The 288,358-nt window shown below is 39.5% G+C and overlaps 1 protein-coding gene across 2 annotated transcripts; it reads left to right on the forward strand.

Annotated features, from left to right (window-relative positions):
* The first annotated feature begins 5,339 nt into the window (after positions 1 to 5,339).
* Positions 5,340 to 219,086, forward strand: LOC149210280 (SAND family protein). Of its 2 annotated transcripts, none has more exons than XM_089396668.1 (14): positions 5,340 to 6,201; positions 63,539 to 63,618; positions 63,704 to 63,775; positions 63,914 to 63,953; positions 124,699 to 124,800; positions 124,917 to 125,038; positions 126,170 to 126,302; positions 161,931 to 162,022; positions 194,668 to 194,749; positions 194,946 to 195,010; positions 195,413 to 195,715; positions 195,849 to 195,940; positions 196,084 to 196,148; positions 218,725 to 219,086. In XM_089396668.1, the coding sequence occupies exons 1-14, from the start codon at positions 5,677 to 5,679 to the stop codon at positions 218,818 to 218,820; spliced, it is 1,869 nt and encodes a 622-aa protein (XP_089252794.1). In that variant the 5' UTR covers positions 5,340 to 5,676; the 3' UTR covers positions 218,821 to 219,086. The 2 variants fall into 2 exon arrangements, with proteins under 2 accessions (XP_089252794.1, XP_089252795.1); XM_089396669.1 differs by having other exon boundaries at positions 6,041 to 6,201; positions 63,472 to 63,618.
* Positions 219,087 to 288,358: the final 69,272 nt, after the last annotated feature.

The raw sequence follows: 288,358 nt of genomic DNA on the forward strand, positions 1-288,358 counted from the left end.
GAAATTCGGACCTGAGCTTCACCAAGATTTCAACTCAAATGGGTTTTAATTTCAGAGTCTGAACCTTCGTAGAAAAAAATTATAGTGAAAATTCCACGATGACCTGTTTGAGATGAAATTCTGGAGCTTGCAAAAACCCTAACTTCCTCAGATCATATCTCCGAAAATATAGCTAGACAAGATCTGAAATTCAGATCCGAGGTTCAGACCAATTTCTTCTCAAATGGGTTTTTTTTTAGCTTCTGAAACTTCGTAACGAAAAAGTTATAGCTAAAATTCCATGATGACCTATTTGGAGCAGCGAAACCATAGAATCCAAAGCTCTGATACCAAATGTTATGAAACCAACTCACAAAAATATAGAAAAGAAAGATCAACACCTTAGAAATCAACGTTTTCTAGGGGAGAACCTCCTTTACATTACACAAATGAACAATTCTTGGATGATACAAATGACGAGATCTCCTTTCTATATATAGGAGTCTAAGGGGTCATAATGTAATCAGAACCGACATAACAATAATAATGTAAGGGCACAACAATAACAATAGTGGGCTTCTATGGGGCACAATAATAACAATATGGGGACTACATGGGCACAATGATATAATAAGGGGGTTGCACTAATAAGAATAATGGGTTACACTAGTAGTATGGGGACCTAACAAAATAGAAGAAAGATAATAATCTTTCAAGCTGTAGCATACCTCCATACATAATTCTCTCTCTTTCATTTATAATTCCATTTGCCTTTATTCCAATAGAAATCAATTTATTGATTGAATCTCCTCTAACTAGTTTTATTTATTAATTTTTTGAAAATAAGAAATTATTTTAGGGAAAGGGATTAGATTACGATTCTTTTACTTAAATATAACTATAAGCATGTGGGTTCCTACTAGACTCTTTCTCCATTTGACAGATATTCACATTTCACCTTGTAACTCCCATTTTTTAATAAATAAATCAACAAACAAATATAATATTACAACATATGATATATCACATATAAAGTCATGATATGATCATTACATAATATTGTGTCTCCCAAAAAATATATATAATATCCATGTTATCAAAAAAATATGTCCATAAGTATCATCATGTCTAGAACAGTGTGCACCAAATGTATGGAAATAATAATAAAAGTCACCATGTCTCTAGGTGTAAGTCTCGAAATGACATCTCCCCTTTTCCCTCCACTTTATCTTTAACTATATAGGGCTTAGAAGTGGAGGTAGAATCCAATGGAGCCCGTGCTAGCTTTAAACATAGGTTTCTTTCCTTTGCCTCATGGGATTATAGGGATGGACTGCTTTGGAAGAGACCTGGCAAAAGAAGTAGCTAAAGGGATCACATGATTTGGAACAGAGATAGATTAAAGATGAATAGGAATGGCAGGCCATTGTACAATACTAGAGGCAGGTTGGGCAAGCTCAGGATTTCATCCATCATTTGTAGGTTGTCTAGGAGAGGCAGGGATGTCAACAGTACCAGGATGAGGCTGCAATACATCATCAGGATGAGCTAGTGGGTGAGGCAAGACAACTTGATTGCAAAGGTTGGTCTCACCAATTTGAAGGATCTAATTGAATTATGCCAAGTTCATATCAAAATGTATAGATAATTAAGCCCTTTTGTTTTAACCTTCCCGCCAAATAATATTGGGCCTTCTACCCCTTTCTCCTTTGTTTCTTCTATTGTTTTTGTTGAAAAAATCATCTAAAAATCTAAATCAAACATCAATAATAAAAAAGTATCATACACAAAACAATAAACTAATTGCAAATTTTGTTAAATATATTAAATATGGCCTAGATGATTGTGCAATTGTTCAAGCATAAACATGAATGTGATACAGGGAAATATGATGCGGAAAAACCTTCAAATGAAACCAGTCATCCATCAAAATTCCTTATCTCTCAAATCAAGCCATGACATATAATTCTTTTCACGACTATCCCATACAATTTCCAATAATTCCAAGAGTATTTCTATATTGCAATTTGATTTTCAAACCTTCATTATGTAAAGTGGAATCATGGAAGAGATTATGATTTTTTTAGGGAAATATGTAATAAAATGACAAATGGTAGAATGATAATAAAAAGTTGAAGTATTAATAATAGTAAACCTTTCATACTTGTCAACTAAAGAAGAGGAGGGGAACAAGCTCTGTATTGGAGGACCCATTACAACAATCTTATATATTTAAATCTTTAGCACCGATCCATCAAAGCTACAAGATAGACTTATGCTATAAATTTTTAACATTGAGTGACGTCCAATACATGTTCGATAATCAATGTAAGCATCACATTTTAGAAATGTTTGTAAGACCCTTGCATAGTTAGGGTTTTCTTCTTTTGCTCACATAATCTTTATACACATATTTTTTCTCCTTTAAACCTTTGTTTTTTCTCCAACCGTCCACATATATTTCTTGTAATTACTGTGAATAAGACTTATATGTTTATTAGAATTTACCATAGTAAATTGTAAACCTCTAGTTGTATCAAAACCAATATTGAGTATGAGTGAGCTATCATACTCACTGGCATACAACAATGACTTTTAATTAACATCAATTCATGATTTTTTTAAACAATGCATGGCTTTCCTGTTAAACAAAAAAACTTCCAATGATTTTCAATGCTAAGACTTCAACTGTATTGGCAGTCAAAACTAAATAACAATGTAATCTTCCCTCTACATAAAACCTTAAACATTTTATAATAACTCTAGTAGTATTTAGTTCAAACTAGACAAAACTAACACATCTTAACCAAAACCACATCACTATCTACAAGAAGCGAGATATAAGACTTGATAGTTCAAGGTTTCAAAATAGGGCTTATAGCCACAACCATTCTTCAAAGTCTGCACCCAAATAACTTCATAATGGAGCTCGACTAGTTATTTAAAAGAGTTTGCATGTACACAATTTTGTAACAATATTAAATTAGAGCCACAAATAGGTCATGTTTTGAACAAAGCCTCCCAGAGAGTATTAAAAAAATGTTTCTTCATACAAACCACAACAACCATTTCCAAAGTTTGTTAACCAAGAAGGACTCATAATGCAACCATTTTTGACATAACCTTCATATTAAAATAACTCAGAGGTAGAGAAAGTCGAAGACCAGTTTCATAAACCATAACCTTTTCTTCTTTTATCAAATGAAGTAGCATACAATTGTGGGGGAAGAGAGTTTGTGAAAAATATGAACATGTGGAAGTAACAATGAAAACCTAGCAACCAAGCCTCCAACCTTTTCTTTAACAACCAAGACTAGGGAAAGAGGGATACAAGACTTTAAAGCATGTAACAAATGGAGTCAATTTAATCCTTAATCACAAAATATTCAACCACTAGACTGAAATGGATACTAACCTCGTATAATGATGCAAAGTGGCTTTTAAAAACCCTTTTGAGCAACCATTAAGATTCCAGAGTTAAAACAATTCCACCACCATCTAGAACAGAGCCAAAGTTAACATTAAACTTACCAAATGACAACTTCTTGACAAGGCAGGGGTAACTTCCCAAGACCAACCAATTGCAAAGCCAACGCTTTTTTTTTCTCATAAATGCATGGGGCAATGTATTGACCATGTTAGGCCCAAGACACATTCTAAAATGTTTATCAAACATTAACAAATGGAACCAATTTAATCCTTAATCACAAAATATGCAATCACGAAGACTGCAATGGATATTAACCTCGTATAGTGATGCAAATTGGCTTTTAAAAACCCTTTTGAGCAACGGTTAAGATTCTAGAGCCAAAACAATTCCACCACCATCTAGAATAGAGCCAAAGATACCAATAAACTAATCGAATGACAACTTCTTGACAATGCAGGGGTAACTTCCCATGGCCAACCAACTGTAAAGCCAACACTTTCTTTTCTCATTAATGCAAGGGGAAATGTATTGACCATGTTAGGCCCAAGACATAATCTAAATTGTTGATCAAATGTCCAACCCTCATAAAAGACCATGTAAGTCATATTGAGCGCAGAGTGATAAATGCATGCAAGGCGATGGACAATATCCCATATTGCTTGTTGCAATGTCATTTAAATGTTATATGAATGCAAACACCATCATATTATACAAATAATTAACTCATGCACATCAACCATAAGTGTGTGCATTGTGTACCATGACACTATCATGTTATAAGTTAAAGTTAGTATTAAACCATGGTTGTATTCGTAGTGCCAAAACATATAAATGCACATCCTTTTAAATGTAATATCAAAACCATGTTATATAACATTAATCCCTTTTAGATGTCATAACATTATATTTCAACGATGATGGTGATGCAACGCTAGCATAAACCAATATAAAATTGATAAATGATCACTAATCCTTGTTACTCCCTTAATTTCCATGCCACAACTATACACAAAAAAAACTAGAATTACAATATGCTCAATTACATATGAATATGGTGCGAGGAGTAATCATAACAAAGATTCAAACTTTAGTTGATTTTCTTTCTAGGGTACCCTACTTATTTACATTAATTATCATTTTTTGCATAACAAATGAAGAGAATTCGCAGTGCTTTGCAAATTTTAAAGAATCACAGGAGTGTAGGTGTCAACACTTTCTAGATCTTCCAACTGCTAAAGTGTATGTAGGGGCTTGGATTGCCTTATTGCTATTTTGCTTATAACTTGCACAATGTTGCTAATAATTCTTCATGATGTACTCTTCCCTCATAGTTATTGAGCTTCCTCCATCTTGTGCCTTCACAAAAATTATCCCTAAAACTTACATACTAGTAAGACATACACCCTTGCTATCTTACCACCACTATAACTTAAACAAACTTGATATCATATAGAATTTATCACAATAAATATTTTTTGTTTTATAAAAATATTAAAATTAATTAATAATTTTTGTATATTTATACAATAAAAATATAACTCATATAAATCATTTTTTCCTATTAAGATATGTCACCTTAATATTAACTAAAAAAAATCATAATTTGAAAAAGACATTTATAAAAAATTTAAAATCTAGCTGATTATGAGATCATGTAATAAAAAATAAGTTTATAAATTTGAAAAAAAATATTACAAATACAATAAATATAAGGTAGAGGAATACAAAACAATCACGGATTTTCAAAGGTAGCAATATCTTAAAAAAAAATGACCAAATTGACGAAAAATTACGTATAAATCAGGGGCTGAAAACCACAGTGCCATTAAAGCCCACTCAAAGCTTCTAACCATTTCAAACCAATTACAGTACAAAAAAAACTGAAAATTTAACGCAAGGATGAAAATGACTGGCGTGACGTGACAGATATCGCAATGACGCAGAAAGTCCATTCGGATCTACGAATTTTCTTTTTGTCGCCGACTCGCCCCCCAAGTCCGATTTATCAGGCCAAGAGATTTTCATAAATTTCCTAACGCTAGGACAGTATTTGCTGCCCAAATCCAATACTGATTTCCATCACTCACGCGATTCAGAGGTTTCGGCCGATCGAACTAGGCGGTTTTGGCAGTCTCACAGAGCTCTGCGCTGGTTTGGAACTACCGGGTACAAGAGCTCTGAAGAATTGGATGGATCGAGTCTTTACCGGCTTCCGGAAACTGCAATGACCTTATGAATACTTTTCAAAATTCCCTGCCGTGAATTCCATGGCTCGAGAAAGTGATCTGAATCAAAAGGAATCTGTAAACCCCGAAGAATTTTACGAGTCTTACGAGGATTTATTCGAGGACGAGGACTTGGATTCCGGGCCTTGTTATCTTCCCGAGAAAGAGAATAATAATAGTAAGAAGGGCAGTGATAATGATGCTGCTGCTGCTTTAATTGAGCAAGGTGTTAGTCAGATCAAGGGATTGGCCATTTCTGCAGAGAAGAATGGAGACTGTAACCCTAGAATACCGCCTGATGAAAACGAAATTTCCCTTAATGACGGGCGGGGTGTCCTTAGAATTGGTGGAGGATCAGAGGATGGCGTAATTAAGGGCGAGGAGAATGAGGTTTTGGAAATTGGCAATGGAGGCAGTCCTAGCAGCAGTGGATATGACGGTGGGACTGGTAGCAGTGGCAGCAGTGCATCCAATTTCAGCTGTGCAGTTGCGGATAGGACCGTGGAGCAATTTGGCGAGCGTGGCAATGGAGCTGAATGGGTGGCGGGGAAGCGGCATGCAAATGAGGTTTGCTGTCTGAATATTCATCTTTCCCCACTTTTTTTGGAAGATGGTTCTATACATATATCACAATACATACAATGACATTAAAAATAAAAAAGTGGGCTGCTAGGGCAACAACCACGAGCACTGGCATCGCCCAAATTAACTACCTCAATATTTATATAACGAAACTACCATCAACCAAAATTTTGATAATACCTACCGCTTGGTGCGGGCGATTATTTTCAGAAAATCAAAACTACCATTTTGGTAATTACAAAGATCAAGATTATGATCATCAAAATCTTGAAAGTTGTATCGTCAAGCAGTTGCAGGGATCATACCTGTATCGAGAGGATCATCCATGTGACTGTTCTGCTGCCCTCCCCAGTCCTGAAATGGCAGTTTGGTGTCTGGTGCAGTTAAATTACGTAATCGTTCTCCTCCTTCGGGGGTTCAAAACTACCATCAACCAAAATTTTGATAATACCTACCGCTTGGTGCGGGCGATTATTTTCAGAAAATCAAAACTACCATTTTGGCAATTACAAAGATCAAGATTATGATCATCAAAATCTTGAAAGTTGTATCGTCAAGCAGTTGCAGGGATCATACCTGTATCGAGAGGATCATCCATGTGACTGTTCTGCTGCCCTCCCCAGTCCTGAAATGGCAGTTTGGTGTCTGGTGCAGTTAAATTACGTAATCGTTCTCCTCCTTCGGGGCTTCTGTTTCGGAGATCACAAATCCCAGCCCAGGAAATTGATCATTCTGAGGCCTAGGAGGAGGGCTCCAGCCTCCGAGGTCAGTAATGTCGTTGCTTCCTGTGCTTGCTCATAGCTGGGTCTGCTGTCTGCCAGGGCCGACCACCACTCCGTTGTTATTGCCGAGACCAGGCTGAGGGGTTTATTAGTTTGCAAGAAGCTCCAAACACAAGGTGCAAGGGACACCTCCTTAGTAGTCCAGAAGCTGACAGAGATGGGCTAGGTCCAGTTCAACCTTCTTGACTTGAATAATAATCTACATGGAAAGATTAGCACATACAACCGAACTGTCAGTACAAGTCAATTTTTTTTGCAGGGGTTTGATTCAATATCACATCATTTCTTTCTAACCAAATTAGAAATAAGATTTCAAACCTGTCAAACTGGCATGGAGATTGCAAGTGAACAGATTATGGATGCCTATATCCTAGCAATGTTGTTTTCCAAGAGATAGGATTCAGGGACAGATGACCAGAGAAGTTCGAGCCCCATTGCCACACTAATTTGGTAAAAGGGAAGAAACAAAAAATATGCTTAAGTGACTCAGGCCTGTTGTAAATGGGGCATTTGGGGAGAGGGGTACGCAGGTGAACAAGGCAATGGTCAACAACCAGGCCTCCTAGAATGAGGGACCAGGCAAAGAGGGCTTTCTTGGGCTGAATTAGAGATATCCAGAAGATCCTAATCCTGAAAGGCCAGGTAGTCTATTCATATTTAAGCTGCCATAGCTTATTTCAATGCGCATCAGGTATTGGCCTCCCAACAAGCCATTGAGAGCTATTTGAAGGTTTATATTAATGTTGATGTTTTTTCATTTCTTTTGTCAAAAAGAATGATTGAATTCACAATAAATGTCAACATTATCACCAAGTTCTGAAACTTGGAAATAGATGCACCTGTTTGAGGATCTCTATATAAATTCTTTTGCCTTAAGATGACAAATTGGTTTCAGATTGGAGGTCACTCAAAAGTTTCTAGTTTTCTTAGATGCCTTGATGAACCAAAGTGTCCAATTTCTAGATGGAATAAAATGCAATCTAGGCTTTGTGACTTGATCCTTGAGGCTTGTATGAACCTACTTCAGAGTGGCCTAAAACAAGGATGACTCTTTCAAAGTTGAGAACGTTTGATGTTTCAATGGGTCCATTTGGTACTTACTGTTGGCCTTTATTAAAAAAGTTCCAATAAAAAGTTAAGTAGGGATGTAATGTCCTCTCCAAATTGATGCCTTATGTAGGACGAAATAGCCTATCCGACCTTGTAGGCTATAGTCTTGTTAAAGAGGTAAAAACCCAATTTTTCCTATGTTGGGTTAACATTGGGCAAAAATTGGGTCAACTGGGGCTAAATTAGGTGTTGCACACTTGTTGGAGCCCATCTATAAATAGAAGAGGGTTGAGATCAAACGAGGCATCATTAATTGTGGATCAAACCATCTGATATTCTTGAGTTGGAGCTCTGAGGGTTTTAAGACCCCTTCCTTTCTACTAATTTCGGTGGTGAAAGATTCCACCCAAATTAGTTTATTTTCTTTTTCTTCTATTTGTTCTTGCATAGGAAAAATTCATCATCCTAGTACGACTAGGTATTTTAACGGAAATTTGGAGATTGGACGAATTCTTAGAAGATAATCTCTGATCAAATCATACTAGTGGTGGCTTGTTAAAATTGGCAACTAGGGCCAAATTCCACCTTGGGAGCTCATTTGATGGAGATGATGATTGTATTAAATTCCTCTTTTCGAGAGGACCAAAATTGACATAAAGATCATCTAATTTGGACAAGCAGAAGTGTGTTTTGAATTTATACCCACACATGTGCAAATGGTTCAGGTCCGCCACATCATCATGTAGGATCATCAAGCCCAATGGACGTGACTCTTCACCCTCAACAACTTGTATAAAAACAAGTGCCCTCTCACCGCGTTTGGCATCACCATCACACACATTTCTTCTCTCCTCTCATTGGTTCGTACAACTATTGGGTAGATCTTCTCTCTCTCACACATGTGGCAAAAGGACGAATTTTTTGGGAAAATTGCAGAGCCGAATTTCAGGATTGTTGCAAGAGTTTGACCAGCATTGATCGAGCACTTTGACTCATCCTTTGATTGCGATTTTTGTGGGAAAATTTCGTTTTTGGCAAGCCATGCAGTTCGACACAAGAACCGAGAAATTTCGGGCACTTTGACCGCAAGGCTAACTGTAGGGTTGACCGCAAAGTTGACCAAGTTTAACCATAATTTTCAAGACTGTTTTGGGTTGAATTTGACTTGGTTTGACCGAGCTTCAAGAGGACTATTTGACTATTGCATTGACCATCTTTGACTTTCTGGTTAGGGTTGAGTTTGACTACAGATTTGACAGGGTTGTTTTGACTTTGATTTGGCAAGTCAATTTTGACTTTTGTACTCTCTCTCTTTGTTGAACATTTGATATAATAATAAGAAGAATTGATCAAAGGGTTTTCCCCACATTGGGGTTTTTCCTTGGCATCCGCCAAATCTGGTGTCCTCTTGTCTTGGCTTGTCTTCTGCATTTTATTTTATGTTCTATCTACAATTATTGTCAATGTGATTGCTATTGGAAAACTAAATTGAAATTGTCATTGGGCTGCTAAAGGAACATTGAAGTAATTGTGCTAAGCATAGAACATACCATTGTTAACTAAAATTAACATGGTATCAAAGCCCAGGTGAAGACAAAGCCTAAGCAAGAGAGAGAAAAGCAGTCACATAAAAAAACATTTATTGGACAAGTTTCAATGGTTTCTTCATCTTACTTCAAGATTGGGGACAAGCTCAATGACAAATCTGACTATCATGCATGGCTTTGGACTTGACTTTGCAGGAGCATGAAGTATTGGACAATGTGCAGGGAAAAGTGGTGGAGCCTCCTTCAAATGCACCAACTACTGCTGAGACGAAGTATAGAAAAGGTGAGGTCAAAGCAAAGAAAATTTTGGTTGATTCTATTCAAAAGCATTTGATTGCCTATATTTTTGATTTGGGAACTTCTAAGGAAATATATGATAAGTTGGCTGGGATGTTCGAAGTGAACAATGCAAATCAAATCCTCTTTCTCAAAAACAAGCGAAGGACGTCAAGATGGATAAAGGGGAGTCCATCCAATCCTACTTCATGAGAATCACACAAATCAAGAATGACATTTTATCTATTGGAGAAGTTATTGCTGACAATGAGCTCACTTTCATTGCACTTGGGGGTCTTTCAAGAGCATGGGATGTGTTTAACACCACCATTCTCAACAATGACAAGATTCCTAGTTTCGATGAATTATTGGCTAGATGCACTCAAGAGGAGACAAGGATGATGGAGAGAGACAAGCCTTCAAATGGAAATGAACCCACTGCTTACTCCACTCATGCAAAGAAGAAAAATAATGCTGGTCCAAGGAGACAGGGTCAAGGGTTCAAGCAGGGATTCAAAGAAGGAAGAAAAGGAAGGTGTTTCAATTGTAACAGGTTCAACCACTATGCTAGAGAGTGTCCTCACAAGAAGAACTCTCCAAGGGATGATGACAACAACAACAACAAAGGCAATGGCAATCAAAGGAACAACAAGTTCAATAATAAAGGAAAAATGAATGCTCTTGCTGCTCAATATGGAAATGGTTGACCTCCCAAAAGATCAAGAAACTCCAAGAATGAGGAAAGTAATGTTGTAGAAAAAGAAAAGGAATTTTATTTTATTTCGCTCTATCTACTGCCTCTCCTTTGGACACTTTGGATCATTGGTTGATTGATAGTGGAGCCTCAAGGCACTTCACTAGGTGGTACAAGGAGACCCTCTCAAATTTGGTTGAAAAGAAGACTAATTTGGAGATCATACTTGGAGATAATGCTACCTATCCTGTGAAAGGAATAGGCACTGTCACTTTTCACTTAAATCAAGGTCAAACCATTCGTCTGCAAGAAGTATTGTATGCAGTGATTTGAAGAAGAACTTGGTGTCTATTTTTCCGATGGAAGATAAAGGCTTCAAGGTAGCATTCATTGATGGAAAGGTACGTATTTGGCAAAGAAACCCTAAAGATGCATTTACACTTGGATTTAGTGTTGAAGGTTTGTATCAAATTGAAGGAAGTACTTTGGGAGACTTGACTTGCGACGCTTCACTTCAATCTGAGCTATGGCACCGAAGGTTCGCCCACTTACATTACAAAGCCTTACCGGGGGTAAGGAAGATGGTCACAGGTATGCCCGATTTCAACATGAATCATGAAGGAGTTTGTCAGGGTTGTGCAACTAGGAAATTCACAAGGCGACCATTCCCCTCAAGTGAAAGCCAAACTACCAATATTCTTCAATTGGTCCATTCTGACTTATCTAGTATGTTGGCCATAACATCATTGGGAGGATACTTATACTATGCAATTTTTGTGGATGACTTCTCTTGTAAAACGTGAATCTATTTCTTGAAGAAGAAGGATGAAGTGTTCAAATGGTTCTATTCTTTCAAAACTTTGGTGGACAATCAAACAGGGAAGAAGATAAAGATATTGAGGACCAACGATGGAACCGAATATGAATTAAATGAATTCAGTGACTTTTGCAGAGAGGCTAGCATTAAGAGGGAGACAACTGTTCCATATGCTCCTGAGCAAAATGGATTTGTTGAAAGGAAGAACCGAACAATCATGGAAGCCACCTGTGCCATGCTCCATGATCAAGGTCTAACAAAGTCCTTATGGGGAGAAGTTGCCAACACTACTGTGTATGTTCAAAATAGGAGTCCGCATCAAGCACTAGATTTCAAGACACCCGAAGAAGTTTTCACTAGTAAGAAACTTGATGTTTCTCATTTTGGAATATTTGGTTGTGTTATGTATTTTCATGTGCTTAAAGAGAAAAGAAACAAGTTGGAAGCATCCGGAAAGAAAGGTATATTTGTGGGCTACAATGAAAATTCAAAGGCATATAGAATCTATGTGCCTAGTCAAAGAGACGTGGAAATAATCCACAATGTCACCTTCGATGAAGACACTGCAATTGGGAAGGCCAAAGATCTCTCCATTCTAAGGAAGGATAATGATGATTCTGTAGAAAAGTTGGATGAACCTCTAATAGATGAGCTTATGCCCGATGTTGAAGGATTGATGGATCCCATTGATCCACCTCTTGGTGATCCCTCTACCTCAAGGAAAAGACCTTTGTGTCTCAAAGATACGCTCGATGATGCTGAAAGACATATTGCTACAAGAGGGACATTCCGTGAAAGCAAGAAGCCGAACAAGTATCAAGGGTACTTAGCTGCTATGAGTACTGATGAGCCTAGGTATTGCAGCAAGAATGCTGCAACTCCCAGGGCTACCAACTTTACTTATCAACTCGGGCTTCGTATAAACTTTGGAGGTGACAGTGCTATATGCACAAGTAGAAGTGAAGGTACTGCCTGTTGTCATTGCTTATCTGGCATGAGACCTCAGGGGTTCCAAGCCAGACTTCTATAGGGTCAGAAGAAGCTTGATTTTGATGGAAGAAGAGCAAGCTACTCTATTGCAATAATGAAGGAACAACTTGTAATGCTAACTCACACCAGACCCTAGCTAACCAATTAAACAACTATGCTAAACAAAATTACTAGAACAACACTAATCTAATGCTAATTATCTAAGTTACAGAAGTAAAAGCATCAAAACTAGACTAAGGGGTAAGCAAAGGAAACTAAGCTAAGTCCGTTTTTAAGCGGAAGAGCAATCGGAGGACGAAATTGGCAAAAGAAGGACGTGAGGGAGCAACAACGCATGAGAACCGTTGGATCAAGCGGGTGAAAGGTAAATGAACGACTTAGATCGGAATACAGGAGGGTACATAGGTAGATGGGCGAACAGGGTTAACTGACACGATGGACGACTGAGATTATATTGCGGGGGCTAAGTCAAGAGATGGATAGACATGATTAATCGGCAAATGGACTACCGATATTAGATCGCGGGAAAAAGAAACGTGTGGAAATGGTAGCGGGTTGGCGGAGGTGGTAAGCTGTATTTCGCGTGCCCTCAAAACCATACGTTGTATTTTGAAATTTCACGTGATTAGCCTCCCCGAGGGACACGTAGCATGGAGAAGCCACTCCTTTCGCTTGCCCTTGGGCGGCTAATAATCGGATAGAAATCCACACAATATGGCGCGATAGCCGTTGGATCAGGCAGGGTTGATCAACGACGGAGATCAGCCAAGCTAGTTGGCGATCGGGTGAAGCGACAACCGTCGGATCAATGGATAGATCGATGGTGGAGGTTAAAGCGGGGGAAGAAAACGTACGGAAATGACGGAGCGGGTTTAGAGGGCGGTAAGCTGTTTATCGCGCGCCCTCAAAGCTGTAAGTGGTTTTCTATAATTTTATGCGATTAGCCTCACTGGGCGACATGTAGCACAGGGAAACCACTCTTATTACGTGCCTTCGGGCGGATAACGACCGGATAGAAATCCATGTGATATGGCGCGATAGCCGTCGGATCTATCTAGGCAGATCAACGGTGGAGACTTGACCGAGCTGGTTGGCGAGCGGGTGCGCGATAGCCGTCGGATCCGACAAGGCAGATCGACGGTTGGGATTTAAAGTGCACAAAGTCAAATGCTAAAAGCGAATTCAGGCGGTGATTGGTTAGTTTTGCTTGTGAAAGGCGATCTACCGGTAAAAATCGTTTAAACATGAATTATCAACTTCCGCTAAGCGTTTCGTGCTGAAGGAGAATGAAATGGGAATGTGAGGGAGATCAAATGACAGGAAGAGAGTGAAGGAACAGGTGACCATGAAATGACTGAATGACCATGAAATGAACCAAGTAACAATGTAATGAACCAGTGACTGCGTTAAACGACAAACTTCATGCAAAACTGAAACTCTATGTTTTTGGGGTTGCTGCAGGGTTTCTTCCTCACGTCATGGTCCTAGAGGGAGGAGGTGAGGTCGAGACACCTGTGGACAACCTTATGGATCTTTTCTTTGCTAACTTGCTAACTGAATGAAATCATAAATGATCTACTCTGCACTACTGTAATGAGACTGCAACTATTTAAGCAGATGAATAGTTAAACAATAAACCTCTAGAATGGAAATGAACTACTTAAGCAGATGAACAGAAAACAGGAAACTATGCTACTTAACAATACAATAAAGAGGAGCTTTGGCTGCTAGGGTCGGGCCCTAACCCAAGAGCTTTAGCCCTTTGAGCTAACGTAGTGCTGGCTCAAAACAAAACTCATCTTCATTATAAAAGAACACTGTATTACATCAAAACTGTTACAAGTTTGCACTTGGACACAAAGTAGAGTGAAAAGTCCGAATACTTCTAATGCTTGCTAACTGACTAAAAAAACTGAGGTCCTAAGCCCTTCTATTTATACATCTGAAGTCTCCAACGACTTCCTTCAAAATTAGGGAGGCACAACTCCCAACTCAATGATAAACTTGTGCTTTCCCTTTCACTAAGTCAACTGCCTTTTAGTATGGAGGTTGCTTGTACTTTCACTTGCTTGGTTGCCTTCTAGTACCCCTGATTTGGCTTGTTTGCACTTTCACTTGCTTGGCTGCCTTCTAGGAGGGGGGTTATTTGGACTTTAGCTAATGGAGGGATATTCGAATGGAGGGGCAGTAAATGAGGAGGATTTATCTCCTGTAATACCTCTCCCTTGTCTCCTCCGAGTTTTTACCAAGTTCCTTTACCATAGTTCCTTGCTTTTATCTTTTATTCCTGCATTACGTGCACATTAGATCACAAAGCAAAATATCCAACTCTAACTCATCTCATAAGCAAAATATAATCAAAAGTATGCAATAAGTTGTGAGAATAGTTGGTTTGACTAAGCTAGGAGGTGAATTAAGGCCAATTAAGGCCCATATAATTACTCAATGATGAGGCTCATCATCACCCCCTACTGAAAGTGTTGCTCATCCTCTGAGCAACTTAGTGGCTTTGGTAGCCTCTCTAACATCCTATGCTTTTGCTGTGGTCTCTTCTTCTTGTTCATAGAAGCTTGCTTTCCTTTCTACTTCTTCCCACTGATATTCTCTGATCTTCAAGCTATGTGGCAGTGTTTTCCATCTCCTTATGCAGGCATGTATATTATCATTTCTTAGTAGCCTAAACATGTCCTCAAAATGTGAAATTGCTTGCTCTTGGGCAACAAGATATCTAAGTGCTAGTTGAGGATCATTTGCAATTAGATTATTTGTGTGGATTAGGGCCATGGGATTTGATTGTTCAACTGCTTCTCTGTCCTTGAAGCCACTTAGCTCTTTTGTTTCTTGCTGTTTTTTTTTTTGTTTCAATGCCTTCTTCCTCTTCTGTTTCAACATCATGTTCCTTTGTATTAGTGTCTTCTTCATCATGTCCCTCTGTATTAGTTTCTTCCTTATCCACCTCATCCCTATCTAGCTCTGTATCTTCTTCTTCTTGTTTTGCCTCCTCCTCACTGACAGAAGGACTAACACCATAGATGAAGGTTCTGATGTCATCCTCTGCTGGTAAGTCATTGAAGACTGTCCATGTTATAGGGATCCTGGGGTTTAGGAGGGCATCCTCAATGAGGATTCTGATCAACCCATGGTGAGCCAACGGTTGGGAATTTCCTTTCTTTACTTTGCTGCTGGAGTCCATGAGTGATTGCATCAGAAAATAGGGTATGCTGAATCTTTGGTGAACTGGTGTTTCTACCCCAAATATTAGTTCTTCAAGCATTCTAAAATGGTAGCCATAAACAATATTGTATCTACCCTCACATGAGATATACTTGATGAGCATCTTGCTTGTGAGGCTTGAAGAGGAAATGAGCAAATTCTTGAGAAAACAGAGTTTCCTGTGTATGTAATCCACTAGCCCCTTTTTTTTTTAAAGGAAGCTGGCCACCTTTTTACTTACAAACCAACTACCTCTTAACCTTTACAACTTTTGATCAAATGATGCATATGAGTGAGTGAGCAAGATACTTACTTGTGGCCTTAATGCCACGTTGTAGTTGTCAAAGATCAGAGGTGCTGTTGATGGTCATTCTTCTTCCTCCTCTGTTGTTTGTTGATGGTTTCTTGATTGCAGATCTGATGCTGCAGCTGCTATTGCATGGTCATCTTTCTTCCTCTTCTGCTGTCTGCTGATGGTGTCTGTGATTGCAGATTTGATGCTGCTGAATGTATAGAGGGAGTAGGAGCGTGTGAAGGCAGGAATGATGGTAATAGATGAGGTGAGGGGTTAGATCATGTCTAGAATGAATTTTGGGGATCTAACCAATCTACCAGTCAGGGGATCCTGTAGAAAACTCAATTTTCTCCTGAATTGGAGCAATGAAGTGAAAAACAATGGAATTTATGGAGGCATGCATGGTAAGGAGTGGAGGAGATGAACATATTTGAGGCAAGGCTCCCTTTGGATCTTCTCTTTGCTCCCTGATTGTCTTTCCCATCCTCCTGCAAATAACAATTATGTTTTCTCTCTTATTATATATATATATATATATTTTTTTTTTTTTAAACACGCATTCTGACTCAGAGTGGTTTTCACCCTAGATATTTGCCCTGGGCGCCTCAAGGAAGGTTTTCACCTAGGGATTTTCTTTTTCTTTCCATTTTTCTCATTCTTGGGCCGCTTCATGGAGGTTTTCCAACCAAAGATGGGACTTAGGTGCCTCGTGGAGGTTTTCACCTAAATCCTTATTTTTTTTTCTTTCTCTTTCAGTGACCTGATGAGGGAGGAGCTGAAACTTGCTCCACCATCATCACTGTCTTATTGATACTGTTAATGAACTCTTGTTTAGATAAAGGCCTCTTGTACATTTTCAATCTGTGTCTATTAACTAGTAATGGAATGGCTTCTTCATCTATAGTTCTGATCTGTACTGAACCATTGTCATGGCATCTTTCCACCACATAAGGTTCGACCCATTTTGTCCTTAGCTTGCCCTTGAAGTCTTTATACCTAGAGTCATATAACAATGTCCAATCTCTTTCTTGAAATTGCTTCTCCTTAATATGTTTGTCATGCTAGATTTTTCTTTGAAGCTGGACTATCTCTGTATGGAGGAGGGCCTGCATTTTGAATTCATCCAAGCCATTCAAATGGAACAATCTTTCTTTCTGTGCCTGACTGAGATCCAAATCTAGTTGCGCTGTCATCCTCAATGTATTATATTCAAATTCAATGGACAACAAAGCCTTTTTCCCATAGACTAGCTCATAGGGTGTAAATTCAGTGGTCTTCCATGTTGTATTATAGGCCCAGGTGGCCTCAACTAGTCTTTCTGCCCAATCCTTTCTGCTGCTGTTCACTACCTTGGTTAGGATGTTCTCCAGTGCTCTGTTGGTCACCTCCACTTGCCCATTAGCTTGTGGATGATAAGGAGTGGAGGTCCTATGCTTGATTTTGTGATGCTTGAGCAGTTCTTCAATCATGCTGGAGGTAAACTGGCTGCCTTGGTCTGTGACTAGCTCTCTAGGGTACCCAAATTTGTAGAATATATTCTCCCTTAGGAACTCAGCCACCTTTTCTTCTGTTGCTGCCTTAATTGCCTTGGTTTCAGCCCACTTAGTCAAGTAATCAGTGCACACAATAATGTGTTGTTTTTGCTTTGAAGGATTGATAAGCCCAATGAAGTCCATGCCCTACTTGTCAAATGGCTCGAAATTCACTTGAGGTTGTAGGGGCATTTCATCTCTTGGAGTATGGCTTTCCCATCCTTTGACACCGATCACACTGACTAATGTACTTTCTCACATCTTGATGAAGAGTAGGCCAATAATAGCCAGCTTGCAACACTTTGAATGTTGTCCTCTTTGCTGCAAAGTGACCTCCACAAGGCCCATCATGACATATCAAAAGGATGTCAAAGACTTCCTCTTCCCTTACACATCTTCTCAAGATTTGATTTGGGCCAAGTTTGAACAGATTGCCCCCAATCTAGGTGAAGGGGGCACTTTTCCTGATTATCTTGCTCTTTTCTCTGGAGGGCAGGTTTGGTGGGAACTGTGCTGATACCAAATAGTTTGCTATATCAACAAACCATGGGGAGAGCACTGAAATAGCAAACAAATGCTCGTCTGGTAACTGATCATCCACCATTCCTTCTTCACCTGCAGGCAAATTCATCCTAGATAGAAAGTCAGCAACAACATTCTCCTTACCAGGCTTATCAACAATAGTTAGATCAAACTGCTGTAATAAAAGTAACCATCTTATGATTCTAGCATTTACATCTGGTTTGTTCATTAAATATTTAATTGCAGCATGATCAGTATGCACAAATGTCTGATAGCCTGTAATGTAATGCCTAAACTTGTTCAATGAATGCACAACAGCCAGGAGTTCTTTTTCGGTCACAGTATAATTTAACTCAGCCTTTGACAGGTTTTTACTGGTAAAATAGATGGCATAAGGCAATTTCTCCTCTACCTGACCTAAGGCTGCTCCTATGGCTTTATGTGAGGCATCAACATGGATATGAAAAGGGAGGGCCCAATTTGGGCCTCTAAGGATTGGTGCAGTGGTTAATTTACCTTTTAGAATATCTAGGGCCTCTTGACAGCTCTTTGACCATATAAATTCAGAATCTTTGGCCAACAATCCAAACAAAGGAGAGGCTAACTTGTTGAAGTCCTTTATGAACCTTCTGTAGTATTCAGCTAACCCCAAGAAACTCCTGACATCTCTATGCTTTTGTGGAGGTGGGACCCTTTGGATGATGGCTATTTTGTTTGGGTCCACCTGCAGTCCTTGCTGAGATATGGAATGACCTAGCATAGTCCCTTCAGTCATTAAGAATTCACATTTTTCTGGACTGAGAGACAGGTTCATTTCAATGCATTTGCGTAATACTTTGCCTAGGTTAGTCAGGGCTTCTTGGAAATCATAGCCATAAGGTGTAAAATCATCCATATAGATTTCCACAGCGTCATGCACTAGTTCAGCAAAAATACTCAAGACTACTCTCTGGAAAGTGGTAGGAGCATTGCATAAGCCAAAAGGAAGGACCCTATAGGCAAAAGTACCCTAAGGACAGGTGAATGTGGTTTTATCTTGGTCTTCTGGTCAGATTTGGATTTGGTTGTACCCTCTAAATCCATCTAGGAAAGAAAAGAACTTCTTCCCTGCCAGGCCATCTAGCACTTGGTCAATGAAGGGTAGGGGAAAATGACCTTTCTTTGTGGCTTTGTTCAACTCCCTATAATCGACACAAATCCTCCACTTATCATTCTTCTTGGGAACTAACACTAAATGAAAGATCCACTCATTGTCAGAGATAGGGTAAATGAACCCTACATCTAATAGTTTTTGCAGTTCTTCTTTGACGATGTCTTTAAGGGTTGGATTCACTCTCCTTTATGGTTGCCTAATTGGCTTGCAACCTTCCTTGATGTATATGTGGTGAGTACACACTGAGGGGTGTACTCCCATCATTTCCTTATAGCTCCAAGCGAAGGCTTCTAGGTTTTCTTTCAACAATTTGCATAGCTGTTCCTCTTCTAAAGTAGAAAGAGATGGATTGATCTTCAAGGTTTTCTCTGGGCCAAATTCTATGGCTTTGACTCAAAGTGGGTTGGAATTGGTTAAGCATAAGTCAATTTGATGATTGTTCAGTGTTTCCTTTACTTTTTCAAATGGTAATGAACTAGAAGTTGGACTTTGGAGCGGGTGTTCAATTAAGTCATCCTCCTTTTGTTGTCCTCCTCCTATGATCGCTTCCAAAGCATAAAGTTGGGCAGAATAAAGCTCATCTTCTTCCTCCTCCTCCAACCATAAAGGTAAATCATGTTCTAGGGAGGGTTGAGCAGGAGGGTATAAGACTAACTGTTTGGACATATGCCCATTCTTGATGGTCATATTCCTAGCTCTGCAGCTAATGTAGGCATCAACTGTGGCCAACCATGGCCTCCCAAGGATGAGAGGGTAACCAGTAAGTTTAGCCTTAGGTTGGAGAACTAGAAAATCTGTAGGGTACTCCTAAGAATGAATGGGTACCATCACATCCTCCACAATTCCCTCAGGGTTGACTGTGGAACGGTTTGCAAGCTGCAACACGGTTGTGGTCTTCCTTAACTGGAGGTTAAGCTTGAGCATGGTGTCCTTGGTCATCACATTAATGGCGGCCCCAAGATCAATCAGTTTGTGGGACAATGTTGCCATTGATGTGCATATCAACTACAAGGCTTCTAGGGTCTAAGTATTTTGGACATATTACCTGCCCCAACATTAAGTCAGATAACTGCCCAATGACATTAATGGCAGGGGCATCCCTTTTTCTTCTTTCTGAATGCTTAAAGCATTTCCCCTTAATCAATTTATTGTAAATAGGAACATCTTTGATTGCCTGGAGAAGGGGGATCTTTACACATAGGTTTTTCAATTCTCCTAGAAGTTCAGTTTCTTCTGGGGTAGGCTGGAGTGGTTGGGCTAATCTTTCAGGAAAGGGTGGATTTGCTTTAAGGTTGCTTTCCTCTCTTTCTTCCTCAACCTCCCTATGTGGAGAGGGAGGTTGGTTATCTAGGAGAATTCTCCCAGATCTTAGGTTGATCTCCTAGATTTCTATAGCATAAGCTGGGTATGATGTCTCTCCACCGTATCCTTGTTGAGCCTGCCTATTGTTTGGGTTTGGATTTGGCTGGGTAGGCATCTGGGGTTGCCTAGGTGGAGCAGAGTGTAGGAGTTGTGGTTGGGTAGGTGGTGGAGGCAATAGGGCTGGAACATTGTTGACTTGGGGCCTCCACCCCTGGGGTGGGGTATTCCACTGGTGTTGTGGCTGAATGTAAGGTTGAAATGACTGGCTGGCTGGCTGGGAATGATACTGAGGTGCATAGGACCAAGGAGGGGGTGTAGACCAGGAAGGTTGAGCAGGGGGTCCCCAAGAAGGTATAGCTGTGGTTTGGTTGGGTCTGTAATATGCATGGGATGATCCTTGCATACCCTGCTGGTATGGTCTAGGCCCAAGAGGTCTCCTTTGGTTGATGTAGCAAAGCTGCTTAATGACCCCTTCAGCTCCTTGATATACAACTTTGAGTCCAGGTAAAGAAGGGCACTTGTCTGTGGAGTGGTTTTCTTCACAGACTGAGCAAATCTCAATATAGTTCAATGGGCATTCATTCCTAGGATGCCTCCTGGTGCATCTAGGACAAAAGATGGCCAAGGCTCTCTCTGCTTCCTCTTACTTCCTTTTGATATTCATGGTATCCAATTGCAAGGCAAGGGTTTGCAGCATCTCACTTTTGAAGTCCTCCAGCATATTTCCAATTTCACCCTTGATGGATGTATTGGCCATAGGTTGACTACTCCTACCCTTTTTCTTGGTTGCCTTAGAATGGTTTCTAAAGACAGTCTTGATATCCTCATAGGGTAGTTCATAGATATCTTCTCTTGCTAACAAATGCAAGGTATCTAGGATATCCTCCCTTACTCCTCTAAGTAGTACCAGCTCCAGTGACTTAGGGTCAAGTGTGCACCTGGCCCTTTTGTAACTGAGCTGGAATCTTTCTTCATAGTCTTCTAAGGATTCATCCTAGCCTATGGTCATCCTAAAAATATCTTCTTTAGTGTCTTTTGACCTACAGTAGTCCCTATATTTGTTGTTAAAGGCCTGCTGCATCTGAGCCCAAGTTATGATGCTATCTCTAGGTAAACCCATGAACCAGCGCAACGTTGCATCCTTGAAGGTAGGTGGAAACAATTTTAAGTTCCCAAGTCACCTGACACGGGGGTTCAGGATTCGTAGGATACGGGGATTCAAGAGTCGGATTCAGACACATTGACCCCCCGGAACAGGACACGTAGGATTCGTTATATATCTATATATTTATTAAAAATTAGATATTTCTTACACAAATTTTCATTAATGATACAAATTCATACATTTCAAACATAGATCTTCATCTAGATGTTAGTTTTACAGTTTACAAAGTAAATTAGTAACATTATAGCATGCATAGTACATACAAAATTCAAATACATGTCACATAAATCATGATTCATAAATGAAAGACAACTTACAAGATAGTAAGATAAAGACACTAACAACTGTAGTTTTCTCATTAAACAATCAAATCAAAATGTGTTACATAGGTAGTGCAATGCCAATGGCAAATAGAAATAGAAAATATAAAACAACTATAGGTATACAAGTCTCAAGGCAATAGGTAGCCCATGACTCATGATTCAACAATCCTCATAGTCATCATTAGAATCAGCATCAATGTCCTCATCATCATGGTCACCAGACTCACCACTGCTCTCCTCTGCATCCTCCTCCTCCCCTGTATCCATAGTCGCCTTTGCATCTGTTGGTGTTGAGGATGACCCCTCTAAAATATCACTGTCATCAAATCTAACAGGCTCTAGCACTGGATCATTGAGATCCATGTTGGCCAATGCCAATTCGACACTGCTGTCTAGACCCATATCATCAGGAAAGACATCCCACATTTTTGTCTTTCCTCTCAACCACTCTTCCCTCTACCTGTAAATAAGAGGAAGGTTGGTGTGCACATACACCATTGTCTCTGCCTTGGACTGCTCAAGCTTGCTCTTCTTCACACTATAAAAATTCCCATATGTGCTCCAATTCCTATCGCAACAAGAGGATGAAGTCACCTGAGAGAGGAGCCTCATGGCTAACTGCTGAAGGGGAGGGTTGTTGCCCCATGATTTGCCCACCAAGAATAGGGCTTCTTAGCTCCCTTGTCTCTAATCACATCACATCCTGCAAATCGACTAGTGCCAGTGGAAAACTCTGCAAAGGCATCCTCCACCTCATCAAGAAAACTCTATCCTGAAAAACCCGCATGAATGCATCTTTCCTCCCCTGTGAGATTTCACCATCCATGTAAGGAGGGAATTTGCGAGAAGGTCCACCATTCAGCCACTCATGGTTGTATTATTTTGGGTTCAATGAGTGAACCAAACAATGTAAAGGTGTGCAATTCTTGTCCCATCTGCTGACAAGAATATCTTGTATCGTACCACATAAGGCCTCTGGTGATGTCTCATACTCAGGGCACTCACTTTGTAGAATAATGCTCCTCATAGACTCAATCATGGAATCCCATCCCTCATAAACCTTCCCTAAGATGGGTTTGTCTGTAACTGCAAATTGAAGCAAAGAAATGATAGGGTCCATGATCTGAATAATTAGATCTACCCTCTCCCACCAGGCATCATCTAGCACTGTGTCCTTCACACTTTTAGAGGCTACTCGATCTGTCTTTCTCCAAAAAGACCAAAACTCAGAAATAACCATGGCCCTAAGAGCGATATTGACCTCCCTCAACCTCTTCAACATCATGAATGAAGAGACAAACCGTGTATCAACAATCTTCAACAATGATAGATTGCTGTACTCCTTGTAGATAGTGAGGGCATTTTTATGATTTTGCACAAAGTTACGAATATCTCGTGCATCCTCAATAATGTTACCAATCCAAAGCACATCAGAAGCAATGGATTTCAATGCTAAGTTCAATGACTGGGCAATGCAAAGTGTCCAAAACACTTGTGGATATTTAGCTTCCACAATCATGCCAACAACCTTGCAAACAGGTGCATTATCTGTAATGATTTGCACACAAGAATCAACACCTACATCTTCAATAACTTTAATAAATAACTCACCCATAAATTGTGCATCCTTGTATTCTCCAAGTGTATCCACTGCTTTCAAGAAAACTGGACCATTCAAGGAAGACACCATGAAGTTGATGATTGGGTGTCGTGCTGGATCTGTCCATCCATCAGAAACAATGCTAACCCCAGATGTTGGCCATGATGCTTTAATAGGCTCAAGTATTTTTTGCACCTCTTTTTTTGCCTTTGTCAACAATGTGGTTCTAAGCTTCTCTAAACCAGGAGGCACATACCATGATGGAGACCCGTGAGTTAGAGCTCGACACATCTAAATAAATAGAGGTGAGCATGCAACATTAAATAATATGAAGTTTTGATAGAAAAAGAAGGCAATGATGAGATCAAGCTCTTTCTGTTTCTCTTTTTGAAAAATCTTGTCCATTGGACCAAGTGAAATTGCTTTTCCTTTTGCTGCTTGTCCCCCAATAGAACTCTCAAATGGAAATTTGGTGGTGCCTTTCCTCAAAAATGGAAGGGGGTCTTCATTCTTGGTTTTTCTTGATTTTGCAGCCACATTTGCCTACCAACAATGAACTCCTTTTCCATTTCTTTCCTCTTTTGTAAAGGAACAACTTTACAAGCTCCAATTCCACAATCTGGTAAAGCCAACAAATGGCCTTTCACATGGTAATATGTGCTTTTGAAAGAAATGTGGCAAAAGTTGCATTTCCATTGCACATTGCCTCCTCCCTTCCCCTTGGTGCTTGTCACATCCGCTCTTGTGATATATTTCCACAAGGGATATTTCTCAATGCTGTCTTTAAGTCCTTCTCTTCCCTCAACATTACTTGTAGCAGACTCTGATGGTATTGGGGGAAGAGGGGCATCTCCAATGGAGACATTCTTCTCCTTCCTTTGCCCCCTAACTGCTGTCCTTGATTGAGCCATGAATACTGTAAAAAAAATAAACAAAACATGTACAAATTTGTAAAAAAAATTCATATACAAACTGCTGTAATAGAAATGCAAAAAAAAAATAGAGATGAAATGCACTTACCTGGTGCTTGAATCTCCTTGCTGAACGCTCCACACCCTTAGCTCCTTGCTCCAAACCCTTAGCTTCTTGCCCACAACTCAATGTATGCAAAACTAAAAGAGAGAAATGGTAAATGACTGATAGAACAACGCGTTTTTATGCCCGCGGGTTTCCCTTTTTTGGGATTCAAATCCTAAAATTGTGACACGTTGTGTCCTAACGTGACACGTGCGGGATTCGATCGTGTCACGTTCTAGGATTTGAATCACCATTGAATCGTGTCAGATTCGTGGGATTCAGATGCAGGCCATTTCCAGCGAATCCGGTTTCTTGCTCATCCTCTGTATAGTCATAGGTTTGGGATATAACAACAAACTCAAACAGGAAAGTGTCAGGGTCCTGTGTGGTCAAGCCATGGAAATGAGGTAGAGCAGAGGGGATTATATTATTCATTTTAGTGTCCCCATTGGTTTCCCTAATGGGGAAGACACTCTCAATTCTCTTTCTATTTCCTCTGTCATCTTGGTTTTCAACCATTGTTTCAGTAGGAATAGGTTCTTCCTCTTCTTCCCCTATAGGTTCTTCAAATAGGTAAGGTTGCTCACCTAAAGGGTCTTCCAATTCACCGTCGGTGAAGAAGAAAGAAGGTTGACTGTGGGATGCAATGGGGGTATTTGACAAGAATTTTCCTGAATTATCCCTATTTCTAGGAGGCATGAAAGGAAATGTTTTTGGTTTTTTGTAAGATTTTTTTTTTAAAGTTGGAAAATACTCTGCAGAAAGGAAATCACTGATTGAACGAAAACCACTAACAAAAAGGAAACTACCTGTTGAATGAAAGACTACTGACAGAAAGAAAACTACTTGCAGAATAAAATTACTTAATTGAATGAAAAACCACTAATAAGAAGGAAACTACTTGCCGAATTGAAATTCTACTTGCAGAATGGAAAGGAACGCAGATAAATGCCAAATGAAAGAAAGAAACTAGTACTTTTGCAGAAATAAACTAATGGAAGAAAATTGAAGACTAGAAGTAGAAGAAAAGAAAGTTAGAGACTAGAAATAGAAGGAGCAGTAATCACTCCTACTCTGACACCTCCCTGGCAATGGTGCCAAAAGTGATGAGCCTAGGTATTGCAGCAAGAATGCTGCAACTCCCAGGGCTACCAGCTTTACTTATCAACTCGGGGTTCGTACAAACTTGGAGGTGATAGTGCTATATGCACAAGTAGAAGTGAAGGTATTGCCTGTTGTCACTGCTCATCTGGCAAGAGACCCCAGGGGTTCCAAGCTAGACTTCTATAGGGTCAGAAGAAGCTTGATTTTGATGGAAGAAGAGCAAATTTATTCTAAGGGGGAGCTACTCTACTGCAGTAATGAAGGAAACAACTTGTAATGCTAACTCACACCAGACCCTAGCTAACCAATTAAACAACTATGCTAAGCAGAATTACTAGAACAACACTAATCTAATGCTAATTATCTAAGTTACAAAAGTAAAAGCATCAAAACTAGACTAAGGGGTAAGCAAAGGAAACTAAGCTAAGTCTGTGTTTAAGTGGAAGAGTAGTCGAAGGACGAAATTGGCAAAAGAAGGACGTGAGGGAGCAACAACGCATGAGAACCGTTGGGTAAGGCGGGTGAAAGGTAAATGGACGACCGAGATTAGATCACAGGAGGGTACATAGGTAGATGGGCGAATGAGGTTAACTAACAGGATGGACAATTGAGATTATATCGCGGGGACTAAGTCAAGAGATGGACGGACATGATTAATCGGCAGATGGACGATGGAGATTAGATCGCGGACAAAAGAAACGTGCAGAAATGGTAGCGAGTTGGCGGAGGTGGTAAGCTATATTTCACGTGCCCTCAAAACCCTAAGCTGTATTTTGAAATTTCACGCGATTAGCCTCCCCGAGCGACACGTAGCACGGGGAAACCACTCTTTACGCGTGCTCTCAGGCAGATAATGATCAGACAGAAATCCGTGTGATATGGTGCGACAGCCGTTGGATCAGGTGAGGTTGATCAATAGTGGAGATCGGCCAAGCTAGCTGGCGATCGGGTGAAGTGATAACTGTCGGATCAAGGAACAGATCGACGGTGGAGGTTAAAGCAGGGTTAGAAAACGTGCGGAAATGACGGAGTGGGTTTAGAGGGTGCTGAGCTGTTTATCGTGCGCCCTCAAAGCTATAAGTGGTTTTCTAGAATTTTACGTGATTAGCCTCCCCGGGCGACACATAGCACAGGGAAACCGCTCTTATCGCGTGCCTGTGGGCGGATAATGACCGGACAGAAATCCATGCGATTTGGCGAGATAGCCGTTGGATCTGTCTAGGCAGATTAACAATGGAGATTTGACCGAGCTGGTTGGCGAGCGGGTGCGCGATACTCGTCAGATCCAATAAGGTAGATCGATGGTTGGGATTTAAAGTGCACAAAGTCAAACACTAAAAGCGAATTCGGGCGGTGATTGGTTAGTTTTGCTTGTGAAAGGCGATCTATCGACAAAAACCGTTTAAACATGAATTATCAGCTTTCGCTAAGCATTTCGTGCTGAAGGAGAATGAAATGGGAATGTGAGGGAGATCAACTGACAGGAAGAGGGTGAAGGAACGGGTGACCATGAAATGACTGAATGACCAAGAAATGAACCAGGTAACAATGTAATGAACCAATGACTGTGTTAAACAACAAACTTCATGCAAAACTGAAACTCTATGTTTTTGGGGTTACTGCAGGGTTTCTTCCTCACGTCATGGTCCCAAAGGGAGGAGGTGAGGCCGAGACACCTGTGGACAACCTTATGGATCTTTTCTTTGCTAACTTTCTAACTCAATGAAATCATAAATGATCTACTCTGCACTACTGTAATGAGACTGCAACTATTTAAGCAGATGAATAGTTAAACAATAAACCTTTGGAATGGAGATGAACTACTTAAGCAGATGAATAGAAAACAGGAAACAAGAAACTATGCTACTTAACAATACAATAAAGAGAAGCTTTCGCTGCTAGGGTCAGGCCCTAACCCAAGAGTTTCAGCCCTTTGAGCTAACTCAGTTCTGGCTCAAAACGAAACTCATATTCATTATAAAAGAACATGGCATTACATCAAAACTGTTACAAGTCTGCACTCGGACACAAAGTAGAGTGAAAAGTCCGAATACTTCTAATGCTTGCTAACTGACTAAAAAAACTGAGGTCCTAAGCCCTTCTATTTATACATCTGAAATCTCCAACAACTTCTTTCAAAATTAGGGAGGCACAACTCCCAACTCAATGATAAACTCATGCTTTTCCTCAGTGTGGAAAAAGTCGAAGTCGGGATTATTTCGGCAAGGGTCCAAAAGTTGAAAAACTCGTTAAAGTTGGGAGTTTTTTGAAAAAGTCGGCAAAATTAAAAAAACACAAAAATGTTCATTTTTTTAATTTTTTTTTAACATCTAGAGTATCCACAACATCAAATAAAGGCATTTCCACAATAAACATGTAAAGATAGCTAATATATAATATGTACATGAAGTCTAGTGCTACATCACATATCAAAATAATGAATCAACTCCTGAATCTTGAGTCTTCTTTGACTCTTAACTCTCAAGACAACAGAGTTTTTGGGTCGACTCCCGATAAAATCGGGCATATAACAAATAAATCGCGATTTTTTCGTTTCTGAAAAAGTCTGCAAAAAATCAGAGGATTAAATCGTTTTGTTGAAAAAATCACAATTTTAGGATTTAATCCCGATTTTTTTGCAGACTTTTTCCACACTGCTTTTCCTTTCACTAGCTCGGCTGCCTTCTAGTAGGGATGCTGCTTGTACTTTCACTTGCTTGGTTGCCTTCTAGTACTTTCACTTGCTTGGTTGCCTTCTAGTAGGGATGCTGCTTGTACTTTCACTTGCTTGGTTGCCTTCTAGTACTCCTGATTTGGATATTTTGCACTTTCACTTGCTTGGGTTGTTTATACTTTCAGTTGATGGAGGGATATTCGAATGGAGGGGCAGTAAATGAGGAGGATTTACCTCTTTAATTCCTCTCCCTTGTCTCCTCCGAGTTTTTACCAAGGTATTTTACCATAGTTCTTTGCTTTTATCTTTTATTCCTGCATTATGTGCACATTAGATCACAAAGAAAAATATCCAGCTTTAACTCATCTCATAAGCAAAATATAATCAAAAGTATGCAATAAGTTGTGAGAATAGTTGGTTTGACTAAGCTAGGAGGTGAATTAAGGCCAATTAAGACCCATATAATTACTCAATGATGAGGCTCATTAAGCACTATTGTTCAATCTTAGCCATGTACGTTCGAAGAAGCCGTAAAGCACCAAGTCTGGAAGGATGTGATGAATGAGGAATATGAATCTATCATGAAAAATGATGTGTGGGATGTGGTGCCTAGACTGAAGGATAAGTCTGTAGTTACTTGAAAATGACCATACAAAATTAAACATGGAGCTGATGGGACTTTTGAGAAATACAAGGCTAGGATCATTACTCGAGGCTTCTCTGAAATGGAAGGAGTGGACTATGACGAGATATTTGCATCGGTTGTTCAATAAACCACTATCTGATCGATTATTGCTCTTGCTGCCTCTTAAGGATGGAGCCTATATCAAATGGACGTTAAGACTGCTTTCTTGCATGGCTCGCTTAAGGAGAAAGTCTACTTGGAACAACCTCAGGGGTTCGAAGTACAAGATCAAAGAATACACCTATGCAGGTTGAAGAAAGCTCTCTTGTTAGGATATTCCGACACATAGGAAATAGTTAAGTATAACTTGGTCTAGTGTAGAGTTAGGTAAAGTGTGTTTCTTTACTATGTACATTTGTAATTTACAATCCGATGGTCACGATATGTTTTAGACATGAAGTGATCCGACGGTTCATTCTCTCCTCGGTATTACCGACACTTGATCCGTGGCTTAACACCCGATTGGTCCATGATCTCTATTTAAAGAGCATGGAGGATCATTTGTACGGTGACCGTTCATGAGAGAAGCTTATGTAAATTTTCATTCTTTTATTAATAAATTGCCTGAAGTGGCCGCGTTGGCTCAGTTTGTGGACTGTTTCCCTCTTTGAGGGTTTTAACCACGTCAAGAACACTGGTGTATTGATTTGTGATCTGTTTGTGAGCGGTGCCCTTTGGTGTTCTATCTGAGGAACTTACCCTGTAAATTCCTACATGGTATCAGAGCCATTTGAGGGCGCATCTGTTGGTGATCCAAATCCGAAGCCGATACAACTGCATTCGACTGTCGTTTCCTAGATCTACTGTTTCTGACCACTTGCGGGCTGAGAGAACTACTCTATTGTTCCAGTGAGGAACCCTTTTCGTTTCATGTGAAAAGTTTTCCTGCAGCCCTAGCGATGTCATATTTAAGGTTTGGAGATATACAGTCTTTATTTGCAGTTTTAGTTATTCATCTCTTCGTTTATTTCGGTTTATTTAGGTCTTTGTTTTTTATTACTGGATCTATACCTTTCATTTCTGCGTATGCTTTTTGCTCCGCGACTCTGTGCGATCTGGGAAAATTAGAGACAAAAATGAAGGATTTTTCTCATGCGTATGCTCTTTTCCGCCGCGCCTTAGTGTGATCTCAGAAAATTAGAAACTTTGAGGAAAATATTTAGTTTTCGGCGAAAGCTAACTTCAAGCCATAAGGTTTGGTTTTTTTTGCATGTTCGTGTTGCGTTGTGTTGTTTTTTGTTTTGTAGGCAAAAAGAGCTTTCTCAAGTAAACACGCACCCCAAAGCTTCAGTGACTAAAAAAAACCCTTCCTCTTTTCCAAAAATTACTAACCTTTTAAACTAGCTCACTTGGTTCAAAGTTACTTATGAGAATAGAGGTCTTTGGTTCAAGTCTTTTTTTTTGTTGAGTTACTTTTTCAAAAAGCACATGTAACTTATGTTTTAAAGTTACTTTACGTAAAAGTGTTCTCACCCATTATAAAAAGTGAGTCACTTATAATTCTAAAGTCTCTTTATCTTTTATTTAAGTTACAATTTAGCGAGTAATTCATAAAGTACCATTGTAAAAATGACTTTCACTTATTTGTAAAAGTGGGTCACATAAAATCTGTTTTAAAGTGAGCTAATTAGATTAAGTTTGGAAGGGGGGGGGGTTTTTTTTTTAAATATAATATTATCATTCACTTCCGCACATTCATGCACTTTGTCGGCATCTTCAACAACTTTTCTTCAAAAAGCCATAACTTCTTCATCTGGAAGCCTTTTTCAGAGAATCGGCTTAATTTTTCGAGATCTTTCCATTGGAACAGTTAGTTTCAGTATCTACAACTTCAGTTTCTGTTAAAATGGAAAGTTCATGCCAAGTTATTTTTGATAGCACCAACTACTTCCAATGGTGGTCCTACATTGTGGATTTACTTAGAAGTAAAGGTCTTTACACAATAGCTTCAGGCCAAGAAACTAAACCTAAAGATGAAGATAAGGCAACCAAATGGGAAAATAGGCAGTATCAAGCACGTGGGTTAATAGAGATGTCTATTTCTCTAGACCTTAGGTTCCATATCACAGAACTTGATACCCATAATGAAGCAATGAAACAACTCACTAAAGTTTTTGGAATTAAAAATGAGATTAGAACCCATCAACTCGAAAATGAGTTGCTTACATTAGACCCCAATAATTTTTCTATTACTAGAATGCATGGTGTTCAACAACATGATCTGGGATAAAGCTTGATTGAGGTTCTACCTCTAGACCGACTTTTGTCAGTGGAAAGTGGTAAGGCCTTGTGTCTCACTTTCAATTTATTCTTCTTCGTTATTCATATCAGTGTTCAACGGAGCAGAGATGAGATAAGATTTAGAGATGGTACATGGATGGCATGATGATCGATGATGCTGGATGGATTGGTAGGTGGAATTCTCCCTAGTTGAGAGGGAGTGTTAAAATTGGCAATGAGGGACAAATTCCACTTTGGGACAACTCATTTGATGGAGATGATGATTGCATTAAATTTCTCTTTTCGAGAAGACCAAATTTGATATAAAGATCATCAAATTTTGACGAGCAGAAGTGTGTTTCTGAATTTATGCCCACGCGTGCAAATTGTTCAGGTCGGCCACATCATCATGTAGGCTCATGAAGCCCAATGGACGTGGCTCTTCACCCTCAATGACTTGTTTAAATACAAGTGCCCTCTCACCTCATTTGGCATCATCATTACACACATTTCTTCTCTCTCCTCTCATTGGTTCATACAACTATTGGGCAGATCTTCTCTCTCACATGTGTGGCAGAAGGACGAATTTTCTGGGCAAATTGCAGGGCAGAATTTCAGGACTGTTGTAGGAGTTTGATTAGCGTTGATCGAGCACTTTGACTCATCCTTTGACTACGCTTTGTGGGAAAATTTTGTTTTTGGCAGGCTGTACAGTTTGGCATAGGAACCAAGAAGTTTTGGGAACTTTGGTTGTAGGGTTGACTGCAATTTTCAGGACTGTTTTGTGCTGAATTTGATTGCGTTTGATTGAGCTTCAAGAGGACTGTTTGACTATTGTGTTGACCATCTTTGAATTTCTGGTTAGGGCTGAGTTTGACTGCAGATTTGATAGGGCTGTTTTGACTTTGATTTGGCAAGTCAATTTTGATTTTTGTACTCTCTCTTTGCTGAACATTTGATATAATAATAAGAAGAATTGATCAAAGGGTTTTCCTCGCATTGCGGTTTTTCCCTGGCATCCGCTAAATCCGGTGTCATCTTGTCTTGTACATTTTATTTTATGTTCTATCTACAGTCACTGTCAATGTGATTGCTATTGGAAAACTAAATTGAAATTGTCATTGGGCCGCTAAAAGAACATTGAAGTAATTGTGCCAAGCATAGAACATACCATTGTTAACTAAAAATTGAAATTAACATGGCCTAATCTATGTGGAAACTCATCTAAAACTGGCTGAAATTTTTGAGTTTGAGAAGAGCGAAGAACTTTGAGCAAGACGAACTTCTTGTGACCAAGTTCTTTGCTAGATAGTGACATTTCTTGAGGCCGATTTTTGCTATTGGAAAACTAAATTGAAATTGTCATTGGGCCGCTAAATGAACATTGAAGTAATTGTGCCAAGCATAGAACATACCATTGTTAACTAAAAATTGAAATTAACATGGCCTAATCTATGTGGAAACTCATCTAAAATTGGCTGAAATTTTTGAGTTTGAGAAGAGCGAAGAACTTTGAGCAAGACAAACTTCTTGTGACCAAGTTCTTTGCTGGATAGTGACATTTCTTGAGGCTGATTTTTGTGCAAGGCCATACTTTAGTCAAAAGGCTGAAACCCTCTTGTAGGAGCCAAGCCCACTTGGAATCTGAGTCATTGAAAGTTTATATTTGAGGCAGGGTCCGAGTCATTAAAGCTGTGATCCGAATTCATTGAGAAGCAAAGAGATCCTTGGAATTGTTAGTTGAGCGAGTATTCAGAAGAATGCAATTATTGGCTATCCTGTGTTACTCCACAGATCCAAAGTCTGGAAATTAAGTGCGAGGCCTGTAACAAGAAGTGCGAGCCTTGAAATGAGATAGAAAGATTTCCTGAGGAAGTGGTCTTGATTTGAACGGACCCGAACTGTTGCAGTGATTAGGGCAAGGCACAAACTTGAGGCAAGCTAGGATATTTGAATTTTGTAGTATCAATCTGCTAAAAATCACATCTCTGTATATTGTTGAATTCTCTAAGATTTGTGTAATGACCTATGTTAATTATGCCCTAGCGTTTCTCCGGTAACTAGGGTTTACAAACCTTTTTCCTGCATCTACTATCATAAAAGTATTCTCTATTTGACAATACAATCTTCTCAATTATGTAGTAAATTATCAGAACTTCATATAATAAAACAATGTAATGAAGATGTCCAACAAACTCCAATTCGATCAAATAACAAGTTCAATCCTCAAAATGCAGTAAACCCATAGTATTGTGAACATCCACAAATATACAAGCAATACAATTTGTATGCAACAATGGAAACCAAAGTTAATTCGATACACAAAATATTCTAACTAGACAATTGATCATAGTTTGGAGTTCTTCTGCAATGTATGTATGAAATAGACTGCCCTGGATGCCACCCTCACAAGGAACTAATTCACTTATGTGATGATTATGGTCTTGTTGAGAGGGTTTCAAGACCTTTCTTGTGGCAGGACCGAGCTATAGAGTCACAAAGGGACTCTCACATATTCTCATAACTCGCACCAGAAGTCGTTCCACTGACCTACGTAAAGAGTTGTCCTTCACTTCGGATGGACTTTCTTGACCTCACTTTGACCTAGATATTATACGTCTCATCCACAGAACAATATCCGATCCTACATAATATGTCTTCTCCACTTCAGATGGCTCCTCAAACTTCATATTTGCTGTCACTATTGCCTCTATAGAAGCTGCGGATTCAAACCTTGACCCTTAAGAGACTTGATTGCCCTGAAATTTGATAGCATGCTACAAGCTTTAGATATCTTCCTTGCTGGTCTTTAGAATCCCAGAATCCGTTTGCTTCATGAAATAGGGCTTGGTTTGTTCAATAATTAGGCTGTAGATTTTGTTGAAATATGTAACTAGGTTTGATCTTCATAATGACATATGTAATCATGAATCTATGTATTTGATGTATTGAGAATAATAAATTTATTATTGTTGTTCTTAAGACGTGGGTTTCATTCTCAAGGAAATTTACTTTAGGTCAAGCTCCCATTGTGAGCTTCTTGTTGATTTGGGGTAGCATCAAATGTGCTCTAGCCACGATATTTGGTGGAGAGGTTGGGGCATATGAGATCTCCAATACCCAGAAAGGGTTTGGGCAGATTCTAAACAGATCAAGAGATATTAAAATAATTAATATTTTTAATGGAGTCCCCAAGTCTAAAATTAGGGAAAATAAAATATTAATGTGTATTAATATGAATCTGTGTTAGAGTGGTCCAAAAGACATGGATCAAGCTATGTCTAATCTTAGCCGTTGATTAGGGACTTAATCTCGGTCGTTGAGATGTCAACAGGAAAAGTATAAGAGGAGGCTTGAGGGTCACTTGGAGAGTATACCAGATGATCAATCATTCTATTCTCTAGAGCGGGGTTTGCTAAGAGAGATAGAATCAGTGATCGAGAGAGCAGCTGAGGGGCATTGAGTACAAAGAAACAGAGAAGGCAGAGATTGTGCTGGGAGAGTAGCGCAGCAGTCAAGGTGGGTGATGTAGAGCCAACAAGGGCTCACGCAGGGCCAAGCAAAGGCAGCCAAGTGCTGCGCAAAGCACCAGAGGGGCCAGTGTAGCTGACGCAGAGGCTCCCAAAGCTGACGCAGGGCCTTCTGGGACTGACGCAAGGCCAACGCTGGGCTAGGAGAGGCTGACGCAGTCCAGTTTGGCAAGACGTTGAGGTTGCAGAGCAGTTTTGTGTTGAGGAACTGCCGGAAGGATTTTCCGGGGTTTCAGCTAGGAGGTTTCTCTCAAACTGTGAGGTATAGCTGCTAAGGAAATTCTCTGTTGGGTAGGCCAATTTCGGTAACCAGATTGTACTCTGATATTGCTTAATAAGAAAACCCTCAGATAGCTGCACCGATTCTCCCGTGTTGGGTTTTACCGGGGATATTGGTCCAAAAATAATGGTGTCACGTGGTGTGTTTGTTCTTGTTTCTTTTAGTTTCTGATCTGTATATTGTTGAGCATGCATTGGTGTTTATTTTCAGTATTTACTTTGTAAATAAGCTGTTAAAGAAAAATAACAAGTAGGTAGGAATAAATAAAAAAAAAGTGCATGAAGGGTTTCTAAACTAAGTAAACTTAGAGACTTCAACATGGTATCAGAGCATGATTGCAGATCACAGGAGGACTAAACGACATCAGTCGAGAGGAGCAATAGCAGCAGAAAACAACTGTCCCGGGGTGACAGAAGTTGTTTCTAGCAGCGCAAAAGCCAAGGAAGTGTGATGCAAAGCTAACCAGAGCCACGCAGAGGAAGCTGGGAACTGTGCAGAGCCTCAGAGAGGTGAGCGTTGCTGATGCAGAGGGCCAGGGGGCTGATGCAGGGCATCCCAGGGTTGACGCAGACCCATCTGGGGTGACACAGAGCCAACGTGGGGCAGAGAGGGGCTGACACAGTTCACAGAGAGGCAATTGCTGGAGTCGAGAAGGCTGCAGAAATATTGCAGAGTGGAGCTGGTGAGGTATTGTAGTTAGAACAATACCTGACAGAGCAGGGCCAGAGGAGTTGTTACCGAGGGTTTCTATCCAAGGAACCTGGATCAGCAGTGCAGTTGCACAAGACGATCAGAGTAGGGGGCATCTCGACAAGCGGCAGGAGGATTTCCAGGAGGGAAATTAGGACTCAGAGAGAGTCCAGAAGAGAACTTCCAGACGGGAAGTAGAGACTTAGAGGAGTCGAACAGAGAAGTTCCAGGAGGTAAGTAGAGGAGCATCATGGCACTAAATGGGGCAAGAGACTAGGATAGACTGGACGGAGCATTGAACTTCGCAGTCTGGAAGACCAGAATCTTATCAGTGCTTGACAGGAATCATGTCAAGAATTTCGCTTTGAAGACAATAGCTATCCCAGTCGACCCAAATGATAATGACATGTAGGAAGAGGCGATGGCGAGGGCCCAGTGCATTATGTGGTACCACATATAGCCGAGAAGGAAACGACAGTTGAGATGTGGGAGGCTCCCAAGAACTTGTACCAGCATACTTCTGTGCAGAGAAGAACGCTGCTCGAGAACCAGATGCGGTCGTATCAAATGAAGAAGGGTCAAACGATTGACTCCTTCCTCAGAGGACTGAATGAGATTCGAGATCAGTTGACTGCTATAGGAGTGACACCGGATTAGTGGCTTATGGTGAGGACAACCCTGAATGCTGTTTCAGAAGAGTGGGAAGTGTTTGTCCAGAGCATGCTGGGCAGAGGGACTCTCCTACCTTGGGACGAGATGTGGGCAGCTCTTCGCCAGGAAGAGATCAGACGACAGTTAAAGACAGGTAGCAGCAACAAAGGGATCAAGGTCAAGCAGGAGGAGGAGGATGTGGCCCTAGCATCTGAGGGAAAGCAGGAGAAGCGGAAGAAGAAAGATCTCTCCAAGATCAAGTGCTTCCATTGTGGGGAGATGGGTCATTATACGACCCAGTGCCCAAGGAAGAAGATTAAGGGAGAGTCTTCCGAGACTAAGGCAGCGCCAACACGGGCAGAGAAGGAAGTTTTGACAGATGATGGTTGTGCCATGAGTGCACACGCGTCACTTGAGCGGAAGTGGGGAAACATCGAGCTGTAGTCAGATGGATTACAGGTGATGAGGGGAAGGATCCTTGAGGTACCCAGCCTCTTAGATTAGACCTTGCTACGGGAGTCTCGACGAGGAGTAGCAAGACTGGCTAGGTGGGTAGAGACGAATGCGAATGAGGCGGCAGAGAGAGCTACAGTGCAAGAGTCCTGAGATAGCGTAGATCTAGCACGGTATAACAGTGCGAGAGGCACATGAGTGTTGCACTAGTGCAGGAAGGCACAGGGAGGTGTGCAATGGTGCGAAATGCAGGGAGTTGTTGCAGCAGCGCAGAGGTCAGAGAGGGAGCACTTGTCAGCAGCAGAGGGAGCTTCAGCATCAGAGAGTGTTTCTAGCCCAACAATGAGGTCAGTTAGGAGATTAGTTACTTCTCAGTAACTGAGTTGCAGTGCAACAGTGGGCAGAACGATGCAGCATGATGAGAGGAGCTGCAGTGCGGATGCAGTGCTGGGAGAAAGGACCAGCAGCAACACGGATGCAGAGGGAGCTATCATACAGATGCAGCAGTGGCAGTGGCAGAAACATGGGCAACAATACATGAGGCAGTAGTGCAGAGGATGTTGCGCAGGAAGCCCTAGCATCAACACAGGTACTGATGCTGGATGATCAGAGTAATACTCAGTGAGCAGTATTGCTAGAGCACAGTGCTCGCTAAGAGGGAGTGTTGATTTGGGGTAGCATTGATGTGTTCTAGCCACGAAATTTGGTGGAGAGGTTGGGGCATATGAGATCTCCAATACCCAGAAAGGGTTTGGGTAGATTCTAAACAGATAAGGAGATATTAAAATAATTAATATTTTTAATGGAGTCCTTAGGTCTAAACTTAGGGAAAATAAAATATTAACGTGTATTAATATGAATCTATGTTAGAGTGGTCCAAAACATAGTTTTAAAACTCCAACTCCGACTCCGACTCGGCCAAGGGTCGACTCCGACTCCGACTCTGACTCGGTATCGACTCGGCCGGCTCGATTTCAATGACTCAGTCGTTGTAAAAAATACATTAAATATTTATTTTTTGTAAAAACACATAATTTTAAAGATTTTCCTTCATGTTTCCAAACACACAGCATTAGAATATAGATAGAAGACAACATATGATCAAAGTAGGCTCATGAATATATCCATTATATCAAAATGGCACCCAGTGCATTGTCCAATACATACACGATGATGATATAGAGATCAAAACAAAAACACATAACCAAGGAGGCTATAAATGGCCTCTACAACAAAAGTCTGTGACCAGTACTATTGGCTAGTGGCTACTGCTAGAGTTGCCAACATCATCTGGCTCAGTGTTACTTGGGAGCAGGAGCGAAAGTGGGGAGCGAGAGCGAAAACGGGAGCGGGAGCGACATTTTCAGAAGCTCCTGGTTTGGGAGCGAATCCCAGAGGAGTTCAACAACCAATGTCACTAACATCAAGGTACATAGAGGGATTGGTGCTCTTGATTAAATACGAGTTCCATACCCTAATACATGACAAAATTCAATGGAAACATTGCAATCCTCCAATCCTGAAATCCTGAAAAACTGACAAGTCTGCTGGATTTTGAATGAAATCTAAAATTCTACTTTCTCCATATGAAATCCAATGAGGCTGAAACCACTCTCAAACATCCTGAGTCATTTCATGGTAATGTTAAAAATTTAAGTAAAAGGATGAAAATGAAGATTAAAGAGAATGTCACTTTTACTTTAAGAATTTAACATTACCATGAAATTTGAATAGCATATCAATAGTACAGAGCATTTGAGTGTGTTAAATAGGGTTTGGGAGGGGGAAATGGACCCCAAATAACATTTAACTAATTCATAAAACACATTGGAGTCCAAACCAATCAGCGAACACCTTAAAAAATCATTAAAAAATTGTTAAATCGCTGTTTTACTGGGGTTACGGGCCGCTGTTTGTGACTCGGCCGAGTCAGTATGGAAACGGCCGAGTTGGCCGAGTCAGCCATGACTCGGCCAAACGAGCCGTTTCTTCTACCGAGTCACTTCTGAGGGCAACGGAACGGATCAACTCGGCCATTTCGGTTTCGAAACGACCGAATTTTAAAACTATGGTCCAAAAGACATGGATCAAGCCAGATCTAATCTTAGCTGTTGATTAGGGACTTAATCTCGGCAATTGAGATGTCAACAGGAAAAGTATAAGAGGAGGCTTGAGGGTCACTTGGAGAGTACACCAGATGATCAGTCATTCTATTCTCTAGAGCAAGGTTTGCTAAGAGAGATAGAATTAGTGATCGGGGGAGCAGTTGAGGGGTATTGAGTACAGAGAAACGGAGAAGGCAGAGATTGTGCCGGGAGAGCAGCACAACAGCCAAGGAGGGTGACGCAGAGCCAGCAAGGGCTCACGCAGGGCCACGCAGAGGCAGCCAAGTGTTGCGCAGAGCACCAGAGGGGCCAGCGTAGCTGACGCAGAGGCTCCCAGAGTTGACACAGGGCCTCCTCGGGTTGACGCAGGCCAAGGAAGGCTGATGCAGAGCCAACGCTGGGCTAGGAGAGGCTGACGCAGTCCAGTTTGGTTAGACGCTGGTGTTGTAGAGCAGTTTTGTGCTGAGGAACTGCTGGAAGGATTTTCCGGGGTTTCAACCAGGAGATTTCTCTCAAACTGTGAGGTATAACTACTAAGGAAATTCTCTGTTGGGTAGGCCAGTTTCGGCACCCAAATTGTACTCTGATATTGCTAAATAAGAAAGCCCTCAAATAGCTGCATCGGTTTTCCCACATTGGGTTTTACTGGGGACATTGGTCCAAAAATAATGGTGTCACGTGGTGTGTTTGTTTTTGTTTCTTTTAGTTTCTGATCTGTAATATGTTGAGCATGCACTGGTGTTTATTTTCAATATTTACTTTGTAAAGAAGTTGTTAACGAAAAATAACGAGTAGGTAGGAATAAATCAAAAAAAGTGCATGAAGGGTTTCTAAACTAAGTAAACTTAGGAACTTCAACATGGTATCAGAGCGTGATTGCAAATCACAAGAGGACTAAAAGACATCAGCTGAGCAGAGCAATAGCAGCAGAAAACAGCTGTCCCGGGGTGACATAAGCTATTTCTAGCAGCGCAGAAGCCAAGGAAGTGTGACACAGAGCCAACCAGAGCCATGCAGAGGAAGTCGGGAACTGTGCAGAGCCTCAGAGAGGTCAGCGTTGCTGACGCAGAGGGCCAGAGGGCTGACACAAGGCATCCTAGGGCTGATGCAGACCCATCTGGGGTGACGCAGAGCCAGCGTGGGGCAGAGAGGGCTGACGCAGTTCACAGAGAGGCAATTGCTGGAGTCTAGAAGGCTGCAGAAATATTGCAGAGTGGAGTTGGTGAGGTATTGTTGTCAGAACAACACCCGACAGAGCAAGGCCAGAGGAGTTGTTACCGAGGGTTTCTAGCTGAGGAACCTAGATCAACAGTGTAGTTGCACAAAATGATCAGAGTAGGGGGCATCTCGACAAGCGGCAGGAGGATTTCTAGGAGGCAAATCAGGACTCAGAGGGAGTCCAGAAGAGAAATTCCAGACGGGAAGTAGAGACTTAGAGGAGTCGAACAAAGAACTTCAAGGAGGGAATTAGAGGAGCATCATGGCACTACACGGGGTAAGAGACTACGATAGACTAGACGGAGCATCGAACTTTGCAATCTGGAAGGGCCAAAATCTTATCAGTGCTTGACAAGAATCGTGTCAAGAACTTCGCCTTGAAGACAATAGCTATCCCAGTCGAGCCAAATGATAATGACAAGTACGAAGAGGCGATGGCGAGGGCCAAGTGCATTATCCTTGATGGGGTCAAGGATCATGTGGTACCACATATAGCTGAGAAGGAAACGACAGTTGAGATGTGGGAGACTCTCAAGAACCTGTATTGGCATACCTTTGTGCAGAGAAGAATGCTGCTTAAGAACCAGATGTGGTCGTATCAAATGAGAAGGGTCAAACGATTGACTGCTTCCTCAGAGGACTGAATGAGATCCGAGATCAGTTGTCTGCTATAGGAGCGACATCGGATCAGGAGCTTATGGTGAGGACAAACTTGAATGTTGTCTCAGAAAAGTGGGAAGTGTTTGTCCAGAGCATCTTGGGCACAGGGACTCTCCTACCTTGGGACGAGATGTGGGCAGCTCTTTGCCAGGAAGAGATCAGGCGACAGTCAAAGACAGGTAGCAGCAGCAAAGGGATCAAGGTCAAGCAGGAGGAGGGGGATATGGCCCTAGCATCTGAGGGAAAGCAGGAGAAGTGAAAGAAGAAAGATCTCTCCAAGGTCAAGTGCTTCCACTGTGGGGAGATGGGTCATTATGCGACTCAGTGCCTGTTGTCGCGCAGATTGACACGACAACGCTCAGACCAGGGGCTGTCACTCTGATCCCCGATCCCTCCGTTTAAGCCTGTCTCCCGCGGCTAAGGGGGGTAGTCCCTGTGAGATGATGAGACCAACTGTCGACCAGTTGGTTGGGAGACACGAGATACGATGTAAAAGCACTCGATGGATTTGATTAATTTAGCAGACCAGTGCCTTAGGAGATTGTAGTTAAGATGATTACTTGTTAGATGATATTGAAACGTAAATCGTGAACAACAATCATTTGTCATCGAAAGGTATCAGCTAAATCACATGACCAAAACGATATCCAGTAACTGAAAATTTTGAAAGATGAATGCTTTAAACCACCACGAATCATAACCATTAACCAGATATCAATTTCGCTCTCGACTTGAAAATTTAGATCTCAGCATGAAAGATATAACATGAAAAAACACTGAGACTGGCAAAACTAATTTTCCACAAAATTTTAATATTTTTTTTAAATTTTTTTTTTTTAATCTTTTTTCAATGTTTTTTATTTTTATTTTTTCAGTATTATAAAAAAAATCTAAAAAAGGAAAAATCTAAAACTAAAATCTAACATAAATCTAAAACCTAACTAAGCTCTAAAAAAGAAAAATTTACAAATAAATCTTTTTATTTTTATTTTTCATAACGAAATCTAAAGATAAAAATCTACTCTAAATGCAAACCAAAATTACAAAAATTAAAAAAAAATTAAAATCAAAACTTTGAAAAGCTAATAAAACTAAAAAAAAATAAAAATTTTAAAGTAAAATATAAACATTAAATCTAAATCTAAAGATAAAACTAAGGCTTAAAAACTAACTAAAAATTTAATTTATATTTTATATTTTGTTTATTTACACCAAAAGCCCAAATAATAACTTAACCAAAATTTACTCCTAAATCAAACTAAACAAAAATATAAATCAAAATCGGGAAAAAAATCAAAATCGAAAATTCCTACGGGAACCCTAAACGTAAGTTAAACAAATTTGAACTATTTCGAATGGCATATGAGATGAAAAAAAAAAACACGTGACTGCCAAAAGGTAGGATTACGAAGGACTGAAGTTTGAACCACATCAAAACGCATCACAACAAAATAGCAAAACGCAACTGGGCATGAATATCATATGGAAACCCTAGTCATCACCATGAAATCGCAGGCAAATGTTGACCAAAACAAACGCATTACCAGACACATTACTTGGCACGCGATACCTCTCAGTGAATTCTCGTTATCACCATATCATGCCATACTCCTGAAGCATCCGACGTAGGCTTCAACTGATTTTTTCTGTAATGCAGGGCCACGAAATCTTCAGCAGCGGCAGTCACACGCAGTTTTGCAGTTGTTTTCAATGAGCAGAGGTGACTTCACAGGTTTTCCGCCTGTAGACAGCAAGGATTTGTGGAAGCGTTTCACTGATTAAAGCCACCCCGGAGAATGCTGCAGATGAGTTCGAATCACACGATGTATGATCCCGCCATTTTAAACCGTGGGAAGCTGGCGATCCAAGAATATGGGAAATTTCAGCTAGCTGGAACGATTCTGGATAAGAGAAATTTCATCGCCTGTTAGATCCACGTCTGGTTTTCGTGGTTATAGACACAGCTAGCGTATTTTCCAGGTGCTTGTTTTGAATCATCAGTCCTTATGCTGAAAGCCGGTGCGTGAATTCTTATAGGTGAGACGGAATCGAGGGACAGAGCATGCTGAGGAGTACACACCAGAACGCACCAGGTGGATTTTGCTTGAAAGATTTTTTGCGTTTAATGGAGGTCCATGGAATTTCCGGCAATGGCTTTATAATGCATGTTGCAGGTTCGATGAAAGGATGATGGGGTTTGACAGAAACGAGACCAGGCTGAGTTAAAAAATTGATGGGAGCAAAATAAAATTCTCTTCTTGTAAATAATGGAGCCCCAGCTTTGAAAAACAAATGATATCTGAAACTTCTGGACAGCAGAACAGCCTTGAGAAATTTATCAAAACCTTATACCTGCAAACACAAGAAAACAAAACCCTAATGAAAAATCTGTGTAAAGTAAATATACAAAACCCTAGAACAGAAAATTTGAAAACCCTAAGACAGTTGATTAATGTACAGATTTGGCCCCTTAACAGCCAGATTTAGCAGTAAGCACAGAAAATATTTTAAGAATAAAAATTTGAGGTTTTCACTGTGAAGAATTTCAGAAAAATATCTCATGCAAATCAGATAAATAAACCGAATGATAGACCCAAGATAAAATCCAACTGGGCTCAGCAAAAAATGCTTGCGGGAGTTGGCTGGTTCAGCCGAGAACTTCCCCGAACGCCCACAAAATTCCTTCAGAAAATGTTTTCTGCACGGCTCAAAACAACCATCAGTAAAGAGGGCAAAAATGCTGCTAGATCTCAAGAGATAATGGAGATACCTGCTATTACTCCAGAAACCCTAACAGCACCCAAACCCTAGCAAGTGAACAAGATACTTGTGCTCACAATACTCTACAGAAAAGCTATTATTAACGGCTGAAAATAACATATGCAGAAAATTAAACAATCTCACAGCATTTCAAGAGAGTAACACCAGCAAGATATGGACCCCAAAGTCTTCTTTTATTAACCAGAAACCGATTTACAAGAGAGCTTCTTCAGTATCAGACTCACAGATCCAATGATCTGAAATGACCACCTAAGACCCTATATAAAGGAAATGATCCCAACGGCTAGTTCGATTGATCCATGTAGAAATGATCTCGACCGTTGATGAGGATCAAGACATCTCTTGATCTCATCCGTCGATTTATCCAATTTTTTTTTTTTAAATTTTTTTTTTATTATTTATTATTTTATTTTATTTTTTAAATTTTAAAATTTTTTATTATTTTTTATTTATTTCATTTTTTAAATTTTTTATTATTTATTATTTTATTTCATTTTTAAAATTTTTAAATTTCTTAATTTTTATTTATTTTATTATTTTATTTCATTTTTTTTAAATGGATCATCGAACTAAGCCTTTGGAAGCATCACCTAGGACCTAGGACTTAGGACTCACGAGGGGATTTAAAACATTTTCAACCCTCAAGACACATTTCATGATGACTTTTACAACTTTACATCTTAAGGGGACAAACCCACTTAATACAGACCCTCACAAAACACCCAGTTCTGCGACATAACTATAATCTAGCAGATCAACACACTAGGATTCTCCTAAAGTTCTAATGACAAAATCCATCCCGGCTTTGGGGTCAAGTTTGAAGGAAAACTCTGCCAATCCATGGATCGGTGAGACGAAAAACCTTCCGGGACGTAGATTACCACTAGAAAGTTAGGTCCACCTAGGCAATTTTACATACACGACTCGCATCTGCTAAGATTATTTACATTTAATACATGCAGACTGGGTTTACAATCAAAATGATCAAGTTGCTGATGATGGCAGGATGGCACGGATACGCTGATCAGGTGCTGCCCTTTTCTTGCATAAGAAAAAGGGGGTGTACTGCATGGGTAGTTGACCGGTAGAGGTCAACATCTGGCTCTACTTGGGGACACGTTGCTGCACTGTAGGAATGTGAGAATCCAGAATCTGCACCCATACAACACACAGATAAAAATAAGTAGCGTCCATTCCAAAATCATCATATACATTAAGCACAGGAAAGATAAAAGCTCTTCATTTATTGACTAACTAACAACATGAAAAGAAAATGCGGAAAAAACAAGGAGTAGGGTTAGAAATACGATACAAAGGATGCCCTACGGCATCAGATGTGTTCAATATAGTGCATACTGAGCATTTGCCTGCTTTCAGGCAAATCTGTCGGCTGCTTGTCGGATGTGCCATGTCCAATTCTGCATATGGTAGGACTTTTTCCTATCCGAAAATCAAGCTGCTCACGGCCGTCTGATGCATCAAATCTTCGTCTCATTTTCTTTCTTTTGCGCTTCTTCCTTCTGGCAGGTTGACTTACTGATGACCTGGAACTTTCTGTTTCAAAACTATCAGATGAAGTATGCGTGATATGTCTTTCTTTATCCTGCATCTGATCTTTGTCGTTTTTAAGTCTATCTGGGTCACCTTCAATTAACCATCTTTCAATCGAATCAATAACCTCCTCATAATAAGACGGAGCTTGTTGCAGCACATGAGAAGGCTCCTGATCTATTGATGTCACCTGGTTTCTTTCATCCTCCAATTGCTGAAACCTTTGAACTTTTATTCTAATGGCATCCATCTGACTAGAGTGTTCATCCCTTATAGCACTGATTTGTCTGGCATGATGTTCTTCCATGTCTTTTATCACTTTATTGTTCTTTTCCTTTATGTCCATCAAGTAATGCTGCATGAAATTTATTTCTTCTTCATGATTCGCTTGCATGTCAGCCAATTGATTGTTATGATTGAACGTCATGATAGTCATTTCCTCATCCATAGTTAATAAACTGTTTTGCATAGAGTCAATTTCCCTATCATGATCAGCTTTCATGGTCACCATATTTTCCTCTAAGAATGACATCTTGCTTTGCATGCTTCTAATTTCTGTTTCATATTTAGTCTTCATGGCCTCAATTTCTTTAACATGCTGATTTTGCGTGACCTCAATCTCCCTATTACGTTTTTCCAGGTGGGTGCATAAAGTTTTCACATCATTGACATAATTAGTTTGATTGATTTCCATATTTCTCACCAGCATCATCAGATCTCGTAAAATTTGCTTTTGCTCTTCCCTTTCATCGTCATTTGTCCCTGATTTTTCACTATCATGAACTTGATCTGCAATATTTCCGGTGGATGACACATTCTGACATGATGAATCGTCTTGGGATCTTTCAGCTGGACTGCTTATCAAATTACTTTCATTCTGTTGCACAATTTTAGAGGCAGAAGGCAAGCTGTTTGGATAACCATATCTATTTTTAAAAGCATCGACAATGTCTTCTAAAGAAGTGAAAGATTCCTTTGGAAAATTGTTAAACCAATTCAAAGCATCATCTTCTAAAGAAAGGACAAATAGACGCATTTTGATATCTTCATGATTAAATTGAGGGGATCTACAGTATATGATCATGATGCGAGTAAACAAGACTAGATGCCTTCTAACAGCGATTGGATCACCACCCGAGAAAATAGGTAACTTAGGAATGGCATCTTCCGGAAAATCATGGAGACGTTCAGTAAAACGACATGGCTTAAATGAATAATCCATGATGAATGATAAGGGATTAAAAGGATGATAGAACTAGATATCTGCTCAAGAAAATCAAGAGATGAAAACAGTGGAGTCGCCACTTGAACAATAAATCTGATTCTAAGATCCAAAAAGGAATCACAAGCAGATATGCGGGAGGCTTCTTGTCTGGGAAAAAATGAGAAAATGGAGTCGCCACCCAAACAAGAAACACACCGAAGAGATACTGATGATGTGACAAAAAATAAGGCAATGAAAGATCGAAATGATAACCCCAAAGGTCGAATCTGCCAGCTCAAATGAGAGATGAGAAAGATGAGAAGATGAAAGTCGATGAAACTCCAGGAACAGAAAAACTCTGTCCCCGGCAACGGCGCCAAAAAATGTTGGCGTTGCCGGGCCAGATGAAGAGATAAGAAATGAGAAAAATGATTTGTCGTTTGAAACACCGAGAAAAAGTATTCCCCGGCAACGACGCCAAAAAATGTTGGCGTTGCCGGCTCAAACGAATGATAGACAGATGAACGATGAATGATGAAAAGATGTTGAAAAACCAAGGACAGAAAAACTCTATCCCCGGCAACGGCGCCAAAAAATGTTGTCGCGCAGATTGACACGACAACGCTCAGACCGGGGGCTGTCACTCTGATCCCCGATCCCTCCGTTTAAGCCTGTCTCCCGCGGCTAAGGGGGGTAGTCCCTGTGAGATGATGAGACCAACTGTCGATCAGTTGGTTGGGAGACACGAGATACGATGTAAAAAGCACTCGATGGATTTGATTAATTTAGCAGACCAGTGCCTTAGGAGATTGTAGTTAATATGATTACTTGTTAGATGATATAGAAACGTAAATCGTGAACAGCAATCATTTGTCATCGAAAGGTATCAGCTAAATCACATGACCAAAACGATATCTAGTAACTGAAAATTTTGAAAGATGAATGCTTTAAACCACCACGAATCATAACCATTAACCAGATATCAATTTCGCATCTCGACTTGAAAATTTAGATCTCAGCATGAAAGATATAACATGAAAAAACACTGAGACTGGCAAAACTAATTTTCCACAAAATTTTAATATTTTTTTTTTTAATTTTTTTTTTAAATCTTTTTTCAATGTTTTTTATTTTTATTTTTTCAATATTATAAAAAAAATCTAAAAAAGGAAAAATCTAAAACTAAAATCTAACATAAATCTAAAACCTAACTAAGCTCTAATAAAGAAAAATTTACAAATAAATCTTTTTATTTTTATTTTTCATAACAAAATCTAAAGATAAAAATCTACTCTAAATGCAAACCAAAATTACAAAAATTAAAAAAAAATTAAAATCAAAACTCTGAAAAGCTAATAAAACTAAAAAAAAATAAAAATTTTAAAGTAAAATATAAACATTAAATCTAAATCTAAAGATAAAACTAAGGCTTAAAAACTAACTAAAAATTTAACCTTTTTATATTTTATATTTTGTTTATTTACACCAAAAGCCCAAATAATAACTTAACCAAAATTTACTCCTAAATCAAACTAAACAAAAATATAAATCAAAATCGGGAAAAAAATCAAAATCGAAAATTCCTACGGGAACCCTAAACGTAAGTTACACAAATTTGAACTATTTCGAATGGCATATGAGATGAAAAAAAAAACACGTGACTGCCAAAAGGTAGGATTACGAAGGACTGAACCACATCAAAACGCATCACAACAAAATAGCAAAACGCAACTGGGCATGAATATCATATGGAAACCCTAGTCATCAACATGAAATCGCAGGCAAATGTTGACCAGAACAAACGCATTACCAGACACATTACCTGGCACGCGATACCTCTCAGTAAATTCTCGTTATCACCATATCATGCCATACTCCTGAAGCATCCGACGCAGGCTTCAACTGATTTTTTCTGTAATGCAGGGCCACGAAATCTTCAGCAGCGGCAGTCACACGCAGTTTTGCAGTTGTTTTCAATGAGCAGAGGTGACTTCACAGGTTTTCCGCCTGTAGACAGCAAGGATTTGTGGAAGCGTTTCACTGATTAAAGCCACCCCGGAGAATGCTGCAGATGAGTTCGAATCACACGATGTATGATCCCGCCATTTTAAACCGTGGGAAGCTGGCGATCCAAGAATATGGGAAATTTCAGCTAGCTGGAACGATTCTGGATAAGAGAAATTTCACCGCCTGTTAGATCCACGTCTGGTTTTCGTGGTTATAGACACAGCTAGCGTATTTTCCAGGTGCTTGTTTTGAATCATCAGTCCTTGTGCTGAAAGCCGGTGCGTGAATTCTTATAGGTGAGACGGAATCGAGGGACAAAGCATGCTGAGGAGTACACACCAGAACGCACCAGGTGGATTTTGCTTGAAAGATTTTTTGCGTTTAATGGAGGTCCATGGAATTTCCGGCAATGGATTTATAATGCATGTTGCAGGTTCGATGAAAGGATGATGGGGTTTGACAGAAACGAGACCAGGCTGAGTTAAAAAATTGATGGGAGCAAAATAAAATTCTCTTCTTGTAAATAATGGAGCCCCAGCTTTGAAAAACAAATGATATCTGAAACTTCTGGACAACAGAACAGCCCTGAGAAATTTATCAAAACCTTATACCTGCAAACACAAGAAAACAAAACCCTAATGAAAAATCTGTGTAAAGTAAATATACAAAACCCTAGAACAGAAAATTTGAAAACGCTAAGACAGTTGATTAATGTACAGATTTGGCCCCTTAACAGCCAGATTTAGAAGTAAGCACAGAAAATATTTTAAGAATAAAAATTTGAGGTTTTCACTGTGAAGAACTTCAGAAAAATATCTCATGCAAATCAGATAAATAAACCGAATGATAGACCCAGGATAAAATCCAACTGGGCTCAGCAAAAAATGCTTGCGGGAGTTGGCTGGTTCAGCCGAGAACTTCCCCGAACGCCCACAAAATTCCTTCAGAAAATGTTTTCTGCACGGCTCAAAACAACCATCAGTAAAGAGGGCAAAAATGCTGCTAGATCTCAAGAGATAATGGAGATACCTGCCATTACTCCAGAAACCCTAACAACACCCAAACCCTAGCAAGTGAACAAGATACCTGTGCTCACAATACTCTACAGAAAAGCTATTATTAACGGCTGAAAATAACATATGCAGAAAATCAAACAATCTCACAGCATTTCAAGAGAGTAACACCAGCAAGATATGGACCCCAAAGTCTTCTTTTATTAACCAGAAACCGATTTACAAGAGAGCTTCTTCAGTATCAGACTCACAGATCCAATGATCTGAAATGACCACCTAAGACCCTATATAAAGGAAATGATCCCAACGGCTAGTTCGATTGATCCATGTAGAAATGATCTCGACCGTTGATGAGGATCAAGACATCTCTTGATCTCATCCGTCGATTTATCCAATTTTTTTTAAATTTTTTTATTTTTTATTATTTATTATTTTATTTTATTTTTTAAATTTTTAATTTTTTTATTATTTATTTTTTTATTTCATTTTTAAAATTTTTAAATTTCTTAATTTTTATTTATTTATTATTTTATTTCATTTTTTTTAAATGGATCATCGAACTAAGCCTTTGGAAACATCACCTAGGACCTAGGACTTAGGACTCACGAGGGGATTTAAAACATTTTCAACCCTCAAGACACATTTCATGATGACTTTTACAACTTTACATCTTAAGGGGACAAACCCACTTAATACAGACCCTCACAAAACACCTAGTTCTGCGACACAACTATAATCTAGCAGATCAACACACTAGGATTCTCCTAAAGTTCTAATGACAAAATCCATCCCGGCTTTGGGGTCAGGTTTGAAGGAAAACTCTGCCGATCCATGGATCGGTGAGACGAAAAACCTTCCGGGACGTAGATTACCACTAGAAAGTTAGGTCCACCTAGGCAATTTTACATACACGACTCGCATCTGCTAAGATTATTTACATTTAATACATGCAGACTGGGTTTACAATCAAAATGATCAAGTTGCTGATGATGGCAGGATGGCACGGATACGCTGATCAGGTGCTGCCCTTTTCTTGCATAAGAAAAAGGGGGTGTACTGCATGGGTAGTTGACCGGTAGAGGTCAACAGTGCCCAAGGAAGAAGAGTAAGGGAGAGACTTCGGAGACTAAGGCAGCGCTAGCACGAGCAGAGAAGGAAGTTTTGACAGATGATGACTGTGCCATGAGTGCACACGTGCCACTTGAGTGGAAGTGGGGAGACATCGAGCTGTAGTTAGATGGACTACAGGCGATGAGGGGTAGGATCCTTGAGGTACCCAGCCTCTTGGATTAGACCTTGCTATGGGAGCCTCGACGAGGAGTAGCAAGACTGGTTGGGTGGGTAGAGACGGATGTGGATGGGGCGGCAGAGAGAGCTATAGTGTAGGAGTCCCGAGACAGCGTAGAGCTAGCTGGTTGCAGCAGTGCGAGAGGCACATGAGTGTTGCACCAGTGCAGGAAGGCACAAAGAGGTGTGCAACGATGCGAGATGTAGGGAGTTGTTGCAGCAGCGCAGAGTTCAGAGAGGGAGCACTTGTCAGCGGCAGAGGGAGCACTTGTCAGCGGCAGAGGGAGCTTCAGCATTAGAGGGTGTTTCTAGCGCAACAGGGAGGTCAGTTGGGAGATCAGTTACTCACTTCTCAGTAACTGAGTTGCAGTGCAGTAGTGGGCAACACGATGCAACATGATGAGAGGAGGTGCAATGCGGATGCAGTGCTGGGAGAAAGGACCAGCAGCAGCACGGATGCAGAGGTAGCTGTCGTACAGATGCAGCAGTGGCAGTGGTAGAACGATGGGAAATAGTGCAAAGGATGTTGGGCAGGAAGGCATAGCATCAACACAGTTACCGATGCCGGATGATCAGAGTAATACTCAGTGAGGAGTATTGCTAGAGCACAGTCCTCGCTAAGAGGAAGTGTTGATTTGGGGTAGCATCGGATGTGCTCTAGTCACGAAATTTGGTGGAGAGGTTGGGGCACATGAGATCTCCAATACCCAGAAAGGGTTTGGGCAGATTCTAAACAGATCAGGAGATATTAAAATAATTAATATTTTTATTTTAGTCCCTAAGTCTAAACTTAGGGAAAATAAAATATTAATGTGTATTAATATGAATTTGTGTTAGAGTGGTCCAAAAGACATGGATCAAGCCAGATCTAATCTTAGCTATTGCTTAGGGACTTAATCTCGTCCGTTGAGATGTCAACAGGAAAAGTATAAGAGGAGGCTTGAGGGTCACTTGGAGAGTACACCAGATGATCAGTCATTCTATTATCTAGAGCGAGGTTTGCTAAGAGAGATAGAATCATTGATCGGGAGAGCAGCTGAGGGTCATTGAGTACAGAGAAATAGAGAAGGCAGAGATTGTGCCGGGAGAGCAGCGCAACAGCCAAGGAGGGTGACACAGAGCCAGCAAGGGCTCACGCAGGGTGACACAGAGGCAACCAAGTGCTACGTAGAGCACTAGAGCGACCAACTTAGCTGACGTAGAGGCTTCCAGAGCTGACGTAGGGCCTTCTGCGGCTGACGCAGACCAAGGAAGGCTGATGCAGGGCCAACGCTGGGCTAGGAGAGGCTGACGCAGTCTAGTTTGGCTAGACGCTGGGGTTGCAGAGCAGTTTTGTGCTATGGAACTGCTGGAAGGATTTTCTAGGGTTTCAACCAGGAGATTTTTCTCAAACTGAGGTATAGCTGCTAAGGAAGTTCTCTGTTGGGTAGGCCAGTTTCGGCACCCAGATTGTACTTTGATATTGCTTAATAAGAAAACCCTCTGATAGCTGCATCGGTTTTCTTGCATTGGGTTTTATAGGGGACATTGGTCCAAAAATAATGGTGTCACGTGGTGTGTTTGTTCTTGTTTCTTTTAGTTTTTGATCTACAATATGTTGAGCATGCACTGGTGTTTATTTTCAGTATTTACTTTGTAAATAATTTGTTAAAGAAAAATAACAAGTAGGTAAGAATAAATCAGAAAAAGTGCATGAAGGGTTTTTAAACTAAGTAAACTTGGAAACTTCAACACTCCTAGCGCTTGTCATTGGGTCTACAAGTCATTAAGTCATTGTCATGTATGAAAGACCCATTTGGGGCATGTTACATATTGTAAAGAAAATTATTTGAGTCAAAATACCCTCCAAGACCTTGTCATAATGCAATGAACAAGTCAATCTAGAGACAGAGACAAGTCGGCCTAATTTGAAGTAAATGGAAGCCTATATATATAGGGCACTCAACCTCATCCAGGAACACATTCACAACTCACTCAAGTTCGATCAAGAAAGAGGAGAAGTGCAGGTAAGAGGAGGACGAAAGAAAGAGAAGAAAGATCAAGTTTCTAGCACTGTTGTTGGGTAGTCTTCTCACATGTGCGAAGTGGATTAGGGCATCTTTTTGCAGCAGCAAGTATGAAAATTGCAATCATCATCAAGGGCCGAATTCTGGGTCAAAGAAGGTCTCTATAGCAAGCCGAATTGTCATGGGAAGGAAGTCAGGTCATGCGAAGTGAAAAAGGAGAGAAATCTGTGCATTTTCAAGCCACATGTGTGACCTAGGGTTTATGCAGAAGAAGTCGAAATTGCAGGTCTGCAACAATGAGTTGAAGTTCTGATCTAGGGCCGAAATCTGAAGTTGTGAAGCGAGTTTGACCAATGTTGACTTTAAGGAAAAGAAGTTCATCAAGAAGAAGCTTTGACTTGGTCTTGGAGGGGTTTTTGGTCAAGAGTCTAGGTCGTGGAATTCTTTAATTGAAAATTCTATAAGAAGAAGAATTCTTGTGTGTTTTCCTCTCAGATTGGACATGTTTTGGACTTGGATGAGCGCCCATACCTTGTTTCCTTTGTCTTATTGTTCTTTATGTTTTGGTAGCTGTTTGATGAAGAAAGCATTAATAATAAACAAGTGATGAAGAAGCTAATTAAGTGAAGTAAAAAATACACCACAAACAATTATCAAAGGAAGATAAATCATCCTATATTGCTGTTGCCCCTAGATTTCTCAACATGGTAAGAGCTAAGGTAACAAGTCAAGAAAGGGTAACTTAATAAAAGGACACTCAAGGGCCGAAGCACTAGAAGATCATCAAGAGCATCGGTCATCAAGAAGGACCACTCATCTCAGAGGCACTATGAGGACAAGGATTACATCATCATCTTGAAGGAAGTTATTAAAGAAGACCTCAAAACCCTAGGTTTGTTCAAAGAAGGATTCTACACTTGAAGCATTTTTGGGAACCTCGCACAAATATCACCTTGAGAAGAAGGAGACCTCAAAGACCCTACCTCTACTCGAACAAAGGAGGACTACCAATTGGAGCATCGTGAAGCCTCTACATCAAAGAAAAAGAAGGAGAAGGCATTGTCATCATTCATCAATGAAGCAAGGTGATCTCCCTCTCTTTGAAGAATCACTTTTGAAAGAAGACATCTTCTATCATTATCATCATCATCAAAATCAAGAAAGCAATAAGTTGAAGATATTGTCATCAAGGAGTATCTTTATGTCCACATCTGAATCTATCAAAAATGACTTCATCTTGCAAGGAAAGCAACAAATTGGTTGGGTCATCAAACTTTATTGCATGAAGAAGAGGACAAATTTGATCCTCATAGAAAATGAAGTTGTTGATCATGTTAAGGGTTCAATCAGTAAACCTCCAAAGGAAGAAGCTCAAGCTCTTGCAAAGTACATGAAATCAGAAGGGTGGGCTCGAGTTTCTAGGACTGTTTTTGGGTAGTCTTCTCACACGTGCGAAGTGGATTAGGGCATCTTTTTGCAACAACAAGTATCAAAATTGAAGTTGCTGATTTGTGATAGCATTAGATGCACTCTAGCCATGAAAATTGGTGGAGAGGCTAAAGCACATGAAATCTCCAAAACCCAGAAATTGTTTGGAGAAATTCTACCCAGATGAGGAGATATTAAAATAATTAATATTTTTAATGGGTTCCAAAGTATAAACTTAGGAAAATTAAAATATTAATGTGTATTAATATAATTTTTGGTTAGAAAGTTCCAAGAGACAAGGATCAAGCCAAATCTAATCTTAGCCGTTGATTAGGGACTTAATCTTGGCCGTTGAAGACTCAATAGGAAAAGTATAAGAGGCTTGAGGGTCAGTTGGAGATACACCAAATTGATCAGTTTGTTCAATTTTTTGGAGCAGGGTTTGCTGAGAGAATCAAACCAGTGATCTGTTGCAGCGAGGGGCAGTTCAACACGAGGCTGAGAATACATAGCAAAGAGGCAGAGATAGTGCTAGAGAGATAGCGCAGAAGCAGCCTGGGCTGACGCAGGAGCTTGGAGGGCCAGTGCTGAGGATGCAAAGCTAACGCAAAGGCTAGTAGAGCTGATGCAGAGGGTTGAGGAGCTGTGCTGGGTGATTTTCGTGGGGCAAACTTAGTGTTGGTGAGCTGACACAAAGCTGTAGGAGGGTGACGCAGTTCCAGAGGGAAGATTGGAGCAACTTTCGCTGTCCAGCTAAGGAACAGTCACTGTGGGGCTCATCATTCGGTTGCTGATCAACTGAAATATCTATCTTCGAAGAGAGGTACTACTGTTGAGTGCATTCTTTGTTGGGTGAGCCATTTCTGGCACCCTAGTTGTATTCAAAAACTGCATAATAATAAAACCCTCACATCCGCTGCACCGGTTTTCCCGCATTGGGTTTTTCGGGGATGTTTGTCCAAAAATAACGGTGTCCCTTGTGTGTTTGTCTCAGTTATTTCAGTTGCTGATCTGTATATGTGTGAAGGCTGCATTTGTGTTTATTTCGGTATTTATATTTATAAATAACTTGTTAATGGAAAGAACAACTAGGAGATAATAAACCAGATAATGCAGTAGGAATTTCTGACGTGTCAGACTTTGAAATTCCAACAATAGTCATCATCAACGATTGAATTCTGGGTCAAAGAAGGTCTCTATAGCAAGCCAAATTGTCAAGGGAAGGAATTTAGGCCAAGCAAAGTAAAAAAAGAGAGAAATCTGTCCATTTTCAAGCCAAACATGTGACCTAGGGTATATGCAGAAGAACTCGAAATTGCAGGTCTACAACAGCGAGTCGAAGTTCTAATCTAGGGCCGAAATCTGAAGCTGCGGAGCGAGTGTGACTAACGTTGACTTGAAGAAAAAGAAGTTCATCAAGAAGAAACTTTGACTTGGTCTTGGAGGGGTTTTTGGTCAAGGGTATAGGTCTTGGAATTCGTCAATTGAAGATTCTATAAGAAGAAGAATTCTTGTGGGGTTTCCTCTTAGATTAGAGAGGGTTTGGCCCTGGCTGGTCGCCTATACCTTCTGTCCTTTGTTTTATTGTTCTTTATGGTTTCGTAGCTGTTTGATGAAGAAAACACTTATAATAAACAAGTGAAGAAGAAGCTAATTAAGTGAAGTAAAAAATACACCACAAACAATTATCAAAAGTAGATAACATCCTATATTGCTGCTTCCCTAGATTTCTCAACAGATAACGCTATCACTTTGTGAGCAAAATGCGAATGCTTTAGAAAGTATCTTGCTTGTTGATCCCATCAAGAACTCCCTTCTTAATACTTGTGCCCAGAACAAGCATTAAGATGCAAACCGAGACCTCGCTGCCTTCTCTAATGAAATTCCTGTGCCCAGAACAAGGATCAAAGTCAACATAGAATTTTGTTTTCCTTACAGTACTCTTATGCTAGACACAAAATCAACAAGAATTTCCCTACCTTCCAAATGTTTTTCCTGTACTAGAACAAAATGAGAGAAAATGGAAAATGTGTCAGCTAGGGTGAAATCCTTCACCATCGAAATTGACAAAAAAAGGGGTCTTAAAACACTTAGAGCTAATGCTCAGGAAACAAATAAGATGATCCACAATGATGATCCAAAATGAATTCAATCTTCTTATATTTATAGATTTCCTAGAGGGGTCTCTTCTTAATTGATTGAGTAAATTTTAGTCCAATCCCCAATTTTGTGTTTCTTTGCCCAACTGCCCCAAAACTTGCCCAGAATAGGAAAATTTGGTGTTTTCCCCTTTATTGAGGACCATAGCCTACGATGATCGATAGGCTATTTCATCCTTCATCCATCCTCAATTTGTAGAGGACATTACAATCCCCCCTGCTCGAAATTGCTTGCCCTCAAGCAATTGCATATCTGATGTTGCAAAATTCGTTCTCATTCCCATGTTGCATCCTCCTTTGGTAGATTCTTCCATCTAATAAGGTATTGTGGAACAACTCTCCCTCTTAACTTCTTTTCTCCCATGACTATGATCGTCTCTGGAATCAGTTCTAGTTGTCCTTCTTCGTCTAATGGTGGCAATTTGATAGAGGTGGTGACATGCTGCCCCACAACCTTCTTGAGGCATGATACATGAAATACAGTATGGATTCACGCCACTTCGCCAATCCTTCAGAGAACTTTATAAGGTCCATAAAACCTAGGCTTCATCTTTTCTGCGCTGCTTTTCTTGAGTGTGGACTTTTTGTAGGGTTGTTATCTTACAAAAACAAGGTCCTACCTCAAAGTTGTGTTCTATTTGAGGCTAGTATGCATACATCCTCTGTCGATTTTGAGCATCCTGGATGTTTTCCTTAAGTACCCCGAGGATGTCCTGACTCTCTTGTATATTGTCTTTAGTAATGGGTGCTTTGCTGTCTCCAAAGATCCTATCGATAAAGGAGGGTGCATCATATATATAGTGCTTTGAAGGGTGTCATCCCAATGGATAAATAGTAGGTTGTATTGTAGCAATGCTCCCAAGGTACAACCATTTGATCCATGCTTTTTGCTGACTTGTCACATAATTACGCAAGTATCCCTCAATCCACTTATTCACGTTTTCCAGTCTGCCCATTTGTTTGTGGGTGATAACTAGTGCTAGGGGTTAATTCTGTTGCCACTAGCCTGAAGAGCTCTTGCCAAAATGCACCCATAAACTCATTGACCCGATCCTTGACTATATTTTTAGGTAGTCCGTGGAGCTTGAAGACTTCTTTGAAGAAGAGTTTTGCTACTTGTTTGGCTGAATAGTCAGCTGAGATTGCAAAGAACTGTGCGAATTTCTTCAATTTGTCCACCATGATATTGACACAATCTTTTCCTTGCGTCTTGGGTAGCCCTGTGATGAAGTCCATTGAGATGCTCTCCCATTTTTGTTTTGGAATTGGTAGAGGTTGGAGAAGCCTTGCAAGATGTGTGTGCTCGACCTTATTCTGTTGGCATGTCATGCATTCCTTGACGTATTTTATCACATCTTCCTTGAGACCTTTCCATGAAAATCGTTCCCTAATCTGTCGGTACATTTTGAAGAACCCTTGATGTTCAACTAATGGAGTGTCATGCATAACCTTCAAAATCTTCTCCTTGAGCGCAAATTCAGGAACTAGGTATATCCTGTCTTTGTAGTAAATAATATCGACTATTTTGTACCTGTCATCTTGAATGAGTCTATCGGTTAGCACACATGCAAACTGGTTCTTGGCATATTTTGCTGAGAGATGAGCCTTCCAATCTTCTGCGAGTTCTATGAGGGAACATGTTATTGGTTTCCTAGAAAGTGCATCAGCCACAACATTCCTTTCCCCTTTACATGCTCAATATCAAAATCATAGGCTTGTACTTTACTTACCCACTTCTTGTGTCGTTCATTTGGGTCCTTTTGCTCCAAGAAATGACATAAGATGATGTGGTCTATCCTAACTACGAGTACGAACCTATTTCTCACCAGATATAGTCTAAACTTTGCCAAGGTGTGCATGATCGGGAGCATCTCTTTATCGTATATGGAATAAAGTTTCTCTGTATCCTAGAGCATTTGACTTTCGAATGCAATGGGGTGGCCCTTTTGCATTAAGACAACCCTTATTCCCTCTCCTAATGCATCATAGTCTAATACAAAGGGTTGACTAAAGTCGGGGGGGGGGGGCAAGACTCGACATGAGCTCATCACTTCTTTGAGCTTGTTGAATGTTTTGTCTGCTTCTTTCGTCCACCTAAGTGCTCCTTTCTTTGTTGAATATGTTAATGGTGCACTTAATTGAGAGAACCACTTGGCAAATTGCCGGTAATAGTTGCAAATCCCGAAAAATACTTGCAACTCAGTCAAATTCTTAGGTGTGGGCCAATCCAATATTGCTTGAATCTTCTCTTGATGAACCTGTACTCCCTTTGCATTGATTATATGTCCCAAGTAAAGAATCCCTGTCAATCCAAACTCACACTTTGATGCCTTGGCATAAAGTGACTGTTCTCGCACGATGCTCAAGATTTTATTTAAATGTTCCAAGTGATCATCCCTTGTCTTGCTGTAAATGAGAAGGTTGCCAAAAAATACTAATAAAAACTTCCTTACTTATTGAAGATGTTGTTCATGCAAGATTGGAAAGTGGTAGGAGCATTGGTTCACCCAAAGGGCATGACCAAAAATTCGAAGTGTCCGTAGTGGCACCGGAACACTGTTTTTGGCACGTCTTGCTCTCGAACTTGGATTTCATGATACTCTGATTGTAAGTCAATCTTCCACAAATACACTAGCCCATGAAGCTCATCTAGTAATTCATCGATCTTAGGAATAAGATACCTGTTTTTGATGTTTTTTTGTTGAGAGCTCGGTAATCAATACACATTTTCAACGTGCCATTCTTCTTCTTCACCAAAACCATGGATGAGGCGAACAGACTCGAGCTAGGTCTAATATGGCCCATTGCTAGTAATTCCTGAATGGTCTTCTCTATCTCGTCTTTGAATTTCTTTGGATGTCGATATGGTGTGGTGATTACGGGCTCAACCCCTTCTTCCAGTTCTATAGTATGCTCAAATCCTATTTTAGGAGGTAACCCTGGGGGGATATCACCAATACCTAGCCATGCTTGTCAAATACTCATTGAATGTCTGCTCTGTACTGTGGTTTGTCACTGCTGGGAGTCTTTTGGCTTGTAATCCTGCATTCTGTTGCATATGCTATATTTTTGTGCCTAAATATGGCTTCCATTGTTCTGACAGAAACGACTTGTGGGCCCCCATTAGTCATGCCCCTCAAAACTACCGTACTGCCATTAGGGGCTTTAAATTCCATTTCCATTGCTTGGTAGTCCTAGTGTGCTTCCCCAGCGAATATAACCATCTAAGTTGCACGAAACGGGGAAACGGGGAAGCGAAACAAAACGCGGAAGCGAAACGAAACGCGACCTCCCCAAATTTTGGAAACGGGGAAACGCGAATATATATAATAATATATATATATATATATATATATTAAAAACATTTAAAAATTATTAATATATATATGTGCAATGCTCAATGCTCAATGCTCAATGCTCAAAACACCAGCTACTGAAACAACTGCCAATCTCCAAGAGAAACTCCTTGCTGAATAGTGTGATGAGAGAATGAGAGGCACTGCTCTTTTATAACTTTAGAAATGGTTTCTAGAAGTGATTAGAAACCCTAAAATAAATTAAAAACTAATTAGAAAAAAAAAATTTAAAAAACAAGTATTTTTTTGTGGGAAACGGGGCCCGTACGGCGTGGAAATGCGTTTCCGTCCGTACGGGCGCGTTTCCATTTCGGGAAACGCGCCCGTACGGACGGAAACGCGTTTCCACGCCGTACGGTACGCGGAAACGCGTTTCCGTTTCGTTTCCGTACGGAAACGGACCCTCCCCCTGCGTTTCCTGCAACTTAGATAACCATTGAACTCCCAATACGATATTAATATTTGCAAGATCTATTACGTAAAAGTCACTAGTGAAAGTATAATTACCAAGTGTTACATTCAAACCTGGAATCATCTGTGTGTAATCCAAGTTGTATCCATTTGCTACTATCATGTCAAGGCCCTCGAATTCTTCGGTGAAAAGTCCTCTCCTTGCTACTAATGATGCATCAATTAGTGCTGTGATGCGTTGTCCTTTGATGACTCCCCTGATCCTGAAAGTGTAATACTTGGGCGTGCCTGAAAGGGTTGCAATTTTAACTTGTGGTCGTGTCTTCTTCTCTCTACTGGGCCTTTCCTCTCCTTTCTCTTCCTCTTGTGATGGTTCCTCCTTGGGGCTGCTAGGCTTTTCTATTTCCTTTGCTTCCTTTTGTGGTGGCTCTTCTTCAACATTAGAAGTGGGCTCCTCTCCTTCTTCCTCATCATCAGAGATTACTTCGATGTAGTGAATTTTTCCCTTACCTAAGCAGTGATGTCTTGGTTTCCTTGCAATTGAAGCATAGCTTCTTTCGCTCGAGTTCACTTCATGTTTCTTCATCTAGTCTGTCTTTTCTGGGCCAATCATGTTGAAAGGGCTTCTTCTCCTTATCTTTTGGAGGAATGAAAGGCTTGGATGGAGCCTTAGACTTAGTGGCTGCATTTCCCATATCTCAAGTCTTCTTGATAGCCTCCTGAAGGGTGGTGGGGTTGAATGCCTTGACCCAACCTTGTAGGGGTTTGGCTAATGCCTTAGTGAAAAGCATGACTAATTGCTCTTCAGATATATCTGTCATCATGACTGTGGTTCGTTCAAATTCTGCAATAAACTCTTGATGCGACCCCATCTGCTTGAGTAGAGTCAATTCTCTGAAGTGGATGTCTGGGTTCTTTTGATCAAATCTTTCTATCAGCCTTTGCATAAAATCTTCGTAAGACGTGATTTTTGCATGCCCCAATGTTACTAGACCATGATACCACCATTCATGTGCTTCTCCTTCTAGATGTAATGTGGCAAATTGTATCACATCTACTTCCACCATAGGGTTGAGCTTGAAATAGGTGTCCAATTTCTGCACCCAAACTCTTGCTGTACATTTAGATGATCCATCAATTGAGGGAAGGGAAAGTCTACTCACCTTGCATATTAGATCAGAGTTAGCCTGCCCCCTAGGTCTGTATCAGAATCTGAAATTACTGTATTCATTGAAGGTCATGGCTGCTCGCATGTTTTTTTCTAGCGCTGCATATTCCCGAAAGTAACTGTCTAGCAGTCTCTTCGGTTCAACAGCTTCTTGGTTTACTGCATCTTAATTATTTGTAAATTGAGGAAGTAACGGTTGGTGACTCCTTCTGTTGGTTTCCCTGGTGTTAGGGGGACCAAGGTTATGATTCCCACTACCTCCCGTGTTAGTTTTGTTGTTGCAAGCAACATTTTCATTTCCTATGAGAGGAGTCACCAGCTGAGCAAGTTGTTGCTGTCCTTGCGCCAATGTTTGCATTAACTGCTGTCCTTGCTGCTGCCCTTGTAATTTCAAGTTTGATATTTCCATTTGTCCTTTGCATCTGGAGCTCCTCGTTTATCCTTACCCTCCATGGCTGCCCTGCGATTAACCTATTCTTTCTGAGTTACTTGTATCTTCCAGAAACATACAAAGCTCACAGGCTCGCAGGATTCCAGCGCTCTGATACCAGTGTAATGACCTAGGTTAATTCTGCCCTAGGGTTTCTCCGGTCACTAGGGTTTACATACCTTTTTCCCTGATCTACTATCATAAAAGTATTCTCTATTTGACAGTACAATTTTATCAATAATGCAGTAAGCAATCAGAAATTCATATAATAAACAATGGAATGAAGATGTCCAACAAACTCCAATTCGATCACATAACAAGTTCAGTCCTCAAAAAGCAGTAAACCCACAGTATTGTGAACATCCACAGATATACAAGCAATACAGTTTGTACGTAGCAATGGAAACTAAAGTTAATTCGACACACAGAATATTCTAACCAGACAATTGATCACAGTTTGGAGTTCTTCTGCAATGTCTGCATGAAATTGACTGCCCTGGATGCTACCCTCACAAGGAACTGATTCACTTCTGTGATGATTATGGTCCTGTTGAGAGGGTTTCAGGACCTTTCTGGCAGGTCACGTCACCTCCCAAAACAAAACCTTTCAAAAGGGATTGAGATTGTCATAAATGAAACCATTTAGATTAAATCCTAAACAAGATGATAATGAATGCCCTTTCTTTGAAGTTTGTATTCATTATATACTTTTGGTTGAGTCCTTTAAGAAAGTGGTTGTTGCTCTTGAGTGGATGGTGTATGCATCTTGAAGCTAACTAGTTTTCAGTTTGCATTGCCTATCATTTAAGAGGTGGACTTGGCTACATGTCAAGTTGGATTCAGTGAGAGACCGGACCTCAGTAGTTACACAACTAGGCTATAAGCTGTCATGTTTTCATATAAGCAGGCAACAGTGGGGTTGCCAAGGAAGGTCTTTTCATCTGGGTCTTCCTGATGCATTTTGGTTATCTAAGATCTTCCGTCACTATATTATACTATAAATGTGTCTTGCAGCAGTTTGTAAATATCATAGCCTTTCTTCACTTTATTTATTTACCTGCAATCTTCATTTTTACTGAAGTTACGAGACAGAGATTTATACTTTTGAATTGATCAAGTTGCCCTCTAATCTAGTGAATACATTAAAATTAAGAATCCCGGAGGCTCAGGCTATCCTTTTCAGTTGTATTGGCTCATGTGGCTTGATGAATTAAAAGATGCCTTGCTGCATTTGGTTTTCCAATAGTAATGATTTGCAAGCTGCTCTGAATTAACTGAATGGAGTTGGTTGTTATGTTTGTAGAGACCTTTTTTCAATAGCCTTGGCCTCTGTGAGACCTGTCTTTCCAAACTACATTCCAATGTCTCATCTAGTGAGAGGAAGATTATTTCCTGTTTGAAGCAAGAATAGCTATTGTTTATGCTTGCTAGCAAGCTTAAGTTAAGTAGCTACTTAAAAACAAAGGGTCATTTATGCATCCTAAAAAATTTAGACCTATGATGCTAGCATAGTAGCTTTCTTCTAGTTCTGTAGAAAAGTCAATGCACGATTCTCGAGAATCCTTAAATATTTTCGTATTACTCCTATTCATCTCAACTTCTGGACTGGAAATGAATTTTTCCTTTCTAAGTATTGGTTGAACACTTAATTTTTCTGAGGATTTTCTTTTTTCGTTTTTGTTTCTTTGTTTGATTGTTTCTTTAGCATCAATGTTGTTTGAGTATGCTCCTACCTACTAGCCTCTTAGGCTATTAGTTTACCACAGCTGAGATGGATATTTCTGGATGTCATACATTCTTCTCACATAGCCCAGTATTGAGTCACTTTCTTTGTTGGGTCTGTCAGTTCCAGATGCACACATAGTCTTCATGGTCAAACCCATATGCAACTAAGTCTTCGCGGGCAAATGCAGGATGATATGTCGATAAAATGGAGAAAGAGGAAGAAGCATTTTTTTATAATCAGTCATGCTGGGAAGCCAATTTATTCCAGGTTTGCTGTTGGACTCTTTAGTCTTGATTGTGGTCAGTTAATATTGCTTGAATCAAAACATGAGCTGTGTTTGGATTTCTCACAGATATGGAGACGAGAATAAGCTGGCAGGATTCTCAGCAACCTTGCAAGCAATCATATCTTATGTGGAGAACAGGTATATGGCAATTGTGACATGTTTGCTGCCATGTTTTTGTCTCATCCATAACTGTAATATGTTAGAACTTGGGTGAGCTGAATAATATTGAGATCCTGACACTGTTTTTCTTCATTCTGTTTTGCCTGATTAACAAAGTGGGGACAGTGTGAGATTGGTACAAGCAGGTAACCATCAGGTATGCAATTTCAAGCAAAACACTGTATATCTAGACACTATATTTGCCTTGGTTTTAGATGGCATCTGTATTTTGTTGAGCCTTACTGGGAGATCTTTTGCTGAATGTTTAGAAATATTTCAGAGCATATTTTTATTCTACCATTAATAGACATGGCCATGAACAAGTCCTAGAGATTAAATAATACCATTCTGATTTTATTTGGTTAGAACGAATCCCTGAGTTAGTTAATTATAATTATTCAGTAAATTCTTTCAAATTATTTTAATTTCTGATGGCAGAGAACTCAGAATAAAAACTGGGTTTGTTTTGTCTTAAATTGTATATAAGGCAATTAAATGCATTGGAAAGGTCTCAAAATCTAGCGTCTTGATTTGTTGTGGAGCTTTTGCTACCTCTTGGTAGATTGGCTGTCCCTACTGGGAGTCGTTTTGAACAGTCATGCATTGAGTTCAGCACTCATCAACACTTGTGTTGGAAATTAAAGAAAGAAATTACAATGATGTTCATAAGTAGCCAGAAGATTATTAATGTGATTGGTAAATAAAAAATACGACATATACAGTGGAAGGAGTCTCTGTATAGTATCTAATAATAGATGATAGGAAAATCAAAATACTTTTATACATAGCAGTAGTGTGAAAGGCATTTTCAGCCATAGGAAAAATGATTCAAAGTTATGTTACCAGAAACAGGAAACAGGAAGATAATGAGAAATGTGGCTAGAGGGATTCAAAGATAAGAAAAGCGAACCCTCCAAAATCTGTGCATATTTATTATTATGTGTATAAAATTAATTAGTAATCTACTGATGTTGTGTCAAGGCAAGAATGGGAATGGAATGAGAAATTGGTATCATCCTGGTCAGGTTTCTGGAACAAGTTTGAGAATGTGGGCCATTGCTCCCATGTGTAAAAAAACTCAAAGCCTGGAAAACTGGTGTCCTTATGACCTCAATTAAACAAGTAAAATGCTGAATTTAATTAATGCAGAAATTAAATTTCAGACAATAGCATCAATCACACAATAGCTGGAAATTCAGTAGCAGAAGCATAGAAACAGTTTCACATACATAGGTAATCTCCTTCAAATTCAGCTTTTCATTCCTTCGAAACACTTACAAGGAAACTAGTCTGCTAAAACCAGCAGTTGCAGGGTCATAAATCACTCTGCTTGAGCTGTACAGCCTGCTGAGAAAGTATGGCATGTCCATATGACTTTCGGCACCTGTCATACGACTACACAGCACTGCATGTATGGCTGTATGGAACTATATAGATCCATACATATGCACGGATCTGGCCTGTATAGCCTCTCCCTGCTGTCCGGATTTGACTCTTTCTTGAATCTCTGTTCTCTCTCTCTCTCTTATAACCTATCTTTGTACTTTAGGGTAAAGCCAAAACCCTAATATATTTTTGAGATTAATTCTAGTATAAGTCATGCATGCATGAAATACACTTCTTTTTATACATAACAGCTAAATATGAGACTTCTCAAAGTGAATTACAAAATAGAATTGCTCTTTGAAAATAGGATGACTTTTCAAAAATAGAATTACTTTTCGAAATATCTTGAACTACTTCTCGCATGTTCACTCTGAACCTATGCGGAAATTCCTGCCTGAGCTATATTTCTCAACAACATCCTGCCCAACATCTCACTGCCTAAAATATCTTGCAATTTTCAATCATTGACAATGGGTTACATTGCTCAACAAGCTATTGAGTTTAATTGATGTCGCTGCCACTGTGGTATGTGGTGATCCCTAGGTGAACTCTGCAATGATAGACACTTCAATTTTTTCACTCAGAATTTTGTAAGATCTTAGATTTGTAATTATAACTGTGTAAATCTGACCAAAACTATTGTTTAGGAACTAGTCTAACTGTTAGACGTTTTTTCTCTTTTCCCGGCATTGTTTATGGTCAATTTTGGTTGAAATCAGCCATTGATTTCTTGGAATCTTAAGCTTCATCTTTGTAGTCTGCAGAAATCTAGTGCCCCAGGTGTTTTTCAGGGCGCTGAATCCATTTATACATTCAACAACGCATTTTAAACAACTGAAATTCATGATCTGGGCAAAGATTCGAATGCCATATTCAGGTGAAAAAGGCAAAAATGTCTAATTGTTAGACCGCTCCATTTTTTAGTAATCTGTCTCAGTTATAAATTTCAATTTTCACCCTTACAAAAGTTATATCCTTTCCTTCTGGCCTCTTTTTGGCGCAATTGCATAATACATGCAAATTGCTCTCCAGCAGCTTGATTTTTTCAGTGATGACTCTCGTGCCACAAACACTGGTTACAAAAAGTTCATCATCTTCATCCACTGTGCATGTCTTCAAACATGACTACCATTTGAAATTTTAACAAGAGGAAAGAAAAATGATTAAAGAATGTAATGTAATGCTTGAATGATTTTATTAACCATTAGTGCAGTAATGCGACTACATCACATCACTTTATGTAAACTAGAAACTGTTGAAGAATGTAACTAGGTTCGGTCTTCATAATTTGTACTTAAGTCAAAATGTAATATACTTGTCAAAAGAAAAGCAAAAAGAATTATTATTATTATTAAATTGACTTGTTAAAGCATGGGTTTCATGCTTGGGTCAATTGTCATGGGTCAAGCCTCCATTGTAGGCTTTAGGATTGAGTCAAAGTCTATATTGTCATCCTCCTCCATCAAAGTCTCCTTGTTGTCGGCCTCAAAAAGAATCTCCATCAAGTCAGCATACATAAAGTGATCACATGTCAGCCTATATGTAGACAACTGTTCTAATAACTCATGTTGGCTCATTTATATTGGACAACCACTATATAGAAAAGCTCAAGATCTTTGCATTGCATTATATCACAAGTTCGGATTTCAGAGAGCAAGTTTCAGTGCTATAATAGAGATAACAAGTTCAGATAAGGCAAATGTTTCGGTGTCATTACAGGGAGCTCGGATAGGGTATAAAGATGATCTCAGTGCTTCTACAGTTCGGTGTTATGCTCCCACAGTTCGGTGTTATCCTCCGACTGTTCGGTGCTATGCTTCCACAGTTCGGTGTTATTACGCTCCCACAAGATTCAGTGCTATTACAGTGACCTAAGTTCGGTGCTCTCACATCACCACAGTGACCTCATCTCGGTGCTAGTACAGTGACATCAGTTCGATGCTATTACAGTGATGTTTTCACAGTGACCCGGTGCTATTATAGTGATGCTATCACAGTGGATGAAGGAGCTCAGATTGGTTGCGGAGATGATCTCTTCAAGGCACAAGTGTAAAGAAGACTGAACTAAGGTTTGGCATGACAAGGTTGACTTGATGGATGGAGGTAGTCTCGAGTCTATGTTTGTAAGGGTCTTGGTCGTCTCATCTTGAATCTACTAAAGGAAGAATTTTGACTGGGTTTTCCCCTAGAGTGGGGTTTTTCCCTGACAGAATGCCTACATCTTGTGTTCTTTTATATTTACTACTTGGCATTAGTCTTGATAATAAGAAAATACAACTCTAAAGAACAAATAATAATAATGAAAAACATCACAAGATAATGTCATAATAAGAGAAATCGTTTAACAACGACTCTTTGGATTTCTCAACAGAAACACCTCACACCAATATATAAACTAGAAACGCCTCGCACCAACTGGACACTACTAATACAGATAACTGTTGATTTTTTAGTGCAATCAAGACTAGTACAAATTTTAAAACTGATAATTACTTCCAATGATACATTTAGACTTCTTTAGAGCATTCCAATCATTAAGCAGTTATATATGTAATGTTTCAACCATTAACTTCTTTAATTGAGCAATAGAGATCACAGTAAACAATGAGACAAGAGACACCAAAATTTTGGTCAATTACCAGGTCAAAACCCCAAAGGGGAAAACTCAGTAATCTTTCCTTATGAGAGAGAGAGTTCAATTCATCAAAATGTACATCAGAATATTCCAGTCAAAATGCCAATCTCTGACCTCAATAAATGCCAAGTCAAACCAGTGAAATGAGAGAGAAAAGTCATTGCACTTGCAAGTCAAAGTCTGCAACAGAGGACCGAATTTTGGCCTTAGGGAGCTAGTCAAAGGGACAGAAATTTGACCTGCAATTCCACAGTTAAAGTCTCAGTCAAATCACAGAAGTTGACCTGCGGTCAACTTGGTCAACAAGCCAGAACAGGAGCAGATCTTCGGTCAACCACGATCAATGACCCACAGATAATTTCAGCGTCCAAAATCAGTCAAAAGCTTGGTCTAACAACAGCAGATAATCCCAAGTCAACGCCTGTCAAACAGATGTCAAATAGATGGTCAACATAGAGACGTCTTCTTCTTCTTCTTCTTCTCGCACGTGTGAACAAATCTTCTTGTTTCAGATTGAATGGATGAGTCATGATGAGATGCCAAGTAAGGTCAACGAATGCCCAATATATATGTGTTCTAGGAGGTGGGTTTTGACCATAGGGTCAAACCTGTTGAAAGTTGTAACCAGTTTCGGTCTTCATTGTTAAAGTTTGGGTACCAGAGGACAAGTGGTTCCCAAAGGCTTTGATCTTTGGCCTAGGGAAAAGTGTCCAAATTTATTTTTTAGTTTTCTCCTAAAGTGACTTTATAAGTGGTAAAGTCAATTTAATTTAAAAGTGACTTTATAAGTGGTAAAGATACATTTTAATTTAAAAATGACTTTATAAGTGGTAAAGTTATATTCTAATTTAAAGGTGACTTTATTAAGGTGAATGAAGAATTGGAAAGTGAAAAAGTGACTATGGAAATAAAAGGCTAAGTGGGTCGTTATTTAAGTGGGTGAGTTAAAAAATAAAAAGCGAGAATTAAATGCACATTTATTCTCATTTCTAGATCTAAATGAACTGCAGCCATTAGATCTTAGGGTAACTCAAAAGGTCATTTAGAGAATAAAAGGAGAAGAGGAGGAAAAGATCCATTCATTCTTTCATGAGCATTTGAGAGAAAAAGAAGAGAGAGCAAGGAGAGAATTTCTGAGTAGTGAGGAAGTGAAGGAGAGCAACAAGAAGACATTTCAGCAAATCTGGGTAGCAGCGTTTATTGGCACGCATCCCAAGGAAAAACTGTACAGCAGGGAAAGGCACAGAAATTGAGGAAGAGGGACAACAAGTTCTGGGCACATTTTTCGAGGCTAGCCATACAACATTTAATGCTGTTTTATTGCTATAAAAATTTCTGTTTTGGTTGTTTGCTGATTGGCACGATTTTCGAGGTGGAGTTCAAGCACAAAAATCGAGATAAGTTGTAATTTGTGGTTGCTGGAATTTTTACTGTGTATTTCAGTTTCTCTGTAAAAGCATTTTTAGAAATAAAGAAGAGCTCTCAAACTGGTTTTCCCCAAGAGTTGTAGGGGGTTTTTCTAGGGTCACATTGACAAAAAATCACTATGTTATTTTCTGTGTGTGGCTGTCATAATTTTGCTGTGTTTATTTCTGCAATTTCAGAAGTTGTGAAATCTCTAAATTTGTGTTTTCAGAAAAATATTATCATTTCCAGATTTTAGAATTTTTATCATGCTTGGATTTAAAACTAAATGCATTGAGTGATAAGGAAAACTGATAACTGGAGTGGGGGTTGAAATTTCTTCGTTCATAATTGTATTTGGCTCAAGCCTCAAAAGAAAGAAAAAGAAAAATATTTTTGTAAAAAGAAATTACTTATTTTTAGAATGGATTTCTTGCCCATGGTCATTGGTTCTAGGTCCAACACCCATTTTGTGCTCTAGGGATTTTGTATTGAGTCAAAGACAATAATGTGACAAGACCCATTGGGCAGTTGTATCAAGAAAACAAAATATTATAAGTAAGTGTCTAGAAAAGATTAGGGCGGCCAACCCTTCAAGTCGGCTCAAAAGAGACCATTCCTGCCCAGCAAAAGCCTATACAAAGAAGGTGACTTCGACCTCTTAAAGTGCACTCACTCAGCATACATTCCTGTGGTGTTATCTGCGGCTAAAGAAGAGTGCAAGAATCCTAGAAGAGGACTAGAAGATCAGCAAAGAAAGGAGGAAGGATGGATAGTTTGATCTTTGAAGTTTTGCTCTCCCATGAGAATTTTCTATTGAACCTAGGGTTTCCATAGGCTTGCATTTTCTAGAAGACAGTGGTGGCAGATTTCGTTGAAGAAATTGATCTCTTGTTGGGTGGCTGACCTGATCTTGGTAAATTGGTCTTGTGTCTTGGGTCTTGGAAGTCTCCTTTGCAAAAGATTCTATAAGAAGAAGTTCTCTGGGTTTTCCCCTGTTGAGGGGTTTTTCTCTGGCTTGGAGCCTATCTCTGTTGTTCTCTTGTTGTTTTGATTGTCTTCATTTGACATTTATTTGATGATAAAAAGAACATAGTAATAATGATAATGAAGTAACGATATGTCACAAATAAATGTCATTGTTTAAGAGAAATCATCTTACCCTAATGATTGCCCTAGATTTTTCAACATGGTATTAGAGCTAGGGCTTTGGAAAATGGGCAGAAAGAAGATTAGTTTGACATTATTACACCTCAAGAAAGATCAAATTCCCTAGACTGAAATTGTGGAGGCAAAAAGAAGAAGTTCTAAGCAATCTTTTTTGAGCCCCAATTACAAAAATTAGGCCAATGGCCCTGTTGTCGCGCAGATTGACACGACAACGCTCAGACCGGGGGCTGTCACTCTGATCCCCGATCCCTCCGTTTAAGCCTGTCTCCCGCGGCTAAGGGGGGTAGTCCCTGTGAGATGATGAGACCAACTGTTGACTAGTTGGTTGGGAGACACGAGATACGATGTAAAAAGCACTCGATGGATTTGATTAATTTAGCAGACCAGTGCCTTAAGAGATTGTGGTTAAAACGATTACTTTTTAAATGATATAAAAATATGGACCATGAACAGCAAACATCTATCATCAGCTAAATCACAATGCTCTTAGAATGACCAAAACGATATCCAGCAACTGAAAGATTCAAAAAGATAAATGCTTTAAACCACCACGAGAATCCTAATCCAGATATCAATTTCACATCTCGGCTTGAAAATTTTAGATCTCAGCATGAAAGATGATAAATCTCGAAAATGACTAGATCTGATGAAGAAAATTTTCTACAAAGATTTTTTATCCTTTTTTCGATTTTTTTTTATTTATTTATTTTTATTTTTATTTTTATTTTTATTTTTTTATTTTTTATTTTTATATTAAAAAAAATCTAAAATTAAAATTTATACAAACTAAAGTCCTAAACTAAAATATAAAAGTTAAATAAAAAATTTAAATAACTAGAATCTAACTTTAATCCAAAAATTATATTTACATAAAGCTTTAAATCCTAAAATTAAAAAAAAGAAAAAGAAATCCTTTTTTTTTTTTTTTTTTTTTTATATTTTAAAGACCTAAACAAAACAAAATTTTAAAATCTAAATATTAACAAAATACTGATACATTAAAAACTAACTAAAACGAATCTAAATCAAAAGTCAAATAAATCCTAAACTAACCAAACTAAAAAAAACTAAGACTATCTAAAATCTACATTAAATATAAAACAATACATAAAACTAACACTGATAAACTGAAACAAAAATAAACGTAAGCCGTATAACAAAAATTCGAGCTGCCAGTTTCAGACGGAAGCCGTAACCCTGGCTCAAGGAAAATTACCAAATGCGCATTACATAACCACGAAGAAATTTCGATTACCTGCTATGAATCGTTGATTGCCCCTGCTGCCGGCGTGCACAAGTTTTTTGATACCCACGCAAATGTAACACGCATTATATTGACAGACGACGAAATTTTTTTTTTCGATTTTATATGCTCGGATGGTGGATTGCCCCTGCTGCCGGCGTACACAGGTCTTTGATACCCACGCAAATGTTTTTCAGGAGAATCGGAATGCGTTTAAAGATGTTACCTGCCCCGATGATGAAGACGATAGTCGAATGCAGTGATTTGAGGATCAAATCGAAGCTGACTTTCTTACCTGGTGCTCCCACTGCTAACGCTTTGATGCCTCCACGAACCACGCAGCAAATGGATCTGATAGCGGATTTTACCTGAGTATTTACGCAAACGTGCATCAAAATAAAGTTTCGATTTTTCAAGCTATTGACTGCGTTTGCAGTTTGAGGGGAGCGGCAGAGGCTTCTGACGGCGGAGAGTCAATAACAGAATGTTGATACGTGATGATACGTGACCCCAGCCATAGCAAAGACTGACGGCAGATCACTGAACACGCTGGGCCGAGGGTAAATACTGAATGTTTTCCACGTTTGCCTGAGCCGCAGATCAAATCGAAACCAGCTCTCTGTGTGTTCATTCAAATATAACTTACGCCATTGTTTTGGACAGATGAGCTGCCTGTGGATACAAGAAAACAGAAAACCCTAAATAAAAACTGCACAAAGCAAAAACTTGAAATTTGAGACCCTAGATCAGCTAATCTTGAAACCCTAGAACAGCTGATTAATGTACAGATTCAGCCCCTTAGCAGCCAGATTTAACAGTAAGCACAGAAATATTTCAAAGAGCAGAAATTTGAACTTTGCTGTGAACAGAAAGAAAGTCTCTCATGCAAAACAGGAAATAAACTTTAAATGATTAACCCAGGGCCCAAAATCAGCTGGGCTCTGCAAAGAAAAGCCTGTGGGAGTCGGCTGGTTCAGCCTAGAACTTCCCCAAATGCCCACCAATATCCTTCACCTAAAGATTTCCTGCACATCTCAAGCAACCATCAATAAAGAGAGCAAGAATGCTGCTAGATTTCAGGAAATAATGGAGATACCTGCCATTATTTCAGAAACCCTAACAGCACTCAAACCCTAGCAAGTGAACAAGATACCTGTGCTCACAATACTCTGAAAACAAGCTATTATTAAAGGCTGAAAACTGAAATATGCAGAAAAATAAACATCTCACAGCAATTCCAGAGAGTAACACCAGCAAGATTTTTGGACCCCAAAGTCTTTTTATTAACCAGAAAATCAGATTACAAGAGAGCTTTTTCAGTACAGACTCACAGATCAGATGATCTGAAAATGACCCCTAGCACCCTACTTAAAGGAAATGTCTCCAACGGCTAGTTCGAGTGATCCATGCTGAAATGATCTCGACCACTGATGAGGATCAAGACATCTCTTGATCTCATCCGTCGATTTATTATTAAAAAATGCATTCACTAAAAATATTATTATTTTATTAGTTAGGGTTTTTGCTCTATTTTTAAATTTTTTTATTATTTTTATTCATTTTTTAATTTTTTTAATTGATTTTATTATGGATCACCGAACTAAGCCTTCGGAAACATCACCTAGGACCTAGGACTTAGGACTCATGAGGGGATTTAAAACATTTTCAACCCTCAAGACACATTTCATGATGACTTTTACAAATTTACATCTTAAGGGGACAAACTCACTTAATACAGACCCTCACAAATCACCCAGTTCTGCGACACAACTATAATCTAGCAGATCAACACACTAGGATTCTCCTAAAGTTCTAATGACAAAATGCATCCCGGCTTTGGGGTCAGGTTTGAAGGAAAACTCTGCCGATCCGTGGATCGGTGAGACGAAAAACCTTCCGGGACGTAGATTATCATCAGAAAGTTAGGTCCACCTAGGCAAATTACATACATGACTCATGTCTGCTAAGATTATTTACAATTAATACATGCAGACTGGGTTTACAATCAAAAAGATCAAGTTGTTGATGATGGCAGGATGGCACGGACATGCTGATCAGGTGCTGCCCCTTTTTGCCAGCAAAAAGGGGGGGGTACTGCATGGGTAGTTGACCAGTAGAGGTCAACATCTGGCTCTACTTGGGGACACGTTGCTCCTTGCAGGAATGTGAGAATCCAGAATCTGCATCCATACAACACAAAAATAAGTAGCGTCCATCCAAAAAATCAGCATATACATTAAGCACAGGAAAGATAAAAGCTCTTCACTTATTAACTATCTAATAACATGAAAAGTAAATCTAATCCTAAAACAGAAATGAAATGCTGAAAAGACGAGGATTAGAGTTAGAAATACAATACAAAAAATGCCCCACGGCATCAGATGAGTTCAATATAGTGCATACTGAGCATTTGCCTGCTTTCAGGCAAATCTGTCGGCTGCTTGTCGGATGTGCCATGTCCAATTTTGCATATGGTGGGACTTTTTCCTATCCGAAAATCAAGCTGCTCGCGGCCGTCTGATGCGTCAAATCTTCTTCTCATTTTCTTTCTCTTGCGCTTTTTCTTTCTGGCAGGATGAATTACTGATGATCTGGAACTTTCTGTCTCAAAACTATCAGATGAAGTATGCGTGATATGTCTTTCTTTAGCCCGCATCTGATCTTTATCATTCTTAAGTCCATCTTCAATCAACCATCTTTCAACTGAACTAATAACCTCCTCATAATAAGATGGAGCTTGTTGCAACAAATGAGAAGGTTCCTGATCTATTGATGTCATCTGGTTTCTTTCATCTTCCAATTGCTGAAACTTTTGGACCTGTATTCTAATGGCATCCATCTGACTAGAGCATTCATCCCTTATAGCACTGATTTGCATGGCATGGTGTTCTTGCATGTGTTTTATTACTTTATCATTCTTTTCCTTTATGTCCATCAAGCAATGCTGCATGAAATTTATTTCTTTTTTATGATTCGCTTGCATGTTAGCCAACTGATTGTTATGATTGAACGTCATAGAGTCAATTTCCCTATCATGATCAGCTTTCATGGTCACCATATTTTCCTCTAAGACTGACATCTTGCTTTGCATGCTTCTAATTTCTGTTTCATATTTAATTTTCATGGCCTCAATTTCCTTAGCATGCTGATTTTGCGTGACCTCAATCTCCCTATTACGTTTTTCCAGGTGGGTGCATAAAGTTTTCACATCATTGACATAATTAGTTTGATTGATTTCCATATTTCTCACCAGCATCATTAGATCTCGTAAAATTTGCTTTTGCTCTTCTCTTTCATTGTCATTTGTCCCTGATTTTTCAATATCATGAACTTGATCTGCAATATTTCCGGTGGATGACACATTCTGACATGATGAATCGTCTTCAACAACTGGATTTTTTATAAGATTACTTTCTTTCGTTTGCACAATTTTAGAGGTAGAAGGCAAGCTGTTTGGACTATCATATCTATCTTTAAAAGCATTGAGAATGTTTTGTAAAGAAGTGAAAAAATCATTAGGAAAATTATTAAACCATTTCAAGGCATCACCCTCTAAAGAATGGACAAATAGGCGCATCTTGAAATCTTCATGATTATATTGAGGAAATCTACAATATAAGATCATTACACAAGTAAACCTGTTTAAATGCTGTCCAACAGTGACCGAATCACCACCCGAGAACTTAAATAATTTACCAACGGCCTCTTTCGGAAGATCATGGAGATTATCAGTAAAATGACATGGTTTAAATGAATAATCCATGATGAACAATAAGGGATCAACAGGATGATAGAAAAAGATTTCTGCTCAAGAAAATTAAGAGATGAGAGAAGTGGAGTCACCACTTGAGCAATGAATCTGATTCTAGGATCCAAAAAATAATCACAAGTAGATATGAGGGAAGGCTTCTTGTCTGGGAAAAATGAGAAAATGGAGTCGCCACCCAAACAAGAAACAACCCCAAGAGATGCTGCTGAAAAAGATGCCAAAAATATTGAATGTGCCAGCTCAACTGAGAGATGAGAGATGAGAAGATGAATGTTGATGAAACTCCAGGAACAGGAAAACTCTGTCCCCGGCAACGGCTCCAAAAAATGTTGGCGTTGCCGGCTCAAACGAATGATAGGCAGATGAACGATGAATGATGAAAAGATGTTGAAAAACCAAGGACAAAAAAACTCTATCCCCGGCAACGGCGCCAAAAAATGTTGTCGCGCAGATTGACACGACAACGCTCAGACCGAGGGCTGTCACTCTGATCCCCGATCCCTCTGTTTAAGCCTGTCTCCCGCGGCTAAGGGGGGTAGTCCCTGTGAGATGATGAGACCAACTGTTGACCAGTTGGTTGGGAGACACGAGATACGATGTAAAAAGCACTCGATGGATTTTAAAAAGCACTCGATGGATTTGATTAATTTAGCAGACCAGTGCCTTAAGAGATTGTGGTTAAAACGATTACTTTTTAAATGATATAAAAATATGGACCATGAACAGCAAACATCTATCATCAGCTAAATCACAATGCTCTTAGAATGACCAAAACGATATCCAGCAACTGAAAGATTCAAAAAGATAAATGCTTTAAACCACCACGAGAATCCTAATCCAGATATCAATTTCACATCTCGGCTTGAAAATTTTAGATCTCAGCATGAAAGATGATAAATCTCGAAAATGACTAGATCATCTGATGAAGAAAATTTTCTACAAAGATTTTTTATCCTTTTTTTTTTTGTTTATATTAAAAAAAATCTAAAATTAAAATTTATACAAACTAAAGTCCTAAACTAAAATATAAAAGTTAAATAAAAAATTTAAATAACTAGAATCTAACTTTAATCCAAAAATTATATTTACATAAAGCTTTAAATCCTAAAATTAAAAAAAAGAAAAAGAAATCCTTTTATTTTTTATTTATTTATTTTTTTTAATATTTTAAAGACCTAAACAAAACAAAATTTTAAAATCTAAATATTAACAAAATACTGATAGATTAAAAACTAACTAAAACGAATCTAAATCAAAAGTCAAATAAATCCTAAACTAACCAAACTAAAAAAAACTAAGACTATCTAAAATCTACATTAAATATAAAACAATACATAAAACTAACACTGATAAACTGAAACAAAAATAAACGTAAGCCGTATAACAAAAATTCGAGCTGCGAGTTTCAGACGGAAGCCGTAACCCTGGCTCAAGGAAAATCACCAAATGCGCATTACATAACCATGAAGAAATTTCGATTACCTGCTATGAATCGTTGATTGCCCCTGCTGCCGGCGTGCACAAGTTTTTTGATACCCACGCAAATGTAACACGCATTATATTGACAGACGACGAATTTTTTTTTTCGATTTTACCTGCTCGGATGGTGGATTGCCCCTGCTGCCGGCGTACACAGGTCTTTGATACCCACACAAATGTTTTTTCAGGAGAATCGGAATGCGTTTAAAGATGTTACCTGCCCCGATGATGAAGACGATAGACGAATGCAGTGATTTGAGGATCAAATCGAAGCTGACTTTCTTACCTGGTGCTCCCACTGCTAACGCTTTGATGCCTCCACGAACCACGCAGCAAATGGATCTGACAGCGGATTTTACCTGAGTATTTACGCAAACGTGCATCAAAATAAAGTTTTGATTTTTCAAGCTATTGACTGCATTTGCTGTTTGAGGGGAGCGGCAGAGGCTTCTGACGGCGGAGAGTCAATAACAGAATGTTGATACGTGATGATACGTGACCCCAGCCATAGCAAAGACTGACGACAGATCACTGAACACGCTGGGCCGAGGGTAAATACTGAATGTTTTCCACGTTTGCCTGAGCCGCAGATCAAATCGAAACCAGCTCTCTGTGTGTTCATTCAAATATAACTTACGCCATTGTTTTGGACAGATGAGCTGCCTGTGGATACAAGAAAACAGAAAACCCAAAATAAAAACTGCACAAAGCAAAAACTTGAAATTTGAGACCCTAAATCAGCTAATCTTGAAACCCTAGAACAGCTGATTAATGTACAGATTCAGCCCCTTAGCAGCCATATTTAACAGTAAGCACAGAAATATTTCAAAGAACAGAAATTTGAACTTTGCTGTGAACAGAAAGAAAGTCTCTCATGCAAAACAGGAAATAAACTTTAAATGATTAACCCAGGGCCCAAAATCAGCTGGGCTCTGCAAAGAAAAGCCTGTGGGAGTCGGCTGGTTCAGCCTAGAACTTCCCCAAACGCCCACCAATATCCTTCACCTAAAGATTTCCTGCACATCTCAAGCAACCATCAATAAAGAGAGCAAGAATGCTGCTAGATTTCAGGAAATAATGGAGATACCTGCCATTATTTCAGAAACCCTAACAACACTCAAACCCTAGCAAGTGAACAAGATACCTGTGCTCACAATACTCTGAAAACAAGCTATTATTAAAGGCTGAAAACTGAAATATGCAGAAAAATAAACATCTCACAGCAATTCCAGAGAGTAACACCAGCAAGATTTTTGGACCCCAAAGTCTTTTTATTAACCAGAAAATCAGATTACAAGAGAGCTTTTTCAGTACAGACTCACAGATCAGATGATCTGAAAATGACCCCTGGCACCCTACTTAAAGGAAATGTCTCCAACGGCTAGTTCGAGTGATCCATGCTGAAATGATCTCGACCGCTGATGAGGATCAAGACATCTCTTGATCTCATCCGTCGATTTATTATTAAAAAATGCATTCACTAAAAATATTATTATTTTATTAGTTAGGGTTTTTGCTCTATTTTTTAATTTTTTTTTTATTATTTTATTATTTTTATTCATTTTTTAATTTTTTTAATTGATTTTATTATGGATCACCGAACTAAGCCTTCGGAAACATCACCTAGGACCTAGGACTTAGGACTCATGAGGGGATTTAAAACATTTTCAACCCTCAAGACACATTTCATGATGACTTTTACAAATTTACATCTTAAGGGGACAAACTCACTTAATACAGACCCTCACAAATCACCCAGTTCTGCGACACAACTATAATCTAGCAGATCAACACACTAGGATTCTCCTAAAGTTCTAATGACAAAATGCATCCCGGCTTTGGGGTCAGGTTTGAAGGAAAACTCTGCTGATCCGTGGATCGGTGAGACGAAAAACCTTCCGGGACGTAGATTATCATCAGAAAGTTAGGTCCACCTAGGCAAATTACATACATGACTCATGTCTGCTAAGATTATTTACAATTAATACATGCAGACTGGGTTTACAATCAAAAAGATCAAGTTGTTGATGATGGCAGGATGGCACGGACATGCTGATCAGGTGCTGCCCCTTTTTGCCAGCAAAAAGGGGGGGGGGGTACTGCATGGGTAGTTGACCAGTAGAGGTCAACAGGCCCTATCAAGGATAGCGAAGGTACTTAGAGAGCATTTTTGCTTTGTTTCAAAAGAACGAGTTAGTAAGAGATTTTCCCTATCAAGGCCGCTTTCTCGAAGCAGATCAAAGAATTTTTGGACTTACATAAGCCCTTAATCTCTTCAGTATGGCCACATACAATCTTTAAAGGCTCATGGTAATCGTAGATTGTCAGATAGATATCATGCTCTTGTTATTATATACTTTGCTTGGGATACTTGTCAGTGAATATTACAAGTACATGAAGCAAAGAAAGATGGATGGGCTGACCCCTCGTTTTGAGAAGCATGATGGAAGGAGGGAACTAAACAAACCCTTGGATCCTTACTCACTAGGATATAACTATGGAAATGTGGAAGCCTGGTACATAGAAAGGAGAAGTAGAAGGTGAAAAGACCTCTACTATGGTTAAAATATTGTAGTTAAGCATTGTAATTATGGCAAGATGCATCACGTTGAAAAGATGGCATCATACTAGAAGCTTGAAAGGTAGTTGAAGTAGAAGAAGGAAGTAGCTCTTGGTAACCTCTCTTGAAGCATATGTAGTACTTATGCAGAAAGTCATCAAGTGTAGAGCTCATCATACATCATTCGAAAATGTTGGAAAATGTAACTAGGTTCGGTCTTCATTGAATGTATTTGAGTCATCATGTAGTGTACTTGTCAAAATAATAAAGAATTTATTATTATTATTGTTGTGACTTATTAAAGCATGGGTTTCATGCTTGGGTCACCATGTTTTAGGTCAAAGCCCCCATTGAGGACTTCTAGGATTTATTATGAGTCAAGAGAGTCATTGTACTTTCAAAGAGGCCTTCTTGGGCTTTTGAATCATGTAAAAAGGTTAAGTATAGAGTCAACTATAATTTGAATCATGTAAAAAGGTTAAGTATTGAGTCAAATATAATTTATGTATCCTCCACACCAAGTCGGCATAAGGAACTTAATTCGACCTCACATGGAGCCTATAAATACAAGCACATCGAATTCATTTGGAACACACTCTCTCACAAGAAGTTCGATATCTCTTGTAGCTAGGAAAAAGTTCTAAGTCTGTTGTCGGGAAGCCAAAGGAAGTGTGAGTTGGGTGGAGTCTAAGGAGAAGAAAAAAATCAAAATTTTGGTGGCTCTCTCTCTATGTTTCGTGCCCTAGATTGGAAGATCAAAGTCTTCCAAGTTTCACTGTCGTCGAAAGCTGTTGCCTAGTTGAAGTTGATGGAAAGGGGTCGAAATTTTGGGAAGCTGACTTGGCATGGAGGGTAGGTTTGGTCTTTGTCTAGGGTGAAGAGTCTCAAAGAATAATATTGAAAGGATGAATTTCTTGATTGGGTTTTCCCCTCGAGGGGGAGTTTGCCTTGGCATAATGCCTACATTTGGTGTTTATTGTTTTGTGCTGCTGCATTCGTAATTGCTTGATGAACTAAAAAAAGAAGATATAAAGAATTGTAATAACAAGAAACATCACAAGTAATTATCAAGAATAAGGAAATCTTTCTACCTTTTTGATTTTCTAACATGGTATCAGAGCTTTGGTGAAGAAGGAAGAAAAAGGCAGTCTCAAGCACTTGATCAAGGAACCATTGAAAAGGATTATCTCAGGGAAGAACTTACTTTATTTAAGGAAAATGTCTAAAACAATCAACACAGAGAACAAACTTGAAAGAGCCTCAAACTACAAGTCCTAGAAGAAGAGGATTGACCTCATCCTTGAAAAGAACAAGGTACTAGACTTGGTCAAAGGAAAAGTAAAGAAGCCGATAGAGGATTCCAGTGATACTGACAAAGTGAAATTCAGGGAACTAGAATTGGTGGCTTTGACTCTAGTGGTAGAAGGAATAAAGGACAACGTTGTCCCATTCATAGCTAACATGGATCATGCTCAGGAAATGTATGAAGCCTTGTTAAATTGATTTACTATTAAAAACATTGGTCAAGTAGCAAGTTTGAAGAATGAGCTAAGGACCATGAAGATGACTAAAGAAGACACAATGGTATCGTTATTTGTGAAAAGAGCAAGAATCAGGGATGATCTTTTGTCCATTGATGAAATTGTTCTAGACAGAGAACTCATGATCATTGCCCTATTAGGATTGCCACCTACTTGGGGTGCATTTACTGCAGGACTTAATCGTTGGAAGGTAGCTCCCACCTTTGAAGAACTATGGATTGCCCGCAGTCAGGAAGAATTAAGGATCTCATTAGTTGCCAATCCTGAAGGAGTGTCAAATGCCTACATTGCTCAACATAAAGGAAAGAAATCGAAAGAACCAAGGAAGAAAGTTGACATGTCTAAGGTAGAATGCTATTAATGTCATAAGAAGGGTCACTACAAGAGTGAATGTCCCAACAATCCAAGAAACAAGAAGAGAGAAAGAGATCAAGCCAACATTGCTGAAGTATGAGACCCAAAGAGAGTCAAGCGCGAAGAATCTGACGTTAGGGACTTACACTACTAAGTCCTTTGGTTGTAGCTTTAGATATCTTGTTTTATAATTTTGATGTTTTAGAATTTATAGGTTTTTAACATAATTTTGGAAAAGACATTTTTATTGTTTTTATAAGTTTGTAGGTATCCCTCAAGCTTTGGAGGGAGTCACCAACAACAACGAAAGATAAGTATCTCATTCCCTTTCAGTTTTTGGTTTCATGTACTTATTTAGTTTTGATTATATTAAATACTAGTCATCGTTCTCCCTCTATTGTCTTGATTAGGAGAACATTTGATATATTCTCAAGAAGTATGAAAGAGGACCTCTCAAGATAAGGTTTGTCAAGGAACAAAGGTATGCTTTAGAAAATTGATTTTCCTTATAATAAGTGTTTATTCATTTGACAATTTGTTACTAACATTGTTGTGTCTAGCTATATTGAATCATATTGATTCTTATTTTGGGTGATTCACACTTGATAAATCTACCCCACTCCTATTCTTAACTGATTTTATAGAACTTATTGTAGCAGCTACAACCACCCTCTAAAATTTTGCCTACGCTTCGATTTGGAGCCTCCCTCCTAAATCATCGCAACTCATCTCGCATTGACCAGGTACTTGTGCTTTGATTGAGCCTCATCCCTTGCATCATGGCTTGTGTTTGCTTACTTGATTTACTGTATAACCCACAAGCCGATCTCTTGACTTGGTTTTCATCTAGTTCCGAGCTTGCCTTAGAGAATTGCACAATCCTTAAGGGCAACCAACCTTTCTCTCGGGAATTGTGAAGTCCAAGGTGACAATGGACGTTAAGCTAGGAAATTGCATAGAGCATGAGAGGCAACCCAGAGCCACTCAACCCAGAAATTGTGTAGAAGCCTCTTGCTCAGAAGCTGCTCTGTGCATGAGCGAGTGAGTTGCCTAGTCCTTACCAGAACTGTGCAATCTCTCCGGGTAATGCATGACACTTTTTCTAGAAAAAGCAAAAAAGCATCCCTAAAAAATAGGGATATATGTTTAGCAGTCCGAAGGAGGCTCTTGATTTATTTTGGACACTGCCGCCAAGTGTCGCTTTTTCCTTGAGTTTTGGCCTTCATGTCATAAACCCTAAATTAACCAAATCTATTTAATTGACACTGCTAGAGCTCATTTGCACATTCGATTTGGGAGCTCTGGCATTCCCGAGGAGATCAAGGAATCTTCGGTGCGATCGCTGTCGCTTTTCCGGGTAAGTTTTGCTTTTCTAGTCTTTTGCCGCTTTTTTCTGTTGCTTTTGCTTGTTTAGCTTGTGCGAGTGCTGTTTCGCTCGTTTTGTTGAACGACTATTGACGTTTTGACTTATTTTAGCTTGTAGAAGTGTTGTTTTAAGTTTTGCATTGCCTTTCTTAAGTGTCACAAGCATTACCCCATTTTTGCACTAACGGGCGTCCTTGCGGCGACTCCCTCCACGTGCTTTGTTTTCCTTCAGTTTGATTAATTCCTGCACTTGTTTCACTTGCATGCATCATCATTCAGTTAGATCTACACTCAGCATCACGACATCCTTTAGATCTGTTCGATTTCACACTCCCCTTGGGCAGATCTAGGGTTCCCTTGCCCGAATCTTGCATTCATTTGCATGCACTATGCATTCTGGGAGCTTAAGGCCTCTGCCTTGGCTTTTGGAATTGCGCAAACGCTGCCTTGCCTTGGTTCCAACTGCGCACTGCGCAGTTTTAGGAGCCACCCTACAAGCCTTGGCCACTGAGACTGCGCAATGCATAGTTCCAAGAGCCAGCCTCCGAGCCTTGGCCACTGAGACTGCGCAATGCGCAGTGTCTCCTGGCCTATGCCTAAACTGAATTGCGCAGTTCCAGTCAGCAAGCCTCCCCACTGACTACTAGGACTGCGAAATGCGCAGTTCTAGCAGGCAGCCAGTCACCTCTGTGAACCAGAACTGCGCAATCTCTCCCAGTAGTAGCCAGTCACCTCTGTGAACCAGAACTGCGAAATCTCTCCCAGCAGTAGCTTGGTTTGTTGCTTGGTTTGGTCTTGAAGTTGCTTTTGGTTTTAAGCTAACATTTGCATGCCATGAGTGTCCTCTCTGTCTCCAAGTACAACAGTTGTTGAGCATCTCTCTAGCAGTTACAGTTAACATGGCTTCCAAGAGAGTTGAATCAAAGGATACTGTCGATAGTAGTATAGGGGAAGCAGCTGAGCAAGTGTCAGTTAACTTGCCAGTTTATGCAGACACCTAACTGTTCATTGAGGAGGGCATGAAGTTGACATGGTAGCAAATCAAGGATAATTTTGTAGAGGACATCAAGGAAGACTTAGAGGATTGGCAGGTTTATATCAGTATCCAGTGATTAGGCTTGTACACGGTTGCATGCAGATACCCGCGTTCCCATGTGCGGACATTATCAGCTAGATTGTCTCACACACAAATCCAAAGACTATGACTTTGAGCAGTGCCAGCGAAATAGAGCATGCCACCTTCAGGGCATAGAACTATCAACAGATGTATGATTTACCTCAGCCGGTGAGGCACATGGACACACTTTTCTATGCCACCCATAACTTTGTGAACACTAGAGATATTGTTAAGCGCTGGGTGAAAGAGCCGTCAAAGTTCAGGCGGACACCCAATCACATTTACAAGACAAAGGCTCTTAGGAAAGTTTCTTGATCATCTTTGCATGCAGAATATAGGTAAAGAGAGCATAAAGACCTTTCCTGAAGGGTGTTTGGTCTTGCTGGACTAGTTGGTGAGTGATGTAAGGCCTTTCAACTAGTCGGACTTGTAGGCTCATCAGTTCAAAGCCCATGTGACTAATGCCTGGAATCTGCCCAAAGATGAACAAGCGAGATTCTGCATGTGCGCATACTTACTGGATGCAATCTGTGCCGAATAGCAGTTTCCTAGCATGCGCTGGACATGGACATCGAAAGAGACTGCCATCAATATTTATTGCAAGTTGCTTTCCGAAACTTGCTTTCCGATTGTAGCTACCAAGGAGTAATGGCAAGGCCGACTGACCATTTCATCATCTTGTTGTACAAGTTGATCTTTGAGCAGGATTCACCTAGCATGTCCCAAGAAGCAATGGAGGCGATACTTAACATTACAGGTTGGTATGCCTCACCGAATGGCACCTTCATCAGAGTGTTTGGCGGAGAGAAGCCTCCGCATGTTCTACCAAGGTATGCAACAGACAAGTTGGTCATGCAACAAGTCTCATATCACCTCTCCACAAGGTTATCAGTAGAACTACACAGGAAGAAGAAGGCACCATGGCCCGCTCTTCCTTTTCGGATCGGGTTATACGAGATTAAGAGCTTGAAGGATGCAAACGCTGAAGCTAAGGAGATATTGAAGTTCGAGTTCACCACCAAATACTTTAATCCATATGATCCCTACGATATTTGCAAGAACCACTGTGCGAAGGTATATTATCCATGGATCCACGAGACATGTCATTACGCAGATGAGGACTCTTGGAGGTACTGTTACAATGACTCCAACCTCAATGAACTAGTCAATATAGCTCTATGACGGGTTTGTCACCGTGCATAAAGGAGTTGTTCATGGGTATGGCTTACAACAACGGAGCAAAGAGTTTGTTCAAACTCTCAGGAACATACATGCTGCGATCGCCCATGTGCAAGAGTGGACAATGCGGTACAAAGGGGCCCTGCTTCACTTGCCAAAGATGATGAAGCCATAGGCAGAGCTGGAGAAAGCAAAGGTTTGGATGTCGATCCATAATTATGAGTAGCTCGCCCCGTTCGTCAGCAACATACAGGGTTCATATGCACAGTTGTACAGAAGTTTGGATGTCATGGTGAGAACGCACAAGATCCCTTCAATTGGTTCCCAGAACCAAGTCTGTCTAGAGATCGACAGGTACATGGAGCAACGAAGGTGAGAGGTCACTAGGGATGACTTGGAGCTCAACACACATAACATGCAGAAGTACATTGGTGCTCCCGTCATGGGCAACACCATGCTGCACATGCTTCAGGACGAGTTGGACACAAGTTCCAAGACCATATACCCAGAAGCTATGGAGACAAGGGTCTGCTACTAGAAAGACACCATCAAGCAGTTTGGGGACATCATCACATAGTACCAAGCTTGGCATCAGTACGTCACCGAGAAGCATCAAGTGTAGGTTTCCTAGTTGGTCTTTCCCCAAACTTCGGAGTCATAGTGTTTTGTCTTGATAGGCTGTCTCTAGCCTATTTTGTCTCACACGGATACATGTGGAAAATGTAATATTATTTGTAAATATGTCGTAAGTGAAATTCCAAGTGTCCTTAGTGGAATGTGAAAGGTCATCATGTTATGTAATGAGTTATTTGTAAAGAAGTTGAAGAGTCATAAGGGTAGTCAAAGAGTCACAAAGGGGGAATGTCAAGGGTCACCATACCCTTTGTTATAAATAGAACCTCATAACTCATAGAAGGGTCTCTTGGGAGCTAAACTTTTGGCTAGGCTTAGGTGTAGAAAAGGCTTGGGAGTATTGTGATGAGCCTTGGCTTCTCCACAACGTAGAGTGAGTATACTTCTTTGGAGGAGGAGGTGTTCTTGACTGTAATGTTCCACTATTGGGGCTAGTCGCTGTCAATCGTGTATGTATGGCTGGAACATTCACTTATAATAATAATAACAGAACCAACATGCTTTCATGCATATGTTGTTATTATAGTTGTACTGTGAAAATTCTATCACTGCAGTAACTGATTTACTTTCCCTACTTATTCCACCATAAGTTATTCATGAAACATTGAGATCACTTCAGTAAACATTAAAATAAATACTACTACAGATATCACACCGTAATGTAGAAACAAACATATGCACAAGAATCAACACATTGACACATATATTTTGGCTAATGTCCTTGGAAAAACCCAATGTGGGAAAACTGGTGCAGCAAGGGAGGATTTTATTATTCAACAATTTTCTAGTACAATAGGGTGCCAAACTGGCTTACCCACAGATAGACAAATTCTCCAACACTTCTTCTGAACCCAGCGTCAACCTTGCTGGCCTCTACATGGCCTGAAACCCTCCGCGTTAGCCTGTTGAGACTCTGCGCAACCTCTCTGGCCTTCTGCGTCACTCCTGCAGCCTCTACGTGGATGACGCAGGCCCTGCTGGCTCTGCGCAGTCTCTGCTGCCTCTGCGTGGCTCCCTCTGGCCCTGTGTCTGCCTTTTCTGCCTCTACACTGATCTTGCGTTTCTCTGTTCCGTACTTGCCGCCTCTTGACTGCTCGCCAGACCACTAGTTCAATTTCTCAGTGAACCTCGCTCCAGAAATTGAACTGATTGGTCTCCCTCAGTATATTCTCCAAGTGACCCTCAAGCCTCCTCTTATACTTTTCTTGTTGACAAATCAACGGCCGAGATTAAGTCCCTAATCAATGGCTAAGATTAGATCTGGCTTGATCCATGACTTTTGGACCATTCTAACATAGTTTTATATTAATTCACATTAATATTTTATTTTCCCTAAGTTTAGACTTAGGGATTACATTAAAAATATTAATTATTTTAATATCTCCCAAACTGTTTAGAATCTGCCCAAACCCTTTCTAGGTATTGGAGATCTCATGTGCCTTAGCCTCTCCACCAAGTTTCGTGGCTAGAGCACATCCGATGCTACCCCAAATCAACACTCCCTCTTAGCGAGGATTGTGCTATGACAATACTCCTCACTGAGCATCACCCTGATCATCCGACATCGGTTCCTGTGCTGATGCTAAGCCTTCCTGCCCAACATTCTCTGCATTGCTGTATCCTGTACTGCTGCCCATGGCTTTGCCACTACCACTGCTGCTGCCACTGTTGCATCTGTACGACAACTCCCTTTGCATCTGTGCTGCTACTGGTCCTTTGTCCCAACACTGCATCTGCACTGCAACTCCTTCTTCATTCGTGTTGCTAACACACTCATTTCTACTTTTGAAAGGCGTTCTTTACCATCCCTATCTTTTCCTTGAAGTAGTCAAATTTTGACTTTCTAAGGGCCTTGGTGAGGATATCTGCCACCCGTTGTCCTGTAGGAGTGTAGCTCAACTGTACAGCACCTCGTTGGACACAGTCTCTGACAAAGTGAAACCGAATATCAATATGCTTCGCCCTATCATGAAACACTGGATTCTCAGAGAGTTTGATGCAACTCTGATTATCGCACATGATCCTGGTCGCCTCCATATTTCTTCCGAATAGGTTCACCAACAGTTTTCTAAGCCATATGGCCTCACACGAAGTTGTGCTTGCTGCTTGCTGCCATAAATTCTGCCTTAGATGAGCTCAGAGCCACGGACTTCTGTTTCCTACTGCACCAAGAGGTCATTCCTGATCCAATGTTGAAACAATACCCAAAGGTACTTTTCTGATCCACTGAACTTCTTGCCGAGTTTGCATCAGTAAATCCACTCAACCTGATATCCTTCCCCTTGGTGTATAAGAGCCCATAATCAACTGTTTCTTGTAAATACCTGAGAACGTGTTTGGCTGCTGCCCAATGTGCCCTCTTTGGTTCCACCATGAACTGACTGAGGGTGTTGACAGCGTAGCAAATATCTGGCCTGGTATTGACCAGATACATCAGGGACCCTATGAGCTGCCGGTATAGGGTGGGATCGACATCCTTGTCTTCTGATGCATCAATCTTCTTCTAGTTGGTGATCATTGGTGTAGCCATAGGTCTACAGTCTCCCATCCCGAATCTTTTCAGGATTTCTATAGCATACCTCCCTTGCCCAAGGAAGATTTCTCCTTTCTGCTGCCAAACTTCCAACCCTAGGAAGTAGTGCATTCGTCCCAGATCCTTCATATCTAACTTTGTGGCTAGGTTCTTCTTGCAGTCCTCAATGAGTCTGGATACTCCTGCCAGAAAGAGATCATCCACATATAATACTAAGATAAGTGGCGTTCTCTACAACCAGATAGTAGAGATTCAGATCCGCGTCACTCTTGACAAACCCCATCTTCTACAAGTAGCCATCTATTCGACCATACCATGCTCTCGGTGCTTGCTTTAGCCCATACAAGGCTTTCTTTAGTTTGCATACATGAGACTTCTTCTCATGAGTTTCAAAGCCCTCTGGTTGTTCAATGTATACCTCTTCTTCTATTACCCCGTTCAGGAATGCCATCTTGACATCCATCTGACGGATCTCCCATCCCATCTGGGCTGCAAGAGATATCACAGTCCTAATAAATGTATACCTGGCTACCGGGGCAAAGGTTTCCTCATAGTCAATCCCTTCCTTTTGAGCATACCCCTTAGCCACAAATTTGACCTTGTATTTCTCAACATTGCCATCTGCAGCATATTTGATCTTGTAGATCCATTTCGAACCTACGACAGATCTGTCTTGAGGTCTTGACACCACCTGCTAGAGCTTGTTCACCATTATGGAGTTATACTCCTCTACCATCGCATCTAGCCAGACCTAATCCTGAGTTGCCTCCTTGAAGTTGGCAGGCTCTCCATCCTGAGCTACTAACGCCTGATATTTGTCTGGTAGTTTTCGCTCCCTCTTACTGTTCCTTGGCTCACCGATGAAGTTCTCTGCATCACGCAGAATTTGACAAAGTTCCCTGCTAGTTCTTCCTCTACCAGCAGGTGCTTTTGTTTGCTCCTCCTCATCCTGAGGAAGAATTCTGCACTTTGTTGTTGCAGAGGCATGACCAACGGATCCTCTTTCAACTGGTCCTTGGACGACATTTTGCGAGATCTTCTGAAAGCTCTGTCCTCCATGAAATTTACATCTCGTCGTACCACTACCTTCCTGCTCCCTGGAAGATAGATTCTGTATGCCTTAGTGTTCTCGCTATATCCCACCAGATGTCCCTTTCCGCAGTCTAATCCAGCTTCTTCTGCTTTTCTTCGGGTATGCGACAATATGCTAAACTCCCAAATATCCTGAAATCACTGACTTCAGGCGTCTTCCCAGTGAAGACTTTCTCTGGAGTAATCTTGCCCAATGCCCGATGAGGAGTCCTATTTTGAACATAGATAGCTGTGTTGCATGCTTCCGCCCACAAGAATTTTGGCATATCCTAATCATACATCATGGCCCTAGCTGCTTCAACAATAGTCTTGTTCTTTCTTTCTGCTACCCCATTTTGCTCCGGATTGTAGGGAGCTATCCACTCTCTTCTGATGCCCTCCTTTGCACAATAATCAGTGAAGTCCTTATCGACATACTCTCCACCATTATCTGAGCACAAAACTTTTATTTTCTTCCTAGTTAGATTCTCCACTAGAGCCTTGAACTCCTTGAATCGACAGAAAACCTCATCCTTGGTTTTCAGAAAATAAATCCAAGTTTTCCTCGAGTGGTTATCAATGAAGGTAAGGAAATACTCGGCACCATTGAGAGCTTTGATGGATATAGGTTTGCAGATATCTGAGTGTACCAATCCTAGTACACTCTTGGCCCTGTGTTTGCTCCTAGGAAATGTCGCCTTGGCATACTTTCCTAGAGCGCAACCCCTGCATACATCATCTCGTTTCGTACTCAGATCCAGAACTCCTGTTACAGTGCTCCTGAGAATTCTCAGAGCTCCATGGTGCAAGTGACCCATCCTTCTGTGCCATAGTTCGTTCAAGTCCTTGTTCCCTTGGCTGCCTATTAGTGCCATTGGTGATTCTAGTTGTAATCTATTCAATTGATTACTTTTGATCCCAATCTGCACTTTCTTTGTCCAGCTTGGGTGTTTGACATATACCTTTTCCTTGATGAAGTAGACGTCATAGCCCTTGCCTTGTAGTTGTGACACAGAAAGTAAGTTCATCCCCAATCTTGGTACATTAGCACATTTGTGGCACAGAACTGCTCTCCTGATTTTGTCTGAAAAACTATGGTACCCTTCCCTACTGGAGTACACTTTGCCTTGTTCCCCATGGTGATTTGAAAGTTCATCTTCTCTTCTCGATATTCTGAAAAACACTCCCTGATTCCCATCATATGCCACGAGGCTCCACTGTCTATATACCATACTTCTGATGATGCAACACTAGTCATGCACGCCACTTCTTCTTCCAGCTTGGAAGCCAGCATAGAGAAATCGAAATTTCTTTCTCTTGTGCAGTCTTCTGAAAATCTGCATGAGTCCCTTGAGGTGGATGCCTCTGCATTGTGGTCTCGACCCAAAACTGATTTTCCCTTTCTGTCTTTGATTATTCGCTCCGATACCATGTGAAAATTCTATCACTGCAGTAATTGATTTACTTTCCCTACATATTCCACCATAAGTTATTCATGAAATCACTTCAGTAAACATTAAAAAAAATATTGCTGCAGATATGACACCATAGTACATAAACAAACTTAGGCACAAGAATCAACACATTGACACAGATATTTTGGACTAATGTCCCCGGAAAAATCCAATGTGGGAAAATTGATGCAACAAGGGAGGATTTTATTATTCAACAATTTTCTACTACAACAGGGTGCCAAACTGGCTTACCCACAGATAGACAAATTTCCAACACTTCCTCTGAACCCAGCGTCAGCCCTGCTGGTCTCTGCGTGGCTTGAAACCCTTTTTGTCAGCCTGTTGAGACTCTGTGTAGCCTCTGCGTGGATGACGCAGGCCCCGCTGGCTCTGCGCAGTCTCTGTTGCCTCTGTGCGGCTCTCTCTGGCCCTGCGTCTGCCTTTTCTGCCACTACACTGATCTCCTGTCTCTCTGTTCTATATTTGCTGCATCTTGACTGCTCACTAGATCACTGGTTCAATTTCTCAGCTAATCCCACTCGAGAAATTGAACTCACTAGTCTCCCTCAGTATATTCTCCAAGTGACCCTCAAGCCTCCTCTTATACTTTTCTTGTTGATAAATCAATAGTCGAGATTAAGTCTCTAATCAACGACTAAGATTAGATCTAGCTTGAACCATGACTTTTGGACCATTCTAACATAGTTTTATATTAATTCACATTAATATTTTATTTTCCCTAGTTTAGACTTAGGGATTACATTAAAAATATTAATTATTTTAATATCTCCCAAACTGTTTAGAATATTCCCAAACCCTTTCTAGGTATTGGAGATCTCATGTGCCTTAGCGTCTCCACTAAGTTTCATGGCTAGAGCACATCCGATGCTACCCCAAATCAACATGTACTATTCTGGTTGGTTTAGCAATGTATGTTGTTTAACTTACGCATTTGCTTATGAACTACTTTGTATGCAATTCTATGAATCTTGGTGAATGCGTGTTGTTGGATTAACCCATCATTGTGGACTATTCTGCATCTTAGCTTGTGATGTCATTCTGCTCGTGTGTTCCTTTCAGGCTGCTTACTATTGCAAGCTTTTAAGGGGTGCACTTCCTTTTCCGCTCCGTGTGTTAGAACCCCCATGCATTTCACTTGACTCGCCGCAAGGTCACACACTTGCTCTTACCCAAAGTTATCTTACTTATCTCTGCGTGGTACTGCGATCAAGGCATTACATTACCACCAACTATTGGGACTCCTACTCCAAACGGTCTGAGGTCTAGTTTGGGCTTATTACTGGGGAGATCCCTGAATGTTGGCGGGTCCAGCACCGTCAAGAGAACCCTAGACAGGGTCTCTGGAAAACCCTAACTTAAGGGTATGCTAATGTGAATGTCTGAAACCCTAAATTGCTTAGGGATATTGTGAAATGCTGTTTGAAGTTTTATTGATGATGTCATGTTTGGGATTTTGGTATGATCAGGGAAACCTAACTTAGGATTGAATGATAAGGTCTAAAATCTCGAACCTTTGAAGTATTGGTAATATTTGGGTTTGCTATGTTCCTATATTGAAACTCTAACTCATTAGGGTTTGGTGGAATGTGTAAGCAAGACCCTTATAATATCTTAGGATTGATTTCCTTGGAAGATGTGTGCTTGTCTGATCAACCCCTAGTCTAATCTAGCTTGGTGTATGTCTAACTCTTATTGATATTTGTGAAGTTGGGTTTGACTAACACATGATATGAAATGTCTTTGCATGATAATGAATTCCTAGATAGTAAGATACATGTGTTGGCCTAGTTATTGATGGTGATAGGTCGTAAGGATTTAATATAAGTCATTGTCTGCAATTCTAGGATGATGATATTTGGAAATCTAGGGTTTTGCAGCTAAACCCTAACAAGAATTCAATTCTCTAGTATGTGTGATATAACAATCAGAGATCTATTTATTTAATGATTATTGAGATTGTGAAAATGAAATTCTAGGGTTTTGGACTTAAACCTTAGTAGAATTAAAATCTCTGATGTATAATGATAATATGATGATTTGAGATTTGTGTAAGATTGTTGAAATTTGAGTTTTAGTTGGGATTGATGTTTGATTGAAAATCTAGGGTTTGCAACTAACCCTAGTGGAAGTTGGTCATGTTAATGACTAAGTTGTGATTAACTTTGATTGATTCTCTTGAAATCTTGGATTTGTATGAAACCCTAGTGGAAAATCTAACATGTGAATTCTGAAAGTTGTTAGATACCTTGTAGATCTATATTTGTTTGAATTGTTTCTAGTGTTTGCTATATGTTGTAGTAGGGTATGTTACACCTTTGAAAGAAACATTGAAACTGTAGATGGATTGAAAGTTTTTATGAAGTAGTCTAGGTTTTATGACAAAGTCCCTAGCAATATGTTGAAGAGTATATGTCTCTTGTTTGTAATTAAGTTTGGGTATCTGATATGTATAAAGTTGAAATGCTTCCGTAATTCTGATATGGCTAACTTCATGCTTCTATAGATTTGGTTGTACTTGCTATCTAAGTTGTGCAGGTACACAATCTTCAATATGGTGAAGATGTTCGTTGATGTGATAAGCATGATGAGGATGATGATAACTCTGATGAAATGGTTGGAAGCCACGAAAGATTCTCTGATGACGAAAAGAAGAATTTGATCTCCCTAAGGAAGCCTGAATAGAAGAGATCTCCCTAAGATTAAGAGGGAGTTTGGATAAAGAGATGCTCCCTAGTTGAGAGGGAGGGCATAGCTTGGTTTTGATTGAAGAATGAATTTCAGAGGATATGTTGCTGCATGAGAAGTAGGAAAGGAAAGTGTATGATTGAGGAATCTTTTGTCAGAGATTCAGTTGATAGTCCTACTATGAAAAGTTGAGAAGCAACATCAAGTTATCTGGAAGACCCCGGAGGTTTGTATTTGTTTATGTACATGTGAAAGTATATTATTGATTGAGGTTGTGTTTGTACAGGTAAATATCGAAGGATTTGATAGCATGATGGTTACCAATTAGCTTGATTGGGAGAGATTAGTCATTCTTGATCTGTTGGATCAAGGAGTGTTGATGTTTTGTGAGTGAAGCATTGCCTGGGAGGACATCTGGTCAACACTTTGTGTTGATGTCTAGGTCCCGAAGTTGGAAAGGTGGTGTTGATTATAGAGCTCTTTTTTGATACACACCTGAATCTTTGGGTTGGTAGTTAGCAAGTAATCTTGATGGTACCTAGAGGGGCTGAAAGCTTGAGTCCACCTTATTCCCACCTGGATAGATTGCCCTAGTTAGGAATCTAGTCTGTGGCATTGTGATGCCTGAATTGTTGAGAGACCAATGGATAGATTGCCTTGGTCAGGAATCTAGTCCATGGCATTGCAGCACCTAAAGTTCTTCATTGTTCATGTAGTTTGAGATCTTCCATTGTACTTGTATATATATGAATACCTCCCTAGTTAAGAGAGAGTGTTGGGAAATGTAACTCGGTTCAGTCTTCATTCAATGTATTTGAGTCATCATGTAAAGTACTTGTCAAAAGAATAAAGAAAATATTTATTATTATTATTGTTGTGACTTATTAAAGCATGGGTTTCATGCTTGAGTCACCAAGTTTTAGGTCAAAGTCCCCAATGAGGACTTCTAGGATTTATTCTGAGCCAATAGAGTCATTGTACTTTCAAAGATACCCTTCTTGGGCTTTTGAATCATGTAAAAAGGTTAAGTATTGAGTCAAATATAATTTATGTATCCTCCACACCAAGTCGGCCTAGAAGAGATCAAGTTGGACTAAGGACCTGTTGACCACTGGAGTGACACCTGATGACTAAATGAAATACTCCATGCCCAAGGATGATCCAATGGACACTTGTACCATCAGATATCATCAGTGAACAGAGTTTTTTAACTCTACTTCTATCTTCTCATCATCTTTCTTGTACCTAGATTCCACACCCTGCGGGGAATTGTAATAAGTGATATTAATGATGAGTTTTTGAGTCTATAATAGGCCTAGGCTGTTGGGACTCGATCAGCAAACAAGTACACCTTGAAGTGTTTTTTTATTTGGTTAATTATCCCTTCTTTTTCAAAGGCAAATAATTTCTGGGCTTTTTCACTCACTTTTTACCCCAAAGCCGGGGTGACAGTTTGAAGGTTGAGCCCGTAACACATCTTAGTGTCTATAGTTGATGTATATTACCATATTGGATCACACAAAAAATTTCGTGGAGTTTGGCTAGGTCTAAGTAGGATTTTTTAATAATTAAAAATTTTCTGCAAAACGGAAATTTTTAATTATTTTCTATGTAATGTTGTAAATAAGTGGCCTTAGGAAATGCCTGGGGTGTGTGACTACTCGAAATTCATCTTCAGAGGCCCAGAATTATCCAATGACCCACTTTGAGGGTCAAAAGGCGACTTATAGTCTCTCAAAAGACGATTTTCCTAGTGATAGTGGCAAAAATGAGAAAAAATGAAAAAAAAATCAATAATTGGAAAAATTTCTAATTTTTTCCAAAGTCAAAGAGAGTCAACGAAATGACGTGGCAGTTCCAAATGAAATTCAAAGATGATTTGGAAATTACGTGGGACCCAACATATGAAGCCACAACTTAAGTCAAAAGTTTCAAGTCAAAGTCAAAGGGGCCCACATTGAGCTCATCAGAAGTACGCACAAGCAAATGAAGTGACTTTGATTTAATTTAAATCAAATGTTAAAGTCTAAGGTGAAAAAGTTAAAAGAAGTTGGAGGGACCCCACATGTCTCCTCGTCTACGCATAAGTTGGGAAATATGCACATGTTAATTAAAGCATCCACACTGGCCTAGTCAAAGTGTCAACACTCCAGCTCCACACAAATCAGCCAACAACAGTTCAGTTCAGCTTGTATGCAGCAATTAGAGGCAGTTTAATTTTCATGATATTACACAACAGATTTTTAAGAGGATATTTACGCTGCCAATCAAGGAGACAGGTCCACGTATGGGCAAATTAGGTGCACGCTGGCAGTGAAAGATCAATGCTACAACAAGGCATCTCAACGGAAATTTGGAAAGATCATTTAAATGCATGAAATCAAGGACATATCTCCACCAAACTGTACACATGTACCAATCCGCCAACGTAAGGGAACCCGCAACAAATGAAGCTAGCCCATACACACAGTTAACAACAACTAATAAGCGACACATTTTGGCATATTGTGGGCACATATTATATGGATTAGATGTCAGTTATTGCTGCAGTTCTAATTGGAGTTTGTCTCCCACTTAAACTCATGCATTGGTGCTCCATCTACACTTGCCAGCAATCAAGGGAAGTGCACCAACGGTTAGAAGTACGCTGATCTTCACAAGGAATACACACAACAAATTTGAAGATATTCGATGGACAATCAAGGAGTCAAGGTTGCCACCTACAACTAGTTATATCAGCCACTTGTTTGATCATTGCTACACTTGTCATTGGAATTTTCCTTAGGATCATCTCCCATTTTCTTATTTATATGAGTCTTGAGCTCTCATTTTTTTTTGTTCAGAATGAGCTATTGGGCTTATAGAGACTCTGCAGGATTCTGTATTCATCTTTCAAATAATAATAGAGACTTTGGGGTACTATTGTGTTGGTGTTCTCCTTCCATTTCTTGAGGTGTTGTTATTTCAATTGTTGTGCTTTACATTCTACATGTATGTTGGATTATGCTAGTTATCATTTTGCCACTTGTTTGGATTAACATATGCAAGCTATCTCTTATGGTTTTTGGGTTAGAGAAATATTCTAGGAAGAGGAGCACTAGAAGATTTTTTGTGAAATCTCTAGCATTCTCCTCCATTGTATAATCTAATCCCTTATGATTGCTAACATTTTTTTTCAAGTGTAGAGATCTTTAGATTTGGTTGAAGGATTTACTTGGGCGTGGGGTAGCTCTCCAATATACAAACTAACTCCCAAGATCAAGAATAGAAGGACCCAATCAGTTTGCCTCAAGGATCTCATCAAACGATTTTGAAAGAGGGAGTTTTCTTTCCTCTACCCTACTAAGATCACATAAATTTAAATTAATTTTTTTTCGTGATCAATATCTTGTGTTTTCAATGATTTTATTTGCTACCTAGAGCATTGTTTTAACTAGACAAGTATGAAGTTCTACTTGCATGTCTTGATCTAGTTCTTGTACACTAATTGTAGATTATCATTTTGACTCTTTCATGTCATCTTCGTCTCCATTTCAAGATTGCTTTGCTTTCAATTTTTGAAGCATTCTACCTTTGTTTTAAGTAAAATACAATTTCATTTCTTAAAGAGCAAATACTTGGAAGGCATTGGTTGTTTATGTGTTTTGTTAGTGTCAGTCTTTCTAGCCTTCCTCCAGTGATCAAATATGCTCTTACAAAGTGGTCCCAGAGTGTCCAGGTCAAATTTTGTCGCTTCAGTGAGTCTTCAAGCAAAATTTGGTCACTAGGCATTAGGTCTAGGGTTTGCTTTCACTCCTAAAGTTGTCCAAATGTCGGTCCATGTCATCATTCAGCTGAGTCTATCATCATTCATAGGGTTGTCCTCATCATGATAGGTTCCATTGGGTCATTTTACACCTTGTTCATGTTTCAGTTGCGCCTAGGCAAGGTTCATTTGCCTCTCCTAGGGTTTTGAAGGCAATTTCTCTTGGATGGTCAAATCATTAGCAAAACTGGTATCCAGATGTTCATACACCTTCTCCTATCATTAAAGTACCTTATCAAACACTTCCCATCACTGAGATCCCCCAAATTCCTCATTTTCGCACAAACCCTAGTTTCTTGCTACAACCTGGCAATTTTCTAGGTTTGGCCTGTGTTTTGCCCTTTTGGACCCCTTCCCCTCACTCAATCTCTGAGATTCCACTTTACCCTGCTTCCTAACATCCCTCCCTACTTCCAAAAATTTTCTCAAGAATTTAGAAGCCCCTCATCCCCTTCATTTCGCTTCATTTCCACAAAATTCCTTGTTTCACACATCGGGATAAGTTTCACTCAAATGATGTTTCAGAGCAATAAAAGATGAATTTTGGAAAACTGAGAGAGGTTTTTGTTCACAACATGCCAAGGAAGAAAAACCTCCTTCACTTTTTACACAGGTGTCATGGTTTTAGAGAAATGTCAAAAATACCGTTGCCTCAGGAGAATTGAATGCACCTCTGAAGTGACATTGGGAAAATCAAGTTTTCTCCTAGCTTGGTTGGCCAAATAACTTTCTTGATGAGTCAAATGATAACTAGACACAAAGAGCTTTCCAATGAGCTATCATGAGCTCAATTTGGAGTTGAGGAAGGCATTCAAAAGTTGACTGCAACAGCACTCTGCCTTGAGGCAGCCTCATTTGGCACATTTTGACTAGTCTTGGGAGATTTGATTTTTGACAGGGCAAATGAAATCCAAATTGAAAAATTCTAGTTGTGTTGGAAAGTAGACTCAAAGACCTTTCCAACGAGCTATCTTGCGCCCGATTTCGACACCGGGAAGGCCTCCAAAAGCCTACTGCAAAATGCACTATTTGGCTGAGTGCGCGCTACGCATCAGGGTGGGTGCGCTACGCACCAGGGGCGCGCTACGCACCAGGGGCGTGCTACGCATCAACACACTTTTCTCAGTGTAAATTTACTCACGCGCTACGCACCTGGGGCGCGCTACGCGTTGGGTGAGGTGCGCTACGCGTTGGGAATTCTGCCCATAAATTTGCCAGCAAGTATTCAACTCCTCTCCTAACTCAAGCAAACCACAGGTAGGCTTCATTTCCATGGCTGGTTCTTGGTTTTGCAAGATTAATGAGAAAAAATTATGATAGATGTGCCATGAAAATTAAATGTAAAAACCCTAAAGTTGTTGTGAGGATTCAAATGCCAAGATTGCTGTAGGGTTTTCAAACGTAAATGTTGCCAAGGTTTTCCCATTTCTTGTGTTTCCCACCCTCTATATTCACTAATACTTTTCCCAATAATTCCTCATAAATCCCTACACTATTCTCTCTGAAATCCTAACCCCTCCCTTCTACTACAAACATATTTTCCTACCCTACCTCATCCCAAACCCCAAAACTTCAAGATTTCCATGCCCCTTCCCTTCCCTAAATTCCTTGTTTTATTTCCATGGCCCCCATTTCCCTAATGTTTCCCCTTTCCTAACAATTCCCTTGTATATTTGTGTCCCCTTGGTCACAGCATTTTGAGAAAAAGTAAAAGTCTACAGTCAATTTTGCACACAGTTGTATATCAGCATATATATATTCGAGCTACCTTGTTTTTAAAGAACATGTCAGAGACCAAGTCAGCTTATGAGCAGGATTATGATAGTGATTCTACACCAGAGGTAAGTGTGCCAAGGAGGTATCACAAAGGTGGCATAGGTGGTCGGCATGTCAGGGAGGAGCCTACTTCTTTGGCTCAATTGCAAGCTTGTCCACTTGCAATGGACTGTTTTCGGTGTCAATAGAAATCATGCATTATTGAAACACATGGTTATGCATTACAAGGTCCGGAACCTGGTTTGCAAGGCGCGAATTGGGAGTCTTAAGGCAAAATTGAGGAAAATGGTCAAGAAACAAAAACGGCAAAAGGAGCTTTATCGTCTTCGGATTTTGGCCGAAGTCTCTTTGATTGAGCATAGTACCTGATTGGGGACCCCCAGCCCAAATTTCAAGAAATTTGGGAAAAATTTTGTCAATTTTGAAATTTTTATGTAAAAACAGGTTTTTGGGCTCAACGTGTAGCGCGCCGCGCGCTACCCTGAAGATTGGGAGGTCCAAATCACGAAAGGTTTGCATTTTTGGATTTGTCATGATGAAATACATCTGCTCAGCCACTGCCAAGACATTTCATCAAGGTTTGGGTCCCCAAAAGGTCAAAAAACATGCAAAAAATGACCTCACTGCCCCTTTTTGGACACACAGGAAGCAATCTTGGGAGAATGAACTTTTGGAGGGGCAAATGGACACCAAATTGGAAAATTCCACTTGGGTTGGAAAGTAGACATCCAGACCTTTCCAACGAGCTATTGTGAGCTCAATTTGGATGCCGGGAAGTGCCCCAAAATCAGGTGGAAAGGCGCGCTACACATCAAGATTTTTTGCACATTTCTCACCTTCCAGCTCAGGAATTCGCCCAGTTTTGACTTGTGATGGGATTTTTCACCCTCTTTGATGTAATTAATGTAACTTTCTATTGACTTGACACTTATTTACCTATTCTAGATGATTCATTCATAAAATAGCAAAAATTTAATGAATGAATTGGTTTCCTAGCTTATAGAGGCAAGTTGTTTTGATTGCCTAGATTGTAGTGCTTAGTTTAGAATTGGTTGAAACAGCTCCTAGGATGATGAGCTCGACCCCTAGAGGCAAGGGAATGTGTTAGCTTGCCTATATTATGTATTTTCTTAGTCATTTTCATGGTTGGACTCTTGGGGGATAAGCTTAGACTGTATTACACATTGTATCTCAGCAATTTTGGCAAAGGAAAGACTAGGGTTTTGCAGCACTATTTGGGATTCCTGTGGTTATTTGTGTTGATGGTGTGTTTCTCTCATGTACTTGTAAGTTTGTTATGTGTATCATTTTCCTACTATTCTCTTCTGCAAATTAAACAAATGAAGTGTTAAGGTAGAATTCATAATCTTGTATGCTCTGCCTTTAAGTTTGTTTAATATCTATGTTTTCCTCTGTTTAAGGAGAACTCCTGAATTTTTTTCGCTCTCCTTAGCTCCTCACCAGTCATTTCTATCCATTCAATTCCTTTAAAGACATCAGGACGATTGCCTACCTTGCCCCAAAAAGACCTCTGCAAAGACTGTGTCACATCCCCGCACCCAAAATTGCCTTTCCCTGTTTTCCAACAAAACCCTAAAAATCTTAAATCAAACTATCTTATCAATTTACTAGCCTAAAATCAGTATTCATATCGGTCATCTCAACCCCTTTGAAGACCTCTTGTCGAGATAGACTCGGAGAGAGCCCTCTCCTGTCCTCGTAGGGCTAGCTACGAGGCTGAGCTTGGTTTGATGTTTCCTTGAGTTTCGCCTTCCTCAGCCTGAGGCAAATTCGAGCGCTAACATGTTTCATGCTTATCTTATGATGGTTATTGCTCATATCAGTTTTTGCTTATAAATCTTAAAAAAATAATCTATTTAACTCTAACAATTCTCCTAGAAATTCACATCTCGTTTTAACTTAACTTTTCATTAGGGACCACCCCCCTTAGCTAACCTAGGAGATAGCTCAAACGAAGAGAGTCGGGATTAGTGTGACATCCCCTTCTCTGAGTTCCCTGCCACCCACCACACCTTGTGTGGTTGAAGGCTTTTCCCACTGACTTGTAGGTAGGTGTAGACGGCAAGGTCAACAAGACCAACCATTTCCCATTTCTCCTTTTCAATGTGGAAATAATCTTCAATGTCATCTTTCAAGGGGCTAATGGGATCATCTCTCTCCAGGTTTTCGAAAGAGGATTCATCAGGAGTAATATACTTGAGAAGTGTAGCGTTGGCCTCAATTTCACTTTCCATAAATTTATCCTTCCTAGCATGTCTCCTCAAAATCATCATTTTCATCATGTGGACCTAATGAGGACTCATCTTCTTGCTTGTTAGCTAGATTTTCTAATGTCTTGATGATGCTCGATGAACGCTTCCTCTTGGATGCTTAATGCAGGGTGTTCTTGAAAATGTCTAAGAAAGTCCTCAACGAACTCTTCAATAGATGAAATGCCCCTAGGTTCGTGATCATGTAGCCATGAGTTATGACCACCAAGCGACCGCATGAACAACAACATGAGGACATCTTGGTGGACAACCTTCTCTCTTGAAGCATGTGCATTAAATCTTTCTACGTTGTTAATTGCGGAGAGTGGATCACCATCAAACATGGGCGTCCCATGTAGCATCATTCCCGCGACATGATCAGGATGTCCAGGGATGCTAGCAATGTCTAAAGCGGGAAATTTAAGAAAAAATGAAAACCTATTTGAGGTATACATGAAACATATGTAGGAGTTGCCAGGGTGAAATTAAAGATTCCTTGAAAAATGGTTGCCTCACCCTACAAGCATCGACCTTAAAGTTCAATGAAGGACTAGGGCTTCGTTCTTCCAATGGAGTTGCCAGTAATGATATGTCAATATGTCGTATGGGGAACAAAACACACGTCTTGTCCCCGGCAACGGCGCCAGAAATGTTACCACTCAAACTAGCTGGGGACCTAAAGGGGGTTCCTAAGAGGGCAACTGCGAGGTTAAGGGCAACGGTGGAGGCTTAGCCCACTGTCGCCACAACTAAGTCTCCCAATCTAGGGCACAAAACAGAGAGAGAGAGAGAGCCACCAAAATTTCAACTTTCTTCTTCCCCGTAGACTCCACCCAACTCGCACTTCTTTTGGCTTCCCGGCAAAAGACCGCACTTTTTCCCAGCTACAAGAGACATCAAACTTCTTGTGAGAGAGTGTGTTCCAAATGAATTCGATGTGCTTGTATTTATAGGCTCCATGTGAGGTCAAATTAGGGTGCTGTTGACCTTGCTGCCTACATCTACCTACAAGTCAGTGAGAAAAGCCTCCAACCCCACAAGGTGGGGTTGGTGGTAGGGAATTCAAAGAAGGGGCTGTCAAACTAAATCCCTTCTCTCTCCTTTTAAGCTATCTCCTAGGTTAGCTAAGGGGGGTGGTCCCTAATGAAAAGTTAAGTTAAAAAAGAGATGTGAGTTTCTAGGAGAATTGTTAAAGTTAAATAGATTATTTCTTTAAGACTTATAAGCAAAAACTGATATGAGAAATAACCATCAATACACAAGATAAGCCTGAAATACATAAACAACCAGTGCCTTCAAAGTATTGCTCTTTAAGAAATGAAATTGTATTTGCTTAAAATGAAGTGAAATGCTTTTAAATGGAAAGCCAAAATAATTTTGAAAAGTGAAACAATAAATTGTAAATGCTTTCAAGATGAATAAGTCTACAAATCAAAGCATGGAAACTAAGCATGGAAACTATCTTGCTCAAAAGGATACAAAAATAACTCAAATGTTAGACGATTGTCCAAAAATAACGGTGTCCCTTGTGTGTTTGTCTATTATTTAAGTTGATGATATGTATATGAGTTGAGATTGCATTTGTGTTTATTTTCAATATTTATATGGTTAAACAACTTGTTGAGTAATAAACAAGTAGGTGAAATAAACCAGATAATGCAAGAAGAATTTCTAACGTGTTAGACTTAGAAATTTCAACACTGGTCTCTAACTTAAAATCTTAAGAAATTTAATCAAAGTGTGCTTGATAATCATACTTGCTTCTTAATTCCATCCAAGTTGCTAGGCCATTCAGTTGTGTCTCCTTAACTTGTTGGCTCCCAACGGTTTGCTCATCTTCTTAGCCATAGGGATTACCCCCCTAAGTCTGTAGTTAGGAGACAAATTGAACAAAGAGGGCATGGATCAGAGTGACAATGCCTCCTTTGAGCGTTGTCGCAATCCAGTGTACAATTTGAGTGACAACAGGATCAATATCGTTCCATGCTGAATCAAATAGCCATCAATTTGAGAGAACAATGCACAAGGAGTCTATGTTCATATTCTTCTCCCTCTTACTGAGGTAATTCTTCGCTTGGCACTTCTAGCCATCTTCATCTTGGAAGTCACAACTGACTTCTTTTCAGCATAGATCAAAACAAGCTTTAATCTGGCTGATTTGTCTGCTACCTATGAGACCAGGGCTCAACTAATACAATATCTCTTGAGTCTCAACACGAGTCTTCTTGTCACAAGCTTTGCTGATTTGTCTGCTACCTATGAGACCAGGGCTCAACTAATACAATATCTCTCAACACGAGTCTTCTTGTCACAAGCTTTGTTCTTCCAATCTTTTCATCTATTGCCACAACCTTGGCATGCTTCATCATGTACCTGCAATCCTCACTAGGAGGCCAAGAAAGAACAAATACAACCAAGCAAGATATACAAGGTTAAGAAGAATAACAACAATAGTAAGAATTTAAAATAAGAGAGATATAAGATGCTTATCTTTTGAGAACATGTCGGTTCCCTCTTGGTATTTAGCCTTCTTGCAAATCAACCTCGTCCACAATGCACATCATGATGATGATGTCATTCCTTCCTTTATAGAGCTAGGGTTTCTTCTATTAATGGACGCAATCAATCCTAAGGTTTTGTCCATGAACCCTAGGGCTTTTCTTGTTCAAACCCCTTTGCATACTAAGGTTTATAAACTCTAAATATGACATGTTGTCTTTGACATAGATCAACCAGTTATCTTCAGTCACATAGCTTGACTTCTTCTTCACCTAAAAAAAATATTGTAGCAGCAGTTCTTGCAGTGTACAAGAAGTAAGCCTCATCATTATCTTCAACGTTCTATTCTGATTAGATCTTTAGCATTGCCAATTCAAATATTGAACTTGAGCATTTCAGCCTACGAAGCTTAAAAACACATACATCTCCCTTGAGATGACTTTAAATTCCAAAGAGGAGCTCGATCTCTTTTCTATTGTAACAGGCTTTCTACAAAGGCATCCTCTCTTCTTGATGTGCAACAGAGTTCATGACAACAAATGTTGATGCCTTTTAATCTTTGGTGCCTCAACATCCAAACTCATATTGTATTTTCAGAATTTCATGTCATGTAATGTCCTATATAACATTTCAGAAATTCTAAGAAACTTCTTTTCTATAATCAACTGGGGGTAGAGTCTTTTCCAATGAGGGAACACACGTCATAAAGAACTTTAATCACAAGAAATATATTTCAGACTCCTTTTGACCTCAAGGGTTTCTCACTGATACAATTAGTCCTTTCAATCTTCAAGAGATATAAGGCATGTCAAGACAGTGTTGTCAAAAAGATCACTGAGATTTGAAATTTAATACATACCTTATATTGCAATGTGGATCTCTGGCCAATATCAGTTGAGTCGGCTCTCATCTCAATCAGGTCAGCTCCCAGTAATGTATTTCGTCCTTCTTTTATGAATTGAACAAAGATCTTTCCATACTTCTTTTGGGTGACATCAGTTTGATTCCGTAAGGAATTTGAGTTATGAAGCAAAAGAGATTTCATTTCGGACTTGAGGCACAACTTAGCAAACATTACTGCTTGATATGCAAGAGTCAAGACTTCATTTAAACAAGGTATGTTTCAATGATGGGCATCCTCTATTCTAAGACCCTTCGGTCTTGCTGAGGAATATGATCAGATCATATTCGGTCTTCTTGACTATACCTCAGAGATATTTTCTTCTGATCACCTTTACTGAATTTCAAAACTCAGATTTCTGGTCTATATGAAGAGGTAACAACTCGTTCTAAATCATAGATACGAGACTTGATCTTCATGTATATGTTACAAAGATCTACTTATGGGCTTCCATAGGTGACTTAATATTGCCATAGAGAATAGGTTCAAAGTTTCTACCATCAGTATCAGACTTCACAAAGATATAGGTTTAGACTTTGTCATCTTTCCACAAGGATATTGAGCTCAGGCTTGTCTCTTGTAGGTTTGGACTAGATCACTTTTCCACAGAGATATATAGGTTTAGATTTCCTTCACAAAATTCGGATGACTCCTGTTCTTCAACCATAGGCTCAACACGATGTGCTTTCTTTAAGTGATCTCCTTTTATTACAACGGCTAAGTTCAGGACATATCATCCTTATTTCATATTTTCAAAATATATTTCATCCTTAATACTTAGACACTTTGCCATATCTTCTAGTGCATTTACTTGTCTTTGCAAGATATCAAAATTTGTAGTTTCAAAAGAATGATTGTCCTTTTTTCAAGCCAGGCTGTCAGACCAGGAGTAACTCCAATTCGGCAGAAAACTGATATGATTTATTTCATTAGGTAGCTATTGTTATATACAAAGAATGTGACTGCTCAGTTCATCTTTTGATCACTGTTCACATTCCAAATTCTCCCAATCGCAGAGGATTAGGTGTCAACATTCCCCACCTTAATCTGAAGGGATGTTGGTGAGTCCAAGCATTGTTCTGAATCTTTCAAGCTTTTCTCTTCCAAGCGCTTTGGTGAAGATGTCTGCAATTTGCTCATTTGTGGAACAATGACAGAGATGGATTGTTTTGGCCTCAACATGATGTCGGATCAGATGATATTTAGTATTGATGTGCTTTGTACGATCATGGAACTTTGGGTTCTTGGCCAACTTTATTGCAGGAGTGTTGTCAATCATGAGTGGAGTTGATTGTACTTGTTTTACCTGCAAATCTTCAAGAATTTTTCTGAGCCACACAATTTCTTTCGTTGCTTCAGCTGCTGTGACGTATTCTGATTCTGTTGTGGAATCTGTTGGAACTGATTGTTTGCGTGATCTCTAAGAGACAACTCCTGATCCAAGACTCATAGCATATCCAGAAGTAGATACCCCAGTTTCTTTGTCTCCATCGAAGTCTGAATCAGAGTATCCAATCAAGCTGAAGTCGTCCACCTGTGTATACTTGATTCCAAGGTCTTGAGTTCCCTTCAAGTACCTTAGAACTCTTTTTGCAGCAGACCAATGTCCCTCACAAGGCTTTTGCATAAACCTGGAGAGGATTCCAACAGCAAATGAAATGTCTGGTCTGGTAGTAGTGAGGTAGATGAGACTTCGTACAAGCTGTCTATACTTCGTTGCATCCTCAAATTCCTTTCCTTCAATAGATGTGAGCTTTAAGTTTTGTTCCATTGGAGTAGAAAGAGGATTGCACTCTGTCATGCCAAATCTGTTTAACAAATCTCCAATGTATTTCTTTTGAGAAAGAAATATGGATTTTGGATGTTGGGTTACTTCAATGCCAAGATGGTAATGAACATAGCCCAAATCAGTCATTTCAAAACTTTTCCCCAATTCCTTCTTTATGGATGCAATGTAGCTTTCATTGTTCCCTGTCATTAAAAGATCATCTACATATACCTCAAGATATACAACCGTTTTGCCAACTTTCTTGTCAAATAAAGTTGCATCATCAAGATCAAAATGATTGAAGTTGAGTTTCAGAAGATGCTCAGTTAGTTTTTCATACCAGGCTCGCGGTGCTTGTTTGAGGCCATACAAGGAATTCACAAGTTTGCATACTTTTTGTTCATGTCCTTTCACAGCAAATCCTTTAGGCTGGGACATAAAAACATTCTCTTTTAGATCTCCATTCAAGAAGGCAGTTTTTACATCCATTTGATGGACTTTCCAATCGTTCTGAGCTGCTAGTGCAAAGAGTGTCTGGATGGTGGCCCATTTTGCTGTGGGGGCAAAAGTTTCCTCATAATCGACCCCTTCCTTCTGTGCAAAACCTTTTGCCACAAGCCTAGCTTTGTGCTTGTCAAGTGAGCCATCAACTTTGTACTTGTTCTTGTAGACCCACTTGCAGCCAATTGGTTTGGTTCCGAATGGAGGATCAACCAGCTTCCAAGTGCCATTATTTATGAGGGCATCATACTCCTTTTGCATCGCTTCTTTCCATTCATCATGAGAAGCAGCTTCTTTGAAGGAAGTTGGTTCAAAATCTGTAGACAAGTTCAATTCACAATCATAAGAAACATCCATATCAACAGGTGAATTAGAGTCATCTACATCACCTCCATTTTGTCGGTTTGAATTTTTGGTTCCTGTTTTTCCAATTTCATCAGGATGAACACTTTCAAGTGTCTTTGTCAGCCACTTTGGGGGACCTTTCTGAGATGGTCCGGGCTGCTCTGTTGATTGAGTTGGGACTGAATCAAGATTGAGTCTCCCAATTCTATCAATTACATCACTTAAAGCATCATCCGTTGTTGGAGTTTCATGCAGGGGAGATTGTTCTTCAGAAGAAGATTCCACATGTTGATCTAGTATAGGAATCCCCCCTTCAAGATGTGGAATCTGATTTTCAAATTCTTGAAATGATTTTGTTTTTGCGAATCTATCCAAGCGATCAAGTTGCCGCTCAACAACATTGTCAGATTTGGATGATTCAAGAAAAATTACATTTCTAGATACAACAAATTTTTTATTTGCTTCATCATAAAGGCAGTATGCTTTGGAGGTGTTTGAATACCCCAGGAAGATACACTTACGATTTCTAGCACCAAGTTTGTTTCTATGTACCTTTGGTATCAAAGCATACCAGGTGGAACCAAAGATCCTGAGATGTTTTACCGAAGGAACATGTCCATACCACAATTCATAAGGAGTCTTGTTTCTTATAGCATTAGATGGACATCTATTCTTTATATATGCAGCACATAGAACAGCATCAGCCCAAAACATTATCTTCACATTTTTGAAGAAAAGCATGGATCGTACCATATTCAAGATTGTTCTATTCATTCTTTCAGCTACACCATTCTGTTGGGGATTATAAGGCACAGTTGTTTGAAGTTTGATCCCATGTTGGCGAAGATAGTTTTCAAATTCATTTGATGTATATTCTTTTCCATTATCAGTGCGAATAGACCCAATATGAGATTGTGCATCATTTTCAATCCATTTATGAAAATTCTTGAATGTTTGAAAGGCATCAGATTTGTTCTTCAATAAATAAACCCAACACATTATGGTGTAATCATCAATAAATGTCATGATATATTTATTTCCATTTGCAGAAGGAACAGGCATTGGACCACATAAATTTGAATGAATGAGTTCAAGCTTCATATGTGCTCTTGAATGTGAATCATGAAAAGACTGTTTGCTATGCTTTCCTAGAATGCAAGCATCACATTGCTTATGTTTCCTAGGAATTGTAGGCAAACCAGCAACACCATTTTTCTTCAATAAGCTGAGACTGTCATAGTTTAAATGTCCAAATCTAGCATGCCATAATAAACTTGATGGAAGTGTACCTTCTTTATGATGAGAAATATATGAGAAATGTTGTGCATGAGCAGAGGTTCCTTGCAGTTTGAGAAGCCTTTCTTCTTCTATTCCCCTCATGACAAGTGAGTGGTCAGATGCTTTTCTTACCTCAAGCTTGCCATCAAACATATGAATGGAGTGACCTTGCTGGCAGATGTGAACCAAGGACAGCAAGTTTCTCTTGAGCTGCAGGAGATATAGAACTTGATCCAGAAGAAAGTCTGGAAGACCAGGCAGTTTAAGCCTGATTGTGCCAAGCCCTGATGGCTTGATTTTTGACTGATCTGCAAAGTATACTGCTCCATCAACATTGTCAGTGAAATCTTCAAAAAAATCTTTTCTATGAGTCATATGACAGGTCGCTCCTGAATCAAGCAACCAATCATTTTTCAAAGAAGCAAGTGAAGCATTAAACAAATCTTCATTTACTCCAATGTTACATTGCGCCTCAATATAGTGAGCGGATTCAGGTGCTTTACCTTTGTCTGTATCATCAATTTTACCTTTATGTTGGTTTCTTTTTTGCTCAATTTTGTCCCATGGTAGCTTGCATGTAGAGGCATCATGTGATCCATTTCTTTTGCAGCGAATGCAATGTAAGTCTGCCTTTTCTCCTTGAGAATGTCTGCCCCCCCTGCCTCTGAAGTGTCTTCCTCTTCCTCTTCGTCCACCTCTTCCTCTTGTAGAATCTTGAGCAGGATGCTTTTCTTTATGAGCAAGGCACACAGTCTCTTCAGAAGATTCAGGGGCTGTCTTCTTTCCAAAGGCTTTCTCTCTTTCAGCAAACTTTTTCACAAGAGAGTCAAAGGTTATATCTTTAAGATTTCCATTTGCTTGTAATGACTCAAGATAATTGGAGTAAGTAGGATAGAGTGCCTTGAGAAAAGCAATAAGAGGGATATCCAGCTCAACCTTAGTGGATTTGATATCATGCATTATAGATTTTACTTCAGATGCAAGAGCAAGAGGATCATAATTTTTCAGTTCAAGAGTGAAGAGTTTAATCATGAGCTGAACAACTTCGAGTGCAGAATGTGAGTCAGAGAGTTCTTTCAGCTTTTGTAAAGCTTCAAAGGCAGTTGAATATGATGAAATATGGCGACTTACTTCTTCATTTACAGATGCTGCGATTAATGCATAGGCTTTGCTGTTCTTGTTTTCCCAAATGACGAGCTCTTTGTCTGATGTAGGTTGCACTGGGTCATTGTCTGCTTCTCCGACACACACTCCTTTCCACAACTCATTGAAGATGAGGGTGTGTTTTATCATCCGGGACCATTCAGGATAGTTCTCCTTGCCAGTGAGAACTATTCCTACCATAGAGATGATTGAATGCATTCTGTAAAAAATACTTCTGCTGATAAAAAAAACTTCTGCTGATGTACAGTGAAATTGTACTCAGATATATTAAAAATAGAGGTATTATTTTGTCATGGTATGTGGGGGATAACGTGGGAGCCAAACGCAAGAGCGTTAATAACATTCCAATACGACAACAATAATAACATTCCAATCGTACAACGTTAATAACATTCATATACAACATGGGAGCCATACGCCGGAGCCAAAAGCAACAACGAACTAATGTATATCAGCATTATATATGTATAGAACAATGTATTTAGGTAATATGGAACAACGTATTTAAGTAACCGTTGTGCGAGATATGAGAAATCGAAGCGGTGAGGGAGGTATGTTATGACAGTGGGATATGAGAAACTGGAGCGGGAGGGAGGTATGTTATGACAGTGTTATGGAGTGATGAATCAAATGGTTCACCGCAAGAGTGCACGGAGGTGGTTTAATACAATGCGACCGAAGGAGAGGGCGCACAATGAATACACTTGTGGGAGCTGAGGGGACCACATACACAGTTACTCCAGTGTATAGCATATGGAAACGGTAGAGCAGTGGATACAATCACTCCAACGTACATTGCCATTCAACTGACTAAAAACTTCATGCATTCACCATATATTCCATTGACCATCAATGTTCTGCAATTTATGAGCTTGATAACGAATTCCGATTATTGAAAGCACTTACCAAACACCGCAACACCTCCAAGTTTTGACCAGGCTCTCACACTAATTCTTCAATCGTTTTGAACTTTCCAAAACAAATGTCTCAACACAGCAATACGACCCCTTCAACAGTAATATTATTGTTGAATACAACATACAGTGACGCGCTTCAACGAATGTATTCAAGAATGAACGAGATTTGCAGGGTTTCGACAGAGATTTTAGCCTGCAAAAGATGTAGAATAGACAGACAGAATATGGCAGAGAAATCTGACAGGAGTTACACTACAGAAAACTAATTTTGGGACCTGTGCTCTGATACCATGTCAGACCAGGAGTAACTCCAGTTTGGTAGAAAACTGATACGATTTATTTCATTAGGTAGCTATTGTTATATACAAAGAATGTGACTGCTCAGTTCATCTTTTGATGACTGTTCACATTCCAAATTTTCCCAATCGCAGAGGATTAGGTGTCAAATAGTATGACTTCGATTTCATCAATTGAGAGAGATGCTCCTTTCTGAGGTCTGAATACACAATCCTATCACCAACAAGCTTGAAAGACTATAAATAACATATCTCAAACTTCTTCTAGAATTTGCCCTTCCAACAGAATTTTAGTAAGCCATCAACAAAACTTTTGATCTACATAGTGAGATGAATAAGTTTGGCCTTTCTCAATTTATTGTCCCTTGTCATTGCTTTAATATTATAATAGATCAGAATACCTTTTTACAGGCTCATTCAAACTCAGGATTCCTTCTAAGATTCTTCTTCCCGTGATTGATTCCAAGCCCTTTTTCTGGCCTCCTGTAACATGATAGTAATTTCGGACCTTCTGAGATCATCGATCCTTGTAACAAACCCTAGACAGAGGCTGAGATTTTTCGGATCTTCTCAGATTTTCTTCAGGCTCGGAACTGGTGTTATTTCAGCCTTTCCCTATGGTCTATCAAGGTAAGGCTCCTTGAACAAACTAGGTTTGTGACCTAATAAAAAATTCTCCTCCTGAAAATCAGCGGAGACATTTTTGGCCTACTGTGGCTCCTTCTTCCATGCTCTGAAGTTTGTAGCTCCTTTAAGCTTGTTCTCTGTCTTCATGAAGGAACTCATGATGAAGATGACCAACCAAAACAAAAGATGTAGGATCTCAATGCTCTTCAAGGTGCTCTCAATGCTCCTACCCTTCACCAAAGCTCTTATACCATGTTGATTTTCTAGTGAAATCATGACTAGTACAATTTTCAAACTGATAACTACTTCCAATGATACAATTAGACTTCTTTAGAGCATTCCAATCATTAAGCAGTTACACATGAAAAATTTCAACCATTAACTTTTTTAATAGAAAAATAGAGATCATAGTAAACAATGAGACAAGAGACACCAAAATTTCGGTCAATGAGCAGGGAAAAACCCCAAAGGGGAAAACCCAGTTATCTTTCCTTACGAGAGAGAGTTCAATTCATCAAAATTTACATTACCAGTCAAAATGCCAATCTTTGACCTAAATAAATGCCAAGCCAAACCAGTCAAATGAGAGAGAAAAATAAACGCACTATCCAAGTCAAAGTCTGCAACACGAACGAATTTCGGCCTGAGGCAGCTGGTCAAAGGGGCCAAAATTCGGCTTGCAATTCCACAGTGAAAGTCTAGGTCAAATCATAGAAGTGGATTTGTAGTCAACGAGCCAGAATAGGAGCACATCTTCGGTCAGCCACAGTCAATGAACCACATATAATTTCGGCCTCCAAGATCAGTCAAAAGCGTGGTCAAACAACAGATAATCCCAAGTCAAGACTCAACACTAGTCAAACAAAAGTCAAATAGCTGGTCAACATAGAGACAAATCTTCTTCTTCTTCTTCGCTCATGTGTGAACAAATCTTCTTGTTCAGATTGAATGGATGAGGGATTGTGAGATGCCAAATGAGGTCAATGAATGCCCAATATATATGTGTGCTAGGAGGTGGGTTTTGACCATAGGGTCAAACGACTTCATGTGGTGGGGCCTGTTACCACTCAAACTAGCAGGGGTCCTAGGATGGGATCCTAAAGAGCAACTAGTAGGTCAAGGAGAACAATGGAGTGATAACCCACTGTCACTTCGGCTAAGGCTCCCCTGCTCTTTACAGACTTTCACCGATGGGAAGAGACCCGATATGAAGGGAATCACTAGATAGATGAATCAATGAAGAGGTAAAGAGTGATCCTTAAGGCCTATTCATAAGAGAGACTCAATTGCATGATTTACTTTCTTGAGAAGCAAGGTGTAAGGTTCTCTAAGAAGGGCCAAGGGGATTTCGAGGGCTAAGGTTTGCAAATAAGACTTGTAAAGGAGGGACCTAGTCCTAGAAGCCCTTGTGAAAACTTTGTTTGCAAATGGTCTTTGTGAAATTATCTTTAGTAAGTTGTGGGACCACAAGGGACCAAGTGGACCCAAAATTAGGTCAAGGGGGTGGAGTTGATCAATCAAGGGTGTTCTTGACCTAATTGAGGGGGAGAAGGGGATCAAAGGGGAAATTTTCACTAATTTTGATGCAATGATCCCAATGAGGTCACTAGCCAAGGGAAACCGAGGGCAAGAATTAATCTCGGGGCTAGGGCTTGGAATATCTCAAGATCCCACAGTTGGATTTGCTTCAAATTTGGAGGGCTTCTAGGAGACACAACAACGCAGTAGGGGGCAAGGGATCAAATTTTTTGAGCGAGTGAATCATGAGAAATTTGATGTCCTAGGTCACCTATTGGGGTAGGCCTAGAAAGAAAGGGAAAAGGTGAGAAAGATATGCTTTACACTGATCACTAATGGAGGATCAACGCCTAATCCTTTGGGAGGGATGGAGTCAAGGAGATTCCAATGCTTGGGATGGATTCACTTAGTCAGTCAAGGAGGCCTCTAGAACAATTTCACATGGAAATTAGGGCATGTGAACAAGTGCTTCAAGGTCTTTACACTTCGATTTGGAATATATGATGACTTATCAAGATAAAATTTCGACAAGATATCTCTAGGAATATTCTCTCATTCATACATGGCCCATGACATGATGCAACGCTATAAAAAGACAAATTTCCACAATTTTGCACAAGAAAAGTAGTAAATTTAAGCCTAGTATAGCGAAAATCCCCAACAACATGCATGTGACATAAGAAAATAGCATTAAAAGAGTACTTACATGCAAGAAAGAGTATATCTAATCATCATTATATGCCAATAGTGAAGCTCCAAGACAAAAATGAATAGATCCAAACTTCAAAATTCATCCGTTCATTCAACTTTGTCCCCCAAGGAGAATAGCGAAAATCTCACAAGAGAGAAAGATCCAATCCTAGTGATGATGATGAAAATGAATCATCTCACTTCTATTTATACACTTTCTAATGAATTCGATTTAGCTAATTAGGCCTAATTTAGCCCCTCAAATAAAATAATGTGCACAATAACAAAACTTTTGGTGACAAGCCCACCAAACAGCTCAATAATGTAAAAATAAGCCTCTCAAGAGGGTTGAATGATCAACAAAGTGTGTCGCTGGGCCTTTGAGGATGCCTAATGAAGTCGAAGGGGTGCCATAATGAAGAAATGGACTCAGAGTCCAAACATAGTAGACAAGGTGTTGGCCCCTTGTTATCTAATCAAGAACCTATGGTGCTCCCAAGTGGGTGTGGGGGCACAAGAACATCCTCACAGGTCTCCAAATGGATCAAATATGCCTGTAGACCATCTGTAAGGGTTGGAGTAATGATATAAGCCCTCCCTTTGTAGCGGGAGGCATCCTGGAGCATCTACCAAGTGCCAAGTGCATCATCCTCATCCAAAAGGTGGAACACGAGCAATCAATGAACGTTGCTGGGGGTCCATGAAGTAATATCTACTATGGTGGAGTCCCATGGCTCTCAACACTCACCCTACAAGTGCCAATGTGGCCCTCTAGAGGCCTAGGACCCCATATAGGGAGATGAAACCCCAAATGAAGACCCACTTGCAATCCTGCATAAGATCCAATGCGCCCCCTTGCCCTCCAATACAACGAATCATTAGAATAATCAAGTATGCTTACAAATCATGGGATCAATGGGGCACTTAATGGTGGCATGCTCTTCCATAGTGGGCTTTGGCATGTACAAGTGTCTTCAAGCTCAATATGGGGTTAACCAAGGCTCCTATTAGGTGGTTTCAAACTTTAAAGGGGGTAGCATATCCATGGTACATCCTTTAAGAGGTATGTGGCAAATGATATAATAATGGAACGGAGTGGGGATCAGGGGAATCATCCAGACCACATGTGAAGGTGTGAGGGTAGCTATAATAAGGGAAGCCCACACCTGGGTATATGAGTGTAGGAGGGAGCAAATCATTGTACATGAGTTATCCTGACCTTTGTTGTTCCACCTTTCTTCATATGTTTTTTTCTTTTGATTGATTTTTCTTCATAACTTCTCAGGGCTCCAGGGGATGAAGAGCATGATGTTTAACATGTAGCAGTGGATACCCCCTTGAGGTGGGGCAGTTCATCGCCCACCAGGGGTTAGGGCAATCACGGGTTCCTTAATGATGGAGGGGGTTCATCTAGGGCCCATAGGTACCGGGTGATGGCCATGAATAAGGGGTATAGCTCATGTTTGGCTTTAGCCCACGTGCTAAATTTGTATGTCTCGACCATTTTTTGCATTTTGTGATACATTTCATGTCGAGAGTGGCCAAATTATGCTTTTTCTTTTCTTTTTAGCTGCATCAACCTCTAGGGCATCGTTTGAGGCTCGACCCAAGGTGTGGACAAGGGGAGGGGAGGATAACCTATGTGGATCTGCTGGACACATGTGGACCCGGATGGGAAAAGAGATGAATGGGGCTAAAATGAGTGGAAGGGGAGCAATGTAATGTTGAAAAGTGTAACTAGGTTCGGTCTTCATAATGACATGTAATTGTGACTTTTGTAAATGATGTAATGAAGGAAATAAAATTATTTTTCTAAGCTTTTGCTTCATGGGTTTCATGAGCAAGTGATTTTATTTTTAGATGGCTCCCATTAAGAGCCTTAGGATTTGTCATTAAGGTCAAAGAATTAATGTCATGTATGAAGAGCTCTTCTTGAGCATATGTAAATATATATGAGTCAATAAAATGTCTAAGAAAGCCCTCCAACGACAAGCACAAACTCTCCTCTTCAAGTCGGCCTTGAATCAGAGAAAATAACTCATGTCGGCTCACTCAAGGAGACACATCCATTTGGATGGTAAGGTCGGCTTAATATATGGTCGAACAACTATGTATAGGAGGCTAGGCTCCTCATAGAAGAACAATGAATAGATTTCGCTTCGCATTTGCATAACAATTACAGTGAGAAGTTCAGTGATTTCGGATGGGTAACAAAAGTTTGGAGTTCGGACTTCCTTCTGAAATTTCGGTGATAAAGGAGAGAAGACAATTCGGTGATATCTCTGTCTTCGTATGGTTAAGAAAGAGATAAGAAGGAATCATATCTTTGTCACAATTCAGATAGTTCAGATGTTTCTATAGTTTTGGTGGGTAGTCTCAATAAATCACAGTGCACACTTCGGATCATAGTGTAGACTCCGGATGGGTAAGAACAATGAAGGACAAAACTTCGTATATCCCTGTAGTCTTCAGATAAGTAGGAGCAAAATTAAGTCCTGAAACATATCACTGAGATTTTGGTATTAAGGCTACAAGGTCATACCTATCTAAAGTGCAGAGATCAGTTCGGATTGATAGTAAAGAAGGAAGAGTCTTGGTCTCACAACAAAGTCGATCACAAATTCTATCTCTCTTAGGAAACCCCACTCTAGAGAATAGACTCACTGATCACTCTGGTGTTTTCTCCAAGTGACCCTCAAGCCTCCTCTTATACTTTTCCTGTTGACATATCAACGGCCGAGATTAAGTCCCTAATCAACGACTAAGATTAGATCTGGCTTGATCCATGTCTTTTGGACCATTCTAACACAATTTCATATTAATACACATTAATATTTTGTTTTCCCTAAGTTTAGACTTAGGGACTCCATTAAAAATATTAATTATTTTAACATCTCCTGAACTGTTTAGAATCTGCCCAAACCCTTTCTGGGTATTGGAGATCTCATGTGCCCTAACCTCTCCACCAAATTTCGTGGCTAGAGCACATCCGATGCTACCCAAAATCAACACTCCCTCTTAGCAGGGACTGTGTTCTAACAATACTCCTCATAGAGTATTACTCTGATCATCTGGCATCTGTACCTGTGCTGATGCTAGGCCTTCCTGCCCAACATCCTCTGCACTGCTGTCCATGGTTCTACCACTGCCACTGCTGCATCTCTACGATAGCTCCCTCTGCATCCATGCTGCTGCTGGTCCTTTCTCCCAGGACTGCAATCACACTGCACCTCCTCTCATCATGTTGCATCGTGCTTCCCATTGCTGCACTGCAACTTAGTTATTGAGAAGTAAGTAATTGATCTCCCAACTCTGACCTCTCTGTTGAGCTAGAGACACGCGCTGATGCTGAAGCTCCCTCTGCCGCTGACAAGTGCTCCCTCTCTGACCTCTGTGCTGCTGCAACAACTCCCTGCATCTCGCATCGTTGCACACCTCCCTGTGCCATCCTGCATTGGTGCAACACTCCTGTGCCTCTCGCACTACTGCTGCCTGCTAGCCTCGCGCTGTCTCGGGACTCTTGCACTGTAGCTCTCTCTGTCGCTCCATTCGCATCCGTCTCTACCCACATCAGCCAGTCCTGCTACTCCTTGTCAGGGCTCTCGTAGCAAGGTCTAATACAAGAGGCTGGGTACCTCGAGGATCCTGCCCCTCATCGCCTGTAGTCTTCCTGACTACAGCTCGATGTCTCCCCACTTCTTTTCAAGTGGCGCATTTGCACTCATGGCACAGTCATCGTCTGTTAAAACTTCCTTCTCTGCCCGTGCTGGCGTTGCCTTAGTCTTAGACAATGTTGCACGAAGCGGGAGCGAAGCGGAAGCGTTTTTTGGAAGCGGGGACGTCGAAGCGTCATTTTCCAAAAATCTAGGAAGCGAAGCGTCCGCGGAAGCGTCTGCTATATATATATATATATTTTATATTTTTTTGCATTTATACTCAAAACAAACATCCCAAATACCAAATTAATTGTAGAAGACATCAAAACATGCATATTTTTGCATAAATCAAGATAGATATGGCATACATGATTCCATTGTAGTTACTAGTATGTACAACAATCATCTATATTCTAGCTATTACAAACATACATCAAATTTTTAAGCATATTATAAAACATAAAACATTTAAGCATATTATAAAACATAAAACATAGAGCATATTATGATTTATCTAGCAAGTGAGCAACTGTCAACATTTGTCATGTCCAAAATTCAAATAATAATGTTTACAAAATATGTCACTTGGTCACCGCCAAGCCAAAAAGGTTCAAAATTCAAATTCACAAGTCTACAAGTCTAATGAGTAATCTATGACAAAAAGTAGTAGATTGTGAATATATCTACTAATCTCTCCTCCTTCCACCACGAATAGAACGTGGTGGCGGGCCTCCACGTGGTGGCAATGAAGAAGATGGTGCCTGTGGAAGTCATGGCACTGAAACTGATGAAGAAGAACCCCCTGCTGTTGGTGTTGAACCATGGAACCTAGGAACCAAGGGACCAGATGGGGGTGGGGGTGGTGGCATATCAACACGGTCATCATCATCCTAGAATCGCTCAAAAAATTCATGCAAAAAAAAAAACACTAGTTAACAAAAAAATTAAAAACATGAATTAGAGAAATGCTTTATAAGGGAAAATTGGAAAATTCATACCACAATGGACATACCTGGATAAGAGCATCCTCTAATTGCTCTAGTCGCAACACTCCATCCTCCAAGTTGGGCTCCTCTGGATTCTTGTCCCAAATCAACAAGTCTTTATTAGACTTTGCATCTTCACAGTAATGGGACAACAATCGCAAGTTGTAATGAACATAAACCAAGCTCTCTGCCCGGTCTAAATTCAACCTGTTCCTTTTAACACTGTGGATGAAAGAATAAGAGCTCCAACACCTCTCTGCAGAAGAAGTGTTTACCACCTGTGATAGCACCCGCAATGCCAAACTCTGTAGAAGTGGAGTACCCCCTCCATGCATGTTCCACCACTCAAGAGCAGAAAAAGTCTCTCAATCTTTAATTGCATGCATGCTCCCAAATGGACCAGTGTTGAGCGTATAGTTGCTCACCTGTCTCCGTACCAATGCAGCCTCCTCCTCATCAGGGATTAATTTACTCAATGCAGCCATATATTTTTTGTGAACCTCTTGATCTTGGTGTGGTTTTCTCCTACTTCCCCCCCCAGGTGTTGGTGTTGAAAGCCATGATGGATGATAGTATTTAGGTGTCAAAACATATGCTAATGCATGCAATGGAACATTTAGCATTTCCCATCGGTTTTCCACCTCTACACGAATATAATTGTACAAGGTGATATCTCTAGGCTCAACAATGTCTTTAATCTGCCCCAACATGCTATCCATTTGCTCATACACCTCCCCAATTACTGGTCGATCTGAATTTGCAAACTTGATCATGTAATAAATTGGTTTGGTGAATTGCAAAACATATTTAACCTGTCCCCAAAAGTAACTGTCAAGAACAGTGTCCTTGACTGCATTAGCACCATCTATGTCAGTGTTAATTTCATCCCATTTTTCAGCACACACCAGATTAGTTAAAGCTTGTCTCACCTTCACTAGCCGCCTAAAGGTGAGGTAATAACTAGCAAATCTTGTCTTTGCAATTTTAAGCAATTGCAACTTGGAGTAAGTGCCATAGAAGTAGTTTACCCTTGTATGCCCTGTGATGAATTTAATGAGCTGCTTCCCTCTCCTGTAAACCTCAGCAATCCACCCACATTCTTTGTGTTTCACAATATCATGCATCAAAAGGTTCAATGTGTGAACCAGGCACCCAGACCAAAAGATGTGTGGATGAGTACGCTCAATAATTTTTCCTGCTGCCTTACAATTTGCTGCATTATCTGTGATCACTCGAACCACATTATTCGGACCAACATCTTTGATTGATTTCAATAGGAGATCTGCAATGTTTTGTGCAGATGCAGTGATGGAGGAGTCATGACATGCAATAAATACTGCACCACTAGAAGAAACACCAAGAACATTTATCAAATGTTGGTTTCTAATATTTGTCCACCCATATGATACAATGGATACCCTAGAATCTACCCACTCATTTGTAAAACGTGTCAAAGCTCTTTGAACCTTAGCTTTTTCTCTTTCTAATAACACTGTTCTAGCTTTCTCATAGTTGGGGGCCTTGTATCCTTTTGGGGCTTCATTGATGGCCTTTACCATTTCATGCCAATAGGGAGAGCGAAGCACATTGAATGGTACACCGCAAGCACAAAGAAAACAGACTATCTTTCCATCCACATCATCCCTCCCAGCAACATTAAGGAAATCCCCTATTGTTCTTCTACCTCCAGAGCTTGCAGAAGTACCATGAGGAGATGAGCAACTACCAAATTTAGAGGTTGCACTTGATTCAGAATGAGTTTTTTGTTTCTTGTTTTTTTGTTGTACAGCCATCTCTATTTGGATGTATTTTCTTCTTTCTTCAGTTGAAATGTTTGGGCAAATTTGTACCCCCACAGAACCCTTTTTTTCATCACTGTCCAGCACCCCACAAAGATGCCTCCTCAGACGGGTATATGAACCACAATATGGTTTTCCTCCATGACAACCATGAGGGCACACAAATTTGTAAGATCCACCACCCTTTCCCCCATCAAGTTTGGTCACATAGTTCCACAAGGGTGTTAATGTAGCTTTCCCATCTTGTGTTTCAGTGTCCCCTTCAGGTTCATCCCCTTCCTCTTCAAACTCTTCCTCCTCATCATACATTGGGTCACTCCTATTAGGACCATCACCAATGTCCTCTTATGTTTCTTCCCTTCTATTCCTTACCTTTGCCATCATTAAAACCAAGAGTGGAATGATACATAGAAGCCAAAAGAACACCATCTTGGAATATGGATATAGGTGGTGGACAACCTGTAAATAAAGGAGCAAGTAGAAACAATGGGAAAGAGTAGGAGAGGGAGGAGAAAAATACAAAAAAATTGTCAAAAAAACAAGGGAGTTTGGGGTTTGAATTTACCTCTTTAGCTCTTGTAGATGAAGTCCTCCAAGCTCTTGCTCCAAGCTCCTCCTCCTTCTCCTAGCTCCTTCTTCACTCCTCCAAGCTCTCCTCTCTTCTCCTCTCCTTTCCTCTCGTCTCTTCTCCTCTCCTCTCTTCTCTTCTCCAACTCTCATAAACTCAAAGTGAGAAAATGAGGAATGAATGGGGGCTTTATTCTTTTCATTCCTCACCTTAACCTCACTCTAACCTCACCCTAACCCACCCCCTTAATGTTGAGTGAACATAACTTTAAAAAAAAATTAAAAAAAGAGTGTTTTTTTTCCCTTGGGCGTGCCCCTTTTTGTCGAAGCGTAAGGAAGCGTGCGCGAAGCGGCCGCTTCCTGCTCCGAATCGCCGCGCTTCGGAGGCATGGAAGCGGTGCTTCCGGCCGGCGCTTCGGAAATTCCAGGAAGCGTCTTAAAATGCCGAAGCGCTGCTTCCGAATTCGGAAGCGCCGCTTCCGAGGAAGCTTCCTAGGCGCTTCCGTACGGGGCGCGCTTCGGAGCTTCGATCCGGGGGGGCGGGGGCGCTTCGTGCAACACTGGTCTCAGAAGACTCTTCCTTACTCCTCTTCCTTGGACACTGGGTCGCATAATGACCCAACTCTCCACAGTGGAAGCACTTGTTCTTGGAGAGATCTTTCTTCTTCCGCTTCTCCTGCTTTCCATCAGATGTTAGGGCCACATCTTCCTCCTCCTTCTTGACTTTGATCCCCTTGCTGCTGCTACCCGTCTTCGACTGCCGTCTCATCTCTTCTTGGCGAAGAGCTGCCCACATCTTGTCCCAAGGTGGGAGAGTCCCTCTGCCCAATATACTTTGGACAAATACCTCCCAGTCTTCTGAGACAACATTCAGGGCTGTCCTCACCATCAGCTCCTGATCCGGTGTCGCCTCTATAGCAGTCAACTGATCTCGGATCTCATTCAGTCCTCTGAGGAAGGTGTCAATCGATTCTCCCTTCTTCATCTGATACGACCTCAACTGATTCTCAAGCAACATTCTTCTCTGCATAGAAGTATGCTGGTACAACTTCTTGAGAGCTTCCCACATCTCAAATGTCGTTTCCTTCTTGGCTATCTGTGGTACTGCATGATCCTTGACCCCATCAAGGATATTGCTCTTGGTCCTCACCATCGCCTCCTCGTACCTGTCATTATCATTGGGGTCGACTCGGATAGCTATTACCTTCAAGGCGAAGTTCTTGACATGATTCTTGTCAAGTACGGATAAGATTCTGGCCTTCCAGACTGCGAATTTCGATGCTCCGTCCAGTCTATCTTGATCTCTTACTCCGTGTAGTGCCATGATGCTCCTCTACTTCCTTCCTTGAAGTTCTCTCTTCGACTCCTCTAAGTCTCTGCTTCATGTTTGGAACTTCTCTTCTGGACTCCCTCTGAGTCCTGATTTCCCTCCTGCAAATCCTTCTGCTTTTGTCGAGATGCCCCCTACTCTGATTGTCTTGTGCAACCACACCACTGATTCGGGTTCCTTGGCAAGAAACTCTCGGTAGCAACTCCTCTGGCCTTGCTCTGTCAGGTATTGTTTTGACTACAATACCTCACCAACTCCACTCTGCAATATTCCCGCAGCCTTCTAGACCCCAGCAACATGAAGGTGGGAGCTCCTAGGCTCTGCGCAATCCCGGCACTAGCAACCCGACCTCATCAGCCAACTGCGTCAGCCCTCCCAGGTATTGCATGGCTCTGTGTGAGGCTTCTTTTACCTTCCTTAACCTCTGCACTGCCTCTTCCCGGCTCACCCTTGATGATGCAGGCACTGCGTCACCCTTCCTTGTTGCTGCTCTGCTGGAAACAGCTTCTGTCACCTTAGGGCAACTGTTTTTTGCTACTATTGCTCCGCTCGGCTCATGTCCTTTAGTCCTCCTGTGATCTGTAATCACGCTTTGATACCATGTTGAAGTTTCTAAGTTTAATTAGTTAGAAACCCTCCATGCACTTTATCTGATTTATTCCTACCTACTTGTTATTTTCCTTAACAAGTTATTTACAATGTAAATATTGAAAATAAACACTAGTGCATGCTCAACATATTACAGATCAACAACTAAAAAAAACAGAAACAAACACACCATATGACACCATTATTTTTGGACTAATGTCCCCGGAAAAACCCAATGTGGGAAAACCGGTGTAGCTATCTGAGGGTTTTCTTATTAAGCAATATCAGAGTACAATCTGGGTGCCGAAACTGGCCTACCCAACAGAGAATTTCCTTGGCAGTAATACCTCTCAGTTTCTGACAAATCTCTTGGCTGAAACCTCGGATAATCCTTCTGGCAGCTACTCAACACAAATCTGCCCTAGAAACCCTAGCGTTAGCCTCTCTTTGGACTGCGTCAGCCCCTCTCTGCCTCACGCTGGCCCTGCGTCACCTCGGATGGGTCTGCGTCAGCCCTAGGAGGCTCTGTGTCAACCCTTTGGCCCTCTGTGTCAGCAACGCTGGCCTCTTTGAGGCTCTGCGCAGCTCCTGACTAGCTCTGCGTGGCCCTGCGTGAGCCCTGGCTAGCTCTGCGTCACTCTCCTTGGCTACTGCGCTGCTCTCCCGACACTATCTCTGCCTCTCTGTCTCTCTGTACTCAAGTGCCCCTCAGCTGCATCTCTCGATCACTAATTCTATCTCTCTTAGCAAACCCCGCTCTAGAGAATAGAATCACTGATCACTCTAGTGTTTTCTCCAAGTGACCCTCAAGCCTCCTTTTATACTTTTCCTGTTGACATATCAACGGCCGAGATTAAGTACTTAATCAACGACTAAGATTATATTTGGCTTGATCCATGTGTTTTGGACCATTCTAACACAATTTCATATTAATACACATTAATATTTTATTTTCCCTAAGTTTAGACTTAGGGACTCTATTAAAAATATTAATTATTTTAACATCTCCTGAACTATTTAGAATCTGCCCAAACCCTTTTTGGGTATTGGAGATCTCATGTGCCCCAACCTTTCCACCGAATTTCGTGGCTAGAGCACATCCGATGCTACCTAAAATCAACAGTGGGTAACATGGCTGACTTGGTCAACATAAAAATACATAATTTCTTCTTTGTTTTGCCATTGAAAATACTGACCAAAGCTACCAATTTTCAACAATAACGAGAACAATATGGTGACACTTTTTTTTTTAATTGATGTCTTGTTTAATTGGCATTTATGGGAAATTCTAGTTTCTTTCCTCTTGTCCATCTATATTGTCTTCAAAATTGACTATCATTTGAAATTCTAACGAGAGGAAAGAAAAATGATTAAAGAATGTAGTGTAATGCTTGAATGATTTTATTAATCGTTAGTACAGTAATACAACTACACATCACTGTGTAAACTAGAAACACCTAGTGCCAACTGGTCACTACTTCTAATACAGATAACAAGAACAAAATGGTGGCACTTTTTTTTAATTGATGTCTGGTTTAATTTGCATTTACGGGAAATTCTAGTTTTTTCCATCTTGTCCATCTATATTGGTAGATACCTGTGAAGTGGCACTTGAGGAATAAGAGTAATTGTATCATAGTACTCTCTATTTGGAATCTGTTAGCATACAGACCAATAGCCCTTACTTCAGATTTTATTGCAGTCTTCCTTAAAAACAGTATATTCTACCTAGAGTGCTTTAACTGCCACTCTAGACCCCATCCCTTTAATTTTTATTTTTGAAATGCTGTATGTGTTACTTCAAAGATCAAATCAGTATGTCATGGAACAGAAAAAATACATTGCATGAACAACAGGGGTCCTGGGAAAATCCATCCCTAAAAACACCAGAAAAGCAAGCATAGGAGCTTGTGCCCCACCTCTTCTTTTAGTTGAGAGCTATAGGATCTCTTTAGATGTTATTGCAATCTTCTTATATCTGATATTTGTTTGTGAGTAATGCATCTGTAGTCTGGTTTCCAGATTGCTTTTATGATGAAGGGTCCAATCTATCTGGTATGCATAAGTTGCACCGAAGAACCATTTCAAGCTTTGAAAATGCAGCTTGAACTTCTTTATGGCCAGGTATTTGCTTTCCTTTACCCTGCATAAGTAGGACATGAATGTTTTCTATCTCTATTTTGGTTATCATCTTCACATCATTTTTTATCTGAATTTTCTTTTCATTTGTTGTTATGTAGATGTTGCTTATTTTAACAAAGTCAGTAGAGAAGTACTTTGGAAAAAATGCCAAGTTTGATATGAGGCCATTGCTTGGTGGGACAGATGTGGTCTTTTCATCTCTTATACATTCTTTCAGTTGGTATGGCATTCTCAACTCTATAAAAACTGATTTAAGCTTTTACTTTCATGCGTCCTGATTGCCCTTGGAGGAACCCATGTTAAGACGTAATGTCCTATTGATAGGTATTTACAGTTTCTAAGTCAATTTTAGTTAATTTCCCAATTTTTCAAACTCCTCCTAGATGGATTCTTGAGATATCTACCTAAGCTAACTTTGGAAATGTTAGACTTGGAATTCAATTGATTGGAGATATGGACACATCTACTGAGACTAATTGAACATCCTCAGATGCTGCAAAAGTAAATGGAAAAAGAACAGTTTAGCTAATGGAGAGTGAAGTTGTAGTATATCCTAGTCTGTTCTCAAGTTTGAAGACTAGGTTGGTTTAGTTTTTCTGGTCATTAGAGTTAGTTTCTAAATATGTGCAATCTTAAATGTTGGTTATGGATTCTGCAATCTAATTTGGGATTTATTTGATATTGATACTTAAATCTAATTTTGGCTTTTACTGGATATCGATACTAAAATCTGTTTTTGGCTTATTGCTAGTTTTGTAGAAGTTTCTACTTGGTATAGCTGTAGTAACATATTTTTTTTCTTGGTAATGATTCAAAAGACAAGGATCAAATACTCATAGACTTTAATCCCTTTGGAGGCTTATGCAAGCAATTGATTACATGAGCCTAATGGGCTAGCTTGAGTGGCTGAGTTCTTTGAGCTTTATGCAGGTGGCCTTGGGGTTCATACCCCTGGGTGGCTATCTCTGTTGCATGCCTCTCTTGATGTCCCTATTTGATTAGGAGCCGTAATCAATGCCAAGGGTTTTACACTAGGCACCATCCCACAAGGTTTTCATATAAAAAAAACAATTGATTACATGAGTACACATGTATTGTAATTAGACAAACTCTAAAGCGTGCTTCTAAATTCTCAACCAACAGAGTTGTCAAGAAGTGTCTCCCATCTGGCATTGGTTTTAACAGACTCTATATCAAAAAATAACAACAAAAAGAGAACAAATGAATGAGGCATAGATTTGTGTATTTGATTGATTCAGGAAATTGTGTAGTCTTGTCTTTGATGAATATATCTTTCTTGGTAATAACCATGCAAAATCTTCACAAGTTTTACTGGTGATTTTTTTTGAAGGAATCCTGCAACATTCTTACATGCCTATACATGTGTACCTCTCTCATGTGCAACAAGACAAGCTGCCAGTGGTATACTGCAAGACGTTGTTGATTCTCGGGTTATATTTGCAATTCTCATGTGCAGGCATAAAGTAAGTTTCTCTTTTTGTATTCGTTTTTTACAGCGATTCTGAGGGTCTCTACCAAAATCCTTTTCTTGTTAGCATCTTAGAAATATAGTACTTTTGAATTTTACCTTCTAGTCAAACTTATCCTTCTGCATTGATATATGTATAGCTACAAATGTCATGAATAAAAAATAGCAATTTTACATATGCTGTGGGAGTTCTGTGCCATGTTTTTTTAGCAAAGATTTGAAAATCATTTCCCTGGTGCAAACTGACTCTCATAAATGATTCCTAAATCTCTAGGAGTTGTTTTCCGTAGAAAGCTTCCATTCTAGGACAACTATGGTCTTTGTAGAAACTTATGGCTGACATTTCATATGATGTTATGCATTTCCTCGTAACGAAATGCGAGTAAAAATAAATTATATTGATGTTTAGATATGACCAAAAATTGAACTACAATAAACACTAAATAAAGTGACTTGAGCATCTCCATCAACATATAGAAAAGAGAAGAGATACTCTAACAATTAATTCTTGAAAGTTGTTCAAAGGCAATCACTAGAGAAATGAGCTATGTTTTGGACATGTGCATGTATGCAAATATCCAGTTGAAGGATCAAATTACAACCCAAATTATGAAATTGCAAATATTTTTTTTGACTAAATACTTATATTAACAAAAAACAATATATAAAGAGAACAAGCTATGTATGAAGAAATATATACAATGATTACAGGGCAGGCATCTTTCTCAGCTCTATAAGGGCTGAGGTAAGAGCCCGATATTCAAGTACGCGAACGTTATTTGCTTCCGTAATCAGAAGAGAAACTTTGGCTAGTAGCTGAGAGTGTACGTTTTCTGTAATATCCCAAACATAGACATGTTCACGGAAGCACCAACAGTAAACAAATTTCAATGCACATCAAAATACACAAGAAATTGAGCCAAACAACTGGGCCATTTTATTAATCAATGGGAATCTGAGTACATAATGAGTAAGAACAATGGAACCTGGGCTTGCTATGCAAGCTATGCAAACCCCAGGTGAAATCTTGCTGACCCAACTGCTGAAATGGCTCCAAACTGATAATGCACACTGCCCAGAAAATATGCTAAAGGCTGCCAAATGGAACTGGAAGTTCTGCCCAAGATACTGCCCAAAATGCTTTGAAATTTCAAGTCTGAACTCCTCTCCCAAAACCCAGTAAAACCTAGAAATGGTTTGGGTTGAATCCAGATGATGAAGAAGCCCTCCAACATGGTGCAAATGGCTCTACTTGTAAATAAGACGAATTGCCTCCAAAACCCTTTGCTATTCGTTCCCACACACCCACAACAAGAGAGACAGAGAAAAGTGGGGGAGAAATGACCCAAAAACAACCTTTATGGGAGATCAAATCAAGGGACATGACTGGAGACAACCGGGACACGATCGAAGGACACGTGTCCCACTGAATCGTGTCCAATTCGGGATACACAGGGGGTTTAGGATGAATCCGGTTTCTTAGCAAATAACCCATCCGCGAATCAATATGATCTAGTAAACCAAGTGATTTGTAATAAAATAATTTAGCCAATTAGCTTAAATTATTCCCAAACCACTTATACATCAGATTCGACTAAAACACTAGGACTCACCTAATAATTCGACAATAAATTTCACACTAGCTTTTGGAGTTTAAGTTGGAGGGAAAAAACTCTTCTAATTAGCCATGTCAAAAAACACAGTGAATCAGTGAGGTTAAAAAACCTCCTAGGATGTAATTCGTCATCAAATTATAGGCTTACGTAGGTTGTTACATAGGCTCATAATATTACTAAGATCATTTACAATATAAAACTTGCAGAATGGGATGACAATGACACACAGACTGCTGATATGTGATCCCATCCTTGCTGAAAAAGTTGGCACTTCCGCTTTCTTTGAAATTTGACAATTTTAGTGCAACAAGCGTGTCTTCATCAATATATCAGTTGCTAGTCCTTCATGAAGATTCAATTAGTTGCATGGTTCCTCCTTTTCTTTGGATCTCATCAAATTGAGCTTTCATCTTCCTTGAAGCAAACTGTGACAGGATTCAAGCCATCAACCTTTCATATCACTTTCCTCTAGTCATCATCAACAAATGCATTATATTGAGCCAATCAAGGTAGAACTGATCATAACTCCCTCTAATCGTGAAATTGATCCTCAAAGTCATCAAAACATTGGGTTATCTTTTTGTACTGCTACCTTTCAATTCCAAGATGATGTGGATATCTTGAACATGTAATCCTTCAAGGATTACCAAAACCATCCACTCAATCCATGTATTCTTTGAATCGAGTCCTTATCGTTATGAATTTTTGCAACATTCTTCCAAGTAGCAAAACCATATATTGACCAGATAACCAATATCAAAACATAAATATCATGATTATCTCAACATGATGGCCTCTTGTCAAATTCTGCTTACTAGTTTCCTTTGATATCAACATCCTTCCGCATGGTCATTTTCGTATTTTACAAAGAAAAACTTTCTCTATGCTTTCACTTTTCAATCAAAGTGCCCATGAACTAATCAACAAGCTACAATATCTTCTTCCTTGGAGTTGTCATTGTCAACTCTTTCTTTCTTCAGGAGACCATATCTAATGTTGATAAATATCATCAAACAAACTCTCCTTCCAGCCTCTTCATGTGATTTTGCAATATGCTTTACCAGGGAGCCATGCCATATCCAATGAAAATTATCAATATCAGATTTTCCAAATTATAAGATCCTCTAGTCAGAGTGTCATGTTAAAATTGCTACTTGCTCCCTTTGAAGTCAGCATTCCTTTGCATGTTTTATCTTCATATTGCAACAAGGTTCTGCTTCATCTTTTAATCATCAATGTGTTATGGAATGAACTCATCAACTGGAAGCTTCAACATCATGTTCATCAAGGTCCTTACAGTTCCCTCTTTCCATCAGGCTCATCATCATCAAGGAGTCATCGTCTTGCTTTGCTTTGATCTTCCATCCTTCTCATCTTGCTTCTTTATTATGTACTTGCTGTTGAAGAATATACAACAAATGTAGTTAATGTGATTCTTCTTAGCATGATAACTATTTGTGAGGTATTTTAACTTTTGCTTATTAGCACAATCTTTTCTTGATATCATTAGTGTGTGTATTTCTTACTTCATCAAACAGTTACCAAAATACAAGAGACAAGAACACAAGATGTTGGCTTTCTGCCAGGGCCAAAACCTCTCACTCTTTGAGAGGAAAACCCACACAAAATTCTTCTTATAGAGATTCCAATTGATGAATACCAAGACCATGACCCTTGACCTATTATGCCACTCCAAGACCAAGACACCAATCCTCTTCTTTGTCATTGCTGAGATCATCATCATTGCTGCACCATTGAGGCCATTATTGTTGCACCACTGAGATCTTCATTCCTGCTACACCATGACTGCTCCTTCATCAAGATCTTCAGCATTGCTGCTAAAGTCATCACTGCTGATACACTGAAGTCATCATCATTGTATCACTGAGATCTCGCTGCACCTTCACCGAGAATACTGTTGCACTTTTACTGAGATCAGTGGCATTCCTTCATTGAGACCTTCACCATGACACTGAGATCTATACACTGTGATATTTAGAGAGTGAGATCATGACTGCTTCTAGAATAATTGTTGACACAGAGGTTGTCACTTCGAGATCCTTCTCTTCACCAATATGCTGAGATAGTGAGGTTGCTTCATTGTGGTTGTAGGCCGAGACTGTGACCATTATTGAGACCTTCATTATTACTGCTACATCGAGACAATCACTGCTTTCCTTGTACCGAGATCACGATTGCAGGTATGCTGAGATTGCCACTACCGTGGAGGATGAGACTGCAATTTTTCTCATTGTAATTGTCCATGAAATTGTAGAGGCATCCAAGAATGAACTTTTTTGTACCCATCCGAAGTTACAGTAATGTCTTGAGGTCTGTACTTATCCGAAATTTCAGTGATGTCCAAGTTCTTATCCTTCTCTTTTGCGCAGACCCTAATGGGGTATGTATAGTGGTTAGTCTCCCATATTTCGTTGACGTGTCAATGAACTGTTGTGTCTCCTTTTTGAGTCAAAATGAATGTGTTTTATCTTGCTTGAAGGCCGACTTCATTAAGAGTGACTGTGCTCGTCTTTGGAGGGCGTTTAGAATTTTCTATAGACTTGTATACATTACACGTAGGTTCAAGAAGAGCTCCTTCATATATGACATTGACTCTTTGACTTAAAATAAATCCAAAGACTCTCAATGGGAGCCAGTAATAAATAAGCTTCTTGCTTCATTAAATCCATGTAGCAAGGCATAATAATAAATTCATTTTCTTGTTTACAAAAATCATAATTACAATGTCATGAAGACCGAACGTATTTACACTCTCTTCAACACTCCCACTTAACTAGGGAGGTATTCATACTGGTACTTGGTCATTCTCAATCTGAAGAATTTCTCATAAGAAGAATTAGATTGGTAACCCATCTGTATAGCATCATAGTAACCAACATTGTTTCCACAGTGTTATGAATATAATTCATAACAAGTAAATGAATAAAATAAATGTAAATATTAAATAATCAAATATTGGTTATGTTAAGTAGTCATTAAGTTAAGTGAAAAGGCATGTCTAAAAGACATGCCCAGTCATGAAAGGACATTTGTTTAGGTATATATATGCGGTTCCTCATTGTAACATTCATCATATATATAATAAATTATTATTACAAAATACTTCTGTGTATTTTTACATTCAAGCCAACAAGCTATCACTTTTTATGCTTCAGTGGTATCAGAGCATTCCTCTAAGTATACAGGGTTTGTTCGTTACAGTGGTATCAGAGCCATGCCGCACAATATAATGATGCGAGTCTTTGAACGTTGTTCGCCGCACAATGTGTCATTACATTCACGTCTTGAATACTTTGAGCAATTTAGTAAAATTCAAGGAGCTTTTCAACGATTAGACAAATCATATGCCGAAGTTAAAACATGTTTAAAGGAAATCGATAATGAGGAAGATAATAGGGACAATGAAGAATCGAAACAAGGTGAAGTAGGAAAAGAAGATGAAGCATTAGATGATTATAATGTTGAAGATCAAGATGTTGCAGAAAATTATCAAGATGATGACATTGATGAAGCTGGTCTTGATATGGATGAGATAGATCAAGATGATGATCCAAATGAAGATGATGTGGACGAGGATTATCTTGAGAAACAAGGAGATGTACAATATCGTAACAATGAAGAAGATGTTGTCAATGAAAAACTACCATCTGTGGCTCTGGAGAAAAAGCAGGTTGTTGTAGATAGCAATGTAGCACTAATCGTTATCGGGATTAAATCGGTGTGGGGAAAAAATCGTAAAAATCGGGAAAAAATCGTAACATACAAAAATATTCATTTTTTTCAATTTTTTTAATATCTAAAGCATCTACAACATAAAATAATTACGTGACACATAAATATGATAAAAGAACTAATATATAAGATGTTTAATATCATTTCTAGTACCACATCACACATAATAGTGAATCATGTCCTGAATAGTAAGTCCTGACTCATAACTCCCAACTCAGCCTCAAAATATCAACAAAAAATATAATAATGTATCTCATATCATGAGTCATAATGTCATATACAATGAAATGAACCAAATAACTAAAGTCTAATGCTACTGATTTCCTTTGCCCCTCTAGATGTAGATGTTGGTGGAGTTGGCAGTAGACTTTGCTATGCTCTAGAAGCTGAAGAACTAGGAGCTACAGGAGGTAGACCACGTCCTCTACTGGTGACAGGGGTAGCTTGGGTCACCTCCTCAAATATATATATATATATATATATATATATATAGATATATATATATATATATATATATATATATATATATATATTATTTTATTTTATTTTGTGGGAAAAAATCGCGACAAAAAAAATCGTTTTTATCGGCCAATTATATCGCGAAATTTAAAAAATCGCGATTTTACGATTTTATTGCGATAAAATCGCGATCAGTGCAACACTGGTAGATAATGACAATGAAAGGATATTAGATTTATCCTTGTTGAAAGAAGATGTCAATGAAAAACTGCCATCGGTGGCTCTTGAGAAAAAGCAAGTTGTTGGAGATACTAAGAATGAAAAGTTATTAGATTTACCCCAACCAAAGGAAGATGATGTTGTCAATGAAAAACAGTCATCGGTGTTTCCGGTGTCCCTAGAGCAAAAGCAGGCTTTTGAAGATGTGGAGAATGTAAATGCCTTCGAGAAAACAACCATGGCTTGGACTCAAAATAATGTTCAACTAAGTTCAGAACTGATTGGGGATGGGCTCAAGGTGGATGAAAAATCACCCAATGCTTTATCTATGCTTGGCAACATGGAGTTAAAAGCAGATGCTTGGTTGAAAGCAAAGGAAACATTTAGAATTACACAAGATGTGACAGGGGGCAAGGATTCTTATGCCAATCTTTCAATTGGGAATTGGAATTATTTTGCAGCAGTTCATAATGAGAAGAAGAATTCAAAGTTGGAGGCCACACATCTTGAAAAATCTAGAGAACTTTATTGTAAAGTAGTGGCACAAAGGTCAGGCAATGTATATGTTGCGAATGGTGCAGCTGTTGTGCGGGCTAAAAAGGGTCTATTTGATGTTTCAAAGGACATTTTTACGCAGGTGCAAGAAATTGCAGCAACTAAAATTCTGAGAAATGTTTCACCAAAAGTAAAGGAGGCTTTGGAAGGTCGCCCTATTGCAGTGACTATGGAAGGCTTGACACTCATGTGAGGAAGTCCACAAAAATCCCATGTTTTATATGTTCGAGTTGAGGAAGTTGGTAGAGGTGAACGTTGGTGACATGCTTGTCAAATCATAATTGATGCTTTCGTAGACGCAAGGGTTATGTTGGAGAAGGATTTTAGGAGCCCCTTGAAGTTACATGCAATGGTAATAAACACCAGTCGTAGAAAAATGATAAAGTTCCAAAGAAACAAGGGGAATGTTTCCTTTGATGCTCGGCCTATATTAGAGCGTTATGGTCGCAAAGATTGGGGTGAATATGTGATTTCTGAAGCCCATTTGTCTCAGAAATTGTCGTACAATGAAAATGGGTACTATCAGTATTGTGCATCCATTCCATTTCCAGAAATTGGTAGGGAATATGTTGTGGAAATTGTTGAGGAAACTTCAAAGGAGAAAGCTGAGGTAACCATAATTGTTGAGTTGACCTCGAGGTAGCTGCTACGGAGGGGACAATTAATGAAAGTGCTGCGGAGGAAACTGTTGCAGCAGAACATAGTCAAATAGAAGAATTCATTGTAAAATACAAAACCCTTGTGTAGAGACCAAACCATGACATTCTGGGTCAGTGTTACAACGACCCTCCTTGCATCTATAGAAATTGTCTGAAGAATCTTAAGAAGGAAACGTACTTAAAATACGTTATCAACGTGATGATGATTGGTGATCATTTGAGCGTTGGTGTAATCATACGTGTTGAGAGTGATGGTTGTCAGGTTTTGAAAGGAGTTCCAGAGAGATCAGAACATGTCACAGTTAAGCTACGAGACATTAGAACAGAACTGTTTGACAAAAAATTTAAAGCTCAAGATCAATATATGAGTATAGTCACTCTGAAAAATGTTATGAGAATTCTTGAAGGCCCATTCTCCTGTCTGCTATCCCAAACACAATCTATCCGTCTTCCCATACCCGGCAGCCGAGCAACATCGCAGAAAGCAGTCAACAATCTGCTAACCCCCATCGTGCCTATCAGTCTACACAATCCACTCCGCTTGTCCATCTACGGATTCCACTATGTCAATGTAAATGTAAAAATTCTTTGTCTTATTCGTTCTTGCAAATGCACGAAGCCTGTGTCCTGACAGGCGTCCGTGCTCGATTGTTCCCTATCAGTTTTTATGCTTCAGTTGTTGACTGAGCAGGTGGCTGTGGCTGGTTCAGTGGCAAGTACCGTGACGGGTGCATGTGCCGACGACTATTTATTGAGGGTCGAGCTTGACTGGTGGTGTGCTGACAGTCTCTCTACATCGATACATCACTGGTGTGGAAGCCGTAGCGGGACAGTTACGCCACTGTCAAGCCATTGTGGTCAAGCTGTCGAGCGAACTAGTCGGTTATCAATCCAAACGACGGTGACTCCGAATCGTGGTGGTCAACAGTCGTGACCAATACCCAGCTAGCGTCGAATCGTCACGTCGTGAACATCTGCATTAAATCAATTCAATCACGTTAATTTAATTTAATTAAAGCTATATATATTCCAGCAAATTACATATGCCAAGATGATAAACACAAGATGAAGAAAAACAAATTACATATGCCGAGATGACAAACACAAAGATGAAGAAATTGTTAGCAATACAACTTTGAGGACATCACTTCTGAAGGAAGGGGCTATGTTATGAATATAATTCATAACACGTAAATAAATAAAATAAATGTAAATATTAAATAATCAAATTCTGGTTATGTTAAGTAGTCATTAAGTTAAGTGAAAAGGCATGTTTAAAAGACATGCCCAGTCATAAAAGGACACCTGCTTAGGTATATATATGCGGGTCCTTATTGTAACATTCATCACTTGTACATTTTTTAATATAATAAATTATTATTACAAAATACTTCTGTGTATTTTTACATTCAAGCCAACAAGGTATTAGTTTTTATGCTTTAGTGATATCAGAGCATTCCTCTGAGTATACAGGTTTTGTTCGTTACACACAACAAGGCCTTGATTGACAACTCTATCTCTCATCAGATCATAGCACAATGTTGGTGAGACCAATGAATATAGACACCTTCATCATTGCCTCTCAAGGTACATACCCACCCGGGTGTTCACTGAGTATGACCTTCTAGGACTTTTCTTATCTTGGGTTCCCAACTCTCAAAGAATATTAGTCCTTTTGCCTACTCTTATCTTGGATGCCCTACACATCCTCAAAGAGCATCGGATGCCAGATGATTACCCAATCCTCCATTCTTTCTTCCAAAGTGAAGACAAGAATGTTGTGTCTATCTCTCCCTCTCAGCTAGGGAGGTTACATTCATCATGTGTCTACATTTCTCTTTATGGCATTCACTAAGACTTACGACTGTTAGTCTTGGTCTAGTGCATGGCACATGAAATAGAAAAACACAACTGTCACTCCTTTTTAATCACGGGTGACCCAATCCAAGCTCCCTCTTAACGAGGGACTCTCTTTTTTCATCAACAACTTCTTCTGTGTGGGTCCTTCAGTTGATTGATCAACTTCTTTCCTTGATGTCATGAAATTCAGTTGAGCTTCTTCCTTGTAGGGCAACAACCATCTATCACTTTCCTCCTTAGTTGGTCATGTCATTCCTCTCTTCATGGAAAGTGGTCTTCTTCATATCTGGAACCTTTTTCATATGGCTACTTCTTCCTCATCATGTTTCTTTCAGGAGTTTCCATCCACCACATGCATGCTAGCTGTCCCTGTACTTACAATTCCAGTAGCCCTGCATGAACTCATCCAAATATTACTCAAGAAATCAAAACATAACATTAAATCAAATCGTACCTTACTAGATGGCTCTTCATTATGACATCTTCCTATGGGTATCAACATCTTGCATACATGTTGACACATCTCCCAAAGATATCCATTGTCAAGGGTCTTCATCTTTTCATTAGAGTCTTCATATCTTCTCGGGAGATTTCCTAGTCAAGTCTTCTCGGTCTTTTGGATTTTGATCGCCTTCATCAGGGTTTCAATAAGAGTTTATTAATTGTAGTCAGCCTCCTCATACTTCATATGAGGACATATTATGTTGATTTCATCTAGTGTGACTTTTATGCCTTCATTCATCCTTTCAGAGGAGATCTTTTCCCTTGATCATGCTTCTCAAGATAGAAGTAATGATCCATGCTACTTGCAACCATATGACATGACATTATAATATTAAACACAAGCATACATACCTTATTTTACCTTTAGGTCATCTAGGCTTCTTCCAACAACTTCCTTTATTGAAAAGATCTTCAATCCCTTGATCTTCTTCTTTTCTTATGTCATCATCCATGGATTCCACAAGTTGGTGTTTCTGATGAAACACTTGCTTCATCTCGAGATTAGTGAACCCTTTGATGATGATTCCATTAGAGAGTCTTGAGGATCTTGTATATCCCCATCTGGCAGATGCTTCCTTTCTGACTTGATGTATGATGAGCCTTGTCTTGGATGACTTCTTCTTGCAATGTCCGATGAGGTTCCCAAGAGCAACATTCTTCATGTTTGATCGCAATGGATTTTGTCCTTCATGATTCCCATGGTGATGTCATGAGTTATTGTTTCTAATGCTTCCATGATGCCATGATGCATCTTATTATCTTGGTCATATCTATAACACAAGATTTAGGAGCTTATGATAGGACCCTTTTATGAGGGATACCATCTTACTTGTAGATATTTGTTACTCCCTTCTTTCCTTGGCCCTTTTTCTTCAACTTCCTCCATCTATCTGGTGATATGAGCTTCTTTCTATCATCTTTCCATAACATTGAATCTTAGCTATACAATTCTGTCTTGTTTGAGGATCAACCTTCCCTTTCCTTTCTGCACATGTTTGAGTCTTTTAACTTTCAATACTTTTGTCATTAACATTTCTCTATCTAGCATAGAGACCACAAATTGTTGAATGAGGTAACCTTCTTGTTCATGGACATTTGTTACCTTGATTATCTGTTAGTGCATTATAGATCAATGATGGTTATCTTCCTTCTTAGATCTTGTAGATGAGATCTTATGAAGATATCCTACATTCTTTGATACCTTTACTTTCATGTAGATCAAATTTCATGTGACCTCTTCATTGTACTTGACATGTGAAGATGAAATCTTCACCTTAATTGCTTTGATGATGGTTGAAGAAGATACATTAGAGCTTTCTTCTTGGATGATCTTCTTTCAAATGGGAGAGCCTTTCCTTAATAGAAAAGGTTGCTTCTTTTGATGAGGATGATTTGCTGCTTCCTCGGATGATCTTCTTCTAGGGCAAGGAGATGATCCTTGCTTGATTTATAGACTTTAAGATAATGACAATACCTTCTTGCCTTTAATATGTTTTGCCTTCTTTTGTAGTGTCGATCAGGACTGCTTCTAGGATTTCGACCTTCTCCAAGATGATGTAATCTTCTTTGAGGTCCTATGAGCTACCTTACTTTGTAGAAAACTCGATGGGGGTCTTGGTGGCCTTTTGATGATGACTATGGAGATAAAAGTTCTTGTTGTTGTACACTGCTTCTTTGATCTAGTGTTAGATCCTTCAATGTATATCTTGATCCTTTTGATATCCTTCATCTTGCTTTGATGCCCTTCTTGAAACTTGATCCTTGAATGTCCCTTTTCTACCCTTCCTTTGATTTCAACACCTTAGCTTTGATACCATGTTGAAGAATCTATGACAAATGTAGTTAATGCGATTCTTCTTAGCATGATAACTATTTGTGAGGTATTTTAACTTTTGCTTATTAGCACAATCTTTTCTTGATATCATTAGTGTGTGTATTTCTTACTTCATCAAACAGTTACCAAAATACAAGAGACAATAGCACAAGTTGTTGGATTTTTGCCAGGGCCAGAACCTCTCATTCTTTGTGAGGAAAACCCGCACAAAATTCTTCTTATAGATATTCCAATTGACGAATACCAAGACCATGACCCTTGACCTATTATGCCACTCCAAGACCAAGACACCAATCCTCTTCTTTGTCACTGTTGAGATCATCATCATTGCTGCACCATTGAGGCCATTACTGCTGGACCATTGAGATCTTCATTCCTGCTGCACCATGACTGCTCCTTCATCAAGATCTTCATCACTGCTGCTACACTGAAGTCATCATCATTGTATCACTGAGATCTTGCTACACCTTCATCGAGAGTACTGCTGCACTTTTACTGAGATCAGTGCCATTCCTTCATTGAGACCTTCAACATGACACTACGATCTATATACTATGATATTTAGAGAGTGAGATCATGACTACTTGCATAATACTTCTTGAGACAGAGGTTGTCACATCAAGATCCTTCTCTTCACAAATATGCTGAGATAGTGAGGTTGCTTCACTGTGTTGGTAGGCCGAGACTGTGACCATTGTTGAGAACTTCATTATTACTGCTACACGGAGACAGTGATTGCTTTCCTTGTATCGAGATCATGATTGCAGGTATGCTGAGATTGCCACTACCGAGGAGGATGAGACTGCAATTTTTCTCATTGTAATTGTCCACAAAATTGTAGATGCATCCGAGAATGAACCTTCCTATACCCATCCAAAGTTACAGTAATGTCTTGAGGTTTGTACTTATTTGAAATTTCAGTGATGTCCGAGTTCTTCTCTTGCTCTTTTGCACAGACCCTAATGGGGTATATATAGTGGTTAGTCTCCCATATTTAGCCGACGTGTCAGTGAATCGTTGTGTCTCCTTTTTGAGCCGACATGACTGTGTTTTATCTTGTTTGAAGGCCAACTTCATTATGAGTGATTGTGCTTGTCTTTGGAGGGTGTTTAGACTTTTCTATAGACTTGTATACATTACACATAGGCTCAACAAGGGACTCTTTGACTTAAAATAAATACTAAGGCTCTCAATGAGAGCCACTAATAAATAAACTTCTTGCTTCATGAAACCCATGCAGCAAGACATAATAATAAATTAATTTTCTTGTTTACAAAAATCGTAAGTGCAATGTCATGAAGACGAACCTAGTTACACTTTCTTCAACACTTGCAATTTTCACCGACAAGTACAACCAAGCAAAAATATGCAAAGACAAGAGCATGATGTCAATTTTGTTAATCTAGGTTTTCCATGGTATCTCAAAGGGTGTATTTCTAGGATTCTAATTACAAACCCTATATTTCTTGATTTAACCCTTCTTAGGGTTTTTACGTTCAGTGGAAACATCAACCCGAGGGATTCGATTTCAAATCCTAGGTTTTGACCAATTCATCCCTTGCTAGGGTTTTACCATATACCTAGATTATCCTTTCAAAATTTTAAATCTACAAACTCTAGATGTTATTTCCAAAGAGCTAGGGCTTACTTAGAGGGAACAATCAGTTAGGGTTAGGGTTTTCACTTTTCTAGGGTTTTTCCAATCCAAGTCCCATCTAGGGTTTACGAACCAAAAATCTTAAAAATGTAAGATCTACAAACCCTAGATTCTTACCATGCAGAATGTGCTGAAAACCCTAATTACTTTTCAGACCCTTTTCAAAAGATCATTGCCATAGACTAGACACATATCATGAAAAACACATAAACATTGTACATACATTTGCGATATCACCATACCTTCAAAGATTCGATCCCTCTTCATGTGTCAACACTTCTTCACGAAGTGGTTATCTTCAATACATGCCCCTCAACTTCTCCTTTGTTGAGATGCTAGCTTCGTCTCTTGTCCTATTTCGTAGAAACCTGGTCTTGAATCATTTCCTTTAATAGCAACAAGTCGGCTTCATTGATATAACCCTTTCTAGAACTAGGTTATTTTAGAGATAGTTCAACTTACTATACAATGACCGTCGTTTTCAACCATACGATGCTGTCATTGTTTTATGATAGTCTTGGTTCCTTTAACTATGAGCCATACTAGGGTAACATTCCAGACATTAGGTCGGTTCCATGATGAAATACCTTCTTCTATTACGTATAGTTTGACTTCCATAACGCTTCATATTTCATCATCCACTTATCATTAGACCACATCGCTGTCTAAAGGCATAACCACACATTCGATCTCGCTGTCTAAGTCACTGTGAGTGCCAACCATCGTACGCTGCAAGGAGTACAAACCACCATACGCTGTTCACGAAGAATTCAGGTTACTATAATATAGATGTGATCTTAGAAAACGAGTTACTATATGTAGTGACACCACAGAGTCAAAAGAAAATCACATATCCGTAGAGCATTAGATGTGATGCCACAAATGCAAACCATGTCATACGAGTCATCGAGCATATTTTGTCTTTTTAAAAATGATCCAATCAGGTCATAAACAAGTCATCAAGACAAACCAACATTGATCTTTGTATTATAAAGGGCGACCTATGTAATGATTCGATGCTACTCAGAAATATAGTGATGTTACTCTCAGAATATTTTGATACCAATATACGAATTGATACCAAGTGACATCGTTATAGTAATTGCAATATAACTGCAACACTAGATTTAATGTCAATTAAAGAAGCTTGGCCACAATAGAACGATGTTATAAATGCGAACCAATGATCCCGAGCCAAATGCAGATTACACAAATACGGGTTCATATGAAACCACTATATGTTGTAGCGAACCGCAGTAGCATTACAAGTGTGATGCTCTTGAATTCAAGCGATGTCTCTATATATAATGCGAGCAAATCTCCGTCGAATTTCTTTATCGTTCGGACCTCGATAATATATATTGAGCCATATAATCATATGGAGATGCGAGAGTACTTTTCAAATCATTGTGGCATTCGAACCACGCATGATCCATCACTTAGGAAAATAGAGGTGCGAAACATCTATGTATGTGTGTTCACTCACATCTATGTATGCGTGTTAGTGAACAAGAGACGGGTTATTACAAAACAATATCTTTGAGCCGCTAACGAACCATGGAACAATATATTATGAGGATTTGAGTAGTGTGAGCCATCGAGGAATTTACTACATTATGAAGAATTTTAACAGATTCGTATCTCCACACATTGTAGTGTATCAGAGATATTATAGAAATTGCGAGTCACTAGTCAACGAATCATCAAATTATTGTGATGCGGATTCCAAAGAGAATTTTTTTGTTTAAGAAGTTAGGTCATTGAAACCACAGGAAGCCCAAAATCATTTCATATAAGCTACAATGAAATTCGTCCAGAAATCAACAGAGAGTGACCTTCAGACCACCATTCTCCAACTTTAGCTTTGAAACCATGTTGGAAGATTGGGATAACTGTAAACTAGACTTGATTTTCTTTCATGTCAATTACTTGTGATAATTAATGGCATTATTATTATTGTGTTTTTCTTCTTTCATCAAGCAATTACCATAATACAAGAAAATGAAGATCACAAAAAACAAAAGAACACAAGATATAGGCTCCAAGCCAGGGAAAAACCCCTCCAAGGTGAAAACCCAAAAAATTCTCTTCTTATAGGATCAGATCAAATGAGATATCCAAGACCCATGACCACATAAAACTTCCTCCTTTAGATGCCAAGTCAAGCCTTCTTTCCTTCCAACATATTCATCAACAAGATACCAACAACAAGAAATGTACCAAGGCAGATCTTCCACAAACCTTAACTCAAGAAGAACTTCTTTCTTTCAAACTTCGGCCCTCCACTCCTTCTCCACCCTTTCTATGATATTTCAGATCTCAAATCATCAAGTGTGTGTATTCAAATGAGCTCCATCTTCCCTGTATTTTTGTAGTTCAAAAGGGGTGCGAATAGACACGTCCATTGGGGCAGGGCCGACTTGACATGTAGGTCGACTTGGCACTGGAGGGGTTTTCGTCCCAAAATTACATTTAAAAATTTCTTTTTCTTTTTATTTTACAATAGGTCCAAAATAGGACTTTGACACTTGATTAAAACCTAGAAGCATGAAGACCATCCTTTTCTAGAATAATAATAATAATAATAATTTTTCTTTTTCTTTTCTTTTGATTTTAATGAAATAGTACAAATTATGGAGACCAAAACTAGTTACATTCTCCAACATAGACACTCCCATATCTCAATGAAAATTTACATGTTTTTTTTCTAATTTTAAGGTGTAAGTGAGACCTAGGATAGGTTTAGGTGAAAGTGAGGATGAAAATAAAAGATCCCTTCCCCCTCCCTTTTCCTCATTCTGTCATGTTTATTTACTTTTTCATTAGAGCAGAGAGAACAAATAGGAGCTTGGATGAAAGAGAAAAAGAGAGCTTGGAGCGTTGGAGGAGAGAACAAACCAAAGCTCAGAGGAGTGGACAAAGAGGAGCTTGGAGGAGAGAGCAAAGGGTGCCATCGTTTTCAACTTTCAAGAGCTAAAGATTGGTAAGCCCAAACCCTAATTCCCTCATTTCCTTGTGTTCTTTGTTTGCGTTTTTTCCCCTTCTCCTATTCTTTCCATTCCTTATTCTCCCTCATTTGATTAGACGTTGTGCATCTAAGAATTTGAGAAAAAATGGTATTCTTGTGGTTTATCATTCCATTTTTAGTTCTCATGGTGTTGGTGGGGCACAGGCATCAAAGGAAAGAAAGGGAAGAAGATGATAATAGTGGTCATACTCAAAGTGACATAATGCATGAAGGTGATGAACGGTTTGAAGGTTACAATGAAGAGGAAAATGAAGGTGTCAAAGCTTGTTTGCCACCCTTGTGGAGATGTGTGACAAAACTTGATGGAGGGAGAGGTGGTGGAACTACTAAAGTTTCATGTCATAATGATTGTTATCAAGGAAAGCCTTATACTAGCTCAGATGCTGGAAGCATTAAAGTTTTATGTCATTGTGATTGTCATCAAGGAAAACCTTATACTAGTTCAAATACCTATCTGATGTTGCATCTTTGTGGGTTAATGGAGAGTGATGACAATTTAGCCATTACATCCTTTGCAATTGTGCTTTTGGGATTGTTACCCACCATTTTGTGGGTGATATTCCTAGGCTAATTTTTTTCTCCAAGATGGTCCTCGGCCGGTAGCCAACAGCCCCTTGCAGCCACAAACTAGCTCGTTGTGCCATGTCTCTGCCATCTGAGCCGGGTGGTCCCTCACCCATCTGCCATGATCGTATGTTTGAAGGTGGGCCTCTCGAACATAAAGGTATGCCTTGTCATTTGGTAATTAGGTATTGTAGTTTGCTTATCATGGATACTTCTGGGCATGGATTAATGGGGGAATTCGACGGAAAGAATGGGCTAGGTTTGTGCTCTTGTCTCCTAGACCCCTTTTGGATATTAACCTTGGATTCTAGTCCCATGGGATCTCTTTTACTGACCATTTGACTTTAGGGATGGTATTCATGGGTAACCTTGATTTTGGTTGTGTGGTCCCGCTCCCTCATCCACATATATTGCCCCCTTCCCACTCATTATAACCCCATTCATCATTTCTCCCACCTAGGTTCACATTACTCCTCTGGGTCCACATAGGGCTAGCTCTCCCCTTCCTCTTGCCCACACCTTGGGTCGGACTTGGAATGATGCCCCAAAGCATAATTGGCCACACTCAACAAGAAATGTACCACTAAATGCAAAAGATGGTCGGGACAAACACATTTAGCACGTGCGCAAAAGCCAATAGATGAGCTCTACCCCATCATCATGGCCATCACCCTGGTTCTTACAGGTTCCATGAGCCTCCTTCATCGTATAGGAACCCATGATTGTCCAACACTTGGTGGGCAATGAACCGCCCTACCTTAAAAGGGGGTATCCATTGCTATGTCTTACACATCATGCTCTTACCCCGAGCAGTTAATTAAAGAAAAATCATAAAAGGAAAAATGTATATAGAGAAGGGTGGAAAAATCAAGACCAGGGCACCTCATGTACCATGATTGCTCCCTCCTATACATTATGTCCTCAAGTGTGGGTTTCCTAGAAAGCTTTGTACCTTGATTGAAGAGCAAGTAAGATCCATTTTTAACCTCTAGGAAAAGGATCATCAAGGTCACTTCACATCCATTGGTTGATTCATCCTTCACAAGTGACTTTACACATACTGGGTCTCCTCCCATCATTGAAAGTCCATAAAGAGTAGGGAGTCTTAGTGAGGTGACAGTGTGCTAAATCTCCATTGTTGCCCTTGGTCTAACAGTTGTCCCTTTAGGAGTCCCTTTCAGGCCTCTTGCTAGTTTGAGAGGTAACAGAGACCAACCATGCAATTAGAGATCAAGGGAATATGAGTGCTCTTGAGTGATGGAACATGCATGGCGGTGCTGTACCCCACAATTGCAAGGTTTGACAACACACGTGTTTTCATAGGTAGTGAATAATTCTTCTCCATAGAAGTGTTGGATTTCATCCATAGTGTCAATGTTGAAGAATGTAACTAGTTTCAATCTTCATAATTATCATTCAACTCATGTCATGGTGTAATTTCTATGTATCTATCAAAAGAAGAAAGGAAATGATGTAAAGATCAAAAGAAAAAATATTCTTGTAAAGCATGGGTTTCATGCTAAAGTCATTTGTTACTAGGTCAAGCATCCATTGAATGATCCTAGGGTTTACATGAGCCAAAGTGTCCTTGTCATATTGTAAAAGTCCCATTCGGCCACTTGTAAGTTGTATAAAAGAAAGAACAAATATTTTTATGTTTGGAAGTGTCTAGTAGGCTCCCAAGACCAAGTCGGCCAGCTCAACATATGTCGGCCTAGAGAGGTTTTATGGAGCCTCTTGGAAGGCTATAAAAAGGCAGGACTTCGACCTCATTTCAGAGATAATCACATCACACATATTACATTTGATTTGCGGCTAGAAGAAGGAATGTGAAGTTCTCAAGAAGCTAAAAGAACCTAGCGAAGAAGGATAAATGTTCTTAGATAACAGGAAGGTTTGAAATTATGCCTGGATAGCTCACATGTGCGAGTAGCCTAGGGTTTTTGGGCATGCAACAGGTCTGAATTGCAGGAAGGTGTTGCAGACTTGGTATGTGAGATCAAAAGGCTAGAAGAGCCCTCATCTTGAAGAGATATTGCTTTGCTACCCCTTGGAGACCTTGTCTTGCATTGGAGAAGGAAGATTAGCTGGTTGAATTGGTTCTTGGTGGTAGCCATGGTCTAGGTTTTGGTCTTGGAAGTCTCATTTGAATTGGTTCTATAAAAAGAGAAGTTCTTTCTGGGTTTTCCCCTTGGAAGGGTTTTGCCTGGCTTGGAGCATATATCTTGTGTTCTTCTTTGTATGGTTGTGATCTTCATTGTTTTGGCATTTGTTTGATGATGAGAACATAAGCATAATCAAGAAGAAGAACATAATGTCACAAAAACATGTCAAGTAAAGGAAAAAGTCAAATTCTAATGTTTTCCTAATCAATTTTCCAACATGGTATCAAAGCTAAGGTCAAAGGCATAGGCAGCTGGAAGATCACTAGTGTTTTAAAGGTTCCAAGTCTAACAAAAAGAGGCCTGCCTACATTACCGAGCCATCTAGAAGCAAATCCAATACTGTGCAAGTGACCGAAGGTTTCTGAAGTATTGTAAGAGGCCGAAAACATCTACAAGTAGTCCTAGGAGAGGCCTAACCTAGGCCACAAGTTCTGTTTCACTTATCAAGAAAAGTGGGTTCTAAAGTTTGAAGTTTGGAAGGCCTACAATGGACTAGTATGCCAATGAAGCAAGGTAGAAACATTTGAGGCCTATTTTGGAAAATTATTACAATGATAACTAGAAGCCTTAACCAGAGGGGTGAGGCTACATGATGAGAGCATAAGTTTGAACATAATTTGGTCCCAGATCTACTATTAAAGACAATGAAATAAGGAAACGTTTTTATCTATGTATTTCTTGAATCAAAGAAGCAGTAACAAAAATTGAGTTAGAAGGACTGTAATGGTAACTAAAGTATACTGTAATCAGAAAACGAAAGGAGCAACAACCTAGCATCTTGAATTAGCATAAAGTATCTTGGGATCATTTGAGGCAAACCTACAATTGAAATGAGTCTTGAAGGTGGTGCTAATAGGAAGATCATAACAACAATAAAAGTAACAATGCTTTGGATTGTAATCATGGAAGACAAAGGTATTCATAGTTGTTTTATGCATAGATGAATAAAGGGTTTGCATAAAATAGAGACATGAAATGCATTAGGGTTTTGTTGCTTGATTGCTAAGAATCTAGGGTTTGTACGCTTCACTTCATTGAAGGTTGTTGGTATCTAAGGACTGTAAACCTTAGATGGATCTTAAATTAGAAAACCCTAGTCAATGTGAAAACCCTAATCCTAACTGGTTTGTTCGCTCATAGAAACCCTAGCTCTTGATATCTTGGTATTACAAGAAGATTCTAGGACATGGTAAACCATAGCGAGGGTTGAATTGGATAGACCATAGGTTATGACATCTAAATCATATGGCTGATGTTTCCAAGGGAAATTTCAAGGAATTTAGGGTGTGAATTTAGGAACCCTAGGATTATACCCTCTAAGAAAACCATGGAAGCCCTAGATCGTCAAAAATGTGTTGGAAATACTGAGGGAGGGGGTTGAATCAGTATTTCGAAATGTGTTGGAGACAGTGAGAGGAGGGGTGGGTGAATTAGTATTTCTTAGCAATTAGCACTTTTTAATCCTTTTTAGAGCATTAGTTAATCTTTAGTTCTTCTTCACATAATCATAAACAATAATCAACATTAGACAACACCATACGACAATGAGGAAAGATAAAATAGTGCACATAGAGTTTTAGCATTAGTTAATCTTTAGTTCTTCTTCACATAATCATAAACAATAATCAACATTAGACAACACCATACGACAATGAGGAAAGATAAAATAGTGCACATAGAGTTTTAAGGTGGAAAACCCCCTCTAGGTCAAAAACCAACAAACGCTTCTTAGTAATCATCTTCTCCTCCTCTTTAAAAGAAAAGTAATTACATCAAGATTTCAGCTACAACTGAGGGAGACGTCAACCCCTTAATTCATAGGGTACAACCTGTAGGACGCTACTAAACCTTAATACTCTGCTGCAAGCGAAACAACGCCTGTTAAAACTGGCAGCTAGGGTCAAATTCCACCTTAGGACAACTCATATGATGGAGATGACTATTGCATTTTATTCCTCTTTTCGAGAGGTCCAATATAATGATCATCTCATTCTGACAAGCAGAAATGGAATTTTGAATTTATTCTCTCTCATGCACAAATTGTCAAGATTCGCCTCAGTCAAATGTAGGCTCATAAGCCCAACAGATGTGTCTCCTCACCCTCAACGAAGTGTATAAATAAGAGTGAACTCTCTCCTCATTTGGACATCACTCATCTCATCACACATCTCTCTCTCTCCTCTCTTGATTGGATCGTACAACTTGGAGGCAGCCTTCTCTAGTTCGCATGTGTGAAAGGAGGACGAATTTCTTGGTTTGTTCGCTGGCCGAATTTAAGGAAAACAAAACAACGTTGACTTGGGTGCTTTTGACCAGCGTTGACTTTGTTCTTGTGGGCAAAATTTTGAGTTTTGGAGGCCACATTTATTGGCATAGTTTTCGAGGAGTTTGGGATAGGTTGACCTAGTTGACTAAGATTTGACTGCAAAATTTATAGCAGGGTTTTCTCTCCTTTGACTGATCTGTTTTGGGCTGACTTTGATCCTCTTGGAAGGCCGAATTTATCTGCTATTGACTAGGTGCTTGGAGGACATTTTGGAGCTGTTTTGACCACTGTTGACTTTCTGGTTAGGGTTGCAGTTGATTGCTGTTCACTGTTGATTTGACATGACAGTTTTGGGCAAGTTAATTTGATATTTGTACTCTCTCTCTCTGTTGAACTATTGAAGAATAATAAGAAGATTTGATTAAAGGGTTTCCCCACATTGGGGTTTGTCCCTGGCATCCACCACATCTTGTGTCCTCTTGCCTTGGCTTGTCCTTTGCACATGTTTTTATGTTCTATCTGCATTTACTCTCAATATGTTCAAGTTAATGTGATTGCTACTGAATATAATTGGAAATTGTCATTGGCTGATAAGGAACATTGAAGTAAATTGTGCTAAAGAATAGAACATACCATTGTTATCTAAAATTAACAATGCTCGAATGCCTTGTAAGTCAAGCCACAACCTGACGAGTGCCCCAACACTCTGTTTACTAGCTGTTGTCAGAAAGGATGCTTCGTCGCCCTGCAGTTTATCAGACCCAACTGAAAGGATGCCACAGTGCCCTGTGCAGGCTACGACCTACCCTAGCACCACCTTGCCGCACTGAATTGTTCTTAGGCCACAACCTGAAGGCGACTCTAATCACCTCCGTTGCACCACCCTACCACCCTGAAGAGCTGACAGACACATTTAACAATTTTCAGATTGGATCCCCCTGCGCTCTAATACAATATAAGAAGGTCATAATGAAGATAATAATACTCTGCATGATATGTATATCCTGTCAAGAATTACTGCGCAAAAATATGCCACTGACCACTGTCAAGTCAACCCACTGAATATCATTGGACATCATCATTGATCATTGCACATCACTATCAACTGCACATCACTGAGAATTGTACATCATTGTTGCTGCTCAATTTGATACTTAGTCACTAAATGAGTAATTTTCATAGGCTCATAAGCAGACTGCCACATCACTGAACTAATCAACCTATACTGGTGCACTTGCCGAACACAAGTGTCTAATAATGGCACAATCCCAGATGCCACAGGTCATCCCTATGACATGCTACCACTGCTCTCAGGTTCATCCCACAGAGAGCTACTAGCACATGTTCTTTCACTACTGAGTGCTGCTCACACAATGCTATCCATTGTTACTTTAATAACCTATACAATAAGGTGATGTGTCCTCAGAAACCTGTTACCCTGTAAGGTCACAATTTTGTTACTCAAGTTATCCTAGGTTCAAGGTTCTACTAGTCAAAGTCAACATATCAATAACTTGTTATGTTAGCGAAACATCATGTTGCATGTAGAGTGTCAAGTCTAGTCAAAGTCAACATATGTGTTATGTCTATTAGATCTACTCTCACTAAGTCAAGGCAAAGTGTCATCATACAATTCAAACCCATTCTAAGTAAGTCAAGATCATAGTAGTTGTCATCATACATGTTATGACTTAGTGTTTCAAAGTCAACTCACTCTTAGGATGTCAAAGTCAAGGTGATTGCCATCTTGCATGTGAGATGTCAGATCTACTTACAATAAGTCAAAATGTCATATTGCGTAAGAGATGTCAATTCTGCTATCAATGAGTCAGGGTCAATAGTCAAGTTCCATGTACCGGGTCAGTTGTCACTCACTAAGAATATATCACTCATTAGGTCAAGCCAACACTAAGTCAATGGTTGAATGTTTACTTTTATGTCTAAAGACATACTGTTTGTGTCTAGATATCAAGTCCACTCATAGTCAACAGTCATTAGTCAAATTAATGTTATGTCCAAGTGTCATCAAATCAAGTCAAATCAATGATGAGTTATTAGGGCCTTTCATGTACAAGGTTACTGTCTAACTGTCATGTTGCATAAGATATCAGAATCATTCTTAATGTGTCAAGGTTACAGTAATTGTCATCACACTGTTATGTCAAACAAATGTCATCAAGGTAATTGAGATGTCGGGTTAGACTTAGAAATTTCAACATGGTATCAGAGCGTTGCAAATCACAGGAGAGATGAAGGCACCAGCTGAAATCAGAAAATTGGCAGCAGAAAACAGTTGTCCCGAGAGACAGAGTTGTTCCTAAGCAGAAGGCAACAAAGAAGAAGTGACGCAGAGGGCCTGTGTCATCATTTCGAACCAGAGAGAGGGCCAGCGCAGAAGCAATAAGAGGTAGAAGACGCTCACGTAAAGCCACGTCATCCTGCTCAGCTAGGTAGGAGTGACGCAATTGGCCAGAGGAGCGATTCAACCTTGTTGGGATTGCGCAGAACTAAGAGGCTCAGTTTCTTCAGCTGTTGGGGCTTAGGGAGTTGTGGGCAGACTGTGGATTGTGGAGTAGGTGGGGTGTTGTTGTCGAAGCATAACAATACCTAATGGGACAAGACCAAGGTAGAGGGAGTTGCTACCCAGGTGGATTTCTAGCCAATAAATCCAGATCAGTGTTGCAGGCACAAAGGAGATCGGAGAGACGCTGTTCGACAGCTAGAAAGAGGATTTCCAGAGGGAAATCAAGACTCAAAGGGAGTTGAGGGAGTCTAAGAGAGAACTTCTAGGAGGGATGTCGAGACTTAGAAGGAATCGAAGAGAAGAGCGGAGATGGCAATGAACGGATTGAGGGATTGGGACAAGTTGGACGGGGCATCCAACTTTGTCATCTGAAAGGTCAGGATCCTGTCTGTTCTTGATAGACATCGCATCAAGGGCTTCGCCTTGAGAACCGTGGCTATCCCAGTCGACCCAGCTGATAATGAAAGGTATGAGGATGCAATAATCAAGGCAAAGTGCATAATCCTTGATGGGGTCAAGAATCATGTAGTTCAACATATTTCCGAGAAGAACACGGCAAAGGAGATGTGGGATAGCTTGACGACATTGTATCAAGGCACTTCTGTGTAGAGGAAGATGCTACTGGAGAATCAGCTGCGGTCATATCAGATGTAGAAGCTGGAGAAGATAGATCTATACCTCAGCAGGTTGTAGGAGATTCGAGATCAACTTACTTCCGTAGGGGCCACGCCAGATCAGGGGTTCATGGTGAGGACCGCCTTGAATGTAGTCTTCGAGGAGTGGCAGACATTTGTCTAAAGCAATTTGGGTAGAGCTAATCTTCCAGGATGGGAAGATATGTGGGCAGCTCTTCGCCAAGAAGAGATCAAACGACTGACGAAGGTGGGAAGTAGCAACAAAGGAGGTCAGATCAAGAAAGAGGAGGAGGAGGATGCGGCTTTGGCATCTACAGGACAACAAGGGAAGAGAAAGAAGAAGGACATCTCCAAGGTAAAGTGCTTCTGTTGTGGGGAGCTGGGTTATTATGCAACCTAGTGTCCCAGGAAGAAGAATAAGGGAGAGGCTTCTGATTCCAAGGCAGCTCCAGCTAAGGTAGAGAAAGAAGTCGAGACGGATGACGACTGTGCCATGAGTGCTCATGCACCTCTAGAGAAGAGGTGGGGTGACATCGAGCTGTAGTCACGAGGACTATAGAAGATGTGGGACAAGATCCTTGAGGTACCCAAACTCTTGGATCATATCCGGCTACAGGAGCCTCGAGTGACAGTAGCAGGATGATGGATGTCGGTAGAAGCAAGATGCGGATGGAGTGGTAGAACAGTGCTAGAGTGCAGGGATTTGTAGCAGCGCGGTGAGGGTTGCAGCAGTGCGAGAGGCACAGAGGTGGTTGCAACAGTGCAGAAAGGCACAAAGGTGTTTGCAGCAGTGCGTGAGGCGCAAAGTTGCTGCATAGGATAAAAACAGAGGGAGCTTCAACATCAGGAGGGCTTCTAGCTTGACAAGGATGTTAGTAGTTGGGTAGATCAGTTACTTACTGCTTAGTAACTGAGTTGCAGTGCAACAATTAGCAGTGGTAGTGCTATGGGCAACACGATGCAGCATGATGAGAGAGCTGCAGCGTTGGGAGGAAGGACCAATAGCGGCACGGATGTAGAGGGAGCTGTAGTAAAGATGTAGCAGTGGTAGTGGCAGAGCCATGGGCAGCAATATAGGAGGCAACAGTGCAGAGGATGTTGGGCAGCAGGCCAAGCATCAACACAAGTACCGGTGCCGGATGATCAAAGTGATGTTCAGTGGTGGAGCATTACTAGAGCACATTCCTCGCTAAGAGGGAGTGTTGATTTGGGGTAGCATCGGATGTGCTCTAGCCATGAAAATTGGTGGAGAGGCTAAAGCACATGAGATCTCCAAGACCTAGAAATGGTTTGGGGAAATTCCACCCGATTAGAGAAATATTAAAATAATTAATATTTTTAATGGGTTCCGAAGTCTAAACTTAGGAAAATAAAAATATTAATGGGTATTAATATAAAACTGGGTGATAAGGTTCTAAATGACATGGATCAAGCCAAATCTAATCTTAGCCGTTGATTAGAGATTTCATCTCAGCCATTGAAGAATCAACAAAAAAAGTATAAAAGGAGGCTTGAGGGTTAGTTGGAGATACAACAAGATTGATCAGTCAGTTCGATTTTTTGGAGCGGGGTTTGTTGAGAGAAATCAAACAAGTGATCAGAGTTGCAGCGAGGGGCAGTGAGTGCATAGTAGAGAGGTGGAGATAGTGCCGAAGGACTAGCGCAAAAGAAGAGGAGGCTATGCAGAGCTAGCAGGAACCACGCAGAGGGCCAGAGTGACTGCGTAGAGGCTAGCAGGGCCTGTGTGGGTGACACAGAGGTCTAGAGAGCCAACACAAAGCAGCAAAAGGCTAACGTAGGGGGATTCTGAGTGACGCAGAGGCCAAGAGGGCTGACGCAGAGCTTCAGAGAAGTGTCAGAGAGATTTTCGTGGAATAGACTTGCTGAATATCTGCTTTTGAAGATAGGTATTACTGCTATATTGATTTCTATGTTGGGTGAGCCAATTTGGCACCCTAGTTGTATTCAAGAAAGCTGCTTAATAATAAAACCCTCAGAATTGCTGCATCGGTTTTTCCAAGTTGGGTTTTTCTGGGGACGTTTGTCCAAAAATAACGGTGTCCCTTGTGTGTTTGTCTTTTATTTCATTTGTTGATCTGTAGATGGTTGAGATTGCATTTGTGTTTATTTTCAATATTTATATGGATAAATAACTGGTTGAGTAATAAACAAGTAGGTGAAATAAACCAGATAATGCAATAGGAATTTCTGATGTGTTAGATTAAGAAAAATTCAACATTAGGTTAGTGGGAATCAACTGTCAATCACATCTTTTGGTCAACAAAATGTCATGTCAATGGTCAATTTGATCACCTGTCACTATACTGTAACCACACAATATTAGTCATAAAGTTGTGTCAATAGTAATACAACTGTTGCAAATATCATATTGATAATAAATATCACTTTCACTTCACTCTTAGGTTAATTTGACAGTCACAAGAGAGTGACTACAACAACTTGTTTCCTTAAGAAATTTACATAACTAATCAACACAAGTTCAATGTAATGTTAAGGTGTCATGTCAATTATCAAACATTAAGAGAGTCACTTAAGTCAATTTGACAGTCATCAAAAGAGAGTTTCTATAGGCATACACGTCACTGTCAAGTCATGTTGAACCATATCACTATATTTAGTCACAGTCACCTACAGGTCTGATAGGTTAATCATGTCAGTCAAGTCCAAAACCTTAGGAAAAGGACCTCACTGCCCTTAATACATGATCCACTGCCCCTTGAGGAGCCTTAGAGAGGAGGTCCGTACTTAAAGAGAGGCTTCAACTAAATTGTGTATTACTTGAAGTGATGCCCTAAATAGGGAAGCCCTAATGCAAAGATAAAAGGGCAAAAACATACAAAGACAAGCTTCAAAATATCTTGAATCTAACATTAGGACCCTCATTGTCCTAAGAAGGATACTTGCTGCCCTTGAGAAGCCTTGGACAACCCTTTGCTGCCCTAGTTTGGGCTTTGAAAAGGAGGCCGTAGGTGGCTTTCAAGATGCCCTAACTGTAGAAATCAACAAGCCAAAAACATACCAAAAACATGCCACAGAAACACCTTGAAACATCACAAGAACTCATTGTTACCAACACTTGTGGGTAGTATGCATAGGATAAATTTTTTCTCCTAGATGGTCCTCAACTGACAGCCCCTTGCAGCCCCCAGATAGCTCGATGTGCCAATTTTCTCTACCACTTGAGCCAACCATGTGGTCCCTCACCAATTTGTTATGAATGTATGTTTGAAGGTGGGCCACCTGACTCCAAAGTTATGGCTTTTCATTGGAATTGTTGAGTAATTTTTATTACTTGTCATGGGCACTTTTGGGCATGGATTGGTGGGTGGATTTGTCGGAAAGAGTGGGTTATGTCTGTATTCTTGTCTCCATTTCCCGATTGCATGGTTACCCTTTTATCCTAGTCTCGTGGGATTTCCTTTACTGGCCATTAGCTTTAGGGATGGCACTACATGGGAAATTCCACTTTTGAGTGCGTGGTCACACTTACCGATACCAACTATATTACTCCCCTTCCACTCATTTTAGCCCCCTTCATCTATTTTCCCATCCGGGTCCACATGTGTCCACTGGGTCCACATAGGGTTAGTCTTTCCTCCCTTTGTCCACACCTTGGGTCGGGCCTAGAATGATGCCTTGTAGATTGATGCAACTAAAAAGAAAAGAAAAAACATAATTTGGCCACTCTCAACAGGAAATGTACCACAAAATGCAAAATATGGTTGGGACATACAATTTTAGTGCGTGGGTAAAAGCCAAACATGAGCTCTACCCCTTATCCATTGCCATCACCCTGGTTCCTATGGGCCCTAGATGAGCCCCCCTCTATCATTAAGTAACTTGAGATTAAGTGTGATCCTTACCATCTATGGTAAGTGGTATCCTGCTCAAGTGATGGGATGCAGGTGTTCTACCACTTGACTCTTGAGGGGTCAATATGGGAAAATCAACAAACAATGAGATGTATGTGATCCTTACCTTTTATGGTAAGTGGTATCTTGCCTATTGTCACTAGACAATAAAGATGTGTGTGATCCTTACCTCTCACGATAAGTGGTATCTTGCCTATTTCCTAAAATGGACATTAGGATGTGTGTGATCCTTACCTCCCATGGTAAGTGGTATTTTGCCTATTGTCTCTGGATATAAGGTGGTAGCCGAAACTCCCCTAAGATGATTCTTCTTCTTTAGATTCGAGAATGATCAACAGATGAACAAAGATGAGTAGAGATGAGATTGATGACAAACTTATGATGCAAATGGAAATTTTTCCCTAGTTGAGAGGCAATGTTGATTTGGTAGCTCAGGGATAAATTCCCTCAGTTGGACAACATTCTTCATCAAGCAAGGCCCCTTCTAGCCCTTGGAAGAATTTAATTTGGTCAAGGAGGAATATAATTTTTGAGGTGAAGCCCACATGTGCACAAAAGTACAAGTTGGTCTGGGCAAAGAAATTCGTCCTCCTCCAACACATAACTATACCACATGTCAGATCACTTTGGAGCATCATCAACACATCACATCTCTCTCTTCTCTTGTTTGGTTCATATAGGTCTGCAATTGAGAGGACCAAGCTCACACGTGCGAAGGGAAGGACACAATTCTGATTTTCTGCATTGACTTTCTGATTGGGACAAGTTTGAACAACCATTGGCTAGTTTTGACTTGCTTTAACTTGGAAAATTTCGATCTTGGGAGGCCAAATTGATTTGCGGAGAAGCCGAATTTTTCTTGGCACTTTGACCCACCTTGACTGTAGGTTTGCACCTAGGGTTTCCATAGGTCAAAGGTTGACTTTGATTGAATTCTCATGGGCTATAATTTGACTGCATTGACTGTCTTTGACTGATTTTAGAAAGCCGAATTTAATGCTTGGTTTGACTGAGCTCTTTGGAGGACTGTTGACTTATTGCTGCTGCTGTTGACTTTGACCAGATTTGACTTTTTCACCATATTTGACTATTGGGCTCATTTTTTGGATATTGGTTGGTTGGTTTTGTTGGATAGTCAAAAGTTTAACTTTGACTTCTTGTTGATGAATATTAACATTGTATCTCTTTGTAGAACATTTGATGACAATCTAATAGAAGAAGGATTGGAAGGGGTTTTCTCCTTTGTGGGGTTTTTCCCTGGTCATTGACCAAATATTGTGTCTCTCTTGTTTCATGTTTTTGGCTGTGTTCTATTGCATTTGAAGTACTGTTCTATCTATAGTTGCTTATTGTCATTGAAAGATTGAACATTGGATAAAGTGATTGCTAATTGATTGAAGAAATTAGAATAAGTGATTGTTATAGCATATATGTTAAAATTGGCAACTAGAGCCAAACTCCATGTGGGTCATCTAGCTGATATTTTTCTTGGATCCCTCTCATCGAGAGGTGTAGGATTGATCTAAAGATCATCCAATTCTGATAAGTATTCAAGGAGATATGAATTTATTTGTTTTATGGGACAATTCGTCAAGGTCGGCCAACAACCAAATAAACCCCACTTGTGCTCAACGTTTTAGTATAAATAGAGGTGGCCTTCAAGTCATTTCAACACACTTGGGATCTCATCCTCTCTACTTGTCTTTGGGTTTTAGTAGGAGGAGAGATCCTAAGGGATAATGCTGCCCTAAGCCGGAACTGTCAGGAATTGTCGGGAAAAGCCAAAACTGCTGGGAAAAGCCGGAATTGCCAGAACTGTCGGGAATTGTCGGGAAAAGCCGGAACTGTCGGAACTGTCGGGAAAAGCCGGAACTGCTATGAAAAGCTGGAACTACCGGAAAAGCAGGAAAAGTCAGGAACTGCCGGAACTGTCGGGAACTATCAGGAAAAATTGGAACTGTGGGAACTGCCGAGAACTACTGGAACTACTGGGAAAACCTGGAACTGCCGAGAATAGCTAGAACTGCCGAGAAAAGCTAGAACTGCCTGAACTGCCAGGATAAGTCGGAACTGCTGGGAATAGCTGGAATTGCCGGAACTGCTAATCTGGAAAAGATATTGAGCTAATTGTGAAAATTGAAATAAATTGCTCTCAGCATAGAAGATACTTAAAATTTAACATGGTATCGGAGGTGAGGTGAAGACAATGCCCAAGCAAGAGTGAAAGAGCAATCACCGAAGACAGTTGGGAAAGGACAAAAGGATCAGTAGATTCCTCACCCCTCTTCAAATTCACCGAGGGTGAAGTCGAAGCAGAGAATATTATTAGAATGGTGCAGCGGAAGTTTCTGATGTTCGACCTAAATATCACTTCATTGTGAAGTCCGGATCTAAGGATGGAAGGAAAGGCAGATGCCTTGGTTGCAATAAGTTCGGCCATTATACGAAGGAGTGTCCGAATGGCAGAGACACATCTCTTGATGAAGATAACAATCATTCCAGGGACATCTTCAATGATCAAAGGAATGACAGGTAATGCAGGTCATCAAGGAAATGGCCGACTCTTCAAAGAAAGCAAGGAACCCCAGGTATGAAGAATCAAATGTTGTTTTTGATAAGATAAAGAAGCGTTATCTTGTATTGGCCCTCTACTTCAGATTCTTTGGCAATCTGGCTTATTGATCGTAGTGCTTCAAGGCACCTCATTGGATATAAGGGTGCTCTCTCGAATTTGGTAGAGACGGAAACAGCTGTGGGATTATACTTGGAGTTGATGCCACCTATCCCGGAAAGGGTGTAGGGAATGTTACCCGTAAATTGAATGAGGGTAACTCTATTCATTTACAAGAATCTCTTTTATGTACCTAATTGCAAAAAGAACCTGGTGTCCATCTCGGAAATGGAAGTCAAAGGTTTCAGGGTGGCATTCATCGATGGAAAGGTACGTGTTAAAAAATAGAATTTTCAAAGATGCTTTTTGTCATGGGTTCAGGGTTGGCAATTTGTATCAATTTGCAGGATGGTCCATTGGGGATCATGTCAATTGACATATCGCATCTATAACATCGGAGTTCTACCTATGGGGCCCTACCCGATGTGATTCAGATGGTGATAGGGATGCCTGAATTCAAGAAGAGCATGAAGGTACATGTCTGAGATGTACCGAAGGAAAATCTTATAAGGAGACCATTCCCCTCATGTAGCAGGTCAACAGGGTTGGAACAACCCAAGGAGTTTGAGATTCATGATCGGGAATCTCATGTATACAGGTGGAAGAAAGCCTTCTATGGCTTGAAGCAAAACACCTCGGGTGTAGTGTGAGAGGATTGATAGCTGTCTGATGAAGCTGAGATTCACTAGGAGTGAAGCCGATCCAAACCATTGTTTGAAGGTTGTGGATGATAGACCTCTCATACCAGCACCTTATGAGGACGACCTATTTCTGACAGGTGCAAACCCTCTCATTTGCAGAAGTAAGAGGGAGTTGGATTTTGGATGTGGAATGATAAACTGTAAGCCTGTGACTACCTCGAGGATCTTAACTTTCAGAAGTTATCTGGTAGTGATGTTGGACCAGATTTGGGAAATGCCTCTGAGTTTCATAAACTCATTTGCGTTGATGTTCTTAGTGAACTTTTGTCCAGACATATGTTTTGCAGTTAGCATGGTGAGCTCATATTTGGTTGAGCCTCACTGGATTGGTGCCAAGAATCTTCTGAGATATCTTAGGGGCACAATCTCTCATGGATTGACATACACTGCCGGAAATATGAAACTGCATGATTATTCGAATGCTGACTGGGCAGGCAGTGTGGAGGATCACTAGAGCACTTCTTAGCGCTGGTTCTCTTTGGGTACTGCTTCGATATCGTGGATGAACAAGAAGTAGAAGTCGGTTGCTATAAGCACCATCGAGACCGAATACATAGCTACGAGTATGATATCATATGAAGCTGCATGGTTGCAGAAGCTCTTAAGTGAGCTGTTTGTACACATGATGAATACCATTGTGATTCTCTGTGACAACTAGAGGGGGGATTCGATTATTGAGGAATCCCGTATTCAATGATTGCTCCAACAGATAGACATCAGGTACCGACTTATCTGGGATATGGTAAGTCGATGAGCGAGGAGGCTCCATCACATTGAGACTGATGTACAGGTCGCATACATTTTGTCGAAGCCCCGGGAAAGGTCAAATTTGTGACTTTCCCGAACAACTTGGAGTCGTTGAGAGACCTTCTTAGAAGGGTCCTGCATGTTGCATGCATTGAGTTCTGGGAGCTCTGGGGGGCTTGGAGTACTTACTAGAGCAACATACAACCACAGGGCGACTCACCCTTCCTTGGTGGTGCACTATGTACAGGATGATAGGTTCAACCTTCCCTTGTGATACCTCGTGGCGATTGTGGAACAGGATGATTAGTTCTCTTGTGGGATGGGATGATTAGTTCTCCCGTGGAAATTGTGAAACAAGATGATTAGTTCTCTTGTGGGCTGGGATGATTAGTTCTGCCGTGGCAACTATGGAACAGGATGATTAGTTCTCCTGTGGGCCGGGATGATTAGTTTTCTCGTGACAACTGTGGAACAAGATGATTAGTTCTCCTGTGGGCCGGAATGATTAGTTCTCTCGTGGCAACTATGAAACAGGATGATTAGTTCTCATGTGGCAACTATGGAACAAGATGATTAGTTCTCCTGTGGGCCGGGATGATTAGTTCTCCCATGGCAACTGTGAAACAGGATGATTAGTTCTCTTGTGTGCCGGGATGATTAGTTCTCCCGTGGCGACTGTGGGGCAGGATGATTCGTTCTCCTATGGACATGATGATTAGTTCCCCTGTTGAGGCATCCTACCCATGCAGTCTGGGACTCATGGGAAGTACCTCTCGTCTGATCAATGAGCAGCGAAATGGGGTTAGGGACCATAGTAGTACTATTGATGGACGCATCGATGTATCTACCGTACTCCCTATGCTAGGATGACCTCCATTGATCTGGGATCAATGAAACTGATCTGGGATCAGTATGAGTGGTTTGAGACACTCTCTTGTGATATTGATCTGGGATCAATAAAAATGATTTCGGGCCAGTGAGAGTGATGTGACACACTCTTCAGATGAAACTGACTTCGGGTCAGTAGAGAATGGTATGAGACATTCTCGATCAATTCTTCTTCTTCATGGTTCAACAGAGCAGAACAGAGCAGAGCAGAGCAAAGCAGAGCTCAACAGAGCAGAGCAGTGCAGGGCACTGATGGTAGAGATAGTACAGTTGGACATATGGATCAGCGGATGGAGTTCTCCCTAGTTGAGAGGGAGTGTTAAAATTGGCAACTAGGGCCAAAATCCATGTGGGTCATCTTATTAATGGAAGTTGATATTTTTCTTGGATCCCTCTCATCGAGAGGTGTAGGATTGATCTAAAGATCATCCGATTCCGATAAGTATTCATGGAGATATGAATTTATTTGTGTTATGGGACAATTCGTCAAGGTCGGCCAACAACCAAATAAACCCCACTTGTGCTCAATGTTTTAGTATAAATAGAGGTGGCCTTCAAGTCATTTCAACACACTTGGGATCTCTTCCTCTCTACTTGTCTTTGGGTTTTAGTAGGAGGAGAAATCCTAAGGGATAACGCTGCCCTAATCCAGAGGGTAGAAGCCGGAATTGCCGGAACTGTCGGGAATTGCTGGAACTGCCGGGAACTGCTGGAATTGCAGGAAGAACCCGAAACTGCCGAAAAAGCTGGGAAAAGCCGGAACAGCTGGGAACTGCCGGAATTGTCGGGAACTGCTGGAATTGCCGGTAACTGTCAGGAATTGCCGGAATTGCCAGAACTATCGGGAACTGCTGGAACTACCGAGAATAGACGGAATTGCTGGAACTGCCGGAACAACCTGAGCATCTGTCTCCGAAGGAGAGCAACATGCAAGGGACAACTAACTAACATTGGGACAGTTGTATGGTTTTTAGCAGCAAATACACCAAGCATACAATGTTATAGCTAGCATGCAAGGGACAACTAGCCTGCAACAACAAGCATGCAAAGGACAACAAGCATGTTAGGGACAACAAACAAGCTAGGGACAACAAGCAAGCAAGATGCAACCAACACATAGGTCAGTATGGCAACATGGTACAACAATGGCACATAATGCAGTACAATGATGGGTACAATCATGATTAATGAAATATGATGAGATGCAGCATAGTGATGATGGGTGCAGCACGGTGAGGTGCAACATGATGACGAAATGCAGCACAACGATAGGTGAAGGAGTCACCTTGGAGAATCAGTTGAAGTAGCATGTCTTCAACTGATCTCATGTATCATCTTCTTAGAGATGATCTATGCTCTTATCTAGATAAGTCAAAGTGTTGACTTTTGTTGTAAACGTACTCTCTCTCTGTGCTGAACTATTGAAGAAAATATAAGAAGAATTGATCAAGGGTTTCCCCACATTGGGGTTTGTCCCTAGCTAGTGCCACATCTTGTGTCCTCTTGTCTTGGCTTGTCTTCTGTGATTTATGTTTATGTTCTATCTGCAGTTTACTTTAATGCTGATGTAATTGCTAATCTGGAAAAAATATTGAGCTAACTGTGAAAATTGAAATAAATTGCTCTAAGCATAGAACATATCTAAAATTAACAATATAACATTGGAAAATTAACATAGTGATCACACATGAGAAACCATGTGATCATGGGGGGATGTATGAGTGAGGAATACTCCTAGCATCTGAGATCGAAAAGAAGAAACTCTGAATAGGTCTCTGGCCGGTCCTATGGGATTGGGAGGTAGTCGGATGTGTCAAAGTTGCCCTGCTCAGTGGACAGTAACATAATCTAACATCAACTCATTTGTAACCAGCTTTAATAACTGACATATTTATTCTTCTCAAAGCTTCTAATTAGTTCTAAATGGCATTTTAATTTCTGGGTTCTTTTTCTAATGAATCTCTATGAACCCAAAGACTTGAGGAAGCCTAGTATTATGGTTGCTTACTTTATTTATGGTCAAGTTGGAGGATTCAAGATTGTCGTCCCAAATATGATAAAAGACTTTTATTACGTTTTTTAATTGGGCAAAACATCGCTGTCTGGCTTAACAAGTGTAAGATGGTTTGTATACAGAAATATTTCCCTGAAATTATTATTGTGCTCTATTAGCAGTGCTTTCTTTGAGGTTTGATGTTGAAATTATCATTAGTACTGCACTCTGTTTCCTGTGCTAAGCTACGAATACCTGAAGTTTTCCTCTTTCTGAAATTCTCTAGATGACATACATTTGTTGCTTTGTTTTGATTATACGGTATTTGTTCTTTCTGTTTTAAAGTAGGTCTCAAGATTTCAGCAAGCTCCATATGAGCATATGTACAGATGACACTTAATCACAACATTTTCGTGTTATCTTTTAGTGCAGGTTATAAGCATTGCTGGGGCTGAAAAGGCAACTCTTCATCCAGATGATATCCTTTTACTTTCAAATTTCATAGTATCCTCAGAATCTTTCAGGTACACTGGAGGAAAACAATTCCTTCTTGTTGTGCAATACTAAGAGCTGTTTGCATCCCTTTTCATTGATCCCTTGTATTGCTGTTGGCTTTGCTCTTATTTTACACAACCTGAAACATACCTTGTCTTTATATGTGCCCCTGTTTTGAAGGTTCATTATGATGTTGCTCATTTTGGTTTTGTTTGTGGATTAAGGGTTTTGTCTACTGGAATTTGCAGTTGCTTATAAACTTTGGCCAGTTAACTTCTGGGAAAATTTAATTTGTCCACAAAATTGTTTCATTTATCAGTTCTTTAATGTGTATTATTTCTTGAGGAAGAGGGATTCTGTCAAAGCTACCTGATACTTTATTTTAGTCATTAGATATTATCAGTCATTCTGTATTCCATCAACATATCCAAGTATTAGGTTATAGTAGGTTTTAGCGTATGTTACACAAGTTTGCAGCATGTCGGAATGCCCAAAACATGGGTATGGATGCTGTTGTACCTTGGGAGGTACTCCAAGCCCTAGGGTTCACGTTTGGAGGTTGGAGCACCACAAAAGTGATTGTGAGCTTGGAACCCAAGGTGTGGGCTTTGCACCCAAATTTGTGGGTGTGAAACCATTAGTGGATTTTGACATGTGTTGGTTTGAGATGATAGAGGGCAATGAAATTCACTCAAATCCAAGCTCTAGAAGTGGAGATATTATTTTTTCATGTGGCTGGTGTGTTTGGTGGGTGACAAGTCATGTAGGATTGTGTTTTGTGGCAGTTGTACAAGCTCACTAAGATAGTTTGTTGAATCCCTTAATAAGGATATCAATTAAGGTGATTGAGGAGTCATTTGAAAACATCCTGTTGTCGCTCAAAATGTATAAGCACTGTGACAACGAATCAGGTCAGGGGCTGTCACCCTGATCCCCAACCTCTTGGTTTAAGATGTCTCCCAACATCAAACTATGGGGGTTAGAACCTATGTTAATGAGATGAAGAAGCACTAGTTGGGAACCAACTTATCGGGGAGACACAGTTGAGTGGCTTAGTACTTGCTTAGATTTAGTAAGATATTAAGGATTAGATTGGATATATAGATTTGAAACCAGTGCCTTATGGAGTCGACACTCTTGCTTTACACATTTTAAGACCAAGTACCGGATGGACAACTGCTACTTTGATGAGTAACTATCCTATATGAAATGCAATTCCTAATACTTGTGTGAAATGTAGGAATATTGGTTGATTAGACGTAAATGCCTAGTCTAAGTATGTCCTTTGATCTTTGTTTGTATTGAGCCTAAAATTTATAGCAAATGGCAGAGATAAGTCAAGGTGAAGCACACGAGGGTGTGATTAACGATCCTTCTCCTTGAAATCTAACGTACCCATTGCCTCTGGCACTGTAGAGGCTGTGGCTCTGACGACTGCAAGGTTACCATTTTAAACACTAAAAAGGCTAGACTTCTCAAGAGAAGAAGCAAAGGTGTTTCTATCTCTCTATCAACCAAACTTATGCTTGGAGGTAAATTTTAATTGGATGACTATCTTAAGATGCAAATGCAAGGTGGAATTAAAAGATGATTGCTGAAGCGAGATCATTATGCCTTGGAGTACTTAGATTACGATTTAATCTGAGTTATATTGCTAAGTACTTATTTAAAAGATTAAATGGATGATCCCAATCACAAGGATAAATACCAACTTTGAAAGGGCCAACAAGATATAATAGATGACTTATTACCCACCATTTTGTGGGTAATATCCCTAGGAGGTTTTTTTTCTCCAAGATGGTCCTGAACCGGCAGCAAGCAACCCCTAGAAGCCACCAGCTAGTTCATTGTGCCATTTCTCCACCACCTGAGCCAACCTTGTGGTCTCTTGCCGATCTGCCATGATCGTATGTTTGAAGGTGGGCCTCCCGAATCTAAAGGCATGCTTTGTCATTTGGTAATTGAGTATTGTAATTTTCTTATCATGGACACTTTTGGGCATGGATTAATGGGGGATTCGAGGGAAAGAATGGGTTAGGTCTATGCCCTTGTCCCCTAGACCCCTTTTGGATATTAACCTTGTATTCTAGTCCCGTGGGATCTCTTTTACTGACCATTTGGCTCTAGGGATGGTATTTCATGGGAAACCCTGATTTTGGTTGCATTGTCCCGCTCTCTTATTTGCTTATATTACCCTCTTTCCACTCATTATTAGCCCATTCATCATTTCTCCCACCTGGGTCCACATTCCTTCACTGGGTCCACATTCCTCCACTGGGATGTTGACCAAGGGTCAAACTTTATCTTTTGATTGCGTTTTTCAAGTAGGTAATTCGTTTTCCTGAGGCTGCACTCCTGGCACAGAAATCGAGGTTTTTTCAGCTGTTTGACCAGAGTTGACTATGCGTTGACCAGGTTTGACCAAGAATTTGAGGACTGTTTTGTGCTGATTTGGATTGCCTTTGGAGGCCGAGTTGATTGGGTTTGACCGAGCTGAATTGGAGGAGAATTTTTGCTAGTTTGACCAACGTTGACTTTCTGGTTAGGGCATCCTGTTGACTGCAATTTGACTGGACTGTTTTGACAGTGTTTGGGAAAGTAAATTTTGTATATTATACTCTCTCTTTGCTAAAATTTTAAAGAATAATAAGAAGATTTGATCAAAGGGTTTTCCCCACATTGGGGTTTTTCCCTGGCATCTGCCAAATATTGTGTCCGCTTGTCTTGGTTTGTCTTCTGCTTATTGTTTACATTCTATCTGCATTTACTATCAATGTTAATGTGATTGCTAATCTGAAAATTGATATTGGGCAAACAAGAAAAATTGAAGTAAATTGCTCTCAAGCATAGAACATACCATTGTTATCTAAAATTAACAATGACGCTTCCGAAAAACATCCCCATTTCAAAGCAGCTTGGTGCAACGTTGGTTCTAATTATATGTGATCTAACTGGTAAAAATAGCAATTGAGAAGAAATACTGATTCACCACCCCTCTCAGTATTTCCAACAATTGGTATCAGAGCCAGTGCCTTCATTCAAAGCTTAACAATTTGAAGGTAGATCCTTAGAACACAAATGGAAAAGCCAAGGAAGAAAGCCTCCAATCCTTCTAAAGATGTCTCTTCTTCAACTGTGAAAACTGAAGACAATCAAATTGGGAAAGCCCCATTGTTCAATGGAAACTTTGATATATGGAAGGCAAGAATGAAGAATTTTTTAATGGCTTAAGGTTTTGAAGTTTGGGACTCAGTGATTACTGAAACCACAATAGAAGAAGAATCCAAGGAATATAATGCAAGAGTGATAAAAACAATCTTGAGTGGGCTATCGGATCCGATAAAGACCAAGATGGAAAAATGTTCTTCAGCAAAAGATATGTGGGACAAACTTCAAGATCTTCACTCAAAAGGAGCATTGACCATAACCTCCAATCAAGAAAATGATGGAAAGCAGGAGGGAAATCTAGAACCCATAAAGGAAGCTAAAAACAAGAGTGAAGACATCAAGACCAAGGAGGTCCTAGAAGATGAAGAAAATGAAGAAGATCTCAAAGAAGATCTCAAGGCAAAACTTGTAGTTGCGCTAGAAGAGATGAGCAGTTTGAAAAAGGAAAATGAGGAGCTCAAGAGGCAATCACAAAATGATGACCATAACATTGAAAAAACAAGGAAGGAAGTTGACCTATTCAAGCTTCAGGTATAAGAAAGAGATGAGGAGCTCACCAAGCTAAAGGAGGAATTTCATCAAATCAAGAAAAGGCATCATGAAGAAGTCATATCCATGACAAATCAATTGGATAAAGCAAAGAAAAGGGAAGACACTTTGTCAAGCCATCTTGAACAAAGATAGGAGGACTTGAACAAACTTGAAGCGAAAATTGGTCAATATAATGAAGAGGTCTCCTCCCTTAAATCTCAACTAGAAGCAAAGAAACAAGCATAAGGAGCTTACAAGGTAATGGAAGTTTTGACCCTCCTAGAAGGACAAGTTGATGAAGCAGTAAAAGAAAGAAATGTCATGACATGCCAACTAGAAGAAAATGATGAAGACATTGTTGATTTCTGGTAGCATCGGATGTGCTCTAAGCCTCAAATTTTGCAGGAAGGCTTGGGTACATGTATTTCAAAGAACCCAGAAAACGTTTTGGGAAATTCCACCCAGAGACAATTCTATTAAAATAGTTAATTATTTTTAATGGGTCCTGTTGTCGCACAGATTGACACAACAACACTCAGACCGGGGGTTGTCACTCTGATCCCCGATCCCTCCGTTTAAGCCTGTCTCCCGCGGCTAAGGGGGGTAGACCCTGCGAGATGATGATGACCAACTGTCGATCAGTTGGTTGGGAGACACGAGACACGATAAGCACTAGATGGATGTGATTAATTTAGTAGACCAGTGCCTTAAGAGATTGTTGTTAAAACGATTACTTGTTAGATGATATAGAAACATAAACCGTGAACAGCAATCATTTGTCATCAAAAGGTATTAGCTAAATCACAATGCTCTTAGAATGACCAAAACGATATCCAGCAACTGAGAATTTTGAAGAGATGAATGCTTTAAACCACCACGAGAATCATAAATCATCAACCCGATATCATATTCGTGCCCAGACTTGAAAATTTAAATCTCAGCATAAAGATATAACATGATAATAACCGAGAAGAACAGGATCTGGCAAAAAGGAAAATTTTCCACAAATTTTTTTTATACTTTTTCTTTTTTTATTCTTTATTTTTATTTAAATTAAAATCTAAAATCAAACAAAACCTAAGTCTAAAACATAAACATTTTTTTTTTTTTTTTTTTTTTTTTTTTATTATTATTTTTATAAAATCTAACTATAAAATCAAATTAAACTAATTAGATTTCTAAACCAAACTTTAAAATCCTAAATTAAAAGCCCAAAAAAAACTAACACATACATTTATATATATATAACCTAAATAATAAAAAAAAAAGAAAATTTAAAAAAAATCTAAGCAAACATTTGCAAGGAAATGAAAATATACACAAAACCTAAATCTAAAGAAACTAACGCATACAACCATAGACGGATATTCACGCAGAGAAGAATGAAATATACGCAGGCAGAGGAATTACCTGGCACGATAGCGAATGTGGCGGATAACTTACCATACGACAAGAATAAATTCGATTCCCTTCTCGACGGCAGATGATAACAATTTGAGAGTCTGCAGCTTCCAGTGCTCAGACGGCGGGGTGATTTACCTGAGCAGCAACGACAAAAACGATTCCTCGCAGGCCGAGAAGATCCTTGCGAATGATGACGTGTTGATGGCTTAGCAGATCGATTTTGAGACCACGCCTTTGCTTTCAATCAAATTCATGAATCGTTTGATCTAAACGCTTGTAAATGGAACGATCAAATCTGGAGATGATGAATACGAATGTCCAGGCTTAAGCGTAGTTGATGGCGACCAAAAATCGTAACTCTTTCTGCGGGTTGGATATTCTCAACAGCGGCGCATTGATAAGCTGGATTTGTGACGGCGGATCTTTCTGCGGCAACGTTTTAGATAGAAAGCTTATGCCGGATTTGTGACTGTGCTGAATGCTTTTAATTCTCAACCCGCAGATTAACTGTATCTATTTGCTGCCGCTGCAGAGTACTTGGTAAGACCAATGCAGTGATCTGGAGGAATTGACGCGGGTTTCTAACACCAGACAGCAGCAAAAACGCCTTTGCAGTCACGTTTCTCCAGCGGTGATTAATAAAACGCGTCGATATTTTTCTTTCTTCATTAGTTTGTAAATGATTTTGACCCGTATATGAGTTTTCTCACTGTCTTTATACAAGATCTGGCAGCTGGATGCTATGTAGTGCAGGCTTAAACAGTGTATAACCCCAGAAAGGAGTTCTCGTTTTATTAGTCGCTCACCAAATAATAGATCAGCACAATATGTAATGCCCTAGGGCATCTGAAACCTCGAGCTGAGTGTGGAAGGACTGCTGGCGAAATAAGGTGCGGGTGAGGGCCTTAGAAATTTTTAACAATCCTGCAACCTGAAAAGGACAGATCATCCAAAAATGATATATGCCTAAAACCAAAACTGAAAACCCTAATTAAACCTGTATATAAAGCAAAACTTGAAACCCCAAAACAGCTGATTAATTTACAGATTTTGGCCCCTTAACAGCCAGATTCAGCAATAAGAACAGAAATATTTTAAAGAATAAAAATTTCAGGTTTTCACTGTGAAGAACTTCAGAAAATCTCTCATGCAAATTAGAAAAATAAACTGAATGATAGACCCAGGATCAAATCCAACTGGGCTCAGCAAAAAATGCTTGCGGGAGTTGGCTGGTTCAGCCGAGAACTTCCCCAAACGCCCGCTAATCTTCTTTAGTAAGGGTTTTCTGCACAGCTCAAAACAACCATCAGTAAAGAGGGCAAAAATGCTGCTAGATCTCAGAAAGTAATGGAGATACCTGCCATTACTTCAGAAACCCTAACAACACTCAAACCCTAGCAAGTGAACAAGATACCTGTGCTCACAATACTCTACAATTAGCTATTATTAATGGCTGAAAATAAAATATGCAGAAAATTAAACAATCTCACAGCATTTACAGAGAGTAACACCAGCTAAATTTGGACCCCAAAGTCTTCTTTTATTAACCAGAAACAGTTTACAAGAGAGCTTCTTAAGTACCAGACTCACAGATCCTCTTTCTCTGAAATGACCCCTAGCACCCTATAAAAAGGAAATGATCCCAACGGCTAGTTCGAGTGATCGATGTCGAAATGATCTCGACCGTCGATGAGGATCAAGACATCTCTTAATCTCATCTGTCGAAAATGATAACTTATTATTAAAAATAATATTTTGCATGCATTCACTTAAAATGTTATTATTTTATTATTTTTAGGGTTTTTGCTCTATTTTTTAATTTTTTATTATTTATTTCATTTTTTAATTTTTATTTATTTTATTATTATTTTATTATTTTTATTTATTTTCTCACATGGATCATCGAACTAAGCCTTCGGAAACATCACCTAGGACCTAGGACTTAGGACTCCTGAGGGGATTTACAACATTTTTCAACCCTCAAGACACATTACATCATGACTTTTACAATTTACATCTTAAGGGGACAAACCCACTTAACATAGACCCTCATAAACCACCCAGTTCTGCGACACAACTATAATCTAGCAGATTAACACGCTAGGATTCTCCTAAAGTTCTAATAACAAAATGCATCCCGGCTTTGGGGTCAGGCTGAAGGAAAACTCTGCCGATCGTAGATCGGTGAGACGAAAAACCTTCCGGGACGTAGATTATCATTAGAAAGTTAGGTCCACCTAGGCAATTTTACATACATGACTCTGATCTGCTAAGATTATTTACATTTCATACATGCACACTGGGTTTACAATTAAACTGATCAAGTTGCTGATGACTGCAGGATGGCACGGACACGTCGATCAAGTGCAACCCCTTTCTGCCAAGAAAATAGGGGGTGTACTGCATGGGGAGTTGGCCGGTAGTGGTCAACAGGTCCCTAAGTCTAAACTTAGGAAATTAAAATAATTAATGGGTATTAATCTAATTGTGGGTGTAACTTCTAGAAGAAGATGAGGATCAAGTAGAAATGATCATAACATTGATTAGATTCTAATCTAGGCTATTGAATGTCAACGAGAAAATTATTCAAGAAGGCTTGAGGGTCATTTGGAAAACATACCGAGAGTTGATCAGCGAGATCGAATTGCTGAGGCTAGAGCAGCGCAGTGATTTCGTGGTGATCAACCAGAGAGGGGCAAAGATAGTTTTGGCTGGAGAATCTTCTCTGGAGCCAAGAAGCCAAGAATATGCAGCAGAGAGGCAGAGAAAGACGCAGAGGAGGCAACACAGTGCCCAGTGAGGGTGACGCAGAGTTAGGAAGGGCTCACGCAGAATAGTGCAGTGCTTCCAAGTAGATGTCTGAGATTTTGCTGGGGGTTTGACGTTTTGAGCCAGGACAACTGAAGTCGAAGCTCCTGAGAGTAAATCGATCTAGCAGAGAGGTGACACAGTGCCTCAAAGGTAGGGACACAAGCCAATGCAGTGACTACATAGGGGCAGCGCAGAGGTAGCCGGGGACTCGTTGGTTCAGCTGCCGGATCAGTCGGGACTTGCAGTGTAGAGTGAGGTAATGTCACTAATTTCTTCAGCCTAGTGATATTCTCTGTACTGGTTTGCCAACAAGGCATATAGAGTTTGTATTCATAAATAACTAGTACTTATTAATAAAAACCCTCAGAACTGCTGCACTGGTTTCCCACATTGGGTTTTTCCTGGGACATTTATCCAAAAATAATGGTGTCATTGTGTTGATTTTCTTTCTTGCTCGGTTTCTTGTTCCTGCATTATATTTAATTAAGTGAAGGCTGCAATGTATATATTTGGATATTTGCTATAGGAAATTGCAAGTAATTTGTTTAAAGGAATTTAATAAATAGGAGAAATATCATCAGTTTCTACAGTAGGGATACCGGGTTTACGAATTTTCACAGACATCACCAAATTAAAATCAGAAATCGCCTCACTTAAGGTCCAATCGTGTGAAGCAAAGAAGGATGAAGAATGCAAGATAATGGAGGATGAAATGGAGAATCATCTAGCAAAGAAGGATGAAGAATGCAAGATAATGAAGGAAGAAAATGATCTCCTAAAGAAAGAAGTTGATCATTTGAACAAGAGTCTAAAGAGCTCTCAAACCGTAGATGACATCCTAAGATCATCAAAGATCTCCTCTTTAAATCAGGTCTTAGTTATGCAGGTGAATCCTCAAATAGTAATGATGCAAACCTTAATGCTTCAAACAACAAGGATGTGGAGAAGCTTGAATGAAATATCGATGCCCCCAGTTCTAGCAAAAGCAAGGAGAAGAGTCAATATGACATTGGAAGAAACCCTACTCCAAGAAGATATGAATATGGTGTCAAGAATGCAAGAGACAATAAATTTGATCAAAGGATCCCAAGACAGAATGACTTTAGAAGTACATCAAGGCAATCTCCATCCTCTAGGTACCAAAGTATATTTTTTGGTTATTGCTATTCTTGTACAAATTTTGGACATATGGCAAAGGATTGTAGGGCATACCACAAGGACAAAAATAATGGTCCACATCAACATCTTAGAAGAACTTTGCAAGAAGTCATGATTCCTCGTTAGTGAACAAGATGGAATGCTTCAAATGTCATAACATTGGACATATGGCTCGTGATTGTAACTTGACTTGGGTCCCTAAACAAGCTAAAAACATGACTACCAAGCAAGAAAAGAAAGTTACACAAGTATGGAGAAGGAAGCAAATTGGATCAGAAAGCCTCTTGAACACTCAAGATATCAACTCATGCTGTTGATCTATTGAGTACATCTTTGGTAGATGTGATATTCCAAGTTTTTGATGATAAAATTTTTCCAAGAAAGAGATCATGCATACTATTAGCGGGAGTTTGTGATTTTTGACTACTCTTGTAGAAGCTATACGAGAAGAGCCCTATGAGACCCTTGATGAGTCACACATGGACAATCTTGATAGATCATCTCTCGGGAGTAACTTCATTGAAGAAAATCATGATATTATTGAAGATGTATTCCACTTGTTCACAAGACAACAATATTTCTTATCTTGAGCAATAAAGAAAGAGCTAGAAGAGTTTATGCAGCCAGGGGGAGTTGGTTGATCATCTACCTCATCCATTTCCATGAAGGCATGCAAAGGCTTAGGGGGAGCAAGTTCATTAAAGAAGAGCACCATGACAGGGGGAGCAACATATCTATCATGGAGAACTATCATTGATGAAGAAAATACGATGGAGCAACATATCGAGAAGCAACTTGATAGGGGGAGTACTTGTGCACCCCATTTGCCGTTGATGTCTGAAGCAACAAAACTTATAGCTTGTTGAATTTAATGTAAAAATACATGAAAGGTATTTTGTAATAATAATTTATTATATATAAAAGTGATGTCGAATATTACAATGAAGACCCACATATATACCTAAGTAGGTGTCATTTCGTGACTGGGATGTCTTTTTATACATGCCTTTTTCACTTAACTAATGACTACTTAACATAATCATTACTTGATTTTTTAGTATTTACATTTATTTACATTTATTTATGTTTATGTTTATTTTATATAATTTATGTTCGTAACATTGCCCCTTCCTTCAAACACTTTGTCCTTAAAGCTTATTGTTGGCAGTTTCCTTCACTTTAACCTCAAATAATTGTCTTTGCTTGGCTCATGTCATTTTTGATAAACTCGAATAATTGTCTTCACTTGGCTCACGTCATTTTTGATAATTGGTCACTAGTACCTCTGTCTGTGTAATTCGATGGTAACACTGTCTTGAATCAAGGGTTATCGATCAATTTTTTTTTAATAATAATAATATATATTTTTTAAATACTATATTATTATTATTTTTAGTTAAGATATATAATTGATTTAATATAATATATCACACTGTAACTATATAGTATTATGATTAACCATATAGTATTATGGTTATATAATAATTACGAAATTTAATGTCTAAAAAAAAAATCGAATCGTGACTATACCATTTCACTGGAAGTCACATTGTTTTACGACGACATTATTGCGTTGAGGGGGTCGATGATATGTGCAAAGGAAGGGTAGTCGATCGACAACCAACGAAGACTGGTGGCATCATGCGACGTGTGAGGGTCAACAGTTGACCAGTAACTGCGGTTCGAACGAAATGAAGAACTTTGCTGTTTGTGGATAATTGAGGTGGGCAGAATTTGCAGCGGTCAGACTTTGCAGTGGTCCGAGGAATTTTGCAGTGTTCGGAGGGTGTTGGGCTGTTGGGTGAAGGGTGGTAGTGGACGATGGAGGGACAAAGAGGGGTAGCGGCGTGGTTGTGCAACGATGGCGTCTTGTCTAATTTTTTTTTCTAATTTTTTGTAATAATATATATATATATATATATATATTTTTTTTTTTTTTAAATACTATATTATTAATATTTTTAATTTAAATATATAATTGATTTATAATATATCACACTATAACTATATAGTATTATGATTAACCATATAGTATTATGATTATATAATTATTACTAGATGTAATGTTTTAAATAAAATCGAATTGTGACTATATCGTTTGACTAGAAGTCATGTTGTTTGACAACAACATTATCGTGTTGAGAGGGTCGATGATATGTGCAGCGGAAGGGCAGTCGGTCGATAGCCAACGCAAACCGGTGGCATCGTTTGACGTGTGAGGGTCAACAATTGACCAATAACTGTGGTTCGAACAAAATGAAGAACCATGCTGTCTGCGGATAATTGAGGTGGGTAGAATTTGCAACGGCCAGACTTTGCAGTGCTCCGAGGAATTCTGTAGTGTTTGGAAGGTGTTGGGCTGTCGGGTGAAGGGTGGCGGTGGACGATGGAGGGATAGAGAGTGGTAGCGATGTGGTCGTGCAATGGTGGCGTCTGTACGTACTTGAGTCTCTAACTTTGATAGTCAAGAAAATTTAGTGGGAAGGTTCTGCAAACCACTGTAGAGTGAAATATCGAGATATTCTAGTTTATGTTCTGCACCAACTGCCAAAAGCAAGGATGCTTCCCCCCATGTGTTACCAATACAAGGAGTAAAAATTGGTGGCTTTACATACCACATTGTATCATAAACTGCAAAAGATTTAGTTTCGTACCCTAGCTTCTCCCCATCCTTTGCAGTACCTATTGAATTGATATACATGTAGATTGGTTTCTTAGGGTCATTATACTGCTGATAGATTAATTCTGCCATAATTAATTTTGTTATGGCTAGAATGAGTGACATTCCCAAATAGACAATTCGACTTTTAAACAAGTAATGCTAGATTTGGAGGCGGCTGCTCCCATGCAAATCCTATTTGGAAGGGTATAACCATGGTAACAATGCCACGGGTGCGAAGAGAACGGGGAGATGCCAAATGGAACTTTTTGCAGAAAGAAAAGAGCCCTTGCCCAACCAATTGACTGTGCTCACTTCCTCCAACAAAAGGTTTCCCTACAACAATTGTTGTTGTCTCATTCGTCATATGAGTTCTACATGTCTTATGTAGCCCTTGCCCACTCTCACATGAAGCTTCAAGGATGGTCGGAGGTGACACTTCCTCCAACACTTCCTTTATTAATTTATTCTTTTTAATCAACGACTTGTTCCAAATGTCAAATCTCTCCTTGCACTGGGAGTAGACCATTCGAGCGATCGACATAATTTGTTTTTGCTTCCAAAGATTTTGAGCAGTTCCGACAATAGGTTGATAGTTTGTTTTTCTAGCTATAAGCCTTTTCTTGAGTTTTGCTAGCATGTCTAACCAATGCACGTCTTCGGGTTTGATAAACACTTCATTGTTGGCTTCATCTTCATGTTCATTTCGTGAGGGCTCCTCCTCCATCTCAGAGTCATAGTTAGGTACTGGGATTTCTCTTTCATTTTTATTTTCTCTGTGGAAGTGTGATTGTTGTAGCTGTCATAGGAAGTGTGAGTGTTGCAGCTACTTGCAGGGAAATTAGAATTTGCAGATGATTGCAATGTGGTCATTTCAGATTGATTAGAATTAGAGTGCTCCCCTTCTCCTTCACTTTCAATATCAACTTCATTTGGATCATACAAATCAACCATTATAGAGTCATTGCGAGCTCTATGATTTTCCCAATATTCCTCTTCGTCATCATCAATATCTTCTTCTGCATCTTCCTCATAGTTATGATACTGTTCATCTTCTCGTTTTTAAATATGGTCCTCATCCACATCATCTTCATCTGGATCATCATCTTGATCTATATCATTCCCATCCACATCAAAATCAACTTCATCTGGATCCTCATCATGATCGATATCATTTTCATATTCATCATTATCTTTTACATCTTTATTTTCATTATCATCATTCTGATCAAATTCTTCTTCTCTCGCTTCACCTTGTTTTGTTTCTTCACTATCGCTATTATCTTCCTTATAATCGATTTCCCTTCGACATGCTTTAAATTCTGCAAATGTTTTTTCTAAACGCTAAAATGCTTCTTGAATTTTACTAAATTGCTCCATGAATTCAAAACGTGAACGTAATGGAAATTTGTGTGGCGAGCAACATTAAAAGACTCGCATGATTATATTTTCCTCCATGGCTCTGATACCATTGAAGCAACAAAACTTATAGCTTGTTGACTTTAATGTAAAAATACACACAAGATATTTTGTAATAATAATTTATTATATATAAAAATGTACAAGTGATGTTGAATGTTACAATGAAGACCCGAATATATACTTAAGCATGTGTCCTTTTGTGACTGGGCATGTATTTTTAGACATGCCTTTTCACTTAACTAATGACTACTTAACATAATCATTACTTGATTAGTTTTTTTTTTTCTAAGTAGTATTGATCTATTGATATGATACAAAAAGTTACAGAGAGACTTGAACTTAGAGATGTTAAACATCAGTCATCATCACAAAATGAAACTGTTTGTAATGGACTGCCCCAATAGAGGGGAAACCAGTCCAAGAAGTTTTAAAGACTGCCCCTGTTATGGGGGAAACCAGCGATTGAACCAGAAAAACTATTTCAAAGTAGACCTTGGTTTTCCAAAATGAAAAAAAAGGAGTGCAATTCTAGAACCAAAAAACAGGGACATAACCAAGAAACAGTGTGACATGTCCACTTGGCGGAGATTCAACCAGAGGATCCAAGACACATGGCATAGAAACAGAACACACCCAGTCCACAAAACCACGAAACAATGAAACATATCCACCTGGAGGTCGGACACCTTTGCATGAGACCAAGAAACCACAAAACAGTGAGACGTATCCACCTGGGAGCCGGAGACCTTTGCATGAGGCCACGTGTTAGGCCGGTGGTTCCTCCGGAGCTGGCTCCTCCTCAATCGGGCAGGCAAACTGATACCAATCGTCATCTGCTTCAGACGCGCCTCGACCCTGAGCAGGTGGAGCTTCCACAGTGCCTTCTGCATCCATCTGTCGCTTACCAGAGTCGTTCTGCCTGCTGCTTGAAGCTTTTGTGCCATTATGCTTGTCCTCCTCACCAGAAGTGTCACCAGCATTGGCTTTGCCATGTAGAACCTTGCTGCTTTCACCTTGCTGCTTGTTGTTGATCCCATAACTACCAGGCATTTCCTTGCTCTGCTTGTTCCCGCGACTTGACAGAGGAGCTTGCGTCGCAGACTCTTCCTCGAAGGAAATTGTGATGGTTGCAGTGATTGTAGGCCTATTTAAGGCACTGCGGAAGCGAAATTGGGTGCTGTGAGGGGCAGAAAAAGGAGGAAGTGGGAGATCCACAGTGTGGACAACATTGTCCCTCCTACCTCTACCACTTCTGGTATTCGGGTAGCGATGAGTGGGGTAAATGAGCGGGTTGGGCATTTCAGTAGTTGAGTCCGGGGAATCAGAGGCGGAGCTGGTTGAAGCTTGCGAGCAGATAAAACCTCCACGCGTTCCTCCACGTCTACTGCGCATGCGGTGCCTGAGGCGAGCCATGGCATAGATGTAAGCTAAATTGACAGCGGAGGAATTGGAAGAAAGGCGACGCTGAGCGTGAGCAGGGGTGGGCGAGCCACAATCTAGGAGGCAATGACGGGAATGCGAGTAATGGAAACCATTACCAAAATCCTGACAAGGGAGAATCAGGCAGCGACTGCTTGTTGCAATTTTGATACACGGTTCAGCCGCTTGCGGAGAACAAACGCCATGGAGAAGAGGAGGATTGACAGAACGATTTGCAGGGGTCATGATGTTGAAGGAGGTGAGCTCGTCACAGCTTTCAGAGTCAATAAATGTCGCTTGCAAGGTGTTGTTAATCCCTCTACGGTGGGCTATCAGGACGAAGCAAGCAGCCAGATCACTTCCCAACCCGCCGACGATCCGTCTTGTCATTTAAATGCTATTGTTGACACCCGCATCCGGGTAATCATTACTTGATTAGTTAGTATCTACATTTGTTTATGTTTATTTTATTTTATATAATTTATGTTCGTAACAGGGAGACATTGTTGAAAGGGCAAGAATATTGCCATCAATGACAAAGGGGGAGATTGTTGGTCAAAGTTCTCATTGATGTCAATATGGCAATGTTGGAAATGGAAAATATTCTTGTGATGCATGAATAACCCCTTTTTGGTGTCGCCATAACCTCATGCAAACCCTAGGAGAAAACCCTAAATATGAAGATGATGCACATTCCCTAGCTACATGATAAAATCCTAAAGCCCTAGGTTCATGATGCCCATGGAACCTAACTCTGGATAGATCTTGCTTATTGATCATGAAGCCCTAGTCCTAAATTCTTGATGCAAGCCCTATAACTAATGCTTGCTATATGATGTTCTTGCCTAGGTGAAAATTCCATAACATTAACCTTATACATTGATGAAACCCTAGCATTTGACCTTATAAAATAATGATGCATGGATGCTTGTTGGATGGCAAATAAGATGAAGCCATAGCCTTCCTAATTGATGCTCACGATATCCAATCCTTCAACATTATTTCTCTGTCACTTGAAGAAGAGAATGCATATGTGATGTCCATCATCACTTCCTCTCAACCAGAGAGGATATCCCTATTCTCCTTCTAACTTGAGAATAAAACCTTTATCCTATTCAAGGAGACTCCTTTTACTCCCTCTCAAAGCTAGAGGAGATCCAAACTTCCCTTTTATTTTGGAAAGTCAATACTACAAGCCTTATAGCTTGTCCTTGTAAGAGTACAGACTACCTGTTCTCTTTCACTGCATGGCTCCCTCTTTCCTTTGCATCTCATCATATCGAGTCTACTTCCTTTCGAGGTATCATGGAGCCATCTTCACTCTTCAATCTTGTGACAGGTTCCAGGTCATTCTTCTTGCCCATCACTTCCATCTTCATCATCATATATCAAGGCATTGTATTGAGTCTTCCTAAGATTTAAGCTTCTCCATGAAGGTGATCTTCCCTTTGACCTTCAGGTTATCTTCTCGCATTGCTACCTTTCAATCCCAAGATGGACACATCTTGACTTCACAATTGCCATGTACAGTATATTGAGCTTCCCTCAACATTCTTTATATAATTGAACTTGCCTCAACTGTCATCATGTATTCCTGCAACATTCTTCCAGGTAGCAAAATAATATGTTAACCAGATAACCAACAATAATTAAAATTAGACTTATGTCGTCATGATGACCTTCTTGTTCCATCAACATTCTCATGGTCCATCTTCACTTGAATCTTCTTTCATGCATTAAAGTGCCTAAGTATCGATCTTGATTACCAAGTTTGAATTTTTCTTCCAGAGATGATACTAGATGTTAATCATTATTTTCCATATTCTAGAGAAGGTCTTAATCTTTTGCACGTCCTTAAGTAAGTCAAATTTTTCCTTTTAAACATCATACTAAGCATGATACAAGATTCTACACAAATCTTATCCAAGAGTCACTTTTAATGTGCATTCCAATGCTTCTTATTCCATCATCTAGCTATATGTCTCATACTGAGCCTGCGTCCTGACCCATTGCATTCCTTCATCCCTTTACCAGTATTGTTTCCACATTACATGGAATGTATACTAACTTGGTAATAATGCTTCTCCTACGAACCTTCCATAAGTATAGTTCTTCTAGGATCATGGTGACCCCCCTAAGCAAGATGACTACCTCTAGATAATGCCTGGATGACCAATATGAAAATGGGTCTATCTATCTATTTTTAAAGACTAGATGATCTCTACAATGCAATTTTAACTAGGTAGACTTTACAAATGCTTCCCGCTATGATGTTATGCCAAATCAAGACTTTTCTAAAGTAAACAACAATGCATGCTATCCTAAAGGAAAGACCAATTTTACCAATACCCTGACAAACAAGATGCCTTCTTTAATAATAAAGATCTTTCACTTCTTTCTTCGGCTTCTTCTCAGGTTCAACTGTTTCCTTAGGCTAGGTTAGGACAACCCCTCTTATAATGTCCATACTCATTGCACTTGGAACTTTGAACCTTTGGACATATCTTTCTTCTTGGACATTCCAAGCTTCCCTTTCTTCATTTTCTTGATTCGAGTTAGATAGGCTTGAGACTGTTCATTTGATCCAGTATCATCTTTCACCTTGATCTTGAATTCTTCCAAAATGCATTGACCCCACAACTCATCAAAGGGATTTGAATCTTTCTTAGAGTAGATGCTTGTTACAAAGCTGCTCCATTCTGGTGGTAATGCATTTAACACACAGATAGTCATTTATGAATCAAAGATTGTCTCTCTAAGTCCCTGCAAGTGATCTCTCAATTGAGAGATCCTCATTAGAAAGGACATCTTATAAGTCATCATCCTTTAACTTCTTCATCTTATATAGCTTACTCTGTAAAGACATATTTTGTCCTGATGTACTCACAGACTACAAGTTCACTAGCTTATCATACATAGCCTTGGAAGTTTTCAAGTTTGAAACAAATGGAACAAGAGGACCCTTTATGGATTCAACTATGATCCTTTGTGCCCTTACTTCCCCCTTTTTTGTATTTTGCTAGATCTTGAGTGTTGTCTTTGCTTGATTCAATAATTTCCCTAGTAACATATTCCATTACCTCATGTTCAGTAAGTGCTAGGTCAATCCTTTTCTTCCATGCTTGGTAATTTGATGCTCCCACGAGCTTATTAGTTTCCTTGTAGAAAGAACCCATATGACCAATAGATTCAAACACGTAGTAAATATATGATAGATACTTGACAACCAGGGTTCTCCTTTTCCTTGATTTTGTCTTCAACCTTTCTTGATGCCCTCAAGATCTTTGAAGAACTCTTAACAATTTCCTTGAAAGACGTTCCCTAAGATTTCTCCAATAACAACTTTCAAGAGTGGTGAATGATAACAAGAGGTATACCAATGAGTCTTCAACTAGATCCCTTCAAGAGACAATCCTTCTTGAAGTCTTCTTCTTCAATCTTTCCTTGAGAGTTTCTTTTTCCCTTCCCCTTGACAAGTAATTCCTTCTAGTGTCCTTCCAGCTACCTTCCTTGTTCATGTTAGCTCTGATACCATGTTGGAAAATGGAAAGTGGCAACTATTAGTTCTTATTTTCCTTAACCTTAATATTTGCTTGTGAACTTAGTTAATCTTCTTTTGTTCTTTAGTTAAATCTTTTTCATCAAGCAAAAATCAAGAACGGAACAATAACATTAGAGGACACAAAAATTAGACTCTCAGCCAGGGAAAAACCCATCCAAGGGAAAACCAGGAAAACTCTTCTCTTCTAATACAATTTTCTTTAAGTGAGACATAAAGACCCAAACCCTAGAGGAAGTCCTTCTCCAAGTACCAAGTCAGCCCTTCCAACAAGTCCTTTCTTGATCTTGCTCCAACCAGCTTCAATACTGCAACTTCAACTTGCTAGCTTCAATACAACAACTTGGCCTGTGATTTCGTCTTGCAACTTCGGCCCTTGTCGCTACTTCAGAAACCCAAGTTGAACTTCCTCTTGAGACCTTCCTAGAGAAAGACAACTCCTCCCAAGGTCAATGAGGTCAAGATAAAGTATTCTTCCTCCAAACAAGATACTGCACTTCGTCTTACTGCAACATAGTCTTGCGATTGTGGCCCTTCTTGGACGCTGCAAAGACTCTAATCCTTCACACTTGTGAGAGAGATTGAGCCCAAAACCAAGATCTTTTGAGCCCAAAACCAAGATCTTCGTCCTTCCTTTCTTCTTTTGCTTCCTAGCTACAAATCAAACTTCCTTCTTGTGATCGAACTTGTGAGTGAGTGGGTACCAAATGAGGTCAAACTACTTCTTTATATAACCTTCCCAAGGGGTCAAATTCCCTTCTTTAAGATGACTTGACGCTGCTAAGGCCGACATGTACTTTTGGAGTTTCCAAGATTTTCTAGACTTAAAATAAATTCTTTTTCCAATTACATTTTTCTCGGAAAGGTCTTATGAACAAGATGTTGGCTCCTTTGACTCATGACAATAAATCCCAAGACCTAACAAACGTTAAGGAAACCATGATTGTCCCAACCCCTGGTGGGAATGAGCTGCCCCATCTTAAAGGGGGTATGTACTGCTATATCCTACACTTCATGCTCTCATCTCTTAGAGCCCTGAGCAGTTATAAAGAAAAATTAATCACAGGAAAAAAGCATATGAAGAGGGGTGGAAAAACAAAGGTCGGGGTAACTCATGTACCACGATTTGCTCCCTCCCACACTGATATACCCAAGTGTGGGCTTCCCTCATCATAGCTACCCTTGTACAATGACATGTGGCCTGAAGCCATCCCCAGATCCCCACTTCGTTCCATCAATATATCACATGCCACCTACCCATTGATGGATGTACCATGGACATGTCACCCCCTTTAAAGGTTGAAACCACCTAATAGGGTCCTTGGTTAACCCCTTATTGAGCTTGAAGATACTTGTACATCTTAAAACCCAATCTGGAAGGGCATGCCACCATGAAGTGTCTAATTGATTACATGATTTGTAAGCTCTTTTACTTGATTACTCTCATGATTTGTTGTATTGGAGGGCAAGGGGACACATTAGATCTTATTAAGGATTGCAGGTGGGTATCCATTTAGGTTTGGTCTCCCTATATGGGGTCCAAGCCCTCTTGAGAGCCACATTGGCACTTGTAGGGTGAGCGTTGAGAGCCATGGGCCTCCACCATCGCAGATAGTGCTTCATGGATCCCCAACACCTTTCAATGATTGATCGTGTTCCACCTTTTGGATGAGGATGATGCACCTGGTTCACCATTCCCAACCGGCTCTACACTTATACCATATGCTTGATAGATGTTCCAAGGTCCAGATGAGGATGCGTCTCACTTTAGGATACAAAGGGAGGGTGATTGTTGGGTGTGGAGCATGATTATTTAGAGGTCTTTGTTTCAGCCAGATGTATACCCCAGGAAGTTTGTACACCCTTCCACACGAGGGGGTGTGGGGGGGGACTTGTCCCCCCCCCGCGAGGGTTCGGGGGGGCCAATCCCCCCCGGCTGGGGGGTCCTAGGGCCAGCAGTCCCCCGGCGGGGGTTTCGAGGGCAACGCCCTCGAAGCTAAAAACACATGTAAAATTGCCTTGTAAAAGTATAGTAATTTCTAGTCAATCTGGGCTGTTCATTAGGCGGATGATCTGACGGTAGAACTTATGTTTAGTTTAGGGTTTTTTTCCCTAGAAGGCAACCCCTCTCTTGGTATGAGGCCATTGTATTGAGGCTGTGATATAGATGTGTATTCTTTGAGCGAGAAACAGAGAGGTGAGACTGTGAGAGAAAACAGAGGATATTACAGTGGATATGTTGTAGGTTGTGTCTTTTCATTTCGCTAGATAATAGAAAGAAAAGACTGGCTGTTCGGGCTGGACGTAGACCAAACTGGGTGAACCACGTATATCTGTGTCTCTCTGGTTTTATGCGTTTTCTGTGTTTATATTTAAGCAATACTCTATGTGTTCCATTGCTCTGTAATATATAATTTTCTAACAACTGGTATCAGAGCCGAAGGTCTATTTTGCTGATAAACTCGCAGGAAAGAAGGGTTCCTCGTTCGAGTGGGAGCAATCGCGGAAGATGGTAAGTTTAGGGTCGAGAAATTTAACGGTCAAAACTTCTCGCTGTGGAAGATGTAGATGGAAGATTATCTGTATCAGAAAGATCTATACCTACCATTGGGTGGAAAAACAAAGATGCCGACGGGTATGGCAGATGAAGAATGGAACCTTCTCGATAGAAAGGCACTCGGAACAGTAAGATTGTGCCTCGTAGCGTCGGTCGCCTTCAACATTTCGAAGGAAACAATGACAAAGGGTTTGATTAAGGCGTTGGCGAAACTATATGAAAAACCCTCGGCCTCAAACAAGGTCTTTCTTATGAAACAATTATTTAATATGAAGATGTCGAAAGGTGGATCTGTTGCAGACCATTTAAATGATTTTAATACTGTTACAAGTCAGTTAAGTTCTGTAGGGGTAAACTTTGATGATCAAGTTAGAGCTTTGTTATTCTTGTGCTCATTGCCAAAAAGTTGGAATGGTTTAGTAGTGGCCATTAGTAACTCTGTTTCTGGGTCAAGTACTTTAAAGTTTGATGATGTTTTCGGTGCCATCCTTAGCGAGGAAATGTGACGGAAAAGCTCCGGTGAGACATCGGGTAATGCTTTAAGTGCAAAGTCTAGGGGAAGAAAAATGGAAAGAGGAAAGAGCTCAGGATATCGCAGTAAATCAAGGAAAGACAGATCCAAGTCCAAATTGGGGATTGTGTGCTGGAAATGCGGAAATAAATGACACCTAAAGAAACATTGTAGATCTCGGAAGGGAAAAGAAGGAGATGCACAACAAGAAAACAATCATGAAGCAAATGACAGGTGAGGTGTTACAAGATGTTTTGATTCTTTCTTTCGAAAATATTATTGATTCATTGGTGGTATATTCAGGGGCCTCATTTCATGCCACACCTGATAAGAAATATTTTCATGACTATGTTCAAGGAGATGTTGGACAAGTCTGTTTGGGTGATGATAAACCTTGTAAAATTGTTGGAATGGGTAAGGTTCTTGTAAAACAGCAGAATGGAAACCAATGGCTACTAAATGAGGTAAGGCATGTTCCAGATTTGAAGAAAAATCTGATTTCGACAGAGCAGTTAGGTGGTGAAGGTTGTGTGACAACTTTCACAGATAAAGCTTGGAAGGTCATCAAAGGAGCCCTGGTAATAGCAAAAGGCGAAAAGGTTGGTACATTGTATTTATGCAATGGTATTTCTAACTCTGTTAATGCTTTAACTTCCAAAGGAGCACATGCAACATTATGGCATCATAGGCTCGGACACATGAGTGAAAAGGGGATGAAGATTCTTCACTCAAAGAATTTGTTGCTGGGTTTGAAGAATGTTGATTTGGACTTCTGTGAGAATTGCATTTATGGAAAACAAAAGAGAGTCAGATTTCTCAGAGTTGGGAAAGAAAAGAAAAGCGAAAAATTAGAGCTTGTGCATACAAATGTATGGGGACTTTCTCAGGTATCATCTCTCGGTGACTCTCGTAATTATGTTATTTTTATTGATGATGCAACTAAAAAAACTTGGATTTATTGCATTAAGAATAAATCTGATGCATTTGATACTTTCAAGAAATGGAAAGCTTTGGTTGAGATTGAGACAGGAAGGAAATTGAAGTGTCTCAGATCAGACAATGGAGGTGAATATTGCAGCAAAGAGTTTGATAAATACTGTTCAGAGCATGGAATTCACAGAGAGAAGATAGTTCTGAGAACACCACAAGAAAATGGCGTGTCAGAAAGGATGAACAGAACAATCATGGAGCGTGCAAGGTGCATGAGATTGCATGCAGGATTGCCTTTACAGTTTTAGGCAGATGCTGTAGATACTGTTGTTTATCTAATAAACAGAGGGCCTTCAGATTCCTTGGATGGTGGTGTTCCAGAGGAAGCATGGACAGGTAAAAAGGTAAACTACTCTTTTTTAAAGCCTTTTGGTTGTGAGGCCTTTGTCCATATTAATAAAGAAAATAGAACAAAGCTTGAGGCAAAGTCAAAGAAATGTACTTTTATTGGATATGGTGTTAATGATTTTGGTTATCGCTTATATGATTAGGAAAATCACAAAATCATTAGAGCAGAGATGTAATATTCAATGAAAAGGTCTTGTATAAGAATCAGTTGCAGGAAAAGAAACAAGAAAAAGAAAACAGGGAATACGTAGTCCTTGATGAGATCACTGAAAAAGTAAAGGTGCCTAAAAATAATAATAATCAGCAACCACCACAACAACAACAGGCACCCAAAACACCTGAAAGTGGTGTTAGAAGATCTACCAGGATAAGTATACCCCCTGAACGATACTCTCCTTCATTATATTATTTATTGTTGACTGATTCTGGTGAACCGGAATGTTATGAAGAAGCAATGCATGTTGAAAGCAAGAAGAAGTGGGATGTAGCCATGGAAGAAGAGATGGACTCCTTAATGCATAACTAGACTTGGGACTTAGTCAGGTTGCCTACAGGAAAAACTGCATTGCAGAATAAATGGTTTTACAGGTTGAAGGAAGAAGATGGAGGAAAACAGAGGTACAAAGCTAGACTTGTGATGAAGGGGTTTGCACAAAAGAAAGGTATTGATTTTGATGAAATATTTTCTCGTTGTTAAAATGACTTCAATCAGAACTATTTTAAGTTTAGTAGCAGTTGAAGATTTGCATCTTGAGCAGTTAGATGTAAAGACAACCTTTCTCCATGGGGATTTGGAGGAAGAGATATATATGCAGCAGCCACAAGGATATGAGGTAAAAGGGAAGGAGAAACTAGTGTGCAGGTTGAAGAAGAGCTTGTATGGCTTAAGACAGGCTCCAAGGCAGTGGTATCTAAAATTTGACAAGTTTATGTTTGAATAAGGTTATACTAGATGTCACTCTGATCATTGTGTTTATTTGAAAAAGCAAAATGATGGCAACTATATTATATTGTTATTGTATGTAGATGACATGCTTGTTGCAGGGTCTAACATGCAGGAAATAAATATGCTCAAAAGAAAATTGGCAAATTCATTTGCAATGAAGGATTTGGGAGCTGCAAAACAAATCCTTGGTATGAGAATAACTAGAGACAGGAAAAATCGCAAATTAACATTGTCTCAGAATAAGTACATACAAAAGGTGTTGAAAAGATTTAATATGCACAATGCAAAACCAGTTAGTACATCTTTTGCTAGCCATGTCAAACTTAGTAAGGAAATGTGCCCAAAGACCCAAGAAGACATGGATTATATGTCTAAAGTTCCATATGCATCAGTAGTTGGAAACTTAATATATGCAATGGTCTGCACAAGACCTGATATTGCACATGCAGTGGGAGTTGTAACCAGGTACATGAACAATCTAGGAAAGGAACATTGGATGGCAGTGAAATGGATTCTCAGATATTTGAAAGGTACCACAAATCAAGCATTATGCTTTGGTGGTTCAAACACTTCTCTATAGGGATATGTTGATGCACATATGGTAGGTGACAAAGATAACAGGAGGAGCACTACAGGATATGTATTTACTGTAGGTGGAACAACTGTCAGTTGGGTTTAAAAAATCTAAAGTGTTGTTGCACTTTCAACAACAGAAGTAGAGTATGTTGCTGCTACAGAGGCTATTAAAGAAATGATTTGGTTACAAAGGTTTATGGGTGAATTAGGTAAGGAGCATGATATGGGCACGTTATACAGTGATAGCCAAAGTGCCATTCATCTTGCAAAGAATTCAGCATTTCATTCCAGGACTAAACACATACAACGCAAGTACCATTTCATACGATCAGTGTTGGAATATGGAGAGTTGAAGTTGGAAAAGATACACACTAGCCAGAATCCTGCAGATATGCTAACAAAAGTTGTAACCAGGGAGAAACTGAGAATATGCTCAGTTTCAATTAGCCTTCAAGTATGACGATGAAGATTAGAAACAGCCAGGTCCAAAGAGGAGTCATTGTCCAGCAAATGAAGCAGCGGTGGAGTTGCTACAATCATTCTCCAAGTGGAAGATTGTTGGGTGTGGAGCATGATTATTTAGTGGCCTTTGTTTCAGCCGGATGTATACCCCAGGAAGTTTGTACACCGCTCCATGCAGGGGGGTGCGAGGGGGACTTGTCCTGCCCGCGGGGGTTCGGGGGGGCCGATCCCCCCTGGTTGGGGGGTCCGGGGGCCAGCGGTCCCCCGGCGGGGGTTTCGGGGGCAATGCCCCCGAAGCTAAAAATAGATGTATAATTGCCTTGTAAAAGTATAGTAATTTCTAGTCAATCTGGGCCGTTGATTAGGCGAATGATTTGACGGTAGAACTTATGTTTAGTTTAGGGTTTTTTGCCCTGGAAGGCAACCCCTCTCTTGGTATGAGGGCATTGTATTGAAGCTGTGATATAGATGTGTATTCTCCGAGCGAGAAACAGAGAGGTGAGACTGTGAGAGAAAACAGACGATATTACAACAGATATGCTGTAGGTTGTGTCTCTTCATTTTGCTGGATAATAGAAAGGAAGGATTGGCTGTTCGGGGTGGACGTAGCCCAAATTGGGTGAACCACATATATCTGTGTCTCTCTGGTTTTATGCGTTTTCTATGTTTATATTTATGTAATATTCTATGTGTTCCATTGCTTTGTAATATATAATTTTCTAACACTTATGTCGTCATCCTAGCCCTTACAGATGGTTTACAGGCGTTATCGATCCACTTGGAGACCCATGAGGATGTCATTGTGCCCCCACACCCACTTGGGAGCACTGTTGATTTGGGGTAGCATCGAATGTGCTCTAGCCACGAAATTTGGTGGAGAGGCTAGGGCACATGAGATTTCCAATACCCAGAAAGGGTTTGGGCAGATTCTAAACAGTTCAGGAGATATTAAAATAATTAATATTTTTAATGGAGTCAATAAGTCTAAACTTAGTGAAAATAAAACATCAATGTGTATCAATATAAAACTGTGTTAGAATGGTCCAAAAGGCATGGATCAAGCCAGATCTAATCGTAGCCTTTGATTAGGGACTTAATCTCGGCTGTTGATATGTCAATAGGAAAAGTATAAGAGGAGGTTTGAGGGTCATTTGGAGAACATACCAGAGTGATCAGTCTTTCTATTCTCTAGAGCGGGGTTTGCTAAGAGAGATAGAATTAGTGATTGTGAGATGCATCTGAGGGCCATTTGAGTACAGAGAGACAGAGAGGCAGAGATAGTGCCGGGAGAGCAGTGCAGTAGCCAAGGAGAGTGACGCAGAGCTAGTCAGTGCTCACACAGGGCCACACAGAGGCAACCGGGAGCTGTGCAGAGCCTCAGAGAGGCTAGCGTTGCTGATGCAGAGGGCCAGAGGGTTGATGCAAGGCATCCCAAGGTTGACGCAGAACCATCCGGGGTGACGCAGGGCCAACGTGGGAAAAAGAGAGGCTGATGCTGGGGTTTCTGGGGAAGATTTGTGTTGAGTAGCTACCGAAAGGATTATCTGGGGTTTCAGCAGTAGATTTGTCAGAAACTGAGAGGTATTACTGCCAAGGAAATTCTCTGTTGGGTAGGCCAGTTTCGGCACCTAGACTGTACTCTGATATTGCTTAATAAGAAAACCCTCAGATAGCTGCACCGATTTTCCCACATTGGGTTTTTTCAGGGACATCAGTCCAAAAATAATGCTGTCATATGGCGTGTTTATTTCTGTTTCTTTTAGTTGCTGATCTGTAATATGTTGAGCATGCACTAGTGTTTATTTTCAGTATTTACATTGTAAATAACTTGTTAAGTAAAATAACAAGTAGGTAGGTATTAATCAGATAAAGTGAATGGAGGGTTTCTAACTAAGTAAACTTAGAAACTTCAACAAGCACCACATGTGGCTTGCTTGGAAAACAAGGGGCCAACCCCTTGGCCACTATGTTTGGAGCCTTTTCACTCAACTTGCCACATTTGGACTCCATTAGGCCTCTTCAATGGCCCAACGACTCATCATATTCATTATTTTTCCCTCTTGAGAGGCTATTCCTTGTGATATTGAGCTATCTTGGTGTGCTTGTCACCAAGTCATGTCATTATTAAACATTATTTTATTATTTGGGGCTAAATAAGACAAATTAGGCTATTTGAATCCCCTATTGAATTGTATAAATAGATGAGAGGATGATTCATTTCTCTCATCACTACTTGGATTTGATTAGTATCTCTTGAGAGATTTTCACACTTTTTGCTGGGATAAAATTTTTGGAGTTTCTTGATGCACTATGATGTTTGGATTTTCGCTATTGCCTTGGAGCTTCTTTCTAATGCAAAGTGGATGAATGGATATACTCTCTCTCTCTAGAGTGAACTTTTAGTGCTATTCTTGCCATCTTACTTGTCAAATGCATGTATATTGTTATCATTATTCTTGTATGGGTCAATGTAATGCAAAATTTTTTCGAGACCTTGAATAAGTGATACAATGCATGCGTTTCTCTTTGAGGGATTGGGTGAATGTTCCTAGAGGCACCTCTTAGGTTGAAAGACCTTGAAACTTCATCTCTTTGGAAAATTTGAAGTATAAATCCCTATTGGCCTAGTTGCCGCCCTTGGAGAGGCTAGCAAAGATCAATTATGGCTCCTTAGCTCACGAAAATTCTCGATCTGTGTATCTTGACTCCATTAACACCAAGCAATAAGGCACTGATCCTCATATCCCGTTGGTGGTCAAATTTGCCTCTCTTTTCTTTACTTTTCTAAATTCTACGCCTAACCCTAGAGGGTCACCTAGGGTATCAAACGAAATCTTTTGCAGCCATCCAAACACCTTGAAAATTGGTTCACAACTGCACTGGGATCTTCTCAAGGGATCTTCCAAATTTGAGCGCAATCCGATGGTGGAATCCCGAGATATCGCAATCCCTAGCTCAAGGATCATTTCTCTCCCTAGGCTGATTTGGGTAGTGTCCTGATTTGGATCATTACATTCAAATTTCAAAAGAAAAATAGTCCTTTGATCCAATTCCTCTTCCCTAATTATGTCAAGCCCCTCTTTGGTCGATCAACTACATACCCTTGACCTAGTTTGGGTCTACTTGGGTTCTCTGTGGTCCCACAACTTTATAATTCAAATTCCACAAGGATTACATAGAATCCATTTCTCCATAAGGATCCTTAAGTCTAGGAAGCCCCTTGTCAAAGTATATCCTCTAAACCTAGGCTCAAGTGTGCTCTTAGCCCTTCCTAGAGAGCCTATCAACTTGCTTTACAAACAAGTAAACTATTCAATTGAGTCTCTCTTCTGAATAGGCTTTAGGAATCACCCCATATCTTACCATTGATCCATCTATTCTTGTGGTTCCTCTCATATCGAGACTCCTCCTATTGGTGAAAGTCCATAAAGAGTAGGGAGCTTTAGTTGAGGTGATAGTGGGCTATCGCTCTGTTGTTGCCCCTTGAACTAGTAATTGTTCGATAGGATCCCCTCTTAGTTTGAGCAGTAACAAAACTGTTATAGTGGGAGCCCAAGCAAGTTCATAATTTCAATGAAGCACTGTTGATTGGGCATAATCTATTTGTGTCATTCTAAGAAACTGGGTTCGTTGCCCAGGCCTCACGTGTCTCGAATCGGGCGAATCAGACATGATTCGGTGGGACACGTGTCCTCTAGATCGTTTCTGAGCATGTCCCATTAGGACACCTCGTGTCCTGATTCTAGGACACTTGTCACACTTTCTTGACATTTGCGCGGCCATAAAAGGCCAATTTGGGCCATTCTAACTTGACAATACTCATTCTCTCTTGTTGTGGGTGTGTGAGAGCGAAGATCAAAGGGTGTGGGAGCATTTTTGAGGTGATTCAAGCAACAAGTAAGTACATTTTCTTTCTATTTTTTTGCATTTTTATTACAACAATTTTCATGTGCATTTGTTTTACAAATTGTGCATTTTTTCTTTTTTTTTACAACATTTATGGTTCAATTAAGGGCAGTAGGGAAGGGGAAAAGGAAGGGGATATAGAGGAGGAGGACACAACAAATGCAAAGATGACATTGGATACAGAGGAGGAGGATGCAACAGAGGAGAGCAATGGTGACCATGATGATGAGTACAATGATGCTGATTTTCATGATGAGGATTGATGACTCATGAACTACCTATTGCCTTGAGGCTTGTAGTTGTTTTGTATTTGCTATTTCTATATGCCATTGGCATTGCTACTACCTATGTAAGACATTTTGATGACTTAATGAGAAAACTACAGTATCTTGTCTTTCTCCTATTGGATCATTGATGAATATTGAACATGTATTGTCACAATTGTATTTGTATCAATGTTGCGAACATCACGATCGGGATTAAATCAACGAGGGGAAAAAATCGAAAAACTCTGGAAAAAATCGATAAAAATCGGGAAAAATCGTCAAATACAAAAATATTCATATTTTTTCAATTTTTTTAATATCTAAAGCATCTACAACATAAAATAAATGCATTGACACATAAATATGATAAAAGAACTAATATATAAGATGTGTAATATCATTTACAGTGCTACATCACACATAACAGTGAATCATGTCTTGAATATTAAGTCTTGAGTCCCAACACAACCTCAAAATATCAACAAAAAATATAATAATGTATCTCATATCATGAGTCATAATGTCATATACAATGAAATGAACCGAATAACTAATACTACTGATTTCCTCTACCCCTCTTGCGAGAAAATGCAATAGCTTTCCCTTTAGATGTAGATGGCGGTGGAGTTGGCAGTGGACTCTGCTGTACTCTAGAAGCTGAAGAACTAGAAGCTACAGGAAATAGACCACGACATCTACTAGTGACAGGGGTAGCCTAGGTAGGTGGTGTCACTTCCTCCTCCTGTTGCTCTTGCTCCTCCTCCTCTACCCCCTCCACTACCTCCTGTTCTAACCAATCAACGATTGACTCCATGAGAGGCCTCTCGTCCTCAACCCTCCATGCAACAGTGGTGTCAGTCCCATCCAATGAGATGGCCTCCACATTAGGTGTCCTCTCAAGTTGCCTCACCCACAATCGAAGATTGTAGTAGACGTAGACAATTTCATTAAGTCGCTGGTACTCCAACTTGTACAAGGATCATAAATTAATAAATTATAAATATTAAAATAATAATTATAAAAAATAATTATTTAATGAATTCTAAAATTTAATTGGAAATTTGGAATATTTTAAGTTTCAACCTGTTGCGCTTCTTGGTGTGTATTTTTTCACATACACTGTAGTTGCGCTCACATCCTGGGGAGCTACATGTTTGGCTGAGCACTCGAACGACGAACCTTCGCAGATTGGGTACTCTGCCACCGTGCATCTACAACAAAATTACAAATAAGATAAACATAAGAAAAAAATGAAATTTGAAAGTTGAAGCAAAGTATGAAGTTATGAACTGGAAGAGACAATGAAATTTGAAGCAAACTAAAACGTACTTGGCATTTTAGTCTTCCTATCAACCATAGCCATGTCAATGCTAAATGTGCCGCCTGCCATCCTGTATATTTCCATTTCTTTGGATATTTTTGCACGTTCTATTGGAGATGACACCATCCTTTGAACACAAGTGAAGAATCCATCCATGACCTCATCATCAAATAAGAACCCACCGAAGTAAGCAAATGCGGGGTTCAGGTAGATTTCTGCAGCATGAATGGGACGATGAAGTGTATTGTTTCATCGTTCATCAATCAATTCCCATAGGAGGAGTTGTTTTCGAAACCCCTTATGCCCCTTATAATCATAGTAGGTCTGAATGGATTCTTTGGCCCTATCCATGGCCTTATACAAGTAGCCCATTGCGGGCTTGTCTCCATCAACTAATCGAAAAACCTTTACCAAAGGTTCGGTAATGTTGCACACCTGTTGATTTGGGGTAGCATTGGATGTGCTCTAGCCACGAAATTTGGTGGAGAGGTTGGGGCACATGAGATCTCCAATACCCAGAAAGTGTTTGGGCAAATTCTAAACAGATTAGGAGATATTAAAATAATCAATATTTTTAATGGAGTCCCTAAGTCTAAACTTAGGGAAAATATATTAATGTGTATTAATATGAATCTGTGTTAGAATGGTCCAAAAGACATGGATCAAGCCAGATCTAGTCTTAGCCGTTGATTAGGGACTTAATCTTGGCCGTTGAGATGTCAACATGAAAAGTATAAGAGGAGGCTTGAGTGTCACTTGGAGAAGACACCAGAGTGATCAGTCATTCTATTCTCAAGAACGAGGTTTGCTAACAGAGATAGAATCAGTGATCAGAAAGTAGTTGAGGGGCATTGAGTACAGAGAAACAGAGAAACCCAAGGAAAAACAAGAAAAAAACAAAAAAAAGGGCCAAATTTGATGCCCATACCTGGAAACCACGCTTCGCTGAAGAAACTTGGTCCAAACTTGAATTTTTCTTGTTTGGGATGCTAAATTCCTTCACTTTTCTCTTATCTTGCCCTTGTAGATGACTTCTCCTCCTTAGCTCTCACTCTTACCCTTTGTCTGAAAAAAATGACAAAAAAAACTCAAAATCACACTTTAAAACTCGCTGTTTCCGCTCGTCACGATTATTACCGATTGGATCGCAATTATTTCGAAAAAATCGCGATTTTTTTGCGATTTTTTGAAAATAAAAAAATCCAAAAAATTGGCGATTATGTCGGCTCAGCAAAAAAATCGCAATGTTCGCAACACTGATTTGTATGCGTAATGTTTGTAAAATTTACATCTTATGAAGATCTATGTTTGAACCAATGAATTTGTATCATGAATGAGAATTTGTGTAAGAAATATCTATTTTTTTAATATATATATATATATATATATATATAATAAAATATTATATAACGTATCTGAACGTGTTTCCAGGGGGTCAACGTGTCTGTGTCCGACACTCGAATCCTGTGTCCATCATGTCCCCGTGTCAGGGGACTTAGGTGTTTGTGATTCAGATTGGTTATTTGTAATTTTGCTTCTGCTAATTAAGTTAAGAATCTACCTATGCATTTATTTGGTGGATCTGCAATCTGCTACGTTAATAAGTTTTCGGGTTCTAGGTTCAAGGAAAAATTTACAGCAATTAGGGTTCCTAAAGCAAGATAGAGTATGTCTAAGGTTACCTATGTTACTAAATTAAAACCAACTTTGAATGACAAGGGGCCTAATGGTCAAGTTGATTAATTAAGATAATTTCCAAATTTGAATTAATGGTCCAATGAAGCAAGTTTGGGTTTTTTATGATGTAAATCTTGTGTTTATCAAACTCCACAAATTCAAGATCTGGAAATTAGTCAAGGCTGCCATAAAACCTGTCTAAAAAGTGAATTGAATTGAATGATAAACAAGTAAATTGCAGTCAGCCTTTACAATGATATGAAATTAATAAATTATAATTTTTGTTCGGTTAAAAGCAGAAAGAAATCTGAAAATTAAGGTAACTTACTGATCTGAAAATTAATTGCATAGAAAGCCACCAGATATAACTCTATCTACCCTATTTAATGCAGAAATCTGGGGCAGCAAGGTAGATTTTCCAAAAAAATGATTTCCATCATAAAATCATGAAAAATACAACAAGACATCCCAGAGTTCTGGGGCGGAAAGCTAAAGTGTATGCTACAGAAATTTCAGATTTACTCTTAACCAAAAAAGAAGAAAAGGATCTCAGCTTTCTATACCCTTTGGAAGATCTGATTTAGGTCTTTTTTTGACCATGTGGTCAGTTCCTTTTTCCCGCTTTCTGTTCCATATGGAGGGATGTGGTATGCATGTAGTTGTCAGCAAAAGTTGTCTTGCTGATAAGGGTTGTAAAATCCCTAGATGTAGTAGCATATTCTGATTTGATTTTTGATCTAGTAGTTTTGAAGAAGAGGATGTAAATTCCATTGTATACACCCTTACTGCTTTTAGCTTTGCTGATGTCAATATTCTTTTTTTGTATATATAAGACATTTTTCAAAAAAGATGTTTAGCATGTTGTGGATGTCCTTTTTCATAAGATTACTTGATTGTGCAAAATGATATGTAGTATCTCTTTCAAGCTTTATAATTTGTTTATGTAAGATTCTTAGAATGCCACATTTATTTCATTGGTGCAGGACTTCTGAGGCATTCTCTCCAATATGTATTCCGAGATACAATTCGATGGCGTTCCTTTATGCCTATGTACACTATCTTAAAGTAAGCTGTCGTTTTCTGGACTATGTTTTTTTTAGTTGTTTTTAAATTACAGTTGCCTCGAGGCATTCCTATAAGACCATTCATATTCTTTTGTGGTTTACATGTCTAACAGATGCACGCAATCTCCTATTTTGTATGGAGTGAATTTATTAAATATTCATATTGCTCAAATTTTGTTGAACACTTTTGGTGACAGGACAACAGTGTCTTAGTGCTCCTTACCACGGATCACAATGGTTTCTACCATCTAAAGGATTGCAGGTACTGTATTGCTTGTAGGAAATATAGAATGTTCCCTTTCAAACAAGTATCAAGGATAACTAAACATAGGTACGTGCAGATGGATTGACATTTTGATCAGACTAACAAACTGGAAGTTGTCTAAAGTTTCTACTATTTGGACCTATATGTGACCAAAAATGGTCAAATTATGACGAAAAAAAGGCTGATGTATGACCAAAATTGGGCCAAATTGTAAAACGTTTAGATAATTCCAATAACTTGTGTCTGAAAGTTTAGCTATTAACTATTGTATAGTGCCTTCTATTGGTGAATCCAGTTTAGACATTGTAACTTTATGAATTTTATGAGGATTGAACACTGTACAAGGTACATATTTTTAAAAATGAACTAATAACAAAATCTTTATTTCATTCATTTTAGGATTCGAATTGAAACAGTGCTGAATAAGTCAAATGTACTGAATGAGGTGAAAACATCAATGTTAAATGGTGGTTTGCATGTGGAGGACTTGCCCAGTGACCCTATAGTGCAATCTTCTTATGGGCATCAACAGCATGACAAAGATCACAAGCTGGCTGTGGCTGCAAGAGAAACCAAAAAAGACATTGCAGGAGTTGGAGGTCCAGGTGGTCTCTGGCACTTTATGTACAAAAGCATTTACCTCGATCAATTTGTAGCTTCAGAATTCTCTCCACCTTTGACCAGTCACCGCGCTCAGAAAAGGTTAGTTGTTATCAAAGTTCACTCAGCCAATTTAATTTGAAAAATAAGTTGGTTGATATTGACTTAGGTTTCCACCTGATAAATGTGATAGTCAGTGTTTAGCAAACTAAATTACTATTTTTATTGTCACCAGTTTGCTCAGAGCCTATCAGAACTTGTACTCTTCAATGCACATTGAGGCTCTAGGTCCTCATAAGATGCAGTACAGGAGAGACAGAAACTACAGTAAGTTCTTTAAAACTCTCTTTCATGATCATTTTCCTAAATCAGATATATGTCTTTTTTCAGATCGTTTCAAAAGTACGAGCATAGGCAATAAAGTTAAGTTGTATAACATTTAAACATGATATGTGTTTATTGTTATGCAGTTTTATTGTGCTGGATAACCCAAGATTTTGAGCTATATGCAGCTTTTGATCCACTGGCTGAAAAGGTATGTATTTAACATCAGAGTTGTCTTGGGTAACTATTCAACAATCCTCATTATTGGCTGATGGCATGCTAACTTGATCAAGAGATTCATCTACCTGGAAACTAGAAGTATTTAAAACACTTCTATAAGATATGCTCTGTATTGTATTTTTTGCATGATTGGTCCTATTTTAACAATGAAAGCGGCATGGAAAAGTTAAAACCATTGGGGTGGCATTTCGAACATTGACATTAATTGGGTATGTATCTAATGACAATTATTTTGTGTAACAATGTGACAATGATGGCATGCTAACAGACTTGATCAAGAGATCCATATACCTGGGAATTATGAGTATTTAGAAGTCTTAATCTCTATAAGATATTCTCTGTATTGTAGTTTTTGCATGATTGTTCTTTGTTGATGTTTGTAGCTTGGACATGTACTTCTGCACAGGGTTAGGTGTCTAGGCATGTAGAAGTCACTCAAAGATCTCCTTAGACACTTGCTCTAGTGTGAACAAGTTGCATTTGTAACTTAGCCTAACTCTAACTTAGGGAAAAAAAACATAATTATTATGTTGAATTGAGCTAAAGAAACATCAGGAAAAGTAAAGTACTTACTTTAGTAATTATGTTTTAATCTCATCCCTTGATCTCAAGTGAGGCAAAATCTAATCTTGCCTCTCAATCACTTTGGAGATTAGGATTAGAGATTTAGTCAACGAAAAGTTATAAGAGCAAGGCTAAGGAGAGGGTGAAGACACCCTGCAAGAAAACAAGATCGAGAGAGGCATCTTAGTGAGGTGTGTGATACTCTAGTGTGTTGGGTCCTGTTGCCGGCTGACTTACATAAGTTAATGTAGGAAAAATCCTCAACCTCACTAGGTGTGGCCTTGGTGGCAAAGCTTAGATAAGGGGCTGTCACCTAATCCCAACTCTTTCCCTCTAGGCTCTCTCTTGTTGAAAAGTGTAACTAGGTTCAGTCTTCATAATGACATATAATTGTTATTTTATGTAATTGATGAAAAGAAGAAAAATAAAATTATTATTGTAATGCTTGTCTCATGGGTTTCATGAGCAAGGAATTTTATTTTTAGTAATGGCTCCCATTGTGAGCCTTTAGGTTTTGTCATCTAGTCATAAAAGTCAAATTGATTCAATGTCATGTATGAAGGACCCTTCTTGGGCATGTTACATTTTGTATGAGTCATTAAATAAAGTATGAAAGCCCTCCAAGACAAGCACAAGACCTCTCCTTCAAGTCGGCTTCAAGAAGGATAATAATATCTTCACCAAATGACACGTCGACTCACCTACATGTCATGTTGACTAATTAGCATGGGCAACAACTATAAATAGGGCAACTTGGCGTTATTTCAGAGACACAATTGCAGTGATGAATTTCGGTCAAGGTCTGAAATAGGAGTGCAAAGCTCACAAGAAGACAACTTACTAACCAGTGAGTAAGGGAAGAGGAAGATCGAGCTTATTTGGGATTGTTTCTTGGGTAAACTTCTTCACACGTGTGGCAGAAACTAGGGTTTCTGCAGTGGGTACATCTGCTGTAGTAAAGGACAAGAAAAGGGTCTCCAAATCAGTCATCTTGCTAGCTAAGTTCATCTAGGAAAGCCTCCAAGTATAGCGAAGAAAGGAAACACCCCTATTCTTGTTCCTGCTCCTCCCACGTGTGGGATGACAACAATACGAATTGCACATCTATGGAAAAGAGGCCAAAGTTTCAAGGTAGCCAAGAAGTGCAGAAGAAAGAAGTTTGGATTGGTATTGACTTGGTCAAGAAGAAGGTAGAAAAATAAGGAAGGATCTTTTGTCTTGGTCTTGGAGTGGCAAATAGGTCTAGGGTCTTGGTCTCGGTATTCGCTAATTGGAGTCTCTATAAGAAGAATTTGTTCAGGTTTTCCTCTCAAGTGGGGGAGGTTTTGGCCTTGGCTGATAGCCTATATTTTGTGTCTCTTGTCCCTTTATGGTTTATGCATTGGTAGTTGCTTGATGAAGAATAACACTATAATAACATAATTAAAAGCAAATCCTAATCTAAGAAGTAAAAAGCATTCACAAGCAGTTATCCAACAAAGAGAAATCACCTAATCTCGATACCCTAGATTTCTCAACATGGTATCAGAGCTAAGGTGACTAAATCAAGGAAGGGCATCTTATCAAGGGACACTCAAGGATCAAATCTCGAGGAAGGCATCAAAAGTGAAGATTATCTTGAAGTCAAGATCTACAAAGGAAGCATCACAACCCTAGATCAAAGAAGTATACAAAGAAGTATTGTGATCATCATCAAGAAAATAAGGCCAAAACCCTACATCTACTCAAGTTGAAGAGATCTACGAATCAAGGTAAGCTTGAAGTTTATTCATCTAAGAAAAGCTCTTCAAGATCTAGATCATATTATCATCATCAAAGAAGCATTCTTGGGATCCGTTCTCAATCACCTTGAAGTTGAAGTGTTTTTAAAGACTATTCATCCAAAGGAAGCTAGATTGAAAGGTGTTGTCATCAAAACAAGACAATCTCTCTCTCAAATAAGATTCCTACCTTTGAATACATCATCAAGAAGTCATCATTAATCTTCAACAATAAGACTTCACCATCAAAGGATCCTAAGGGATCTCCCTTTCTTGAGATCAAGGATCATTATTGAAAAAAACTATCTTAATCAAGGAGAAGTTTTCTATTCTCTATATCATCATCAACATCAAGGAAGCAGCAAGGAGGAGCATCCTATCAAGTAAGTATATTTATGTCCACATCTGAATCTGTAAAAATGTATTTTTTCAAGGAAAACAACAAATTGGTTGGGGCTTCAAACTATCTTGCATGGATAGAAAAAGACAGATCTGAATCGCGTTGAAAATGAGGTTGTGGAACATGTCAAAGGATCAATATCCAAACTAGGAAAGGAAGATGGTCAAGCTCTTGCAAAGTATATGACAGGGTACGTTAGGGCTCAAAGGATTCTTATAGAATCCATCAAGGATCCCCTCATCCCATATGTATGAAAACTCGAAACTTCAAAAGAAATCTATGACAAACTGGTAGAGTTGTATTTTGTAAGTATTGTTGGAGAAGTCATCTCATTAAGGCAAGAACTCTACAAGCTGAAGATGTCAAGGGAAGATGGAATAGCCTCATACTTTATGAGGATATCTGAGATCCAGGATCAACTCCAAGATCTAGGAGAAGTCATGTCTGATAGAAAAAGACTACAGTTGTACTAAGTGCACTACCATAGGAGTGGGGTAACTTTACTTCAAGCATTTATTGGAAGAAAGAATATTAGAATAATACTATTTAGTGTTTAATGCTCATTTTTATTAGCTGTTGCTATTTTTATCATTTCAGTAGTTTCTTAGATGAAACTGGTTGTTTCTATTTTCTAATAGAAACTTGATGTTTCTATTACTGTAAATATCTCTGTATTACTTATTGAGCTACATTCTGCTCATGTAATTAATTCAATTCATTCATTGGAAATCCATATGCGTGTTTCGCACTGTTTTATGGTATCAGAGCACAGGGAATTTTTTTTTTTCGAAATAATTTTTCATAGTTTGAAAAATTCAGTACTTCATTTCGAAATTGCTCTTCTGTGGAGAATTTTTTTTTCTCTCTTCGTCAGTTTCTATTAGGGTCACTGTGCGTGTCTTCGGATCTGGGCAATTTCGTGGAAACTACGTGCCTGCAATCGATTGATTGTGGATTGCATTAAACGATTCAGCGTGATTTTCTTCGTTGGTTTTTGCATCAGCGGCAAAGAAAGTGACAGAAATTCGAGACGAAGGGCGAGGGGTCCGGCAATTCTCAGGGTACGCGTGGTCACGACAGAAACAACAAACAACATATCGATAAGAAAGCGGACGCATTGATCCTTATATCTCAGATCTGGCAGTGGCTACTGATCTGTAGCTTCCATTGGTAACGCGGATCTTGCTTCAGATCGGCAGCTATTCACAGCATTTCCGTGCGATCCACATCACAGGAAGGACAACTATTTGTTACTGTAATATAAGAATACAGTGTCCCTCGTGCATATGCGACACTCGACGCCATATTATCCCTTGAATTACACGACGTAGTGTTTAAGGGAACATCGCCACCTTCTGAAGTCTGAGCTGAGTGCGCTACACTATTCCCAAAGAAAAGATGAAGTACGCAGCAAGCAAATTGAAGTGCAGGTTGAGATCTCATTTTGTCAAACTGCAAATTCCATCATGGTTCGATCTCATCCCCGGTGCCCTGAACCGTGACCGAGAAGGCATCGCGGAAGTATTTGGAACCGCGCGCGCTTAGAAACAAATCCGGAGGTTATTGCCCGTCTTCTTGTCGGCGGTCGGAATGCTGTTGAGACAGCCATCGATAAAGGCGTAAAGAAACAACAGAATTTTTTTCTGATTTTTTTTTATATATTTCTTCTACGCAGACGTGTGAGAGTCTGCAGCGTGGTGGAGCATTTACGGCAGATAACGTAACACATATCAGGTGTGAGTATCTTCGTTTGTTGTGTTTCGGGTAGCGCTGAAAGCCTGTGGGGATTTTTGCCGAGTAAGTTATTTTAGTAAAAGATCATGCTATATATATAATTTCTTGAACCCGCTCCTCAGACCGATTTCTGGTTATATTTTCTATTACACCAGCACCTGTCAGATTTTTGTCCAAAATCAGCCGGCATCTGCATTAAAATCCGTGCCAGATTTCTTTGGTATTTTTTGTGTCTTGGGAAACGTGCAGATGGCTTCGCTAACCAATCTGATGTTGGAAGGCAGTCAGCGCTTTAATGGCACAAATTATAACATCTGGAAACAGAGAATGTTGACCATTTTTGAATATAGGCGTCTTGATCAGCTTGTTTTGGCCAAAGAGCTCCGTCCTGGTACAGCTGGTAACGATCAAGATAAGTTTGATGATCGAAATCGAGAGGCTGTTATGCTTCTCAAACTTTCTGTAACTGATGATCAATTACCGCAGATTCCTTCCGGCAAAATAGCTCCTGAAATTTGGCAACATCTTAAGGAATTGCACGAGACATCCGGCAAGAGCAGAGCCTTCTTTCTCAAAAATCAGTTGTTCTCCATCATGATGGACGAACATATGTCGTTACAGGAACATCTTAACATGATTAAAGATATTCGAGATCAACTCGAAGCCATTGGTCAGACCATGGAGGAAGAATATATGGTAGTCATTACTCTGAAAAGTCTACCGAAATCTTATGAACACTTCATAGAACACTCAACATTACCACCACAAATGTTGATTTGAAGTTTCCAGAGTTTTGCACCAAACTCCTGCAGCAAGATCGGTGGAAACAGCAGTTTAGTAGTGGTGCTTCATCAGTGTCCTCGGAAAATGATTTTGCTGCCAAATATCAGTCCTCTCAGTCCTTTCAGCAGAAAGGTTCTTCGCAGCCGTTTGATCCGGCTAGAAAGAAAAGTGTGCAGTGTAATTACTGTCACAAGTTTGGGCACATGAAGAAAGATTGCCGACAGAGGATTGCTTCTGAACAAAAGAAACAGGGAGGGCCCCATCAGACAGCAAATGTTGCAGAACATTCCGAGCAGACAGATTCTGCCTTTTATGCCTTTATGGCTAAAATGTCTTCAGATCATGTCCCGTCTTATACCTGGTACATTGACTCTCGTGCATCACGCCATTTCTCTCACAGGCGTGACTGGTTTATTGACTTCTCACCTTTCAGTGATTCTGTGGTATTTGGCGGAGGTGAAAAGTACGCAGTGGTTGGCAGAGGTACAGTTCAGATTCAGTCTGGTGGGCGCACACTCATCTTCCTGAATGTGTACTATGTTCCTGGTATGGAAATTAATCTGCTATCTATCAGCCAGATTATGAGGAACTCTCCTTAGCTTGATGTAGTGTTCAGTACGCACAAGTGCTCTATTATCGACAGGGAGACTAGTCTTACGGTTGCTGTTGGTCTCGAAGATCATGGTCTATCCAGGCTTCTTGACACTGGTGATTCTCTAGAAGTGGCTCTAGTGGCTCGTGCTTCTCCAATCAGCACTCTGTGGCATCAGCGATATGGGCATCTAAACATGCAGTATCTCTCTCAACTTTCTTGGGAGGGACTTGTGTCAGGGTTGCCTGATATTCAGACTCAGCAGTTGAGCGTATGCGGCGCCTGTCAAGCTGGTAGGCAACATCGGTCTTCATTCAAGGATGGAGAATCTTGGCGCGCATCTAAGGTACTCCAGTTAATTCATGCTGATATTTGTGGTCCGATGAATACATCTTCTATCACTGCTTGCAAATATTTTTTGCTTATTGTAGATGATTTTAGTAGAAAAATGGATGTATTTTCTAAAATATAAATCTGATGCATTTAGTACCTTTCAGAAGTTTAAAACCTTAGTTGAAAAAGAGTCTGGCTGTAATATCATGACTCTTAGGACAGATAACGGGGGGGGGGATTTTGTTCTTCTGCTTTTTCCAACTTCTGTGATACTCATGGCATCAAACACCCGTTAACTACACCCTACACTCCTCAGCAGAACAGTGTTGTCGAACACCACAACCACACGGTTGTTGAAATGGCTCGTTCCATGTTACAACACAGGAGTGTTCCGAACAAATTCTGGGCTGAAGCAGTATTTATTGCTGTTTATCTTCTTAACCGATCACCCACTCAGGCTGTTAAAGGGAAGACCCTCGAAGAGGTTTGGTCTGGCCGTAAGCCTACGATCAGTCACCTCAAAGTATTTGGCTCAGTTGCATATGTTTGGATTCCAGCTGCTAAGCGTTCTAACTTGGATTCCAAAAGCCAGAAACTCATGATGACAGGGTACAGTGATCATCACAAGGCCTATAGACTAATAGATATAGCCACTGGTCGTCTTAGCTTTAGTCGGATGTAGTATTTGATGAAGACAGAGGATTCTTTCAGTCTTCTTCTTCTGAGCAGTGTTCTGAGGATCAGCCTCACAGTGTTCTTCTTCCGGTAGGTCCACCTGATGGGAGGGATGATGCAGCATCAGTGTTTGATAATACACTATCTGAGCTTCCTCCGGAAAATAACCCTCCTCTTGCTGCACCTATTGTTCTTGAGCCTTCTCCACCTCCTCCCGATATTGGTTCCTCTACTCTTTGGCCAAAATGGTGGGCTAAAACCATTGGTGATCTCCGGGATGATGAGCTCCTTGAAGGTAGAACTTCTAGACATAAGAGCAAACAACAATCTACAGTAAATTTTGCTCTTATGGCTAACCTTCACAATGTTTTTGAGCCTCAAACCTATTCAGAGGCTAAGGGTACATCTGAGTGGGAACGGGCTATGGAAGCTGAATTCCAGAGTCTTCATAAGAATCACACGTGGACCCTTTCTGATCTTCCTGCAGGGAAAAAGCCCATCAGCTACAAATGGGTGTATAAAGTGAAATACAAAGCTGACGGAACCCTAGACAAGTATAAAGCTCGTCTTGTGGCTCGAGGGTTCTCACAGAAGGAAGGCATCGACTATGAGGAGACCTTTGCTCCTACATCCAAGATGAGTACCGTACGGCTTGTCCTTGCTCTAGCAGCTCAGTTCAATTGGAAAGTTCATCAGATGGATGTAAAGAGTGCTTTCCTAAATGGTGACTTACAGGAAGAAGTCTACATGATGCAGCCTCCAGGATTCAAGATTGTCAGTCAAGAACAAAAAGTGTGTAGATTAGCTAAAGCACTCTATGGATTGAAACAAGCTCCTTGGGCTTGGTACATGAAAATTTATCAGTACCTGACAGATCATGGCTTTCAGCGGAGCCCATCTGATGCAAACCTGTATATCAAGCATACTGGTGATGATATTTTGTTTGTAGTTGTCTATGTGGATGACCTTATCATTACTGGCAGCTCTGCACATTTGATCCATGGGATCAAACAAGACTTATGCAGCACCTTTGATATGACAGACTTGGGACTTCTTCATTACTGTCTGGGGGTTGAAGTCTGGCAGACTGAGAACAACATCTTTCTCTCTCAGTCCAAGTATGCAAAAAATCTTGTGGACAGGTTCAGAATGCAGGATTGCAAACCGGCCACGACTCCTATGGAACCAGGACTCAAACTTTCAACTCAGTCATCCTCCCCCCTTGTGGATGAAACTTTATTCAGGCAATTAGTAGGCAGCCTCATCTACCTTACTGCCACTAGACCTGACATCAGTTTTGCAGTGAGCTACATTTCCCGCTTCATGTTAGCTCCTAAGGCTGATCATTGGATAGTAGCAAAGCGTGTGCTACGATATGTGCGTGGCACTCCTGATTATGGACTCCTATACACTCGAAGTTCCGATCCTATACTCAATGGTTACACAGATTCTGACTGGGCCGGTTCAGTTGATGACCGAAAATCTACAGCTGGGTATGTGTTTAGTCTAGGGTCCAGTGTTGTCACTTGGACTAGTAAGAAGCAGCAGGCAGTGGCTCTCTCCTCAACAAAAGCAGAGTATCGCGGAGTAGTTAAGGCATCTTGTGAGGCAGTTTGGCTTCGACGTATGCTTGCGGATATGCATGTTTCCCAGACAGGTCCTACTCCCTTGTTTTGTGATAATCAGGGAGTGCTCAAACTTGCCAAGAATCCAGTCTTTCATGAACGAACAAAGCATGTGGAAACCCATTGCCACTACATTCGCCATCTTGTTGAAAACGGATCTGTTCAATTGCGATATGTTCCCACAATGGAGCAGCCCGCAGACATCTTCACCAAGCCTCTTGGTCCTGATAAATTTGTAAAATTCAGAGGGTCTATTGGCATTGTAAATAGATTGAGCATTAAGGGAGGGTATTAGAATAATACTATTTAGTGTTTAATGCTCATTCTTATTAGCTGTTGCTATTTTTATCATTTTAGTAGTTTCTTAGATGAAACTGGTTGTTTCTATTTTCTAATAGAAACTTGATGTTTCTATTACTGTAATATCTCTGTATTACTTATTGAGCTACATTTTGCTCATGTAATTAATTCAATTCATTCATTGGAAATCCATATGCATGTTTCGCACTGTTTTAAAGAAGCTACTCCATTCCAGGATCTATGGTCACTATGCAAGATTGAAGAATCTAAACTAAAGGCCAAATCTGATGTGGGAGCAGGTGAGCAAAATCAAGCTTATGCTACAATGACAAGAAGAAAAGGAAATTTCGGAAAGTCTAGTTCTCGGAAAAAGAAAAGGGACATGGCCAAGATTCAATGCTATGGGACATGGGCACTACAAAAGAGATTGTCCTAAGATCAAGAAGGACAATACCAAAAGATGAAGAGAAGAAGCCCATATCACCGAAGAAGTGGAGGACGCTGAAAAGAAGAAGTCCAAGAAAGAGGAGGTAAGAGATCTCTATTATGATTGAGATAGTCTTCCTCACCTAAATTCTTTTCAAGTTCCTAAGTCTTATGTTGTAAGATATGGCTATCATGGTTCAATAAGAAGAATTGATGGGATGCATCATGGCATCATAGAAGCATTGAAAGCAAGAGCTCGTAACATCATCATAGAGAGGTATGAAAGCTGGTTGAAATTGGAATCTATGGCAGTCAACTATGGAAAGATATAGCTCTTGGGAACCTCACTGGAAATATAAGTGGCACTTATGGAAAGGAAAAAGGTCATCCAGGTCAAAGCTCATCATATATCAGTCAAAAGGAAACATATGCTAGGTGGGGATACTCTAGATCCTCAAGATTCTCTAATGGAATCTTCATCGAAAGGTTCACCGATCAAGAGGGGAAGCAAGTGTTTCATCAAGAATTCCAAACTTGTGGAATTCATGGGATGATGGTATGATGACATAAATGGTGAAGCAGATCAAGGGATTGAAGCTCTCTTCAATCAAGGAAGCTACTGAAGAAAGTCTCGATGACATAAAAGAAATGAGTTATGTATCCTTACATTCGATATTTTAGAGTAATGTCATATGGTTGCAGGTAACATGGATCAATGCTCTATCTTGAGAGCATAATCAAAAGAAAGGATCTCCTCCTTCGAAGGGATGCAAAAATGCATGGGTCACACATTCACTAGATGAAATCAACATAATATGTCCTCATATGTAATATGAGGTGGTTGACATTAATTGGAGGAATTCTGATTGGAAATTCCTGGGAATAAAATGTGTGAGAAAAGGAAGGAAGAGATTGTGGGATATGCAACCATGGAAAAGGTAATCAACATCCAAAGACCAAGAAGATTTGACTAGGATATCTCCATGAAAGATATGAAGACTCTGGTGGAGTCAGAAAAAGGAAGAGACCCTTGACAATATATATGTATGCAGGATGCTGATCCAAATTAGAAGATGTCATGATAAAAGACCATCACAAAGATAACTTTAATTTTTAATGTTCATTCCTTTATTTTTGAACAAATATCGAGATGGGCTTATGCAGGGCTGCTGAGGGAAGACTTATGGATGTCTTCCACCACTAATGCCCATGTAGGAGGATGAAAGATCCTTAAGGAAACATGGCATGACAGAAGGCCAAATATGAACTGATGGATCACTTTTCAATGATGACATGACTAATTCATGGATAATTGTGATGGATGGTCTGTGCCCTATGTAGAAGTCCCAAACATTAAGACTCCTGAATAACGAAAAGAAGTTCATGACATCGTGAGGAGGAGTTATTTAGGCAATTGGTTGTCCCAGCATCTCCACCTGAGGGGCTGTTGTAGGTCCCTAATTAAGAGGGACCCTGGAAACAAGTTTCTTACTTGGAAGAAACTTGGAAGCAAAATTTCTAAGCCAAGAGGGAGCTTAGGAACATTCCTTCCGTAGGAATGAGTACATTCCTTTATTGGAATAGATATGTCCTCCATAATTAAGAGGTAGAGATAGACACATCATTTTGTCTTCACTTGGGAAGACAGAATGGAGGATTGGGTAAACATTTGGCTTCTGATGCTCTTTGAGTTAGGGCATCCAATTTAAGAGTAGTCATAGAGGACCAATATTCTCTGAGGATTGGGAATCCAAGATAAGAATAGTCCTGGTGGAACACACCCTGAGAACACAGGTGGAGTATGATTCGACAGAGACAATGATGAGTGTCTATACATCATCGATGTTGCCAACATTAAGCTCAGATCTCGTAGAGAGATAGAGTTGTTAGTCAAGGCCTTGCTATGTTACGATGCTGGTTGATATGATGCTAAATAGATGGGTTACCAATTTGACTCTTCTTATGAGAAATTCATCAGATTGAGAATGACCAAGTACCATTATGAATACCTCCCTAGTTAAGAGGGAGTGTTGAAAAGTGTAACTAGGTTTGGTTTTCATAATGACATGTATAATTGTGATTTTATGTAATTGATGAAAAGAAGAAAAACATAGTTATTATTGTAATGCTTGTCTCATGGGTTTCATGAGCAAGGAGTTTTATTTTTAGTAATGGCTCCCATTGTGAGCCTTAGGTTTTGTCATCTAGTCATAAAAGTCAAATTGATTCAATGTCATGTATGAAGGACCCTTCTTGGGCATGCTACATTTTGTATGAGTCATTAAATAAAGCATGAAAGCCCTCCAAGACAAGCACAAGACCTCTCCTACAAGTTAACTTCAAGAAGGATAATCATATCTTCACCAAAGGACACGTCGACTCACCTACATGTCATGTGGGCTAATTAGCATGGGAAACAACTATAAATGGGGCAACTCAACCTTATTTCAGAGAGACAATTTCGGTGATGAATTTTAGTTAAGATCTGAAATAGGAGTGCGAAGTTCACAAGAAGGCAACCTACTAACCAACGAGTAAGGGAAGAGGAAGATTGAGCTTATTTGGGACTACTTCTTGTTTAAACACCTTCACACGTGTGGCATAAACTAGGGTTTTTGCAGTGGGTACATCTGCTATAGTAAAGGATGAGAAAAGGGTCTCAAAGTCAATCATCTTGCTAGCCGAGTTCATCTAGAGAAGCCTCCAAGTATAGAGAAAAAGGAAACACCTCTAATTTTGTTCCTACTCCTCACACGTGTGGAATCACAACAGTATGAATTGCAGATCTATGGAAAAGAGGCTGAAGTTTCAGGGTAGCCAAGAAGTGCAGAAGAAAGAAGAAGTTTGGACTAGTATTGACTTGGTCAAGAAGAAAGCAGAAAAAGAAGGAAGGATCTTATGTATTGGTCTTGGAGTGGAAATAGTTCAAGGGTCTTGGTCTTGGTATTCATTAATTGGAGTCTCTATAAGAAGAAGAATTTGTTCGAGTTTTCCTCTTGAATGGGAGGAGTTTTGGCCTTAGCTGATAGCCTATATTCTGTGTCTCTTGTCTCTTTATGGTTTATGCATTGGTAGCTGTTTGATGAAGAATAAAACTATAATAACATAAGTAAAAGAAGATCCTAATCTAAGAAGTAAAAATCATTCACAATTAGTTATCTAACGAAGAGAAATCACCTAATCTCGATGCCCTAGATTTCTCAACATCTCCTAGCTAAAGCCAAGGGGGGTGGACCCTCAAGATGGATTCTAAAGGAAGGTTTGTTAAGGTAACAAATTCTAGGAGATAGTTAGTACATTAGAACATTCACCATTCAACAACTTGGAAGATAACTTGAAAGCAAATAAATGATAAGCAAGTTTCAAATAACCATGGGCATATAAATATTAACAATGTAGATCAAACAAATGATTTCAACAAGATAAATCTTGCAATAAAATTGCATGTGAGTTATACCAGTGGCAATATGCTTGCAAGAAATAATATGCTCAAAGTGAAATCACAATACTTGCATGTAAGATATGTCTTTCAAGATACAATGAATTGCTAGAATGAGAAAACTGCCAAACAAAGTTAGTACAAGGGATTTGATCAACAAGATGAAAGATATAACTTTCAAGAAAGGAAAACTTGTACTTAAAATGAAATGCTCAAATAAATATAATAACATCAAGTAGCCATGAGCAAAAACGTAGATAACTTAGTATTTCAAGTAAGATAGGATGCCCACAAATCAAGTTGATGTAAAATGAGATGATGCAAGTCTAGACTATGTGAGATGCAAGTTATCTTGGTTAATTTTAACTAGATGCCTAGTCTAGGATGAGAAATTTCCCTTTCAAATTCTTACAACAAGGTAAAGATTGGGGTGAGTTGCAAGGAAGATGGGCTGAGGAGGCACTAGTCCTTCGTTAACTATACTCTTCCAAAGATCCTTGCGATCCACATGCATTCGTTCCTTCAAGGGCTTGGCCACAAGAGAACTGTGAGGTCATGCGTTTTAATCTTATTTCGTACCAAGTGAAAGAAAAATCAGAAAAGAAATTGTCCTAAAATGTCTATTCATCCAAACTTATGCTTGGAGGTAGATTTTTTAAATGCAAATTCTAATTCTAATGTGCAAATGCCTAAATGGTTAATGCAATTTGTTTCAAATAAGAGAATGGTAACAAGATGCTCCAAAATATCAAGTGAACAATATGATCAATATGATACTTCGAGCACAAATAGACATATAAAAGGAAATAATGAAGCATGTACCAATAAGCATGTGAAACAAATGCCAACTAAAGAAATTAGATCAAAGAACAACTCAAGTTTTCCAATGAAATGAAAGCGCTATGCCTTGCTTGTAGCATGTTGTAGCTTAAACAAATGAATTACACAATACAAGGTACAAATAAAATAGATTGGCAAGTTTGATTGCAAAATAGGAAAATGTGAGTGTTATGTGTTTGAAGTTATGAGTTAACCATGCATAGCTAGGTTAGATTAGCAAATAAAATAATGCATGCAAGTAAATTAGTTGAGGAAATTTAGAAAATAGACTAAAGAAAGTTAACCACCCAAGAAGATTTTCTCTCTCTAAATGAGGAGGTGGGATACCATGGGAAAACTTGTCAAGCTCCTTCAAGAAAAAAACAGCTCTTTATTAACTTGTTATAAAGAAGTGAAACCTTCAAAAAGCGTCAAATAAACTCAAGGCGGGTCTTTACAGTAGCTGCTGCACTTAAACATTAGATCTCCTCCTTGAAAAACAAAACTAATAGCCTATGAAGTACAAGGAGAAAGGCTCTCAAATCTGAAAAGTTGAAGGATTTGTTGCATCCAAAAATCAGCCTCCCGAAGAGATAAAGGTCTGTGCAAGAGGAGAGAGGCTAGGCCTCTTTAGTCCACGACCTTGTTAAAAGAGAAAGGGTGCCTCAAATGAGCTCTCGGTCAAGACCAAAAGGCCATTTTTCCAATGCTCTCGGCCTAGTAGATTCAACTTCCTAATAGCGCTAAGGTCCTGCAAGAAAAGGTAAGTGGTTTTAACCCGTTCGCTCCCTCAAGCCTGCCAACAGAAAGGGCGAGAAAAATCCTCAAAATAAATTTGATCTTTTTGCAAAACAACCCTCAGAGTTAGTGGAAAATGCATTAGAAAAGGAAATGAATATCTACAAGCAATATACAAAGGCTAAACCAAGGAATGCAAGTAGGACTCTCCTCCTTGTCTAGCTATCGACATGCTCTTAATAACAAATAAAATCAATATAAGCATATGTGTTTAAGATAAATCATTTAAATGAAGTAGACTTGACTGTTGAAGAATCAAGGGAAATTAGCTGTAGTGTGATTCTTCTTGACTTGATAACAATTTGTGGAGTCTTTTTACTTTTTCTTGTTAGCTTAATCTTCTTCTTCTTCTTATTAATGCATGTGTGTGTACTTCATCAAACTGTTACCAAAAAACATAAGAACAAGAACACAAAATGTTGGCTCTTTTCCAGGGCCAAAACCTCTCTTCTCTTGAGTGGAAAACCCTTCGGTAAATTTCTCTTATTGAAGCTTTTATTGATCAATGCTAAACCCTAGACCCTTGACTAGAATGTCCTCCAAGCACAAGTCAAGTCCTTTCTCCTTTCTGCACTTTGTTCCCCGACAATTCGTCCTCCTCCTTTTGGCACTTCAATCTTCTTTTAATTGTTGGTAGACCTTGTTAATAAGATCACTAGAGAGGGCCGATATAGGACAATACTCTTTTTTCTTATTCTTAACAACATTGGATTCATCATACCTGGAGTTCCTTGATTTCTTGGAGGGTCGACCATTTCCTTGATGTCCCGCATTCCTTTTTCCTTTGCCATTGGACCTGCCATTCCTTTGATCGTTGTTGTTGAAGTTGCCCCTGGAGTTGTTATGATAGTCATCATCTCGAGGTGTATCCCTTCTATTAGGACACTCCCTTGCATAGTGGCCAAACTTATTGCAAACAAAGCATCTTCCCTTCCTTCCATTTTTGAATCCTGGTCTTCCTTGACTTTGCTTCTTTGACCCTGCATTGTTCTTCCTCTGAGCATGAGCGGAGAATGCAGTGGGGTTGCTTTTATTAGAAGACATTTCTTGCTCCACTATTCTTATTTCTTCTTGAATGCATCTCGACATCAATTCTTGAAACCTTAGAATACATACCACTCAGGTGGGAGTCCTCCAAGGGTGGTGAGAGTGAGTTCCCTATCAGTAATGATTTCTCCAATCGAGAATATATCATTCTTGATCTCAGTAATCCTCAAGAAATAGGATTGAATGTCCTCGTGCTTGCCCTTCTTAATATCCTTCAACTTATTCTTGAGAAAGAGAATTTGATTAGCATTAGTAACCTTGAACATGCCAACCAACCTGTCGTATATCTCCTTAGAGGTCTTAAATTCAGAGATATAGGCCACCAGATGCTTGTCAATGGAATCCCTGATAATCTTCTTCACTTTGACTTTAGCCTTATTGTACTTGGTCTTCGCAGCAGCCGATGCATTTGAAGGAGGCTCAGGGATTTTACCTTGCGCATAATCCATCACTTCCTTCTCTTCCAAGGTCAAATCAAAGAGACATTTTCCATCCATGATAGTCAGATTTGTGATGGAGCTTGTCTTCAGCTGGGAAGTAGGATGAGGAATCCATAGAGTCTTTTGTCCTTGTTCAACTGTCTTTGGTGATTGCTCTTTCACTCTTGCTTGGGCTTTGTCTTCACCTTAGCTCTGATACCAAGTTAATTTTAGGCAACAATGGTATGTGTTATGCTTTAGAGCAATTATACTTCAATTTCTTTATGAGCCCAATATCAATTTCAGTTTAGCAATCACATAAACATGAATAGTAGAAGACAAGCCAAGACAAGAGGACACAGGATGTGGCACTAGCCAGGGACAAACCCTAATGTGGGGAAACCCTTTATCAAATCTTATTTTAGTCTTCAATAGTTCAGTAGAGAGAGATAGTACAATTTACAAATTTTGATAATTTATAACCGCAGCAAAAGAGCCCTAACCAGAAAAGTCAACGCTGGTCAATAGGGAATATTTGACCCTCAGAGATTCGGTCAACTTCATTCAACTTTGGCCTCCAAATAGCAAGATGAAACAACCCTCAAAATAGTCGAATTTTGCCTAGTCAAAGTCTGGTCAAATAGTCAACTTGCGGTCAACCCTAACCACAATCAGCACTAGTCAAACCAATGTTGCAGGAAGCGGTCCCCCCCGGTTCTAAGGCGCGACGCGCGTCCTGTGCGGATTCGTACAGAAAGCATCCTCGGAAGCGTGCTTCCGCCTGTTTTGGACGCTTCTTGGAAATTTCCGAAGCTTGCCTCCGAAGCGCGCTTCGGAGGGCGAAGCGTACGCTTTCGTACGATTCCGGAAAAGCGCCACGCGAAGGGAAGAAATGCAATTTTTTTTTTTTTTGGTTAAATTTTGGCTGACTTGGCATAAAGGGGGTGGGTCTACCTTGGGTTAGGGTGAGGAATGAAGGGAATAAAGCCCCCATTCATTCCTCATTTGCTCACTTTGAGTTTATGAGAGTTGGAGAAGAGAAGAGAGGAGAGGAGAAGAGAAGAAAGGAAAGGAGAGGATAAGAGAGGAGAAGAGAGGAGAGCTTGGAGGAGTGAATGAGGAGGAGCTAGGAGGAGGAGGAGCTTGGAGCAAGAGCTTGGAAGAATTCATCTACAAGAGCTAAAGAGGTAAGTTAAAACCCCGAACTCCCTTATTTTTTTGACATTTTTTTTGTATTTTTCTCCTCCCTCTCCTACTATTTCCCATTGTTTCTACTTTCTCCTTTACTTGCAGGTTGTCCACCACCTATATCCATATTCCAAGATGGTGTTCTTTTGGCTTCTATGTATCATTCCACTCTTGGTTTTAATGATGGCAAGGGTGGGTCCACCTTGGGTTAGGGTGAGGTTAGGGTGAGGAATGAAGGGAATAAAGCCCCCATTCATTCCTCATTAGCTCACTTTGAGTTTATGAGAGTTGGAGAAGAGAAGAGAGGAGAGGAGAAGAGAAGAGAGGAAAGGAGAGGAGAAGAGAGGAGAGCTTGGAGGAGTGAAGGAGGAGGAGCTTGGAGCAAGAGCTTGGAGGACTTCATCTACAAGAGCTAAAGAGGTAAGTTCAAACCCCAAACTCCCTTATTTTATTGACATTTTTTTGTATTTTTCTCCTCCCTCTCCTACTCTTTCCCATTGTTTCTACTTGCTCCTTTACTTGCAGGTTGTCCACCACCTATATCCATATTTCAAGATGGTGTTCTTTTGGCTTCTATGTATCATTCCACTCTTGGTTTTAATGATGGCAAGGGGGAGTAAGAATAGAAGGGAAGAAGCACAAGAGGACAGTGGTCCCAATATGAGTGACCCAATGTATGATGAGGAGGAAGGGTTTGAAGAGGAAGGGGATGAACCTGAAGGGGAAACTTAAACACTAGATGGGAAAGCTGCATTAACACCCTTGTGGAACTATGTGACCAAACTTGATGGGGGAAAGGGTGGTGGAACTTACAAATTTGTGTGCCCTCATGGTTGTCATGGAGGAAAACCATATTGTGGTTCATATACCCGTGTGAGGAGGTATCTTTGTGGGGTGCTAGACAGTGATGATAAAAAGGGTCCTGTGGGGGTAATAATTTGCCCAAACATTTCATCTGAACAAAGAAGAAAATACATCCAAATAGAGGAGGTTGCACAACAAAAAAATAAGAAACAAAAAACTCATTCTGAATCAAGTGCAACCTCTAAATTTGGTAGCTCATCTCCTCATGGTACTTCTGCAAGTTCTGGAGGTAGAAGAACAATAGGGGATTTCTTTAATGTTGCTGGGAGGGATGATGTGGATGGAAAGATAGTCCGTTTTCTTTGTGCTTGCGGTGTACCATTCAATGTGCTTCGCTCTCCCTATTGGCATGAAATGGTAAAGGCCATCAATGAAGCCCCAAAAGGATACAAGGCCCCCAATTAAGTGCTTAGGTTTTATAATCACTGGCATTGGGTTTTTGTGCTTAACATCTATTGAGATTGGTCGTCATTTAATTAACTCTAATCGTGGTTTAATTACTTGAATTATTGAATATTTATTGCATATTATTTTTTTTTGAGAAATTTTCAAGTAACTGTTAAGTACTCTTTCATGGAATTATGGTAAATTTTATATCTTTTGTTTCCTAAATTGAGTATTTTTGAGCATCTACATAATTGGCATTGATATTAAAAGATAGTGAAGAATTTTTTTTTGTTCTATTTGAGCTATAATTGCATTAAAAATATTTATAGTGATAAGCTTGTGGTTTAATTGGGCATTAATTTGCGATATTTTTAGCATATCTCTGAGAAGTTTATCTTTTAGTCTAGTGAAGTGAATATTTATTTGGGCGATTAAAGGTTTTGGCTTATAGCTCAGAAATAGATCGTGGCATAAGCGCTTTCAATCCCTTATCTAGCTTCATCTTGCTGCATCTTTTAATCATCTTGTGCATTTGCATATTAGGTTAGCCTTGCATAATTAAAATTTACTTCCAAGCATAAGCTTGGTTGATAGAAAAATAGGTACCATCCATCTTTGCTTGAGAAACCTGCTTTTAATAGTACTTAAAACAGTGACCTTGCAGTCGTCAGAGCCACAACTCTCTGCAGCATCGGAGGCACAGGGTATGTTAGATTTTTAGAAGATGTATTATTAATCACACCTTAGTGTGCTTCACCTTATCTTCTCTTTGCCACTTTCTACAAAATGAGGATAAATATAGAAATGATCGAAGGGCTAAAACTTAGATAGGCATTTAAATAAAATTAACTAAGATTCCTGCACCTCACATCAATTTTGGGATCTGCATTTCATATAAGATAGTTATCCATCCAAGTAACAGTTGCTAATCAATTACTTGATACTAAATTTTCTAGCAAGATAGTGTACTCCATAAGGCACTTGTATCAATTGTTTAAATCTAATCGAATGCTATAACTCTTGCTAAATCTAAAACAAGTACTTGCTCGCTTGACTGTGTCTCTCGCACTGGTTGGTTCCCAACTAGTTCTTCTCCATTAGATTTCCGTAGGGTCCACCCCCTTTAGTCTACTGTTGGGAGACAACTGAAATGGAGAGATTGAGGATTAGAGTGACAACCCCCGATTTGAGCTGTTGTCATGGTGCCTAGACATTCTGTGCGACAACACTATCATCATTGATGCTTATCAATTTGGATCCTTTCTTCTATGAATTTTTCAACTTGAGATTATGCTGTTGAGTCATTTTGAATATCTCTCTAGTTAAGAGGGAGTGTTGAAGTTGTAACTAGAGCCAATCTTCATAATATAAAATTATCATTGATGTATTTATTATATTTATTTATATTTTGTTAAAGCATGTTTTTCATGCTTAGAGTCAAAATAGTCAAAAATAATTTAATTTTGAGTCAAAAGAAAATTTATTTGAGTCATATCCCATTTGGACATTTGTAAGAAAAATAATTTAAATTTTATTTGTGTCATAAGCTCACAAGATGACCAAGTCGACCCTCTTTGGACAAGTCGGCATAGTGGCACCTATTTGACCCTCCTGAACAACTATATATAAGAGACAATTCGACCTCTTGGAGAGCTCATTCATTCATCACACAAACAAGTATCTTCTGCACCTGTACAACAGAGAAGAAGGCCGAAGTCAAAGGAGAGATAACGCAGTCAAAGAAAAAAGTTGAAGTTTCTATCCTATTGCAGTTCACACGTGTAAAGTTTTGTGTGGAATAAGGCTGAAAATTTGAGGTAATTGCAGGGCTATAATTCGGCCTCTACTGCAGGGCCGAAATTATGAGTTTGACCAGATTTGAAGTAGTTTGAAACTTTGACCAGCGTTGAATTTGACTATTGGACGAGGCTTGGAGGAGGGTTTGACTTGGTATCTTTGTGGCAGTTTGGTCTTGGTCTTGGATATCTCTCATTTTGATCTGATTCTACAAGAGAAGGATCGTGGGGTTTTCCCCTTATTGGTTTTGCCCTAGCCTCTGGCCCAATTTTTGGTGTCCTTTGTCTCATTTTGATCTTTATGTTTTGAACATTTGTATAATTGATTGATGAAGAAGACATAAAAAGTAATAATAAAACATGTAATATTCATAAGTAATTATCAAGAAAAAGAATCAAACATTAAACTACACTACACTTGGTTTCTCAACATAAGGGAAAGACAATCAGGACTCCATGCCTCCTACAACCATTAGCTATAGTAAGTCAACGTCAAGGAGTTTCAATGGATTTTATTACAAGTTTTCCCAAATCTAAAGGAAGGATTTCCATTATAGTAGTAGATCGATTAACAAAGTATGCCCATTTTTGTTGCCTTTTTCATTATTTTAAGGCAAGTATATTGGCAACAACATTCATGGAAACTGTCCAAAAGCTGCATGGAATCCCACAGATTATTGCAAGTGACAGAGATCCAATTTCATTGTAAATTTTTGGATTGAGTTTTTTTCTTGTTTGGGTATTTAGTTGGCTCCTAGCTCATCTTGTGATCCTTAATCTGATGGGAAATCTAGGATTGTGAATAAATGCTTAGAAGGATATCTTCGTTGCTTGGCATTTGATAAACATACACAATGAGTCAAATGTTCAAGCAGTGGAGGACCACATGAGGGCACCAAGAAGAGGTTATCATGCTATTGTAGTACAACTTGGTTATAGCACAAAATATGATGAAACAAGAAGCAGATCAACATTGAAGTGAAGGGGAATTTGAAATAGGTGATTAGGTATTTTTGAGGCTACAACCATATAAACATGTCTTTCAAGCAACAAAAGGACGAGAAATTAGCACCTAGGTATTATGGTCCCTATAAGGTGTTGTAGAGGATTAAGTATGGCTTACGAATTGGAGCTACCTCCATCTTGATGTGTACATCCAGCTTAAAGAAGGTAATCAGTGACAAGATTCCAGTACAAACTATTTTACTAGAGATTAATGGAGGAGGGAAAATCATACTAGAACCAGAAACAATTTTTGAAACAAGGATAAGCAACTATGAAATCGAGCAATTATTGAGTACCTTATCAAATGGAAGAACCTACTGGCGGAAAAGGTGACATGTGAAGATGAGTTATTCATGCATAAACAACCACAATTAGTCAAATGTTGAGGACAAGAATTGTTTGAAGTAGCAGGGCATGTTAAGCGTAAAACCTCTCATTAAGCCCTGGATATTGAGTTATTACATTTCTAGTGTTATATTATTAGGTTGGCTCGAACTTTTGATTGTACCCTTATATTATAATTTTGTCATTTGTTTCCTATATGTATACCAAGGAGAACTAGTCTTAGGATCATATCATCTTGTCTTTCGCATTGGATTCATTGTGAAAAAGGTTTCTCCATCAAAGTGGATTGTATTCATTGATCATTTTTAAGGCATTTGGATCATTACATAATACGGGGTCTTAATATCAAATGCTATTGTTTTAAATTAACAGTTTGTAAGTTGTAGCGAATATTAAGTAGATCGATTACTGTTTTTTTGTTCATTTTCTGGTCTACAATTTACTAATCTTTTTTAACATAAATAGAATGAAAACAATTTTATGTACAAATAGCAATGCTTAGAGCATTCTTCAAAGTCTCCATATTATGCTAATATTATAATATTTTTTCCATTTTGTGAAGGTAAGGAAGTCTACTTCCATTGTATCTTTTACTTGCTACTTACCTGTTGAACTCACAGATCGTTTTTCCCTGATTTTTAATCATATTTGATTAAGCCAACAAAATATCTAATCAAGCGTGATAGTTTTAGGTTTATATACTTTAAATTTTTTAGAACCATATTAAGGTCGTACAACTTTTAAAACACAAACAAGAAAAAACTCTAGAGCCTATAATTGCTTTGTAACAACCTGCAAATGGTAGGAACACCATATGACGCTTGAAAGTGACTGCTTTTTCAAGGATGTTTCCCTCTTGGAGGAATGGTTCCCAGCTTAAAATTTTTTCATGTCTGCTAAGAAAACACGTCCATATGTTAAAATATGTAAACATAAAACTTGAATGTCAATGGTTGGAGTCGATTCTATGCGAATATGGATGTGTGTTTACATTATGTACATGAGCTAAGGTGTCTGGGAACAAGAAAAACCATTTCGTTAGAATATTTAAGATTTTCATTTTAGGAATTGTAATTGTTGAAAGGATATTCCCTTGGCATTTAGGCACCAAAAACTCGAAGCGAGTATTACTTGATCGTAATGCTGCTGCCTTTTTGGAAACAAGTTTGACTATTTAATTAGCCCCAGAAGAAGTTTCTTGGTGAGTTATTTCTCCTTTCTAACTTTTCATTGTGGAATACAATGCAGAGCGTGGCTGTCGCAACTTCTAATCGTGTTTGTCAATGGATAAGAGATCTGGAGAATGAGATTTTCTTCCTTGGGGCAACCCCATTTTCATGGTGAAGATAATACATGTATCCTTAATTTCATAATGATTAGTACAAAGAGAGAAAAAAAGGTTCTGTCATTCTTTTCATTTGAAATGGTATTTTTTGTATTCATTTGTATTTGTTTCAGGGTAGAAGATATTATTACCCATTTTTATTCAGCAAACCTTTTATTGGTAAAAGAGATGGTCTGTTTAAAGGGCTGGAGTTTATTGAATTGAAGTGTATTTTATAATTTATTCTTTAATCAATCATAGTTAATATTGGAAAATTTATGCTTCATGATTATCTACTTGCAAGTAGCTACGAATCTGGAAATTTTGAAAAAAAGTACATCTACTTCTGAAATTTAATAGCAATAATTACACAAACAAGAATTCTCTAACACAATCACTTCAAACATAGGCAACTTGCGGAATAATAGCTCCGTACTTTCAGGTGATTGGACTATAAATATTCCTTGGAAAATGATAGATGCAGCGAAAAATTAAATAAATGTTATACTAACTCGCAGGCTAATGCGCAGAAGAAGTTCATTCAAAGTTCTTTTTCATATTGAGTTCGTGAGATTCTGTGCTCAATCTTCATTTATTAGGTGCACATTTTCCATGTAACTTGGAATATCTGCATGGGTTGATTCGGAGCATGTGCTAAATCAGATTTTCTTGCCAGAAAATGAAATTTTGTGTATACTAAGGAGATGGAAAACTCTACAAAAATGGATGCCTCTGATTTCACAAAGTCTACGTAGTGAGATCACTTTTAAAAGATGTTTGATGCTTGCATAGATTGTTTTACAATCAATCTATGCAATGAAACAAAAGTAGAGACTGGGCATTATGATTTAAAATGAAACAAATATATTAATCAAATGTTTATTTAATTTCATAGAAATTGTAACAATAATATATTTATTTGATTTTACTGGTCAAATTAATATATTTCTATAAGTAAAATTATAAGTAAAATTTGGTAATTTAAGGGTGAAAATATTGAATTTTCTTTCAATCTTTAGGGTTCAATCATTTTGATTTATACTGAAAAATATATTAATCAAATATTATAATATAAATTATTTATTTAATTTCATAACAAATATATATATGTTTTATTGGTAAAATCAAGATCTTTACTTGATCTTTGTATAAGTAAAATTTAGTATTCTACGCGTGAAAGCATTAAATTGTCTTTTAATATATTCTTAATTAATTTATAAACATGTTAGTAAATAATTTTTTAAAAACATTTAATTTTAAATAAAATATATAAATGTAAACAATATAATGACAAACTTTAGAGCAACCCAACAAATGATAAGGAGACCAGAAGAATGATGTCATCATGTTTGTTAAGTCATCGATATCTAGTGTTCACATGCAATGGGCTGTCTTGCCCTCATATGAACATTTATGACCTTGAATATGGGTGCTTTAGTGCCAATGAATAGTTCAATCATTTGCATGTTGAGATCTAAGATATATATGTAATTTTATGAAATTGTTTTCTTAGTCTTTTAGCCTGTCCAAGAGAAAGAGGTAATGACTTAAATATATATGTGAGAAGTGTAGTGTCCAAGCTACTATGAGCCAATGGATGCCAACTTTATCTAAAATTGATATGTGAATTACCTTAGATGTCTCAATGGATAGTTAATCATAATAAATACAGTGAGATTATAATCCACAACATAGTGAATACATATGATTGAGTTATGTCATTTCAATTTGGCATGGGGGGTTGGGAGCAATGGTTGTTAGCCCCTCCATCCAGGTTCAAATTCGATAAAGTGACATGTTAAGTTCTTGAAAGGAGTAATATATACTGCAATCTTAAATGAGTAGATAATGTGGTGTTGACATGGTACCAACAACCTCATTCTTTCCTTTGGGCTGAGAAGGAGGTTGATTTCTTTCCCTTGGTATCCCTCATTGCCTAAAATTTACTCTTGAAAGAACATATGAAAAAATAACAAAATTGTATGAGTGACACAAAGATCAAAAGATAGTTTTAGTCCCCATTAATAACATATGGAATAGAATATGACACTATCCATGATTTTCCTAGGTGGTGGTAGATGTGTGTGCCTACTATTTTTATGGGATAGAGGGTGTTACTATGTTGATATCTCCTCAACTTGCCAACTCTATCAAATGGGGTTAGACATAACACAAAGCTTGGTGTGGTTTGTCAACGTTTAGGATTTTCCAACATTTATGTTTCAAATGATGTGGTTGAACAAGTAGTCTTTTGGCACTAGATAGCCATTGAGCTTTCGAACACTTTATGGTTGATCTAAGAAGACCTTAATGTTGGGGAATGCCAGGAAGCCAACAAGGGGTGGTACTTGTGAATTTTTGTGTGGGGAAAAAGAAACATTGTTTGTTTTTATGGCCCAAAATAAGATTTAAGATTTAAATCAAAATTGTCATCAAGACTCCATTAATCTATGGCTTAGTTGGATGAAATTGAGGTTGGGACCTGTTATCGCTCCAGGAAACTCTCCTAGGTTGTAGCTCGAAGATGCCTAGTAACATAGAATCGTCAATGTTGTTCTAGGAACTATTGGAATGGATGATGGTTTGGTTCAAGCCAGATAACCATTTCAACTCTGTTTTCACTCTAGACATGCATGAACACCCTCAGCTTACAAGGCTTTAGACCACTAATGCTCAATAGTTTGCAGATTAAGTGAATGAATGGAGAATACTAGCCACGCCAACAGATGCATACATAACATATGATGGCAAGCTGCAGCTAGTAAATGAAGCTTGCAAATCTAATCTATCAACGCAGAAATAAGATGGAAGTTATCTAGCGTTAGATAAAGAAGAAACATGGATGACCTGTTCAATAGCAAATCCAATTTACCAATGCAGAGATAAGATGACAGTTATCTAACATTAGACATAGGAGAAAACATGAATAAACTAATCTAGGTGCAAGTTTAGAATAGAAGGGAAATGGACATTGAACATGTAACATCAAAAGAAGCTTGTATTACTAAAAATGAAGATGAGACACTGCAAGGAACAGAGTATCTACAATCTCCAGAAGTTGAACCTTGATTACATCTTGCTTTCAGTTATTTATAGCTCTTTACAATGCTCTTTAGACCTTTAGGGTTGGAGCTGTCTTAATCTATCCCCTACTGTCTTTAATTGCCTGATTGCATATAAGGACAATTCTTCTTCCATCACGAAAACGGTAATTAATTATGGTGTAGCGCTTCCCTGTTAGGTGGCCGGTTTGATTATGCCAATGGAGCTCCATGACTGTTTAATTCTGTTTGTTGGATCGTGCCGTGTCCTTCTTCCTTCAGCCATGCTTTCTGTTAATTCGGTTCAGTGGTCCGACTGTCACCATACTGTTAGAGTTGACCACCTTCTTCCTCAGGTGACTGATAGGAAGTGGAGTACGAGGTGCATGGGCAGAAGGACATGCCAAATCGGACGGATGGAGAAACGACAGAGTGGAGGACAGGTGGGAGCGATCATGAACGAGGGACGTTGGATCGAGGGGAATGCACGGTGGAGATCAAGCACAGGAGGCCTGAGGTCGAGGTGGGAGCGGAACATGTCCGAGCCGTTAGATCACGGGTGAGCAGATCAGACGGCTATCAGGCAGAGGAGATGCGCGGATGATAACGCCCAGGGGTGCGGATGATAACGCCCGGGGGTAGTTTGTTTTGGGCGGTTATGGTTCATATCGGGCACTCATTGGGCAGTAAGTGGTAAATGGTGGAGTCCGTCTGATTCCATTCAGCGGATGACACGTTGCAGCGGAAGAGAGAGAAACCACCACCATCAGGCGGGTACTCTTCTCGCTAGTTGGTCATGCGATATGAGCGATAGCTGTCAGATCTGGTGGTGGTGATCTAACGGTGGAGAACGATCGGGCAGGTTTCATTGATCGGGTGAGACATGGGCCATTACATCGGCAGGGGAAAGATCGATGGTAGAGGGACACGGAGGTACGAGATGTCCTCGGGAAATGTGCGGTATGCGCATATGGGCAGAACAGTAAGGCTTGTTTTTTTTTTGGGGGGGGGTTTGGGTTAATTTATTTAGGCTTAAGGTGAAAAGGGGATTTCATCGAGATGTGAGGGTTGGGTTAGGAAACAGGTGGAATGAAAGGTAAGTGGCAGAGTGAGGAAAGTGGGGTAATGGCCTGTGTGGGGCCCTCTTTAGGACATCAAAGCAGATCATCTCCTTCTTTTAGCCTTCAATATGGCAGTGCTGCACTTCAGGGATAACACTGGCTCCTTCTGGGGATGAAAGCCGCCCTGTGAGGTTTCAAGAACTGTAGACCACTGCCTTTCCAGTAAACAACAAAATTTAATCTACTACATAGTGTTCCATTGGGCATGGAGTCTAATTAGTATGAAATAAAACTGAAAAACATATTTACAATACCAAGGCTCTAAAGCTTTAAACGAAATAAAGTTTCAGAAGCCGCCCATTGACTGAGTCATCAAAAACACCTTCCCCCTCTAAATTTTGCAAAGTGAAAGTATTGTTCATCTGAGCTTGAGCAATGATAAACGGTCTTGTCCATAAGGTATCAAATTTACCATGGTTTCCCTTCTTTTCCTTCAATGCATCCCATTTGAGAACCCAGTCACCAACCTGAAAACTGTCCATCTTTGCTTTTTTATCAAAGGCCTCCTTGATCTTCTTTTGATGCACTACTGACTTCTCAATCAGTTGATCTCTGATCTGGTGAACTTCAACTAAGTCACTCATCCTCCTTGCCATGTCACTTTCCTCATCCTGCTCCTTTTGCAAGAATTTGGCCACAGGGAGGGTCAATTGGATTGGAAAAACAATGTTAGTACCATACACCAGCTTAAATGGAGAGTATCCTATGGACTTTTTAGTGGTAACTTTGTCAGCCCACAATGCAAACTTCAGCTTGGAATCCCAGTTCCGTTTGTTGTCTTCCAGCAGTTTTTTGATTATCCCTACCTGGCTTTTATTGGATGATTCTACTAAGCCATTGCCTTGAGAATAATATGAGGTAGAATGCACTAATTTAATGCCTATTGATTCACACATGTCCACCAATTTCTTTTCTCTGAAAGCTGTTGCATTATAAGTAAATAGTTTGGTCGGGCATCCAAACCTAGTGAAAATATTCTTAGTTAAGAACTTCATGACACCCTGGTGATCAACCTTCTTAGTGGGCATGGCTTCAATCCATTTGATAAAATAGTCAGTGGCTACCAAAATCCACCTATATTGGCCACTGGAATGTGGATTAATCTCCCCTATGAAATCTAAACCCCACTGCTGAAAGGGGCCATTGGTGTGTATTGGCTTCACGGGCAAAGATTTCAATTGTTGTCTTCCTGTAAACCTCTGGCATTTTTCACAAGACTTCACAAATGAAAACACATCAGAGAATAGAGTAGGCCAATAATACCCAACCCTTAGGATCTTGTGGGATGTTTCCAATAATGATGCCCTCCACAGATCTTAGAATGAAACTGGTGTATGACTTCCATAGATTGTTCTTTGTCTAGACATCTCAAGAGGATTCCATATGGGTCTCTCCAATAAAGCAGGTTCTTATTAATACAAAACTTGGCTGCTCTGAGCTTGATGGTCCTAGCCTGACTTGAGCTGAGCCCTGAAGGGACTCCTAGCTTCAACAAGAAATGAGATATACTGGAATACCACTCACAAGTAACCAAATTCTCAGCCAATGATTGGTTTTGCCCTTGTTCTTTTGTTTCTTCCTCTGCCTGTTCAACACCTGAATCTGCACCTATGCAATTTATGTCTAGTAGACTGCAATTTTCCTCAACCATAAGCTGAGCTAGGACTTGGCCTTTGACAAGCTTAGTGGGCTTTAGATCTATGTTGAACTCTATGAGTTTTGCAATCTACTTGGCCCTTCTTCCGTCAACATCTGGCTGTGTTAGGACATCCTTTACTGAAGCTGAAGGTACGTAGGCAACCACTTTGGAATGTAGGATGTAGATTCAAAATGCTTTTAAAGACTTTATGAGGGCATATGCTTGTTTTTCAATGAGGTCATACCTTAATTCAACATCCCTCAAACTTTTGCTAAAGAAGGCCATTGGATGTTCTATACCTTCATCTTTTTTCTGCAACAACACTGTTGCAAGTGTATCATAAGAAGCAAAAGAGAAAATATAAAACTCCTTGGTGTAGTCTGGGCTGACTAAGGTGGGAGCCTCCATGATAGCTCTTTTGATGGCTTCGAAAAATCTTCTTGCAACGTCTGTCCATTTTATCTTTGACCCCTTCTTTAGCATGGAGGTGATGTGCTTCACTAGTTCTGCAAAATTTGGAATAAACCTCCTCACAAAGTTAATCTTACCCAGAAAAGATTGAATGTCCTTTTTTGACCTTGGGACGGACAATGTCTGTATTGCTTGAGCTCTTTCTGGATCAATCTTGACACCTGCAGTAGAAACAATATGTCCTAAAAGTTTGCCTTCTTCTAGAGAAAACTGTGACTTCTTGGGATTTACTGAGATTCCAAACCTTCTGCATTTCAGAAACACCACCTTCAAATGCTGCAAGTGTTCCATGTGACTGCTGGAAAAGAATGTTATGTCATCAAGGTAAATAAGGACGAACTTTTCCTCTTCTCCCACAAAGGCTATGTCCATGGCCCTCTGAGAAGTAGCCCCAATATTCATCAGTCCAAAAGTCATCTTGGAGTACATGAAAGTGCCCCAAGGAGTAGTGAAGGCAGTGTTCTCTTGATCCTCTGGGTGTACAACAATCTGATTGTAACCTGAGAAACTGTCTAAGAAAGACATGTCTCTAGCTCTTGAAACTTTTTGTAGCAAGTGTTCCATCTTGGGCATGGGGTAGTTGTCTTTCTTAGAGCACTTGTTCAGATTTCTGAAGTCAACACAAAGCTTGATTTCTCCATTTTTCTTCCTTACTATCACCAAGTTAGCTATCCATTTTGAATACCTTAGGGGGACTATGATCTTGGAAGTGAATAATTTTTTAATTTCTTTTTCAATCAAAGGTAGTAATAGAAAGTTGAGAGGTCTCAACTTTTGCTTAAAGGGGTTGATGTCTTTCTCCATTGGAATCTTATGCTGGATGATGTTTTTGTCATAAGTCTTAAGGTCACTATACTCCCAGGCAAAGACATCAACAAATTGCTTCATCAGAGTGCAATATTCAGGACTTTGGGCAGTTGACAAGTGGGTGGACAGGTTTATGTACTTTGGATGATCTGGACTCCCTATATTGTGTCTATGGACTGCAGACTCATTCTCTTTGTGGGCAGGCTTATAAGGTACATCATTATGATCGAACAACTTCTCTAGAGGTACCAGCTCTTTGGGTATATGGTTACTAGGCAGTGGTACAATGCTGTCTTGACCAATTTTGTTTCTCAGCTGGGACTAATGGCATTCCTCCACGGTTTCATTATCTTGATCAATTTGCATATCAGAGAACTCATCAATGACTTGTAGAAACCTATTGACTTCATCATCATCTTCAAAGACTTTCCAATACTTGACATTGTTAGGCAATGACGGTCTATATTTCACTTGAACTTCATAAGTCAATCTAGGAGGCAAAGGAGGGACAAAAATACTAGTAGACACAACAAGGGAATCAACAAGCTGATTCTTAGCCCTAGGGATGTACGAAATACTAAAGCTATTGAAAGAATCCTTGAGCTTCCATACCTCATCTTTATATGCTCTCAGCCTAGGATGCCTCGCCTGGAATGTCTTATTCACCTGTTGAATGACAAGGTCTGCATCTCCAAACACCTTCAACTATTTGATGCCCATTCCTTTAGCAGCGTTCAAGCCTAAGATCAAAGCCTCGTATTCTGCTATATTATTTGTGACTTGAAAATTCAGCTTGAAAGATAAATGTATACATTCTTGTGTGGGGGATACTAGAACTACACCCGCTCCTGCAGCTTCCCTAGAGCAAGCTCCATCACAGAACATGTCCCAAGTTTGTGGGCCTTCTTACTCTGTGATTTGACAAACTGGTTTCCTGAGCTGCATGGAGGCCAACTGGGATTCTTTGATTTGGAGAATACAGGGTCCAAAATCGATGTCAATAGCATAGATGGGATGATTAGTGGGATTCTTCTTATCACTGATGATATGAGCTAATTGAACTTCCCTGTATAATCTCCTACTCTCACCTCCAAAAATTGGGACAGTAGCATAGGACAGATCATTTTGTAACGTTCCACCCAATCTTTTGATCCATCCCCTGGAAAGAAGCATGCCAAACTTAGGGGGAACATCTGCTACTACTATATCTATCATCATGCTCTTCATGAGCAGCTGAGCCAAGGTGATGGCTAGGTCTTTGATTAACCCCATACATTTCACCTTTCTAGAATCAAAAGAAAACAAATCATGACAAAGCCTAGTGATGTTAAGGCCTAACTCATCCATGATGGCCTTGGGCATTAGATTATGGCTGGCACCTGTATCTAGCAGACAATTTTGAAGGATCTTGTCATGAATAGTCAAGGAGACGTAGAATGATGGGGAATTGTCATCAGAAGGTTCCGTCATTGGGCTAAGAACAACTGCAGGTCTATCATCTTGTAAATTCACATAGTCGTTTGATGCTTGTGTGGCCTTAAGCTCAAGGGCCTCAAAGATGGGTCTCTTAAAGGCTTCATTCTTCACTAGTTCAACTAGAGGTATAGATATTTTCAGCTTCTGGATTTCTGATTCAAAACTGAAGGGAGAAGGGGACTTGTTAGGGCCTCTTACCTCTTGAGCTGGAGCCTTGAGAATGATGGGATCAACTACTAGTCGTTTTTGCTTGTTAGTCTGCTGCATTGCAAGGACATTAGCTCTTTGAACATGGGTTTCCTCGACATTATTCATCTTTGACCTCAGATTATGTCTTTGCTGATCTTTGGTTTGCAGAAGGGCCCCACCATCCCATTCTTGGTTGGTCTGGTCCTTGAATAACGACTCTTAGGAAGCCAAGGTAAAAAAGGAAGCACTGCCTTTGTCTTCCATACAATGGATCTCATCATCTTGTTCAAACTATTCCTCTTCCATGACTACATTTTGGAAAGGGGTCTTCACCCTTTGGTCTTCATTGGCCTCTTTGCTCCTTTGCATAATTTGCAACTGCTGATTGGATTTTCTATATGGATTCGAATTCCTAGGAACAAAGGTATTAGGAACTCTTCCTTTCCCTGGGTGTTGCTCAACCTTTAATTTGGAAATTTCAGAGGCTAGTGACTCGATCATCTTGGTCATTTTATCTATCTTTGGGTCTGAAGATGAGGAAGGTTCACCCCTCTGTCTCCTTTGGTTAACATATCCCTTGAGTTTCTTTGCAAACATGATGTTGGACTCTACCTCCAAGGCTGCATCTTGCATTTCAGCCAAAGAAGCACATCTTCTCTCCCTCAATAGTAGATAGAAATCAGAATCGAAGGCATTGGCATAGGTGAGCTTAGCAGAGGTAGGAGTGGGTTTAACTTCAGCTGGTATATTGCTGTACATGTAGTTAAACCTTTTATTGAAATCAGAAAATGACTCCCCATTTTCCCTTTTCAGGTTCCCAAACTCAGTATGATAGTAGAGCAAATCTTTCTTATCCCCCAAATGCTTTAGGAATACATCATTTAAGGACTCAATATTTGTTATAGATTTAAGGGTCAATTCTCTGAACCATTTTCTGGCCTCTCCATCTAGGCTTTAGACAAATACTCTCATCCACACATCATCTTCACTAATTCCTAGATTATCAGCATAGCTATAAAAGGACTTGAGATGTTCTTCTGCTATAACCCCTTCAGTGCCAGTGAACTTAGGCATGTATTTATGATATTCTCCAGTAGGCATGGAATTCAAAGGAGTGGGTAGTACTAGAGGTCCATAACTAGCGGCTATGATTCTTTCCATTTTGGTGAGTGCTTGTGGACCTGCCATGGCTGTGGTGGATAAAAGAGTACTAGCAGTCTGAATGGTAGGGAATTGAGGAGTGACTGACAGGACTAAAGGAGTATGATGGATGGGGGGAGGTTTCCTTTGGGCTTAAAGCAAAAGGAGAACCTAAAGAGTAAGGAGCTTTATGAATCTCTAAAAGTTTTTCTTTACTGTTGGTGTTAGAGGCTATACTCTCAACATGTATTTGCTCTGTTACAAGCCTTTCTTGCAGAGATATAGAAGATTGTTTAGGCTTACCTGATCCTGATGCTCCTTTTTGTGATACCTTCCTTCCTTTGATGATCTTTTCAGGGTCAGGTATTGGGTCAATTGGTGACTTCTGAGGATTTCTCCGAGTATGCCTCACAAACTGAGCCAGAACTATGACGTGGAGTCGCCAAAAGGTTCGACCTCCAGTAGAGTCGCCATATAAATGAGTAAAACCAAAAATGTGCCTAGACTTTGTCTATCATCAAAGCTGGATCCATGTCGTCTCTCAGGGAAGCTGAGCTTCAATCTCCTGTCCCCGGCAACGACGCGAACTATGTTATCTCTCCAGTGAACTCTCTTAGGTTGTAGCTCGGAGATGCCTAGTAACATATAATCGTCAATATTGTTCTAGGAACTATTGGAATGGATGATGGTTTGGTTCAAGCCAGATAACCATTTCAACTCTGTTTTCACTCCAGACATGCATGAACACCCTCAGCCTACAAGGCTTTAGACCACTAATGCTCAATAATTTGCAGAGTAAGTGAATGAATGGAGAATACTAGCCACACCAGCAGATGCATACATAACATATGATGGCAACCAACAGCCAGTAAATGAAGCCTGCAAATCTAATCTATCAACGTAGAAATAAGATGACAATTATCTAGCGTTAGATACAAAAGAAACATGGATGACATGTTCAATAGCAAATCCAATTTACCAATGCAAAGATAAGATGACAGTTATCTAGCATTAGACATAGGAAAATACATGAATAAATCAATCTAGGTGCAAGTTTAGAACAGAAGGGAAATGGACATTGAACATGTAACATCAAAAGAAGCTTGTATTACTGAAAATGAAGATGAGATGCTGCAAGGAACATAGTATCTACAGTCTCCAAAAGTTGAACCCTAATTACATCTCGTTTTCAGCTATTTATAACTCTTTACAATGCTCTCTGGACCTTTAGGATTGGAGCTGTCTTTAACTGCTTGATTGCGTATAAGGACAATTCTCCTTCCATCATGAAAACAATAATTAATTTTGGTACAACGCTGCCCTGTTAAGTGGCCGGTTTGATTGTGCCAGTGGAGCTCCATGATTGTTTAATTCTGTTTGCTGGATCGTGCCATGTCCTTCTTCCTTTGGCCATGCTTTCTATTAATTCGGTTCAGCGGTCCGACTGTTACCATACTGTTAGAGTCGACGACCTTCTTCCTCGGGTGACTGATAAGAAGTGGAGTACGAGGTGCATGGGCAGAAAGATGTGCCAAATCGGACGGATGGAGAAACGACAAAGTGGAGGACAGGTGTGAGCAATCATGAACGAGGGCCGTTGGATCGAGGGGAATGCACAGTGGAGATCGAGCACAAGAGGCCTGAGGTCGAGGTGGGAGTAGAACATGTCCGGGCCATTAGATCATGGGTGCGTAGATCGGACGACTATCAGGTGGAGGAGATGTGCGGATGATAACGCTCGGGGGTGGTTTGGTTTGGGCGGTTATGGTTCATATCGTGCTCTCATCGGGCGGTAAGTGGTAAATGGTGGAGTTCGCCCGATTCCATTCAACGGATGACACGTTGCAGTGGAAGAGAGAGAAAAACCGCCTTCATCGGGCGGGTACTCTTCTCTCTAGTTGCCCGTGTGATATGAGCAATAACCGTCAGATCTGGTGAGGGTTATTTGACGGTGGAGAACGGTCGGGAAGGTTTCATTGATCGGGTGAGATGTGGGCCGTTAGATTGGCGGGGGAAAGATCGACGACGGAGGGACATAGAGGTATGAGATGTCCTCGGGAAATGTGTGGTATGCGTGTATGGGCGAAACAGTAAGGGTTTTTTTTTTAGGGGGGGGGGGTTGGGTTAATTTATTTAGGCTTAAGGTGAAAAGGGGATTTCATTGGGATGTGAGGGTTGGGTTAGGAAACGGGCGAAATGAAAAGTAAGTGGAAGAGTGAGGAAAGTGGGGTAATGGCCTGTGTGGGGCCCTCTTTGGGACATCAAAGCAGATCATCTCCTTCCTTTAGCCTTCAATATGGCAGCGCTGCACTTCAGGGTTAATAGGACCAAAGAAAAAATTCACTAAAAATGAATTTCATGGAGGCAATGTAGTGTATGTTGTTAACATATCAACTCCTTAGATCACTTAAAAATCTGATTCTTAATATCATGGTGAACTTTAAAGCAAATGTGTCTCACAACTTCAAAGCCCATGTTGGATGGTATGTGTCAAAACCACATGGAACGACATGCCCATACCTAAGTCAGGTGTTGGATGGATAATTTGCTTGGAATATGTCATTTATGAAATTATGCCTTTCTATGAGCCCATGGATAAAATATTGTGAATCTAAATGTAGATGCAACCATATAGTTTATGAAGAACTGGAGAAAACCATGCAGGGCTTGCAATGGAACCCATACGATGAGGAGAAAGAAACCTATGCGGGGAAGGTACACCATCTATCTAATTGGTGATATTTATTAACTAAAAGGCGCTTAACTATTAGAGATTACATTGGATAAATCTTAGGGTTAGGTCTACCAAGGCCTTTATTAGATCATTGGCCAATAAAGAGGGCATCAAGAGCATCTCTTCCTTCACACTTGTTATGGGTTAAGTTAGAAATAAATATGTCATTGAGAACAAGTTTATTGTGCATAACAAAGTTGTATTCGATCTCAAGGACTCATTAAGGAGAGACATGAGGTCTCTTAGAGGTGTTTGTGTGTGTTATGGACCATTGTCTCTAAAGAGTAAAGGAATGCTTGTGAGCATGTCCTTTCCCTTAATGAATATTTTATAACACTTAACAAGACAACTGAAAATAAGGTTTATGGCCTTGATAGTTTTTTATATGAGTTTAAGGCCATGAGGGAGTTTATTTAGCAAGACCTTTTGCAACATTATAAAAAAGATATCAAGTGTGAATGCTTAGGAGAAGAATCCATCAAGGCATCATTAGGGTCATCCCAAGAGTAGAAGACCATAATTAATAAAAAAAATTAGTGGTGCATAACCCTATGAAACACATCTGATAAGATTTTGGCAAAGTCGATTTCCTTGCATCTTAAGCATATAAGATGCAATATTTTACTAAATATCATTTACTCATAATGGACACGATTTATTTGTAGGGGATGCATTATGGGAAGCCCCATTTGAATATGGAAAGTCATGGAAGGGGCCATGCTCTACTACCCTCAATGCCTTATTTGCCAAATTTAACATTAAAAAATCTGATGATTGGCTAGAACGACATTTTACTATGATGTTTTTCAAAGCTTTTGGGCTCTAGTCCCACATTGATTGTAGTACCCAATCCATTTTTGCAATTGTCGTGGCTTTCCTTTCAATTGATAGAAGAAAATATGAATAATTTTGTATTGCTTTCCCTTGGCCCTAACACTATATGTATTGCTTCTTGAAGCCCTATGGTATTTGTTATATGCAAAAGTTGATCTGGGGTTGATTCAAGGCACTACCCTTCTTGATTTTGAATCAAAACAATTGGTTAATGGCCACCTTATTAATGGCTCATTTCTTATAGTTCTAAAGGACTAGAGATCTCATGTTTATACCATGGAGTGCCTAGACATTTTTTATGTTGCATCACAATCTAATATCTAGTGGGTGAAAAGAGAATGCTATAGACAACGCTCTCACAAAAGAGCTCCGGGAGGTTGTGGTGCATAAGATGGGTAAAAAGGATTTAGAAAACACCTATACTTTGCTTCAAAGTTTCAAAACTACATGAAGGTGTTAGTTATGATGCATGTATAGAAATTATCTTGATGGGTTCTCTAAAGCAAGCTATGCAAGGTGAAAGAAATCCCTCAATTTTTCTATAGGATAAAAGTGATAAAATAAAGGGTTTCCATAAGATCAATTAGGATCTATCTTTCACCCTATCGGGGTTTGGAGGGTTGGATATTGTGAAAATCCACTTAGAAGCCCAAGGTCTTGTGCAAATGGGTGATTCAAACTGTGTGTTGTCGCTTTTTCTAACACCTATAGCACAAGTGCTTCAGGAGATATGAAAGCTTCCTAGATACAACCTCTGGGTTGATTGTAGATCAGTGCCTAAGACATCTTAAAGAGTGCTTGACATATTTCTTAGTAAAGACTTTCAACACTTCAGTTTGTCACATAAATATAAATGAGATTGATTTAGAACCATTTATAAAGATACCAAATAGAAAAGAATTTGTACACAGGAGTACTTAGGAAATAATCTTCGACTTAAGGTGGCCAAATTAGACTCGGAATTTGCAGCGATTTAGTTGTTGAGGCATATGTAATGGGGGAAGATAGTAGATGAGGAATCCATCTTATAGAGCTTAAGACATAAGAATTCTATATATCAAGACTTAGAGAGAAATGAGAAAGAGGGAATGCTATGAATTGCTAAGATGCATGGAGCGCTTTTTAAGGACTCGATTTCCACCTTGAAACAAAAATTATCCATCAATATTTTGATTGAAATGAATTTTCATATGAAGGGAAATAGAACTATTTGCTACTTTGACATGCAATTTGTGAAGAATTATAAACATATATGAAAGAAAAAGGGAGAAGAACATACTGCAATCCAAATCAGTTGGAATCATTAGAAACTTTGTATTAATCTCTCGAGGAGAACCATCATACAACAAGCTTCAAGCAGGGCTTTCGGAAAACAAGAAAGGTCCTGTAGAAGAGAAGTATTTCCTAAAATTCTGAACCATTGTTAAGTGTTTCTTCCTCCCTTTTATAAGGAGAGAGAGAGAGCTTGAAAATCAGTTACAAAAATATCTCAGGCCTGCGCATCCAACTGTCTACATGATTAGCCGTCTCAGCGTGCAGGGTCTATTGCCTCCAATTATTACAACAAAAAGATGATGTTCTTTAAAATAAAACATGCTAACAAAACAATTGAATAACAAAAAATGTGAACTGAAATGATGGTTTTGTGACAATATCTCCACGCCACTTCCTTTGATGGCCTCTAGTCCAACCACATTTATGCCACATTACACTTCATGCTCTCTCGGCTAGTTCCCTACTGCTTTCAGTCTTAACAATTTTAATCCTTCCTTTTATATAAGTCGGGAGTGATCACCCACGATGAGCATCACATGTCCTTAGCACAATTGCCAACTCATCTGTCACCATTTTCCTATTGGCATTATGACACAGGTTTGGCACAGGTTTGGCTCGATGACATAAGTGTTGTCCTTGATGGAAACTCATTCAAATAGCAGATCACAAGTTCAGGCTCTCAAAATAGTAGAAAATGAGATACCCGTAGGTTCTTGTTCACAAAGCCGCAGACATACGTAGGTGCGCCGAACAAAAGGTGCGGACATATACGCAGGTTCACCGAACAAAAAGTGCGTACGTAAAGTACACGCATTTTCATGCAGAGAAAAACACGCGCACGTGAGAAATCTTATGGTTGGTCCATGGTATTTAGTCCGACATTTTGATCCTATGGTTTTGGTCCGTGGTTTTGCATCTAAAGTATTGATCCCAGGTTTTGGGTCCCTAGTATTAGATCTTTATGGTTTTGGACCATGGTTTAAGTAAGGCCTAGACTATAAAAAGGAAAGGAGATCATTTGGTTGGTTTGACTGATGTGTTGAATATCTTGAGAAGAGCAAGATATGAAATACTGGTGATTGGTTGGTGAGTTATAGCTAGACCTGAATCAAGGAGAAACCTGAGCATTACAAGACGGATCTACTGATGGGTCGAGATCTCTTTGGCGCATGATCAAATTTGTAAATCTGATAATCTGGGGTATAATTGAAGTCTGATAAATTATCTATACCTGCAGGTTTGACACAGTACAGGCGCGAATACCTGCAGGTTCGACAAAATGCAGGCGCAGATATACGCAGGTTTGACACACCGCAGGCACGGACACCCGCAGGTTTGACACAGCGCAGGCGAGGATACCTGCAGTCTCGACATAGCGCAGGCGAGGATACCTGCAGTCTCGACACAACACAGGCGTGGATTGCTTGCAGGTTTGACACAGCGCAGGTGCGGATACCCGCAGGCTCGACACAGCACAAATGCGGATACCCGCAGGTTAAGGAAGTCAATATTGCGTATGTACGCAGGTTTCTAGTGGTGAAGTTGCAGACTTTTCTTGAAATATGTTTTAGCTGCTTTTGTCTATTACTGCAGTGTTCAGGGTTCTGAATTGGTGTCTAGTTACTGGTACTGTGTTCTGAGAAGTTATTGATTCAGTGTTTGTACAAGGAAGTTGGTTGATTGCAGATCTATTTGATGTTTGATTGATATTCATGGATCCAGTCTGAAAATTTATGAAATGTGGTCCCTGGAAGAAAAGAGAAGTCTTTTGTAGGTTAGCACCTACGTACTAGTAGCTCAGCTAGTACAAGAGCTAAGGGGGTTGTAGCTCCCTTTCAGAAGAGTCTGGAGAACGAGAGAAGGTTGTAGGCTTCTGCAGGTTGAAGCCTGCGTACTGGTACAAGACTGCACCAGTACATAATCATTGTAAAAAGAAGTTTCTAATTGAAAGAAGATAGAGACATATTGCAGCACGTGGTTTTCACCCACATTGGGTTTCCACCTTATATCTTGTGTTCTTTTGTGTGACTGTCTACTCTACTTTTCTATTCCTGCTTACTGTTATATGATTCTGACACACAGATTAATGATCAAAATTTGAAGAATAAATTAAATTATAAGTCTGGGAGGTATACGCAAGTTTCATTAGTCAGATCTGCAAATCTTTGTATAAATAGAAAAAGAATTTGATAACACTGATTCACCCCCCTCTCAGTATTATTTTCAACAATTGGTATCAGAGCAGGTCCTTCAGTAAAAGCTTGATCGCTTGAAGGAAGATCTATCATCATGAACAACTACGAAAAGGAAGCATCTATCAAGCCACCGATTTTTGATGGGAGCAACTTCGTCTATTGGAAGGTAAGAATCATTGCCTATCTTCAATCTCTTGGTACAGAAGTTTGGGATATTGTGGAAACAGGATACACATTTCCATCAGCAACTCCTACAAATGCAGCTGGTAAGAAGCAATATGAAACAAATGCAAAAGCTGTCAATACTCTATTAGGAAGTCTATCTCAATTAGAATTCGTCAAGGTTATGCAGCTCAAAAGCGTAAAAGAAATATGGGACAAGATTGTTCTGAGCTATGAAGGAGATGAACAGGTAAAACGAGCAAAATTACAAACTCTTAGAATTCAATATGAAAGTCTTAGAATGCATAATGATGAAAGTGTCGCTAGCTATTTCCTACGTATAGATGAGATCGTAAATTGTATGAAAAACTTGGGTGAAGAAATAAAAGTTGTTTTGGTTGAAAAGGTTCTAAGATCTTTGTCTCCTAAGTTTGATTCAAAAGTTTCTTCCATAGAAGAAAAGCAGAATCTACAGAGCCTTACCATGTCATACTGCACGAATTCTAATTGCTTATGAAATGAGAAAAGAAGGACCATCAGACAGGAGAGAAGCTGCATTCAAGGCTTTAGGAAAAGGAGATTACTATGAGCCAGGACATATGTCAGAAGAAGAGGAAGAATCAAATTCTGTCAAGAACCTTCAACGGGGAACTGGAAGATTCAAAGGTAAGATGCCTTTCAAATGCTTTGCTTGTGGTAGAGTCGGTCATTATGCTACAAAATGTCCTCATAAAGATAAACTAGACAAAGGTAAGGAACCTGTTAGATGGAACATAAAACATAATGTAAATAAGAAGAGCTATTACACGCATGAAGACAGTGATGGATTCTCAAATAGTGATGGAGATGAACAAAGTAATGATGATAGACTTTTGATGGATTTTGAAGATGATGATTTCTTGGATGCTATAAATGAAGGTGGTCTTTATGAAGAAATTTCTAAACTTAAAGTTTGTTTAGAGGAAAAGAATATGATTATAGATACTCTAACATTCCAACTTGTTGAAAAAGATAAACACAATGAAGAGTTAGAATGTGAAATTGTGGGACTTAGAAAAGAAATTGAGAAAACAAAAGCCCTTAATCTCAGATTTTCTAAAGGATCTGAAACTCTAGATGAGATTATCAAAGTGAAGTGTTCTCCTCCAATCAAGACTAGTCTCAGATATTCCAAAGAAGCATCTCAAGCTCAGAAGCAAGCGCAAAAGCCATCCACCTCCAAAAGTTATCTTGATGCAGCAAGGAGAAGTGAACAAGTTGACAATTGACGGCAAACACATAATTTAGATCACCAGGTAAATTAGGGACAATTTGCTTCAAGAATGATCAAAGATTATCAAGTAAATCGGGGGCAATCTCCGTTAAGGATGAACAGAAGCCTCAACCGACCACATGCAAATCATTCTCAATTTGGCTCAAGAATGGATGGAAACTACAATCATATGGTTGGTAGATTTGAGAATCGCAGGAATTTCTTCAATGGCCAATGTTTCTCTTGTCATAACTTTGGTCATAAAGCTGCTCAATGTGTTACCTACAAGACCATCATGACTAGGGAAGCTCAAAAACAAAGGAGTATGACAGGAATCATGAAAAGAACCTACAATAACTTCTCTGCTCTTAAAAATGAAATAGAATTTTTTATCTGTAACAACTTCGGTCATGAAGATTTTGAATGCAGAAGTAGGTTTCGGCAAACAACTCAGAAGGAGCAAGCTTCATTGAGTTCCAAAACTTGGAAAAAGAAAGAAACACAACCAAAAAGATGTGGGATTGCCTTATATGCGGAAGGACAGGAAAATCAATGGTACATCGACAGTGGATGCTCGAAACATATGACAGGTAATAAAGAAAAAATTCAGTCATATTGTGCTTTAGAAAAGGAAAAGAAGGTTTCATTTGGAAATGACACCCCTGCATTCATAAAAGGTAAAGGCTCTGTTCGTTTGAAAGAAAAGGTCAAGGCTGGTAATATTATGTATGTTGATGGCTTAAAGCATAATCTATTGAGTGTCAGTCAGATGTGTGATCAAGGAGCTGAGGTAATATTTCGATCAAGTGGATGTATTGTTCATGAGCTTGATACAGGAAAGACAATGATCAGAGGCATAAGAACTCCAAATAACTTATACGTACTCAAGGGAGAACAACAACAATGCTATTTAAGCAAGAATGATGAACACTAGCTATGGCACAAAAGACTGGGGCATATTAACTTCTCTCAGATAAGGAAAGCATGAAAATATCAGGAAGTTCGTGATCTTCCTGACATCAGAATTCCAGATAATATAATATGCAAATCATGTCAATTTTGTAAGCAAACCAGAACTAATTTCCCTGAGAAGGAAGGATCAGCTAGCAGGCTACTTGAACTTGTCCACACCGATATATGTGGTCCAACTAGGAAAAAGTCACCTCGAGGAGAATCATTGACGACTTTTCAAGGATGTGTTGGACAGGACTCATGAAGTATAAAGATGAAGCTTTCAAAAAGTTCAAGTCATTCAAAGCTTTGGTTGAAAACGAATATGATCGTAGAATCAAATGCCTCAGATTTGATCGAGGAGGGGAATTTACCTCAGATGAATTTTTCGATTTTTGTGAAGAACATGGAATAAGAAGGGAATTTTCTGCTACAAGGACTCCTCAACAAAATGGAGTAGTGGAAAGGATGAACATAACTGTTCAACAAATGGCTCGTGCTATGCTTGATGAGTCTAGAACTCCCGCAACCTTCTGGGGTGAAGCCGCATTTTCCGCTGTTACTATTCTCAACAAGACAAATGTTCGGGTAAACAGCACTCAGACTCCTCATGAACTTTGGTACGATAAGACTCCCACGGTAAAATACTTCAAAATTTTTGGAAGCAAATGCTACATTAAAAGGACTGATGAAAATCTTGGCAAGTTTGAACCTAGAGTAGATGAAGGCATTTTACTTGGCTACTCTCCCCACAGCAAAGCTTACAAATGTTACAATAAAAGACTTGGTAAAATTGTTGAAAGTATTGATGTAGTGGTTGATGAAGAAGGAAACACTCCTAGGCAGGTAAAATCTGAAGATTTTGAAGATGGCGAAGACTATCCGTCAACATCAAATCAGATTCATGACGAAGAAGAAACCCATGAGGCACCAGAAGAACAGATAAGGATAGAAGAAAAGACTCCATCCAAATACGTTCAGAAGAATCATCCAGAATCTCAAATTTTGGGGCAGAAAGAGGCAGGTGTACAAACAAGAAGAACCATTTCAGAAGCTTCAAGCTATCTAGCATTGCTCTCCTCCACTGAACTGCAGAATGTAAGAGAGGCTTGCAAAGATGAATGCTGGGTCAAGGCCATGGAAGAAGAACTCGAGCAGATTGAAAAGAATAACACTTGGGAATTGGTTCCTAGACCAAAAGATAAGAATGTCATAGGGATAAAATGGATTTTCAAAAATAAGCTGAATGAAAATGGGGATGTGGTTAGTAACAAGGCAAGACTTGTTTGTAAAGGATATGCGCAACAAGAAGGAATAGACTTTGAAGAAACTTTTTCTCTAGTTGCCAGACTTGAGGCCATAAGAATGTTCCTTGCTCTCTCTAGCTTTCAGAAGTTCAAAGTATTTTAGATGGACGTAAAATCTTCCTTTCTGAATGGAGACTTAATTGAAGAAGTATATATTGAACAACTAGATGGGTTTATTCTTGGAAATGATCCAAAACTTGTATGCAGACTCAAAAAGGCTCTCTATGGCCTTAAACAGGCTCCAAGGGCATGGTATTATCGGTTGGATAAGTACCTCCATCAACAGAGTTTTATAAAAGGATCAACTGATAGCAATCTATATATAGAAATTGACAATGATAAGTTGCTAATACTTGTTGTGTATGTTGATGATATCATCTTTGGTAGCAATGAAGAAGACATGAGTCAAAATTTTGCCTTGGTGATGCAGAAAGAGTTTGAAATGTCCATGCTTGGTGAGCTCACATATTTTCTTGGTTTACAAGTCCAACAAAACAAAGATGGCATTTTTCTATCACAAACCAAATATCTTAAGCAGATCTTGAAGAAATATGGGATGGAGGATTCAAAACCAGTATGTACCCCTATGGTGACAGGATGCAGCCTCAGCGCAAATGATGATTCCGAAGCTGTACATCAACCAACCTATAGATCCATGATTGGTAGTCTGCACTATCTAACAGCTACTCGACCAGACATTATGCATGCAGTGGGAATAGTTGGAAGGTTTCAGGCAAATCCAAAGGAAACTCATCTTCAGGCAGTTAAGAGAATCTTCAAGTATCTTCAAGGAACTCAAAACTATGGCTTATGGTATCCTAGAGGTACAGATCTCACACTTCATGCATACACTGATGCGGATTGGGCAGGAAGCATGGATGACAAGAAAAGCACTAGTGGTGGTGCATTCTTCATAGGTCCTAGATTAATATCTTGGTTCAGCAAGAAACAAAACTCTATTGCATTATCTACAGCTGAACCAGAATATGTAGTTGCTGCATCTTGCTGTACACAACTCCTTTGGATGATGCAAACATTGGAAGATCTTCAAATCACTTGTACTCCACCTATCTCCATTTTCTGCGATAATACAAGTGCAATCAGTATTTCAAAGAATCCTGTCATGCATTCAAAGACTAAGCACATACCGATCAAGTATCATTTTCTCCGAGAACAAGTGCTTGAACAAAAGGTCAAATTGGAGTATGTTCCCTCTAAGGAATAAGTTGCTGATATTCTCACCAAACTACTGCCCAGGGAGACCTTTGAATACCTCAGATAAAAGCTGGGGGTAATTGATGCATCATCTTGCTGTTGAATCTTTTCTGTTTCAGAGATTGTTGGTTGTACGCGAGTTTCATATGGGGTATACGCGTACATACGTTGGTTTATGTGGGTACAGTTGACTTGAAGAAAAGAAAGGATGAGAAGAGTCCGATATGGGTCTGTCAGAGACCATCTGGCATAGGTTCAGGGGGAGCATATATTCTTCTAATAATGCATTGTTGGCATTATCATAGAAGATCTTGGTTCAATTCTTCAGTTGTTTTGATTTCAAGAGGAGCAAGTGCAGAAGGAGAACATGGATACTGATCTGAATAATGATTGACAAACGCTGCTGATATTTTGTCTCTATATTTCTTTTGTCAAGGTCATATAACAACCTATCTTGGTTGCTCCACTATGCCTGGGATGGATAATGTAATATGCTTATTATATCATGTATCCCCACTTGGTTGGGAGTTGTATGTATGAGTCTTTGGTGATAGGAAGGTCAGTTATGATGTATAAAGTCATATTTCTTTTGTAGAACATCTTCTTGCAGATCTTGCCTATATGTTAGGGGGAGCTTGGATAACACAACAGAGCAGAGATTTCAGCATGTACTCAGGGGGAGCATAACCCTTTGCCCTTGATGTCAAAGGGGGAGAAAAGACTTTGAGTGACTTTGGGTTGCCATCAAGTCCAAAGGGGGAGATTGTTGGCATTATGACACAGGTTTGGCACAGGTTTGGCTTGATGAAATAAGTGTTGTCCTTGATGGCAACTCACTCAAATAGCAGATCACAAGTTCAGGCTCTCAAAATAGTAGAAAATGAGATCCCCGCAGGTTCCTGTTCATAAAACCGCGGACATACGCAGGTGCGCCGAACAAAAGGTGCGGACATACACGCATGTTCACCAAACAAAAAGTGCGTACGTAAAGTACACACACTTTCATGCAGAGAAAAACGCGTGCACGTGGGAAATCTTATGGTTGGTCCATGGTATTTAGTCCGAATTTTTGATCCTATGGTTTTGGTCCGTGGTTTTGCATCTAAAGTATTGATCCAGGGTTTTGGGTCCCTAGTATTGGATCTTTATGGTTTTGGACCATGGTTTGAGTAAGGCCTAGACTATAAAAAGGAAAGGAGATCATTTGGCTGGTGTGACTGATGTGTTGAATATCTTGAGAAGAGCAAGATCTGAAATACTGGTGATTGGTTGGTGAGTTATAGCTGGACCTGAATCAAGGAGAAACCTGAGCATTACAAGATGGATCTACTGATGGGTTGAGATCTCTTTGGCGCATGATCCGATCTGTAAATCTGATAATCTAGGGTATAATTGAAGTCTGATAAATTATCTATACCCGCAGGTTTGACACAACGCAGGCGCGGATACCCGTAGGCTCGACACAGTGCAGGTGCAGATATATGCAGGTTTGACACAGCACAGGCGTGGACACCCGCAGGTTTGACATAGCGCAGGCGAGGATACCCGCAGTCTTGACACAGTGCAGGCGCAGATATCCGCAGGTTTGACACAGCGCAAGTGCGGATACCCGCAAACTCGACACAGCGCAGGCGCGGATACCCGCAGGTTAAGGAAGTCAATACTGCGTATGTACGCAGGTTTCTAGTGGTGAAGTTGCGGACTTTTCTTGAAATATGTTTTAGCTGCTTTTGTCTATTACTGCAGTTTTCAGGGTTCTGAATTGATGTCTGGTTATTGGTACTGTGTTCTGAGAAGTTATTGATTCAGTATTTGTACAAGGAAGTTGGTTGATTGCAGATCTATTTGATGTTTGATTGATATTCATGGATCCAGTCTGAAAATTTATGAAACGTGGTCCTTGGAAGAAAAGAGAAGTCTTCTGTAGGTCAGCACCTACGTACTAGTACCTCAGCTAGTACAAGAGCTAAGGGGGTTGTAGCTCCCTTCCAGAAGAGTCTGGAGAACGAGAGAAGGTTGTAGCCTTCTGTAGGTTGAAGCCTGCGTACTGGTATAAGACTGCACCAGCACAGAATCATTGTAAAAATAAGTTTCCAATTGAAAGAAGATAGAGACATATTGCAGCACGTGGTTTTCACCCACATTGGGTTTCCACCTTATATCTTGTGTTATTTTGTGTGACTGTCTGCTCTACTTTTTTGTTCCTGCTTACTGTTATATGATTCTGACACACAGATTAATGATCAACATCTAAAGAATAAATTAAATTATAAGTCTGGGAGGTATACGCAAGTTTCATTAGTCAGATTTGCAAATCTTTTTATAAATTGAAAAAGAATTTGATAATACTGGTTCACCCCCCCCTCTTAGTATTATTTTCAACATACTAAAACATGCTAACAAAACAAAACATGATTAGTTGTCTCGGCGTGCAGGGTCTATCGCCTCCAATTATTACAACAAAAGGATGATGTTCTTTAAAATAAAACATGCTAACAAAACAATTGAATAACAAAACATGTGAACTGAAATGATGGTTTTGTGACAATATCTCCAGCCACTTCCTCTGATGGCCTCTAGTCCAACCACATTTATGCCACATTACACTTCATGCTCTCTCGGCCAGTTCCCTATCGCTTTCAGTCTTAACAATTTTAATCCTTCCCTTTTATAGAAGTCGGGAGCGATCACCCACGATGAGCATCACATGTCCTTAGCACAATTGCCAACTCATCTGTCACCATTTTCCTTCCTTTATCAGCCTACTGGAACCTACCATGCATGTGTATCTGAGCTTAGGCAGTTCAGGGACTTTACACTGAACAAGCTCTATAAAACTGTGAATGCCGATCTCTGATTTGGCCCACTCCTGCCTTAGCCAAGAGGCTTAGATGGAAACTATATGATAGGAGCCTCGAAGGAGGGTCGATTCTTTGGAGTATTGCATCACTAATGGTCCCCATGTGCAACACAAGGACCACACACTTGAGCACTTGGGCCCATTTGAAATATCGTAACTCGACACATTCAAGATTTCTAATCCTTGCCTTTGGTGCATCCTCCCAAAACTTGCAACATGCAACATACAACGTGGTCTGTCCCACTTGGAAAGAGGATAAGGGAGGGCCCGTGCCAAAGCTTGAACACATAAAATCCTTTGATAAAATCTATTCGCTTTATAAAAGCTTTGAATAATTTTTCCACTCCACCATTAATTTTGATATATAAGGCACATATATTCATGTGACCCGTCTTTTGTTTCCTGTCCACTCTACTTTGGGTCCACGATATCGAAGGCTTCCCCAGTGTGTTCCTTTGTAAAACGCTGATCACATCCTGCTCCATTATTGCGATCGCTGATGTGTGATCACCCCTTAACTCTTGGCCCCGTCTTTGGTTCTTCAAATCGTTTGTGACCGTAGGCCAGTCCCCACCTCAGAGCCCCCTAATCGAAAGTCTTCAAGTGTGCATTGCATTACAAAGTGCCAATAAGCCTCAACCTTCAATTTGTGATTGCCGATGTGACGTCATCACAGGTGACATGGCACTTCTGGATTAGTGACATGTTTCACCCATATATGCCCCCATAAGCCCCTCAAAACACTGAATGTGTATGCCATGTGTCACCTGTACTGCCACGTCATGATGACATCAGACACCATGTGGCTTTTTCGGGACCAATAATATTTAGCCACATGGCCCTCCAAGGAGAGAGAAAATGCCTGCCCTCTTCTGGTTTTGCGACTAAATTCCTTTGTAAATGCTTCTAGGCGTTCCCTCGTGTTAATTTTAGGATAACAATGGTATTTTCTATGCTTAGAGCAATTTTACTTCAATTTTATTTATTAGCCCAATATCATATACAGTATAGCAATCACATCAACATGATAGTAAAATGCAGATAGAACATAAACAATAACAGTAGAAGACAAGCCAACACAAGAGGACATAACATATAGCACCAGCTAGGGACAAACCGCAATGTGGGGAAACCCTTGATAAATTCTTTTTATAATTCTTCAAAGGTTCAGGAGAGAGAGAGTACAATTTACAATATTCACTTGCCCAAACTGATCAGTTAAAACAACAGAAACAGAAAACCCTAACCAAAAATTCAACACTGGTCAACAAGGCTAAAATTGAGCTCTAAAACAGGTCAGACAACCTTGGTCAGCTTGACCTCCAACAACAATATAATGCAACCCAAAACAATCCGAAAATAACCAGTCAAATTTGGTCAACAAAAGTCAACGCAACAACCTGAATTAAGGCAGTCAATGATGGTCAACGTAGGGGACAATCTACCTTGATTTTTGTGCCCAGAACAATGACCTTCCCAAACAAAAGTCTCCCTCACAATACCAAAGTCAAACGGGGTCAATGCTGGTCAAAGTCAGCCTCTTGAAATTTTAGTCAAATCTGGTCAACGCAGCAGCTAGAAAAGATAATCTTCCTTTCACATGTGTGGAGAGAGAGAGGCCCAAAAATACGTACCCAATCAAGATGAGAGAGAGAAAGATGAATGAGATGAGATGCCAAAATGAGGAGGAGGCATCTTGTATTTATATGCAATGTTGAAGGCTGGAGGAGGTTAATTTGATGGCAGGCTGACCTTGACAATTTATCCATAATCAAAGTAAATTCATAATTTCATTTGTACATGTCAGAATGGGATGATCTTTAGATCAATCCTACACCTCTCGGAAAGAGGAATCCAAGAAAAATATCAACTGCCTCATAAGAGCTATCCAAAGTGATGTTTGGCCCTAGTTGCCAAATTTAACACTCCCTCTCAAGTAGGGAGAACATCACTTGCTAAACTGTTTGACAATCTGTACCATCCCTTTCACTGCAATGCTCTGCTAAACCATGAAGAAAGAAGAAATGATTGAGAATGTATCATACCATTCTCCACTGACCCAAAGTTAGTCTCCAACAAAAGAGAGTGTCATACCACTCTTAACTGACCCGTAGTCAGTTTCCATTGATCCCAGATCAATATTAACATCCTAGCATAAGGAGTACGGTAGTACATGGTGCGCCCATTGGTAGTACTATGGTCCCTATCCTCATTTCCCTACTCATTGGCTAGATGAGAGGTACTTCCCATGAGTCCCGGATTGCATGGGTAGGATGTGTCGGCAGGAGAAGGTGAACCATTCATACTGCTCATATGCCATAGGGGACGGTGAACCACTCAACCTATGCATATGCCACCATGGGGTATCATAGGGGAAGGTGACCATTCACCTTGTATACAACACACCACTAGGAGAGGGTGAGTCACCTTATGGTCGCTCATTGTTCCAAGAAGTACCCCAAGCCCCCCGGAGGTCCCAGAGCTCACTATCCATCTCATACAGGACCCTCATAAGAGGGTCTCTCCATGACTCCAAGTCGATCATGGAAGGTTAAGAATTTTTCCTTCCTGAGGGGCTTCGTAAGAATATCAACGACCTGCTCATCGGTCCCAATATGATGGAGTCTTATTTCTACCCGCTGTACCATATCCCGGTTAAAGTGGTACATGATATCAATATGCTTGGAACGATCATGAAACATGGGATTCTCAAAAAGACGAATCCCATTTTGGTTGTCAAAAAAGATCACAGTGGTATTCAACACATGTCCAAACAACTCACTAAAGAGATTCCTCAACTAGACAACTTCATAGGATGCTAAACTAGCAGTAATGTATTCAGCCTTAGTGGTGCTTAAGGCAACCGATTTTTGCTTCCTGCTTATCCATGATATTGAAGCAAAACCTAGAGAGAATCAACACCCTGATGTGCTTTTGCGATCCACCCCACTGCCAGCCCAATCTGCATTAGAGTAACCATGGAGGCTCATATTCTGGTAGTGTATCTCAGTCCATAAGTGATTATGCCTCGAAGATATCTCAAGATATTCTTGGAAGCAATCCAATGTATATGATGAGGCTCGACCATAAACTGAGTCAATGTGTTCATTGCAAAACATATGTCCGGACGAGTGTTCACCAAGAACATCAGGGGCCCTATGAATTGACGATACTCAAAAGGATCTCCCAATTTGGGCCCGACAACACTTCCACATAACTTCTTGAAGTTAAGTTCCACCGGGGTAGTCACGAACTTGCAGTCCACCATCCCAAATCTTTCAAGTAGCTTCACAACATATTTTCCTTGAGGAAGGAAAATCTCCCCTGGATTTTGCCAGACCTCCAGCCCTAGGAAGTAATGCATCGGTCCTAGGTCCTTCATATCAAATTCAGAAGCCAACTCTCTCTTACATTGATGAATAAGAGGGTCTGCACCTGTCAGAAAGAGATCGTCCACATAGAGTACCAAGATGAGAGGTCTATCATTCTCAACCTTAAAGTAAAGGTTCAGATCAACTTCACTTCTTGTAAATCCCATCTTCATGAGATAGTTATCAATCCTTTCAAACCAAGCCTGGGGTGCTTGCTTCAACCCATAGAGGGTTTTCTTCAACCTACATACATGTGTCTGACGATCTTGAACTTCAAACCACTTAGGTTGTTCCACATAGAATTCCTCCTTAAGTGAACCATGCAAGAAGGAAGTCTTGACATCCATCTGGTGTAGATTCCATCCTTGTGAGGCAACAAGGGCTATAATCGAACGTATGGTGGTGTAGCGAGCAACGGGTGCAAATATCTCATCATAATCTACACCTTCCTTTTGAGAGAAGCCTCGAGCAACAAATCTAGCCTTGAACTTCTCAACACTTCCATCAACACCATGCTTGATCTTATAGAGCCATTTAGAGGTGACAACATATTTGTCTTGGGGTCTAGGGACCACATCCCAGATATCATTCTTCATAATTGACTCGTGCTCTTCATTCATAGCATCCTTCCATACTTGTTGCTTCACAACTTCTTCGAATGAGCAAGGTTCGCACTGAATAATGGTCTTTTCTCATAGCAGTTAATTACCCTTGGTACCTAGTAGGCTTCTTGCGTTCACTAAATGTCCCCCTCGGTGCAACATGTCTCTCGGCATCTTCGAGAGTTTCCATCAGCCATGAGGGTCTCCTTTTAGAGGAGGAGGGCTCATGAGGAGGAGGATCAATGGGATCCACCGGTTCTTCAACATCAGGCATCGACTCATCTTGCGAATCTCCCTGATTTCCTACATCTAATTCTTTGTCCTTCCTTGGAATAGGAAGGTTGCTAAGCTTCCTTAGGGAAACATCCCCATCGAAGGTGACATCATGACTCAACTCTACTTCTCTTTTACCAGGGACATAGATTCTATATGCCTTTAAAGTTTCACTGTATCCCACAAAAGTTCCTTTCTTTCCAAATGCCTCTGATTTACTTCTCTTTTCTTTCAACGCATGAAAGTATACGGGTCCACCAAAAATTCTAAAATGAGAAACATCATGTTTCTTACCGGTGAAAACTTCTTCAGGAGTTTGGAGTCCAATGCTTGATGAGGGCATTGATTTTGAATGTACACAACAGTGTTGGCAGCTTCTCCCCATAGGAACTTTGGAAGTCCTTGATCGTGAAGCATGGTACGAGTGGCATCTATAATGGAACAATTTTTTCTTTTAGCAACACCATTTTTCTAAGGAGTATATGCAGTAGTAGTCTCCCTCTTAATGTAAGCTTCCCTACAATAGTCATTGAATTCATTTGACTTATACTCGGTTCCATTATCGGTCCTCAATATCTTGATCTTCTTCCCTGTTTGACTTTCCACCAAGGCTTTGAAGGCACATAACCATGAGAATATTTCATCCTTCTTCTTCAAGAAATATATCCAAGTTTTGTGAGAGAAGTCATCCACAAAAACAACATAATATAAATATCCTAGTAATGATGTCACAGGAAACATACCTGATAGATTAGAATGAACAAATTGCAAAATCTCTGTGGTCTTGCTATCACTTGAGGGGAATGGTCCCCTTGTATGTTTTCCCTTGGCACATCCCTGACATACACCTTCATGCTCTATTTTGAATTCGGGCATACTTGTAACCATCTTCTTTCCGTCAGGTAGAGCCTTATAGTGAAAATGAGCGAACCTCCGTTGCCATAATTCAGATTGAAGAGATGTGTCACAAGACATGGCTCCTAGTGGACTTCCTCCAACTTGATATAAACTGTCAACCCTGAATCCAAGAGTAAATGCTTCTTTGAAATTTCTTTTCCACACACGTACCTTTCCATCAATGAATGCCACCTTGAATCCTTTGTCTTTCATCGTCGAGATAGACACTAGATTCTTCTTTAGATCAGGTACATATAGTACTTCTTGAAGATGAACAATGTTACCTTGATTCAATTGAAGGGTAACATTCCCAACTCCCTTCACGGGATAGGTGGCATTATCTCCAAGGATAATTTCAAAATTTGTATCTTTCTCTATCAGATTTGAAAGAGCTTCCTTGTACTCGGTGAAGTTCCTTGAGGCATCACTATCAATCAACCAATTTCCCAAAGCATCTGGAGGGGAGGCAGTAGAGAGGGAAGATATAAGATTAAATTCCTTTTGCTTAGAATTTACAACCATTTCCAAGTTGAGTAACAGAAGCATTCCTTTTCCATTTGTTGTTGACCCTGCCATTCCTTTTATTGTTGTTGTTTCCCCTGGAATGATTATGATCATCATCATGAGATGCGTCCCTTCTATTTGGACACTCCATAGCATAGTGACAAAACTTGTTGCAAACAAAACATCTTCCCTTCCTTCCATTTTTGAATCCCGGTCTTCCTTTACTTTGGCTTCACCCTTCTTGTACTTTGTCTTAGTAGCAACCGGTGAATTTGAAGGAGGTTCTAGAATCTTTCCTTGCACATAATCCATGACATCTTGCTCTTCTAAAGTAAAATCAAGAGACATCTTCCATGCATGACAATAAGACTTATCATGAAGCTTATCATCAGACTTGAAGTAGGATGTGAAGGCCATTGAGACTTGTTCTTGATCAGTGATTACTCCTCTTAGTGATTGCTCTTCACCCTTGCTTGGGATTTGTCTTCACCTCAACTCCGATAGCATGTTAATTTTAGGATAAAAATGGTATGTTCTATGCTTAGAACAATTTTACTTCAATTTTCTTTATTAGCCCAATATCATATCCAGTATAGCAATCAAATCAACATGATAGTAAAATGCAGATAGAACATAAACAATAATAGTAGCAGACAAGCCAACATAAGAGGACACAAGATATGGCACCAGCCAGGGACAAACCCCAATGTGGGGAAACCCTTGATGAATTCTTCTTATAATTATTCAAAAGTTTAGCAGAGAGAGAGTACAATTTACAAGATTCACTTGCCTAAATTGATCAGTCAAAACAACAGAAACAGAAAATCCTAATGAGAAAGTCAATGCTGGTCAACAAGGTTGAAATTGACCTCCAAAATAGGTCGGTCAACCTTGGTCAACTCGGCCTCCAACAACGAGATAATGCAACCCAAAACAGTCCGAAAATAACCAGGCAAATTTGGTTAACAAAAGTCAACGCGACAACTTGAATTAGGGTAGTCAACACTGGTCAACGCAGGGGACAAACTACCTCGATTTTTGTGCCTAGAAAAACGACTTGTCCAAACAAAAGTCTCCCTCACAAAACGAAAGTCAATCAGGGTCAACGCTGGTCACAGTCAAACTCTTGAAATTTCGGTCTCCAGAAATTTCGGCCTCCTGAAATTTCAGTCAAATCTGGTCAACACAGCAACTAGAAAAGATAGTCTTCCTTTCGCATGTGTGGAGAGAGAGAGGCCTAGAAATCTGTACCCAATCAAGATGAGAGAGAGAAAGATGAATGAGATGAGATATCAAAATGAGGAGGAGGCACCTTGTATTTATATGCAACGTTGAAGGCTGAAGGAGGCTAATTTGATGGCAGGTCGACCTTGACAATTTATCCATAATCAAAATAAATTCATAACTTCATTTGTATATGTCAGAATGGGATGATCTTTAGATCAATCCTACACCTCTCGAAAAGAGGAATCCAAGAAAAATATAAGTTGTCTCATAAGAGATGTCCAAAGTTATGTTTGGCCCTAGTTGCCAAATTTAACACCCTGACAATTTACACTATTGACACTTTTTCCCCGCATTTCCTTTATAGTGGTCACTTAAAGATCACCGAATGCTGATTTGTGACATGTTTTGCATTGTTGTGATCACCAATCACTGATGTGCGCTTGCTCTGATCGCTGATTTACCAATTCACATGTTTGCTCCGATCTGCCTTATCATTGCCAGAGACCTCTGATCTTCGATATATCATATGCTTTCGCTTCTGATTACCGATATCTCTCTAGACCTCCTGATGTGTGGGACCTTTGATATGCCAGGACTTCTGATTTGCGAGATCACCAATATGCCGGGACCCGAGATTTTACACTTAGGCATTTTCTCCTTGTTTTCTGGTTTTCAAAGGGCGACTTCAATCTGCTCTAACTTTTGATTCTGTAGTCCATTTGGGGAGTTCCATATACCGTTGGAAAGATAATTCTGAGCACTATCCAATAGAGGGGGTACAATTTAGCTTCGAGTGCCTCTGTGGCTTGGAAGATGGCTGCAAACTTTTCCATTATTTTGTACTTTGGTTAGTTGAAAACAAATTTTTCACTGAGTGACAACACTGTGGAAGGAAATAAGGCATGTGTTAGGTGTCCAAATTGGCACGTGCTCAACACCCACCCACAATATTTTCGATGTCATCCTTCCACTTTCCATTCCTTATGCATTTTTCATCCATTATTACCCTATTTCCGGTGTAGGTATGTATACTTTCCTTTTTTCCACTTTACACTTATTCTTATGTATCATGTTGTGAAATTGTCATCTTTCACACTAACACTATTAGACAGGAGAGAAATTTAGTGGTTGCATCTCCTTTGTGTTGCTGAAACACTCACTACAACCAACAACAAGTGCTACTAGCCAACGCACGGGTGTTGCAACTCCTCAGACCAAGACATGAAAGTGTAGTGACTCTCCTCCATGACATTGCTACAACTCCTTTGTGTTGTTGCAATTATAGCATGGCCACTTACAAAGGAGAACATTGCAACTCGCCCATGACCAATGAAGCTGCTGTAACTCATGAATGCCACGGTGTGAACAAAATCCTTGGATTTTGCGTTGTTGCAACTCCTAGCATTGCAACTCAACTTCGACATACTACGCTAGCTTTTTGGTCAACACTCTAGTCGTATGCAAAGTATGAGTATCTCATGATGGATGAAGCCAAGTGGGTGATTGATTAAGGACAACAAATTTTCCAAAGTTTCCCAACTGATTTGAGTAAGCTATTGTTTAATTAATACCAATTTCTGAATAGATTGTTATAATAGGATAAGCCACTTGATTCTCTCAAGCTGATCATTTGATCTTTCACTTAGTATAAATAGCAAGGATTTTGTATAAATTCCTGGCTTCCTTTGAAGCCCAGGCAGAAAAAGAAAGGAATAATTTATTATTAAACTATTTTGTATTGCTCTGTTCTCTATAATAGAAAATCTCTTTTGTTTCAATTGCTTGATTGTATTTTTGTGGCTGTGTGAACTAGAGATTTCATAGTACCTCATATAAGGTGGTAGGGCCCCATTCTGAGCTTGGTATTGCTAGGTAGAGTTAGCAGCTAGTTAATATTTATAATTTTGTTAATTTAAAATTATTTCCTATTGTTGTAATTCCATTCATTTTCTTTTGTTGCAAGTCTGTTAGTTTTATTTTGTTGCAATTATGATATTTTCTTGTGTTGTAGTCACATTACTTGTTGCTACAACTCCTAGTTACATAATTGAAGAATTAATTCTAGAGTTAACAATTGGCTAACAATTTTCATGTAGATTTATGTATTTTTTGGAAATCTTGGTTGTTGTTGCAACTCGCATGTAGTTTAATTTTACTTTGTTTTCAATAGAATTTTATGGTTGAGAATTGTTATGTTTGCATATTGTTCATAGGTTATTTTTGTTGGACACGTAATCCACTAAGGGTTGGTGTGGAATGTGAATAGTCAATGGAGTCCAAGAGACCACTTGGAATATGGAAACCAAGGGTCATTATAATGTGTTATAAAGTTATGTCCCGTGAATAATAAATGTAACTAAAAATTATCTTTCATATCTTGTCTCTGTTTGTGAGTGAGTTTAACATGGTATCAGAGCGGGTGAATTCTGACCTTGCTCCAATTTGAACCACTAGTTTTGTCACGAGAAAAATTTGAAAATTTATGTGAGCAACAAATAAAGTTTATCTCACTAGGGTAAGTTACACCACCTAATGCTATGCTATCTTGGTTTACAGTTTTATTAATGCTCCGTGTCAGCCCTATCCTAAAATTCATTACTCTCTCACAACATCTCATTACTGTACTACCAGTTTATCATATTCTCCGTTTTCGTTGGTGCATTTTATTGGTTGCCAGCTGGACATAGGTTTCATATTTTTCTAATCTGCGTTTCTTCGTTTCTTCATATTCTCCTTATCAAGGCCCTCAACTTGCTGTGATGATTATTCCTGTGCCCATTTCATCTAAGTGACATTCTGAGAGGATCTATGCATGTTTGTGAGGCCACTCTGCTCATGTGCTCATTTCTTCACTTTGGGACCAAAAATCATTTAGAATAGTCTCTATAAATCGCATCAGTAGTCTCTAGCTTGCATAGTCATTGACAGCGTGTTGAAGGAAATGTAACTAGGTGTTGAAGGCCCAAAAATCGGGTCTACAACAAGGGGGATAACCACCCGGTCCGGACCTTGAAAGCAACTCCTTTTCCATTTGGAATAGTGGCTCTGACTGGGGATGATGGGACCAGTGTCCAAATCTATTTATGATGATGAACTAACGAGATGATGTTTTTCTTTTTGGGTTTATGGAGTGAATGCTTATTCTAAATTTAACCTATCTTTAACTAACATATGCAATTTATTCTACTGAAAGAAAACATCTAACTTTAAACTATACGGGCAGTAACGCTTCACTTATGCGATCCAAAGTAATTTCCAACAACAATCAATAATAAAGATCATTCAATTACTACGAGAAAGGAATCATTAAAAATGATTGTTTCATATAATAAATTAGCCGAAACAATTATGATAAACATATCGCATAAGAGTTATTCATATCCTCAACATAAAAAGAATAATTATCACCGTACAAAAGTGCAACAATGACAACTGAACATTCAAACTTTCATATATCAATAACTGAAAATAATTTATCACTTGGCACATAAGTAAAATGTATTAGGAGAGAAAAGTACCATTGGTAATAGGTTCTACGCATGAGCTTCAACAATATAGATTTATCTTCACATAATTCAATATCCACTAAGAGTACAAAAGTGCATTTCAGTAGCAAACATCAAATTCAGATATAAATAAATCGCGTTCCATTTATTTATCAAAAGCTCCTAAGTTGGGAGCAAACTGCACATTCTGAAGAATTGTTTTTGATAAAATTTTGGACCCTTCTCTAATGAAATGAGAAGGGTTAAAATACTACTATCCTCATTTTAAGCAAAAATGAACTAAAATAAAACTAGAACTGTATCTATACTAAATCATGCATCTGTTCTTTTAAGTTGCAAATATCTAGCATGGGCTTCAAGAGCGTCGATTGGCCGACCTCAAATTTTAATTGTCCTGCAAATACGGAATTGGCAAGAGCTGGTGGTATCTTCTTGGCAGATGTTATGAGGCATTTCACAGTCATCCATTGGCTATGTGGCTTTACCAGATACTACTAGTAAGTGTCCCAGTTTAACCTACTTATCTGTTTAATCGATTTTTCCTTTTCCTCCGCCGTTTGTTTCCACCTTGTTTGAAGCTACTGTGCTTTTGGGAGGAATCTTGGAGTGGTCTCTGATATTGAATTTGCTTTATGTAGATTTTTGTTGATGTAGTCGATGATATTGTTTGCTGCTGTTGTTGCTTCCTCCATCGCCTGCTCTGCTTCCTTGAGCTGTGCATTCCATTTCGCAAATAACATTTCCTTATGAGATTCATCGATCTTGGGAAATACTGCTCTTCTTCCTTCCTCTGATTTCTGCCAATTCAAAAAGTCAGAAACTTTCTTAAAAACTGAATCATAATCAACTCGTAAATCTACGACTTGATTTATAATGTTATCACTCTTTTCGCAATGGGAATTCCATTACGAGATCCTTTGGCAGAGTGTTTCTTCCTATTGCAAGAGTTGGTAATTGAGGGCAAGGGCTTCAGTGACGAATTATTCAATTTTAGGGTCTTCCTTATGCAATCCTATTAAGGTCTGTAACTGCTCTTCTTTATTTGCCAAGCTACTTTGATAATCTAACTGCATCCGCTGGAAGTCCTGTTGGAGCTTTGTTAATTGTTCCTCTGCTTCTCGACTAATGCTAGCCTGCTGTAGTTGCTATTTCAAAAACAAAATTTTATCCTCCGTTTCTTTTAATAGCATTTGAACTTCAGTGGCCTTATCAATTGTTGCATAAGCATATGCCCCTGCGATCTGAGAGAGCCTAGTTAGGTTTTCTGTTGGATCGATAGTCGGGTCTTGTCAAAGAACATCCAAAGGTTTAGCCTCTAGAGAGAGCATAGTATCTATTTTTCGTTTCTTCCTTTGTCTCTTGACAACAACCTTATTTTGCGGGCTATAAAATACATCTAGAGGAGGAATCTCCTCTATTTTCAGTACAATTTCGGATGACGGAGCAACAGGAATATGCTCTGTCTCTTGAGTATTAATAACCTATTCTATTATCATCTCTTTGGCTGCTCCCCCTGAGTTTATCGATGGCTCTACACTCTATTCCTCGGTGTTGATTAGCTCATTAAAATTCTCTCACTCTTTTTCTAGATCTACTATAATTGGTTTTGTTGGCTTTGCGAGGGGAGCGGGAGTCTCGACCTGTTTTGGGGACAAAACCTGCTGGTTAGGATTTTCTCTAGACTGCGTTGTATCTTTCACTGACCCTTCACTTCTGCTGTGTTCACTCTTTGACTGCTTACCAGATTTTTCAACTGATTCCTTTTCGGATTTAGATTTAGATTTCTCTTCTCTTGAACTTCCACTTATGCTGTTACTGGGAGTGGGCTCCCTTATTGGTTCAATGCGCAATTTGTCCAACGGGATATTTGCCAACCTCTATTCTTTGTAATGGTTAAACTATTGAAGTTTTCCTTGGTCAAACTGAATTTGTGACATATGTAGAATCTCTCTAAGAGTGCTCTTCTGCTGAAAGACATCATCGAAGAGATCGTCTTCTTTAGTAAACACTTTTATTTTGACCATCGTTGTAAAATTATTTTTAGTATCAAAGGGATCATACTGCCTCCCTGGGAAATTTGGTCGCTGTAAACATAGCATATTATCAACCTCTTTAAAAGCATGACCTAAATCAAATAATGCAAAAGCTGCGCAGACTACAGGGAATTGAGGCCAGATGGCCTTCTTAGAATTCTTGAGTTCTCTGCTCATTCCTCAAACACCACAGGTTTGGTAAACTATTTGTCGAGCCATTAGTTTGTCAGGAACATAAAAAGGAAGTACGTGAGGCGAAGCAATGCTCCCAAATACCCTAATGTATGTGAAAAACTCCTCCTCGAACCACCTTCCCACAGGGAGAATGTCAATTTCAACTTCTGGGAAGAATCTTGGAGCATCTTTGTTATATAACATTTTATGAATAGGGAGCATCACTCCATGAAAAATCTTGTAGAAATGTGGGATGAAATTGGATTCCCACAGTTCTTTGTGATAAAACTGAATAGGAAGAGGGTTCTATACTGTCCATTTCCACCCGATGATAGGAAAATCAGAGACAAAACAAATGGCATCCATGACATAGGAACTTAAGAAGAAAGGAGGGTAAAACCTCTGAGCAAAAATTCTTTTAGTTCGATAACTTAAAATAGCAGAAGCTAAATCATCTGATAAAATTTGGGCCCAATCCATTATGGTGGCATTGGTGGCCGCATCCAATAAAGGCAATCATTCTAGTGAAAACTTATTGATATCTAGCTTCCCAAATAGCCTACACAACATTGCAATGACAAAAAAATAGGGAGAAGAGAGGGAGCCAGTGGTGTACATACCATTTTTATCCTTCTTTAATGGTTCTTCCTTTGCGGACCAGCTTTTTGTGTAGTCTACCAAATTCTCATTCTCTTTGGCGAATTTTTCTACAAACTATTTGTTATAACTGGCCTGAGGTTCTGGTAGGTGATACATATGCCTCAAATTACTTGGGGTAAATGACCCCATAACCTCCTGGTTCTGTGTCATGAATTTCCTGTCAGATTTATCAGCGTGGTCTATAATCCATTTTACCGTATCCGTATAGGGAAGTATCTTTGGCCTCGGGGCGATACAATGTAAAAACGAGCATGCAAGCTCAGTTAGGGATGTTTCAGAGGAGCCGCGTCCATCTGCAGTAACTATAACCTTCATAATTCTCGGGCTTTCCTCTTCTAACAGTTGGTACATGGCTTCCCTGGTAGATATTCCTGATTCCTTATTACAAGTGGTGTCTGTGAATAGTGGAGTCATCTTTAATTTTTCAGCTGCAGGAACCTTGCTTTTCTTCCCCATTACGCTCTGCGTGCTGCTCCTGAAAATAGTAACCAGAGAACAAAGATATGATAAGGATGATGGTGAATAATGAAAAAAATTAAGGTGACGGGAAGGCTTTTAATTTGTTAAATCATATCAAAGATATCACCTTGCATGAGATGGTCCTTTAAACCAGATCTGAATCATTTTTAATAAATAACCATCAATGGACCGTTAAGCTAAAATTTAATGCTCATAACTCTGCATCAAACAACGGAAAGTACTGTCATTGAACTCCGAGCCCTTAGATTTGCGATAAAGCGATTTTGCGATTTGCTTCGCAATATCGCAGATCACAATATCACAAAAACCTATTATCATTAACAACCATCATTTCTTCAGGCAGCTGTGATATGCGATTTGCGAGAAGCTTATCACATTTCGCAAAATTTGGGCGTTTTACTTTAAGTGGCGCTGCGACATTTGAAATCTACGATATGCGATGAGGTTGTAAGTCTAATGATCTCGCATTCTCGCATTCTCGAATTCTCACCTTTTCACATTCTTGCAGAGTTACTTGTGTAAGGGATGCCCGCTATGACTCTTTTTGCGATGCAATGCAATCATTAAAAGTGGTTTTTTAAAGTTTTGTTTAGTACTCGAGACTTTCCGATTACAAGGGTTTCCCTAACTATTGTGGTTAGATGACACTTTTTACGCACATGAAGTATGAAAAGGTAGGAATTCATATTTTTGGAAGTTTTGCTTTGATGTCATGTTTTATTGAAAACAAAAGGGCAATCCTAAATTCTAAGATTCCATTTTTAGAAGGGTCGCCATTCATCAGTATTATTACAAATACTAATGAAAAAGGGGGTTGTTGATGGTCACAACACTAGGTTAGGTCTTCATAAATGTAATTTTGATATTTGTACTTATTCAAGAAAAGAGATTATTTTTTGTATTATTTGTCAATGAGTTTCTTGCTCATTGAAAATAGGTCAACCACATTTTGAAGTGCTTCTAGAGAGTCTAAGTCAAAATGTAATTATGATAAGATACTTTTAGGGCATGTTACATCATGTATGACATCATACAAGGTCAAGGGAACACCTCCAAGCATGGTCAAATCCTTTCCTAGCATCAACATGGTCTATAAGCAGCAAAATGATGGGTAAAAATTGAATTATAGTGCAAACTTTAAGTCGGCCTTAAAGACAGTCATGTTGGACTAAAGAGGAGGGAAAAACCTCTATTTATAGAGGCCGTCCAATCCTCATTCAACGTGAAACTTCACTCTGAAATCCACATACAAGAGGAGGGCTAAAAGGACAAAGACAAGGTATAAAAAGGATAACAAGGACAACGAAGATAAGGAGACAGAACAACGAAGGTAAGGAGGTCATTTCTAAAGAAGGTATAGCCACACGTGCAAGGTCAAGGAAGGTTTGACTACGACTATAACAACAGAAAGGTACAAGTCATCATGTATCACTATTTTTTTGGTGTAAACTAGGCCTACAAGGCCTCTCTCTCCAGCAAGGAAGAAAGGAAGAATCAACAAAGATAAGAGGAATTTCTTAAGGCTCTTGTCCACACGTGCAACAAGGAAACACTTATAGATTAGACAATAGGTGAAGGCATCATATTGAGAGACCTCATTTGGATGTAGAACAAGGTCTACAATGTCTCCAAGAGCGACGACGAAGGTCCTCCTTATAACAAAGTAGAGAAGCCCTAATATTCTAGGGTTTCCTAATCTAGAAGACAAAGTGCTGAAGACAAAGTGTCGGAAGAAGTGCCAGAAGATGTGCCAGAAGTGACAGTGCAGAGAGAGGAAGGATTTGACTGATGCTTGGAGGATATCCTAGTTAAGGGTTTAGGGTTTGGCAGTTGTTCAAATAAGAAGCTTCAATAAGAGAAAACTTATCAAGGGTTTTCCTCTCAAGAGTGGAGAGGGTTTGTCCTTGGCAGAGAGCCAATTTTTTTTTTTCTTGTTATTTTGTTTTGGTAGCTTTGATTAAGCACACACATATGCACTAATAATAATAAGAAGAAGAATAAGCTAACAAGAAAAGTAAAAAGACTTAAAAAATTATTATCAAATCACAGAGAATCATCACAACACTAATTTTCCGTAGATCCTCTAACATGGTTTCAGAGCTAAGGTGACACATCAAGGAAAGGGCAACTCAAGAACACTCATCAAGGAGAAACATTTACAAATTTGAAGCATCAAGCCTAGAAGGACAAGAAGGGTCTATAATCCATCATTCACCAAGGATTTCTACAAACCTAGAAGAAGAGACTTACATAAAGGCACCTACAAAGAAGAGCAAATTGGAGCTATAATAGTAGAAAGGTACAAGTCATCATATCTCACTATTTTTGGGTGTCAACTATGCCTACAAGGCCTCTCTCTCCAGTAGGGAAGAAAGGAAGAATCAATGAAGATAAGAGGACTGTCTTAAGGCTCTTGTCCACATGTGCAGCAAGGAAACACTTCTAGATTAGGAAATAGATGAAAGCATCATATCATCATATTGAGAGACCTCATATGGATGTAGAACAAGGTCTACAAGGTCTCCAAGAACAACGAAGAAGCTTCTCCTTATAGTGAAGTAGAGGAGCCCTAATATTCTAGGGTTTCCTAATCTTGAAGACAAAGTGCTAGAAGACAAAGAATTGAAAGAAGTGCTAGAAGATGTGCCAGAAGTGACAGTGCAGAAAGAGGAAGGATTTGACTGATGCTTGCAGGATATCCTAGTCAAGGGTCTAGGGTTTGGCAGTTGTTCAAATAAGAAGATTCAATAAGAGAAAACTTATCAAGGGTTCTCTCAAGAGTGGATAGGGTTTGTCCCTGGCAGAGAACCAAATTTTATTTTCTTGTTATTTTGTTTTAGTAGCAGTTTGATGAAGCACAAACATATGCACTAATAATAATAAGAAGAAGAATAAGCTAATAATAAAAGTAAAAAGACTTCACAAATTGTTATCAAAACACAAAGAATCATCACAATATTACTTTTCCTTAGATTCTTTAACACAATGTTGGAATATGTTAATTCATTATCTGTGTTGAGCACTAGATTTTGGTAGAATCAATGGTTAGTTGGTTAGAAGGTTGTCTCCATGTGTTATTTCTGTTCATTTGAACAACATGGGTCATTATTTATGTTTGATAGTGCATCTGTGCATTATTTAGAAGTGGTTAGTCTTGATATGTGTGTTGGCTGTATCTAAAAATGTTCCTCCTCTGCATTGATTAAAGCATACAATACATTTGGTGTGTATGCTGGTGTGGCAGCTAGAATCCGAGCGTGGAGTAGTGATTGTTCGTTGTTCTCCAGTGGTGGATGTGGAGTGCTAATTGGAGCGTTGAACTTTTCTACCACTATTTCTATGCATTGTTCAAAGGGAATACAAAACATTTTCCCTGTGAATTCCTTCCATCCCTGTTATATGTATGTTGAGTGACATTTGTGGTGAAGCTATTTTGAATTGGGAAATATAGGGCATTATTACTAGGTGTTTTCTCTTCAATTAATGACTTCTTGTGAATGTTTTTTACTTCTTTAGATTACGATCTTCTTTACTTAGATTATTATTTTTCTTCTTTATCAAACAATTACCAATGCATGAACATAAATAGACAAGAGACATAGAATGTAGACTATCAGCCAGGGCCAACACCTCTTACCCTTTGAGAGGAAAACCTACAGAAATTCTTCTTATGGAGATTCCAATTGACGAATACTAAGACCAAGACCTTGACCTAGTAGCCTCTCCAAGATCAAGACACAAGTCCTCTTGAAAATCACTCTTCTTTCATTTTGACCTTTCCATCACCAAGATCTTCATCACTGCTTTTGATACTGAGATCTTCATTACTCTCTTGATTTCACTGGTTCCTTCACCGAGTCTTGTTTTTGAGATGGAAACTCAACACAGGAGTATCATCAATGAACTGTGTTTGCAACAAACAGTTGTATCATCAATATTGTCTTTTTTTCACTTGATGTGCCACCAAGACAGGGAGACACCAAGTTTATATTCTGTCAACTTGTACACTTGACCAGATCCTTTTTACTGAGACAATCTTCTGCATTACATTTGAACTGTTGATCAAGTAAATCGAAACTAGTCACTGTGCTCATCTACCCTAGATCAAGAAGGGTTCTAATTCCCTTAACTGTGAATTTTCCCAAACTATTCACCGTTCCTTCTTTTTGTATCTATGCACCTAAAATAGAGTTTCAAACTTGCTTGATGACTATAATAGAGGTCTAAACTTATCTTCACTTCCACTACCACAAAATCTTCACTGCCACTGCCCTTATGAATGTTGAAGTATCTAGGGCAATTGGGATTAATGTGATTCTTCTAGACTTGATAAAAATTGGTGAAGTTCTCTTTCACTTTATCATAGCTTGATATTGTTCTTATTATTTGTGTGTGTGTGTGTGTGTTAGCTTCATCAAACTACTACCAAAACAAAGAGACAAGAACACAAGAAGTTTGGATTTTTTCCAGGGCCAAAACCTCTCCCTCTTGGAGAGGAAAACCCACAAGAAATTATTCTTATGGAGTTTCAATTGATGAACACCAAGACCTTGACCTTAGACCTACTAGGTTACTCCAAGATCAAGACACCAATCCTCACTTCGTTTCTATACCAGAGGTCATTACTACTGCATCACTTCATTACTGCTACAGCATTTTTGTTGTCCCTTCACCGAAGTCTTCATCGAATAGATCTTCCATGTTGAGATATGTATTGGAGAGTTGTCCTTTGATTCACCGAGATTATAATTGTCTTCTTGTATCCTTTACTGAGATCATGACCACATTAGGGTCATGACTATACCTTGACTGAGAGTGTAGCTATGTATGTACAATGGTCATCCTTACCCACAACTAAGAGAGTATGTGAGAGTGCACAATAGTCATCCTTATCCGAAATTGTGAAGGTATGTGAGAGTATACAACAATCATCCTTATCCGAAACTGTGAGGGTATGTGAAAGTATATGATAGTCATCTTCATCCTAAACAACGAGGATATATGATAGTATACAATAGTCATATTCATCTGAAAAGCTAGAGGGATGCTTCCCTAACCGAAACACTGTCATGCACCTTTTCTGAGACATCTATAACCTTTAAACTTGACCGAGGTTTAAGAGAGTAGTGTGAGAATCTTCTTGTCCAAATGCGAGGGTGCAAGCTCCTATATATAGTAGTTTTTCCCTGTATTTGAGCCGACATGTCCACCCAAAGTGTTGTGTCTCCTTTGTGAGCCGACTTGTCATTTATATTTATCTTGAGGCCAACATGACTTCCTTTCTTCATCATTTTGCTGGCAAACATCTTCGTGCTTGTCTTTGGAGGATTGTGCTTGTCTTGGAGGGCCTTTTAGACTAGTATATATATTTACACATATGCTCAAGAAGACCTCTTTACATGTCTTTGAATCTTTGACTTTCCTAGACCTATGGAATGAGCAAGAAACTCATTCTTATAATTTCCAAAAAATAATATTTCTTTTTCTTGACAAGTGCAAAGATCAAAGTTACATTTGTAAATACTGAACCTAGTTACACTTTCTTCAACACTCCCTCTTAACTAAGGAGGTATTCATAATGGTACTTGGTTATTCTCAATCTGAAGAATTTCTCATAAGAAGAATCAGATTGGTAATCCCATCTGTATAACATCATATTAATCAAGATTGTCATAGTGCAAGGACTTGACTAAAAACTCCATCTCTCCATGAGACCATGAGCTACAATGCTGGTGAGACCAATGATTTATAGACACCTTCATCATTGTCTCTCAAGTTACATAGCCACTTGGGTGTTCACTGAGTATGACCTTCTAGGACTATTCTTATCTTGGGTTCCCAACCCTCAAAGAATATCGATCCTCTTGCCTACTCTTAACTTGGATGCCCTGCGCATCCTCAAAGAGTATCAGATGCCAGATGATTACCCAATCCTCCCATTCTTACTTCTCAAGTGAAGACAAGAATGTTGTGTCTATCATGTGTCTACATTTCAACTCATACCCTTCATCTTGGCTTGCTACTGTTAGTCCTGGTCTAGTGCATGACACATGAAGTGGAGAAACACAATTGTCACTCCTTTGTAATGAGGGGTGATCTAATTCAAACTCCCTCTTGATCAGGGACCTGTTAGAGCTCCCTCTTAGCTAGGGATTCTTTTATACATCAACAACTTCCTCTTTGTCGATTCTTTAGCTACTTGATCAACTTATCTCCTTGATGTCATGAAATTTAGTTGAGCTTCTTCCTTGTAGGATAGAGGCCATCCATCACTTTCCTTCTTGGTTTGTCACGTCCTTCCTTCTTGGAAAGTGGCCTTATTGTTACATATATGGAACCTTCATCATATGGCTACTTCATCATTGTTTCTTTCAAGGATTTCCATTCACCACATGAAAGCTAGTTGTACCTGTACTTACAACTCTAGCTCCAGTAGCCCTGCATGAACCCATCCAGATATTATTCAAGAAATCAAAGTGTTAAAATTGGCAACCAGGGAAAAACTTCATGTGGGTCATCTTATTCATGGCTAATAATATTTTTATTAGATTCCTCTTGTCGAGAGGTGTAGGATTGATATAAAGATCATCCAATTCCGATAAGTATTCATGGATATGAATTTATTTTGATTATGGAATTATTATCAAGCCGACCTACAACTCATGTATGCTCAGAAGCCCAACAGTCGCATCTATTCACCCACCAACATTGTGTATAAATATAAGAGGACTTTTCCTCATTTGGACTCACTCATCTCATCACATCTCTCTCTCTCTACTGCGCAGATATGAGTCTCTTCTCTACTGCGCTGAAATGGGTCTCTCTCTCTCACACATGTGAAGCTGGAAGCTGTTGAATTTGAAGCTACAACTGCAGAAGTAAAGATTGACTTGCGTGGCCTAGAATATCTCCTCTTTGGAACTGCGCTGTAGGTTCATCTGAACCTCCTTTGAAAGCCGCAACTTTTGGTGGTGGAATGAAGTCAATCTGACAAACGGTTTGCAAGATATCGACTGCCCTAGTTTGATGCCGGAAACTACTGAAATTGAAGCTGCAACTGCAGAAGTAAAGATTGAATTGCGTGGCCTAGAAGATCTCCTCATCTGAACTATGTTGTAGGTTCATCTGAACCTCCTCTGGAAGCCGAAAATTTTGGTGGTGGAATGAAGTCAATCTGACTGTCGGTTTGTGAGATATGGTCTGCCCTAGTTTGATAATGAAGCCGCTAATGCTGATGCTACTGATCTAGGGTTTGCTACTGCTGATATGAATCAGATTTATTGTACTATTTCTCTCTGCTGAATTATTGAAGATAAAAGAATATTTGATCAAAGGGTTTCCCCACACATTGTGGGGTTTGTCCCTGGCTAGCCACCACATCTTGTGTCTCTTGTCTTGGCTTGTTTTCTGTCGATCGTTTAATGTTCTATCTGCACTTTAATTTATGTACATGTGATTGCTAATCGGTGGAATATAATAAGAAAAAGAAGTAAACTGGTATAAGCATAGAACATACCATAACTTAACACAAAGCATAACATTAAATCAAATATTACCTTACACGATGGCTCTTTATCATGACCCTAGACCTACTAGGCCACTCTAAGATCAAGACACCAATCCTCACTTCGTTTCTACACTAGAGGTCATTACTACTACATCACTTCATTATTGCTGCAAAATATTTGCTGTCCCTTAATCAAATTCTTCATCAAATAGATCTTCCATGTTGAGATATGTATTGGAGAGTTGTCCTTTGATTCACCAAGATCATAATTGTCTTCTTGTAGCCTTTACTGAGATCATGACCACATTAGGGTCATGACTGCACCTTGACTGAGAGTGTAGCTATGTATGTACATCAGTCATCCTTATCCACAAATGTCAGAGTGTACATCAATTATCCTAATGTGAAACCGTGAGGGTATGTGAGAGTATACAACAATCAATCATCCTTATCCGAAACTATGAGGATATGTGAGAGTATACAACAATCATCTTCATCCTAAACAACGAGGGTATATGAGAGTATACAACAATCATCTTTATCCGAAAAGCCAGAGGGGTTCTTGAGGGTATATATGAGAGTATACAACAATCATCTTTATCCGAAAAGCCAAAGGAGTCCTTCCCTAACCGAAACACTATCCTGCACCTTTTCTGATACATCTATAATATTTAAACTTGGCTGATATTTCAGAGAGTAGTGTGAGAATCTTGTTGTCCAAATGCGAGGGTGTAGGCTCCTATATATAGTAGTTTATCCCTGTATTTGAGCCGACATGTCCACCTGAAGTGTTGTGTCTCCTTTGTGAGTCGAATTGCCATTTATATTTATCTTGAGGTCGACATGACTTCCTTTCTTCATCATTTTACTGGCAAACATCTTCATGCCTGTCTTTGGAGGATTGTGCTTTTCTTGGAGGGCCTTTTAGACTAGAATATATATTTACACATATGCTCAAGAAGAGATCTTTACATGTCTTTGACTCTTTGACTTTCCTAGACCTATGGAATGAGTAAGAAACTCATTCTTATAATTTCCAAAAAAAATATTTCTTTTTCTTGACAAGTGCAAAGATCAAAGTTACATTTGTAAATACCGAACCTAGTTACACTTTCTTCAACAATGAAAGCTAAAAGGGACTTCCAAATTTCTCACTGTAATTGCCATCCAAAAATCTCAGAGATATTCTTAGATTTCTTTGTCTGAAATGCAAAGAGGCTTTACTTATATATATAGTAGTTCATCCTATAAATAAGTCGACATGTCCATCTGAAGGAGTGTGTCTTTATTTGGAGAGCCGACATGAATTCTTCACTTCGTTTGGAGGCCGAGTTCAAGAAAGGGACTTGTGCTTGTCATTGGAGGACTTTATAGACACACACACATATATTTGACACATGCTCAAGAAGAGCTCTTCATACATGAAATTGAATTTTTGAATTTAATGATAAATGCTACGACTGTCAATGGGAGCCACTAACAAATAAAATCTTTGCTTATGAAACCCATGAAGCAAGGCTTACAGTAATAATTTTATTTTCTTCATTACATCTTTTACAAATGTCACAATTACATGTAATTATGAGGACTTAACCTAGTTACACTTTTCAACACTCCCTCTTAACCTAGGAGGTATTCATAAGGGTACTTGGTCACTCTCAATGTGAAGAATTTCTCATAAGAAGAATCAAATTGGTAACCCATCTTTCTAGCATCATATCAACCATTTTTGTCACATGGCAAGGCCTTGACTAACAACTCTATCCACATGATTATAGCACAATGATGGCGAGACCAATGATTCATAGACACCAAAATCATTGTCTCTCAAGGTACATACTCCACCCGGGTGTTCACAGAGTATGACCTTCTATGGACTATTCTTATCTTGGATAGCCAGTCCTCAAATAATATCGGTCCACAACTACTCTTATCTTGGATTCCATATCTCATCCTCAAAGAGTATCAGATGCCAGATGATTACCCAATCCTCCATTTTTCCTTCCCAGGTGAAGACTAGAATGATGTATCTATCTCTCCCTCTTAATTAGGGAGGTCGTATCAATTCCAATAACGAAATATACTCATTCTTATGGAAGGAATGTACCTAAGCTCCCTCTTAGCTTAGGAATTTCCAAGTTTCTTCCAAGTAAGAAAATTGCTTTCAATCTCCGTCTTAATTAGGGACTTATAATAGCTCCTCGACTAGCTACTTGAAGAGCTCCTTACTTTTATGTCATGATTTTCTTTGTCTAAGAGTCTTCATCTTTTGTGGCTTCTATATAGGACACAGAGCATTCATCACTTTCATCCACGAGTCAGTCATGTCATCATTCCTTTCATTAGAAAGTGATCCATCAATCTTCATCTAACCTTTCTTCATGCCATATTTCCTAGAAGGATCTTACATCCTCCTATATGATCCTCTTGGAAGTCATCCACAATTATTCCCTTTGGCGGTCCTGCATAAGCCCATCCAGATATTTGTTCAAAAATAAGAAATGAAAACTTAAATAAAAATTACCTTTGTGATGGTATTTCATCATGACATCTTCTTGTAGGTATCAACATCCTGCATACATGTTGACACATCTCGCAAAGATATCCATTTTCATGGGTCTCCATCTTTTTCAGACTTCCACTAGAGTCTTCATATCTTTCCAAGAGATTTCCTAGTCAAACATTCTTGGTATTTTGGATGTTGATTGTCTTTATTATGGTTGGATATCTCATGATATCTTCCTTCCTTTACACATTCCATTCCCAGAAGCTTCCAATCGAAGTTCCTTAATTGTAGTCAACCACCTTATACTTCATATGAGGACATATTATGTTGATTTCATCTAGTGTGATTTATACCTTCCCTCATCTTTTTAGAGGAGGAGATCCTTTTCCCTTGATCATGCTTCTCAAGATAGAATTAGTGATTCATGTTACCTGCAACCATATGACATGACATTATAATATTAAATATAAGCATACATACCTCATTTACCTTTAGGTCATCTAGGTTTATTTCAACAACTTCCTTGATTGAAAAGATCTACAACCCCCTTATCTGCTACATCTCTTATGTCATCTGATGAACACCAGTATTACAAAAAGAGCTTTAGCCCTTTGAGTTAACTCAATATTGAATCAAGACTAAACTCATTCTTATTGTCAAAACAAAAAATTACATCAAAAATCCTTCCACAAGTCTGGAGCTCGAAAACAGCTAGAGTTTTACAACAAAAATTCGAATCCTAATGAGGCTCTAGGCCTCTATACTTATACAATTGAAGTCTCCAATGACTTCCTTAAATTTAGGGAGGCTTGGCTGCCAAACTCGAGATGAACTATTCCTTGTCTATCACTTGCTCGACTGCCTTCTAATCTTCATGGCTTGGCTGCTTACACTCCGATCTGGTGGGATTAATGAAGGAATATTCGAATGGGGAAGGAGTAAATGAGGAGGATTTATCTCCTACAATCTCTCTCCCTTGTCCCTATCAAGTTTCAAACCTTAGTCTTTGCCAAAATTATTTGATTTTCTCTTCCAAACCTGCATTTAATGCATATTAGTCCACTAGGCATAATATCTCACTTTAACTCATCTCATTAAAAAAAATATACTCAAAACATGTAATAAGTTGTGAGAAAAGTTGGTTTGAATAAGCTAGGAGGTGAATTAAGGCCCATATAATTTTACCCAATGACGAGGCTCATCATCACCACCTACTGAAAGTGTTTCTCATCCTATGAGCAACTCAATCAATATCCATGTCCTTCATAGCTCTAGTGGCCTCCCTGACATCCCATGCCTCTATTGTGGTTTCCTCTTCTTGTTCATAGACACCTGCTTTCTTTTCTACCTCCTCCCACAACCTATTTTCTTCTTCTTCCTTCCTTCCTTCCTTCTAGCATTCCTAAGAGCAGTGGTGTACTGAGTTTCAAGCCAATCCAATTGAATTCAAGCCTTTGCATGGATTTCTTGTACATGGGTGTCCTATTCAGTGCTTCTCTCATTCTTTGAGGAGAGTGGTACTCTCTTATCTTTAAACTGTATGGCAATGTTTTCCATCTCCTAAGGCAAGCATGTACGCTATCATCCCCTAACAACCTGAACATGTCCTCAAAATGTGAAATTTCTTGCTCTTGGGCAACAACATACCTGGGTGCAAGCTGGGGATCATTTGCAATTAAATTATGTGTGCTGATGAGGGCCATTGGATTGGACTGCTCAGGTTTGATCATAAGGGGCTTTGTTTGTTCTTTTTCCAATATCTTCTTCATTTCAGTAGCCCTTGCTTCCTCATGGTTATCCATGATGCCAAAGCCATCAACTGTAAATCTTCTAGCTTGGCATTAGGGTCCCATACATTCATGTCTGTTAAGGCCATGTTATGGAAATAAAACTCAGACATCTTGGCCTTGTCTTCCAATGTACTTTGATCACAAAGATCAATGAACTGTCTATAATATTGAAATGGCATAGTGCCTCTATGTGTTAGGGTCTTGATTTGGAACTGCAGTCACTGTTCCTTGAGGTATAGGGCATAGGATTTAGCTGGCATCCTACACTGGATTGCTTCCAAAGAGAGTCTGACCATACATGCCAATTGGTTCTCTCTTTCTTGTAGCTTTCTTTTCAACCACACATTTTCTGTCTCTAACTTATTTCTTATTATGACCTCTCTATCTCTCAAGCTACTTAATTCTCTGCCCATATCCTTGAGCTTCTCCTGCATGTGATAAATGTCTTCCACCCCCTTGGATTTGGCAATCTGCATCCATCGATGAGTTCTAGCTCTCTCCTTGTCAAGCTCAAGGAATAGTGGAATAACATTATTTTGTGGAATGACCTTGCCCCCTTCAATAAATCTATAGTAAGAGTCAAGGTTAGGCTGGAAGCTAGGTTCCTTTAACTTTGCATCTTCTTCTTTAGTTTCTTGCTATAGGCTTCCCTCATCCAAATTTTTAGTCTCCTGTGGGTTTAACAGAGTATCTTGTAGGACTGATTCAGCTTCCTGTAGGTCCTGCAGTGTATCCTGTAGGATTTCGTTTCCTTTGGATGAGGTGGATCTAGTTATAGGCCTTCTCACATAAGTGATAGGAGACTTAGGAGGAGGCATTTTCTCCTGCTGTTTAGGTGAGTCCTCAATCGCAATGGGAATTTTGGTTGGTGTTTGGGGTTTCCCTTGCTTTATCCTTGTGATTTCCTTGTCCTAAAATATAAGGGAGGCTGCCTCTGTCTTTTGCCTTTATGTTTGTGTTGAAGGCTCAAAAATCATTGCCTCAACAAGGGGGATAACCACCTGGTCTGAACCTTGGGACAACTCCTTTTCCATTTGGAATAGTGGCTCCGATTGGGGATAATGGGACTAGTTTCCCAATCTATTTTATGCTCGTGCTAACAGGATGATGTTTTTGATATTTTGGAGTAATAGTTATCCTCAAAATAATCTAATTTAACTAATAATCGTGTGCAATTTGTCCTACTAAAAAATATTTATCTAACTATAACTATCCCAGGAGTAACATGATATATGCGATCTAAAATGATGTCTGAAATCACTTGATAATAAACATCATTCAATTACGATAAGAAGTGAATCTGTTTAACAATTATCGTTTTGTATAAAACGTTAACCAAAATGATATGAGAGATATATCGCATAAAAATCATTCATGTATTTAGCATAAACTATAAATCATCATCATACAATAGTGCAATAATGGCAATAAAAAATTCAAACTTTCATACATAAATAACTTGAAGATAATTTACTACTTGACGCATAAGTAAAAATAATTAAGAGATAAAAGTACCATTTAAAATATATTCTAATCATGTGCTCCAACAATATTGATCTACTTTCAAATCTTCCAACATCATCTAAGAGTATAGAAGTGCAATTTCAGTAGAAGATGTCAAATTCAAGTAGAAAATAAATGATGTTCCATTAATTTTACCAGAACTTCCTCAAAGAGACAAAAGTGCATGTTCTGAAGAATGTTTCTGATAAAATTTCTGGACCCCTCTCTAAACACATGAGAGGGGTTTAAATACTAAGTTATGAAACTAAAAATAGATTATTACAAAAAACGTTGAGGAGGTTTAAATGACCTGCCTAAATTTAAGCAAAATAAAACAAAAATAGAGGTGCATAATAACTAATCCCGCATTCGATCATTCAGATCGCAAATATCTAGCATGGTCTTGAGGAGTGTAGGTTGGCTGACATCGGCTTTCAGTTGTCTTGTAAACACGACATTGATGAGCGCTGGCACCATTTTCTCGGTAGAAGCAATTAGGCATCTTAGGGTCATCCACTGGCTGTGCGGTTTTACTAGATATTTACCAATATGCATCCTAGTTTAACCTAGTCACTCTCCTAATTGCTTCTGCTGCCTGTTTCCACTGTAATTCAAGTTGTTTTGCATTTGGAAGGAAACTAGGGTGGTCTCTGCCACAAGATTAACACTATGCAAATTTTCATTTACACTTTCAATGACGCTGTTTGTCGCTACTGCCACATCCTCTGTTGCCTATTCTACCTCTTTGAGCGAGGAATTCCAACTTGAAAATAAGATCTCCTTATGTGATTCATCCAGTTTGGGCATGTCGACTCTTCTCTCATTTTCAAAATTTTTCCAAGTTATGAAATCTGAAACCTTTTAAGAATTTAATCATATTCAAGTCGCATTTCCACAACTTGGCTTGTTAATTTGTCGCTTGTTTCGCAGCGAGAGTTCCACTACGAGATTTTTTGGCATAACAATTCTTTTTTGGTGTGTGAGCTGGGAGTTGAGGCCGAGTGCTTCGGTGACAAACTGATCAATCTTTGGGTCGTCCTTATGCAGATCTGTTATGGTTTGTATCTGTGCCTCCTTACCTGCCAAACTTCTTTGATGTTCTATTTTCATTTATTGGAACTCCTTCGGTAGCTTAGCTAATTAAATTTAGGCTTGTTGGTTGGTTTTGGCTTGATGTAGCTGCTGTTCAAGTGACAAAATTTTGTCTTATTTTTCTTTAAGCAACAATTGTACCTTTGTTGCTTTGTCAATCGTTACTGTAGCGTATGCACCTGTGAACTGCGAGAGACTTATGAGATTGGCTGATGGGTCGGTGGATGAGTCTTTCAAGAGGACATCCATTGGCTCATTGTCTGGAGTGGTGTTAGTTGTGGATTTCAATTTTCTTTTCTTTCTCTGTCTCTTAACAACGACCTTGTGCTGTGGGCTGTAAAATACATCAAGAGGGGGAATTTCTTCTATTCTCAAAACAATCTCAAAGGTGGGGGTAACAGGAATGTGTTCTATTTCTTGAGTATTCACAGTTCCCCCTATTATAATTTTTGGAGTTGTTTCTTGATGTGTCATTTGCGTCTTCAGTGCTTGTTCCTCTATGTTGAGTTTTTTGTTGAAATTATCCCACTCCTCTTCCAAATTAATTATCCAAGGCTCTATTAGCTATATAGAGGGAGTATGGGTTTTAGTCTGCTTGATGGTCAAAGTCTGTTCATCTGTCTTTTCTACAGACTGACTGTATCCTTGATTGATTCCCTGCTCTTGCTTTTCCTATTTTTTTTATGACTTCTCGGATCCCTTGGCAGATTTCTCTCGGAATTCCTCTCCAGAACTAGTTTTATATTTTTCTTTAGAGTCACCATCTATTCTTACACTGGGAGTGGGCTCCCTTATTGGTTCAATTAACAGTTGGTCCAATGGGACCTTTGATAATCTCTCTTCTCTATAGCTATAAAATGCTTCAAGACCCTCTCGATCAAAAAGCATATGTGCCATATGCTTCACTTCTCTGAAGGTATTCTTCTATAAGAAAACATCATCAAATGGGTCCTTCTCGTTGCTGAATATTTTTATTTTGACCATAGTGGTAAAATCCTTGACAATACCGAATGGGTCGTATTGTCTTCCGGGGAACTTAGGTAATCATAGAGACAACATATTATCTACTTCCTTGAACGCATGTCCAAGGTCATGTAATGCGAACACTTCACATGATACATGAAATTGAGGCCAAATGACCTTCTTTGACTCTTTCAATGTTTTTCTCATCCCTCCTTCACTGCATGTCTGATAGGCTATCTCTCTAGCCATTAATTTATCTGGGACATAGAAAGGGAGAACATGGGTAGAGGAGATTCTGCCAAACACTCTGATATATGTAAATGTCTCTTCCCTGAACCATCGGGCTACTGGGAGGATGTTTACCTCGGCTTCTTGGGAGAATATGGGGCATCTCGGTTATAAATTCGTTTATCGATAGGAAGCATAACCCCGTGACAAATCTTGAAAAAATGTGGTTCAAAATTGGATTCCCACTTGTCTTTGTGGTGGATGTGAATAGGAAGTGGATCTTGAATAGTCCACTTCCATCCCATAAGAGGGAATTTAGAACTAAAACAAATAGTGTCCATAACATAAGCACTCATGAAAAACAGAGGATAAACCCTAGAAGGAATACTTATTTTCCTTTTATACTCTATAATTTCTTTAGCTAAATTATTAGACAGGATTTGTGCCCAATCTATTATTGTTGCACTAATGGCTGCATCTTTTAAGGGCAACCATTCTGAGGAGAATTTATTACTGTTGGGTTTGCCAATAGTCTACATAGCATAGCCGCATCAAAACAGAAAGGGGAACAAATATATGCGGTGGCGTACATACCGTTTTTGTCTTTCTTGATTCTTTCATCATTATTTGACCAATTATTTGTGCAGTCCGCCAGGTCCTCATTTTCTTTGACGAATTTCTCAACAGATTTCCTGTTGTAGGTAACCTGTGGCTCGGTAGTTGGTACATAAGCCTTAGGTTATCTGGAGTGAAAGATTCTATAACTGCCTAGCCTCTTGTTTTGAATTCTTTGTCAGATATATCAGTGTCGTAAATGATCCACTTAACCATGTCGATATAGGGGATTATTTTTGGTTGTGCGACTATTCGGTGTAGAAATGAGCACGCAAGATCAGTTATGGAAGCATCAGAGGAATCACGCCTATCAACTGTAATCATTGTCTCAAGAATCCTTGGCTGTTCTTCCTCCACTAACTGATACATAGCCTCCCATGTAGACGTCCCTACTTCATTATTACATGTAGTATCCGTGAACAAAGGATTCATTTTCGACTTCTCAGAGGCATCTGCTTTCCATTTCTTCACCATTTCTTTCGACGTCTTTGTCTGCGGCTTTTTCCTGAAAGTTTCAGGAGGATCAGTTTATCGGATAAAAATGATACTAAATGTAGGAATGAATCGATGAAGAAAACCAATAAAGGTGATAAAGGTGTTTTATTTGAAATCACGTAAGAAGATATCAAATCATGCTAAACGACCTTTAACACACAAATGCAATTAATACTTCATAAATACCCACTAATGATCTGTTATCTTTTAACTTAAATGTCCATAAATATTCACATTGTAAATCGGGAAACAATCTCCTAGGGTGGTGAGCCTTTAAACTGCGATAATAGCGATTTTCCGATTTGCAAAGCAATATCGCAGATCGCTATATTGCATAGTTCATTTTTGTTTAACTTACCATTCTTTGGGTTTATGCAAAATGTGAGATGTGAAAAACAAGCATCATCACTTTTTGGGCTTATTTTTAACGAATAATGGACCTCCGCATGTGTTGGTGAAAATATTAGGAGTTGGGTCTAGGTTGAGATGGCATTTCGCAATATCAACATATAATAGGTTGAGGCTTGTGTTGTATGACTGGAATGCGATGTGAGAAGACTATTATAGCATCACAATTTCGCAGATCGCAATCCTTCGAGGTAGCCTCTTAAGAGAAGTATTTTATAAACAACGATGTTGCGATGCAAGACTTTAACTTTTTAAAGAATATTTAAGGACATTCTAACATTATGACCATTTTTCAAATATAGATTTTCTTTTTTGATTGTTTCATCGTTGATCGTGGTGAGTTAGAAAGGTACCGTTTGTGACGCATTTGATGTTAAATACGAAGAAGTATCATTTTAATGGTTTTATAGGTTTTCTTTGATATCTTGATTTATTCTAAAAATAAAAAAAATATCTACATGTTAGGATTGATTTTTTGGGTATATATATATTTTTGAAGGGTCCCCATTTATTAAATTAATATTTTACTACTAATGTTAATAAATGGGGGGGTTGTTGACAAGAAAAACAGTTTGATAGGGGTGCTAAGAGCAGTGAGGGAAGATGCCACTTCTCTCTTAGTGGCCTCTGAAGACAATCGAGGTGACTCCTCCTTGTCTTCTGCATCCTCTTTTTCATTTCCTTTTCCTCTCTGTTTTTCCTCTCTTCTTCTCCTTCTAGCTTCTCATCTTGTTTATCAGTCTCTTCTTTGATATCTTCCTCTATTTCCTCATCCACTTCCTTCTCTTTCTCCTCTTCTTCCTCCTCATCTGTCTCATCTTCATCCCGCTCTGCTTCTTCTCCCTTTGTTTCAGTTTCTTCCTCATCCTTTTCACGGACAATAGGACTGATGTCATATGTGAGGGCTTTGATATCCTCCTCTGTCTCCATGTCGCTGAAAATTTCCCATTGGACAGGAATTCTAATGTCGTGGAGGGAATATTCTATGATGATTCTAATTAACCCATGGTGGGCTAACTATTGGTGATTTCCCTCCTGCACTTTTATGCTTATGTCTATCAATGATTGCAGAAGGAAGTATGGAATGCTGAGCCTGTGGTGAGGAGGTGTTTCTGCTCCAAACCTCAATTATTCAAGAATCCTAAAGTGATACCCATAAAATACACTATACCTACCCTCACATGAGATGTATTTGATAAGGTGGTAGCTCACTGCATTCCAGGGGTATGGTAGGCTTGCTCTCCTTCATTTTTGTCCTCAATGGTCTCTTCTCCCTCTAAAAATAACTTCTTCTTGGCACTCCTAGGGGAAGTGTGGTAATTCTGCTTATGAGTTTAGGGGTGAGCTCTATGGAGAGACCTCTCACCACAACAATGGCATGAATTCTGGTCAGTGGTATGAGGGACAGAGAAAGCTCTCAGACCACTTCATCATCATACCCTCTTAATTTTTCAACATACCCCATCCAATTATGTCTTATGAAGATTTCTAACACCTGAGGGTGTTGGTGGATTTTCACAGTATTAATGGGCTCCCTTCTATTGAACCCCTCTGTCATTTTGTTGATGAATTTGGAGGAGCTGAGATGGTTGACACAAAATTTTTGAATGCAAAAGTAAATAACTGAAAAAGTTGTGGAGACAATTCCCTTACACAGCTGCCAAATTCACTCCTGACTAGGGGATTTTTTGTTCATTTCTCTTTGAAAAAGGGAAGGAATTATAGAGCCTACCTCTTCATAGCATTTGTTATAGCCAACCCCCGTGTTTTCCCCTCTGAAACTTCTCTCGACCAATCTTGTAGACTGTGTCTGTATCTTGTAGGTTTCTTGTGCGATCCTGTAGGATTTCCTGTGCAATCCTGTAGGAAGTCCTATGCAGGAGACAGACGGAATTTTCCTCTTTTGTAGGTTGCCTGGGTATGAGAGTGGCTTTTACAAGAGTGAGCCTTAAGGAAATGCATGCATGAGTGCATGGGGATCAACAAATATTTCTTCCTATGGCTGAGTTATGTGAGGTGGTGTGTTGGTAGCGGAGGTACATTTTCTATTTTTGGACCGTTGGTCCCCACTACCACCTCATCATTTCCCCCTCGTAATCACTCCTAGTTCATGCCTCTGTAGACTTAACTGTTTTTGTCCTGCTCTTCTCCTTTTTTTTGACTTGACTGTTGCCACGTGTGGGAGGACCAACTATTTTGTCTTCGTCCACTGAACGAAGGTGGCCATGTTAATTGGACACGTTTCTCTTATAAACCAACTTACTCGTAACCTTTACATCTTTTGAATACATTATTCAAATGAGAGAGTGAGCGAGATACTTACCTGTGGTGCTAACCCTTGTTGTAGTTGTTGAAGACTAGAGGTGCTTGCTGTGTGTTGGTTGCATGCTATTTTTTTTTTATTGCTCTTTGATGATTCCTTTGATGTGCAGGTATTGTTGAAAAGTGTGAAACAAGAAATGCTAAATTTAGAATGTGCTAAAAATATACCCACTAAAAATAGCATGTCTAAAAATAACAGTTTGGCTAGTGAGGTCATTGGCCACATTGGGTGAGAGGTGAAATTTCTAAAAATAGAAAGTTCTAAAAATAGCATTTCTGGGTCCCTTCCTATTTATAGCAGTCTCTAGTATATCTATAAGAAGTAAAATTAATTTTGGTCTTAACAACAGTTGGAAATATTAATTAATTAATTCAGTTGATTTAATTAGTTAAGGAAAAAAAAACTTGAAGTCTATGTGAGGACATGCAACAGTTTATTTATTAATTGGTGAATTTATCCATCAGTTAAAGAGATAATGATGAGTTGTAATTATGAGTTGTAATTAGTTGGCTCAGTTAACTGAGTCAAGTCTAGTTAGATTAATTTAACAAGTTGTTAAATTAATGGGATTCAGTTTGTTAATGCTTGCATGCATGTAACAACTGGTATTTTCAGATAACTGAATATTATAGCTTAAATAACTGTTGCATGTCAGTTCTGTTAGAGACCCAGTTGAGATCAGATGTGGGACAATGTACTATCAAATGCTTGGATATTTCTAGTAAGTATTCCTTGCATGGAGAAGGATCTATTATAGGAGATTGGAGGACTTGTGGCCTATATATTGAGGCCTAGGTAGTCCATGATTTTTATCTTCTGATTGAAGATCATCAAGATCTTCTAATTACAGAGAGAGCAGGATAGCTATTGAACTGATTCTTTTTGTATGTTGAAGAGTATTTCCACTTGATTGATAATACAGTGTTGGGGTTTTATGTTGGTGCTTTCCCTAGTGATATATTCTGTGTTATGTGTGATTGATTCCTTCTTATCAATTATATGTGTTCATGCTTGATGTTGCTCATGGTTGATTAAGCTTCCGCTAAATTGTTTGTAGAAGTAGATCAAGTGTTTTGCTTTAGTACATTACATTACCAGGTGATCTACAGGCAGGAAATTTCTATATGATATCGGAGCTAGCTGATTTGTAGAAAAAGTTCTACATGGTATTAGAGCTAGCTGTTTTGTGTAGAAAAATTCTACAAAATTCTACAGGTACCTGGTATTGTAGATGATGTTGCTGTTGCTACTCTGGAGCTCCTTCTGCTGTTGGATCATTATGCTAGAAGCTTCCTGCAATCATGATTTTTATTCTGTGGGATAGGCTACTACAAGATTTCCTACAGGATGTCCTGTAGCTGCTTCTCGCTCAAAACTCTTAATCATACACTCTGTTGGGATTTTGAGGATGGTGACATGGATTGAGAGGAAGACTAGGAGTATGGAGAAATGAGACATACTCAGGTGCTGCTCCCTTCTACTCTCTGTTTCATGTTTTTTTTTTTTGTTTTTTGTTTTTTTGATGGTGAATGCAAGGGTGATGAAAGTGGACATAGGTATGGTAATGAAATGGCGATGTAGGGGTGTTATTTCTTTGACATCGCAGATCATTTTTTTTGTTTTCCCTAGGGTCACTTCCTGTAGGATTCCCGAGCCACTGTAATTCCTATAGGATCATCCTATAGGTTTTAAGGGGATCCTGTAGGTTTATAGGGGATCATGTAGAAAACACAGTCCACTTGTAAAATGAAGCAAAGGGGTGAAACAAATGGAAGAAATGGTCGAGTGATGAATGACAATGAGTGGAAAAATAAAAATGTGAGTGAAATAGGTCCCTTTTTGACCCTCCTTTGTTCTCTGATCGTCTTCCTTGCTGACCTGTAAATAGAAATTTTCATGATTTTTTTTTTTGAAAACAACTAGGCTGCCTCTGAGAAGTTTTCATCCTAGCTGTTTTCCTTGGGTGCCTCAAGAGTGGTTTTCACCCAAGGATCTTTTAGTTTCCTTTTTTTCCTTTTTTATTTTTTTGACACCATTGCGTTGCCCCAAGAGGTTTTCAACCCAGTAGTGGACTCAACCGCCTCATGGAGGTTTTCCCCTGAGTCCTTATTTTTATTTTTTCTTCTCAGTGATTTGATGAGGCAGGAGCTGAAACTTTCTCCACTACCATCATTGTTTTATTGATACCATCAATGAACTCTTGCTTTGATAATGGTCTTTTGTAAACTTTCAATCAATGTCCATTAACAAGTAAAAGTATGGCCTCTTCATCTATGGTTCTAATCTGCACTGAACCATTATCATGACATCTCTCTATAACATAAGGTCCTAACCATCTTGTCCTCAACTTGCCCTTAAAGTATTTATATCTGGAATCATATAACAAGGCCCAATCACCTTCTTGAAATTATTTATCCTTGATGTTTTTATCATGCCATATCTTCCTCTGAAGTTGGGTTACCTCTGTGTGCAGGAGGGCCTGCATTCTGAACTCATCTAAACCATTTAACTGCAACAATCTCTCTTTTTGTGCACTGCTGAGATCTAGATCTAGTTGGGCTACCATCCTTAGTGTGTTATACTCAAACTCAATTGACAACATGGCCTTTTTCCCATAGACCAGGTCATAGGGTGTGAATCCAATGGTGGTGTTTGTTGGCTTGTGGGGGCCTGACCCAGGTTTACCGTTATTTAGCCAAACAAATCCCTACACTATTGGCCCTTTCAGCATCAACCCGTGGAGCACGGACCGAAGTCTCACCCGAAACAGTATGGGGGGATGTTGGAACCAAGTTTCTGCACCCTGAGATGGTCATGATGTTGGTTTATTCCTTCTATTCCTACCTTTGTGCATGTCACTTAGTTCTAGGGCTTGCCAAAATAGCCCCCTATTCTGCCCTTCAGTACCTACATGAAAGGGTACGATTAACCTTCGTGTAGCCCTAACCTGCGGCTTAGGTACTTTGGTGCTGTTATTCCAACACACTGTGTAGATTCCAAAACTAGCTTAAGTGTCTTACTTATCTTATTAGACAATCATAGTTAGTATCACGTAAACAAATGTTCTTACTTGCGTTCACTTAACCAACGTAATTACATACATTTGCGCATCATATAAAAATTATAAATGAAACTCATACATAACATGTAAAGATGCATTAACAGGAAAAAAAATACAAAATTTGCAGAATAATTCTCTTTATTGATATCTTTCAAGTGATTATAGACTCTATCTACCTTACGCACACAGTTGCAGGGGTCTGCGCACTCAGCTTTGCAGTGCGGATTTCCACCCTAGGCCTCTATGCACTCAGCTGCCGAGCCTACACCTATGCTACGACCCGAACTTAGACTTCTTAATTCAGAGCTATCATTATCTTACTCAAAAACCATTACTATAAACTACTTAGAGCTTAGCTCTTTTTATATGATCCCATGGTTCGCATACCATGGGTAGACCTTTTACAACCGACTTTACTTTACAAAAATAATGGCAGACGATCCTTTATGACTCATGACACCTTCATGCTTCGTGAACACAAGATGCAGAGACTTTACTATTTTATTACAAAAGTCGACCCAAAACATGGGCTTTTAGCCCCAAAACTATCATTGGAGGATCCCATTCCCAACAGGCCCCCAACACAAACATCATGACTCACCCTCGAGTCACTCGGCAGGCGCAAAGATCTTTACGTGAAGACCTTCGAGTTCGACTCATATGACCGCAACCTTAGCTATGCACATTGCGGCCCCCTGCTTCACGTCTTCGACCATCTGGTCGATCACTGCGCCTAAACTGTCGGTCTGAAGCTTTTGCTACGTCGCTTGTAGATTCACAAGCTTACCTTCAATAGATCCTATCATCATGTAAGCCTCATCCAGTTAGGGCTTCAGTCTTTCCTTTACCATTGCTTCCTTGTGCAATGTTGCATCCACCTATTCCTTCAGCTGCTTGGCCTCCTGCAACTTTGCTAGTATTTGTGTCAGTGTGACGGTTCGCGTTGTGCCCTTAACCTCATCATAGTGCTGCTGTAGCTCACGCGCTTCCATCTCTAGTCACTGGACATTGGGGTCCTCCTACAAGCTTGTGGGGACCTCAAACGACTGCTCAAAAAGTTGTGTGCAGTTTGCTACTACACTATCCACTGCTGCTACTGCTTTTGTGATCGTGGTCGCCCACTGCTCCTTCACTTTTGGTAGAGTTGAAGGCTGGGCCTTCAGCTGTAATTTCGTGATTTACAGGTTCAATTCCAACTGAACTCTTGCCATCTTAGTACGAGTGTCGCGCACCCCTGTGGCCAGCTTGCGTAGATGCACCTCAACTGGCTCCTCCTCGACCGCACTCTGGGACCATTTGACATGCCTCCTCGACGACCTACATAATGTGCTTGTTTTGATTGGTTGCCTCAGTTACAACAGCGATGGCAGAGTCTCGCTGTAGTTCCATCTGCTCATTGTTGATCCGCTGTTCAATGATCACCTGGAGGGTGTGGTGCTTATGTGCCCTCAGCTCTGTAATCACTCCATCCTGCAAGAGGTGGAGCATTTCACATGGGAACACTGCTAGGTTCAACCCTACTCCCTTTAGGGTGCTGAAAGTGGGCCCGTCAGCTTCATTCTCTGTAGTCAATGCTCCATCGGGCAACATTAGCACACTAGAGGCCTTCGCGCGCAACATCTCGGCAGCCTTAGACACGTGGGTCTGCAACTCCTACAAACCTGTTTGCATAGCCCCCAAGACTATCTGCTATTGCTACTCAAACTGTTGTAGGGCCTCCACGGTGACATCCTACACCGTGTCACTAATATCATGCATGTCACCCTCTGTTAGCATGATCAGGTCCAGTGATGTATTGGTAGCCTTTGATCTCTTTCTGGACCCTCCTTTCTCCTGTTTCCTTGGGCGCTTGATGCGGGTGGACATCTCCTGTGGGTCCGAGCCATGCTGTTTCGTCTGCTCGTCTATCACCTCCTCTGTCTGAGGTGAAGGCGACCTCACGTCTTTTCCAAAGCCTCGTTCTGTCCCACTGGTCTGCTTTTTTGTTTGATGTGCGGCCTCGTGCTCTGCCTGGGCCTTGTCAGCGACCTCCGTCTTCCTCTTTTCGGCTAGTTGAGTCATCTTTAGCTTGGCCTCCTCCTTCTTTCTCTGCACGGCAGACATGCTTCCTCCCACTGCCAAGTTTGTTGTAGTGCACCACTCTACCAGCCATTGATCAAGTACCGCATCAATGGCGTCATCCATTGCTAGGTAAGGCAAGTCATACCATTTCTGCGCAGGGTCCTTCCATGCCCTGATGGATACATGATGGAATTCTGCTTTAAATTCTGCATAGCCCTGCAGGTTGACGTATACCGTAGGCAAAAATCATGGTTTGTAATTGATGGCCATGCTGATGTTCATCTCCATCAAGATCCAGAAGATCTTGCTGTCCTTGACTCACTACGCTTCCTCGGTCTCCCACAATGAAGCATACTTCACTGCTTCTGGGAGGTTTGATGCGACTGAAGGGAACTGGCTGTCCTCTGGCAGCTCTCACGCTACCATCACAATTGACAGGAAGAGCCACGCGTAGTGGAACGTCTTGCTGAGCTCTTGCGCTTCACGACAATTTGCTAGGAACTCTCCGAAGGTAGTATGACCAGTTGAACTGGACTCCTTCAATGCATTGGGCTATTAGCATGACGACAGGTGCTGGCACCTCATCGGCAAGACACTTCCTCAACACCATCCTTGCTAAGATCTGTGTGGCTACCTTCGCAACGGGGTCGCAGATACTGGATATGGCATATCCGCACGAATTCTTCACCAGTTTAAACTTTTCTTTCATAGACTCCGCAAGGGCCTGCTCACCATCTTTTCTGCCAAATATCATGGTCGAATTCTCTTCTGTATATGGAAATTGCGTTGTTTAGTGAATCAATCTATTCGTGACGGGTATTGGCTCCTCTAGTCATAGACACCCATCATGCACCAAGCACAGCAGCTACTTGATGACCAATACTGTCACCGGGGTATGGTTGTAGTGTGGCACCCAAAGCAGGTTGAGCAACCCTACCTTGTCTACTCCTCTGAGCCACCTCCGCAGCTCCAATGCGGTCATTATGGTATTTGTATCAATGATGCAGTGCATCAACTACTTAGTCGCCAGGTGTGGGAACTTCTCGTGGTCGGCCAAGTCCTTGTCTTCAAGTTTCTGTCGTAGTCCTCGGAGAGATCTTTCCAACAGGCTATCATGCGTGTCAAATGGAGATAATATGACCAAGTTGCGACCTCGGGAAGTTGGCTGTCCAACTCACCTCAACGAGGCCCATAAACTCTTGGTGTTACATCTCCTCGGGTTAGGGTTTTGGTTGTTTTGGGTTTGCTCTTATTTTTCAATAATAAAAAAGGCCCTGGAGCCTCATTGCAAGGAAGTTTAGAGGCATGTAGCTGCCACATCTTTTCTCAGAGATAAGCTACCATTGCCCTAGCTGGTTATTTCCATTGTTGTTTGTAAGCATATTTCAGTATTTTACATTAATGAAATTAAGTATTATTTCCACTGCATCTCTATGTTTATGGTTATCTCTGTAATTGGTTGCGTTCCTATTTAAATCCAGATCATTGGATTTCTACATGAGTGTCAAAAAGTGTTGACATTGAGATCAACACCCTCGAAAATTTTCCCCGCCCATGAATTTTGGAGCCTACTGAGGATCTAACGATTTGTCATTCCAAAATCACTTCATGATCAATGCTAAGTGTTCAAGTCTTCTTCTCAGTTTCCAAGTGTCAAAGTCACTTGCTCACACATGTTCAGTTCGTAATCAGTCCATGACCACATTCCTTTACATAAGTTTGAATACCCATAGCAGATTCCATCAATAAATTTCTTGTGCAATGTTCAATCGATAGTCAATGTACACTTTAAATTGATAATATCTCACTTTTGGTTGCGATTGTACTTCTATTTTGTGTGTTTTTCCAACTTTCTCTTTTGTGCACCTTTGCTTTCGCAAGTGTCACTGTCATGTTTACGACTGTCACTTTTTATTTTTTTCACCTTAATAAGTTTCATTTTCATGTTATTCTCACTCTCGCATGTGTCAATTTCAATTTCGTTCGCATTTGCAAGTGTCATTTGCACTTTTCTCTTACTGTAACAAATGTCATATCTTGGGCATTGGGAAGCATATAATGATGTAAAATAAGAGTCATGGTTCATTTGAAAAGGAAACTTTAGTACCAATGGGTCCTATATATCATATAGACATGTATTATACTCATTCCCAACGTTTTGTGCATTGTTGCAATAGTGTCATCACTCTCATAGAAAATTGTTTCTTAAGTGTCACACCTAGTTGAAGGGAGTAAATTGTACATTCTTAAAGGGGAGTTCTGATGCATTCTATTGCACTATTGTGTCCTATTCATCATAAGGAAATACATATGACATATTCCCCAAGTATTGAGAACTGTTGTACAAGTGTCGTCACCGTCGTCACAAAGTACATCCTAAATGTTGCACTTGGAGGAGGTTGTTGTATTGTTGTTGCATTGAGTGGATCATGTTGTTCTTGTGTACTATGTGTTCAATGTTGTTTTGTTAATTGTCTTGAGTGTGTGTGATCATTCATAAGTTCAATATTGGTCTCACTTTTACCTCACTGATCTTGCACTTAACCAAATCCTGAAAAACTTTCTAATAGACCAAATTGACCCAACTTAGCCTACTTGAACTGCATTGCACAATAGCAAGGATCATGCACCCCCCTTGCCTCTAATTACACAATGCATAGTTACTTCCTCCAAGGACTACACATTGTAGAGTCTAAGTGCTCAACCCTGACTTCTTAACCTCCATAATTGCACAATTAAACCTTCAAGTCATCCTCTTTCTATGCATTGTGCAGTTGCAAGCCTCAAGCAATCTCCCTGTCTCCTTGAACTTTTCAACTACACAATTATGTTACCCAGTCTCTCTTTTGAACTGCACACTGCGCAGTATCAAGGTTTAATACTACCTCATTGTGCTCCTCAACTATGTAGTCTTATTTCTTAGGCCTCAAAAAATACACATTCCATAGTATCAAGCATCAATACCTCACTCCTAGCCTCTGGAACTACGCACTACATAATCCATGTCTTCCTCCCTTTCCAGTGACTTGTCCTGACTCAATCAATCATTTCCATGAAGGAAGCTAGTCTAGGAGATTTCCAAACTGATTTCATCTTGTCATGAGTGGATTTCACTTGCAAGTGCTACAAATTGACATGAAAGGATGATGCTCAGAAAGCAAGAGAAGAAGCTCATAGGATAAGACACTTGTATAGTTGGAACCATGAAGAAGTCATCAAGAAAGAAGATGAAGGGACACTAGCTTAGCACATAATATCAAATATCTAGATTGTATGAAGACTTTGTGTCAATTAACTCATTAGAGGATGAAGATGAAACAAATGAAATATCTGTCATGAAGATTGAAGAGAAAGAATCTATAGGAGAAGTTTGGTAATGCCACATCATCATGCGGTTCCATGTCATCATTGCCAAGTCATGTCTTGTACAAGAGTCATCTCAAGAGTCACATGTGTCATAGTGTTTTGCCAAAACATTTGTGGAATGTAATTTTGTAATTTCCCAAAATGAGAAAATGTAATTATGTGGAATACCAAGGGCCCCACATGGAATATGAAGAGTCGCTATTGAGTTCTAAATTCATATAGAAGCTCAAAGGTCATGTAAGAATTCATAGCCACTGTAGAAGCTCAAGATTCATGAGGGAGGTCAAGAGTTACATGGGAGGTGAAGAGTCACCTCATTTTTATAAATACAACCTAATAACCCAAAAAAATGGATTTTTGGGACTTTAGCTTTCATCTTGGCTTCTCTAGTTTGGCATTGGAGAGAAGATATTTCTTTGGAGGAACAAGTAGTGACTTAATGTTCCACTATTAGGGATAGTGTGGCAACATTGTACTTGTATATATTGGCACTTCCACTTAATATATGAAGCTCTATGAGTCAACACATTTTCATGCATGTATCGTGAATATAGTAAGACTATTCTTTTTATGTTTGTGGTATGTGTTTTCTTCAAATGTATTTAGGAAATTGAACTATTTCAATGAATTTGGTACTTATCTTGTTGAAGGTGTGTTGTATTTGATTTTATGATCATGGTTGTCTTATGAACTACTTTACAAGTTCACCAACGATCATCTTATGCTTTTGTCTGTCTCTTTTAGGATAATACTACTACTTTCTTCCAGAGGCTCACTCTCTTTCTCCTTGCAATTGTATGCCTCACAGTATCAGCTTACTTGCTTGTTCCAAAGAATGTTTGTATAGAATCTTATGTTAATTGTGGCAGCCAAGGGAAATCCCTAAGGAAAATGGCAATTGGACATATTTCTAGTTGGGTCTCTTACTCCAAATGGTGTGAGATCTAATTCAAACTTAACATCGAGGAGACCCCCTTGGTTGACGAATTTCCAACATTTCCAACAAGCTTGCATGTTCTATTTTCACCTCCTTTTCATTTGTGGCCTAGTCCTTCAAAACATCCTTTAACCTTGAGAGCTACTTGACCTACACAAATACACCTGCAATAAACTCCTTTCAATATCAACCCACCTATTTAGGTTTGTAGTACTACTCCTAAGCCTGCAGTCGAGTGACCTGGCTTGTGTACTTGCTCCTGTAACTTGCTCTATACTTGTGACCTTCCTCTTGTGGCCTATTTCAAGCATGCGTCCCTCCTTATCTAGGTCGATGGTTAGCCATAATTATTCTATAGGTAGATTACCATAGGGATGTGGCCTTCCTCCTAGGCCTATTTTAGATGTGACCTAAACCTTGGATAATGCCATGGACTGATATCTAGTAGTGAACCTCTTCCAACACTACCCGACTTCCTTTAACCTCAAAAACCCGTGATCCTACAAAAGAAGAAATTTTTCTTCACCTTCTTTTTAATAAGCCTCTCCTTTCAATTTATACATATGCTTTTCCTTAGGTCACCTTAGAAAGCCTTCATGTCCATCAAGGAACCTCCAAATCAACCTTACATTAAATTAGAATATTAAATTCTCTTTCTTGGGTTCCAAGTTCACTACTTTGGGTCGAAAACCCCAAACTTGGGTACACATCCCACATAGTCTCTTTGTGGGTGTTTATATCTCACAAAACTAGAACTAATGGCATGTGAGTGTACCTCTTAATCCTACGTAATATCATCAACAACAACCCAAGCCTCAAGGTATGGTCCAAGATCAATGTGAGATTTATAATAATTCTTATTGGAATAAACTTGTTATAAAATACACTTCACAACCATGGCGTCTACCAACACAATCATGAGCTCCTCCTCCCCCAAACCAGATTTTGCAATTAGGGTGGAAGAATTCCACGTATGGAGTGCCCCAAAAAGTTGTCATACAATGACCCATGCAACTCCTTCCTCCTCCACTACTCAAGTACCCACACCTATCCCTCCTAGACCTTAATTTCCTGCATAATTAACCACCAACCCAAATTATGGAAAGATAGCTTAGCCCACACATGTTGAAAGTACCTATCCTACCTACTCTATCTCCTCCACAAATTTCTATAATATTCATACGCAATCTGGGAGGACCTTAACCAAAAACCAACGTTTAGTATATATTGAAGATATAAACAAGGAGTTTAGAATGAAGAATTAGGATAGGATTCAAACCCTAAACCTCCACTTCATGAACCCCATTTTCTACCTTACCCTAAAATATTAAGCCAGGAGAAACCTATTACTTAGCTCAAATTCAATTTCTTGGGGCAACTCAAAATAATGTATATAAAAATACCGCTACTTCAAGCCATTGAAGATGTACCCATTTACTCTAAAGAAATTAGGGAACTCTATTTGAGGAAACATAGGTACAAAAAGAAAGACCCTCAAACTATTCGTTTTATGGGAATATTGTTAGAACTAATGATGGGAGGGGTCTTGGAAGCCATGTTTTATGATCATGGAAACCTAGTGGTTAATGTGCAGATTAACAACACAATTATTCCTAACACATTGATTGATTTGGGTGCCACCATTAATGTCATCACACATGAAAATATGGAAGCATTAAAACTATCTGGTCTTAGGAAGACCCCCACTATGTTGCAATTCACTAACATATCCACCATTAAACCATAAGAGATATTATAGGATGTAGTAGTTTTAGTGGACTCATGGGAACACCTTGAAGTTTTAATGATTTTGCAACCTAAAATATCCTTGGGTGGGAATCCTATGATTTTTAGAAGACCTTGGTTGGCCATTGATTCAAATTGTATAATTATAATGTTTTTCATCCATATCGATGCTTTTAGAGTGGAAAAACTGGAGGAATAAGCTCACATGACCAATTTGTTGGAAAATGTAACTAGGTTCAGTCTTTATAATTATCATTGTACTTATGCCATTGTATATTACATGTAAAAGAAAAAAGAAGAAAATTAAATATTATTATTTTCATTATTATTTCCTAGACAAAACATGTTTTTCATGCTCTTACGGTCATTTAAGTCAAGAAGAAAAATGTTATTTAGTTAAATTCCATTTAGACTCTTTGTAAGAAAATGAAAGAAAATATTTATTGAGTCAAAAGAGTCAAAAAGTCCCCACAATCCAAAGTCACCCCTCCAGGAAAGTTCAACCTAGAAGAGGTACCCATTTGGCCATCTAGAAAACTATATATAAATCAGAGTTTGACC

This window comes from Pinus tabuliformis, chromosome 1_2, assembly GCF_031772625.1.
Source record: "Pinus tabuliformis cultivar Carrire ecotype Pingquan chromosome 1_2, CPIR1, whole genome shotgun sequence".
NCBI classification, from domain to species: Eukaryota; Viridiplantae; Streptophyta; class Pinopsida; order Pinales; family Pinaceae; genus Pinus; species Pinus tabuliformis.

Coding starts and splice junctions, on each gene's coding strand:
- LOC149210280 (XM_089396668.1), top strand. CDS start 5,677: ATGGCTCGAGAAAGTGATCTGAATCAAAAGGAATCTGTAAACCCCGAA. Junction 125,039..126,169: donor CTTATACATTCTTTCAGTTG/GTATGGCATTCT, acceptor TTTTTTTTGAAG/GAATCCTGCAACATTCTTAC. Junction 195,011..195,412: donor TACCATCTAAAGGATTGCAG/GTACTGTATTGC, acceptor CATTCATTTTAG/GATTCGAATTGAAACAGTGC.